This window comes from Zingiber officinale, chromosome 7A (genome assembly GCF_018446385.1).
Source record: "Zingiber officinale cultivar Zhangliang chromosome 7A, Zo_v1.1, whole genome shotgun sequence".
Taxonomy (NCBI): Eukaryota; Viridiplantae; Streptophyta; class Magnoliopsida; order Zingiberales; family Zingiberaceae; genus Zingiber; species Zingiber officinale.
In genome coordinates this window covers 47,774,509-48,062,866 of record NC_055998.1, presented here as the reverse complement: position 1 = coordinate 48,062,866, position 288,358 = coordinate 47,774,509, and the positions used below count along the sequence as shown (strand labels likewise).

Below are 288,358 nucleotides of genomic sequence, written 5' to 3'. Positions count from 1 at the left end.
AGCAACTTACCTCTTGTTTTTGGACTTACAGCCGAAGAAGAAGGCTTCCACTGCTTTAGGGTTTCGGGTGGACTCGCTTTCTCGGCGATCACTTACGTCTACACCTTCCTCTCGCTGAAGAGGTCTTGAGAATGTGAAGATCTCACGGAAAAGGTCCTCACCGTCCACCGAAGACGCCGGGATGCTCGCTGCATCTTCGCCGAGAAGAGCCGCGCTGTCGAACTCGAGAGAAGGGGAGAGGGATCGAGAGAAATAATTTCCTCTCTTAACTTAACCTCTTTTTATAACCTAGGATTATTTTTATTACTAACCGTTGCTTAAGAATATTTTGTACCCTACCTTTTCACGAAATACTCGCGGAAGAGTTGGTTGGCCGCGCTCTGCTTAAGGTGTGGCTCGCGGGTTCGAAACTCGGCTGCAACCATTTTCTGCCCATTAATTCTTGTTATTAACTTCTACTCATTAAATAAAATTCTCCCTTTATTTGATTAAGTTATAACTGCTAGCCCAGTTGGTTAGCCGGGTTTTGCTCGGGTCAGGGGTTGTCGGTTCGAGCCTCGGCTTGGACGTTTTTTTGTCACAACTTCTTTCTTTTGGTAAAAATTCCAAACGACCTCCAAAAATTACATAAAAATACCCTAAAAATTTCTAAAAATCTCTAGAATATTTCTATAGCATTTCTAAATATTTTTAAATTGTTTTGGGGCTCTAAAGGAGGAAATTTGGGTTGTTACAAAGAGGAAATGCAACTAAAAACAAAATTGCTTAGTAAGCGCTATCTAACTCACAAAACTCGAATATGCATTAAACTGGAAGAAATCTAAAACTGAATGCTCAGAAAGAAATACTACTCATGCTCATCTACAAGCAAAAGAAACATACTGAAATGCTAAACGTGTAAAGCAAATCTAAACAAACATGCTAGCATAAAAGAAAACTAAACTTGCAGGATTTTAAACTTATGTGAAGCTTGTTTTACTTGTTTAAAAACTTATACTTTAAAAGTTCAAAATAATAATCAACTTTTGTTGGGCCCGGCAACTGTACTTGCTATGCGTGCATCCCTAACTAGACCCGAGATAGCTGGTCTCGAATCTAGTAGAGTTTACTAGGTTATCTAAACCTAGGGACGACTATGGGAGCCCAACCCAAGGACATCTGAGAGTCAAGCATACTAGGTTATCTAAACCTAGGGATGACTATGTGGGCCCAATCCAAGGACAACTAAGAGTCCAACACAGTGCCACTGATAAAAGTAAAATACTTGTTATCTTTTAATACTTCTAATATTTAATGCCTCGGCATATTAACAAGCACCATGTGAGCCAAAAATCCCTAAAGTCTTGACTTTGAGATCTACTTAAGGCCTTGGCCTTTTTCTTTCTTTTCTTTATCTTTCTTATACTTGTTAATACCTCTAATAAAAGAATGTTTCTTTAAAAACTGAAATGTTTAAACAAATTCTAACTTTGAAATGCATAAACAAAAATCTGCATACTATGCTAATCAAAATTCTGCATACTATACTAATCAAGATTCTGCATTCTATGCTACACTATTTCTGCATAATATGCAAACATAAATTCTGCACTATAATACTTAACTAAACTGCACTATAATCTTTTTCTTTAAAAATCTGACTATAAATTCCACCAAAAATCTGCACTACAAGTTCCACAAAAAATCTGTACTATAAATTCCACCAAAAATTTGCACTACTAGTTCCACTAAAAATCTGCACTATAAACTTTAAAGAAATCTGCACTATAAGTTTACATAAAAATCTGCACTATAAGCTTAATTAAAATCTGCACTATAGGCTTAATTAAAATCTGCACTATAAGCTTAAATAAAAATCTGCACTATCAGCTTAATTAAAAATCTGCACTATAAGCTTAATTAAAATCTGCACTATAAGCTTAATTAAAATCTACACTATAAGCTTAATTAAAATCTGTACTATAAGCTTAATTAAAATCTGCACTATAAGGTTATTTAAAATATGCTGTAACGACCCGCCTTCTACTACTAGGCTGTAAGGCCGGACCGTCACATTATGCTGTGCTAAGCTATATCCATGACCACTACTAAGTCTAGGTGCGGAAAGCTGTACCAATTTAAAACTTTGGTAAGCTAATACAAGTTCTTGGTCCTACATGTGCTAAGGGATGCAATCTAAGGTATTCATGGCATACCCTACATCCTATATGGTCAAGGAGCTGAACTACAAGGTCTCTTGGTCGAAACCCAACTTCCCAATCGATCCAGATTGAACTCGATCGATTGCAAGCTGTTGGATCGATCCATGGATCGATTCAGACCGCTACTGTGCTTGGGGTAATAAGCTGGATCAATCGGCTGATCGATCCAGACTGGCCAATCGATCCAGTGATCGATTCCAGAGCTCACTGTTCTCGGGAGCGATTTCCCGATCGATTCCCAAACTCTCTGTTCGCGACAGAATACTAATGGATCGATCGGCTGATCGATCCAGAAGCTTACTGTTCGCGACAGAATGTGACTAGATCAATCGACTGATCGATCCAGAAGCTTACTGTTCGCGAAACCAGGCTCCCAATCGATCCGCTGATCGATTGGGGTTTCTGATTTCGCAGCAAAGCTCTGATTTCAGCACTGTTTCGTACCTAAATCACACATACAAGTTCTAAAATGGCTGGGAAACATTCTAACAACAAATATTTAATATTCTAAGCATAGCCTAATGCATAGTTCACTAGTTCATGGTATTTAAACATACTAAAGTGCGGAAATAACATTATATAAAATCTAAAGTCTTAGTTTGCTAATTTCTCCAACATCTTCATTCCAGGTTCCTTCCACACACATCTTCATCGCATTAACCCCCAGCCTCCGCTAATCCACCTTTCCTTTACCTTTATCTGCAGTATAAGGAAAGAAGTATCTATAAGCTTTACGCTTAGTAAGAAACCATCTACCTCACAAAAACATGCATACGATGCAATGTATGCTTTTTAAAACATGCTATTGAAATCTATGCTGAACATGTTAAAGCATGGCATAGCATACTATCATACAAAAATATAGAATCAAAACTGATCATAGAACTATCACATGTATCAATAGGAAAGAGCTAAGCTAAAGCATAAACTGAGCTACACTAAAACTAAGCTAGAGCTGAAATTAAACTGTGTACACAACTGATTTATGAGTTTTGAAAACTATTTATCATAGATAGATTAAAATAATAATCATGTTACTGATGGACCCGGCAACTGTTCTTGCTATGCACGCATCCCTAACTAGACCCGGGTTTGCAAGTCCCGAATTTAGTAGGGTTTACTAGGTGATCTAAACCTAGGGACGACTGTGGGAGCCCAACCCAATGGATATCTAATCCAGTACAGTGCCACTGCTAAAATAAAATAATAGTTATAGCTAAATTCTTCTTATTTTGCTATTTCTAGGTTATCTGAACCTAGAGCTAGGTTGTCTGAACCTAGAGCTAGGTTGTTTGAACCTAGAGGCGACTGTGGGAGCCCACCCATTGGACCATAGTCCCTTATGACTATAGTAAAACTATACATACTGAATAAATGCTTCTATTGCATTTACTAAGCTAGTAAAATGCCTGAGTTGCATTCTTTTCCCGTACTGCACATATTATCGAACACCTAGTGTGCACTATTGCACAACCTATGTGTCAAAATTCGTATGTTACTAAACAAAGCAGAAATTCACACGAGAGCTACTTATACTACAGGTGAGGGGTTTCTTACCTCCTGCTCGAAGTTTCTTACAAATCTAAGCGCTAGATTTCCGGTGGAGAAAATCCCTTCGTCGATCTCCTCGCGTCTACGTGTTCCTCTCCCGGAGAGAAGCGTCCTCGTGTCGGAGTCGTCGCCGGAAAGTGCCCTTGGAACCCTTGGGACGAAACCCTAGCCCTTGGGGCTTGGTGCGCCGAGAGAAAGAAGAGGAGAAGGGAGGTTCGGCGGGATTAGGGTGAGGAGAAGAGGTAAGTCACGGTGAAAAATAAAACTCCTCACTTAATTCCCTATTTATATTAAGTGGGTAATTCGGCCCAAATCAAATATAAATACAACTGATTCCCTTTCTTTTCAGCACGGCCCTGCTGGGTTCTCCTGGTTACTAGAGTTTACCTTAAGTCATAGAACCCAATAGGTCTCGGGTTCAATTTCCGCGTAGGCTATTTTACGATTCTATTTATTTTTGCTACTTCTGCTACTCTAAAAATTCTGTAAAAATATCCTAAAATTCCAGAAAAATCACAGAATATTTCTAAAATAACTTTGAGAATTTTCAGGTGTTACAGTCCCCCATACCTTATAAAAAGTTCGTCCTCGAACTTAGAACAACTCTGGGTACTTCTGTCTCATACTAGCTTCTGTCTCCCATGTTGCCTCTTCTGTGGTGTGATATTGCCAAATGAGTTTTACTAATGGTACCTCTTTGTTCCAGAATTTCTTAACTTCTCGGTCTATTATCTAAATAGGCCAACTATCATAGCTGTGGTCTTCGTAGACTAGTATCGACTGGGGCTCAATCACCTGGGTGGTCTCTGGGATATGCTTCTTCAGCATCGAGACATGAAATACATTATGAATGGCTGACATCTCTTGTGGTAGCTCTAGCTCATATGCTACCTTGCCAACTCTTCTAGTGATAAGGTATGGTCCCACATATCTGGGACTTAGTTTGCCCTTTTTCCCAAAACGCATTACTCCCTTCATGGGAGCTACTCTAAGGAACACTGAATCCCCAACTGAAAACTCTAAGGGTCTGCGCCGTGTATCAGCATAGCTTTTCTAGCGGCTCTGAGCTATCTCTATCCTCTGGCAGATCTGTTGTATAGCTGCTGTGGTATCTGCTACTAGATCTGTCTGGAGTTCTAGTTCTTTCTGTTCACCACTCTCATACCAGCAGATTGGAGATCTACACCTCCGCCCATAGAGAGCCTCGTAAGGTGCCATACCGATAGTGGCCTGATAGCTATTGTTGTATGCAAATTCTGCTAAACTCAGATATTTACACCAACTTCCCTTGAAGTCTAGGGCACATGCTTGGAGCATATCTTCGAGTACCTGATTTACTCGCTCCGTCTGACCATCTGTCTGAGGGTGGAAAGCTGTGCTAAACTTTAACTTAGTGCCCAAAGCTGACTGTACACACTCCCAGAAGTGTGATGTGAATCTACTGTCTCTGTCTGAAATAATGGTTCGTGGGACTCCATGTAGTCTAACGATCTCCTTGAGATATAATTGAGCTAGCTGTTCCATGGAGTAGGATATCCTGATAGCTAAGAAGTGGGCTGATTTAGTCAATCTGTCGACTATTACCCAGATGGTATCAAAACCATTCGTGGTTTTGGGTAATCCCACTATAAAATCCATATAGATGTCTTCCCACTTCCATTCTGGAATCTGAATAGGCTGCAGAACTCCTCCTGGTCTCTGATGTTCTACCTTGATTCTCTGACAGGTCAGGCAGGTGCTAACATATCTAGCGACGTCTCTTTTCATCCCGGGCCACCAAAATTGTTTCTTTAGATCTTGGTACATCTTGGTGGAACCTGGATGCATCGCATAAGGAGTCCTGTGAGCCTCATCTAAAATCTTCCTCTTTAGTTCGTCCTGATCTGGAACACAGAGTCTGCCACCGAAGTATAATACCCCACTATCGGACACTCTGAATTCTCTACTTTCTGATTCTGCTAACCCTTGCTTGATTTTCTGAATTTCAGGATCCTATTCCTGAGCTGTCTGAATGTCACCAAGCAGGTTAGGTGCTAATATCATAGTAGAGAGCTGTCCCACTATAAGTTCGAGACCAAAATCTGTGATCTCTCTCTATAGGGGCGGTGACATAGCTGCTAGTGATAGTAAGGTAGCATCGAACTTTCTGCTAAGTGCATCTGCTACCTTATTAGCTTTTCCTGGGTTGTAGAGAATGTCTATGTCGTAGTCTTTGACCAGCTCTATCCATCTGCGCTGTCGCATATTCAGATCCTTCTAAGTGAAGAAGTACTTTAGACTCTGATGACCTGTATATACTCTACACTGAGCTCCATACAAGTAATGTCTCTAAATTTTGAGAGCGAACACTACTACTGCAAGCTCAAGGTCATGAGTAGGGTAGTACTTCTCATATTCCTTGAGTTGTCTGGAGGCATATGCGATCACCTTGCCATTTTGCATCAGTACTGCTCCTAGTCCCAATTTAGAGGCGTCACTGTAAATATCAAAGCTATCTGTGTTTTTTGGTAGAGTCAGAATAGGTGCACTGGTCAATCTCCTCTTTAACTCACTGAAGCTATTCTCGCAGTCCTCTGTCCACTGAAATTTTCTGTTCTTCCTGGTGAGAGCTGTCAGTGGGGAGGCCATCCTGGAGAAATCATCTACGAACTTTCTGTAATAACCCGCTAGTCCCAAAAAGCTCCTGATCTCACTGGCGTTCTTGGGTCTTTTCCAGTTACTCACAGCTTCTATCTTACTGGGGTCTATCATGATACCATCCTTGGAGATGATGTGACCCAGGAAGGACACCTGATCTAACCAAAATTCACATTTCGTGAACTTGGCGTACAGCTGGTTCTGCTGAAGGGTCTGCAATATTATTTTCAGGTGCTCTGCGTGTTCTTCCTGAGTTCCTGAATAGATAAGAATGTCATCGATAAACACGATAACAAATCTATCTAGGTAGTCCCTAAATACTCTGTTCATGAGGTCTATGAAAGTAGCTGGAGCATTTGTCACGCCAAAGGGCATGACTACGAACTCGTAGTGTCCGTATCTAGTCCTGAATGCTGTCTTGGGTATATCCCCTTCTTTAACTTTCACCTGATGATAACCTGATCTGAGGTCTATCTTAGAGAACACTGCTGCTCCCTTTAGCTGATCGAACAGGTCATCTATTCTGGGAAGAGGATACCTGTTCTTGATGGTGACTTGGTTCAGCGCCCGGTAGTCTATGCACAGGCGCATGCTCCCGTCCTTCTTCTTCACAAACAATACAGGCGCTCCCCATGGTGAGTGACTAGGGCGTATGAAACCTTTGTCAAGTAGCTCCTGTAGTTGCTCCTGAAGTTCCTTCAGTTCTGCTGGAGCCATGCGATAAGGTGCTTTGGAGATAGGATTCGTACCGTGAATGAGTTTTATCTCAAATTCAATCTCCCTGTCTGGTGCTAGGCCTGGTAACTCTTCAGGGAAGACTGCTGGGTAGTCACATACGACTCGGACCTCTGCTAGCTGTTGGTCCCTGTTCTGACTGGTATTGACTACATGTGCTAGGAATCCCGTACATCCTGAATCCATTAATTTCTGTGCTTTTAGAGCTGAGAGAAACTTCTTGGCCTTTCTCTTTGGTTCTCCGATGTACTCGAATTGTACTTCTGCTTCAGGTTGGAATATGACTTTCTATTTACGGCACTCTATAGAGGCACTGTATCTGATCAGGAAGTCCATCCCAAGGATGACATCATAATCAGTCATATCTAGCACTATCAGATCACAAAAGAGTTCTCTGTCTGCTATAATGACTGACACTGCCCGGAGCCAGTGCGTGGACGCCATAAATTCTCCCGAAGGTAGCGTCGTCAAAAACTTACCACTGAATACCTCTGGTGGTACTGCTAACTTTTCGGCGAATTCCCTGGATATATAAGAATGGGTTGCCCCAGTATCGAATAAGACAGTTGCACTTTGCTGTAAAATACTAATCTGACCTGAAACAACTGTCGAGGCATTCGCTACGTCCTCTCTGGTGAGTGAGTAGATCCTCGCATTGGTCGTAGCTGGAGGGGCTTCTAGTCTACCCTGGCTGATGTGTGGACCATCTAGAACGGCCTGCATGTGATGTAACTGAGTTGGCTGGCCTCCATACTGTATCGGCTGTGGTTGAGGGAGACTTGTCTTGTTTGGGCACTGCTTAGCCATATTCCCTTCCCGTCCACATTCAAAGCATCCTCGTGTGCCCTTACGACAAACTCCTGGGTGGAATTTCCCACAAGTAGCACATTTGGGATAACTAGGCTGTTTACTGGCTGGTCCTCCCTTTGGGTAACTCCCCGGTTTGCGCTTGTGGCTGGAGTTCCCTTTCCAGTTAGAGCTGTGGCCCTGTTGTTTCTGAGTACCTGAGCCTCCTTGCCCTTTGGACTCTGAGAGGACTTGCTTCTGTTGCTTGATATTATTCTGGTAGTGCTCGGTAGTCAGAGCACTGCTGACTAGTTCTTTGGTGGTTTGCGGCCTATGAACGCCGCCAGCCACGTTCATCGCTATTTCCGGCCTCAGCATCTTGAGCATCAACCGGACTCGTTCTTTTTCTGTGCTTACTAGTTCGGGGCATAGACGAGCCAGTCTATTGAATTTCTTCACGGCTTCCTCAACTGATAGGTTGCCCTGACGAAACTCAGTGAACTCGTCGTAGTGACGGTTTGTGACCCGCATGTGAAAGAACTCCTCGAAGAATTCTTTCTCGAAGTCGGCCCATGTCATTTGGTTTACTGGGTGCTTCGCTCTAATTCTCTCCCACCACATGAGTGCATCTCCTGTCGAGCAGAAGGAGGCGCACTTCACCTTTTCATGCTCTGGCCAGTCCAGAAGCTCCATCGTACTCTCCAGTGTTTTGAACCAGGCTTGAGCATCCCATGGTTCACTGGTGCCTGAGAAGTTCTCGGGCTTGACTCTTTGCCACTGGATCAGATAGGCTTCTCTCTTTGCCTCTGCTACTGGGGCTACTGGTGCTGTAGGCTGGACTGGTGGAACCTCTATAACTACTGGGGTTGCTATGTTTGGTTCTGGGGTGACAGTGGGGGTATTCTGCTGATTAGCCTTTAAGGTGGCTATCTCCTGTTGCTGTTCTGCTAGCTACTTCTGTAACTGAGCCACTACTGCTGTAAGGTCTGGGGGAGGCACTGAACTGCCTGCCTCATGTTGGGGCTCAGTAGCTGGTGCCCTTCTAGCTGGGCGTCATCGTGCCATTTCTAAACGAACAAAGGGCATACATAACTAAAGCATCATGTTTACATAGCTAATACTATCATGTTAGTTACTATCATAGATAAGCATACTTTAGTTGTCTATAAACATGAAAGCAATGAACATAACAAGTGCGAGATATTCTTACTTGGAAGCTGCAGGTTCAATGCTGATGTGTGTGTAGGAAGTATGGAACACTGCTCTGATGCCACTCTGTAATGACCCACCTTCTAATGCTAGGCTGTAAGGCCGGACCGTCACATTATGCTGTGCTAAGCTATATCCATGACCACTAATAAGTCTAGGTGCGGAAAGCTGTACCAATTTAAAACTTTGCTAAGCTAATACAAATTCTTGGTCCTACATGTGCTAAGGGATGCAATCTAAGGTATTCATGGCATACCCTACATCCTCTATGGTCAAGGAGCTGAACTACAAGGTCTCTTGGTCAAAACCCAACTTCCCAATCGATCTAGATTGAACTCGATCGATTGCAAGATGTTGGATCGATCCATGGATCGATTCAGATCGCTACTGTGCTCGGGGTAATAAGCTGGATCTATCGGCTGATCGATCCAGACTGGCCAATCGATCCAGTGATCGATTCCAGAGCTCTCTGTTCTCGGGAGCGATTTCCCGATCGATCGAACGATCGATTCCCAAACTCTCTGCTCACGACAGAATACTAATGGATTGATCGGCTGATCGATCCAGATGCTTACTGTTCGCGACAGAATGCAACTGGATCGATCGGCTGATCGATCCAGAAGCTTATTGTTCGCGGAACCAGGCTCCCAATCGATCCGCTGATCGATTGAGGGCCCTAATCGATCCGTTGATTGATTGGGGTTTCTGATTTCGCAGCAAAGCTCTGATTTCAGCACTGTTTCGTGCCTAAATCACACATACAAGTTCTAAAATGGATGGGAAACATTCTAACAACAAATATTTAATATTCTAAGCATAGCCTAATGCATAGTTCACTAGTTCATGGTATTTAAACATACTAAAGTGCGGAAATAACATTATATAAAATCTAAAGTCTTAGTTTGCTAATTTCTCCAAGATCTTCATTCCAGGTTCCTTCCACACACATCTTCATCGCATTAACCCCCAGCCTCCGCTAATCCACCTTTCCTTTACCTTTATCTGCAGTATAAGGAAAGAAGTATCTATAAGCTTTACGCTTAGTAAGAAACCATCTACCTCACAAAAACATGCATACGATGCAATGTATGCTTTTTAAAACATGCAATTGAAATCTATGCTGAACATGTTAAAGCATGGCATAGCATACTATCATACAAAAATATAGAATCAAAACTGATCATAGAACTATCACATGTATCAATAGGAAAGAGCTAAGCTAAAGCATGAACTGAGCTACACTAAAACTAAGCTAGAGCTGAAATTAAACTGTGTACACAACTGATTTGTGAGTTTTGAAAACTATTTATCATAGATAGATTAAAATAATAATCATGTTACTGATGGACCCGGCAACTGTTCTTGCTATGCACGCATCCCTAACTAGACCCGGGTTTGCAAGTCCCGAATTTAGTAGGGTTTACTAGGTTATCTAAACCTAGGGACGACTGTGGGAGCCCAACCCAATGGATATCTAATCCAGTACAGTGCCACTGCTAAAATAAAATAATAGTTATAGCTAAATTCTTCTTATTTTGCTATTTCTAGGTTATCTGAACCTAGAGCTAGGTTGTCTGAACCTAGAGCTAGGATGTTTGAACCTAGAGCTAGGTTGTTTGAACCTAGAGGCGACTGTGGGAGCCCACCCATTGGACCGTAGTCCCTTATGACTATAGTAAAACTATACATACTGAATAAATGCTTCTATTGCATTTACTAAGCTAGTAAAATGCCTGAGTTGCATTCTTTTCCCGTGCTGCACATATTATCGAACACCTAGTGTGCACTATGTCACAACCTATGTGTCAAAATTCGTATGTTACTAAACAAAGCAGAAATTCACACGAGAGCTACTTATACTGCAGGTGAGGGGTTTCTTACCTCCTGCTCGAAGTTTCTTACAAATCTAAGCGCTAGATTTCCGGTGGAGAAAATCCCTTCGTCGATGTCCTCGCGTCTACGTGTTCCTCTCCCGGAGAGAAGCGTCCTCGTGTCGGAGTCATCGTCGGAAAGTGCCCTTGGAACCCATGGGACGGAACCCTAGCCCTTGGTGCTTGGTGCGCCGAGAGAAAGAAGAGGAGAAGGGAGGTTCGACGGGATTAGGGTGAGGAGAAGAGGTAAGTCACGGTGAAAAATAAAACTCCTCACTTAATTCCCTATTAATATTAAGTGGGTAATTCAGCCCAAATCAAATATAAATACAACTGATTCCCTTTCTTTTCAACACGGCCCTGCTGGGTTCTCCTAGTTACTAGAGTTCACCTTAAGTCATAGAACCCAATAGGTCTCGGGTTCAATTCCCGCGTAGGCTATTTTACGATTCTATTTATTTTTGATACTTCCGCTACTCTAAAAATTCTGTAAAAATATCCTAAAATTCCAGAAAAATCACAGAATATTTCTAAAATAACTTTGAGAATTTTTGGGCATTACATATGCACTATAAGCTTACATAAAAATCTGCACTATAAGCCTACATAAAAATCTGCACTCTAAGCTTAATTAAAATCTGCACTATAAGCTTAATTAAAAATCTGCACTACAAGCTTAATTAAAATCTGCACTATAAGCCTACATAAAAATCTGCACTATAAGCTTAATTAAAATATGCACTATAGGCTAAATTAAAAATCTGCACTATAAACACTTTTCATGCTTCAAATTCAAGAAGAACAAAGGTCCGAAACTACTCCTACTGCAGGTGAGAAGCACTTACCTTGCTTCTTGGACTCACAACCGAATAAGAAGGGCTTCTAGGGCCTTGGACCGCCAGTGACGATGCCCTAACTCCCTTTTATTTTCTGCCCGAGCTCCGCCATCGTACGCAGAAGAGAAGGAGAGAATGGTTTAAGTCTCGGGAAAACAGAGCATCAACTTATCCCTTTTTATAACTTAATATTTCTGTTAACTCCTTAAATAAATTTTTCTATCTTTTCTAAACAGATTTGTCTGTTTGCATTCTTGGTCCGCCCGATTTGCCCCCGGTCAAAGGTTGCGGGTTCGATTCCTCAGTCGAACCCTTTTTGTCCTATTTATTTGCTATTTATTAATTACTACTTAAATAAATTTTGTTCCTTCTTTTAATCAGCATCGCTCATTGGAACACTTGGTCAGCTGTGCTTTTGCTAAATCAGAGGTTGCGAGTTCGATTCCTCAATCACCCCTTTTATTCCCATTTATCTCTTATTCTTTAACTACTGCTTAAATAGATTTTTCTCCTTCTTTAATCTGTGATGCCCACTGGAACAGTTGGTCAGCCATGCGTTGCTTAAGGCTTGGCTCATCGGTTCAAATCTCGGCTGCAACCTTTTTCTTCCTATTATTTCCTCTTATCAACTTCTACTACTTAAATACATTTCATACTCCTTTTAATTAGTTATGATTGCTTGCACACTTGGTCAGTTGGACTCACTTAAAGCTTGGTTCGGCCGTAGGTCTCGGGTTCGAATCTCGGCATGGATATTTTTTTGTCGAAACTTCTTTCGTTTAGTAAAAATACCAAACGACCTCCAAAAATTACGTAAAAATACTCTAAAAATTTCTAAAAATCTCTAGAATTTTTCTAAAGTATTTCTAAATATTTTTACATACTATTAAGACTCGTAATGAGGAATTTTGGGTCGTTACAATTCCCCATATCTTATAAAAAGTTTGTCCTCGAACTTAGAATAATTCCGGATATTTCCGTGTCATACTGTCCTCACGCTCCCAAGTAACTTCCTCGCGCTTCTGGTTCTACCAGATGTCCTTCACTAGTGGTACTTCTTTGTTCCTTAGTCTCTTAACTTTCCTATCCACTATCACCCATAACTTCTCTGTCCTTTTTGTTCTCCTATACTCAGTCCTCAGTACAAGCGGTACAAGGATGTCCTCTTCTTGACATCTATTTATGTAGAAAGAAACAAAGTAGAATTCTTAACTTTATAAGCACTTCTAAACATCTCCCTATTCTGTACCTATAATCTAATACTTCTAAGGATTTCTCTTTACTATAAAGAATAAAGAAAGTATACTAAAAAAAAATTAAATACTTTCTTACTTGAAGACGACAAGGTTGGTGCTGATGTGTGATGTTGGAGAATCGGAACTGCTCTGATACCAACTTATAAAACCCCACCCTCCACACTACTAGTCCGTGAGGGCGGAGCGCTACTAGATTACTAACTTTACTTAACTATCCTTGTTCACATATTGATAGTAATTCATAAAACTCTTAGAGAACTCAAAACATACAATTAACTAGCAGCGGAAGACTAAATGATTCATCTAATACATTCTTAATAAACGGCAATCTTAATAAATTCTTATGCTAGGTCCCAAGGCTTCTATAGTCCTGGCATCACACATCCATCCGCACCTCCTTGTCGCCTTCCTTTGCTATAACTTTTCCTTTCCTTTATCTGCAGTAAGAGGAAATGTAACTATAAGCAAAATTGCTTAGTAAGCGCTATCTAACTCACAAAACTCGAATATGCATGTAACTGGAAGAAATCTAAAACTGAATGCTCAGAAAGAAATACTACTCATGCTCATCTACAAGCAAAAGAAACATACTGAAATGCTAAACGCGTAAAGCAAATCTAAACAAACACCCTAGCATAAAAGAAAACTAAACTTGGAGGATTTAAAACTTATGTGAAACTTGTTTTACTTGTTTAAAAACTTATACTTTAATACTTCAAAATAATAATCAACTTTCTTCTTGGGCCCGGCAATTGTACTTGCAATGCGCGCATCCCTAACTAGACACGAGATAGCTGGTCCCGAATCTAGAAGGGTTTACTAGGTTATCCAAACCTAGGGACGACTATGGGAGCCCAACCCAAGGACATCTGAGAGTCTAGCATGCTAGGTTATCTAAACCTAGGGACGACTATGGGAGCCCAATCCAAGGACAACTAAGAGTCCAACACAGTGCCACTGATAAAAGTAAAATACTTGTTATCTTTTAATACTTCTAATATATAATGCCTCGGCATTTTAACAAGCACCTTGTGTGCCAAAAATCCCTAAAGTCTTGACTTTGGGATCTACTTAAGGCCTTGTCCTTTTTCTTTCTTTTCTTTATCTTTCTTATACTTGTTAATACCTCTAATAAAAGAATGCTTTTTTAAAAAACTGAAATGTTTAAACAAATTCTAACTTTTAAATGCATAAACAAAAATCTGCATACTATGCTAATCAAAATTCTGCATACTATACTAATCAAGATTCTGCATTCTATGCTACACTATTTCTGCATACTATGCAAAAATAAATTCTGCACTATAATACTTAACCAAACTGTACTATAATCTTTTTCTTTAAAAACTGCACTATAAGTTCCACCAAAAATCTGCACTACAAGTTCCACCAAAAATCTGCACTATAAATTCCACCAAAAATTTGCACTACAAGTTCCACTAAAAATCTGCACTATAAACTTTAAAGAAATCTGCACCATAAGCTCTTAAGAAATCTGCACTACAAGCTCTAAAGAAATCAACATTTTAAGCTCTAAGAAATCTGCACTACAAGCTTAATTAAAATCTGCACTATAAGCTTAATTAAAATCTGCACTATAGGCTTAATTAAAATCTGCACTATAAGCTTAAATAAAAATCTGCACTATAAGCTTAATTAAAAATCTGTACTATAAACTTAATTAAAATCTGCACTATAGGCTTAATTAAAATCTACACTATAAGCTTAATTAAAATCTACACTATAAGCTTAATTAAAATCTGCTCTATAAGCTTAATTAAAATCTGCACTATAAGCTTACATAAAAATCTGCATTATAAGCTTAATTAAAATCTGCACTATAAGCTTACATAAAATCTACACTATAAGCTTAATTAAAATCTGTACTATAAGCTTAATTAAAAATCTGCACTACAAGCTTAATTAAAATCTGCACTATAAGCCTATATAAAATTCTGCACTATAAGTTTAAGTAAAATCTGCACTATAGGCTTAATTAAAAATCTACACTATAAACGCTTCTCATGCTTCAAATTCAAGAAGAACAAAGGTCCAAAACTACTCCTACTGCAGGTGAGAAGCACTTACCTTGCTTCTTGGACTCACAACCGAATAAGAAGGGCTTCTTGGGCTTTGGCCGACAGCCGGAGACGATGCCCTAACTCCCTTTTATTTTCTGCCCGAGCTCCGCCATCGTACGCAGAAGAGAAGGAGAGAATGGTTTAAGTCACAGGAAAACAGAGCATCAACTTATCCCTTTTTATAACTTAATATTTCTGTTAACTCCTTAAATAAATTTTTCTGTCTTTTCTAAACAGATTTGTCTGTTTGTATTCTTGGTCAGCCAGATTTGCCCCCGGTCAAATGTTGCAGGTTCGATTCCTTAGCTGAACCCTTTTTCTCCTATTTATTTCCTATTTATTAATTACTACTTAAATAAATTTTGTTCCTTCTTTTAATCGGCATCGCTCGTTGGAACACTTGGTCAGTTGTGATTTTGCTAAATCAAAGGTTGCGGGTTCGATTCCTCAGCCGCCCCTTTTATTCCCATTTATCTCTTATTCTTTAACTACTGCTTAAATAGATTTTGCTCCTTCTTTAATCTGTAATGCCCGTTGGAACAGTTGGTCAACCGCGCTTTGCTAAAATCAGGGGTCGCGGGTTCAATTCCTCAGTCAAACCCTTTTTATTCCAATTTATCTCTTATTCTTTAACTACAGCTTAAATATATTTTTCTCCTTCTTTAATCTGTAATGCCCGCTGGAACAGTTGGTCAGCCATGCCTTGCTTAAGGCTTGGCTCGTGGGTTCAAATCTCGGTTGCAACCTTTTTCTTCCTATTATTTCCTGTTATCAACTTCTACTACTTAAATACATTTCATGCTCCTTTTAATTAGCTACGATTGCTTGCACACTTGGTTAGCTAGACTCGCTTAAAGCTTGGTTCCGGCGTAGGTCTTGGGTTCGAATCTCGGCTTGGACATTTTTTTGTCAAAACTTCTTTCGTTTAGTAAAAATACCAAACGACATCCAAAAATTGCGTAAAAATACTCTAAAAATTTCTAAAAATCTCTAAAATTTTTCTAAAGTATTTCTAAATATTTTACGTACTATTAGGACTCGTAATGAGGAATTTTGAGTCGTTATATTAATTGAGTTTAAAAATTTAAGTTTGAGTTTATGTTTTAATTAAGTATAGATTTCAAGATTTAAGTTATGTTTTTAATTTTAAGTTTAAAATTTTAAGTTTGAATTTTAAGTTTTAATTAATTATATGTTTTAATTAATTTTGATTAGTTTAGAATTTTGATTTTAAGGTTAAGTTTTAGTTGATTTGAATAAAGAGCATATTAAAAAAGATTGTTTTACCCATGTTAGATTCAAACTTAGCTTTGGGTTAATCAAGCAGGCTTCCGAAGGATAAGTTTTCAGTTCAGTGGTGAGATAGATGGCCTTTTTGTGTATCAAGGGTGGACCACTTGCTGAATACTTTCTAAAATATTTCTGCCAAAAAAACTTAATACTAAGTTTTGGTCTAACTAGCTCATGTTTGACTAGGGTAGCTTCGGCCAGATCCACTAAGTCTAGTGTACCAGGTAGAATACACAAGATTCATCCTAGGCATGACTTCAACAAAGCTTCCTTAATATACTATCATCCCAATCCATTCCGATGCTATGTTATTAGAGTTTGGTAAACCTTTTTAACTAACCATTCTAAGTTAAGTAGAAAAGTAAACATAATCCTAAGCATGCATAGTAGATCAAGTTGGTTGAACCAATTTTCTATTTGCTCCCCCTGAGTCATAGCTTAGATACGGTCTATCTAGGTAATGAATTTGACTCTTATGGATCAAATATTGGTTTAGTTTGATTGGTTTAGTTAAATATTTTTTAGGGACCCATGCTTGGACTTGATTTTTAACATTTTGAATGATTAGAGATAAATACGATTTGCTGGTTTTGTTAGGATTATAGACAAGTCCTGATTTGTTATACACGATTTGTTGTTGTTGGATCGAGAAGCGCTAGAGGGGGGGGGAGGGAGTGAATAGAACTCATGGCTATTTCGTACGATTTAGAAACAGAGTCGGAATACGCAGCGGAAAAATAAAAGCAAACACACATGCAAACATAGGTTCTTTACTTGGTTCGGAGCCTGCGGCGACTCCTACTACAAGGCCCACGCTCATTAAGCGTTTATAGTGGGCAACACTTATAATATCGAAAAGATGTTACAATTTAAGTACAATAAACAGAAGTTAAATATACCAACAACACTGGAAAATAGCATATTCAGGGCTCCGGGTCATCGGGATGTTGTTGCAGCACTTCGGGATGAGCTCGTTAGCAGCTGGATGCAAAAGGATTGCTTTCACGTGGTTGTATTAGACTGCTGCTCGAGACCTCCTTTTATTTACTGTTGAAGGCGCCTTCAAGCCCATCCGAGGCACCTCCAACTCGCCGAGTCAGTCGCGTGGATTAGCACTGATCCGGTCGCACCTCATCATCTACTTGAAGGCGCCTTCAAGCCACTCCAAGGCGCCTCCAAGCCGCGGTCCAAGGCGCCTTCAATCCCTATGAAGGCGCCTCCAGCTCCTCTACACAGCTGGCTTCGGCTTGCACTCGAGGCACCTCCAAGTTCCATGGAGGCGCCTCAGACACTGTTCATCCGAGGCTTAACTTGTTCCTTTTGTACCTGCAAGATATGTTAGTCCTAAACAACACCGTACCCTACAAGACAAAGTTAGAACAGATATAAACATGATAAATTAAATGGTTGACAATCATCGGACTGTCCGGGTCTAACTTCGGATTTCTGACCGAAACCCCTAAGTCGACCCAACGCCTACTATTCCCTCTACGGGGAACGCGTCCTCACCTACTCCCCTCAGGAGAGATTACCTGGTGCCAGTTCGATCCTCCAGACCGACTAGACTTTCTGCCTAGGGTTACCACCCCCTAGGACCGAGGGTTACCGCCCCCTAGGGTTTTTCTCCACCTAGGGTTAACACCCCCTAGGACCTAGGGTTACCGCGCCCTAGGGTTTTCCTCCACCTAGGGTTACCACCCCCTAGGACCTAAGTTTACCGCCCCTTAGGATTTTCCTTCACCTAAGGTTACCACCCCCTAGGACCTAAGGTTACTGCCCCTTAGGTTTTTCCACCTGCCTAACCATAGTTAAGACTTTCCTGAAACCTCATTTAAGCACATTAGATAACAAGAAATCTTAACTTTGAATCCCTTTGTCATTATCAAAACTTAGGTTCGATCGTCAGATGCTTCCCGCAACAACAATCTCCCCCTTTTTGATTATGACAACAAAAATTCAAAGTTAAGTAAAACAAGATGCACAAATAAACATAAGCAAGCTATAAACAGTTTAAGTGCAAGCATGATTTAAGCTAAAACATAGTGTATAAGACTCCCCCTTAATGAGAGCTCTGTTTTTCTTATCACTTAATTTGAATTTAGTATTTGAATTTGTCCTACTCTCCCCCTTTGCCATATATCAAAAACCTTTGTAGGATGAAAAAGACAAGATGTAAGGTCTAAGTTTTTAAAACCAATAAATTACATTTTCAACCAAAAAGTTTTTACTTTAAAACAACATTTCTTGTAGGTTTTACTTAATTTTTGAAGTTAGCCAAAATTTTACTTATATTAAAAACTCTTTTTACATAGCCATAATTTGGGCAAAGTTAGGTTAAATTTTGAAAAATTGGAACAAACGATTTTCTAAAGGTAAGTTTCGAAAATAGTAGGCTAAGTTTTTCAATTTAAAAAGATTTGGAAAGGCTTTGTTGAAAAAATATTTCGTTAAATTCTTAAAGCCTTTAAAAACCATTAATTTCGATCAGCTTTTTTTAATAAGTTTTAAAAGCTTCTAAAAAGTTGGGTTAACTTGAGACCTTAATTTTTGAAATAGAATTCAAAAAGTCTTTTGATATGACTTAGTTAATTTTGAAGATGGCTAAAAATTTAAAATTTTTAAGAATTTGAAAATCCTTAAAGACAATGGAGGAGCAATAAGCTTAAAACCCTAATGTCCAAGCATGAGTTGTGTTAAATAGATTGTAAATTAATCAATTTCCTTTAGCAAGGTATCAGAGCCCAAAAGTGCAAGCTGAGTTAATTTGAAATTTTAATATCTTTAACCAACTGTCTAACCTTTAGCTACTGGCTGAATACATAGAGGGTAACAGTTTTCACTTAGTAAGTCAAGTTAAGTTAGTAATCCAGTTAGATTTGACTAGGGCTAGATCATTTAACTTGATTAATGTAAAGTTACTTTTTAGCGTCCAAACTCACTATGATTCACAGAGATAAGCATTCTGGAGTCCAGGTTGTACCCTATGCATCTCACGTCATTCTAAGTTTCTTTCAAACACAAACAAGTTATGCCTAGTGTATTTGTGAGATGCTCTGGCTGAAACTAGGGGAACATGATATCTAAGGGGAAGATCCTAGGCTAAGTCCAAATTTTGAAAAACTAAAAAGATTGGGATTTTGAAAACATTATTTTTCCTAGAATTTTAAAGATAATTTTAAGATGAAGCAATTTTGAAGATCACCAAAAATAATTTGAAATTTAGATGTAAGACATTGATTTGAAAGTCAAGATCTATTCTATCCAACACATTCCTATGTGTGTAGAATTAAGAAAAAACTGGTAAGCATAAATAAGCAACTAAGTTCTATTCCACCAAACACATTCCAATTTGCCTTCTAAGTGCACTGAACTCAAGTTTAGGTAAGGGTTTTGTGAATATGTCAGCTAGGTTTGATTTGGATTCAACATAGTTAAGTACAATATCACCCCTAGCTACGTGATCCCTTATAAAATGATGTTTTACTTCTATATGTTTAGTTCTTGAGTGGTGAATTGGGTTCTTGGTTAAATTAATTGAGCTTATGTTGTCAATTGAAATTTTAGTATTGTGATATTCTAACTGGTAGTCTTTTAGGGTATGCATCATCCATAATAGTTGAGATGCACATTCTCCTAGGTCTATGTATTCAGCTTCAGTGGTTGACAGGGCAACACAGTGTTGCTTTCTGCTAGACCAACTTACTAGGCACTGACCTAGAAATTAATAGCTACCACTTGTGCTTTTTCTATCTAGCTTACACCCGACATAGTCTGAGTCAGAATAGCCAGTTAGATCAAGATTGCAAGTCCTAGGGCACCATAATCCTACATTGAGGGTTCCCTTAATATATCTAAGGATTCTTTTAACATAACTTAAATGGGATTCTTTTGCACAAGATTGATATCTTGCGCACATACCTACTGCAAAAAGAATATTAGGTATAGTAGACTTCCTATCGCACTTTGATAGTATTTCAAGTCTACTGATTTTCCTTCTAAGTCTGAGTTAATTTTAATGTTGGTGTCTTTTGAGTTTTCCATTCCAAATTTGTTAATTAATTCCTTAGTATATTTGGTTTGGTAAATGTAAATTTCATCTTTTGTTTGCTTAATTTGTAGTCCTAGGAAGAAGTTAAGTTCCCCAACTAAACTCATTTCAAATTCATTTTCCATTAATTTTGTAAATTCTTTTAAGAAGTTAGACTTAGTTGAGCCAAATATGATATCATTGACGTAGATTTGGGCTATGAAAATATCATTTTCTAGGGTTTTTACAAAAAGGGTTGAATCAACTTGACCTTGGTGAAACCCTTTTTCTATTAAGTAATTAGACAACCGTTCATACCATGCCCTGGGTGCTTGTTTTAGTCCGTATAGATCCTTTTTTAGTCTAAGGACATGATTTGGATGGTCTAACTCTTCAAATCCTGGGGGTTGACTGACATACACTTCTTCTTTTATAAATCCATTTAAAAAGATGGATTTTACGTCCATTTGATAGAGGTTGAATCCTTTATGTGCTGCGTAGGCCAGCAGCATTCTGATGGATTCAAGTCTAGCAACAACAGCATAGGTCTCATCATAGGCTAACCCTTCTACTTGATTAAACCCTTTAACTACAAGTCTTGCTTTGTTTCTAACTATTTCGCATTGGTCATTTAATTTGTTTCTAAACACCCATTTAGTACCAATTATAGTTTTATTAACGGGTTTAGGTACTAATTCCAGACTTGGTTTCTTTCAAATTGGGCTAGTTCTTCTTGTTGGAGTGTGTACTAAAAGCCTAGCTTTTGTAAACATTTATTTTTGAAATAAAAGAATCACATTGGCCAATATCTACATTTATTTGTTAAATGTAATTGTTCAATTAATTTATATAGTAGAAAACATGGTGTGTGGTGTCACACACAGAAGATCATGTTGACGATTCTTTATAAATTATAAACAGTTGCTCACGACTAAGATGAAAATGAACAAACCATCGGAATAGTCGTAGTGTAATTAAGTATTAGTTTATCTTGATTAATAAATTACACTGGTACACTCTAAGTGTATTGAGTTGGACCATTTAGGTAAGTTCTTTTTGTACTGACTTAATAAAAGAACTAAACCATAGTTATTATGAAAGTGTGTGCTCTTAATCCTAATATAATAAGCACATATATTTAATATTTATTTCTTTGACTTATCAAAGGGTGAGGTTTAGCTCGATAAATCAATATGCCCGATAAGTTGGGAAATGATATTACTTATAGTGTGTGTTGTTGATTATAGAAGGAATTTGTATCCTAGTTATCTAGGTTGAAAATGTCCCAAGAGGAGCTCATAAGGATTGCCATGTTAAACCCTGCAGGTGGACATAGTCCGACATGATAATGAAGTTGAGTGGTACTACTCTTGGAGCTAGATATTAATTGAGTTGTCAGTAACTTACTTAATTAGTGGACATTTGTTATCTTAAACACAGGGAGACTAACACACTCATGATAAGAAGGAGCCCATAATGTAATTTGGGATTGGTGCGGTAGTGCGATAATAACTCTCAAGTGGAATGAGTTATTATCGATGAACTTGAGTTGTGTGTTCGGGGTGAACACGGGATACTCAAGCTCATCGGAAGGCCAAAACTAATGTCTCCTCTAGGTCCCTATCGTAGCCTCATTAAAGCCTCAAATCCATCTAAAGAAAGACCCATCTTGGTGTCTAAGAAGGGGGCCGGTGCTTGGTGACCAATCAAGGGCCGGCCACATCCTCTTTATAGGGATCGACCCTATTGCTTGGTGACCAAGCATGTAGGGGTCGGCCAAGATTAATTCAAATAGGAAAGGTGTTTTGAATTTTTAAAATCTTCTCTTTGAAGAAAACTACAAGTTTTAAAAAAAAGATTTTAAATTTAAAAACTTTCCTTATTTGAATTAGGCCACATGTTTTAAAAGAGAATTTAAAAAGTCTCCCCTGAAGAGTTACCAGGCCTAGCACCAGACAGGGAGATTGAATTCGAGATAGAACTCATTCCCGGTACAAATCCCATCTCCAAAGCACCCTACCACATGGCTCCAACAGAACTGAAGGAACTTCAGGAGCAACTACAGGAGCTGCTTGACAAGGGTTTCATACGTCCTAGTCACTCACCATGGGGAGCGCCTGTATTGTTCGTGAAGAAGAAGGACGGGAGCATGCGCCTGTGTATAGATTACAGAGCACTGAACCAAGTCACGATCAAGAACAGGTATCCTCTTCCCAGAATAGATGACCTGTTTGATCAGCTAAAGGGAGCAGCAGTGTTCTCTAAAATTGACCTCCGGTCAGGATATCACCAGGTTAGAGTTAAAGAAGGTGATATACCCAAGACAGCCTTCAGCACCAGATACGGACATTATGAGTTCGTAGTCATGCCCTTTGGCATGACAAATGCTCCAGCTACCTTCATGGATCTCATGAAAAGAGTATTCAGGGAATACTTAGATAAGTTTGTTATCGTGTTCATCGACGACATTCTTATCTATTCCAGAACTCAGGAAGAACACGCAGAGCACCTGAAGACAGTACTACATATCCTTCAGCAGAACCAGTTGTACGCTAAGTTCACGAAGTGTGAATTCTGGCTCGATCAGGTGTCCTTTTATTGGGTTCTTCGGGCCGCAAAAACCGCTTTTCGCGTCGCGGAAACCCCGAATCGCCCAAGCCACGGATCTCGTGCAAGGAAAACCAAACGAAAAAAATATGAGTACGAGTTTCATAATTTTAGATCTACTCCTAGATCTATATGTTAAGAGTTTACCCTTGAAGCGTGCCCTTCGTTTAGTCCCGCTCGTCCAAGGAAGCGTTGGATCTCGAGAGTGTCAATGTAGACACTCCTCTAGTGATATCCACACGAACAAGGAGTGGTCTTCTACCACTCAAAGATGGAGAAGAGAGCCCCAAGTGTGCTAGCACTTTTCTAGAGCTCTCGGATGGGAACAAAAAGGAGAAAAGAGAGAAATAGAAGAGAGAATCACATACACTCCTTTAGTACCCTCCTTTGTGACCTTCACTTTCCCTTGTGCTCTTGGAAACAACTCAACATCTTCTCCTCACCATGATAGCCACGACCACAGCAACTCAAGAGGAGAGGAGAACCCAAGGAAGAAGAAGGAATAATGACACCACATCAATACCCAAAACAAAAAACCTCCACACCATCTAATGTGTGGCCGGCCACACCATAAAGCCCCTCATTAATGTGGCCGGCCACATTAAAACCAATTGGATGTGTAATGAGGTGGTGATGTGGCTAATGATGTGGCTAGGTTGGTCATGCCAAGTAGGATGAGTCAACCTTCATGATGATGTGGCAAGACATCAAGTCAAACTTGATGTTTCAACTTCCATTTGGTCAAGTCAAACTTGACCAATTCTCTTCCTTATTGAGTTAAATCCAACCTTTGATTCAAGTCAATTTTAATTTAATGAATCTAATTCATTAATATAAATTGACCCAATGAATCAAATTTAAATTAGACTCATTCAACATTTGAATCTAATTGAGTCTAACTCAATAAGTCTAATTTTGAATCCAATCTTTGGTGCATCATATGAACCTAATCTCCATCCACATGTTCTTTGTGTGTGACCCAATAGGTTCTTGTAACGTTGGCAATGTTTCTAAACTCTTTTAGAAACATAAACAATGAGCGGCATCTAGCAATACATCATTGCTACCCAAGTTACAAGAAATGTTAAGATCCAACATCACCTTGTGACTACTAATTGTGACTCCTCACAATATGTGACATTGTCCTTCTATCCTAGACATCTAGATTGATCAATATGAGGCATAGACCGTGTCATCCTCTAGTCAATCTAAATCTTGAACTCCAAGTAGACTCACTCGATCAAATGAGCTCAACATCTAATGTTGACTCATTTGGGCATGGCCATGCACTTAGTGGTCTCACTCTATCAAGAATATTGATGTCGCTCCCGTCATATGGGAGGGATAGATCCCATCTACATCACTCACATCCCTCTGCATAATTTGTTACATACCCGGTAATCGCCTTTATAGTCCACCCAGTTACGGGTGACGTTTGACGAAACCAAAGTACATAACTCCTTATGTAGGGATCCATGGTGACTTCAGGTCAAAGGACTAATAGTCATACTAATAGCCACATGAGAAAGTATATGACACTCATATAACGATCCATGATACTTTCTCATGGCGGGTCATTCAGTATACATTCTCTAATGCATACCCATGTGTCAGCTTAATATCTCTATATCCATGACTTGTGAGATCAAGTCATAGAGCTGACCTACATGCTAGTCTTATTGTATTAACATTGTCCCTGAATGTTAATACTCGACTAGGAATGATTTAGAGTAGTGTTCCCTATATCATCTCACTATCGATTCAACTAATCGATTGATATAGGTAAGAACCTTCTACTCAAGGACGTTACTATACTTACTTTATCTGGCACTAATACAAATAAGCATAATAACCAAAAACCAAATGCCTTAATATATATATAAGAATATGATATACATGAGTCCATACAATCATCAAATGATTGGCTCTAGGGCTCTAACTAACATCTTTCTGGGTCACATTATCTCCAAGGATGGTGTTATGGTAGACCCCAGCAAGATAAAGTCTGTGAGTAACTGGAAAAGACCTAAGAACACCATTGAAATCAGAAGCTTCCTAGGACTAGCGGGCTATTACAGAAAATTAGTAGAGGACTTCTCCAGGATAGCCTCCCCACTGACAGCTCTTACCAGAAAGAACAGAATATTTCAGTGGACAGAGGACTGTGAGAACAGTTTCAGCGAGCTAAAGAGGAGATTGACCAGTGCTCCAATTCTGGCTCTACCAGAAAACACAGACGGCTTTGACATTTATAGTGATGCCTCTAAGTTGGGACTAGTAGCAGTACTGATGCAAAATGGTAAGGTGATCGCCTATGCCTCCAGACAACTCAAGGATTATGAGAGGAACCACCCTACTCATGACCTCGAGCTTGCAGCAGTTGTCTTCGCTCTCAAAATTAGGAGACATTACTTGTATGGAGCTCAGTGCAGAGTGTATATAGATCATCAGAGTTTGAAGTACTTCTTCACTCAGAAGGATCTGAATATGCGATAGCACAGATGGCTCAAGCTGGTCAAGGACTATGATATAGACATCCTCTACAACTCAGGAAAGGCCAATAAGGTGGCAGACCCACTTAGCAGGAAGTCCAGTGCCACCTTATTATCCCTGGCAGCCATGTCACCATCCCTACATAAGGAGATTACAGATTTTGGTCTCGAACTTATAGTGGGATAGCTCTCTACTATGACTTTAGCATCTACCCTGCTTGGTGACATCCAGACAGCTCAGGATCAGGACCCCGAAATTCAGAAAATCAAGCAAGGATTAACAGAATCAGAAAGTGGAGAGTTCAGGGTCTCAGATAGTGGGGTATTATATTTTGGTGACAGACTATGCGTTCCCGATCAGGAGGAACTACGGAGGAAGATTCTAGATGAGGCTCACAGGACTCTTTATGCGATGCATCCTGGTTCCACCAAAATGTACCAAGACCTGAAGAAACGTTTTTGGTGGCCTGGGATGAAAAGAGACGTCGCTAGGTATGTTAGTATTTGTCTGACCTGTCAGAGGGTCAAGGCAGAACATCAGAGACCAGGAAGAGTTCTGCATCCCATTTCGATCCCAGAATGGAAGTGGGAGGATATTTCCATGGATTTCATAGTTGGATTATCCAGAACCACGAATGGTTTTGATGTCATCTGGGTAATAGTCGACAGGTTGACTAAATCAGCCCGCTTCTTAGCTATCAGGATATCCTACTCCATGGAGCAGCTAGCTCAGTTGTATCTCAAGGAAATTGTCAGACTGCATGGAGTCCCACGGATCATTATTTCAAATAAAGACAGTAGGTTCAAATCACACTTCTGGGAGTGTGTACAGTCAGCATTGGGCACCAAGTTAAAGTTTAGCACAACTTTCCATCCTCAGACAGATGGTCAGATGGAGCGAGTAAATTAGTTACTCGAAGTTATGCTCTGAGCATGTGCCCTAGACTTCAAGGGAAGTTGGTGCAAATATCTGTGTTTAGCGGAATTTGCATACAACAATAGCTATCAGGGCACTATCGGTATGGCACCCTACGAGGCTCTCTATGGGCGGAGGTATAGATCTCCAATCTACTGGTATGAGAGTGGTGAACAGAAAGAGCTAGAACTTCAGACAGATCTAGTAGCAGATACCACAGTAGCAATACAGCAGATCCGCCAGAGGATAGAGACAGCTCAGAGCCGCCAGAAAAGCTATGCTGATACATGGCGCAGACCCTTAGAGTTTTCAGTTGGGGATACAGTATTTCTCCGAGTGTCTCCCATGAAGGGAGTAATGCGTTTTGGGAAGAAGGGCAAACTAAATCCCAGATATGTGGGACCATACCTTATTACCAAAAGAGTTGGCAAGGTAGCCTATGAGGTAGAGCTACCCCAGGAGATGTCAGCTATCCATAACGTATTTCATGTCTCTATGCTGAAGAAGCATATCCCAGATGCCACCCAGTGATTGAGCCTCAGTTGGTACAAGTCTGCGAAGACCTCAGCTATGACAGTCGGCCTATTCAGATAATAGACCGAGCAGTTAAGAAATTACGGAACAAGGAAGTACCATTAGTAAAAGTCATTTGGCAAAGTCACACAGCAGAAGAGGAAACTTGGGAGACAGAAGCTAGTATGAGACAGAAGTACCCAGAGTTATTCTAAGTTCGAGGACGAACTTTTTATAAGGTATGGGGGATTGTAATGCCCAAAAATTCTCAAAGTAATTTTAGAAATATTCTATGATTTTTCTGGAATTTTAGAATATTTTTATAGAATTTTTAGAGTAGCGGAAGTAGCAAAAATAAATAAAAACGTAAAACAGCTTAAGCGGGAATCGAACCCGAGACCTAGCGAACCCTACGACTTATAGAGAGTTTAAGTAACCTAGTGGCCCCAGCAGGGGTGTGCTGAAAGAAGAGAGGAACAATAATATTTATGATTGAGTTGGGGTGAAATTTAATCAATTAATATAAATAGGAGATTTAAGTGGGGATTGATTATTTTTTATCGATAATTTTCTCTCCCTCAAACCCTCACCCGCCGACCCCTCTCGCTTCCTCACCTCTCGACGCCCAAGTCCAAGGAAGAACCTAGGGTTCCATCCCTAGGGCCATAGGAGTATCTTCCGGCAACATCAAAGGTACGAGGACGCTCCTCTCCGCGAGAAGAACGCATAGACGCGAGAAGATCGTCGAAGAGATCCCTTCTCCGGAAAACCTAGCGATTGGATTGTAAGAAAAACTAGCGCAGGAAGTAAGAAATCCCTCACCTACAGTATAAGTAGCTCTTTTCATGATTTTATGCTTTAGTTTAGTTGTATACAGATTTCCAGCACATAGGGTGTGAATTAGCGCACACCAAACGTTTGATAAAATGTTTAGCTCAGTTAAATGCAACATAGGCATTTTTAATAGCTTAGATAAATGCAATAGGAGCATTTTATAGCATACTTAGCCTTGCTTAAGCTCATATGGGACTATGTTCCAATGGGTGGGCTCCCACAGTCGCCTCTAGGTTCAGATAACCTAGTAAGAGCAAGGTAAGGTATATTAGCTACAAATCAGTATTTTACTTTTCAGTGACACTGTACTGGACTTCAGTTGTCCTTGGGTTGGGCTCGCACAGTCGTCCCTAGGTTTAGATAACATAGTAAACCCTACTAGAATCGGGATTTGCAACCCCGAGTTTAGTTAGGGATGCGCGCATAGCAAGTACAGTTGTCGGGCCCAACAGCAGCATGATTAGTATTTTTATCTACTTATGAAAATAGTTTTCAAACTTCACAACTAAATATGTGAATACAGTTTAGCTTCAGTTTAGTTTGCTTAATGTTATAACAAATAGCTTAGCTTATGTATCGTTTTAGTTAGCTTGATTGATACAATGATTAGTTTTGTTCAGTATTTGTTTAGCATGACTTCAGTTGTCGATATGCCATGTTTTAGCATTCTCAGCATGATCATTAGCATGTATTTCAAATAGCATCTTTTGAAAGCATGATTTTCTTCGAATGCATGTTTTCGTGAGGTAGATGGTTTCTTACTAAGCTCCCAAGCTTACAGATGCATTTCTCCTTATACTGCAGATACAGGCAAAGGAAAAATGGACTAGCGGAGGCTGGAGGTCAGTGCAACCAAGATGTGTGTGGAAGAGGAACATGGAATAAAGATCCTTGGAGAGACTAACAACTGTTAAACCTTAGCATTTACTTATGTGATCACTTTTCTGCACCTTTAGCATATCAAATGGCAGGAGTTATAAATTGTGTGCACTAAGTTATGTTTAGATTTCTTGTTACCTTGATGATAGTCGGTAAGTTATGATTCATGACCTGTCAGTAAGAGTTAGTGTTTTATTAGTTGATACATCTATATGGAACACCAGATCCTGAAACGTAGCAGAAATCAGAGCTTCAATCGATCCACTGATCGATTGGAGGGTTCCCAATCGATCGGCTGATCGATTGGGAGATAACCTGCCGCGTACAGAGAGCTGGTGAGTCGATTAGCTAATCGATCAGCCATGGATCGATCAGCCGATTGATTGGGAATTTAATTTCCATGAACAGAGAGCCTGTGGATCGATCACTGGATCGATTGGCCAAGCTAGATCGATCGAGAAATCGCTCTCGCGAACAGAGATCTTCTGAATCGTTCATTGGATCGATTAGTCAAGCTGGATCGATAAGCCGATCGATCCAGAAATTCATCCATGCATAGTAGCAAGCTAAATCAATCAGCCGATCGATCAGACAACTCCAATCGATCAACCGATCGATTGGGATGCCTGATTCTAGCCAGAAGTGTTTAATTTCAGTTTTTGATCAAGTAGGGAGTCTTGGTCTCCTTCCCTAGCTTAGGTACGACAAGGAAAAGGTCTTGAAACTAAGTTATAGACTGTAACAGTCATTAGCAGAAAGTTTACTTAATACAGCTTTTCCGCACCTTATAGTTTAGCATAGCATAATGTGACGGTCCGGCCTCGCAGCCTAGTATCAGTAGGAGGTGGGTCGTTACAGAGTGGTATCAGAGCAAAGTTTCATACTTCCTCACACACACATTAGCATTGAACCTGCAGCTTCTAAGTAAGAACATCTCTCACTTCATTTATGTTTTGTTTGTTTCATGTTCCTAGATAATTAAAGCATGCTTATACATGTATGATAATACCTAACATGATAACAATAGTTATGCAATATGATCCTATTAGTTATGTATGCCCTCTATTTCTTTAAAAATGGTACGAGGACGCCTAGCTAGAAATACACCAACTACTGAGCCCCAGCATGAGGCAGGCAGCTCAGTGCCTCCTCCAGACCTTACAGCAGTAGTGGCTCAGTTACAAAAGCAGTTAGCCGAAAAGCAACAGGAGATAGCCACCTTAAGGGCTAGTCAGCAGAACACTCCCATTGTCACTCCGGAACCTAACATGGCAACCCCAGCAGTTATAGCGGTTCCACCAGTCCAACCTGCAGCACCAGTAGCCCCAGCAGCAGGGGCAAGGAGAGAAGCTTACTTGATCCAATGGTAGAAAATCAAGCCAGAGAATTTCTCAGGCACTAGCGAACCTGGGATGCCCAAGCCTGGTTCAAAACACTGGAGAATACGATGGAGCATCTGGACTGGCCATAGTATGAAAAGGTGAAGTGCGCCTCCTTCTGCTTGACAGGAGATGCACGTATGTGGTGGGAGAGAATTAAAGTGAAGCGCCCAGTAAACCAGATGACATGGGCTGACTTCGAGAGAGAATTCTTTGAAGAGTTCTTTCACATGCGGGTTACAAACCGCCACTATGACGAGTTCACTGAATTTCGCCAGGGCAACCTTTCAGTGGAGGAAGCCGTGAAAAAATTCAACAGATTGGCTCATCTATGCCCTGAACTAGTCATGTAACGCCCGCCATCCCTACTAACCCTAAGGGACGGGGCTACGATACTCCATGTACAAATTTTTCTTTTTAAAACAGCGGAATACTTAAAATAATTTTCTTAGTTTAATAAAAACTTTTCTTTTGTTTTTCTTTTCATCAAATCTGAACTACACTATCATGGCATCAATAACATGATATCAAAATTAGTAGAAACATAACATCAAGTCACACATACGGTGCTACAATTCATGATACCAAAGTACAGTTCTTTAAAAGTTTTTAAAGCAGGTTCTTATTTGGTTGCCTAGCCACTGCCACACACATCTCCTTGCCTCTCCTGCTGCTCCTTTAGCTCATCCAGCTTTTTCCTTTATCTATGGTACAAGGAAAGTAAGCTATGAGCACTCATGGCTTAGTAAGTTCCTTTCCTACTCACTAAAACCGAAAATCATCACATGATCAAAGAATGTCTCAACATAACATGATCTCAACTAGTCATGGCATAACATATCATACTCTTTAAGCATATCATGCAACATAACAAATCATAACTAGTCATGGCATATCATCTCTTAAAGCATAGCATGAAACATAACATAATCATATCTAATCATTGCATATCATAGTATCATCATAAGGTGGCATGGCATATCAAGCTCTTAAAGCATAGCATGAGACATAACATAATCATATCTAATCATGGCATATCATAAATCATAGCATCATCACAACATGATCATAAGCTATATGCAATATGATTTTGAAAACATGTATCCGAAAAACATGTGTATGTCTAATGATCTTTAAAACTATTTCTTCTTACATATATACTTGAACATAATATCAACATAATCAGGGCCCCGACTTGTACCACACATAGATAAATCACGTAGATATGCGCGCTTCCTAAGTATATCCAAGGTAGCAAGTCTTGAATCATACTATGAACTAGGTCCGGATCACACAGCCATAGACCTAGGGGCGTACTAAGGAGCCCATCCCTTTGTTTTTACTAGCCTGGATCACACAGCCAAAGACCTAGGGGCTGATTAGGAGCCCACCCTTGGTACAAGCCTTACAAAGTAAAGTAGCATGTATAAAAATGCATCATTTAGTCACATAGCATATCATAGAAGTATGCATCACTTAGGCATACATCATATCATAAATAGTATGCATCACTTAGGCATACATCATGTCATAAAAAGTATGCATCACTTAGGCATACATCATGTCATAAAAAGTATGCATCACTTAGGCATACATCATGTCATAAAAAGTATGCATCACTTAGGCATACATCATGTCATAAAAGCATGCATATTTTCACCACATAGCATATCATGAGAGCATGCATATTTTAGGCACATAGCATATCATCAAAGCATGCATTTTCTATCCACATAGCATATCATGAAAGCATGCATATTTTAAGCACATAGCATATCATCCAAGCATGCATATTTCTATCCACCTAGCATATCATGAAAGCATGCATATTTTAAGCACATAGCATATCATCAAAGTATGCATATTTCTATCCACATAGCATATCATGAAAGCATGCATATTTTAAGCACATAGCATATCATCAAAGCATGCATATTTCTATCCACATAGCATATCATGAAAGCATGCATATTTTAAGCACATAGCATATCATCAAAACATGCATATTTCTAAGCACATTTCATATCATGGAAAGTATAAATCACAAGCATACATGTTTAAGCATAAGGGTGTATCATGTGATTATACTATCATAAGAAACATGGTAACATAGTTAGCTTGGGTTCTAAGCTTCCTAATCCCTTGGGTTCTTATCATGGCCGAACCCCCCCTTAGATCTCAATTTAGGTAAAAACAACTCCAAGCATGTGGAACCTAAATTATCATCACAACAATTTCATAGGAAGCATTATAAGCATGATTAACTTGGTTTCTAAGTTCTCCAAGTCCCTAAACTTCATGTGGCCGAACCCTATCAGGTGTGAAACAAGGTCCCAAATGTCATGAAAGCATGGAAACCTTAAACCATATTTATAGCATTTTTTCCAAGTAACATAGTAAGCATATTTGAGCTAGTTCCTAAGTTCTTCAAGCCCTTAACATATGTCATGGACGAAATTTAACAAGTATTCATTAGGGCTAAAAGCAAGCATACAAGCATGTGAACTTGAACTAACATCATGTATAAATTCATAATAAGGCATCATACAATGGGTATGGCCGAAACTTACCCTAGCCTCATTTTAGGTCATTAAACAACATATAGCATGAGAACTTTGGCTTTCTACTTATCATATTTCATGTAGAGTGACATGAGTATATTTAATTTTTGTTCTAGGGTTACTAGGGCATCTATCCCTTCATGGCCCAAACATACAATGGTCCATTTAGGTCATGGAAAAATTATACAAGCATGTGACTCAATCAACCTATTATCATATTTCCATAAGAAGCATTTTTAACACAATTGGTTTCAATTCTAAGGCCTCTAGGTCATTTAAACCCTACTTGGCCGAGACTCATCAGTGTTTAAATTTGCTTCAAATAGCATAAAAGCATAGGAAGTCATACAAGTTTCATAGCATGTATAAAGACAAGCATAATAAACATATATGTGAATTGTGTCTTAGGCTTCCTAGGTTTCTTTCCTTTTTCTTTTATTTTTCCTCATGGCTGAAACCTACCAATCTCTAAACTAGGTTTTAAGTGGCCTAAAGCATGGAAAACCTAAGTAAGTTTCATGGCAAAAATTACTAAGAACATCATATACAAATTTGGTTCATAAACAAGCTAGGACCCTTGTGATCTTACATGTCATATATCATGTAACTAAATTCTCTATACCCTAATTAAGCATGAGAGCATTAAACAACTTTCATATCTTAATATCACTGAGGTCTTGAGCATGTTAAAATTTTGTTTAAGCTTTTCTAAGTTATCCATCTTATCATAGCCGAAAATCTTAATGAAGAGTTCATGAATTTCTAGCAATATTCAACATGCAATTCTTTAAGAGAACTCTATATTCTATCATATAAACATGGTTACTTAAATTTAAAGGTCTTCCTAACCCTAAGCTCTTTTCTTGGCCGAAACATATGAGTGGATTTCTTTTGGTTCCAAGTAACTTTTAAGCAAGAAAAACCAACAAATGACCCTTAGTAATTCATGGAGGGAATCTTGTACTAGTTTGGTTAAACAATGATTTCCCTAACCTCTTTAAAATATTTTTGGCCGAAATTCTAGGGTTAGGTACTCCTCTGACCAAGAATCATATAGGTATAAAAACATGAAGGAAAACCTTCCTACATAGCATAGAAAAATATCATGAAATGAGGACTTGTTTAAACCTTCCTAGATTTGAAAACTCTTCTTTGGCCGAATTTTTCTTAAATTCTATTCTAGGTTTTCTAATCCTCATAAAATCCGAAAAGCACATAAAATGCCTTGTACCACAGGTTAGGGGAAGCTTACTTCGTTTTCGCTTGTGGATCTAAGGTGTGGTGATTGAAGAAGTAGCCTCTTCTTCTAGTTCCCTTCCCTTGATTCCTTGCTAAGTCCTCCTTGTATCTTAGGCTTTCTTAGGAGAAAACCTTGGCTTGGGCCGAAGATGGAGGAGAGGGGACTGAGGGTTCAGTGAGGGAGAGGGAGGATGAGGGAAAAATAGAATTTTCCTTTTACATCATTTTTTTTTATATTAAGGGGGAAGAGGTAGCAAAATTGGTTTTTGCTTTCCTTCTCCTTTAACCCATTTTATATTTTCTTTTATTTATTTTATTTTCTAATTTATTCTCATCATTTATGATGAGAACAAGGGGGAATGAATCCCCTTCATTCTCCATTTAATGTCACGGCAAGAGAGGGAAAAGAGAGAATAAGGGAGGAAGGCAAATTGTCTTTCTCTTGCTCTTTTCTTGCTTTCTCTTCTTAGATCTTTACTCCTATCTTTATCATGCATTCCCTTTCCTTGCTATCAATATCTTCTCTCTATCCCAATTGGTTTCTACTAATTAATTCTATAAATTATAATATAAGAGGTTCAAGGTTCAATCCTTGACCTCCTCTTCTTTTTATTTCATTTTATTTCTTTTTGCTTCAACTCACTTCTTATTATTTTTCTAAGGCAAAATTCATCATTCTCTTATTTATCTTAAAGGTTTAGTGGGTGTTATAGTACCCCGTACCTCATAAAAAGTTCATCCTCGAACTTTAAAATACCTCCGGGTACTTTAGTTTCATATCGTCCTCGCGTTCCCAGGTGGCTTCTTCGAATCGTTGATTCCGCCACAGGACCTTTACTAAGGGTATTTCTTTGTTTCTTAATCTCTTGATTTCTCGGTCCAGAATCTAGATGGGTTTACTTTCGTAACTCAGGTCTTCCTGCACCTGTACCGACTGAGGCTCAATCACTTGATCTGTGCTGGGAGTACATTTCTTGAGCATCGATACATGGAACACGATGTGAATGGCTGCCATGTCTGAAGGTAGTTCCAGTCTGTATGCGACTTGGCCCACTCTTTCTAAAATCCGGTATGGTCCTACATATCTTGGGCTTAACTTGCTCCTCTTTCCAAACCTCATTATCCCTTTTATTGTGGATACATTAAGGAATACCAAATCTCCGGTACTGAATTCCAGCGGTCTGCGCCTTTTATCGACATAATTCTTCTGCCGACTTTGAGCAGTATCTATTCGTTGGCGGATCTTCTGTATAGCTCGGGTGGTGTCATCGATAAGCTCCGTTCGGAATCCCATCTCCTTCTTTTCACCGCTCTCATACCAGCATATAGGGGACCTACACTTCCTCCCATATAGAGCTTCGTAAGGTGCCATTCCAATAGTAGCTTGGTAGCTATTATTGTAGGCGAATTCTGCCAGGTATAAATATCGGCACCAGCTCCCCTTGAAGTCCAGGGCACAAGCTCTTAACATATCCTCCAATATTTGATTTACTCTTTCAGTCTGCCCATCAGTCTGTGGGTGGAAGGCTGTGCTAAACAACAACTTCGTGCCGAGGGCCTTCTGAACGCACTCCCAAAAGTGCGAGACAAAACGTCCGTTTCTATCAGAAATAATGGTCTTAGGGATACCATGTAATCTGACGATTTCCTTAACATATATCTGAGCTAATTGTTGTTCAGTTGAATAAGTCATCTTGATCGCCAAAAAGTGTGCAGACTTCGTCAATCTGTCCACGATCACCCATATAGCATCATATCCGTTTGTCGTCCTGGGTAGACCTAAAATGAAATCCATGGAGATTTCTTCCCATTTCCATTCTGGAATTTGGACAGGTTGTAGTAATCCGCCGGGTCTCTGGTGTTCAGCTTTTACCCTTTGGCAGGTCAGACAAGTACTGACGTACTGAGCCACTTCTCTTTTCATACCGGACCACCAAAATTTCTTTTTCAGGTCCTGGTACATCTTAGTGGAACCCGGGTGTATTGCATAAGGCGTTGTATGAGCTTCTTCCAGTATCTTCTTTCGCAACTCTGGATCCTCTGGAATACATAATCGATCCCTGAGGTATAATATTTCATCATCTGCGATACGGAACCCGTCATTCTTTCCTTCTGCGGTCTCTTGTTTAATTCTTTGAAGGCTCGGGTCCCTGGTTTGCTTCTCTAACATGTTCTCAAATAACGTTGGTGTTATGGTGAGGGTAGAGAGTCGTCCGGACATGGTTTCAACTAACGGATACGAAACATGTCTCAGTTTCTCGATGGATTCTCTCATCAGTTCGCTTTCAGCATTGAATAAAATTCTAGCATACTGACTGAAATTAGATAGCTGACCTGTGACGACAGTAGAGGCATTCGCCACGTCTTCCTGGGTAAGGGGGTAGACTCTGGCATTTGTCACAAGGGGAGGGGCTTCCAATCTTCCTTGGCTGATTGAAGTCCCTTCTATGGCAGCTTGCATCTGGTGAAGCTGTGCGGGGGCACTCCTGTTCTGAAAGTTCTGCGGAGGTGGTGCCTGAGGCTGAGTTGGGCAATTTCTCGCTAGATGACCTTCCTTTCCACAGCTATAGCACTTCCTGGTGCTTAGGAGGCATACTCCGGAATGCATTTTTCCACAAGTGGTACACTGAGGGTATTTAGTTTGCTTATTGGCCGGACCACCTTTTGTGTTGTTCCACTGTTTCCTCTTTCCACCTGAGTTTCCTTTCCAGTCGGTTCTGGTATTGTGCGATTTTTGTCCTCCGGTCAGTGCTTGGTTCTTGCCCTTGTTCATTGCTTTCTGGTAGTGCTCGGTAATCAGGGCACTGCTGACTAGCTCCTCTGCAGTCTGCGGTCTATTAACTCCGCCGGCTACGTTCAGAGCGATCTCGGGTCGGAGCATCTTTAACATTAACCGGACCCTTTCTTTTTCAGTACTGATCAGTTCTAGGCACAGACGTTGACTGACAGATCATCTTGCCAGAACTCAGTGAACTCGTCATAGTGCTTGTTGGTCACTTGCATATGGAAGAATTCTTCTAAGAACTCTATCTCAAAATCCGTCCACTGCATCTGGTTTATTTGTCTTTTCACTTTTACTCGGTCCCACCACATCCGGGCATCTTCGGTAAGGCAGAACGATGCGCATTTGACTTTCTCGTGTTCAGGCCAGTCCAGTAGTTCCATTATGCTCTCCACGGTCTTAAGCCAGGCTTGTGCATCCCATGGTTCGCAGTTTCCCGAGAATGCTTCCGGCTTAAGCCTTTGCCACTGAATCAGATAGGCCTCTTGTCGGACCATCGGAATAGGGGCTGCCGGGTGATTTGCCGGTGGGGTAACCGGGTTGCCTTGCTGACCCATTAAGGTAGTGATCAGCTGCTGTTGTTCTGTGATCTGATGTTGGAGGTCTGCGACTACCTGTGTCAGGTCTGGTGGAGTCACTGTCCCCTCCGTTCGGGCATTGCGTGTCCTAACCATGTTAATCTAAATAATGACAAATAGACTAGTGTAAGTGGTTATCGTTTTTTTAGCCAATATAACGTACTGTTTTGTTTGTTTCTATCCATTTGTGAGATTGTTCTGGTATTATTCCTAACCTACCAAGATGCAATCCTAGTCTAAGACTATAACTAAAAATAAAGAATAAGGTAGCAACCATGCATCATAAATAAAGCATAAGCAATATAATAAAGCAAAGAAATAAATAGCAAGCAAATAATGTGACACAAGCAATAAAGCAAATAAAGCATAAGTATATAACAAGAAATTTAAGCGTAAGCAATATAAGAAATTCAAAGAATAAATCAAGTAAATAATATAACACAAGAAAATAAGCATGAGCATATAAAATTAAGCATAAACATTCTTACTTGGAGCCGCAGGTCGGAGGCTTGATATGTGTGTAGTGAGCTGGCAAAAAAAAAAACAAACTTTGGCTCTGATACCAACCTGTAACGCCCGCCCTCCCTGCTAACCCTAAGGGACGGGGCTATGATACTCCATGTACAAATTTTTCTTTTTAAAACAGCGGAAGACTTAAAATAATTTTCTTAGTTTAATATAAACTTTTCTTTTGTTTTTCTTTTCATCAAATCTGAACTACACTATCATGGCATCAATAACATGATATCAAAATTAGTAGAAACATAACATCAAGTCACACATACGGTGCTACAATTCATGATACCAAAGCATAGTTCTTTAAAAGTTTTTAAAGCAGGTTCTTATTTGGTTGCCTAGCCACTGCCACACACATCTCCTTGCCTCTCCTGCTGCTCCTTTAGCTCATCCAGCTTTTTCCTTTATCTGTGGTACAAGGAAAGTAAGCTATGAGCACTCATGGCTCAGTAAGTTCCTTTCCTACTCACTAAAACCGAAAATCATCACATGATCAAAGAATGTCTCAACATAACATGATCTCAACTAGTCATGGCATAACATATCATACTCTTAAAGCATATCATGCAACATAACAAAATCATAACTAGTCATGGCATATCATCTCTTAAAGTATAGCATGAAACATAACATAATCATATCTAATCATGGCATATCATAGTATCATCATAAGGTGGCATGGCATATCAAGCTCTTAAAGCATAGCATGAGACATAACATAATCATATCTAATCATGGCATATCATAAATCATAGCATCATCACAACATGATCATAAGGTATATGCAATATGATTTTGAAAACATGTATCCGAAAAACATGTGTATGTCTCATGATCTTTAAAACTATTTCTTCTTACATATATACTTGAACATAATATCAACATAATCAGGGCCCCGGCTTGTACCACACATAGATAAATCACGTAGATATGCGCACTTCCTAAGTATATCCAAGGTAGCAAGTCTTGAATCATACTATGAACTAGGTCCGGATCACACAGCCATAGACCTAGGGGCGTACTAAGGAGCCCATCCCTTTGTTTTTACTAGCCTGGATCACACAGCCAAAGGCCTAGGGGCTGATTAGGAGCTCACCCATGGTACAAGCCTTACAAAGTAAAGTAGCATGTATAAAAATGCATCATTTAGTCACATAGCATATCATAGAAGTATGCATCACTTAGGCATACGTTATGTCATAAAAGTATGCATCACTTAGGCATACATCATATCATAAATAGTATGCATCACTTAGGCATACATCATGTCATAAAAAGTATGCATCACTTAGGCATACATCATGTCATAAAAAGTATGCATCACTTAGGCATACATCATGTCATAAAAAGTATGCGTCACTTAGGCATACATCATGTCATAAAAGCATGCATATTTTCACCACATAGCATATCATGAGAGCATGCATATTTTAGGCGCATAGCATATCATCAAAGCATGCATATTTCTATCTACATAGCATATCATGAAAGCATGCATATTTTAAGCACATAGCATATCATCCAAGCATGCATATTTCTATCCACCTAGCATATCATGAAAGCATGCATATTTTAAGCACATAGCATATCATCAAAGCATGCATATTTCTATCCACACAGCATATCATGAAAGCATGCATATTTTAAGCACATAGCATATCATCAAAGCATGCATATTTCTATCCACATAGCATATCATGAAAGCATGCATATTTTAAGCACATAGCATATCATCAAAGCATGCATATTTCTAAGCACATATCATATCATGGAAAGTATAAATCACAAGCATACATGTTTAAGCATAAGGGTATATCATGTGATTATACTATCATAAGAAACATGGTAACATAGTTAGCTTGGGTTCTAAGCTTCCTAATCCCTTGGGTTCTTATCATGGCCGAACCCCCCCTTAGATCTCAATTCAGGTAAAAACAACCTCCAAGCATGTGGAACCTAAATTATCATCACATCAATTTCATAGGAAGCATTATAAGCATGATTAACTTGGTTTCTAAGTTCTCCAAGTCCCTAAACTTCATGTGGCCGAACCCTATCAGGTGTGAAACAAGGTCCCAAATGTCATGAAAGCATGGAAACCTTAAACCATATTTATAGCATTTTTTCCAAGTAACATAGTAAGCATATTTGAGCTAGTTCCTAAGTTCTTCAAGCCCTTAAAATATGTCATGGACGAAATTTAACAAGTATTCATTAGGGCTAAAAGCAAGCATACAAGCATGTGAACTTGAACTAACATCATGTATAAATTCATAATAAGGCATCATACAATGGGTATGGCCGAAACTTACCCTAGCCTCATTTTAGGTCATTAAACAACATATAGCATGAGAACTTTGGCTTTCTACTTATCATATTTCATGTAGAGTGACATGAGCATATTTAATTTTTGTTCTAGGGTTACTAGGGCATCTATCCCTTCATAGCCGAAACATACAATGGTCCATTTAAGTCACGGAAAAATTATACAAGCATGTGACTCAATCAACGTATTATCATATTTCCATAAGAAGCATTTTTAACACAATTGGTTTCAATTCTAAGGCCTCTAGGTCATTTAAACCCTACTTGGCCGAGACTCATTAGTGTTTAAATTTGCTTCCAATAGCATAAAAGCATAGGAAGTCATACAAGTTTCATAGCATGTATAAAGACAAGCATAATAAACATACATGTGAATTGTGTCTTAGGCTTCCTAGGTTTCTTTCCTTTTTCTTTTATTTTTCCTCATGGCCGAAACCTACCAATCTCTAAACTAGGTTTTAAGTGGCCTAAAGCATGGAAAACCTAAGTAAGTTTCATGGCAAAAATTACTAAGAACATCATATACAAATTTGGTTCATAAACAAGCTAGGACCCTTGTGATCTTACATGTCATATATCATGTAACTAAATTCTCTATACCCTAATTAAGCATGAGAGCATTAAACAACTTTCATATCTTAATATCACAGAGGTCTTGAGCATGTTAAAATTTTGTTTAAGCTTTTCTAAGCTATCCATCTTATCATGGCCGAAAATCTTAATGAAGAGTTCATGAATTTCTAGCAATATTCAACATGCAATTCTTTAAGAGAACTCTATATTCTATCATATAAACATGGTTACTTAAATTTAAAGGTCTTCCTAACCCTAATCTCTTTTCTTGGCCGAAACATATGAGTGGATTTCTTTTGGTTCCAAGTAACTTTTAAGCAAGAAAAACCAACAAAAGACCCTTAGTAATTCATGGAGGGAATCTTGTACTAGTTTGGTTAAACAATGATTTCCCTAACCTCTTTAAAATATTTTTGGCCGAAATTCTAGGGTTAGGTACTCCTCTGACCAAGCATCATATAGGTATAAAAAGATGAAGGAAAACCTTCCTACATAGCATAGAAAAATATCATGAAATGAGGACTTGTTTAAACCTTCCTAGATTTGAAAACTCTTCTTTGGCCGAATTTTTCTTAAATTCTATTCTAGGTTTTCTAATCCTCATAAAATCCGAAAAGCACATAAAACGCCTTGTACCATAGGTGAGGGGAAGCTTACTTCCTTTTCGCTTGTGGATCTAAGGTGTGGTGATGGAAGAAGTAGCCTCTTCTTCTAGTTCCCTTCCCTTGATTCCTTGCTAAGTCCTCCTTGTATCTTAGGCTTTCTTAGGAGAAAACCTTGGCTTGGGTCGAAGATGGAGGAGAGGGGACTGAGGGTTCGGTGAGGGAGAGGGAGGATGAGGGAAAATGAGAGAAAAATAGAATTTTCCCTTTACATCATTTTTTTTTTTATATTAAGGGGGAAGAGGTAGCAAAATTGGTTTTTGCTTTCCTTCTCCTTTAACCCATTTTCTATTTTCTTTTCTTTATTTTATTTTCTAATTTATTCTCATCATTTATGATGAGAACAAGGGGGAATGAATCCCCTTCATTCTCCATTTAATGTCACGGCAAGAGAGGGAAAAGAGAGAGAAAGGGAGGAAGGCAAATTGCCTTTCTCTTGCTCTTTTCTTGCTTTCTCTTCTTAGATCTTTACTCCTATCTTTATCATGCATTCCCTTTCCTTGCTATCAATATCTTCTCTCTATCCCAATTGGTTTCTACTAATTAATTCTATAAATTATAATATAAGAGGTTCAAGGTTCAATCCTTGACTTCCTCTTCTTTTTATTTCATTTTATTTCTTTTTGCTTCAACTCACTTCTTATTATTTTTCTAAGGCAAAATTCATCATTCTCTTATTTATCTTAAAAGTTTAGTGGGTGTTACAAGTCAGCACTGAAAAAGAACGAGTCTGGTTAATGCTCAAGATGCTAAGGTCGGAAATAGCAATGAACGTGGCCAGCGGCGTCCATAGGCCGCAAACCACTGAAGAACTAGTAAGCAGTGCTCTGACCACCGAGCACTACTAGAACAATATCAAATAGCAGAAGCAAGTCCTCTCAGAGTCCAAAGGTCAGGGAGGCTTAGGTACTCAGAAACACCAGGGCCATAGCTCTAACTGGAAAGGGAACTCCAGCAACAAACGCAAACCAGGGAGTTACCCAAAAGGAGGACCAGCCAGCAAACAACCTAGTTATCCCAAGTGTTCTACTTGTGGAAAATTCCACCCAGGAGTTTATTGCAAGGGCACACGAGGATGCTTCGAATGTGGACAGAAGGGGCATATGGCTAAGCAGTGCCCGAACAAGACCGGTTTTCCTCAACCACAGCTGATTCAGTATGGAGGCCAGCCAGCCCAGTTACACCAGATGCAGGCTGTTATAGAAGGTCCACACATCAGTCAGGGCAGACTAGAAGCCCCCTCAGCCACGACGAACGCGAGGATCTAATCACTCACCAGAGAGAATGTAGCGAATGCCTCGACAGTTGTTACAGGTCAGATCAGTATTTTACAGCAAAGTACAACTGTCTTATTCGACACTGGGGCAACCCATTCTTATATATCCAGGGCATTTTTCGAAAAGTTAGCGATACCTCCAGAGGTACTCAGTGGTCAGTTTCTGACAACACTACCTTCGGGAGAAATTATGGCATCCACGCACTAGCTCAAAGCAGTGCCAGTCATTATAGCAGACAAAGAACTCTTTTGTGATCTGATAGTGCTAGATATGACTGATTACGATGTCATTTTTGGAATGGACTTCCTGATCAGATACGGTGCCTCTATCGAGTGCCGTAAACAAAAAGTCATATTCCAACCAGAAGCAGGAGTACAATTTGAGTACAGCGGAGAACCAAAGAGAAAAGCCAAGAAAAATAACGCCCCACCCCTCCTGCTATGGCGACGGGGGTTACTTTAACATACATACCTACTTACTACAGCGGAAGTCTTATTTATAGAAATTAAAAACTTTTCTTTTCTTTAAAATCACCATGACTAATCACCTGGACATATAAAACCACATAGCATACTTAACATGATTTTTAAGTCATAATACCCAAACACATAATTAAATGTCATGGAGTCATAAAGCAGTAACATAAACTAGGCATAGTTCTTATTAACAAAAGCAGGTCATTCTCCTTTAGCCAAGCCACTACCACACACATCCTTCTAGCCCCTCTTGTTGCTCCCCTAGTTCATCCATTCCTTGTCTTTATCTATGGAACAAGAGAGTAAGCTGTGAGCACTCATGGCTCAGTAAGTTCCTTTCCTACTCACAAAAACCGTATAGCATATCAAAATCACAAGACATAACGCATGGAGACAATTTCATCATATCATGCAGCATATCATGGCATATCGTAATATAATCGTTAGGTATCATGGCATAACATAACATGATCATCAAATGCACCCTGACATATCATAACATCATCATAAATATCATGGCATAATCATAAGGTATATGCAAGGTGAATTTCTAAACATGTATCATGAAAACATATGCAACATGTCTTTTGAAAACTTATAATATACATACTTAAACATAATCTCAACATAAGGGGGGCCCCGGCTTGTACCACATACATAAATGCGCGCGTCCTATGTAGGTCCAAGGTAGCAAGTCTTGAACCCTACAAGGCATACATACTAGGCCCGTTTCTTAGTCCATCGACCTAGGGGCACTTAGGAGCCCATCCCTAACGAGGCCCGTTTCTTAGTTCATCGACCCCGGGGCGCTTATGGAGCCTACCCTTGGTACAAGCCTTAAAAGTAAAGTAGCATGTCATACATATCATAATTCTTAACCTATCATTCATGTCATATTCATATCATGAAGAGTGCTCCTAGTCCCAACTGATAGGGAAGCAACTCTTAGGCGTAACATAAAGCATGTATAATTGGGCACACAGCACATCATGAATTTGGGCACACAACACATCATGATCATATGCATAATTGGGCACACAGCACATCATGAACCTGGGCACATAGCATATCATAAATTTGGGCACATAGCACATCATAAATTTGGGCACATAGCACATCATCATGCATAGGTCATAAGCATACATAAATGAGTATAGCAGCATGGCATATTCTTATCATATCATAAAGCATTGCATGTGAGGCACATGGGAAATCATAATTAGGTCTCTAACCCTAATATCATGTAGTGGCCGAAACATGTAGTTGTAGCCAAGGTTAGCAAGCAACATCAAACTATGTGAACCCTAAACCTTTATCATATCCTATATCATAAGGAACACCTTGAGCATGTTTAGTTTTTGGGTTCTAAGCTTCCTAGGTCTTTACTTATATCATGGCCGAAACTCATCAAGCATCAAATTAGGTTATAAGCAACATACAAACATGTAGACCCTAAACCAATGTCATATCATATATCATAAGAAACAACTTGAGCATGTTTAGTTTGGGTTCTAAGTTCTCTAAGCTTTTAACCTTATCATGGCCGAACCCTAGCAAGCATGACTCTAGGTTACAAGTAGTGTGAAAGTGTTGAACCTTAAACCAATATCATAACATATATCATGAGGAACATCATAAGCACATTTAGTTTAAGTTCCAAACTTCCTAAGCCCTTTAATCTAAGGTGGCCGAAACTTGTTAAGCATGGAAACTAGGTTTCTAGTGGCATAAGAGCATGGAAATCATAAACAAATTTCATAGCATTTATTACAAGAAACATCATGAGCATATCTAAGTTGGGTTCTAAGTTTCCTAGGCCTTTAAACTAATGGTGGCCGAAACATGTAAGACATAGACTAGTTTTCATGTGACATAAAAGCATGGAAACCCTACACAAATTTCATGGCATTTATTACAAGGAACAACATGAGCAAACTTAGTTTAAGTTCTAAGCATCCTAGGTCTTAAAACCTTGTGTGGCCGAAAGTTATAGAGCATGTAACCAAATTTCTATGCAACAAACAAGCATAAGAACATCAAGTTAGTTTCATATCATTTCATCAAGAAGGTCATGATCATCTTAGACTTGTTTTAAACTTTCCTAGGCCTCAAATCTTAACATGGCCGAATCTTCATAAACATGAAATAGAGTTCAAATCAACATACAATCATGGCATATCATATTAGCTTCATATCTTATTTTAGGGAAACCATGGCATGCTTAGTTTTAGGTTTAAAGCTCTCCTAGGCCCTTAGTTCTACCATGGCCGAATGTTCATGAGCATATAAATGAAGTTCCAATCAACATACAAGTAGGAGAAAATGTTAACAACACCATTATCATAGGGCACATATCATAAGAACAAGGGAGCATGTTTAGTTTGAGTCCTAAGCTTACCTAGTTCTTTTGTTCATGCTTGGACGAGAGTTTAGTATCATGAATCTAAGTTCTAACTAAACATTCTAGCATAGAAACATTAGGTTAACCTCCTACCATAAGATACATGTCGCAAGAAATATAATGAGCATATCTAGTTAGGTCTTAAAATTCCTTAGATTCTTCTCTTTTTTGTCTTGGCCGAAATTTCCATGAAGCAACCCTAGGTTTTTAAGCAATCTATCTTCATGAAAACCATATGAGCTATTGTACCACAGGTGAGGGGAAACTTACATAGTTTTCTCTTGTTGATCCTTAAGGAAGTGGTACCCTTGTGAGGAAGGAGGAGAAGTTTCCCTTCCTAGTTTTCCTTTTTGTTTTTCTTCTTCTTGTATGAGGTAGACCTTGAGACTCCTTGCTAGTATTTGTTTTTCCCTTAAAGAGAAAACCTAAACTCGGCTTTTGGAGATGATGGAGGAGAGCTCTAGTTTCGGTGGAGAAGGGAAAGAGGATGAGGAAGAAGAAGATTTAGAATTTCCCTTTCTCTTTTCTCCTCTAATCCTTTTTATTCATCATGGGAAGGATTCTTCTCCCCATTCATCCCCCCCCCCCTTTAACTTCTCTTTAATTCCCACGAAAATGAGAAGGGAGAGAGGAGAGGAAGGCAATTCACCTTTTGCTTGCTTCTTCTCTTAACCAAGAGGAAGAGGAGGTAAGCCACTTGGTTTTCTCTTGCTCTCTTCTTAGTTTTCTTTTATTTTCTCCTCACCTTTAACTAAATTTTTCATTCCTTCCTATCCACATATCATTCATTATCCTAGTGGTTATTATACATCAATTTATCTTCATTATTTGTGGGAGGTTCAAGGTTCAAACCTTGACCTCACCTCTTCTTATTTTTATTATTTCTTTTTGATTCCTCTTACTTTCATGCTCTAAAGAAAATACTATCCATATACTTATCTTATAATTTCGTGGGTGTTACAGTACCCCATACCTCATAGAAAGTTTGTCCTCGAACTTAAAATAGCGACGTCAGGTGGTACCGGACTTCCTGCTGAGTGCATCGGCCACCTTGTTCGCTTTACCAGGGTGATAAAAGATCTCGCAATCATAGTCCTTGACTAACTCGAGCCATCTGTGTTGTCTCATATTTAGGTCCTTCTGCGTGAAGAAATATTTTAGACTCTGGTGGTCTGTATAAATCCTGCACTGGGCCCCATATAAGTAATGCCTCCATGTTTTTAGAGCGAAGACCACACTTGCTAGCTCTAAATCATGAACGGGGTAATTCCTTTCATGCTCTTTGAGTTATCTAGAGGCATAGGCAATGACTTTGACATCTTGCATAAGTACAGCTCCAAGTCCTAATAAGGAAGCATCGCTATACATATCAAAGTCTTTGTTACTTTCCGGAAGAGTAAGACTCGGAGCACTGGTCAGTCTCCGTTTCAGTTCCGTAAAACTCTTCTCGCAGTCGTCCGTCCATTCATACTTTTTATTCTTCTTGGTGAGAACTGTCATCGGGGCTGCTATTTTGGAGAAGTCCTCTACAAACTTCCTGTAGTAGCCTGCTAGCCTGAGAAAACTTCTGACTTCACTGGCGTTCTTTAGCCTATTCCAGTTGCTTACAGCTTCGATCTTATTCGAATCTACCATTACTCCATCCTTGGAGATAACATGACCCAAGAATGATATTTGATCGAGCCAGAACTCATATTTGGAGAACTTTGCATATAGTCGTTTCTCTCGAAGGATCTGCAATACTGTATTCAGGTGTTCGGCATGCTTTTCTTGGGTTCTCGAATAGATGAGAATATCGTCAATGAAGACGATCACAAATTTGTCGAGATAAGCCGTAAATACCCGATTCATCAGATCCATGAATACAGCAGGAGCATTGGTTACTCCAAAAGGCATAACTACAAATTCATAGTGTCCGTATCTTGTTCGAAATGCCGTCTTCGGAATATCATCCTGGTTCACTTTTACTTGATGGTAGCCGGACCTTAGGTCAATCTTGGAGAAAACGGTTGCACCCTTTAGCTGGTCGAACAGGTCGTCGATCCTTGGAAGGGGGTACCTGTTCTTGATTGTCACGTTATTCAGCGCTCGATAGTCTATACACATTCGCATAGACCCATCCTTCTTTCTCACAAACAGTACTGGTTCTCCCCATGGAGAGTGACTAGGACGAATAAATCCCTTGTCGAGTAACTCCCGTAGCTGTTCTTGAAGTTCCTTTAACTCAGTCGGCGCCATCCGGTAAGGTGCTTTAGAGATCGGTTTAGTACCAAGAACTATTTCAATCGCAAATTCTATCTCCCTATCAGGGGCTAATCCCGGTAGTTCCTCGGGAAACACTTCTGGATAGTTTCATACCACCTTGACCTCTTCTAGCTTCTAGCTTCCGATTTGACTTGTATCGACCACGTGCGCTAGAATCCAGTACATCCCTTGTCTAACATCTTCTGTGCCTTCATAGCTGATAAGAATCTCTCAGTTTCTTTCCCTGGTTCTCCAACGAATTCAAACATCAGTTCAGCTTCAGGTCGAAATACCACTTTTTTCTTACGACACTCGATCGAGGCACCGTACTTGCTCAGGAAATCCATGCCCAATATAATGTCATAATCCTGAATGCAGCTTCCCACAAATAGTACACTGAGGGTACTTCGGTTGCTTATTCACTGGACCACCTTTAGCATTGTCCCATTGCTTCCTTTTCCCGGTAGGGGTTCCTTTCCAGCCTATTTTGGTACTCTGAGGTCTCTGTCCTTCTGCTCGTGCCTAATTCTTATTCTCGTTCATTGCTTTCTGATAGTGTTATGTAATTAGGGCACTGCTGACCAGTTCCTCTGTAGTCTGTGGCCTATTAATTCCGCCGGCCACATTCAGTGCAATCTCAGGTCGGAGCATTTTCAGTATCAGTCTGACCCTTTCTCTTTCTGTGCTGATCAATTCTGGACAAAGGCGTGCTAGACGGTTGAAGCGCTTTACTGCTTCGTTCACTGATAAGTCACCTTGCCGGAACTCGATGAACTCGTCGTAATGTCGTTTCGTCACTTGCATATGGAAGAAATCTTCGAAGAACTCTGTCTCGAAGTCTGTCCAATTCATCAGATTAATTTGTCTCTTAGCTTTAACTCTTTCCCACCACATTCTCACGTCTCTGGAAAAGCAGAAAGATACGCATTTGATCTTCTCCAATTCGGGCCAGTCCAGTAGTTCCACTATGCTTTCTACTGTATTGAACCAGGACTGGGCATCCCATGGCTCGCAAGTACCCAAGAAGCTCTTCGGCTTCAGCCTCAGCCACTGTATCAAATAGGTCTCCTGTCGAACCACTGGGGCAAGGGCTACCGGTGGTCTTGGTGCAACTATTGGCACGACGGGCACTGCATTCTGATTTACTGGCGGGGTGGCAGGAGTTCCTTGTTGACCCATCAAAGTCGTGATCAGCTGTTGTTGTTCCGTGATCTGACGTTGGAGGTCGGTAACTACCTGAGTCAGATCTGGTGGAGTTACTGTCTCGTCTGCTCGGGTAGTACGTCTCCTAGCCAAGCTTATCTTCATTAAATAACAATAAATTATCGTTATTCCTATTCGCCTGTCATAAGGTTATTACTATTCCTATCCTACCATCATGCATACCTAAACTAAATCAAAAGAATAAGTAAACATGCATAATATTAAAGCATCAAAAACAAAAATTAAATTAAGCATATAGATTCTTACTTGGAGCGGCAGGATGGAGGCTTGACATGTGTGTAGTGAAAAGGCTAACCTGGCTCTGATACCAACCTGTAATGCCCCAACCCTCCTGCTACGACGCGGGGGATACTTTAACATACATACCTACTTACTACAACGGAAGTCTTATTTATAGAAATTAAAAACTTTTCTTTTCTTTAAAATCACCATGACTAATCACCTGGACATATAAAATCACATAGCATACTTAACATGATTTTTAAGTCATAATACCTAAACACATAATTAAATGTCATGGAGTCATAAAGCAGTAACATAAACTAGGCATAGTTCTTATTAACAAAAGCAGGTCTTTCTCCTTTAGCCAAGCCACTACCACACACATCCTTCTAGCCCCTCCTGCTGCTCCCCTAGTTTATTCATTCCTTGCCTTTATCTGTGGTACAAGAGAGTAAGCTGTGAGCACTCATGGCTCAGTAAGTTCCTTTCCTACTCACAAAAACCGTATAGCATATCAAAATCACAAGACATAACGCATGGAGACAATTTCATCATATCATGCAGCATATCATGGCGTATCGTAACATAATCGTAAGGTATCATGGCATAACATAACATGATCATCAAATGCACCCTGACATGTCATAACATCATCATAAATATCATGGCATAATCATAAGGTATATGCAAGGTGAATTTCTAAACATGTATCATGAAAACATATGCAACATGTCTTTTGAAAACTTATAATATACATACTTAAACATAATCTCAACATAAGGGAGGCCCCGGCTTGTACCACATACATAAATGTGCGCGTCCTATGTAGGTCCAAGGTAGCAAGTCTTGAACCCTACAAGGCATACATACAAGGCCTGTTTCTTAGTTCATCGACCTAGGGGCACTTAGGAGCCCATCCCTAACGAGGCCCGTTTCTTAGTCCATCGACCCCGGGGCTCTTATGGAGCCCACCCTTGGTACAAGCCTTAAAAGTAAAGTAGCATGTCATACATATCATAATTCTTAACCTATCATTCATGTCATATTCATATCATGAAGAGTGCTCCTAGTCCCAACTGATAGGGAAGCAACTCTTAGGCATAACATAAAGCATGTATAATTGGGCACACAGCACATCATGAATTTGGGCACACAACACATCATGATCATATGCATAATTGGGCACACAGCACATCATGAACTTGGGCACATAGCATATCATAAATTTGGGCACATAGCACATCATAAATTTGGGCACATAGCACATCATCATGCATAGGTCATAAGCATACATAAATGAGTATAGCAGCATGGCATATTCTTATCATATCATAAAGCATTGCATGTGAGGCACATGGGAAATCATAATTAGGTCTCTAACCCTAATATCATGTAGTGGCCGAAACATGTAGTTGTAGCCAAGGTTAGCAAGCAACATCAAAGCATGTGAACCCTAAACCTTTATCATATCCTATATCATAAGGAACACCTTGAGCATGTTTAGTTTTTGGGTTCTAAGCTTCCTAGGTCTTTACTTATATCATGGCCGAAACTCATCAAGCATCAAATTAGGTTATAAGCAACATACAAACATGTAGACCCTAAACCAATGTCATATCATATATCATAAGAAACAACTTGGGCATGTTTAGTTTGGGTTCTAAGTTCTCTAAGCTTTTAACCTTATCATGGCCGAACCCTAGCAAGCATGATTCTAGGTTACAAGTAGCGTGAAAGTGTTGAACCTTAAACCAATATCATAACACATATCATGAGGAACATCATAAGCACATTTAGTTTAAGTTCCAAACTTCCTAAGCCCTTTAATCTAAGGTGGCCGAAACTTGTTAAGCATGGAAACTAGGTTTCTAGTGGCATAAGAGCATGGAAACCATAAACAAATTTCATAGCATTTATTACAAGAAACATCATGAGCATATCTAAGTTGGGTTCTAAGTTTCCTATGCCTTTAAACTAATGGTGGCCGAAACATGTAAGACATAGACTAGTTTTCATGTGACATAAAAGCATGGAAACCCTACACAAATTTCATGGCATTTATTACAAGGAACAACATGAGCAAACTTAGTTTAAGTTCTAAGCATCGTAGGTCTTAAAACCTTGTGTGGCCGAAAGTTATAGAGCATGTAACCAAATTTCTATGCAACAAACAAGCATAAGAACATCAAGTTAGTTTCATATCATTTCATCAAGAAGGTCATGAGCATCTTAGACTTGTTTTAAACTTTCCTAGGCCTCAAATCTTAACATGTCCGAATCTTCATAAACATGAAATAGAGTTCAAATCAACATACAATCATGGCATATCATATTAGCTTCATATCTTATTTTATGGAAACAATGACATGCTTAGTTTTAGGTTTAAAGCTTTCCTAGGCCCTTAGTTCTACCATGGCCGAATGTTCATGAGCATGAAAATGAAGTTCCAATCAACATACAAGTAGGAGAAAATGTTAACAACACCATTATCATAGGGCACATATCATAAGAACAAGGGAGCATGTTTAGTTTGAGTCCTAAGCTTACCTAGTTCTTTTGTTCATGCTTGACCGAGAGTTTAGTATCATGAATCTAAGTTCTAACTAAACATTCTAGCATAGAAACATTAGGTTAACCTCCTACCATAAGATACATGTCGCAAGAAATATAATGAGCATATCTAGTTAGGTCTTAAAATTCCTTAGATTCTTCTCTTTTTTGTCTTGGCCAAAATTTCCATGAAGCAACCCTAGTTTTTTAAGCAATCTATCTTCATGAAAACCATATGAGCTATTGTACCACAGGTGAGGGGAAACTTACATAGTTTTCGCTTGTTGATCCTTAAGGAAGTGGTACCCTTGTGAGGAAGGAGGAGAAGTTTCTCTTCCTAGTTTCCCTTTTTGTTTTTCTTCTTCTTGTATGAGGTAGACCTTGAGACTCCTTGCTAGTATTTGTTTTTCCCTTAAAGAGAAAACCTAAACTCGGCTTTTGGAGATGAGGGAGGAGAGCTCTAGTTCTCGGTGGAGATGGGAAAGAGGATGAGGAAGAAGAAGATTTAGAATTTCCCTTTCTCTTTTCTCCTCTAATCCTTTTTATTCATCATGGGAAGGATTCTTGTCCCCATTCATCCCCCCCCCCTTTAACTTCTCTTTAATTCCCACGAAAATGAGAAGGGAGAGAGGAGAGGAAGGCAATTCACCTTTTGCTTGCTTCTTCTCTTAACCAAGAGGAAGAGGAGGTAAGCCACTTGATTTTCTCTTGCTCTCTTATTAGTTTTCTTTTATTTTCTCCTCACCTTTAACTAAATTTTTCATTCCTTCCTATCCACATATCATTCATAATCCTAGTGGTTATCATACATCAATTTATCTTCATTATTTGTGGGAGGTTCAAGGTTCAAACCTTGACCTCACCTCTTCTTATTTTTATTATTTCTTTTTGATTCCTCTTACTTTCATGCTCTAAAGAAAATACTATCCATATACTTATCTTATAATTTCATGGGTGTTACAAGAAATTTCTCTCAGCTCTGAAAGCACAGAAATTGCTAGATTCAGGATGTACGGGATTTTTAGCGCATGTAGTCAATACCAGTCAGGACAAGGACCAAAAGCTAGAAGAGGTCCGTATTGTATGTGACTACCCAGCAGTCTTCCCTGAAGAGTTACCAGGCCTAGCACCAGACAGGGAGATTGAATTCGAGATAGAACTCATTCCCGGTACAAATCCCATTTCCAAAGCACCCTACCGCATGGCTCCAACATAACTGAAGGAACTTCAGGAGCAACTACAGGAGCTGCTTGACAAGGGCTTCATACGTCCTAGTCACTCACCATGGGGAGCGCCCGTATTGTTCGTGAAGAAGAAGGACGGGAGCATGCGCCTGTGTATAGATTATAGAGCACTGAACCAAGTCACGATCAAGAACAGGTATCCTCTTTCCAGAATAGATGACCTGTTTGATCAGCTAAAGGGAGCAGCAGTGTTCTGTAAAATAGACCTCCGGTCAGGATATCACCAGGTTAGAGTTAAAGAAGGTGATATACCCAAGACAGCCTTCAGGACCAGATACGGACATTATAAGTTCGTAGTCATGCCCTTTGGCGTGACAAATGCTCCAGCTACCTTCATGGATCTCATGAACAGAGTATTCAGGGAATACTTAGATAAGTTTGTTATTGTGTTCATCGACGACATTCTTATCTATTCCAGAACTCAGGAAGAACACGTAGAGCACCTGAAGACAGTACTACAGATCCTTCAGCAGAACCAGCTGTATGCCAAGTTCACGATGTGTGAATTCTGGCTCGATCAGGTGTCCTTTCTGGGTTACATCATCTCCAAGGATGGTGTTATGGTAGACCCCAGCAAGATAGAGGGTGTGAGTAACTGGAAAAGACCTAAGAATGCCAGTGAGATCAGAAGCTTCCTAGGACTAGCGGGCTATTACAGAAAATTCGTAGAGGACTTCTCCAGGATAGCCTCCCCACTGACAGCTCTTACCAGAATGCACAGAAAATTTCAGTGGACAGAGGACTGTGAGAACAGTTTCAGCGCGCTAAAGAGGAGATTGACCAGTGCTCCCATTCTGGCTCTACCAGAAAACACAGATGGCTTTGACATTTATAGTGATGCCTCTAAGTTGGGACTAGGAGCAGTACTGATGCAAAATGGCAAGGTGATCGCCTATGCCTCCAGACAACTCAAGGATTATGAGAGGAACTACCCTACTCATGACCTCGAGCTTGCAGCAGTTGTCTTCGGTCTAAAAATTTGGAGACATTACTTGTATGGAGCTCAGTGCAGAGTGTATATAGATCATCAGAGTTTGAAGTACTTCTTCACTCAGAAGGATCTGAATATGCGACAGTGCAGATGGCTCAAGCTGGTCAAGGACTATGATATAGACATCCTCTACCACCCAGGAAAGGCCAATAAGGTGGCAGGCACACTTAGCAGGAAGTCCAGTCCCACCTTATTATCCCTGGCAGCCATGTCACCATCCCTACAGAAGGAGATTACAGAGATTGGACACGAACTTATAGTGGGACAGCTCTCTACTATGACTTTAGCATCTACCCTGCTTGATGACATCCAGACAGCTCAGGATAAGAACCCCGAAATTCAGAAAATCAAGCAAGGGTTAACAGAATCAGAAAGTGGAGAGTTTAGGGTCTCAGATAGTGGGGTATTATATTTTGTTGACAGACTATGCGTTCCGGATCAGGAGGAACTACGGAGGAAGATTCTAGACGAGGCTCACAGGACTCCTTATGCGATGCATCCTGGTTCCACCAAAATGTACCAAGACCTGAAGAAATGTTTTTGGTGGCCTGGGATGAAAAGAGACGTCGCTAGGTATGTTAGTATTTGTCTGACCTGTCAGAGGGTCAAGGCAGAACATCAGAGACCAGGAGGAGTTCTGCATCCCATTCCGATCCAAGAATGGAAGTGGGAGGATATTTCCATGGATTTGATAGTGGGATTACCCAGAACCACGAATGGTTTTGATGCCATCTGGGTAATAGTCGATAGGTTGACTAAATCAGGCCTCTTCTTAGCTATCAGGATATCCTACTCCATCGAGCAGCTAGTTCAGTTGTATCTCAAGGAGATTATCAGACTGCATGGAGTCCCACGGACCATTATTTCAGACAGAGACAGTAGATTTACATCACACTTATGGGAGTGTGTACAGTCAGCATTGGGCACCAAGTTAAAGTTTAGCACAACTTTCCATCCTTAGACAGATGGTCAGACGGAGCCAGTAAATCAGGTAGTCGAAGATATGCTCCGAGCATGTGCCCTAGACTTCAAGGGAAGTTGGTGCAAATATCTGTGTTTAGCGGAATTTGCATACAACAATAGCTATCAGGCCACTATCGGTATGGCACCCTACGAGGCTCTCTATGGGCAGAGGTGTAGATCTCCAATCTGCTAGTATGAGAGTGGTGAACAGAAAGAGCTGGAACTTCAAACAGATCTAGTAGCAGATACCACAGTAGCAATACAGCAGATCCGCCAGAGGATAGAGACAGCTCAGAGCCGCCAGAAAAGCTATGCTGATACACGGCGCAGACCCTTAGAGTTTTCAGTTGGGGATACAGTATTTCTCCAAGTGGCTCCCATGAAGGGAGTAATGCATTTTGGGAATAAGGGCAAACTAAGTCCCAGATATGTGGGACCATACCTTATTACTAAAAGAGTGGGCAAGGTAGCCTATGAGGTAGAGCTACCCCTGGAGATGTCAACTATCCATAACGTATTTCATGTCTCTATGCTGAAGAAACATATCCCAGATGCCACCCAGGTGATTGAGTCCCAGTCGGTACAAGTTCGCGAAGACCTCAGCTATGACAGTCGGCCTATTCAGATAATAGACAGAGCAGTTAAGAAATTGCGGAACAAGGAAGTACCATTAGTAAAAGTCATTTGGCAAAGTCACACGGCAGAAGAGGCAACTTGGGAGATAGAAGCTAGTATGAGACAGAAGTACCCAGATTTATTCTAAGTTCGTGAACGAACTTTTTATAAGGTATGGGGGATTGTAATGCCTAAAAATTCTCAAAGTAATTTTAGAAATATTCTATGATTTTTCTGGAATTTTAGAATATTTTTATAAAATTTTTAGAGCAGCGGAAGTAGCAAAAATAAATAAAAACGTAAAACAGCTTAAGCGGGAATCAAACCCGAGACCTAGCGAACCCTATGACTTATAGAGAGTTTAAGTAACCAGGTGGCCCCAGCAGGGTGTGCTGAAAGAAGAGAGGAACAATAATATTTATGATTGAGTTGGGGTGAAATTTAATCACTTAATATAAATAGGAGATTTAAGTGGGGATTGATTATTTTTGATCGATAATTTTCTCTCCCTCAAACCCTCACCCGCCGACCCCTCTCCCTTCCTCACTTCTCGGCGCCCAAGTCCAAGGAAGAACCTAGGGTTCCATCCCTAGGGCCATAGGAGTATCTTCCGGCAACATCAAAGGTACGAGGACGCTCCTCTCCGCGAGAAGAACGCATAGACGCGAGAAGATCGTCGAAGAGATCCCTTCTCCGGAAAACCTAGCGATTGGATTGTAAGAAAAACTAGCGCAGGAAGTAAGAAATCCCTCACCTGCAGTATAAGTAGCTCTTTTCACGATTTTATGCTTTAGTTTAGTTGTATACAGATTTCCAGCACATAGGGTGTGAATTAGCGCACACCAAACGTTTGATAAAATGTTTAGCTCAGTTAAATGCAACATAGGCATTTTTAATAGCTTAGATAAATGCAATAGGAGCATTTTATAGGATACTTAGCCTTGCTTCAGCTTATATGGGACTATGATCCAATGGGTGGGCTCCCACAGTCGCCTCTAGGTTCAGATAACCTAGTAAGAGCAAGGTAAGGTATGTTAGCTACAAATCAGTATTTTACTTTTCAGTGGCACTGTACAGGACTTCAGTTGTCCTTGGGTTGGGCTCCCACAGTCGTCCCTAGGTTTAGATAACCTAGTAAACCCTACTAGAATCGGGATTTGCAACCCCGAGTCTAGTTAGGGATGCGCGCATAGCAAGTACAGTTGTCGGGCCCAACAACAGCATGATTAGTATTTTTATCTACTTATGAAAATAGTTTTCAAACTTCACAACTAAATATGTGAATACAGTTTAGTTTGCTTAATGTTATAACAAATAGCTTAGCTCATGTATCGTTTTAGTTAGCTTGATTGATACAATGATTAGTTTTGTTCAGTATTTGTTTAGCATGACTTCAGTTGTCGATATGCCATGTTTTAGCATTCTCAGCATGATCATTAGCATGTATTTCAAATAGAATCTTTTGAAAGCATGATTTTCTTCGAATGTATGTTTTCGTGAGGTAGATGGTTTCTTACTAAGCTCCCAAGCTTACAGATGCATTTCTCCTTATACTGCAGATAGAGGCAAAGGAAAAATGGACTAGCGGAGGCTGGAGGTCAATGCAACCAAGATGTGTGTGGAAGAGGAACATGGAATAAAGATCCTTGGAGAGACTAACAACTGTTAAACCTTAGCATTTACTTATGTCATCACTTTTTTGCACCTTTAGCATATCAAATGTCAGGAGTTATAAATTGTGTGCACTAAGTTATGTTTAGATTTCTAGTTACCTTGATGATAGTCGGTAAGTTATGATTCATGACCTGTCAGTAAGAGTTAGTGTTTTATTAGTTGATACATCTATATGGAACACCAGAGCCTGAAACGTAGCAGAAATCAGAGCTCCAATCGATCCACTGATCGATTGGAGGGTTCCCAATCGATCGGCTGATTGATTGGGAGATGACCTGCCGCGTACAGAGAGCTGGTGAGTCGATTAGCTGATCGATTAGCCATGGATCGATTAGTCGATCGATCGAGAATTTAATTTCCGTGAACAGAGAGCCTTTGGATTGATCATTGGATCGATCGGTAGATCGATCGAGAAATCACTCTCGCGAACAGAGAGCTTCTGAATCGATCATTGGATTATTTAGTCAAGCTGGATCAATTAGCCGATCGATCCAGAAATTCATCCGTGCACAGTAGCACACTGAATCGATCAGTCGATCGATCAGACAACTCTAATCGATCAACCGATCGATTGGGATGCCTGATTCTAGCCAGAAGTGTTTAATTTCAATTTCTGATCAAGTAGGGAGTCTTGGTCTCCTTCCCTAGCTTTTGTAAGACAAGGAAAAGGTCTTGAAACTAAGTTATAGACTGTAACAGTCATTAGCAGAAAGTTTACTTAATACATCTTTTCCGCACCTTATAGTTTAGCACAGCATAATGTGACGGTCCGGCCTCGCAGCCTAGTATCAGTAGGAGGAGGGTCATTACAGTTAAGTTCCACTTGCGATTCAAATCTAAACCATTAAGAACATATAAGTTAAATTTGGAATCAATGATGTTATGTTCCGTCTGCAATTCCTAATTTAACTTCTAAAGAACACAATAGGTTATTTAAGGAAAGGTTCGACACTTGTACAAAAAACTTTTTACAGTGGAACCGGTATGTTTTCCTCATATTAACCAACAATTGGTATCAGAGATAGGGTTTGCCCCTATGTGTTTATAATTCAAATATGTTATGCACATGTCATACATAATTTAGGCAGGATTATAGTAGGATGTGCTAACTCTTTGGTTGCAGGCTCCAACTATTATGGCTTATAGATGTTGTGTGTGATTGGACCCTTGGACATGTCAAGGGCAATATTTTGTGTGTGCATGATTGCATGTAACTAATGCAGCAGGAGCTGTATTAGCCCTAGGATTTTAGAATTTTATTTTCGATCTAGATTACATGTACATTCCCTCGTGGAATATAGGATCGATATATATAAAATTCTATTTTTGTCGCGGATCGAATTCTTATGAGGCGTGGTACTTATGGAGCACCAGAGGCACAGCGGAATAAGAAGCAAGATGGATGCGACGACTCGACCCGATGGCGGTGGCTAAAGATGGCAGCAGCTAGGGTTGGAGCACATGGAGGACAGTAACAGAATGAGATGTTTGCGGGATTTATTGCTTTTACTATGATGTGTGTGTATGCATGAGATGTATGCTAGGATAGTTTAAAATTCCTCACTTTAAATAACTAAGTGGGAGAGGGATTTATTTTATTAAATTCCACGGTCTCCATTACTGGTTTGTAACTGATGCAAACAAACTTGCGCGTTGGCTCTGAGTGCCTTCCTCCATATCGGATGAGTTTGTTTGCGGATCACTAGATCAAACTTCCATTTTGGATGACTATAGGAAATTAATTAAGAGCGTGTGTTCTTCCCCATCAGAAGGGGCACAATCTTATTAATGGACTTAGTGTCAAGTAATGGTATACACTTAGGTACGTCTAATAGTATCCTCCCCATCGGAGTCACTGATATTATTTGTGTGACCGAAGGAAACCAACTATTAATTTTATTTGTCAAAAAGTTAGGTTGACAAGATAATAAAATTAATGGGTTACACCCTCCTTTTACAAATGTTGAATTTGTATACGTCCACACTATCGTGGTATACAAAATTCACGGTGTTTTGAGGTGTTGGTTAATTTAAAATAGTATTGTTTGAGGAATCAATATTATTCTAAATTTAGAGTCCTGACCAAAGTTATTTTTGTGATTCTTAGGATGACTTTCAACCCACTGGCCATTATACTGAAAGAGAACAATTTACTAGACCCAACTACATAGATTGGAAAAGAAACTTGAACATTGTCCTTACTGCTGAAAGCTATAAGTTTGTACTGACTGAGGCTTGCCCTAATGCACCTGACGGTGACTCTACCCCAGAGGAGATTGAGTATCATAAGAAATTGGTAAAAGCTGATGAGATGGTGTGGTGTTACATTTTGACATTAATGTCAAATGTATTGCAACATTAGCATAAAGATTGTAACGACCCGACCCTCTTGGCCCATTTGGCGGCCCATTTGGCGACCCTTGGGTCGTCGACCATCGGCCCTTATGTCGTCGGCCCATTTGGCGACCTCTCATGTCGTCGACCGACGACCCTTGGCCGTGCTGTTACTCACTAGGACTTTCCACCCCTGGTCAGTGGATTTTTGCCAACCCCAGGATTCGAACTCTAAACCTCCAGGCTTAAGTATTAGAGTTTATGAATCCTGGTAACCAAGTGAGATGATCTCACTTGGTTACCAGGATTCATAAACTCTAATACTTAACCCTGGAGGTTTAGAGTTCGAATCCTGGGGGAGGCAAAAAATCCACTTACCAGGGGTGGAAAGTCCTAGTGAGTAACGGCACGGCCAAGGGTCGTCGGTCGACGACATGAGAGGTCGCCCATTATCTCACTTGGTTACCAGGATTCATAAAATCTAATACTTAAGCATGGAGGTTTAGAGTTCGAATCCTGGGGGTGGCAAAAATCCACTGACCAGGGGTGGAAAGTCCTAGTGAGTAACAGCACGGCCAAGGGTCGTCGGTCGACGACATGAGAGGTCGCCAAATGGGCCGACAACATAAGGGCCGACGGTCGACGACCCGAGGGTCGCCAAATGGGCCGCCAAATGGGCCAAGAGGGCCGAGTCGTTACAAAGATTTACCAACATCTTATGATATAATGAACAATCTCAAAAAACTCTTTGGGCACCAGAGTCGGACTGCTAGGCAAGAGGCAATGAGAAAATTAATGACAGTCACCATGTTTGAGAGAACACCCGTAAGGGATCATATCCTCAAAATGATGGCCTATATGAAAGAAATACAAGTTCTTGGAGGAGAAATCGATGAGGAAACCCAGGTCGATATAATTCTCCAAATGCTACCCAGAAGTTTTTGTTGGTTGCTACTCGGAAAACCCAATGGCTCCACTGTACAAAAGTTTTGTACGTGATCTGAACCTTTCCTAGCTACCATGTGTTCTTTTAAGTTAAACTTGTATCTCCTGCGGAACTTAACACGTTTGATTCCAAGTTTAACTTATATGTTCTTTTAGATTTAGATTTGGATCTCCTGCGCAACTTAACACGTTTGATCCAAATCACCTAGGTTATAAATTCAATTAAATATTAGTTTCCAAAATTAGCTTCTAGTACTGCATGGCGAGGCACTTGGCCTTCTTGGATATGGGAGCAACCACCACCGACTAGACAAAGCCTTTTACGGAAAGTTAATATTTAATTTCCTTATATAACTCTAGGTTAACCAAAAGAAACAATCAAATCACAAGCAAAAAAGAAAAAGAACACAACATTGAAATTAAATTCGAAAAACAAGAATCAAATGCCTCTTGTATTTGGTATTTATACAAAGAAAAATTAACTAGTATGATGTGGAAATTAAATACTAGTTATACCTCTTCCTTGTATGCTAAAAACCTCGAGATCTTCTGCCGTATCCCTCGCCTCCTCTTGGACGTCGTGTGGGCGACGATCCTCCAAGATGAACACCACCCGGAAAGCTTCTCCTCCTTCTCTAGAATTCGGCCACCACCACCACAAAGGAGCAAAAGAGAGCAAAGGGAAGAGAGGGAGAGGGGCCGGCCACTTGATGATCTCCAACAACACAATATCAATTGTTATGTTATTCAAGGCCTCCCCTTTCCCCCTTTTTATATTAGTTTTCCAACGAAAAATTATGGAAAGAGTTTTATAAAAAATTAGACTCATTCCTATTTCCCTTTTTTTTTTCTTTTTCTTTCCTTTTAATTAATCAATCCTAGATTGATTTATTAATTAAACAACTATTTGTTGATGTTTAATTATTTGACCGGCCCCTTGCTTGGGCACCAAGCAAGGTGGCCGACCACTTATTAAAAGGAAAAGAAAGAAAATTTTTTTATAAAATTTTAAAAAAAGAAAACTTCTAATAAAATTTTACAAACTCTCTCTTTTTTTCTAATGTGGATATTAAAAGGAAAGTTTTAAAATTTAAATCCAAGTTTTAAAATTTAAAACATCTCTAATAATATTTCTTTTTAAAAGAAAGTTTTATAAATTTTACAACTCTCTTTTAAAACCTTGTGGCCTAATTTAAATTAGGAAAATTTTTTAAATTTTTAAAATCTCTCTTTTTACAAATTGTAAATATCTGAGGAAATTTAAAAATTCAAAAACAACCTTCCTAATTTAAATATTGCGGCCGGCCCCCTTGCCCAAGGCAAGGGCCGGCCATTTCTAGAGAATATGTGGCCGGCCATTGCTTGGTCACCAAGCAATGAACCGGACCTTTCTTGGACACCAAGATAGGCTTTTCTTTGGATGGACTTGAGGCTTTATTGAGGCTACAACAGGAACCTAGAGGAGAAATTGGTTTTGGCCTTCCGATGAGCTCGTGTATCCCGTGCTCGCCCCGAACACACAACTCAAGTTCATCGATAATAACTCATTCCACTAGAGAGTTATTACCGCACTACCGCACTAATCTCAAATTACATTATGGGCTCCTTCTTATCATGACTGTGTTAGTCTCCCTGTGTTTAAGATTACGAATGTCCACTAATTAAGTGAGTTACTGACAACTCATTTAATTAATATCTAGCTCCAAGAGTAGTACCACTCAACTTTATTGTCATGTTGGACTAGGTCCACCTGCAGGGTTTAACATGGCAATACTTATGAGCTCCTCTTGGGGACATTCTCAACCTAGATAACTAGGACATAGATTCCTTCTATAATCAACAACACATACTATAAGTAATATCATTTCCCAACTTATCGGGCATATTGATTTATCGAGCTAAACCACACCCTTTGATAAGTCAAAGAAATAAATATTAAATATACATGCTTGTTATTATATTAGGATTAAGAGCACACACTTCCATAATAACTAAGGTCTAGTTCTTTTACTAAGTCAGTACAAAAAGAACTTACCTAAATGATCCTACTCAATATACTTAAAGTGTATCAGTGTAATTTATTAGTCAAGATAAACTAATACTTAATTACACTACGTCTATTCTGATGGTTTGTTCCTTTCCATCTTAGTCGTGAGCAATTGTTTATAATTTATAGAGAACCGACAAAATGATCTTCTAAGTGTGACTCCACACTCCATGTTATCTACTATATAAATTAATTAAACAATTACATTTAACAAATAAATGTAAACATTTGACCAATGTGATTTTTTATTTCAAAATAAATGTGTACAAAAGCTAAACTTTTAAGTATACACTCCAACAGTTTTGAGCAGTTTCGCCTTAACTATAACATGAACAAAAGAGAGTATACGTTGGCAGAACTTCTGACAGAACTACAGGCAACAAAAGGTATATTTCGTCAAAGTTCTCAGATTCACTATGCTGAAAATGGTTCTACTTCTAAGCCGAAAGGTAAGAAGAAGAAGAAACAGGTCTTTTCAGCAAAGAGAGTGAATAAACCTCAGGGACAAAAAGTTAGAATGAAGAATCCGAAGGGCAAGTGCTTCATCTGCAAGCAGACAGGACATTAGAAGGCAGACTGTCCTCGTAGGAATCAGAACAATAAAGATATATCTTATGCTCTAGTTGTTGAAACATGTTTAGCGGTGTTATCTACTAGCACCTGGTGTGTAGATACGGGAGCCACTGATCATGTCTGCAATTCCTTGCAGGGGTTCCAAGAAACCAGACGACTATCTGAAGGAGAGATTACCGTCTACATGGGCAATGCTACTAAGGTGGCGGCTGTTGCAGTGGGAGACGTCTACTTATCATTTGATAGGAATAGAAAATTGGGTTTAAGAAATTGTCTTTATGTACCCAGTTTTAGAAAGAATTTAATTTCAGTTTCTAAACTGTATTTGGATGGATATTCTATTTCCTTTAATAACAATGTGGTTATAAAGAGAAATAGGGTTATTATCTGTTCTGGTGCATTGGTTGGCAATTTATATACTTTAAATCCAATTTGTCCCACAAAGCAACAAATGAAAATTAATAACACATCTTCTAATTCCAATAAGAGAAAAGATCCTTCAGAGATGAACCAAGCATATCTTTGACATCTAAGGCTTGGTCATATTAACTTAAGTAGGATTCAAAGACTTATAGCTGATGTACTCTTGGGTTCATTAGAGTTGGAAAATTGTTCAACTTGTGAATCTTGCTTGGAAGGTAAAATGACCAAGAGGCCTTTTAAGGCCAAGGGGTATAGAGCCAAAGAAGCGTTAGAATTGGTTCATTCTGATTTGTGTGGTCCTATGTCTATCCAGGCTAGAGGTGGTTTTGAATATTTTGTCTCTTTTATAGACGATTATTCAAGATATGGATACATTTACCTAATGCGCCGCAAATCTGAGTGCTTTGATAAGTTCAAAGAGTACATGGCTGATGTGGAGAAATGTCTAGGTAAAAGTATCAAGACACTACGGTCTGATCGTGGTGGCGAATACCTCTTAGGAGAGTTTAGGAATTACTTATCAGAGACCGGGATTCAATCCCAATTGTCCGCACCTAGTACACCCCAACAGAATGGTGTGGCAGAACGAAGGAATAAGACTCTTATGGAGATGGTTAGATCGATGATAAGTTATTTAGAATTACCAAATTCGTTTTGGGGATAAGCTCTGGAAACAGCAGCACACATTCTGAACTTAGTACATTTTAAATCAGTATCTTCTACTCCCACAGAATTGTGGAATGGGTGAAAGCCCAGTCTAAGACATATTCAGATTTGGGGTAGTCCAACACATGTGCTGAAACCAGATGCTGATAAGTTAGAATCTCGTAGAGAAGTTCGTGTGTTATCCCAGAGGATTGAAAGGTGGTTTATTTTATAGTCCTAAAGACCATAATGTCATTGTTAGCACCAATGCCCAGTTTTTAGAAGAAGACTATATAATGGATCACAAGCCCAGAAGCAAAATTGTTCTAGAAGAACTTAGAGAGGACACATCTACTTCAGTACCAACAGTACAAGATGAAGTACCACAAGAGACTGCAACACGTGTCACACATGATACACAACCACAGACGGTGCCTCGTCGCAGTGGGAGGGTTGTAAGGCAGCCTATTAGATTTATGTTTTTTGGAGAGTCTTCATACTTGATCCCGGGTAAACATGAACATGATCCACAGACATATGATGAAGCACTCCAAGATATAGATGTAGTATCTTGGCAAAAGGAAATAAATTCTGAAATAGAGTCTATGTACTCTAATAAGGTATAGGAGCTTGTAGAACCACCTGATGGTGTAAAAGTCGTTGGATGAAAGTGGATCTACAAAAGGAAAAGAGGGACAGATGGGAAGGTAGAAACCTTCAAAGTAAGGCTTGTTGCGAAAGGGTACACTTAGAAAGAGAGAATCGATTATGAGGAGACTTTTTCGCAGGTAGCCATGCTTAAGTCTATCCGGATACTCTTATCCATTGTTACTCATATGGATTATGAGATTTGGCAAATGGATGTCAAGACAGCTTTCCTTAACGGAAGTCTTGAAGAAAACATCCATATGAAGCAACCAGAAGGGTTCATTGAAAAGGGCAAAGAGCATCTAGTGTGTAAGCTCAATCGGTCCATTTATGGACTGAAGCAAGCTTCAAGATCTTGGAACATCCGGTTAATGAAGTAATCCAGTCATATGGATTTATTCAGTGTCCGGATGAGTCTTGTGTATACAAGAAGTGTAACGGAAACGTGGTGGTATTTCTTGTATTATAGGTAGATGATATTTTGTTAATTGGCAACAATGTCAAGGTATTATCGGACGTAAGGGTATGGTTGTCCAAACAATTTGATATGAAGGAGTTAGAAGAATGTGCACACATTCTTGGGATCAAAGTTATAAGGGATTGCAAGAAAAGAATGTTGTGCCTATCCCAAGCTTTATATATAGATACAATCCTTGCTCGTTTTAGCATGCAGAACTCCAAGAAAGGTTTCTTACCTTTCAGGCATGGAGTAGCCTTATCTAAAGAGATGTCTCCGAATGTAACACCCCACTCTCCTCACTACTAGTCTGTGAGAGCGGAGTGCTACTGGACTACTAATTCTTTCTTAACTAGGGTTGTTCACATGTAAAGATCAATACATAAACTCTCTAAACATGCAATTAACTAGTAGCGGAAAACTAAATGACTAATCTACACATACTACTCAAGTATATGTTCACATCTGAAACTACGTATCAATCTAATCATGCTGAAGTATATGTATTAACCTAAACATGCATGCAACCATTATACAACTTAGATGATTGTTGGTTAGTCCTAGGAAAACGTATCGGTTCCACTGTACAAAAATTTTTGTACAAGTGTCGAACCTTTCCTTAAATAACCTATTGTGTTCTTTAGAAGTTAAATTAGGAATCACAGAAGGAACTTAACTTCATTGATTCCAAATTTAACTTATCTGTTCTTAATGGTTTAAATTTGAATCGCAAGCGGAACTTAACACTATTGATTCAAATCCACCTATGTTATTAATTCCATTAAATATTAATTTCTAAAATTGGCTTCCAGGACTGCAGGATGAGGCACATGGCCTTCTTGGATATGGGAGCAACCACCACCGCCTAGATAAAGCCTTTTAAGGAAAGCTAATATTTAATTTCCATAAATAACTCTAGGTTTAACCAAAAAGAACAATTGAATCACAAATTCAAAAAATAAAACAAAAGAAACACAAATTCGAAACAAATCCGAAAACTCTAGAATCATATGCCTCTTGTGTTTAGTATTTCCAAAAATAACTATACAAAGAAAAACTAGTATGATGCGAAAAATAATTACTAGTTATACCTTTCTTTGTAAGCAAAAATAACCTCTTGATCTTCTACCGTATTCCTCTTCTTATCTCAGACGTTGTGTGGGCAACGATCTTCCGAGACGAGAACCACCAAGCTCCTTCTTCTCCAAGCTAGATTCGGCCACCATTAATTCTCCATGAGAAGTAAAGATCCGACCACCACCACCAAGCTCCAAGGGATGCTAGAAACGAAGCCTTCTTTCTCTCCTTCTTCTCCTAGCTAGAACCGGCCACCATGGACTTCCCTTAAGTTGATGCCACCGGCCACAAAGGAGGAAGAGAAAAGAAGGAGAAGAGGAGACCCTAGGGTCGGCCACACCAAGGAGGAAAAGAGAGGAAGAAAAGAATAGAGTCGTTCGCCATGAAGGCACCTCGACCCCCTCTTTTATAATCCTTGGTCTTGGCAAATAAGGAAATTTTAATAAAAACTTCCTTAATTCTTTTGCCATGAAAAAGAAAAAATTAATTAATTAAAAATCAATTTTCTTTTCCCAAATTTCTTGGCCGGCCACTTTCTCCCCAAAACAAGGAAATTTTTAATTAAAACAAGAATTAAAACGTCCTAATTCGTTTCCGGAAATTTATAAAAAAAATTTTCCAATAATTTTAATCCCTTCATGATTGGTTAGTAAAAAGGAAATTTTATAAATTAAAATCTTTCTTTTAAACATGTGGATAATTTCCAAAAAGGAAAGTTATCTCTAAAAATTAAAATCTCTTTTCAATCTACAAATAAGGAAAGATATCAAATCTTTTCTTAATCCTTTGTAGAAACTAATAAAAGAGAATATTTAATTTTTAAAATTCTCTTTTAAATTATGATCATGATTAAAAAGGAAAGTTTTCTCAAAATTAAAATCTCCTTTCAATCTACAAATAAGGAAAGATTTCAAATCTTTTCTTAATCTTTTGTAGAAAGCTATAAAAGGAAAGATTTAAATTTTAAACTCTCTTTTAAAACCATGATATCCACATAAGAAATAATTTTAATAAAAATTCTTTTTAATATTCTAGTGGCCGGCCACCTTAGCTTGGGATCCAAGCTTTGGCCGACCACCAACTTGGCTCATCCACTTGGTCTTGGCCGGCCCTAGCTTGGGTTCCAAGCTAGCTTGGCTAGCCCCATTAGGATGGGCAAGAAGGTGGGTATGTGGTGGGTATAAATCTCTATATACAAGAGGCTACGATAGGGACCGAGGGGAGAATTGGTTTTAGTCTCCCGATGATATTAAGCTTCCCGTGTTCGCCCCGAACACACAACTTAACTTCATCAATAATAATTCATACCACTAAAGAATTATTATTGAACTACCGCACCAATTCCAAATTACATTTTGGGGCTCCTTCTTATTATGAGTGTGTTAGTCTCCCTGTGTTTAAGATGTCGAATGCCCACTAATTAAGTGAGTTACTGACAACTCATTTAATTAATATCTTAGTCCAAGAGTAGTACCACTCAACCTTATCGTCATGTCGGACTAAGTCCATTTGCAGGGTTTAACATGACAACCCTTATGAGCTCCTCTTGGGGACATTTTCAACCTAGATCACTAAGACACAGTTTCCTTCTATAATCAACAACACACACTATAAGTGATTTCATTTCCCAACTTATCAGGCTTATTGATTTATCGAACTAAATCTCACCGATTGATAAATTAAAGAAATAAATATCAAATATATGTGCTTGTTATTATATTAGGATTAAGAGCACACACTTCCATAATAACTGAGGTCTTTATTCCTTTATAAAGTCAGTATAAAAGAAACGACCTCTAATGGTCCTACTCAATACACTCTAAGTGTACTAGTGTAATTATATAGTTAAGATAAATTAATACCTAATTACACTACAACCTTCCAATAGTTTGTTCCTTTCCATCTTGGTCGTGAGCTACTGTTTATAATTTATAAGGTACTGATAACATGATCTTTTATGTGTGACACCACACACTATGTTATTTACAATATAAATTAATTGAACAACTACATTTATCATAAATGTAGACATTTGACCAATATGATTCTTATTTCTAGAAAAATGTTTATATCAAAAGCTAGGCTTTTAGTATACATCCTAACAATCTCCCACTTATATTAAAAGACAAAGCTGCCATATCTGCTACCATACATCTGATTCAACCCTTCAACATGCCCATCAAAAACTCTTGCCTTAAAAGCCTTAGTGAAAGGATCTTCCAGGTTTTCGCTTGATGCAATCTAAGCGGCAATAACTTTTCCTCGTTATACGATTTCTCGTATTGGGTAGTACTTGAGCTCTATTGTGTTTACTTGCCTTATGGACTTATGTTTTCTTCGAGTTTTCTACTGCACCAAATTATTTTGGGCAAACCACAAATCATATCTATGTCTATCTTAAAGTATCTGAGCCATGCAGCTTCTATGGCTACCTCAGAGGCTGCCATATACTAAACTTCTGTGGTGGAGTCCGAAAAAGCTGTAAAACACTGAAAAATGATGAATAATAATAAGGGAATTTTTTAAAATTTTTAGAAATTTTTCTGGAATTTTTCAGAACTCATATGGACGAGTTTATGGGGATAAAAACGGGGCCCTGGGAAAGCCTGTTTAGGCTACCTATTTAAGCGAGGAAATGTTTAATTTCTTAATCCTTTTTATATTTTCTTTTCTTTATTTTCTTTCTTCTTTTCCTCGCCGAAACCTGCGCGCCCGAGCCTTCTTCCCCGCGAACCTGTGCTTTGCCAAAACTGCTCCGAGGCAGTTCCTTCCTCTCCCCTCTGCTCTTCTCGTTCTTCCTCCCAGAGCCGACTCTCTTCCTTCTTTTCCTCCTTGCCGAGCGACGACGCTGATCGCCTCTACAGACGACGCCGACCCCCGGTTTCCCCCTCTTCCTTTACAAAGCGTCGCCGTCGCATGGGACATCGCCGGCCACCAGGACCGACCCGGTGCCGCTGTTGTCGTGGAGATCCCAGCGTCATCGCCCTTCCTCTCTTTTGATCTACGTGTCGAGGCCGACCTTTGTGCCCTAGCGCCGGCTGCCACCACTTTTCCCTAGCCAACGCCACCACCGCCGTCTCCCTCTACTCTAGGTCTGGTCCCTGGGCACCGGCCGAAGCTTCCCTTTCTCCTAGCGCCAAGCAGCAGCACTCCTGCCCTAGACTAGGTCCACGGCCGCCGGCGCCTCTTTCTTTCCAAGCAGTGAGGTGAGCAGTTTATCCTTGTTAGTTTCTTGGATTTCAATCTTGATCAGATTAAGTAAATTCTTGGTGGTGTATCTAGTTTCCAGCAGCATTCCTCGTTGTTGTCCGACAACAACCCTAATCTACAGCTACTTCAATCCAGCAACAATTAATCTTTGCTGGTAGCAACAACCCTAATTTGGCCAGCAACTTTGTGATTCCAGCAGCAGGAAAAGCTCTGCCGTGAAGTATTCCAACAGCAAACCCTTAGTTCCGGCACAAAGCACGACTGCGAATTGAGGTAAGGGGTAGAAATTTGATATATGTGTTGAATTAGGACTAAATTGGGTAAGTTGCTATGATTGATTATGCTTATTGCAAGTCCTAATTCGAATGAATTAGTTAGAATTGATTGAGGAGTTAAATGATCCAATTAGGGTTTATAATTGGATCTAGATTTATGTTAGCTTCTCGGGGATTTGATTTAGCTAATTGATTTATATGTAATTAGCTAAATCTGGATATACATTGGTCTTATAGGACTGATTCGAGACGAGAGTCTTGACGTTGGATTTGACTGGATTGGACCTGCTATTGGAGGCGGGTACCTCTTGACTTATCTTTAATGATATTGTCATTTGGATATGCATAGTATTTTATAGCTACAAGCAATGATCATGTTTGCCTTTGGTATGTCACGGTTGTTACCCATAGCATGTTCTATTTTTGTCGTTTGTTATGTATCCATGTTTATTCCTCGTGATTATTGCCATGGTTACCTTAATTCCTAGAGTAAGTGACATACCATTCTTTACTGAGTTTAGGACTAGACTCTGAATTTTTATTATCTGACATGTGTATCTATATTTTTATATCATACCTGATTTGTGTACCTAGACCTTTTGCTTTAATCAATGTACATTATTGGTACATATTTTATGGAGGTGGATATGTTCAGGACCTAGGTTGTTATACCATAGAGGGCCTGTATACCCTAGATCTGTGGATTTGACTAACTTGTACTTGGGTACACATTTATATATATATATATATATATATATATGTGGATTTGGTTCAGGATATTGTCATGCTTAGTTTTATAAACCATTCACATGATTGCATGCTGCGTGATAGGCTGCTCCATTATTGTAGAGCATATCGCCAGTTTGATCACTATTCGGTGCTCCGTTGGTCCGCTCATGGGTAGCGTGACGCAGCGTGGTAGCACGTCAGTTTTGCTCTGTTCGGTGCTCCGTTGGTCCGCTCATGGGTAGTGTGACGCAGCGTGGTAGCACGTCAGGGATCCCTCTCCGTCATGGTGTACCGGGAGATGAGAGCATTGCGCTCCCCCACTTATGATTTGAGGTAGGAGTATGTGTGTACTCCAATAGCATCCCGTCCACTTGGTCACTTATCAGGAGCAGTGACGTCAGAGTGCACGGTTGTCACAACCCTACCCACTCAGTCTCACCATTATGTGTGAGATGACTGACTGGCGTCAGGGATGACCATGTCATTGGCACCATATGCATTTATTGCATTTATTTGCTTGTGTTTGCTGCACTTATATGTTGCATTTTGGTGGATGCATTTGTTTGACATGCATACAGGAGGCATATTGTGTATCTTCTTTGACGACCCTTTTGTTCTGGATAGGAGTTCCTGGTGAGTACAGCTTCCTCAATTACCTTTCAGTTTTTCATATTTCCTTTATATGATTAGGAAGCTATATTCCATATTTATTACTGTTAGATATATCTTACTAGGCTTGTCTATTGGTATTCGCTAAGTTGTTGAACTCACCCCCGTCAACATTATCTTTTTCAGGTACCAGATTGTTTATGGTATCGCTTGGAGTATACTGCCTGCTAGTCCCATGTCACCTCAGAAGATCTGTCTTCGCTATTGTTCATTTGTATTTTGGTATTTGTGTATCTAGCTTGTGTTTCGGTTTGTTTCCGGAGTGGTGCTTTGTGGTGTGGTGTAAGCCTAGCCGGCTAGCATGTCATGTATTTTGGTTTTCTATCATTTTTTTGCTGTGTTTTGGATTTTTGTTCCAGCTGAGTGGGCTGATGATATAAACTGTGTGGATGACTTTGTGCTATATTTTTATTACTGTTATTGTTCCGGCCGTGTTGGCCGAGGTATATATGGCCCTGAGGGCTTTGTATAAATGTTTTAGATTGTTACCCGTACAGGGAAGATGCTATTGAAATTTCTTCGGACAGGGACTTTCTCGGGGCGTGACAATTTAGTGGTATCAAAGCAAGTATACGATACTTGCTATGTGTTCTGGATTTTCGAGATTGTATCAGAGAACAACTTACGAGTCTTATTTTCCCTGTGTTTCGGATTTCGTGTTTTGGTCTTCTCGATGTGACTTTTCAAGTTTCGGGACCTGGCAACAGCAGGACATCTCCAAGCTACAGGAGGTATGTTGGTATACTGTTATCCTACTATTTTGTTAGTGTATGCATTGTTGACTGTGATAGTTATGACATGTAATAGCACTTTGTATCTGGTATCTGTCTGATGTTGTAGCCATATTACATGTGATGGGTTAGCCACTGATGATGATCGACCGTAATAGAGATTAAGGGTTATAATCTCTGGTGATTTTTCCATATCATATTACTAATAGTTTACCTTCCGTTACTACTAGTTGGTTAGGAGATTGAGGCACATATCAGCCTCTGTTATTATTAGTTGGGTATTGGATAATATCTACATATTCATTTTGACCTAGCCAGTAGTATACCATGTTATCTTAGTTAATTTCATCAGTAAATATTGGTTCACTCTTATTAGATCGGTCAGTAGGAGTCTGATTGACACTTGTTGATTTGGGTAGTCATGGATTGATTACCTTAGTTGCTTGTGGAGGATTAAGGTATTCTTGATTAGTTAGTAGATGACTGATTTAGTTTTGTTGGTTTGATCAGTAGAGGACAGTCATACTCTATTTTTAGAGGTTCGAATCTTTTGATTATTTGTGCTTAGTTAGGTATCTAGAGTACATTTGAGTACATGACTCGTACTGACGTGGAAAAGATTGAATTAGCCGTATACCATTGTCGGCTGGGTCAGTCTATTGAGGATCGATGTATCCTATTCCATGTGGACTTTAATTTTAGACTGTATGTACCTAGTTGGATTGTCTATGATTGCATTTTCCTGTATGATCTTTATGTTTGATTTTATTTAGTTTTACCCCTAAACCATGAGAGTAGGTAGCATAGGGTTTGTGTGGTAGATTGGATTAAATATGCTGATTATACATACCTGTATAGTTTATACATTTGATTATTATGTGTTGTAGGAGTTCTATGATAGACAGTCAAAATTGCATGTAATGAGTGTATATTTGTCCAGATGATGATTATTGTGGGTTTCTAGTAGATTATACCCGAGTGGTATGATTGGTTTATTGGAGATATTTTGTCGATTAAATCTATGTTGTGAAATGTACACATGTGTTTGAGTGTAATATTTGAGGTATCTTGTTTATTATATGATTGTTCTGAGTGTATACTCGTGTCGATTATGATTTGTTGGAAGTATTACGTTGATTATACTCTTGGCATAGGTGTATATATGTCATGTGAGTGTTGTTTAAGGTGTATTGTTGATTATACCTATGTTGATATATGCACGCGGGTTCGGTATTCATTGTTGGAGGTATCACGATGAATCATACCTATGTTGTGAGTATGTTTGGTGTGTACTAATTGAAGGATTATGTCGATCATACATATGTTGTGTGTGCACGTGTGTCAGGTGTATGGTTGGTAGCATCATGATGATTCTACCTATGTTGAATGTAGAATGTTGAATGTCTACATTATGACATTTGTGGTATTACCCTGTCAACTAATTCTCCTATTAGTGGGTGACTGACCCACTAGGATGATGATAGAGTTGACTATGGATTTGATTTGCTTACTAGGTTGTTATACCCTAGGCTACCCACAGTGATCTGTGGTAGAGAGATCTCGTGCAGTCTCTAGCTGGATAATTAGGTGCCTTGGGAATTTATGTATTGTTTGTGGTGGAGCGTTGCTCCCACAGGTTATGGATCGTTTGTGGTGGAGCGTAGCTTCTACATATTATTGTTTATTGTGGTAGAGTGTTGCTCCCACATAGTTCGGATTGCTTGTAGTGGAGCATTGCTCCGATATCTATTGCAGATACATGTTATGGATTATTTGTAGTGGAGTGTTACTCCTACATATGTGGTATTTTCTGTGATGGAGCGTTGCTCTCACACTGGAGGATCTATGCTTAGATGATTTATATCGTTGGTGATCAGATTCCTGACTTGTTGTCGGGGATCTTATGGTTAGGAATGCATGTGATACATACATTATGTGTCTTGGTGTTACCATTAGGCCTTGCGGAACCTTAGATGTTTTCATGGACTCGATGATTTGGGTATCCCTAGGATATTGGATCAGAATTCGTTATCGTTATTGACGACGTGGTGTTTTATTCCTGATCTGAGGTGTATCACGTACACCATCTTCGCATAGTTCTAGAGATGTTTCGATGGAAATGTCTATATGTGAAGATCAGTAGTGCGTATTTTGATTGTCTTCTATGAGATGATTGAGACACATGGTCACCAGTAGGGGTATACCGGGGATCCACAGGAGATAGAGGTTGTTACCAGTTGGGAGTTACCATAGTCTATACATGAGACTCGCAACTCCCTTTGTCGAGCTAGGAATTACCGGAGGCTCGTTGGGGGTTTTTCCACGCGTTGCTATGCCACTGACACGCCTGACCAGGAAAGGCATGAAGTTCACGTGGTCCGAGGATTTCAAGACCAGCTTTCAGGAGCCGAAGCGGAGACTGGTGTCTGCTCCGATTTTGGTTTTACCTTTTGAAGAGGACGGATTCGTGCTCTATACCGACGCATCTCTACAGGGTTTGGGTGCTGTTTTGATGCAGCACGAGAGGGTAGTCTCCTATGCTTCTCGGCAGTTGGAGGAGCTTGAGAAGAACTACCCAGTACATGATTTGTAGCTGGCCACTATTATTTTTGCCTTGAAAATTTGGCGACATCTCCTTTATGGTATTACAGTTGAGATTCTCACTGATCATAAGAGTCTTAAATATATTTCACCCAGAAGAAAACTTAATCTCCGACTGAGGAGAAAGATGGAATTTCTGAAGGATTATGATTGTACCATTAGCTATCACCTGGGCAAAAGCTAATGTGGTTGCCGATGCACTCGGCAGGAAGTCCAGAGGGACTTTGGCTTGCCACCGAGTTTCAGTTACAGACTTGGTTCAGTATGTCTTCGAGTTAGACCTTAAGGAGTAGGGACAGACAGAGCAGGGTATTCTGTTACCATGGTTGCTCAGTTGTCGATCAGGACGAGGATCCGAGAGGCTCAGGCTGGTGATCAGCATTTGCAGTTTATTGGCAGTCAGATAGCTTCCGGGTAGCAGACCGAGTTCACACGAGACGAGGAGGGTATTATATACTTCCGAGGCAGATTATGCGTACCTCAGTCTCACCCGATTTTATAGGAGCTACTTCAGAAGGCTCATCATCACTCTTGATTTGCGATCCACTCCGGCGGTACCCGTATGTATCGAGGTTTGAGGCGTTCCTATTGGTGGAACGGAATGAAGAAAGACATTGTGGATTTTGTAGCTAGATGTCTTGTTTGTCTGTAGGCGAAGGTTGAACACCAGAGACCTGTCAGATTACTTTAGCGGATTCCTATTTCCGAGTGGAAATGGGAACACATTACAATGAACTTTGTGGTGGGTTTGCCGAGGACACGACGAGGCTATGACGCGATTTGGGTAATCGTTGATTGATTAACCAAATCCGTGCACTCGTTAGCGATTCGGAAGACTGATTTCCTGGATCGATTGGTAGATCTGTTTTTCCGGGAGATCATCAGATCACGTGGTGTCCCATTGACTATTATTTCGGATAGAGACCCCCGGTTCACGTCTCCTTTTTGACAGAGTCTGCAGCAGGCCTAGGGCACGCAGCTCTGTTTCAGTACAACTTTCCATCCGTAGACAGATGGACCGTTAGAGCGGACCATTCAGACTCTAGAGGACTTGCTGAGGTCTTGTGTATTAGATTTTAGGGGCAGTTGGGAGGACCATTTGTCATTGGTAGAGTTTGCCTACAACAACAGTTTGCATTCGGCTATCTAAATACCACCGTTGAAGTGTTGTATGGTAGGCCTTGTCGGACACCCACCCTCTGGATGAGGTTGGGGAGGCCCAGTTGTTGGGACCTCATAGAGCCCAACATGAGGCAGAGTTGGTCCGTACTATTAGATGGAGGATGTCAGAGGCATAAGACTGTCAGAAGAGTTATGCTGACCGGAGTCGGAGACTCTTAGAGTTCTCCATTTGCGACCATGTATTTCTGTGAGTTTCACCCACGAAAGGGATGAAGAGATTGGCCTCAGAGGTAAGCCAGCTCCGCGATACATTGGACCTTTCCAGATCTTGGAGAGGATTGGAGCGGTAACTTACTGGCTAGCACTACCACCGTCCTGGGTAGGCGTGTACGATGTGTTCTACGTGTCTATGTTGAGGAGATACCTATCCGACACGACGCATGTGCTGACAGATATCTCAGTTTCCGTTCAGCCTGACGTCACTTATGAGGAAGTTCCGGTATGGATTCTGGACCAGAAAGAGCGTCAATTGCGGAACAAGACTATTCGGCTGGTTGAAGTCGGATGGCAGCATCATTCGGACGAGGAGTCTACCTGGGAGCGCGAGGATACGATCCGAGCTCGATATCCCATCTTTTCACTCGAGGTATGTGATTTAATTTACCGTTCAGTATTTATATTTTCTATATGTTGTTAGTATTTGCTGATGGTAGATAACGAAATTTGGGGACCAAATTTTTAATAGTGGGGGAGAATGTAAAATATCGAAAAATGGCGAATAATGATAAAGGAATTTTCTGGAATTTTTAGAAATTTTTCTGGAATTTTTCAGAACTCGTATAGACGAGTTTATGGGGATAAAAACGGGGTCTCGGGAAAGACTGTTTAGGCTACTTATTTAAGCGAGGAAATGTTTAATTTCTTAATCCTTTTTATATTTTCTTTTCTTTATTTTCTTTCTTCTTTTCCTCGCCGAAACCTGCGCGCCCGAGCCTTCTTCCCCGCGAACCTGTGCTGTGCCAAAACTGCTCTGAGGCAATTCCTTCCTCTCCCCTCTGCTCTACTCGTTCTTCCTCCCAGAGCCGACTCTCCTCCTTCTTTTCCCCCTTGCTGAGCGACGGCGTTGATCGTCTCTATAGCTGACGCCGACCCTCGGTTTTCCCCTCTTCCTTTGCAAAGCGTCGCCGCCGCACGGGACATCAGTGGCCACCAGGACCGACCCGGCGCCGCTATCGTCGTGGATATCCCAGCATCATCGCCCTTCCTCTCTTTTGATCTACGTGTCGAGGCCGACCTTTGTGCCCTAGCGCCGGCTGCCGCCACTTTGCCCTAGCCGACGCCACCACCGCCGTCTCCCTCTACTCTAGGTCTGGTCCCTGGGCACCGGCCAAAGCTTCCCTTTCTCCTAGCGCCAAGCAGCAGCGCTCCTGCCCTAGATTGGGTCCACAGCCGCCGACGCATCTTTCTTTCCAAGCAGTGAGGTGAGCAGTTTATCCTTGTTAATTTCTTGGATTTCAATCTTGATCAGATTAAGTAAATTCTTGGTGGTGTATCTAGTTTCCAGCAGCATTCCTCGTTGTTGTCCGACAACAACCCTAATACTACAGCTACTTCAATCCAGCAGCAATTAATCTTTGTTGGCAGCAACTACCCTAATTTGGGCAGCAACTTTGTGATTACAGCAGCAGGAAAAGCTCTGCCGTGAAGTATTCCAACAGTAAACCCTGAGTTCCGGCACAAAGCACAGCTGCGAATTGAGGTAAGGGGTAGAAATTTGATATATGTGTTGAATTAGATCTAAATTGGGTAAGTTGCTATGATTGATTATGCTTATTGCAAGTCCTAATTCGAATGAATTAGTTAGAATTAATTGAGGAGTTAAATGATCCAATTAGGGTTTATAATTGGATCTGGATTTTATGTTAGCTTCTCGGGGATTTGATTTAGCTAATTGATTTATATGTAATTAGCTAAATCTGGATATACATTGGTCTTACAGGACTGATTCGAGACGAGCGTCTTGACGTTGGATTTGACTGGATTGGACCTGCTATTAGAGGCAGGTACCTCTTGACTTATCTTTTATGATATTGTCATTTGGATATGCATAGTATTTTATAGCTACAAGCAATGATCATGTTTGGCTTTGGTATGTCACGGTTGTTACCCATAGCATGTTCTGTTTTTGTCGTTTGTTATGTATCCATGTTTATGCCTCGTGATTATTGCCATGGTTACCTTAATTCCTAGAGTAAGTGACATACCATGCTTTACTGAGTTTAGGACTAGACTCTGGATTTTTATTATCTGACATATGTATCTATATTTTTATATCATACCTGATTTGTGTACCTAGACCTTTTGCTTTGATCCATGTACATTGTTGGTACATATTTTATGGAGGTGGATATGTTTAGGACCTAGGTTGTTATACCATAGAGGGCCTGTATACCCTAAATCTGTGGATTTGACTTACTTGTACTAGGGTACACATTTTTATATATATATGTGGATTTGGTTCAGGATATTGTCATGCTTAGTTTCATGCACCATTCGCTTGATTGCATGCTGCGTGATAGGCTGCTCCATTATTGTTGAGCATATCGCCAGTTTCATCACTGTTCGGTGCTCCGTTGGTCCGCTCATGGGTAGCGTGATCAGCGTGGTAGCACGTCAGTTTTGCTCTGTTCGGTGCTCCGTTAGTCCGCTCATGGGTAGTGTGATGCAGCGTGGTAGCACGTCAGGGATCCCTCTCCGTCATGGTGTACCGGGAGATGAGAGCATTGCGCTCCCCCACTTATGATTTGGGGTAGGAGTATGTGTGTACTCCGACAGCATCCCGTCCACTTGGTCACTCATCTGGAGCAGTGACGTCAGAGTGCACGGTTGTCATAGCCCTACCCACTCAGTTTCACCATTGTGTGTTAGATGACTGACTGGCGTCAGGGGTGACCATGTCATTGGCACCATATGCATTTATTGCATTTTTTTGCTTGTGTTTGCTGCACTTATATGCTGCATTTTGGTGGATGCATTTGTTTGACATGCATATAGGAGGCATATTGTGTATCTGCTTTGACGACCCTTTTGTTCTGGATAGGAGTTCCTGGTGAGTACAGCTTCCTAAGTTACCTTTCAGTTTTGCATATTTCTTATATATGATTAGGAAGTTGTATTCCATGTTTGTTGCTATTAGATATATCTTACTAGGCTTGTCTATTGGTATTCGCTGAGTTGTTGAACTCACCCCCGTGGACATTATCTTTTTCAGGTACCAGATTGTTTATGGTATCGCTTGGAGTATCCTGCCTGCTGGTCCCCATGTCACCTCAGAAGATCTGTCTTCGCTGTTGTCCATTTGTAGTTTGGTATTTGTGTATCTAGCTTGTGTTTCGGTTTTGTTTCCGGAGTGGTGCTTTGTGCTGTGGTGTATGCCTAGCCGGCTAGCATGTCATGTATTTTGATTTTCTATCATTTTTCTGCTGTGTTTTGGATTTTTGTTTCAGCCGAGTGGGCTGATGATATAAACTACGTGGATGACTTTGTGTTATATTTTTATTACTGTTATTGTTCCGGCCGTGTTGGCCGAGGTATATGTGGCCCTGAGAGCTTTGTATAAATGTTTCAAATTGTCACCCATACAGGGGAGGTGCTGCTGAAATTTCTTCAGACAGGGACTTCCTCGGGGCGAGACAAAAGCACCTATGCTTATCACTCTTCCATAGTTATGACTTTACCTCCTACAGTAAACACAAAACCCCCGAGGTCGACTTACTATTGTCCCTATCTGATTCGATGTCAAAATCCATGCAACCCACAGGAAACAAATTATCTGTCTTGTAAGCTAGCATATAATATCTAGTGCCTCTAAGGTACTTCAACATATGCTTTACCGCAGACCAATGTCCTTGTCCAGGGTTACTTTGATTATCTGCTAACCATGCCCACGGAAAAACAGATATCCGATCTCGTTCATAGCATACATTAGGCTTTCCAACAGCCGAAGCATAAGGAACTTGCTTTCATGTCCTTTATCTGCTTTGATGTTTTTGGAGACATCTCTTTTAGATAAAGCGAGCAAGGATTGTTTCGATATATGAAGCTTGGGATAAGTAAAATATATTCTTTTCTTGCGATCCCTTTGATCTTAAGAATATATGCATTCTCCCAAGTCCTTCATATCGAATTGTTTAGACAACCATACCCATACTTCTGACAACACTTTGATATTGTTTCCAACTACCAAAAATGTTATCTACGTATAGTACAAGAAATACCACCACGTTTCCATCACACTTCTTGTATACACAAAACTCATTCAGTTATAAAATAAATCCATAGGTCTGGATTACTTTATTAAACCGAATGTACCAACACCTTGAAGCTTTACTTCAGTCCATAGACTGTTTGAGCTTACACACAAGATGCTCTTTACTCTTTGCAATGAACCCTTCTGGTTGCTTTATATGGATGTTTTCTTCAAGACTTCCATTAAGGAAAGCTGTCTTTACATCGACTTGCTAAATCTCATAGATAAAAGAATCCGGGTAGACTTAAGCATGGCTACTGGTAAAAAAGTTTCCTTTTTCAACAAGCCTTGCTTTGAAAGTTTCTACCTTCCCGTCTATCCCTCGTTTCCTATTGTACACTTATTTTTATCCAATGGCTTTTACACCATCTGGTGGTTCTACAAGCTTCCAGAATATCTGTATTCATTGCTCTTTGCCAAGATGCTGCATCTTTATCTTGGAGTGCTTCATCATCTGTCCGGGATCAGGCTCATGTTCATTTGGGATCGAGTCCAAAGACTCTCCCAAAACATGAATCTTTTAGGTTGTTTGACAACCCTCCCACTACGATGAGGTACTGTCTATAATTGTGTATCAATTATGATACGTGTTGTAGTTTCTTGTGATATTTCATCTTGTACAGTTGGTACTAGATTAGACGTGTCCTTTTCTTAAGAACAAATTTACTTATGGGCTTATGGTTCATAGTATAGTCCTTTTCTAAAATCGGGCATTGGTGCCAACAATGACCTTCCGATTTTAAAGACTATAAACCTCTTTTTTTCTAGGATAACTCACAAACAAGTGAACTTATGTCCAACTTATCAATGTCTCTCATGTGCTAGACCACCCAAATCCGAATATGCTTCAGACTAGGCTTACGCCCACTCTACAATTCTATGGGAGTAGAGAGTTCTGACTTAGAAGGTACTATGTTCACTTCCGTTTCCAATATATATCCTTAAAACGAATTTGGTAATTTTCTGAATAACTCATCATCAATCTAATTAGAGCCTTATACCTTCTTACTACTACTCCATTCTGTTGGGATGTACTAGGTGCAGTTAGTTGGGATTAAATCCCGACTTCTGATAAGTGACTCCTAAACTCCCCTAAGAGGTACTCGTTACTACGATTTCACCGTAGTGTATTGATATTTTTACTTTGACGTTACTCCACATCAGCCTAGTATTCTTTGAACTAATCAAAGCACTTATACTTGTGGCACGTCAAGTAAATGTATCCTTATCTCGAATAGTTGTCTTATAAGATAGACGAAATATTCGAAACTACCTCTTGTCTGGATAGTCATAGGACTACACAAATCAGAATGAACCAATACCATTATATCTTTGGCTCCATACCCCTTAGACTTAAAAGCTCCTTGGTTAATTTTCCTTCCAAGTAAGACTCTCAGGTTGGAAAGATTTCCACTACCAATGAACCCAAAAGTTCGTCAGCTACCAATGAATCTTACTTAAGTTAAAATAACCTAGCCTTTGATGCCAAAGATATAATTGGTTCATTTCTGAAGGTTGCTTTCTCTTAATAGTTAGAAGATGTGTTATTAATTTTCATTTATTGCATCGTGGGAGTTATTGAATTTATAAATTGTCAACCAATGTACCAGAACAGATAATTTTTCTATTTTTCTTGATAACAAATTTGTTATCAAAATAGACAAAATATCTATTCTTTGATAGTTTAGAAACCGAAATCGAATTCTTTCTAAACTTGGTATAGATAGACAATTTCTCAAAATTCATTTTTATTCCTATCATAGGATAAGCATCTCCCACTGCAATAGCTACCACTTTTGCAGCAGTGCCCATGTAGATGATGACTTCCCCTTCATATAGTTATCGGGTTTCCTGGAACCTCTACAATGAATTGCAGCATGATTAGTGGTTCCCATTTCTACACACCAGGTACCGGTAGATAACACCACTAATCATGTATTAACTAATGAATGAAATACACCTATATTGTTCTTAGTTCTAAGAGGACAGTCTACCTTAATGTCCAAGTCCTATTTCCAATCATTGTAATCGGGACTACTAAGTCTTTTCTATAGTATAATAACTAGGAGATTGATAAACATTTTAAATCCTAAGAATCACAAAAATATTTGGTCAAGACCAACTCCTTAAAATCCCCATGAATTTTGTATGCCACGATAGTGTCGACATATACAAAATCAAAGAGGAGATTTTATCCATTAATTTTATTATCTGATCAACTTTACTTTATGACGAATAAAATTAATAGTTGATCTATCTTTGATCAAATATTTGGTCAAAGCTTTTAAATTTAAAATAACATTGATTCCTCAAACAATATTATTTAAATTCACCAACACCTCAAACACCGTGAATTTTGCATGCCACGATAGTATGGACGTATACAAAATTGAACATTTGTAAGAGGAGGGTTTTACCCATTAATTATCTTGTCAATAAGTCTTTATGACAAATAAAATTACCTCAAACACCGTGAATTTTGTATGCCACGATAGTGTGGACGTATACAAAACCAAACATTTGTTAGAGGGGGTTTTCCCATTAATTTTATTTTCTTGTCAAACTGACAAATAAAATTACCTCATACACAATGAATTTTTGTATGCCACGATAGTGTGGACGTATACAAAATCTCAATATTTGTAAGAGGGAGTTTTAATTTTATTATCTTGTCAACCTATCTTTATGACAAATTAATAGTTGGTTTTCTTCGGTCACACAAATAATAGTAGTGACTCCGATGGGGAGGATACTATTAGACGTGCCTAAGTGTATACCATTACTTGACACTAAGTCCATTAATAAGATTATGCCCCTTCCGATGGGGAAGATCACACGCTCTTAATTAATTTCCTATAGTCATCCTAATTGGAAGTTTGATCTAGTGATCCGCAAACAAACTCATCTGATATGGAGGAAGGCACTCAGAGCCAACGCGCAAGTTTGTTTGCATCACTTACAAACCAGTAATGGAGACCGTGGAATTTATTAAAATAAATCCCTCTCCCACTTAGTTATTTAAAGTGAGGAATTTTAAGTTATCCTAGCATACATTACATGTATACACACATATCACAGTAAATAAAAGCAATAAATATGGAAATTATTTTCCAACTATTATGGCATTTTCCTGTTACTGTCCTCCATGTGCTCCAACCCTAGCTGTTGCCATCTTTAGCCACCGACATCGGGTCGAGTCGTCGCATCCATCTTGCTTCTTATTCTGCTGCGCCTCTGGTGCTCCAAAAGTACCACGCCTCGCAAGAATTCGATCCGCGACAAAAAAAGAATTTTACATATATCAATCCTATATTCCACGAGAGAATGTACATGTAATCTAGATCAAAAATAAAATTCTAAAATCCTAGGGCTAATACAGCTCCTGCTGTAATAGTTGCATACAATCATGCACACACAAAATAATGCCCTTGATATGTCCAAGGGTCCAATCACACACAACATCTATAAGCCATAATAGTTGGAGCCTGCATCCACAAAGTTAGCACATCCTACTATTATATATCCTGCCTAAATTATGTATGACATGTGCATAACCTAATTTGAAAACCAAACACACAGAGGCAAACTCTAGCTCTGATACCAATTGTTGGTTAGTCCCAGGAAAATGTACCGGTTCCACTGTACAAAAATTTTTGTACAAGTGTCGAACCTTTCCTTAAATAACTTATTGTGTTCTTTAGAAGTTAAATTAGGAATTACAGACGGAACTTAACATCATTGATTCCAAATTTAACTTATCTGTTCTTAATAGTTTAGATTTGAATCGCAAGCGGAACTTAACACTATTGATTCAAATCCACCTATGTTATTAATTCCATTAAATATTAATTTCCAAAATTGGCTTCTAGGACTGCATGGCGAGGCACATGGCCTTCTTGGATATGGGAGCAACCACCACCGCCTAGACAAAGCCTTTTAAAGAAAGCTAATATTTAATTTCCATAAATAACTCTAGGTTTAACCAAAAAGAACAATCGAAACACAAATTCAAAAAATAAAAAAAAAAGAAACACAAATTCGAAACAAATCCGAAAACTCTAGAATCATATGCCTCTTGTATTTGATATTTCCAAAAATAACTATACAAAGAAAAACTAGTATGATACGAAAACAATTACTAGTTATACCTTTCTTTGTAAGCAAAAATAACCTCTTGATCTTCTACCGTATTGCTCTTCTTATCTCAGACGTTGTGTGGGCAACGATCTTCCGAGATGAGAACCACCAAGCTCCTTCTTCTCCAAGCTAGATTCGGCCACCATTAATTCTCCATGAGAAGTAAAGATCCGGCCACCACCACCAAGCTCCAAGGGATGCTAGAAACGAAGCCTTCTTTCTCTCCTTCTTCTCCTAGCTAGAACCGGCCACCATGGACTTCCCTTAAGTTGATGCCGCCGGCCACAAAGGAGGAAGAGAAAAGAAGGAGAAGAGGAGACCCAAGGGTCGGCCACACCAAGGAGGAAAAGAGAGGAAGAAAAGAATAGAGTCGTTCACCATGAAGGCACCTCTACCCCCTCTTTTATAATCCTTGGTCTTGGAAAATTAGGAAATTTTAATAAAAACTTTCTTAATTCTTTTGCCATGAAAAATAAAAAATTAATTAATTAAAAATCAATTTTCTTTTCCCAAATTTCTTGGCCGGCCACTTTCTCCCCAAAACAAGGAAAGTTTTAATTAAAACAAGAATTAAAACTTCCTAATTTGTTTCTGAAAATTTATTAAAAATTTCTCCAATAATTTTAATCCCTTTATGATTGGTTATTAAAAAGGAAATTTTATAAATTAAAATCTTTCTTTTAAACCTGTGGATAATTTTCAAAAAGGAAAGTTATCTCTAAAAATTAAAATCTCTTTTCAATCTACAAATAAGGAAAGATATCAAATCTTTTCTTAATCCTTTGTAGAAACTAATAAAAGAGAATATTTTATTTTTAAAACTCTCTTTTAAATTATGATCATGATTAAAAAGGAAAGTTTTCTCAAAATTAAAATCTCCTTTCAATCTACAAATAAGGAAAGATTTCAAATCTTTTCTTAATCTTTTGTAGAAAGCTATAAAAGGAAAGATTTAAATTTTAAACTCTCTTTTAAAACCATGATATCCACATAAGAAATAATTTTAATAAAAATCCTTTTTAATATTCTAGTGGCCGGCCACCTAAGCTTGGGATCCAAGCTTTGGCCGACCACCAACTTGGCTCATCCACTTGGTCTTGGCCGGCTCTAGCTTGGGTTCCAAGCTAGCTTGGCCGACCCCTTTAGGATGGGTAAGAAGGTGGGTATGTGGTGGATATAAATCTCTATATACAAGAGGCTACGATAGGGACCAAGAGGAGGAATTGGTTTTGGTCTCCCGATGAAATTAAGCTTCCCGTGTTCACCCCGAACACACAACTTAACTTCATCAATAATAATTTATACCACTAAAGAATTATTATTGAACTACCGCACCAATACCAAATTACATTTTTGAGCTCCTTCTTATTATGAGTGTGTTTGTCTTCCTGTGTTTAAGATGTCGAATGTCCACTAATTAAGTGAGTTACTGACAACTCATTTAATTAATATCTTAGTCCAAGAGTAGTATCACTTAACCTTATCGTCATGTCGGACTAAGTGCACCTGCAGGGTTTAACATGACAACCCTTATGAGCTCCTCTTGGGGACATTATCAACGTAGATCACTAGGACACAGTTTCCTTCTATAATCAACAACACACACTATAAGTGATATCATTTCCCAACTTATCGGGCTTATTGATTTATCGAACTAAATCTCACCCATTGATAAATTAAAGAAATAAATATCAAATATATGTGCTTGTTATTATATTAGGATTAAGAGCACACACTTTCATAATAACTGAGGTATTTGTTCCTTTATAAAGTCAGTATAAAAGAAACAACCTCTAATGGTCCAACTCAATACACTCTAAGTGTACTAGTGTAATTATATAGTTAAGATAAACTAATATCTAATTACACTATGACCTTCTAATGGTTTTTTCCTTTCCATCTTGGTCGTGAGCTACTGTTTATAATTTATAAGGTACTGATAACATGATCCTCTGTGTGTGACACCACACACCATGTTATCTACAATATAGATTAATTGAACAACTACATTTATCATAAATGTAGACATTTGACCAATGTGATTCTTATTTCTAGAAAAATGTTTATACCAAAAGCTAGGCTTTTAGTATACATCCTAATAATGATAGGTCTAATGTGCATAACAATTTTAATGAAAGAATTCTAAGTACATAAAGTCATCTTATGAATTAAATTATCTACATGAATAAACAATCCTAATAGTCTAAATACAAAATATTCTTAATAAATTCTTATGCCAAATCCCAAGGCTTCTATAGTCCAGGCATCACACATCCATCCGCACCTCCTTATCGCCTTCCTTTCCTATAACTTTTCCTTTCCTTTATCTGCAGTAAGAGGAAATGCAACTATATGAAAAATTACTTAGTAAGCGCTATCTAACTCACAAAACTCGACTATGTATGTGAATAAAATAAAACTAAAACTGAATGTTTTAAAGGAAATACTACACATGTTCATCTAATAGCAAAAGAAACAAGACATGCTGAAATGCTAAACATGGAAATCAAATCTATACAATCATGCTAGCATAAAGAACTAAACTTGCTTATTTTAAAACAAAGTGAAACTTATTTCATTTGTTCTAAATTTATTCTTTTATTTCACTTGTTTAAAACTTATTCTTTTATTTCACTTGTTTAAAACTAATACTTTAATACTTCAAAATAATAATCAACTTCTCTTAGGCCCAGGCGTAGTACCATCTTATGCGCATTCCTTAATAGGTTGGGGTAGCGAGCCACCAATCCTAAAAGAGCATACCTTGGTCTACCATGGCCAAGACCTCGGAATTGGACACCTGGATTTGTTTAACGGCAACCTCGGAAGTCGGGTACTAGCCTCTTCAAAGTAAAATATCTTAATTACTTCTTCTTTAAATGTCTTGACATTTTAATAAGCACCTTGTGTGCCAAAATCCCTAAAGTCTTGACTTTGGGATCTACTTAAGTCCTTGGCCTTTTTCTTTCTTTTCTTTATCTTTCTTATACTTGTTAATACCTCTAATAAAAGAATGCTTCTTTAAAAACTGAAATGTTTAAACAAATTCTAACTTTAAAATGCATAAACAAAAATTTGCATACTATGCTAATCAAAATTATACTAATCAAGATTCTGCATTCTATGCTACACTATTTCTGCATACTATGCAAACATAAATTCTGCACTATAATACTTAACAAAACTGCACTATAATCTTTTTTTAAAAAACTGCACTATAAGTTCCACCAAAAATCTGCCTACAAGTTCCACCAAAAATCTGCACTATAAATTCCACTAAAAATCTGCACTACAAGTTCCACAAAAAATCTGCACTATAAACTTAATTAAAACTACACTATAAGCTTAATTAAAATCTGCATTATAAGCTTACATAAAAATCTGTACTATAAGTTTAATTAAAATCTGCATTATAGACTTAATTAAATTCTGCACTATAAATTCCACCAAAAATCTGCCCTATGAACTTAATTAAAATCTGCACTATAAGCTTAATTAAAATCTGCACTATAAGCTTACATAAAAATCTGCACTATAAGCTTAATTAAAATCTGCACTATAGGCTTAATTAAAATCTGCACTATAAATTCCACCAAAAATATTTACTACAAGTTCCACCAAAAATCTGCACTATAAACTTAATCAAAATCTGCACTATAAGCTTAATTAAAATCTGTAAATCTAATTAAGCTACTAGAGATCTAATTGGATTTTCCAATGCTAAACCATCAAAAATCTGAAAGTAAAGTTTCCATCCTTAATTTACGTCATCAACATTTGATCATCATCTTTTCTGAATCTAATATTCCCTTAAATTTATGTACTCTCTTCCCATAAATTAATCAATATGATATCTGTCTCATGCTCACTGCCTAACAAAACAATTTACTCCTTTCCAAATCTAAATGAACTAAATTTAGTTTCATGGCAGCAGCACCAATCAAACAATAAGGAATAAACTAAACCACATATTCAAATTAATTTAAACCTCTTCTCATCTTCTTTATGAAACTCACGGCAGGAAATCTTCAAAATCATCAATCTTTGCGGCATGCGTCGGAAATCAAGAACACATGAATCCGAAACTACTCTACTGCAGGTGAGGAAGCACTTACCTCTTCTTGAACCTACAACCGAACGAAAGGAGGCTTCTAGGGTTTTTGGATAGCTCAAATTCCAGCGACTCCTTGCATCTCCGTGCTCTCCTCGACGAGGGAATCATGAAGATGGGAAGAACTTCCCAGATTGAACCCTTGGTCGGCCACCGAGACGAAGCCCTAGCTTCGTTCTTCAATTTTCGCCTGAGAAGAAACCGCTGCTAACGAGAAGAAAGGTAAAGGCTACCCCAGGCAAATCCAACATCAACTTATCCCTTTTATAATCCAATATTCTATTAACTATCTTAAATAAATTCGCCACCTTTTCTAAATAGATCCGTCCGCTTGGATTCTTGGTCAGCCGGATTCGCTTAAGGTTTGGGTCGGGTCGGAGGTCATGGGTTCGAATCTCGTCTGAAACCCTTTTATTCCTGATTATTTTCTATTTCCTAACTACTGCTTAAATAAATTTTGTTCCTTCTTTGATCAGCAATGCCCACTTGGGCACTTGGTCAGCCGGATTCGCTTAAGACTTAGTTCGGCCGGAGGTCGCGGGTTCGAATCTCAGCCAACTCCTTTTTACACCTATTTATTTCCTATTTATTAACTACTGCTTAAGTAAATTTTGCTCCTTCTTTAATCAGCAACGCCCGCTTGGGCACTTGGTCAACCGAGACAACTTAAGGCTTTGCTTAACCGGAGGACTCCGGTTTAAACCTCGGCTTAATTTCTTTATATTTTACAACTTGTTTCTTTTGGTAAAAATACCTAACGAACTCCAAAAATTGCATAAAAATACTCTAAAAATTTCTAAAAATCTCTAGAATTTTTCTAAAGCATTTATAAATATTTTTAAACGCTATTAGGACTTGGAATGAGGAAATTTTTGTCATTACACCGAAGACATCAAAGGAGATAGAGAACATGAAGGCAGTTCCTTATGCTTCGATTGTAGGAAGCCTTATGTATGCAATGCTGTGTACGAGACTTGATATCTATTTTATCGTGGGCATGGTCAGCAGATATCAGAGTAACCCTGGACAAGGACATTAGACTGCTGTGAAGCATATATTAAAGTACCTGAGAAGGACTAGAGATTATATGCTAGTCTACCAAGCAGACGATTTGCTCCCTGTGGGTTACACGGATTCAGACTTCCAATCAGATAGGGACAATAGTAAGTCTACATTAGGCTATGTGTTTACTCTAGGAGGTGGAGCCATTGCATGGAAGAGTGTTAAGCAGAAATGCGTCTCGGACTCAACCATGGAAGATGAGTATGTTGTAGCCTCTGAGGCACCAAAAGAAGCTGTATGGCTCAGGAACTTTCTAATGAACTTAGATGTGATTTTGTAATGACCCAATTTTCCACATTAGGAGTTCTAAAAGTTCTTAAAAATATTTAGAAATATTCTAGAGATTTTAAGAAATTTTTAGAGTATTTTTATGTAATTTTTGGAGGTCGTTTGTTATTTTTACTAAACGAAGGAAGTTTTGACAAAAAATGTCCAAGCCGAGAATTGAACCCACAACCTTTGACTCAGTCAAAACCCGGCTGACCAGGTGGGCAAACGGATTTTTTTGTTTAGAATTGATAGAAAATTTATTTAAAGAAGTTAACCGAATATTGAAGTTATAAAAGAGGAGAACTTAGGGCTTGATTGATGAACGACGACCTAAATTCCTTCCTTCTCCTTCTCTCGCGGCGCGGCGGCGATTCCTTCTCGGGCGGAAACAAAGCCGAGCTTAGGGCTCTACTCCGGCGGCCGGCCAAGGCAAGGTTCTGTGGATTTTTCACACCGCCGAGCTTCTCTCGACAAGGAGAAGTCTGGAGCACGAGGAGGAGCCGCGATTTTGAGTCTTCCGATCAGAGCTCCGAGACCTAGAAGTCCTTGCGTTCGGTTGTGAGTTCAAGAAGCAAGGTAAGAGCTTCCTCACCTGTAGTAGAGTAGCTCCGAATTCTAGTTTTGCATTGTTTTCGAGTTTTGCCGGGGAGATTTCTGGTTTAGGGCTTTTTGCCGTGAGGTTTTTGGATGGTTGCTGGATTCGGATAAGGCCTGCTAATGGATTTTCGCAAGATTTTGGAGCGTTTATGATTTAATGCTGTTGTTGTTGTTCTGTTCTTCCCGAGCTAGCTACGATGTAGAAGACAAGCCCTTTAAATCCTACCTTGCTTTTCAAGAGTTCTTGCCTTAAAGGGGTGCCGTGCCTCCTATTTGTTTAGATGAGATTTCTGATAGGTTGTGCCGTGTTGTTTTCATGTTAATGTCTTACCTGGTCCTTTGAGTTTTGCTGTGGATTTTCTGGATCCGTTGAAAGATGCTGAATTGGTTATTGTTGCATTCTAAATTCGATTGCTTCTTTGTAAGTTCTGTTGTAGCATGCTTGAAGAAGGCCTGATTGCTCTTTAGTGTCCTGTTGTAGCATGTTTAAAGAGGATCCGATTGTTTCTTTGTAGTTCTGTTATAGCAAGCGTAAGGAAGATTTGATTGGGTTCTTCAGGATTTGGATTTCTGGTTTTTCCTTCTGTACAGCAGTGGGTGACTACATTTCATTTGATTGGGTGTGTAGCAGCTTGCAAGAGAGGAGTTTAAGAACGCAAATCATTAGAGAAGCGATGTTTAGAGTATTAGTGGTTATAACTTAACTTTAAATGAGACAGAATGTTGATAGGTTCTGCTGTAGAATAAAGAAGGGTAAGTTCAAGCATGCGGGCGTGTTACCTCCAAGCTTTGTAGTTCAGTTTGTAATGCGTTGAATATAGCTATACCTACATCTTGAGTTGCAATTAATGTTGCATAATTCAGTTTTAAGGTTGTGCTGGATTCTTGCTTGTTTGCTACCGTGAATCACAAAGAAAGGAAGTAAATAGTATAGTTTAAGCATGTGATTAGATGGTTCCTTTTTGTTAGATTTACAGATTTAGTTTAGTTTATGTAGCCTTGTATTAATTCAGATTAATGTGGCTGGTAAGGTTCAGATTTTTCCTTGCTGTGCATTATGTTTTCATGTATGCAAATTTGGATTGACATGTCATGAGTTTTATGCCTTAGTTTGGGTGCATGTGTTATAAACAAATAGCTTAGTTTTAGTTCTTAAAGTATGCAAATTTTTATGTTTTACCGTTTTAGTTTTGTTTAGCATTGCAGTTCTAGATTAAAACATGCAATTTAATATAGTGCAGATCTTTTTATAAGTATTGTACGCAAGATTTTTATAAGTATTTTTTGAAGATTTTGATAAGTGTTGCATGCAGAACTCCAATCTTAGAATAGATTTTTATTAAGTTTATATGCAGATTTTTGTTAAACATTTTAGTTTTAAAGAAGCATTCTTTTGTTAGAAGTATTAACAAGTATAAGAAAGATAAAGAAAAGAAAGAAAAAGGTCAAGGCCTTAAGTATATCCCAAAGTCAATACTTTAGGGATTTTGGCACACAAGGTGCTAAAGAAAATGTCGAGACATTATATAGAAGTATTAAAAGATAACAAGTATTTTCCTTTTATCAGTGGCACTGTGCTGGACTCTCAGTTGTCCTTGGGTTGGTCTCCCATAGTCGTCCCTAGGTTTAGATAACCTAGTAGTAACGACACGGCCGACGGTCGACGGTCGACGACCCGAGGGTCGCCAAATGGGTCGGGTCGTTACAAAAGTAAAAGCACAGTTGCCGAGCCCAAGAAGAAGTTGATTATTATTTTGAAGTATTATAAGTATAAGTTTTTGAATGAGTAAAGCATGTTCTACATAAGTATAAAGTATTAAAAAATAAGTTTTAAACAAGTGAATTAAAGAATAAGTTTAGAACAGATGAATTAAGTTTCACTTTGTTTTAAAATCAGCAAGTTGACTTTTCTTTTATGCTAGCATGTTATTTAGATTATCTTACTGTTCTTTGCTATTTTCTGAGCATGAGTAGCTTTACATGTTTAGCATTTTAGCATGCCTTGTTCTTTTATTAGTAGATGAGCATGAGTAGTTTTCAGTAAGTAATCAGTTAGATCATGTTATGGATGTATGTACATGCATATCGAGATTTTGTGAGTTAGATAGCGCTTACTAAGTATTTTGCTTATAGTTTGCATTTCCTCTTACTGCAGATATAGGAAAAGAAAAGTGTTAGCAAAGGAAGGCAACAAGGAGGTGCGGACGGATGTGTGATGCCAGGACTATGGAGAGACCTGGGAAGTTTTGAGTTTCATGTTTAGTGGATAGAAATAGTTGAGTTGTACCTTATGGTTTATGTCTTTTTTAGATTATATTTTCATTCCGCATTGTTAGTTTGGTTATTTTCCTCTGTTAGAGTTTTATTCATTTGTTATTGCTAGAATAGTTTTTTTTTTTTTAGTTGTTGTGTCTTATAAACTGCGTGGTTGTTTGATAAATGTTCCAGCCGCCTGTGGCTGTGTATATTATGTTATGTATTAATGATTATGGTCACCGGTACAGGGGAGACTCTGCCGAAATTTTTCGATAGAGACTCTTCGTGGTTTCAATTACACCAGTTAAGTAGAGTTAGTAGTCAAGTAACGGTCATCCTTAGAGTGTAATAGTATAGTTAAGAAGGGTGGTTGTTACAGATTCATGGTTTGCCCAAGATCATCACAATTTATTGTGATAATAGCGGTGTAGTTGCAAACTCGAAGGAACCACGAGCCCATAAGGCAAGTAAATATATAGAGCGCAAGTACCACCTGATACGAGATATCGTCAAGCGAGGAGAAGTTGTCGTCGCCAAGATTGCATCAGCAGATAACCTGACAGATCCTTTCACTAAGGCCCTTCCGGCGAAAGCTTTTGAATGGCATGTGGAGAGGATGAGAATCAGATGTATGGCAATAGATATGGCAGCTTAGTCTTTTAGTATAAGTGGGAGATTGTTGGAGTGTATATTAAAAGCCTAACTTTTGTAAACATTTATTTTTGAAATAAAAGAATCACATTGGTCAATATCTACATTTATTTGTTAAATGTAATTGTTCAATTAATTTATATAGTAGACAACATGGTGTGTGGTGTCACTGTAACACCCCACCCTCCTCACTACTAGACTGTGAGGGTGGAGCGCTATTGGACTACTAACTATACTTATTTAGAGTTGTTCACATGAAATTATCTATGCTTAAAACTCTCAAAAACTCAGAACATGCAATTAACTGGCAGCGGAAGACTAAATAACTCATCTATACATTCTACTCCAACATGTGAGCACAACTAAAACTATACATCAATCTAATCATGCTGAAATATAGTTATTAATTAGAACATGTATGCAACCATTATACAACTCTGATAATAGGTCTAATGTGCAAAATAATTTAAAAGAAAGAATTCTAAATACATGACAATCTTAATAAATTCTTATGCTAAATCCCAAGACTTCTATAGTCCAGGCATCACACATCCATCCGCACCTCCTTGTCACCTTCCTTTACTATAGCTTTTCCTTTCCTTTATCTGCAGTAAGAGGAAAATGCAACTATAAGCAAAATTGCTTAGTAAGCGCTATCTAACTCACAAAACTCGAATATGCATGTGACTGGAAGAAATCTAGGAACTGAATGCTCAAAAGAAGATACTACTCATGCTCGTCTAACAACAAAAGAAACATAGCATACTAAATGTTACGACCACCCTTCTTACTACTACTCTCTAAGGGCGACCGTTACTAATCCATTACTCTACTTACCAGTGTCACTTATGTTATTATTAGAAACACTTAGATTTATCACGGCCCAGAGGAATTCCTACCGAAAAATTTCGACAGAGTCTCCCCTGTACCGGTGACAAAATCAACAATACATGCAAAATAAAACCATCAGCCACATGCGGCTGGTATATATATCTCACAACCACACAGTAATAAGACACAACAACTAAAAATAAAACTATTCTTGCAATAGCAAATGAATAAAGCTCCAAGAATAGAAAACAACAAAACTATCAATGCGAAATACTCTCAACTAACAACATAAGAAAAGGAAATGACTATTTAACAATCTCAACTTCTCTAATAATAGTAAAGGACTCTAAACAACTTCTTAGCCAAGTCCTGAGGCTTCCATAGTTCAACATCACACACCATTCATCATGCATCCTCCTTATCACATTCCTCTTTATACTTTAGCTTTTCCTTTATCTGCAGTAGGGGGAAAAATAAATCTATAAGCGAAACGCTTAGTAAGTACTAATCTATCTCACAAAAGCTCATAAGTGCATAAGATGCAAAAGATGCTGAAACTGAAATGCTAAAAAGAAAAGGCTAAACATGCTCATCTAATAGCAAAGCACTAAAATAAATTGCATACTTATGATATACAAGAATAAATCTGCGTGCTGGAAATAAAGCTAATCATGCTCCATGAACTCATAAGGAAAGCAAATGAAAACTAATACTATATGCTTAGCATTATAAGAGCTGAACTTTACTGGTTCTAAACATAGGTGATACTTGTTTTATTTACTTATAGCCTTATATTTGAAAATTATTATTTAACTTTCTTCTTCTCTTTCTTGGGCCCAGGCTTAGTACCAAAATGAGCGCTCTCTAATAGAGAATGAGGTAGCGAGCCTCCAGTCCTATGAGGGTAAAGACCTCGGTCTTACCAGGGCCAAGATCTCGGAATTGGTCACCTGGATTTGTTTAACGACAACCTCGGAAGTCGAGTACCAGCCTCTTACTTTAATTTACTTGTTATCTTTTCTAACTAGACCTTGGTCTTTTTCTTTACTCATACTTCTCATAATCCTTTATTAGAGCTTACTAGAACCCTGTAGGTATATCTAACAAGTAGAGAATTGCAACTAACTGAGCATGCTATAAAAATAAAGCAAAGGAAAGCAAATCTGACTTCTTTAAGCATGCTACAATAAACATAAATTAAAGGAAAGCAAAATCTGAACTCTCTAAGCATGCTATAAAATGAAGTAAAGCCAATCAAACTATAAAATAAGCTTAATAGTTGTTCGTGTTTAGGAAAACCAAGAAACTAACACTACATTCTTTAAATAAAGGTTGTCCTTGACTTTTTGAGTAGCAAGGAAAATGTTAAACCCATTCTAACTAAATAAAGGGCTGTTCTTGCCCTTTTTAGTAGCAAGGAAACTAAGCTACAAGGTACACTATATATATCTGATGTTCGTCTAAATTGAAATCCTAACTAATAGGGGTTGTTCTTGCTAAAACAAGGTTGTGCACGTTTGGCACGTATAACTGTAACACCCATGAAATTATACTATAGGTATATGAATATTATTTTCCTTAGAGCATAAAGAAATGAGAAGAATAAGAGAAAAAGGAAAATAAAAACAAAAGAAAATATAGAATAAGAAGAGGTGAGGTCAAGGATTGAACCTTGAACCTCCCACAATTGATGGAGATAAATTGATGAATGATAACCATTAGGATAAGGAGAAATAATTGGATAGAAAGGAATGAAAAATTTAGTTAAGGGAGAAAAGAAAACTAAGCAAAAAGAGCAAGAGAAAACCAAGTTGCTTACCTTCTTTTCCCTCTTGGTTATGGAAAGGAGCAAGCAAAAGAGGGATTGTCTACTTCCCTCCCTCTCTCTATTTTCATGGGAATTAAAGGAGTGGGGGAAAAGAGGAGTTGAGGGAATGAATGAGGACATGTTTCATTTGGAAAAGGGATAAATAGGTTTAGAGAAGAAAAACAAGGGATTAAATTCATTTTCTTCTTCCTCCTTCTCCCTTCTTCATTCTTCACCGAACCAAGAAAACTTCCCTCTCCTCATTCCAATACCTAAGTTAAGTTCTTCTCCAAGAAAGCTAATTTCCGAGAAGAAACCTTCAAGTTCTAGCCCTTACAAGCAAAGGAAACAAAAGGAGGTACAAGAAGAAGAAGCTTCCTCCTTCCTTGACACCTAGAACACTTTTCTCTCTAAGGAAAATCACAAGCGAAAGGATGTAAGTTCCCCTCACCTGTGGTACAATAGCTCTTGTTGTTCTATGAAGATTCGGTTACATAAAAATCTAAGAAAACATCATGATGAATTCCAACCAAGATAAAACCAAAGGAAGGACCTAGGGAATGAAAAGATCTAAATTTGATATGCTCGATATTTTTCTTGTAACATGTATTTTATGATAAGGATTTATCTCATGTCTCTATGTTAAAATGTTTGGTAGAACTTAGATTCATGAGTATTCGCCCATGGTAGAACTAAGGGCCTAGGAGAGCTTTAATTTAAAACTAAGCATGCCATGATCTCCCTAAGATACGATATGAAACTATTATGATATGCCCATGATTGTATGTTAAGTTGAACTCTATTCCATGTCCATGAAGGTTCGGCCATGTTTAGTTTTGAAGCCTAGGAGAATTTAAAACAAGTCTAAGATGCTCATGACCTCCTTGATGAAATGTTATGAAACTAACTTAATGTTCTTATGTTTATTGTTGCATGGAAATTAAATTACATGCTCTATGACTTTCGGCCACATCATGTTTAAGGGTTTAGGAAACTTAGAACCTAACTCAAACTATGCTCAGGTTATTCCTTGAAATATTTGCTATGAAAGTTGTTTAAGGTTCTCATGCTTTTAGGGCACTTGAACCTTAGTTTTAAGTCCTATAACATTCGGCCACATCATGTTCAAGGGCTTAGGAAATTTAGAACCTAACTCAACTATGCTCATGTTATTCCTTGAAATATTTGCTATAAAAGTTGTTTAAGGTTCTCATGCTTTTAGGACACTTGAACCCTAGTTTTAAGCCCTACAAGTTTCGGCCACTTCATGATTAAGGGTTAGGGAAACTTAGAACCTAACTCAACTATGCTCATGTTATTCCTTGAAATATTTGCTATGAAAGTGTTTAAGGTTCTCATGCTTTTAGGACACTTGAACCCTAGTTTTAAGCCCTACAAGTTTCGGCCACTTTATGATTAAGGGCTTACGAAACTTAGAACCTAACTCAACTATGCTCATGTTATTCCTTGAAATATTTGCTATGAAAGTTGTTTTAGGTTCTCATGCTTTTAGGACACTTGAACCTTAGTTTTAAGTCCTATGACATTCGGCCGCATCATGTTCAAGGGGTTAGGAAATTTAGAACCTAACTCAACTATGCTCATGTTATTCCTTGAAATATTTGCTATGAAAGTTGTTTAAGGTTCTCATGATTTTAGGACACTTGAACCCTAGTTTTAAGCCCTACAAGTTTCAGCCACTTCATGATTAAGGGCTAGGATAACTTAGAACCTAACTCAACTATGCTCATGTTATTCCTTGAAATATTTGCTATGAAAGTTGTTTACGGTTCTCATGCTTTTAGGACACTTGAACCCTAGTTTTAAGCCCTACAAGTTTCGGCCACTTTATGATTAAGGGCTTAGGAATCTTAGAACCTAACTTAACTATGCTCATGTTATTCCTTGAAATATTTGCTATGAAAGTTGTTTTAGGTTCTCATGCTTTTAGGACACTTGAACCTTAGTTTTAAGTCCTTTAACTCTCGGCCACTTCATGTTTAAGGGCCTAGGAAACTTAGAACCTAACTCAACTATGCTCATGTTATTCCTTGATATGTTTGCTATGGAAGTTGTTTAGGGTTCACAAGCTTGAATGATAGTTTTTAACCCAATGTATGCTTGACAAGTTTCGGCCATGATAAGTTGTAAGCTTAAGAATCCTAGAACTCTACCTAAACTTGCTCATGGTGGTTCTTATGGTATAAGAAATGATGCTTACTTAGGGTTCACATGTTGGTATGGAGTTTTTACCAAAAACCCAATCTATATGGTTCGGCCACTATAAGACATTAGGGTTAGAAACCTAATTATGTTTTCCATGTATATTATATGCCATGATTATGAGATTTCTATGTTTCTATGTTTAATTATGCACACTTATGATCTATACGTGATGGAAACCCTTACGCTATGGTGTGTATTATTTATGATGAGTTATATGCCAATTTATGCATGATATATGTGATGAGCTGTGTGCCCAATTTATGCATGAAATATATGATGTGCTGTGTGCCCAAATTTTTACAAACCATTATGATGAGCTGTGTGCCCAAAATTCTATATGGTATGATATGATAAGAGATACGATGTGCAAGAAATGATAAGAACCATGATATGTAAGACATGCTATTTTACTTTATGTATGGCTTGTACCAAGGGTGGGCTCCATAAGCGCCCCGGGGTCGATGGACTAAGAAACGGGCCTCGTTAGGGATGGGCTCCTAAGTGTCCCTAGGTCGATGGACTAAGAAACGGGCCTAGTATGTATGCCTTGTAGGGTTCAAGACTTGCTACCTTGGACCTACATAGGACGCGCGCATTTATTTATGTGGTACAAGCCGGGGCCCTAACCATGTTATGATTATGTTTAAGTATGTATGAAATAAGTTTTCAAAGGACATGTTGCATATATTATTGCATGAATCATGTTTTTTAAAAGTCATCTTGCATAACACATTATGATTATGTTACGATATACCATGATGTCTATGATTATGTTATGTTATGTTAGGATGAACCTTATGATTATGTTTTGATATGTTATGATCATGATCATGTTATGCTAGAATGCTCTTTATGACTTTATAAGGATATGCCATGATACCATATGATTTTGTTATGATATGATGCTTCTATACATGATATGATGATTTGTCTTTATGCTTTATGCATTGAAGCTTTATTTATGCTATACGGTTTTTGTGAGTAGGAAAGGATCTTACTGAGCCTTGAGTGCTCACAGCTTACTTTCCTTGTACCACAGATAAGGGCAAAGAATGGATGTACTAAGGTAGCAACAGGAGGGGGCAAGAAGGACGTGTGTAGTAGTGACTTGGCTAAAGAAGAAAGCCTGCTCCTAGTTAATAAGAATTATGTTCATGTTGTTTCCTTTATAACTCTATGGCACTTCATCATGCTCTTTAGTATTATGGTTTAAATTTTATGTTAAGCATGTTATGTGACTCATATGATAGGTAGTTGATGATGATGTGATAAAAAGATAAAAGAAAGGTTAGGAAAAAAAATAATAAGTAAATAATATATATACATTATAGATAAGACTTCCGCTGTTTTTAAGAAGAAAGGATAAGTAACCCACGTCAGCTAGAGCAGAAAGGGGCGGGGCGTTACAGTTTGGTATCAGAGCCAGGTTTAGCCATTTCACTACACACATGTCAAGCCTCCATCCTGCCGCTCCAAGTAAGAATCTATATGCTTAATTTATTTATTTTTTTTTTTTATTTTATGATGCTTTAATATTATGCATGTTTATTTATTTTTTTTTTTTATTTAGTTTAGGTATGCGTGACGGTAGGATAGGAATAGTACTAACCATATGTCAACCGAATAGGAATAACGATAATTTGTTGTTATTTAATGAAGATAAGCATGGCTAGGAGACGTACTACCGAGGCAGACGAGACACCGACTCCACCAGATCTGAACCAGGTAGTCACCGATCTCCAGCGTCAGATCACGGAGCAACAACAGCTGATCACTACGTTAATGGGCCAACAAGGAACTCCTGCCACCCCGCCAGCAAATCAGAATGCAGTGCTCGTCGTGCCAATAGTTGCACCAGTACCACCGGTAGCCCCCGCCCCAGTGGTTCGACAGGAGACCTACTTAATACAGTGGCTGAGGCTAAAGCCGGAGAACTTCTCGGGTACTTGCGAGCCATGGGATGCCCAGGCCTGGTTCAAGACAGTAGAAAGTATAGTGGAACTACTGGACTGGCCCGAATCGGAGAAGATCAAGTGCGTATCTTTCTGTTTTTCCGGAGACGCGAGAATGTGGTGGGAAAGAGTGAAAGCAAAGAGACTGTAACGCCCGCCCTCCCTGCTAACCCTAAGGGACGGGGCTACGATACTCTGTGTACAAATAACAGCGGAAGACTTAAAATAATTTTCTTAGTTTAATAAAAACTTTTCTTTTGTTTTCCCTTTTATCAAATCCGAACTATACTATCAGTGCCTCAATAACATGATAACAAATTTAGTAGAAACATAACATCAAGTCACACATATGGTACTACAATTCATGATACCAAAGCGTAGTTCTTTAAGAGTTTTAAAGCAGGTTCTTATTTGGTTGCCTAGCCACCGCCACACACATCTCCTTGCCTCTCCTGCTGCTCCTCTAGCTCATCCAGCTTTTTCCTTTATCTTTGGTACAAGGACAGTAAGCTGTGAGCACTCATGGCTCAGTAAGTTCCTTTCCTACTCACTAAAACCGAAAATCATAGTATAATCAAAGAATGTCTCAACATGGCATCACTTCAACTAGTCATGACATAATGTAACATACTCTTTTAAGCATATCATGCAACATGAAGAAATCATAACTAGTCATGGCATATCATAGCATAAAGCATAGCATGAAGCATAACATAATCGTATCTAATCATGGCATATCATCATAAGGAGTCATGGCATATACACATGAACATATCATGGAACATAACATAATCATATCTAACCATGGCATATAAATCATCATAAGGTATATGCATATGATTTTGAAAAACATGTATCCGAAAAACATGTGTATGTCTCATGATCTTTAAAACCTTTTCTTCTTACATATATATACTTGAACATAATCTCAACTTAAAGGGGATCCCGGCTATGTACCACTTATATATTGCGCGCAACCTATGTAGGTCCTAGGTAGCAAGTCTTGAACCCTACAAGGCAAACATACTAGGCCCGAGTCTTACTCCATCGACCTAGGGGCACTTAGGAGTCCATCCCTAATGAGGCCCGAGTCTTATTCCATCGACCCCGGGGCGCTTATGGAGCCCACCCTTGGTACAAGCCATATAAAGTAAAGTACATGTCATACTTATACATATCATACATCATAAAAGCATGCATCACTTAGGCATGCATCATATCATAAAAGTATGCATCACTTAGGCATACATCATATCATAAAAGTATGCATCACTTAGGCATACATCATATCATAAAGGTATGCATCACTTAGGCATACATCATGTCATAAAGGTATGCATCACTTAGGCATATATCATACCATAAAAGTATGCATCACTTAGGCATACATCATATCATAACAATATGCATCACTTAGGCATACATCCTATCATAACAATATGCATCACTTAGGCACGGATCATAAAAACATGCATATTTTAAGCATAAAGCATATCATCAAGCATGCATAATTTAACCACATAGCATATCATAAAAGCATGCATATTTTAAGCACTAAACATAGCATCAAAGCATGCATAATTTTAACCACATATCATAACATAAGCATGCATATTTTCAGCTCATATCATATCACCAAAGTATGTAAGATTTACCCACATATCATAACATAAAACATGCATATTTTGAACTCATAACATATCGTAGAAATTCTCATCTGTTATAGCTCACAAGCATACATGTCTAAGCATAAAAGTATATCATGTGCTCATCCAATCATAAGGAACAATGTAGTATGATTAATTTGGGTACTAAGCTTCCTAATCCTTTGGGTTCTTATCATGGACGAAATGCTCTTAGGTGCCCATTTAGGTTTTAAACACATCCAAGCATGTAGAACCTAATTCATTCACATATCATTTTCATAGGAAGTATCATAACCAAGATTTACCTGGACTCTAAGCTCTCCAAGTCCTTAAACCTCATTTGGCAGAATCTTAACAAGTGTGAAACAAGGTTCTAAAGGACATAAAGCATGGAAACTGTTGGGTTTTTCGGGCCGCGAAAATCGCTTTTCGCATCGCGGAAACCCCGAATCACCCAAAGCCGTAGATCCGTGCAAGGAAAATTTCCGAAAAACACGAGTACGAGTTTTAATACTTTGATCTACAGTAGATCTACAAAGAAAACATTTTACCTTCGATGCGTGCCCTCGCAAAATCCCGCTTGTCCAAGGTACGTGTCGGATCTCCAAAGTATCAAGATAGATACTTCTCTAGTGATATCTACACGAACAAGGAGTACTCTCTAGCACTCAAGGATGGAGAAGAAAGACCCCAAGTGTGTTAGCACTCTCTCAAGGGCTCTCGGATGGGAATGGAAGAAGAAAGGAAAGCAAAGAAGAGAATACAATACACTCCTCTAAAAATACTACCTTTCTTCTTGGACTTCTTGGATTAACTCACTCAACCACCTTCTCCTCACCATGGAAGTCACGGCAACCACCAGCCAAGAGAGGGGAGAAGCAAGGAAGAAGATAATAGAATGAATGCACACACAACTCCACAAAATCAAAACCCCCCTACCATTAGTGTGGCCGGCCACAAAATGTAACCCCCTTCATTAATGTGGCCGACCACATTAAAACCAAGGGAAGAGTGTAACCCCCATGAGGTGGAGGTGATGTGGCAAGGATGAGTCATCCTTATGATGTGGCAATACATCAAGTCAAACTTGATGTTTCAAATTCCATTTGGTCAAGTCAAAATTGACCAATTTCTTCCTTGTTGAGTTAAATCCAACCTTTGATTCAAGTCAATTTCAATTTAATGAATCTCAATTCATTAATATAAATTGACTTAATGAATCAAATTTAAATTAGACTCATTTAACAATTGAATCTAATTGAGTCTAACTCAATAAGTCTAATTCGAATCCAATCTTTGGTGCATCATATGAACCTAATCCAATTGGTTCATCATATGAACCTAATCTCCATCTGCTTGTTCTTTGTGTGTGACCCAATAGGCTCTTGTAACGTTGGCAATGTTTCTAAACTCCTTTAGAAACATAAGCAATGAGCGGCATCTAGCAATACATCATTGCTACCCAAGTTACAAGAATGTTGAGATCCAACATCACCTTGTGACTATTAATTGTGACTCCTCACAATATATGACAAGTGTCCTTCTATCCTAGACATCTAGATTGATCAATGTGAGGCATAGACCATGTCATCCTCTGACCAATCTAAATCTTGAACTCCAAGTAGACTCACTCAATGAAATGAGCTCAATATCTCATATTGACTCATTTGGGTATGGCCATACACTTCGTGGTCTTACTCTATCAAGAATATCGATGTCACTCCCGTCATATAGGAGGGATAGATCCCATCTACATCACTCACATCCCTCTGCATAATTCGTTACATACCCAGTAATCGCCTTTATAGTCCACCCAGTTACGGGTGACGTTTGACGAAACCAAAGTACATAACTCCTTATGTAGGGATCCATGGTGACTTCAGGTCTAAGGACTAATAGTCATACTAATAGCCACATGAGAAAGTATATGACACTCATATAACAATCCATGATACTTTCTCATGGCGGGTCATTCAGTGTACATTCTCTAATGCATACCCATGTGTCAGCTAGATATCTCTATATCGAAGACTTGTGAGATCAAGTCATCGAGCTGACCTACATGCTAGTCTTATTGTATTAACATTGTCCCTGAATGTTAATACTCGACTAGGAATGATTTAGAGTAGTGTTCCCTATATCATCTCACTATCGATTCAACTAATCGATTGATATAGGTATGAACCTTCTACTCAAGGACGCTATTATACTTAGTCTATTTGGCACTAATACAAATAAGTATAATAGCCAAACAAATGCCTTTATTAATATATAAGAATATGATACAATGAGTCCATACAAACATCAAATGATTGGCTCTAGGGCTCTAACTAACAATCTCCCACTAGCACTAGTGCCAATCAGTATAGGCTCTAAGGCCTAATGACCTAGTGTGACCATCATGCTTTCTCTGTGCCAAAGCCTTGGTCAAGGGATCTGCGATGTTAGCCTCTGTAGGTACTCTGTAAATCTTCACATCTCCTCTATCGATAATCTCTCGAATGAGATGGAAGCGCCGTAGTATGTGCTTGGTCCGCTGGTGTGAGCGAGGTTCCTTCGCCTGTGCTATAGCTCCATTGTTGTCACAATAGAGCTCAACTGGGTCAGCGATGCTAGGAACTACCCCAAGTTCAGTGATGAACTTGCGGATCCAAACTGCCTCCTTTGCTGCCTCTGATGTAGCAATATACTCGGCCTCTGTTGTAGAATCAGCTACTGTGTCCTGCTTCGAACTCTTCCAGCTCACAGCACCGCCATTTAAGCAAAACACGAACCCCGACTGCGATCTATAGTCATCCTGGTCGGTCTGGAAGCTAGCATCACTGTAACCCTTTACAGCTAGCTCATCATTGCCTCCATATATCAAGAAATATTCTTTAGTCCTTCTTAAGTACTTAAGAATATTCTTGACCGATATCTAGTGACTTTCACCTGGATCTGACTGGTATCTGCTCATCATGCTCAAAGCATACGAGACATCAGGTCGAGTACATAGCATGGCGTACATGATCGATCCTATGGCTGAGGCATAAGGGATCTAATCCATACGGTCTCTCTCCTCTCTAGAAATGGGACCTTGAGTCTTCGAAAGACTCACGCCATGTGACATCGGCAGAAATCCCTTCTTGGAGTTCTGCATGGCAAACCGAAGGAGTACCTTGTCAATGTATGTACTCTGACTTAGGCCAAGCAATCTCTTAGATCTATCCCAATAGATCTGTATCCCTAGAATGCGGGATGCCTCACCTAAGTCCTTCATTGAGAAGCAACTCCCTAGCCAGGTCTTGATAGACTGAAGCATAGGGATGTCCTTCCCAATGAGTAGTATGTCATCCATATACAATATGAGGAAGACAACTATATCTCCTACAACCTTCTTGTAGACACAAGGCTCATCTTCGTTCTTAATGAAACCAAACTGTTTGATTGCATCATTGAAATGAAGATTCCAGCTCCGAGAAGCTTGCTTTAGTCCATAAATGGACCTATGCAGCTTGCATACTCTGCTAGTATGCTGTGGATCTACAAAACCCTCAGGTTGTGTCATGTACACATCCTCGAGCAGGTTTCCATTCAGAAATGCGGTTTTGACATCCATCTGCCATATCTCATAGTCATGGTAGGCTGCAATATCAAGCATGATCCGAATGGACTTAAACATCGCTACTGGAGAAAAGGTTTCATCATAGTCAATACCATGAATCTGCTTGAAACCTTTAGCTACCAAGCGACCCTTATAGATAAGTCCATCCATGTCAGTCTTTCTCTTAAAGACCCACTTGCACCCAATGGGTTTTACCCCTTCAGGTGGATCAACCAAAGTCCATACTTGGTTGGTGTACATGGATTCCATTTCGGATGTCATGGCCTCTAGCCATTGCTCGGAATCTGGTCTCATCACAGCTTCCTGATAGGTGGTAGGCTCATCCTCTATGAGCATAACGTCATCATGGTCAGACAAGAGAAATGAGTATCTCTCAGGCTGACGACGTACCCTATCAGACCTGCGAAGAGGTATGTCTACTTGAACCGGTTGTTGTTCCTCAACTCCTTGTGGAACATCATCCACAACACTTTGTGGCTCCAGTTCAACTTTCATCGAGGCTTCAGTGCTAGTATTCGCATCTTGAACTTCTTCAAGATCGAACGTGCTCCCACTAGTCTTTCTAGAAACAAAGTCCCTTTCTAGAAAGACCCCAGTCTTTGCCACAACTACCTTGTGCTGACTGGGAATGTAGAAGTAATATCCCTTAGTTTCCTTGGGATATCCAATGAAAAAGCACTTGTCGGATTTAGGTCCTAATTTATCTGAGACTTGACGTCTAACGTAAGCCTCACAACCCCAAATCCTCATGAAAGACACCTGGGCATCTCTCCCAGTCCATATCCTATATGGTGTCTTTATCACGGCCTTTGATGGAACTTGGTTGAGTATAAAAGCTGCCGTGTCTAGAGCATATCCCCATAGATATGTCGGAAGATCTGTGTGACTCATCATAGATCGTACCATATCTAATAAGGTACGATTCCTCCATTCGGATACATCATTCCACTGTGGTGTTCCAGGAGGAGAGAGTTGGGATAGAATCCCACACCCAGCTAGATAGTCACGGAACTCATGGCTAAGGTATTCTCCACCTCGATCGGATCGAAGTATCTTAATACTCTTGCCAAGCTGGTTCTGTACTTCATTCTTGAATTCGTTGAACTTTTCAAAGGATTCGGACTTATGTGTCATTAAGTACACATAACCGTATCTACTGAAGTCATCAGTAAATGTGATGAAGTACCTATATCCGCCTCTAGCAGCGACATTGAAAGGGCCACATACATCACTATGTATGAGTCCTAACAAATCAGTCGCTCTCTCGCTGTGCCCACTAAAGGGAGTCTTGGTCATCTTGCCTCGTAGGCATGACTCACATACCTCATATGATTCAAAATCAAATGAGTCCAGCATACCATCCTTATGGAGCTGGGATAAGCGCTTGTCATTTATATGACCTAAGCGACAATGCCAGAGGTAGGTTTGGTTCATGTCATTTAACTTGAACCTCTTGGTATTTATGTTATAGATAGGGCTCTCAAGGTCTAGAATGTAGAGTCCGTTTATTAGAGGTGCACTACAATAAAACATATTGTTTAAATAGACAGAACAACATTTGTTCTTTATTATAAACGAGAATCCTTTCTTGTCCAAACAAGAAACTGAAATTATGTTCTTAGTCAAGGCAGGTACATAACAACAATCATCTAATTCTAGTACAAGCCTAGAGGGAAGAGATAGATGATAAGTTCCTACAGCAATAGCAGCAACTCGTGCTCCATTGCCTACTCGTAGGTCTATCTCACCCTTCGTCAATGCCCTGCTATTTCTCAGTGCTTGTACATTAGTACAAATGTGCGAAGCACATCCGGTATCTAATACCCACGATGAAGAAATAGAGAGGTTGACTTCTATAACATGTATACCTGAAGTAGAAATCTTATTTCTCTTCTTCGTAAGATCTTCCAGGTATTCTTTGGAGTTCCTCTTCCAGTGCCTTGCTTGTCCTTGATATAGGTGACAAAGATGTTCAACCATATCGTAAGCGCTCATCAACTCATGTTGCTTCTGAAGCTCAGAGTTCATGGTTGCGAGCATAAGACAGGACACATCTAATGCGTCATCTTGATGCTTCTTGTAAGCATCCCGGTCAGCTCGCGTGGCAGTGGCAGGAGGAGCCTCCGGAATGGGCTGCTCCAGAACGTACAGTTTACGTTCCTGAGTGAGAACTATTCTCAGGTTCCTGTACCAGTCCAGGAAATTTGCTCCGTTGAGCTTGTCCTTCTTAAGGACAGATCGCAGGGAGAAGGAATTCGTGTTCGACGTCATGGTTATCTACAACAGAAAATTTACAGAAATAAATATCATATTCTTTTAAAATCATTTAATTAGGCCTTTAATTAAATGATGCTCCCACTGAATTCTATAATTCTTGTGGGACAAGATCCACATCATACTAACCCTTGAGTTAGCTTTGGCTAATACGCCCAAGGCTTAGTATGATCGGTAGGTAACGATTACCAATTACATCTCTATGCAACTCTTGTTTATAAAATCAATATCCGCATTTATATTAAAACTCGAGTTAGCTTTGGCTAATACGCCCGAGAGTTAATATAGATGTGATTTTGACCTATCATTCCAACTATTGGAAGAATGCCTATAGTTGACTCGATCCAACCGAGTAACTAGGAATACTCAATCTAATTGAGTTTGTATTCACCCATGCATTGATAGGCGGGACCAAAATTGTCCCTCCGTACCCTACCAAGATAATATGTATTGCTCTGCTTTGGCAGATTCAACAATACATGTGATCGAGGTAGTGATAGGTATCACGGCACGGTTAGGCATTTAGAGTTGGTTCGATCAAGATCTAATCTAATCGAAAAGGATGCATCTTGTGCACGACTTAGATCTAATCTAATCGCAAGGGTGCATCATGTGCACGACTTAGATCTAATCTAATCGTAAGGCACTAATTAATTAATTATTTATTAAACATGCATCATATACATAAGCAATTAACTAATTAATATATTTGTGATTTAGTCATGGCCCTACTATGATCTTCTCAAGCCAATGAGAAGATCAAATGGTCAACCTAGGGTCAACAGCTTCTCCAAGCTCCTCCCTTTGACCACCTTGTGTTGCTCGTGCCCGCCTCGGAACTCCATCTCGTGTGGACCCTCCACCGCTCCAATTTGTACATTACAATTTGAAACTCGAGTTACTTTCGAGTCTAAATCTAATTTACAACAAGAATATAAGAGAAAGGCACGACGCGCAGGTCGCGGAAAAATAAAACATACAACACGCGCAAACACATAACGGCACGCAGGCCGTATTATGAATTACAACACAATCCAATCATATTGCGTTTTTGGGCCATGACTATCACAAAATTAATATATAATTCAAAATTATATATTTTCATAATTTTCTATAATTTTTTAAAATAATTTTTACAATTTTACGAGTAAAATTTTTCGGCGGTCCCGTTTAGCGGTTTCGGGCGCAATCGCGGAACGGATCCCCTTGCGGGGCCAAAGGCAGCGCCCCTACCCGCGATCTAACCATCGCGAGGGTTCCTTTGCGATCCAACAGTGCCCAAACTCGCTGTCCCAAAACGATTTGGGTCGAGACATTGCCGTTTCGGAAAAATCTTCCCGGCAGGTTCGTTTTTAGCGATTTCGGGTGCAATCGCGGAGCAAATCCCCTTGCGGGGTTAGGGGCAGTACCCCTACCCACGATCTAACCATCGTGAGTTGCTCCTTTGCGATCTAATGGCACCCAAGCCCGCTGTCCCAAACGGATTTGGGGCAAAACGAAGCCGTTTTGGAAAAATCTTTCCGGTAGCCGAAGCCTACAAGTGCCGAGACACTTGTGCTTCGCTTCTACGGAAAAATTACCCATAAAAACTATAAAAATCATAATTTTACAGAAAATTACAGAAACTTTAGTTTTCATAAAACCAAAAATTAAACTCGTACAAGCCTTGCACGTGGCTCTGATACCATTGTTGGGTTTTTCGGGCCGTGAAAACCGCTTTTCGCGTCGCGGAAACCCCGAATCACCCAAAGCCGTTGATCCGTGCAAGGAAAATTTCTGGAAAACATGAGTATGAGTTTTAATACTTTGATCTACAATAGATCTACAAAGAAAACATTTTACCTTCGATGCGTGCCTTCGCAAAATCCCGCTTGTCCAAGGTACGTGTCGGATCTCCAAAGTATCAAGATAGATACTTCTCTAGTGATATCCACACGAACAAGGAGTACTCTCTAGCACTCAAGGATGGAGAAAAAGACCCCAAGTGTGTTAGCACTCTCTCTAGGGCTCTCGGATGGGAATGGAAGAAGAAAGGAAAGCAAAGAAGAGAATACAATACACTCCTTTAAAAATATTACCTTTCTTCTTGGACTTCTTGGATTAACTCACTCAACCACCTTCTCCTCACCATGGAAGTCACGGCAACCACCAGCCAAGAGAGGGGAGAAGCAAGGAAGAAGATAATAGAATGAATGCACACACAACTCCACAAAATCAAAACCCCCCTACCATTAGTGTGGCCGGCCACACAATGTAACCCCCTTCATTAATGTGGCCGACCACATTAAAACCAAGGGAAGAGTGTAACCCCCATGAGGTGGAGGTGATGTGTCAAAGATGAGTCATCCTTATGATGTGGCAATACATCAAGTCAAACTTGATGTTTCAAATTCCATTTGGTCAAGTCAAAATTGACCAATTTCTTCCTTGTATAGTTAAATCCAACCTTTGATTCAAGTCAATTTCAATTTAATGAATCTCAATTCATTAATATAAATTGACTCAATGAATCAAATTTAAATTAGACTCATTTAACAATTGAATCTAATTGAGTCTAACTCAATAAGTCTAATTCGAATCCAATCTTTGGTGCATCATATGAACCTAATCCAATTGGTTCATCATATGAACCTAATCTCCATCCACTTGTTCTTTGTGTGTGACCCAATAGGCTCTTGTAACGTTGGCAATGTTTCTAAACTCCTTTAGAAACATAAGCAATGAGCGGCATCTAGCAATACATCATTGCTACCCAAGTTACAAGAATGTTGAGATCCAACATCACCTTGTGACTATTAATTGTGACTCCTCACAATATATGACAAGTGTCCTTCTATCCTAGACATCTAGATTGATCAATGTGAGACATAAACTGTGTCATCCTCTGACCAATCTAAATCTTGAACTCCAAGTAGACTCACTCAATCAAATGAGCTCAATATCTCATATTGACTCATTTGGGTATGGCCATACACTTCGTGGTCTTACTCTATCAAGAATATCGATGTCACTCCCGTCATATAGGAGGGATAGATCCCATCTACATCACTCACATCCCTCTGCATAATTCGTTACATACCCAGTAATCGCCTTTATAGTCCACCCAGTTACGGGCGACGTTTGACGAAACCAAAGTACATAACTCCTTATGTAGGGATCCATGGTGACTTCAGGTCTTAGGACTAATAGTCATACTAATAGCCACATGAGAAAGTATATGACACTCATATAACGATCCATGATAATTTCTCATGGCGGGTCATTCAGTATACATTCTCTAATGCATACCCATGTGTCAGCTTGATATCTCTATATCCATGACTTGTGAGATCAAGTCATCGAGCTGACCTACATGCTAGTCTTATTGTATTAACATTGTCCCTGAATGTTAATACTCGACTAGGAATGATTTAGAGTAGTGTTCCCTATATCATCTCACTATCGATTCAACTAATCGATTGATATAGGTATGAACCTTCTACTCAAGGACGCTATTATACTTAGTCTATTTGGCACTAATACAAATAAGTATAATAACCAAACAAATGCCTTTATTAATATACAAGAATATGATACAATGAGTCCATACAAACATCAAATGATTGGCTCTAGGGCTCTAACTAACAGAAACCTTAACCATATTTCACTACAAGAAAAAAGACAAACAACAACGGTTTTATACCGTTGTCGTAGGCCATTTTGAACTGTTGTTAAAGGCTGTGTTGTTAAAAGGGGTGGCCAACGACAACAGTTTTTAACCGTTGTCTTTGAAGGCAAAGACAACATTTTTTACAACGGTGAAAAACTGTTGTCTTTTCCTTCAAAGACAACAGTTTTTCACCGTTGTCTTTGAGCGTATGCCTAGGCTCTTCAACAACAGTTTTGAACTGTCTACGACAACGGCTAAAAACCGTTGTCTTTTTTGCCAATGACATCGGTTTGACAATGGTTAAAAACCATTGTCTTTTTAGCGAACAATGTTAATTAACATCAGTTTGACAATGATTTTTCACTGTTGTCTTTTAATTTGACATATTTAAACTGATGTCTTTGGGTACAATATACAACATGTTGACAATAAATAAAAAATTTATTAATCTTTTCCTACTCAACAGTTTATAAAAAACATCATCATCCAGTGCAAATTTCATCCAGTGCAAATCATCTAGTGCAAATTTCATTGATAAAAAACCTACAATCCAAACATAATCAATATTTACAATGCAAATTTCATTAAAGTACCAAACATCATCATCCAAACATCATTAAAGTACAAAACATCAACATTCAAACATCACAAAAGTTTACAAAACAAAATAGTACCCATAACAATATATCACACATATATATAAAATCCAAAATATCTTATTTTGTTGGATCAAGTCTTCTCTACCTGTGCATCTTCTAAACAACCTGTGCATCTTCTAAACACCATATCAATAACTGCAGCCTTTTCTGGTTTCTCCTCCCTCCTAGCTTCTCTTTTCTTCTCCTTTCTGGGTACGGGATCATTATCTTTTCCCTGAGGTAAATAGCATATGATTGCAAGTTAAGTCATTTCCCAGGAGTAAATGGCATAAAGATGATAATGACAAAGACGTTGTACACAATTGAATATGATAACAATACTTCTTTCTAGGCACAAATTAAAATTACTGCATAACTCACTTTCAGTTCAAGTTATCTACAAAATATCATTGATCAAGAACCTACAATCCAAACATCATTAAAGTACCAAACATCAACATCCAAACATCACCAAACTTTACAAAACTAAATAGTACCCATAACAATATATCACACATATATATGCCAAAGTATATTGTTTTGTTGGATCAAATCTTCTCTACTTGTGCAATTCCTGTGATTAAAGTACCAAAACTGGCTAAGTATATAACACCCTTTTACTTCCTGTGAAAATAAAAATCACATGATTTTAATCCAATTCAACAACAAGTCTAGCTAGTCTCCAGTATATATTTTTATCACCAACATTAGAGGTTGTAATATGTCAAGAGCTACTGGACCTTTGACATGTTTATACAAAGAGTTAAGTTTGCTTATTACACCAATATGCGTATCAAGTGTGAAAGGATTTATACAAAGAGTTAAGTTTGTTTATCCAACTGATGGGACTTTCCTGAGACAAGGAGCCTGCGAATACCCAGAACCAACTAATTACTCTTAACTTAGATAAATATGAAACATAACAAAATGATGCTTACCATGAAGATGCTCTTTCAGTGCTCCATTATGCATAAACTCATATACAAGAATGCTTTTGCCTTCTTGCTGGCAGTAACCGAGAAATTCAACCAGATTTCTGTGATGTATTCTTGAAAGTAGAGAAACCTGGAACAAATTTTATTGGTCAAACTGGTGCAATAATAACTTAGTGCAATCCTTCAGCAAGCTACCATAAACACACTTTATGAAGAACCTTAAGCATATCTTTTTGGTTTGGCTAAGCAATCATCTAAGCAATTAAGAGTAACCCTTTTACCCAAAGCTATGTAAACGGCTACCTCACTTGAGAACTGTCTGTTTCCCTGACAAGAATCATTGGTTTGAACTTTGACGGCAATTTCTTTTCCGTTTTTCAACTTTCCATAATACACAGTCCCATAGCCCCCAGAACCAACTTTTTTAGCAAAGTTTTCTGTGGCATCGTTGATTTCAGATAACCAATATCTATGTGCTGTTTCAATGCCAAATCCTCCGAAAGAAGCACTTAACTCTTGGAATGGTTGGGGAGGTGGAAGATCATCTGCAAATGAAAAAACAATATCTTTAATTCATATACATGTTTCAGACAAAAGTTAGTCAGTTGTATTGAGTCGTACCTACCTTCTCTTGAAAATAGTCTAAGTTTCTTGGGGATACGCCTCAAAATAGCATACCCAAGTTTGATAATTGTAATTTCATTGGAAAGTAGGACTTAAAGAGATATTCAACACAATCTAATAAGAAATACCCACGTGAAAACTATATTTTTGCCAAGAAGATGACCATGTACTGTTCCGGACAGCATATTGTTCTGCACGTACCTGCAAGCTCAATAGTTACTTCATGCTGGAGTTGGTGCTAGACAAAGCCAAACGTTAAAAGAGAACAAATTTGGGCAAACATTGATGTTCGTTAAATGACAATATAATGGCAAGAAAGGACATACAGTTCTTGTAAATTTGATAGGCCATCCAAAAATGATAGATCACCAGTTAACTTATTGTTCTCAAGGTGACTGCAAAAAAACAATTCAAAAAGTCTAGCGAATGATTAAGTGTACTCTCTTGATACTCTCATAAGGATCATAAGGATCTACTCTCTTGATACTCAAATAGACTCAGTAAACGACCTAACTTCTAGCAGGAATCAAAATTCCTAACTATATTAGCATTTTCCCCAATTCATATTCGAATAAAATTCTCCGACAATCATGCAAAAGCATAGAGATGGTTTATTTAGTTTTTACACGGAATAGAGAGTAGAAAAGAGCAATCCAAACTTCCAACAACATCATAGAGGATACCGCTAATTAGAATATTGACTAGCACATAAGGAAGGTATTTATCTTGACTTTATCGAGATTCGAACCCCATACCTCATGATGACAACACATGATGCGCTAGCCACTATATCAATTCGATTGATTTTAGATCAATTTCATATGATTTTTGATTAATGGCCCACGACTGCATACAAAAATGGGTAGCTTAAACTGTTGGAAATGGCTGAAATGCCACAAAAACTTTGGCATTTTCTCTCCGATCAAGTGGTCCAAGTAATTACGGCGACAATACTGCAGAACGACTGTGATTAATCCAACTTTGTAGGAAGAACTAAAGCAGAAGTAGCTTTGAATAATTCCAGTCGCACCAATAAAGCAGAATAATAGGGAGAGATAAAAACAACAAAAAAGGAGATTTAAAAGGGAGAAAAAACAAAATAAAATAAAATAAAAAGAAACTACACAAGTTCCTGCTTTGCTCACGCGCTACGAAAAGCGGCCGGAGGAGTCGGCGTCAACCCACGACCACGAGGGCAAGGCAAAGCGAAGTGATAACTAAATAACAAAATATAATTAATTGGAAAAAAATAATAACTAAATAACAATTCGTGAAGTGATACCAAAGATCATTTTGAGAAATTCGTCCTAGTTGATCTACTAAGATTACCCCAAAGAAGTCATCTGATATGATTCCCATGCTGTGAGCATAAGGTATTTTAGAATTGGTATCGACTTTTCCACCCGTGGATGGATTGCCAATCAAGTAACCCTGAAAGCCAAGGCTTTTTCTTTCATATATATAAACTATGACATAATTTAAAGATCAAAATTAGATTCTTTCCCTTTATTGCCAGTGGCCCATCAATTCAAGCAATTTACCTGGAGGTTAAGTAATGATTCTTTCCCTTCATCAATACCTGAATTACAGTAAATGAAAATGGCATGTAAATTAACACCCTCATCAATAGTTTACATTAAAAGTAGAGTTACCATCCAATATTCTTTTGGCCACCATAGGTACAATTTTTCCAGCATATGAATCCCCAGCAATGTAGAGGGGATTGGAGATGAACTGTGGGTGCTCAACAAGCCACTGCAAAAGTGAAAGATTACATATTTAAGGCACTTACAGTAATTACATCAGGAATATATATGATCTTTCCCACCTGTAAAAGAAACTTAGAAGCCTGTTCGGACCAAATAGTATCGTTGGCATCATACCCTTCATATTTTCTTGAGTATGAGAATCCAGAACCCAACGGGGAATCTACAAAGATAATGTTGGCTACCTGCACGAATGTTTTCACGCAGACAGGACAAAAGCATGTATCATATTGCTTCCTCAATTACTGATCAAGAAGAAGAAGTTACCTTGGTCCAGGAATAAGGATGGTAGACCAAGCTTCCCTTATATGGTCCAGGAAACTTAAAGATATGGTCCAGGACTATTACATCTCATCATCTCAAGCAAACTTAGCATAGTCAGATATGAACCAGACTGAGTTAGGAGAACATCTTTCAAACTTGTATGACAGCAAGCTAACCAAGGAAACTTCAAAAAGACCGATATGCATCTTGCAATCTTCTACAATTTCCGCCCTACAAAGGTGGACTAAGACATGAGTCACAATCTTTATTAGTCTACATGATGAAATCTAATTGCTTGTAACTTCACCCAGATAGTATTTGTAACCAAGTCCAACTGGATATAACTTGCAAATTCAAATTCTCAGTCCTCATCCAGTTCTAAGCGCATTTCTTCATCAAGATGAATAACTAAGTTGTAGGTTTGCATACTCACTTTGCCTTTTGAGATCACTTGCCTACTAGAAAAGTCTGCTATGCAATGTGCACAGGTCAAGATCGTCCCATCAGGATCAATGATAGTGCCAGACCCTATACCCATTATAGGCATAGGACCATATACATCTGAAAAGAAGTATTGGAAAAAGCTCATCGTTCAAACGAATACACCTAAAAAAAATCCACATATTGAGGAAATCTGAAGACACAATAAAGTCCTTTCACCTTCAGTAAGACATATATTCACCACGGCAGGACCAGCTGCCGCGGCCGCTTTGACAATAGAGTTCCTTTTGAGGCATCCACTGCAGCATGCCACGTCCTTACTTGAATCCGGAGGTGGAAGAGGGCACGCGGTTGGAAAATGCCGTGCAAAAAACTCTACGAATCAGATTAAAAGATTATGCAACTCCAAATCGATGAAAGAAAACTTTAAGGACGATAGGTTAGGTTTAAACCTGGAGAAAAGACTGAGAATGGAAGCGTGAAATCTTGCGAGAAAATCGACGAAGTCGAAGACAGAAATTGCCGAAACGGATCGCATATCGAAATGGCGACATCTTTTACGAAGGGGAGCACATGCGTGAGAAAGAAGAGAAAATATTGAGAAAGGAGGTGAAGGGAAAAGGAAGAAAGGAGGGTTACTTGTGGGGAGGGAGGGGCCGTCGGAGGAACCGAGAGTGAAGGCGGTGAGAGCGAGGAAGCCAGTGGCGACGCCACGGCGGGGATGCTGCAACAGGAGACGCCGAAACATGATTCACCGCCGCCGATCGTAGACCAAGCTTCCCTTGGTCATGTAGGGAAGGGGGCCTTGGAATCCAGGTAAATAGGTGACCACAGAAGATGAGAGAGCAGAGGAAAAGAAGCAGAGAAAGATCAGTGAGACAATCAGGAGAGGGATTTCCATCTTCCTCCTCCTCCTTCCTTCTTCTTCCTTCTTGTGTTGGAACTGGCTGAAAGTCGAGGCGACGAGGAGGAGGCGGTGAAGATGGCTGAAAGTAGAGGCCGCGAGGAGGAGGTGGCGAGGCCGAAAGTTGAGGCGACGAAGAGGGCGGCGAGGAAGGAGGCAGCGAAGAGGGTGGTGAGGAGGGAGGCGGCGAAGAGGGCGGTGAGGAGGGAGGCGGCGAAGAAGGCGGTGAAGAGGGTGGTGAGGAGGGAGGCGACGAAGAGGGCGGTGAGGAGGAGCCGGCGAAGAGTAGGGTTTTGGGAAAGAGACAGAAAAAAACAAAGCGTAAAACAGACAAATGACGAAGGAGAAAAAGTGGCGAAAGAAAAAATAATCACATTCAACAACAGTTAATAGACAACGGTTTTTAAAAACTGTTGTCGTAATCCCAAAAAAGTGCACATAGACAATAGTTTTAAAAAACTATTGTCGTTCCCTTTAAAAACCGTTGTCGTATCCTCAAAAAAACATAAATTGACAACAGTTTTTAAAAATCGTTGTCATAGGCCAAAAAAATTACTAAAAGACAATAGTTTTTGTTAAAACCGTTGTTAAAAGATAAAAAGACAACGGTTTGGTATAAAACTGTTGTTGTTTGAGTGTTGTTGAATGACATTTTTCTTGTAGCGTTTATAGCATTCATTTCAAGAAATATGGTAAGCACCATTGAGTTAGTTCCTAAATTCTTTAAGCCCTTAAATTTATGTCTTGGCCGAAACTTACAAGTACTCATTTAGGTTTTCAAGCAAGCATACAAGCATGTGAACTTACTCTAACATCATGTATAAATTCATAAATGGCATCATACAAGTGGTCATGGCCGAAACTTCCCTTAGCATCAATTTAGGTCACTAACAACATATAGCATGTGAAGTTTTAGCTTTCTACATTTCATATTTCATGGAGAGTGACATGAGCATGTTCAATGTAAGTTCTAGGGTTTCTAGGGCATGTATCCCTTCATGGCCGAGACCTTAAGGTGTCCATTTGAATCATAGTTAAATATATAAGCATGTGAACACAATCAACATGTTATCTCAATTTCATAAGAAGCATCTTTAACACATGAGGTCTAAATTTTAGGGTTTCTAGGTCTTTAAACCCTACATGGCCGAACCTCATCAAGCATAGAATTTGTTCAAATGGCATAAAAACATAGAAAGTCATAACACATTTCATATCATGTATAAAAGTCAAGCACTATAAGCATACATTTAAATTGTGTCTTAGGTTTCCTAGGTTTTTCCTTTCTTTATCTCATAGCATATGTTTGGCTGAAACCTTCCAAGTCTTTAAACTAGGTTTTAGGTGGCCTAAAGTATGGAAAACCTAAACAAGTTTTATGGCAAAAATATCAAAGAACTATACATATAAATTTGGTTCACAACAAGCTAGGACCCTTGTGGTCATAATTATCATATATCATGCAACCAATTTTCCTATACTCTAATTAAGCATGGGAGCATTAAACAACTTTTATATCTTATTGTCATGGAGGTTTTGAGCATGTTAAAAATCTGTTTAAGATATTCTAAGCCATCCACCTTACCATGGCCGAAACATTAAGAGTGGTGTTCATGAGTTTCTATCAACATACAAGCATGCAACTTCTTTAAGAAACTCTATATTCTATCATATAAACATGGTGAGTTTAAATTCAAAGTATTCCTAACCCTAAACCCTTCCTTGGCCGAAACTTGTGAGTGGGATACTTTTGGTTCCAAGTAACCTTCAAGTATGAAAACAATAATGGATCCTTAACCATTTATTTAGAGGGTTTTGTGCAAGTTAGGTAAACAAATAAATTCCCTAGCCCTTATAAAACCTTTTTGGCCGAAACTCTAGGGTTAGATACATCTCTAATCCAACATCGCATATATATAAAAATATGAGAGAAAACCTTCTTACAAAGCATAGAAAAATTATCATGAATCAAGGCTTATTTTAAACATTCCTAGGATCACAAGTCCTTCCTTTGGCCGATTTTTTCACAACTTTGTTCTAGGTTTTAAAATCCTCATAAAATCCAAAAACACATCAAAACTACTTGTACCACAGGTGAGGGGATACTTACATCCTTTTCGCGTGTGCTTCTAAAGTGTGGTGATGGAAGAAAGGGTCTCTTCTTCTTGTTCTCCTCCTTTGATTTCCCTTGGTAGCCCTCCTTTGTATCCTAGGAGGAACTTTGTTTTGGGGGCCGAAAATAGAGGAGAGGGGGCTGAGGTTCTCGGTGATGGAGAGGGGAGAATGAGAGAAATGAGAGAAAAATCAAATCTTCTCTTCACATGCTCCCTTTTATGTTAAGGGGGAAGAGGTAGCAAAATTGGTTTTTGCTTTCCTTCTCCCTTAGCCCTTTTTTTTCCATTTCCTTTTTATTTTATTTATTTATTTGTTCTCATCATTCATGATGAAACAAGGGGGAATGAATCCCCTTAATGGTCCTCTTTAAGTCACGGCAAAAAGAGAGAGGAAGAGGGAGAGAAAAGAAGGAAGGCAAGTTGCCTTTCTCTTGTTCTTTTCTTGTTTTCTTTTGGCTAGTTTCTACTCTCATCCTTATCATGAGTTTCCCTCCTTTGATATCAATATATTATTCCTATCCCAACTGGTTATTACCCATTAATCCTATCATTTACATCATGAGAGGTTCAAGGTTCAATCCTGGATAACTCCCTATTTTTATTTCTTTTTATTTCTTTTTGGTTCAACATTCTACTAATATTTTTCTAAGGCAAATTCATCATTCTCTTATTTTATCTTAAAAGCTTAGTGGGTGTTACAGAGACAGATTAATCTGATGAACTAGACGAACTTCGAGACAGAGTTCTTCGAGGAGTTCTTCCATATGCAAGTGACGAACCGACACTATGACGAGTTCACCGAGTTTCGGCAAGGTGACCTATCAGTAAACGAAGCAGTAAAATGCTTCAACCGTTTGGCACGCCTATGTCCAGAATTGGTTCGCACAGAAAGAGAAAGGGTCAGACTGATGTTGAAGATGCTTCGACCCGAAATAGCACTGAACGTGGCCGGCGGAGTTAATCGACCTCAGACTACAGAGGAATTGGTCAGCAGTGCCCTCATCACAGAACATTATCAGAATGTAATGAACGGAAAAAAGAGTCAGGTCCGAACAGAAGGACAGAGATCCTCAAGTAATAAAACAAGCTGGAAAGGGACCTCCACTGGAAAAAGGAAACAATGGGACAATGCAAAAGGTGGCTCAGTGAATAAGCAACCGAAGTACCCCCAGTGCACTATTTGCGGAAAGCTGCATTCCGGAGTATGTCATAAGGGTACCAGAAGGTGCTATAATTACGGAGGAGAAGGACATCTGGCCAGAGACTGCACCAACCAGTTCCAGCACCACCCCAGCAGAACAACCAAAACAAGAATACCCCCTCACAACTACATCAGATGCAAACCACTATTGAGGGAACACCGATTAGCCAAGGGAGATTGGAAGCTCCACCAACTACAACGAACGCCAGGGTTTTCTCGCTTACTAAGGAAGATGTGGCAAGCGCCTCTACTGTCGTTATAAGTCAGCTACCTATTTTCAGTCAGTATGCCTTAGTATTGTTTGATACGGGGGCGACACACTCGTTCGTCTCAGCATCATTTACCAAGAGATTAGACATACCAACCTAGACACTAAATATCACGTTCTTAACAACCCTACCATCTGGGGAAGTTATGCCATCGGATCATATGCTGCAGGCCGTACCTATCCGAATCGCAGATAGAGAACTCTACTGCAATCTGATAGTACTTGACATGCGGGATTATGATATTATACTGGGCATGGATTTCCTGAGCAAGTACAGCGCCTCAATCGAGTGTCGTAACAGGAAAGTAGTCTTCCGACCTGAAGCTGAGCCGATGTTTGAATTTATTGGGGAATCTGGGAAAGAACCTGAAAGATTCTTATCAGCTATAGAGGCACAGAGTATGTTAGACAAAGGATGTACAGGATTTCTAGCACACGTAGTTGATATAAGACAAACCGGAAGCCAGAAGCTAGAAGAGGTCAGGGTAGTATGTAACTATCCGGAAGTATTTCCTGATGAACTACCGGGATTAGCACCCGATAGAGAAATAGAATTTACGATCGAAGTAGTTCCGGGTACTAAACCAATTTCTAAAGCACCTTACCGGATGGCGCCGACTGAGTTGAAGGAACTTCAAGAACAGCTACGGGAGTTACTCGACAAGGGACCTATTCACCCTAGCCACTCTCCATGGGGAGCTCCGGTACTGTTTGTGAAAAAGAAGGTTGGATCTATTCGAATGTGTATAGATTACCGAGCATTAAATAACGGGACAATCAAGAACAGATATCCCCTTCCGTGGATCGAAGATCTGTTCGACCAATTGAAGGGAGCAACTATCTTCTCAAAGATTGACCTAAGGTCCGGCTATCATCAAGTGAAAGTGAAACTAGATGACATACCAAAGAAAGCCTTTTGAACAAGATACGGACACTATGAGTTCGTGGTTATGCCCTTCGGAGTGACAAATGCCCCTGCTGTGTTCATGGATTTGATGAATCGGGTATTTGCGGCATATCTTGATAAATGTGTGATCATCTTCATTGACGACATCCTCATCTATTCCAGAACCCAAGAAGAACATGCCAAACATCTGAAGATTGTACTGCAGATCCTCCGAGAGAAACAACTGTATGAAAGTTTTCCAAGTGCGAGTTCTAGCTAGATCGAGTAATATTCTTGGGTCATGTCATCTCCAAGGATGGAGTCATGGTAGATCCAAGCAAGATTGAAGCCGTAAGTAACTGGAATAGACCAAAGAATGCTAGCGAAATCAGAAGTTTTCTGGGATTGGCAGGCTACTACAGGAAGTTCGTAGAGGATTTCTCCAAAATTGTAGCCCCCATGACGAATCTCACCAAGAAAAATAAAAAGTATGAATGGACGGATGAATGCGAGAAGAGTTTTACAGAACTAAAATGGAGGTTGACCAGTGCCCCGATCCTTACTCTTCCTGAAAGCATCAAAGGCTTTGATATGTATAGCGATGCTTTCTTATTAGGATTGGGAGTTGTACTCATGCAAGACGGCAAAGTCATCGCCTATGCCTCCAGACAACTCAAAGAGCACGAAAGAAGTTACCCCATTCACGATCTGGAACTAGCAGCTGTGGTCTTCGCTCTGAAAACATGGAGGCATTATTTATATGGAGCCCCGTGCAGGATTTATACAGACCACCAGAGTCTGAAATATTTCTTCATGCAAAAAGACCTAAATATGAGACAACGCAGATGGCTCGAGCTAGTCAAGGATTACGATTGCGAAATCTTTTATCATCCCAGAAAAGTGAAGAAGGTGGCTGATGCACTCAGCCGGAAGTCCGGTAGAACCTGACATCGCTATTCTAAGTTCGAGGACGAACTTTTTATGAGGTATGGGGTACTGTAACACCCACGAAATTATACTATAGGTATATGAATATTATTTTTCTTAGAGCATAAAGAAATGAGAAGAATAAGAGAAAAAGGAAAATAAAAACAAAAGAAAATATAGAATAAGAAGAGGTGAGGTCAAGGATTGAACCTTGAACCTCCCACAATTGATGGAGATAAATTGATGAATGATAACCATTAGGATAAGGAGAAATAATTGGATAGAAAGGAATGAAAAATTTAGTTAAGGGAGAAAAGAAAACTAAGCAAAAAGAGCAAGAGAAAACCAAGTTGCTTACCTTCTTTTCCCTCTTGGTTAAGAAAAGGAGCAAGCAAAAGAGGGATTGTCTACTTCCCTCCCTCTCTCTATTTTCGAGGGAATTAAAGGAGTGGGGGAAAAGAGGAGTTGAGGGAATGAATGAGGACATGTTTCATTTTGCAAAGGGATAAATAGGTTTAGAGAAGAAAAACAAGGGATTAAATTCATTTTCTTCTTCCTCCTTCTCCCTTATTCATTCTTCACCGAACCAAGAAAACTTCCCTCTACTCATTCCAATAGCTAAGTTAAGTTCTTCTCCAAGAAAGCTAATTTCCAAGAAGAAACCTTCAAGTTCTAGCCCTTACAAGCAAAGGAAACAAAAGGAGGTACAAGAAGAAGAAGCTTCCTCCTTCCTTGACACCTAGAACACTTTTCTCTCTAAGGAAAACCACAAGCGAAAGGATGTAAGTTCCCCTCACCTGTGGTACAATAGCTCTTGTTGTTCTATGAAGATTCGGTTACATAAAAATCTAAGAAAACATCATGAAGAATTCCAACCAAGATAAAACCAAAGGAAGGACCTAGGGAATGAAAAGATCTAAATTTGATATGCTCGATATTTTTCTTGTAACATGTATTTTATGATAAGGATTTATCTCATGTCTCTATGTTAAAATGTTTGGTAGAACTTAGATTCATGAGTATTCGGCCATGGTAGAACTAAGGGTCTAGGAGAGCTTTAATTTAAAACTAAGCATGCCATGATCTCCCTAAGATAAGATATGAAACTATTATGATATGCCCATGATTGTATGTTAAGTCGAACTCTATTTCATGTCCATGAAGGTTCGGCCATGTTTAGTTTTGAAGCCTCGGAGAATTTAAAACAAGTCTAAGATGCTCATGACCTCCTTGATGAAATGTTATGAAACTAACTTAATGTTCTTAAGTTTATTGTTGCATCGAAATTAAATTACATGCTCTATGACTTTCGGCCACATCATGTTTAAGGGCTTAGGAAACTTAGAACCTAACTCAAACTATGCTCATGTTATTCCTTGAAATATTTGCTATGAAAGTTGTTTAAGGTTCTCATGCTTTTAGGACACTTGAACCTTAGTTTTAAGTCCTATAACATTTGGCCACATCATGTTCAAGGGCTTAGGAAATTTAGAACCTAACTCAACTATGCTCATGTTATTCCTTGAAATATTTGCTATAAAAGTTGTTTAAGGTTCTCATACTTTTAGGACACTTGAACCCTAGTTTTAAGCCCTACAAGTTTCGGCCACTTCATGATTAAGGGCTAGGGAAACTTAGAACATAACTCAACTATGCTCATGTTATTCCTTGAAATATTTGCTATGAAAGTTGTTTAAGGTTCTCATGCTTTTAGGACACTTGAACCCTAGTTTTAAGCCCTACAAGTTTCGGCCACTTTATGATTAAGGGCTTAGGAAACTTAGAACCTAACTCAACTATGCTCATGTTATTCCTTGAAATATTTGTTATGAAAGTTGTTTAAGGTTCTCATGCTTTAAGGACACTTGAACCTTAGTTTTAAGTCCTATGACATTCGGCCACATCATGTTCAAGGGCTTAGGAAATTTAGAACCTAACTCAACTATGCTTATGTTATTCCTTGAAATATTTGCTATGAAAGTTGTTTAAGGTTCCCATGCTTTTAGGACACTTGAACCCTAGTTTTAAGCCCTACAAGTTTCGGCCACTTCATGATTAATGGCTTGGAAAACTTAGAACCTAACTCAACTATGCTCATGTTATTCCTTGAAATAATTGCTATGAAAGTTGTTTAAGGTTCTCATGCTTTTAGGACACTTGAACCCTAGTTTTAAGCCCTACAAGTTTCGGCCACTTTATGATTAAGGGCTTAGGAAACTTAGAACCTAACTCAACTATGCTCATGTTATTCCTTGAAATATTTGCTATGAAAGTTATTTAAGGTTCTCATGCTTTTAGGACACTTGAACCTTAGTTTTAAGTCCTTTAACTCTCGGCCACTTCATGTTTAAGGGCCTAGGAAACTTAGAACCTAACTCAACTATGCTCATGTTATTCCTTGATATGTTTGCTATGGAAGTTGTTTAGGGTTCACAAGCTTGAATGATAGTTTTTAACCCAATGTATGCTTGACAAGTTTCGGCCATGATAAGTTGTAAGCTTAAGATTCCTAGAACTCTACCTAAACTTGCTCATGGTGGTTCTTATGGTATAAGAAATGATGCTTACTTAGGGTTCACATGTTGGTATGGAGTTTTTACCAAAAAGCCAATCTATATGGTTCGGCCACTATAAGACATTAGGGTTAGAAACCTAATTATGTTTTCCATGTATATTATATGCCATGATTATGAGATTTCTATGTTTCTATGTTTAATTATGCACACTTATGATCTATACATGATGGAAACCCTTACGCTATGGTGCGTATTATTTATGATGAGTTATATGCCAATTTATGCATGATATATGTGATGAGCTGTGTGCCCAATTTATGCATGAAATATATGATGTGCTGTGTGCCTAAATTTTTACAAACCATTATGATGAGCTATGTGCCCAAAATTCTATATGGTATGATATGATAAGAGATACGATGTGCAAGAAATGATAAGAACCATGATATGTAAGACATGCTATTTTACTTTATGTATGGCTTGTACCAACGGTGGGCTCCATAAGCGCCCCGGGGTCGATGGACTAAGAAACGGGCCTCGTTAGGGATGGGCTCCTAAGTGCCCCTAGGTCGATGGACTAAGAAACGGGCCTAGTATGTATGCCTTGTAGGGTTCAAGACTTGCTACCTTGGACCTACATAGGATGCGCGCATTTATGTATGTGGTACAAGTCGGGGCCCTAACCATGTTATGATTATGTTTAAGTATGTATCAAATAAGTTTTCAAAGGACATGTTGCATATATTATTGCATGAATCATGTTTTTTAAAAATCATCTTGCATAACACATTATGATTATGTTACAATATACCATGATGCCTATGATTATGTTATGTTATGTTAGGATGAACCTTATGATTATGTTTTGATATGTTATGATCATGATCATGTTATGCTAGAATGCACTTTATGACTTTATAAGGATATGCCATGATATCATATGATTTTGTTATGATATGATGCTTCTATACATGATATGATGATTTGTCTTTATGCTTTATGCATTGAAGCTTTAATTATGCTATACGGTTTTTGTGAGTAGGAAAGGATCTTACTGAGCCTTGAGTGCTCACAGCTTACTTTCCTTGTACCAAAGATAAGGGAAAAGAATGGATGTACTAAGGTAGCAGCAGGAGGGGGCAAGAAGGACGTGTGTAGTAGTGACTTGGCTAAAGAAGAAAACCTGCTCCTAGTTAATAAGAATTATGTTCATGTTGTTTCCTTTATAACTCTATGACACTTCATCATGCTCTTTAGTATTATGGTTTAAATTTTATGTTAAGCATGTTATGTGACTCATATGATAGGTAGTTGATGATGATGTGATAAAAAGATAAAAGAAAGGTTAGGAAAAAAAATAATAAGTTAATAATATATATACATTATAGATAAGACTTCCGCTGTTTTTAAGAAGAAAGGATAAGTAACCCCCGTCAGCTAGAGCAGGAAGGGGCGGGGCGTTACAATAACTGAGTGCCAAATAATTTCTTAACACATATTATCATGTACAGGTTAACATCAAAAGAAAGCAACCTAATTTAGGAATTCACTTCTGAGGCATTCTGGTTTGACAACTAGACCCTATATGAAAGCATCTGGGCCATATTAACAATTATGATAAAAATAAAACAGGCAATTATAACATATTGCTATCCTGCTAAATTTGAACTCTACATCTAATTCCGTTTGAAAAACATGCAGGGCAACCATAACATGTTTCTGTCATACTAAATCCAAACTCTACAACTAGTTCCATAAGGAAAACATGCGCTGTTCAAGAACCAACATATTCATAGAATTCATGCTTCGATCTGTAAATCTAACCACCAAAGCCACGCCCAACAAATGAAGAACCCAACTTCAATCAGTGAAAATCTCAAGCAAAACTTACTATCTCTTCAAATTCCCAAATCCAGAAGAAGCAACCCAAGGAAAACAAATTTCAGGTTCAAAAAAAACTTCTCAAGTCTATTCTATAGAAATCAAAAACTGCTATACGATAACAAAGCCGCGGAACTACTCCCACTGCAGGGGAGTAGCAACTTACACTTGGTCTTGCACTTACAATCGACGGAATGGGTTCTAGGGTTCGGATGAGGTGAAGATCTTGGCCTCTTCTTTGTGTTTCTGAGCTCCCCTCGTCGAGGAGACCTCGAATCTGTGAAGAACCCACGGAGAGAAGTGCTCGCCGACTGCTGAAAGTGATGCCCTAACCTTGCATCGTTTCCACCCAAGACCAGCAGCGCCGACGCACGCGTGAAGAGGAAGAAAAGGTGAGAAGAATTTTCGGGTTCGGCAAATACCTAGGTTCTCTTTTCTTATAACTCGGGTTTTATTATCAACTATACCTTAAATATATTTCTCTCCTTCTTAGGTTAGCATAGCCCGCTGGCACAGCTGGTCAGCCGAGTTTTGACCAAGCCAAAGGCCACAGGTTCAAATCCCCAGCCGCGCCCTTTTGTTTCAATTTATTTCCGTTTTTCCATACGGCTTAAATATATTTTGCTCCCTACTTGCTTAACAAAACTCCCGTGGAACACTTGGTCGACTGCATTCGGTTAAGGCTCGGTTCAGGTCCAAGGTCCACGGTTCGAATCTCGGCTTTGATAATTTTTTTGTCAAAACTTCCTTCGTTTAGTAAAATTACCAAACGACCTCCAAAAATTGCATAAAATACTCTAAAAATTTCTAAAAATCTCTAGAATATTTTAAAAGCATTTCTAAATATTTTCAAGGACATTTAGAACTCGAAATAGGGAAAGTTGGGTCGTTACAATCCCCGATACCTTATAAAATGTTCGTCCTCGAACTTAGAATAACTCTGGATATTTCTGTCTCATACTGTCCTCACGCTCCCAAGTTACTTCCTCGTGCTTCTGGTTCTGCCAGATGACCTTCACTAGTGGTACCTCTTTATTCCTTAGTCTCTTAACTACTCTGTCCACTATCCGTGTAGGTCTGCTCTCATAGCTAAGATCCTCCCGAATTTTCTCTGACTGAGGCTCGATCACTTGGCTAGGGTCATGAATACACTTCTTTAGCATGGAGACATGAAATACGTTATGTATCGCCGACATGTCTTGTGGTAAGTCCAGCTTGTAAGCTACTTTCCCAATCCTCTCTGTGATCAGGTAAGGTCCTATATAGCGGGGACTTAATTTGCCCTTCTTGCCAAATCTCATCACTCCTTTCATAGGAGCAACCTTGAGAAAGACTGAATCCCCTACTTGAAATTCAAGTGGCCTACAGCGTGTGTCAACATAACTCTTCTGTCTACTCTGGGCAGTCTCAATCCTCTGTCTGATCTTCTGGATACCCTGAGTGGTTTCTTCTATCAGCTCTGTCTGGATGCCTAACTCTACCTCCATTTCTTTTCTCTCACCTGCTTCTTGCCAGCAAATGGGTGATCTGCACTTCCTGCCATACAACGCCTTATAAGGTGCCATCTTGATGATGGCCTGATAGCTATTGTTGTAGGCAAACTCAGCTAAGCATAGATACTTGCACCAACTTCCCTTGAAATCTAGCGCACAAGCTCTAAGCATATCATCTAAAATCTGATTTACTCGCTCTGTCTGTCCATCAGTCTGAGGATGGAAGGCTGTGCTGAACTTGAGTTTGGTGCCTAGTGCATTCTAAATACACTCCCAAAAGTGAGAGGTGAAGCGCCCATCTCTATCAGAAATGATAGATCTAGGAACTCCGTGAAGTCTGATCACCTCTTTAACATATAGCTGTGCTAACTGCTCTATAGAGTGGGACACCTTTATGGCTAGAAAATGAGCAGACTTAGTCAATCTGTCCACTACTACCCATATTGCGTCATATCCATTTGTAGTTCTTGGAAGACCTGTTATGAAGTCCATGGATATGTCTTCCCACTTCCACTCTGGCATTGGGAGAGGTTGTAACATTCCTCCTGGTCTCTGGTGTTCTGCTTTGACTCTCTGGCATGTCAGGTAGGTACTGACATACTTAGCAACGTCTCTTTTGAGTCCAGACCACCAGAACCTTTATTTCAAGTCTTGGTACATCTTGGTGGAACCAGGATGCATGGAGTAAGGATTACTATGAGCTTCTTCTAAAATCTTCTTTCTCAACTCTTCGTCATTGGGGACACAAAGGCGGTTCCCCTGATAGAGGATTCCACTATCTGATACTCGAAACTCTGAATTTTCCTTTTCTTGTATCCCTTGCTTGATCTTTTGGATATCTCGATCTTCACTTTACTTTCTCTGTATATCCTCAAGTAGGGTTGACTCTAAGGTCAATGCAGAGAGTTGCCCATAAATAATTTCCATTCTGAAGTCTGTCAACTCCTTCTGCAGTGGCAGGGCTAATGATGATAAGGACATCAGGGATGCACTGGATTTTCTGCTTAGTGCATCTGCCACTTTGTTAGCTTTGCTTGGGTGATAGAGGATTTCACAGTCATAGTCTTTGACCAACTCTAGACACCTGCGCTGTCTCATGTTTAAATCCTTCTGAGTGAAGAAGTACTTAAGACTCTGGTGGTCTGTGAAGATTCTGCACTGGACTCCGTACAAGTAATGTCACCAGAGTTTCAGTGCAAAGACCACAGCTGCTAGCTCAAGATCATGAGTGGGGTAGTTCTGCTCATAATCCTTGAGTTGCCTGGAAGCATAAGCTATAACTTTTCCTTCTTGCATGAGTACAGCTCCTAGGCCCATCTTGGAAGCATCACTATAGATGTCGAAACTCTTGTCACTCTCTGGAACAGTCAGAATAAGAGCACTGGCCGTCTCTTCTTCAGCTCTTGAAAACTATGCTCACATTTGTCTGACCATTCAAACTTCTTGTTCTTCCTGGTGAGGGTGGTTAGTGAAAAAGCTATCCTAGAAAAGTCCTCCACGAATTTCCTATAGTACCCAGCTAAACCAAGGAAGCTTCTGATCTCCCTAGCGTTCTTGGGTCTACTCCAGTTGTTGACCACTTCTATTTTGGCTAGATCTACTTGGATACCTTCTTTAGAAATAATGTGACCTAGAAACGCCACCTGATTTAACCAGAACTCGCACTTTGAGAATTTAGCATAAAGTTGCTTTTGCTGAAGGGTCTGCAGTACTATCCTCAAGTGCGTGTCATGCTCCTCTAGGGTTCTGGAATAGACTAGAATGTCGTCGATGAATACGATGACAAATTTGTCATGGTATTCTCTGAACACTCTGTTCATTAAGTCCATGAAGACCGCTGGTGCATTAGTCACACAAAAAGGCATGACTACAAACTCGTAGTGTCCGTATCTGGTTATGAAAGTTGTTCTGGGTATATCTCTTTCTTTCACCTTCAGCTGATGGTACCCAGAGCGCAGCTCTATCTTCGAGAATACCGTTGCCCCTCTCAACTGATCAAATAAGTCGTCGATCCTGGGAAGGGGGTACTTGTTCTTGATGGTCACTTGATTCAGAGCTCTATAATCTATGCACATCCGCATAGATCCATCTTTTTTCTTGACGAACAACACAGGAGCTCCCCATGGTGAATGACTAGGGCGGATGAAGTCTTTGTCAAGCAGCTCCTGAAGTTGCTCTTGCAACTCTTTCAGCTCTGCTGAAGACATGCGATACGGAGCTTTTGAAATTGGACCGGTACCAGGAACCAATTCAATCTCAAACTCCACTTCTCTGTCGGGAGGCAGTCCAGGTAGCTCTTCTGGAAATACTTCTGGATACTCGCATACTATCTGAACATCCTCCTGCTTGAGTCCTTTCTATTCTTCTGCATTTACTACGTATGCAAGAAAACTAGCACACCCTTTAGCTAACATCTGGTGAGCTGCTAGGGAAGAGAGAAGTTTCTGGGTCTTCTTCATTGGCACTCCCGTGAATTCAAAAGGTGGTTCACCCTCTGGACTGAAGATTACTTTCCTTCTGCGGTAGTCCACTGAAGCACTGTACTTGCTGAGGAAATCCATACCCAAAATGATATCGAAATCCTGCATAGAGAGGACTACCAGGTTAACATATAGCTCTCGATCTGTAACTCTGACTGGTACAGCCTGAAGCCACTGGTTGGATTCCATGACTTCCCCAGAAGGTAGGGTCATCAAGAACTTGGAGTTCATACTCTCTGTAGGCACCTATAATTTACTGGCAAAGGGTACTGATACAAAAGAATGGGTCACCCCAGTATCAAATAGTACAGTAGCTAAATGCTGAAAAACAACTACTTGACCTGTTATGACCGTGGAGGCACTAGTAGCTTCCTCTTTGGTGAGGGAGAATACTCTGGCGCTGTCAAAGGCTGGAACTGGTGGAGCTTCCAATCTTCCTTGACTGATATAGGGTCCCTCTAACGCTGCTTCCATGTGATATAATTGTGTAGGCTGGCCTCTATATTACACTGGCTGTGGCTGAGGTGCTTTGAGCTTGTTAGGACATTCCTTAGCCATGTGTCCTTCCTGACCACAAGAATAACATCCAGTCTTAACCAAACGACTGACTCCTGGATGCATTCTCCCACATTTGGGACAGGGAGAGAACTTAGTCTGCTTGTTTACTGGTCCTCCCTTCTGGTTACTTCCTGAGTTCCACTGCTTTCTTTTGCTACCCTTGCCTTACCAGTTCTGTTTACTTGACTGGGATTTCTGGCTCCCCACAGACTTGTCCTCTATCTTCACTGGCTTGTGCTGTGCTCGTTGTGCTTTGATGCCGTTCAGGTAGTGTTCAATAATTAAGGCCCTACTGATCAACTCTTCACCAGTCTGGGGCCGGTGAGCTCCACTGCTCACATTTAGTGCTATCTGTGGTCTCAGCATTCTGAGCATCAGTCTGACTCGCTCCTTCTCTGTACTTACTAGCTCTGGGTAGAGACGAGCTAGTCTGTTGAACTTCTTGGCTGCTTCTTCCACTGACACGTCACCTTGTTTGAACTCTATGAATTCCTCATAGTTCTTGTTGGTGATCTGTAGGTGGAAGAACTCTTCATAAAACTCTGACTAAAAATCAGCCCAGCTCATCTGATCGGCTGTCCTCTTGGTCTTTATCCTCTCCCACCACATACGAGCATCTCCTGACAGGCAGAAAGAGGCGCACTTGACCTTCTCAACTTCTGGCCAGTCAAGAAGCTCCATTGTGCTCTCAAGCGTTTTAAACCAAGCCTGGGCATCCCAGGGCTCAGTCGTGCCTGAGAAGCTCTCTGGTTTCAGTTTCAGCCACTGTATGAGGTAAGCTTTTGGTCTCTGAGGTGCTGTGACGACTCCCAGGGCAGCTGGTGGAACTTCAGTTACCACTGGAGTCTCCGCAGTGACAGCTGGGGGAGGGGGAGGAACTGATTGCTGATTTTCCATCAGATTGGCAATCACTTGTTGCTGCTCTGCTACTTGTTTCTGGAGTTGAGCCACAACTTCAGAAAGATTGGGCTCAGTTGCTCTGGGAACTTCGTTCTTTCGAGCTGGTTCCTCAGTATGGGCAGTACGGGGACGCCCTCTTCTTGCCATCTAATTATCCAAAAGAAAAGGGCTTGATATCTTCTCTATCCTTTCTAAACAAACATGTGTATGAATAAGAAAACACAAAACTTCTATCTTACTAAAGCGCATATAAGCAATTACTTTCTACTGCGAATAATAATAAAGGAAAGCAATAAAGAAAGAACTTAAATACTTTCTTACTTGAAGACGGCAAGGCTGATGCTTATGTGTGTGTGATGCTGGAGAATGGGAACTGCTCTGATACCAACTGTAACGACCACCCTTTTTACTACTACTCTCTAAGGGCGACCGTTACTTATCTATTACTCTACTTACCAGTGTCACTTATGCTATTATTAGCAACACTTAGATTTATCACGGCCCCAGAGGAATTCCTACAGAAAAATTTCGGCAGAGCCTCCCCTGTACCGGTGACAAAATCAACAATACATGCAAAATAAAACCATCAGCCACATGCGGCTGGTATATATATCAAACAACCACGCAGTAATAAGACACAACAACTAAAAATAAAACTATTCTAGCAATAACAAATGAATAAAGCTCCAAGAATAGAAAACAACTAAACTATCAATGCGGAATACTCTCAACTAACAATATAAGAAAAGGAAATGACTCTTTAACAATCTCAACTTCTCTAATAATAGTAAAGGACTCTAAACAACTTCTTAGCCAGGTCCTGAGGCTTCCATAGTTCAACATCACACACCATTCATCATGCATCCTCCTTGTCGCATTCCTCTTTATAATTTAGCTTTTCCTTTATCTATAGTAGGAGGAAAAATAAATCTATAAGCGAAACGCTTAGTAAGTACTAATCTATCTCACAAAAGCTCATAAGTGCATAAGATGCAAAAGATGCTGAAACTGAAATGCTAAAAATAAAAGGCTAAACATGCTCATCTAATAGCAAAGCACTAAAATAAACTGCATACTTATGATATACAATAATAAATCTGCGTGCTGAAAATAAAGCTAATCATGCTCCATAAACTGATAAGGAAAGCAAATGAAAACTAATACTGTATGCTTAGCATTATAAGAGCTGAACTTTACTGGTTCTAAACATAGGTGATACTTTTTTTATTTACTTATAGCCTTATATTTGAAAATTATTATTTAACTTTCTTCTTCTCTTTCTTGGGCCCAGGCTTAGTACCAAAATGCACGCTCTCTAATAGAGACTGAGGTAGTGAGCCTCCAGTCCTATGTGGGTAAAGACCTCGGTCTTACCAGGGCCAAGACCTCGGAATTGGTCACCTGGATTTGTTTAACGACAACCTCGGAAGTCGAGTACCAGCATCTTACTTTAATTTACTTGTTATCTTTTCTAACTAGACCTTGGTCTTTTTCCTTACTCATACTTCTCATAATCCTTTATTAGAGCTTACTAGAACCCTGTAGGTATATCTAACAAGTAGAGAATTGCAACTAACTGAGCATGCTATAAAAATAAAGCAAAGGAAAGCAAATCTGACTTCTTTAAGTATGCTATAATAAACATAAATTGAAGGAAAGCAAAATCTGAACTCTCTAAGCATGCTATAAAATGAAGCAAAGCCAATCAAACTACAAGATAAGCTTAATAGCTGTTCATGTTCAAGAAAACCAAGAAACTAACACTACATGCTTTAAATAAAGGTTGTTCTTGCCTTTTTGAGTAGCAAGGAAAATGTTAAACCCATTCTAACTAAAGAAAGGGTTGTTCTTGCCCTTTTTAGTAGCAAGGAAACTAAGCTACAAAGTACACTATATATATCTGTTGTTCGTCTAAATTGAAATCCTAACTAATAGGGGTTGTTCTTACTAAAACAAGGCTATGCACGTTTGGCACGTATAACTTAGTGCCAAATAATTTCTTAACACAAATTATCATGTACAGGTTAACATCAAAAGAAAGCAACATAATTTAGGAATTCACTTCTGAGGCATTCTGGTTTGACAACAAGACCCTATATGAAAGCAACTGGGCTATATTAACAATTATGATAAAAATAAAACAGGCAATTATAACATATTGCTATCCTGCTAAATCCAAACTCTACATCTAATTCCGTTTGAAAAACATGCAGGGCAACTATAACATGTTTCTATCATACTAAATCCAAACTCTACAACTAGTTCCATAAGGAAAACATGCGTTGTTCAAGAACCAACATATTCACAGAATTCATGCTTCGATCTGTAAATCTAACCACCAAAGCCACGCCCAAAAAATGAAGAACCCAACTTCAATCAGTGAAAATCTCAAGCAAAACTTACTATCTCTTTAAATTCCCAAATCCAGAAGAAGCAACCCAAGGAAAACAAATTTTAGGTTCACACAAAACTTCTCAAGTCTATTCTATAGAAATCAAAAACCTCTATATGATAACAAAGCCACGGAACTACTCCTACTGTAGGTGAGTAGCAACCTACACTTGGTCTTGCACTTACAACCGACGGAATGGGTTCTAGGGTTCGGATGAGGTGAAGTTCTCGGCCTCTTCTTTGTGTTTTCGAGCCCCCCATCGTCGAGGAGACCTCGAATCTGTGAAGAACCCACTGAGAGAAGTGCTCGCCGACCGCCAGAAGTGATGCCCTAACCTTGTCGCGTTTCCGCCCGAGACCAGCAGCGCCGACGCACACGTGAAGAGGAAGAAAAGGTGAGAAGAATTTTCGAGTTTGGCAAATACCTAGGTTCTCTTTTCTTATAACTCGAGTTTCATTACCAACTATACCTTAAATATATTTCTCTCCTTCTTAGGTTAGCATAGCCCATTGGCACAGCTGGTCAGCCGGGTTTTGACCAAGCCAAAGGCCACAGGTTCAAATCCCCAGCCGCGCCCTTTTGTTTCAATTTATTTCCGTTTTTCCTTACTGCTTAAATATATTTTGCTCCCTACTTGATTAACAAAACTCCCATGGAACACTTGGTTGGCTGCGTTCGGTTAAGGCTCGGTTCAGGTCCGAGGTCCACGGTTCGAATCTCAGCTTTGACAATTTTTTTGTCAAAACTTCCTTCGTTTAGTAAAAATACCAAACGACCTCCAAAAATTGCATAAAAATACTCTAAAAATTTCTAAAAATCTCTAGAATATTTTAAAAGCATTTCTAAATATTTTCAAGGACATTTATAACTCGAAATAGGGAAAGTTGGGTCGTTACAATCTGATCTCACTTGGTTATCAGGATTCATAAACTATAATACTTAATCCTGGAGGTTTAGAGTTCGAATCCTGGGGGAGGCAACATTCCACTGACCGGGGGTGGAAAGTCCTAGTGAGTAACGGCACGACCAAGGGTCGTCGGTCGACGATATTAGAGGTCGCCAAATGGGCCGACGACATAAGGGCCGAAGGTCGACGACATGAGAGGTCGCCAAATGGGCCGTCAAATGGGCCAAGAGGGCCGGTTCGTTACACTAAAATACCAAACATGTAAGCAAATCTAAACAACATGTCAGCATACAAGAAAACTAAACTTGCTGAATTTTAAACTTATATGAAGCTTATTTTTTTGTTTAAAAACTTATACTTTAATACTTCAAAATAATAATCAATCTCTTCTTAGGCCCAGGCGTAGTACCATTGCGCGCTCCCTAATAGAAACTGAGGTAGCGAGCCACCAATCTTACGAGGGTAAAGACCTCGGTCTTACCAGGGCCAAGACCTTGGAATTGGTCACCTGGATTTGTTTAACGACAACCTCGGAAGTTGGGTACTAGCCTTTCAAAGTAAAATATCTTAATTACTTCTTCTTTAAATGCCTTGACATTTTAACAAGCACCTTGTGTGCCAAAATCCCTAAAGTCTTGACTTTGGGATCTACTTAAGGCCTTGGCCTTTTTCTTTCTTTCCTTTATCTTTCTTATAAAACCCAAAATACTGATAGGGAACTCAAAATCTGGAACTGAAATGCTTAATGAAAAATCTGCACTGTAATGCATATTAAAAATCTGCAATGCGTATTAAAAATCTGCACTAATGCTTAACAGGAATCTGCACTAATGCTTAACAGAAATCTGCACTAATGCTTAACAGAAATCTGCACTAAAGCTTAACAGAAATCTGCACTAAAGCTAAACAAAAATCTGCACTAATGCTAAAGCACGAGTTACTTAAAGAAACTACACTAAAATTCTGCACTACAAGGAGATCTATACTGCACTAAAATTCTGCACTACAAGGAGATCTAAACTGCACTAAAATTCTTCACTACAAGGAGATCTAAACTGCACTAAAATTCTGCACTACAAGGAGATCTAAACTACATTAAAACTTCCAAATTGATTTCAATTATTTCAGTTTCCCCACTCATCTAGTATCAACAATTGCTTTTTAAACTTTCTGTTTCATCATCAACATGATCCATTTATAATTAGAAGAATATTTATTCCAATTGATTAGTATGAATAAATACTAAAATCTCTTATTCCAATTATTGGATGAAAATTGTTAACTTCTCTTGAATACCTTAGTTATCCAAATCGTACATATATTTTGAACAGTTCAAAAAGTAATAGTGATAACTTCAATACTTACACTCCTAAAAGCTTCTATAACCTTAATGTTATGAATAACTCTTTCCTCAATGCTATAATTCAAAATCTTCTATGCTGACAATCAAAAATATGCAATGCAAGCTCTAAAGCTAGTATAGGATTAATGGGTTGTTCTTGTTCATCGTATAGCACAAGAGGAATGGGATGTTCTAAGCTTCAAATGAGGCTATTCCTATCTCATACATAGCACAACAAATTGAAACCGGCTGGAATTAAAAACCCATATAAACACTACAACAAAAACCCTCATAGACATCGGTTTTCCACCGGTGTCTATTACATTTTCGACCGATGTCTATGAAGCCGATGTAAAAGGTCTGTCATTTTAGACATCGGGTTAAAACTGGTGTAGTATCACGTAACGACATCGATGATCGAATCGGTTATTAACCGGTGTAGTATCACTTAACGACACTGTTTCATCAACGGTGTAAAACCGATGTAATATTATATGTTAATAACACCAGTTTTAGCAGCAGTCTACGACCGATGTAAAATTAGTTAATAACACCGGTTTTGCAGCGGTGGAAAACCGATGTAATATCTGTATTTTTTAACAGCACAAATTTGATTTCTGAAACAATGAAAAACCGACAGTAATAAAAAAAATACACAAATATTCACAAATTACACAAATATTCTTCATTCAACAGTATCCATAAAATACACAAATATTCACAAATTACATAAATAATCTTCTTACAACGGTATCCATAAAATACATAAACATTCTTTTTACATCAAAAGCTAATAGATACCAGAATCAAGGTAGAACATTCTTTTAACAACACATCAAGGTAGAATCGTACTTCAAATGTAATCTAGCATGCATTCAACCCACTCGAACCGCACTTCATCAATTTCAACTCTGGAGTACTTGAGATTTGTAAACTGTAAAAACACATAAATAATATATTAGTAAACCAAGACTAAAAATCATAGTTGAAAAAACAGTAAGGGCACCAGGTAACAAGATGACTAACTGAAATGCTTAAAAAAAGAAACATTCATCAATTATCACATAAATATAAGGGATTAATTTGTAACAACAACTCAACAAAATGAACTACCTCCTTAAACTAAGGGATTGGTGTGCATTGAGATCAAGAAAGGTGAAACAAACAACTGTATATATCCACTAAAGAACTTGAGCTTTTTTGACTTGTAATTCTCTCCCCTAAACAATCCAAAACTCTTGTACATATAAAAAGTGACAAAGAATAAATTTCCTTTAGAACCAACAGAACTATGAGATCAACTTGATAATCAAATTACTAATATTGTGGTCAATATATAACTGTATATAATTTCCAAGGCCTATAATATATGGATGAGGATGCTCAATAATACATCAAGTAAAACAAGAAATAAGTAAAGAAGTAAATTCACCATATATCATCATTGCTTATTGTATATTGTTTATAATGTGCATGTGTAGATCATATCATAAAAGAATGAAGTGGTAATTAATCACATAGAAATTACTTGAAATAGGGAAACAAGAGAGGATATGTATTCTTGTCCCACTGTCTTTAGTGCATGCAACTGATTGATCAATGGAATCTTTGAACGGTAAGGTCTCTTAAAAAAAAATCAAGAAAATCCCAAAACACTTTTTGTTGGATTCATAAACCCCAAGCACAACAACTAGAGCAACAAATATGATACTGAAGTAGTGTTGGAAAATGCAACAAATTTTCTTTAGGGCTTATATGCAAAATGGAAGATATTGTATTATTACCATTGCTGGAAGTGAATCCTTGTAGTCAACTCCAAAATTTTCAATTATATCTTTCATATATCGCATGATATAAAAACCACATTACTTCGCATCCGGTTGTTGAGGAGCCTATGTTAGAAAAGAAATATTGGAATAACTCCTTCGAGGATAGTGAAACAGTTGCTAATCAAAAGGACATACCTTGACAACTACCCATGTTGGTTGTTTTTTCCCTTTCCTTCCCGCCTCCACATTATACATTTTCAAGACCCTTCATGCATATAATTAGTGGGAATTGTATTGCCACATCAAAATACATCCATATTTCAACAAAGGTAAGAAAAGAAGTCAAAAAACTTACATGTTGACAACATATTTCCAATACTATCACCTATTTCCTGGCATCTATTAATTTCTGCCCCCTTGATTTTCCTCAAAGGACTGTGTAGGAATCCCATGACCAGCATGAGGAGACAAAGACATGTTCTGCATATGATCCTTAAACAGTCTACACTCAATCCTGATTAGAGAATAAAAGAAGGAAAACATATAAAATACAGTTTACGTTTTAAAGAATTCATAAGATGGTGATGTCTTAAAGTTAGATTGGTGCATCAGCAAGTTGGATAAAATGTTTTAAAGTCTACAAACAGATAAGCTAGAAACCTGGTCTAATCACTGTAGGATCAATAAATTAGAAGCAGCTTGACATCTACATTTGGCAAAGTCAAGAAGGCAATAACCACTGAAAAAAGAGATTAAATTAATTGAGAATCTTAACTTGTAAACAACCACAAAGGACCACACTATATTGTAGGAGAGAGACTCACCTGCTGCCATAATATTTTTCCTTAATGGAGTCCATGCTGTAGTACGTTCAGAGGGGAAGCCCTTCATAGCAAGAAAAAGACATGAAGGATTAATAGGTTGCCCTATTTTTAGTATAGCTTTCTTCAAACAAAATGAAAGCATAATAGCACACTAGCTCCAAATTGGAAAAGAAAAAGAAATATTTGTTTACACGGAGCCCATGAGAGCACTGGGCTCTATTGGGATCTAATGCAGTTGAGCAAATAGAACAGAACCAAAAAATATGCAGTGAAATGATAGAATTTTCTGAGTGAAGCTAGCCTAATTTAGGAACTAACAGCGACCAAATAAATGATTTTGATGCAGAAAAGAAAGACAATATGCCAAAACCTGTATTAGTGAAAGATTAATGTTGCCGATTAGAAAAAAGAAGTCTTTAGATGAAGTCCCTGAAGGATTCATATAAATGATTGTTGCTGAAAGGAGGAATCTTTTGGTAACCACAAGAGAGATTATAGCACAAGATTTGTTTCACTCTGCAAAATCACTGTGATTAGCCACACAAATACAGTCGAAATCTAGAGAAAGCATCAGCTCGAACAACAACAAACCCTGAGGTTACACTGGACACCTCCAGAAGAGAAGAAACAGATCGAGAGGTGGGAACTTGTGGTCGACACGAAAATGAGAGATCGAGAGGTGGACACCTCCAGAAGAGAAGAAATCAAACCCTATTCACCGACAGCAGCGAACAACACAATCTGCTGTCCTTCTTCCTCGTCGACTGCTGCCTCCGTCGCCGCCGCCGTTGCCAGCGTTGGGCAATATCAAAGTCAGTCAAATTTGTGAAAATAGTTCTTCACTTGAAAAATGGTAAATCTATATAGTTAGCGTCACATAACACAGGGGCAGTATACAAGTACTACCAATCTACCATTAAGTATAAAAACTGTAATATGAAATCCAAATCAACTGAACTGGTTAAGAATGTTAGAAATACAAGCTTAACCTTTTTTATCCCAATCAAATTAAGCCTATCATCATTGCCAATTGCAAGGATAGCCTCCACAACCATGTTTGCAAAAAACTCCTTCTCACCACCAATTAACTTTGAAGAAAGTGTAGTAGCTGTACATTTAGCCAGCAAGGATTTCTTCTCTTCAAGACTTTTTCCATCTATGCTTACGACAAGATCTTTAATTTTGTTGATGGCCTAGAAAATATGACATGTGATCTTTTTCCCTCTTTTTATGACATGTGATTTTCAGTAGTTTCTAAAATATATTTTTAGTATGATAGGAAAGGTGATCTTTAATTTTGTTGATGGCCTAGAAATATCTCAAACATTTCTTGTATGAACAATTAGTTTTCTACACACTGCAGACTATTACAAAGAGCACTGTGATATATAATGCAAGTAAATATTCAGCATCTTCAGGTTAATCCCTAAAATTTTTACCTACTTTTTCAAAATGCCTTGCAGAAATTTAAGATGATCAAAAGGCCCTTAGAGTTTGAAAATTCTTGAGTCTCTGATCATTTTACACTTCAACCACAAACTACCAAGTCACCATTTTGTTGTTATTTAACAGTTTCATTGGTGAAAGAGTAAAATAACAAGACTTTTCATATCCTAGGGTATTTTGAAAATCCTAGAATTATAGCAGGCATTTTTAAAAAGCAATCAAACCTCGATGGTAAAATGAAATTTCCCTTAACATATATAGGGACTTACTGAATCTTTGAACAACCAGATCATTAGCAATGAACCTATAGTTTAGTAACCTTGCACAAATATTTCAAAAAGGATTGAATAATGATGTCACAGCAGTAATGTTTAATGGCCAGAAGATAACAAAAGAATATATATATATATATAAAGCAGAAAGCTCCTATAGCTCACATTTCTTAAATGAACCAGCAAGACAAGTTAGTCTAGATTTCATATCAGCCTCAGCCAAATGATTTGGTTTATCTTTAGCAATCATCCTAGAATCCCACACGCGTATCATACCATCCGAGGATGCAGAAGCAATCAGATTTGATTCATCAGAAGTCTCGGACCTGCTTCTATTTTTCAAAACAACAAGTCCTTTCACCCGAGTTGAATGTGCATTTTCAAAGCTATATGCGATTTCCCCACTTCTCATATCCCCAGAGCACTGAGACATCGGTCCTCTCCACTAGTAAACAGCACTCCATTCTGATATCATGTGGCATAAGAAAAAACTCATGGGCTATACTAATATGGAACATATCAAAACTTAATCTTAACATGTAAAAGACATTACACCAGTTTCCTCAAATTGAAGAACTATGCGTACTAGAAAATATATTGCAGTGCAAGAACTAATGAATCAGCTTTTATATGGGTGTTATACTTATTAGCATCCTATTATCGAAGACCACATAATATGCTAATCTAGAGAACATTCACCAGAGCAATAATACATCAACCAGAAGTTCAACAAGCCTTCTAAGATTCATCTTGCAACTTAGTAATCCATCAAAATTTCAAATCACTAGTACTGTCTTGCAATCAGCAAGCTGCAAAATGTTATTTTGGAGGGTTGCTTTGCCTTTGCATCCCCTTGAAGGTCCCTAATTGTCCCTCCAAAAAAAAATGAAGCAGAAGCAAAACCAATCAAAGATTTGTACCTCTGACCTGAGAAGCGAAGTCAAAACCAAGAATAAAAGTAAATACTAAAAAATATTAATAGATCTACACCATCACCTTAATTTAACAAGCTTTAAACCCCTCAAAAGAAAGTCTAGCCATCAAAACAACCAGCGCAAAGAAATTCCAACAAGGAACTCAAAAATCCCAACAGATCTAACCCAAAGCTGACCGATTTCCTCCAAGAAAACACTAAGAAACAAGCTAAGCATACAAGGATCAATGAGGGATCACCTCCGCGTTTGACGAGAGCCGCCATGAGTGCAGACGACGAAGGAGCAGCCCCGAGGAGCCAAATCCGAGCACCAGCAGCGAAAACAACAACGGAATCAAGACGATTTCCGGGGAAAAGGCCGCCGACGAATCAACAGAGAAACCATAAAGCATGAGGAGAAGAAACCCTAAGAGATGGAGCAACCCGCGAGAGGGCAAAGACGGAAGGGAGAGGAGAAGAGAAGGGGAAAGAGGATATGGATGTGGTCGTTTGGGAAAGCAGGGCATTCCGCAGACCTCACGAGGGAGGGAGTCGTGTGTTGATTCTGATCGGGAGAGGAAGGGGCTTCTATCTAGGAAGGGGAAGGACGGCGCGATCTAGGAAGAAGAGGGTTTAGGTTTAGAGGGAAGAGTGAAGTGTTGTAAATTTTGGCTAAGTATTGGTGGAAAATTAAATTATTTTATTTATCATAGACACTGGGTTTTAAAAACCGCTGTTAAAATCGGTATCTATTAACGAAAAAAATGGCGCTTATAGACATCAGCTAAAAAACCGATGTCTATGAGCGAAAATCTGCGCTCATAGACATCGATTTTTAGAAAAACTGGTGTAAAATACTCAAAGACATCGGTTTTTGCTTAAAACTGTTGTTGTTCCACCGATGTCTATGAGGGTTTTTCTTGTAGTGAAAGCTTGTTTCCATTTCAAATACTTAGCACGAAACAGGACTAGAACCTGCTGAAACTAAAGATCCATGTAGGAATTTAAAACCCATATAAAGCTTAAACCTTTATAAGGCAACTGAAATCTTTTAAACATGCTTCAAAAACAAACTGAAACCACAATCCATTCCTCCTATTGCCACGGTAGGAAACCATAAGGAACATAATGCTCAACATGCTCAACCCCTACATGCTCCTTCTTTGAGACTCTTGGCAACGAAACAAAAGGAACCCAAATTGCCACTATTCTGCATGCCTTGTAACACGGCAAGGAAGACCAAGATGCAACTAGTAAGGAAACATTGCTACTGGAAATCTAGAACCATATTTGTTGCTCATACCCAGTGCCATGGCAACAACAAAAATAGAACATTGCTAGATTTCATATGGTCCTACATCATGCTTCAAAAAAAATAAGAAGAACAACTCCAAAGCTACTCTTACCGCAGGTGAGCAGCACTTACCTTGCTTCTTGAACTCACAACCGAATGAAAGGGCTTCTAGGGTTTTTGGATAGCTCAAACTTCGGCTCCTCCTCGTGCCCACGAACTCTCCTCAACAAAATGATTCGTGAAGACGGGAAGGACTTCTCAGATTAAACCCTTGGTCGGCCGCCGGAGAGAAGCCCTAGCTTCTCTTTGGTTTTCGCCCAACAGAGACGCCGCGACGTCGGAAGAGAAAAGGAGAGGGGAAAGAATTAGGTCTCGAAAGAAATCAAGCCCTAAGTTCCTCTCTTTATAACACTAATATTCTGTTAATTATCTACCACATAAATATATTTCGCTATCTTTTCTAAATAGCACCGCCCGCTTGGGCACTTGGCTATCGCCCTTCGCTTAAGATTCGGGTTGGGTCAGAGGTCGCGGGTTCGAACCTCGGCTTAACCTCTTTATTTTTTGTAACTTGTTTCTTTTGGTAAAAATACCAAATGACCTCCAAAAATTGCATAAAAATACTCTAAAAATTTCTAAAAATCTCTAAAATATTTCTAAAGCATTTCTAAATATTTTTAAGCACTATTAGGACTCATAATGAGGAAATTTGGGTCGTTACAGTCACACACAGAAGATCATGTTGATAGTTCTTTATAAATTATAAACAGTTGCTCATGACTAAGATGGAAAGGAATAAACCATCGGAATAGTCGTAGTGTAAATAAGTATTAGTTTATCTTGATTAATAAATTACACTGGTACACTCTAAGTGTATTGAGTAGGACCATTTAGGTAAGTTCTTTTTGTATTGACTTAATAAAAGAACTAAACCTTAGTTATTATGGAAGTGTGTGCTCTTAATCCTAATATAATAACAAACACATATATTTAATATTTATTTCTTTGACTTATCAAAGGGTGAGGTTTAGCTCGATAAATCAAAATGCCCGATAAGTTGGGAAATAATATTACTTATAGTGTGTGTTGTTGATTATAGAATGAATCTGTGTCCTAGTTATCTAGGTTGAAAATGTCCCCAAGAGGAGCTCATAAGGATTGCCATGTTAAACCCTGCAGGTGGACTTAGTCCGACATGACAATGAAGTTGAGTGGTACTACTCTTGGAGCTAGATATTAATTAAGTGAGTTGTCAGTAACTTACTTAATTAGTGGACATTTGTTATCTTAAACACAGGGAGACTAACACACTCATGATAAGAAGGAGCCCATTATGTAATTTGGGATTGGTGCGGTAGTGCGATAATAACTCTCTAGTGGAATGAGTTATTATCGACGAACTTGAGTTGTGTGTTCGGGGCGAACACGGGATACTCAAGCTCATCGGAAGGCCAAAACCAATTTCTCCTCTAGGTCCCTGTCGTAGCCTCATTAAAGCCTCAAGTCCATCCAAAAAAAGACCCATCTTGGTGTCCAAGAAGGGGGTCAGCCCAATGCTTGGTGACCAAGCAAGGGCCGGCCACATCCTCTTTATAGGGGCCGACCCTATTGCTTGGTGACCAAGCATGTAGGTGTTGGTACGGGTAGCACTAACGGTCTAACCCAGGTTTTGATGAATGACAAATAGGTTAAGTTAGTTTTGTTGTTGTCTGACACTTTGATCAAGTGTGCAGGAAAAGTCCAGACAGGTCGACGGGCTGACCGGATGTCTGGCACGAAGTCCAGCTAGGTCGACGGGCTGACCGGATAGCTGGCGAGAAGTCCAAGCGGGTCGACGGGCTGACCGGACGCTTGGCGAGAAGTCCAGCTAGGTCGACGGGCTGACCGGATAGCTGGCAAGAAGTCCAAGCGGGTCGACGGGCTGACCGGACGCTTGGCGAGAAGTCCAGACGGGTCGACGGGCTGACCGGACGTCTGGCAGGTAAGTCACTGGAGGGGAGTGACTGTGAGGACGCGTTCCCGGAAAGGGGACATTAGGCGTCGATCCGGCTTAGATCCATTTCGGATGTCTAAGTCGAGATCGTGACTAGATTCCGGTCTCGGAAAGACGGAATCTAAGTCATACTCTTTTTATTTATCTGTTGAACTTTAACTGTGCTGACAATCTGTGTTACAGGATATACATTTGCCTCGGACTAACTTTGTTTTGCAGGAAAAAGGAGTTTTCTGGAACAAGGTGGTCCGGGCGCCCGGAGGTCCGGGCGCCCGGAAGGCGAATTCTATCCAGCCGAGTCGTCGCCACGTGGAGCATCATGGTTTGTGCAGTTACGTCACATTCCAGGCGCCCGGAAGGGATCCAGGCGCCTGGAACAGCATATAAAAGAAGCCCCAGGCAGGAGCTTCAGAATGAATCAATTAAGCTGAGAATTCTTCTACTGCTGATCTTGCTGCTCAACGTTCAGTGCGACGCCAACAAAGCTCCGACACTACGCTCCATTCTTTTCCCTTCTTGTCGGTATTTTGTTTTTAGTTTTCATTAGCATTCACTGTACGATTCTTTTGTAATCATTATTTCGAATTGCTAGTGATTGCCCAACGAAAGTGGTCAAGGACCATGGGCCTTCGAGTAGGAGTCTTCACAGGCTCCGAACGAAGTAAAACAACTGTGTCTATTTTACTTTTCCGCTGCGCTTATACTCTTGTTTTTCGAATCGATATTCACCCCCCTCTATCGAATCTAACGGTCCAACAAGTGGTATCAGAGCAGGTACCGCTCTGATTTGGTGCAACCACCAATCAGACTGGGGGTGATTTTTTTTGGTTTTCAGTTTTACACTCAAAACTTGTTTATCATTTTTTTTGCAATATCAATCTAGATTTTTTTTTACTATTTTTCTCTTCCCGCACTACTAATCCAAGACCAAGTCTTGGGATATTTTTTTTCGGTTATTTACCTGTGCACAGAATGTCCCAACAAGAAGGATTTAGCACGGTGCGACCTCCACTCTTCAACGGGGACGACTTCCCGTACTGGAAGAAGCGCATGGAGGTCTACCTCAAAACAGACTTCGACCAGTGGATGAGCATTACGAGACCCTACAAAATTCCAGTGGACAACGCCGGCAATCTAGTAGATCCTGAAGACTGGACAGCAGATCTGAAGAAAAAAGCATCAACAGAAAATAAGGCGATCAACACTCTACAATGTGGATTGACAAGAGAAGAACTGAACAGAGTCGGTCCACACAAAAACTCTAAAGAGCTATGGGACAAGTTGATCGAGCTGCACGAGGGAACGAGCGACACCAAGGTAACAAAACGAGACCTTCTCTTAAATAAAATTTTTAATATAAAAATGCAGGAAGGTGAAACGGCGAATCAACTACACGCGAGGATCAAGGACATCCTCAACGGGCTCCATGCGATAGGCCACCAGATGGAGAACAGAGACTTAATAAGGTACGCATTAAACGCCTTTCCACGTAATAGTTTGTGGGCATCAATAGTAGATGCCTACAAAATTTCTAAGAATCTTTCTAACTTAAAATTAGATGAGCTTTTCTGTGAATTAGAATTACATGAACAAACTAATGCTGGAGCCGAGAAAGGTATAGCTCTATTTGCAGGTTCCTCCAAAGAAAAGAAAAGCAAGCCTGAAAATGAAGATGAATCTGACCAAGACTCCGAAGACGAAGAACACCTGGTGAACTTGGTAAGAAAAATGTTCACCAGGAGAAAGAGGAGCTTCAGCAAAAAGGACCTTCAAAAGATCAACTCTCCCTCAGAACAAAAGAACGTGACTTGCTACGGCTGCAATAAAAAGGGACACTACAAGAACGAATGCCCAAAACTGAAGTTCGACAAACCAAAGCCAACCAAAAAGAAAGCACTGAAAGCAACGTGGGACGACTCCTCGGACGAATCAGAAGAAGAAGAACAGAAACATCAGAGCCACCTCGCACTGATGGCCCGCGAAGCCGAAACAGAAGACGAGTCGGAAGATGAAGACGGGTCTGAACCCGAAACAAGCCACGAGTCCGTACTCGTTTCCGAAGGCTCGAATGAGGTATACTTTAATTTAAACAAAAAATTTTTTAGAATCATCTCCTGTTTGAATAGTAAATTAACTAAAGTTGAAAATGAAAATAAATCACTTCTTGAGGAAAATCAAAACCTCAAGGAACAATTAAAAAATTCGAATCCAACTCAAGATCTAACACTTGAAGAGAAAAATCTATCGTTAAAAAATGATGTTAAAAATTAAAAAGAAATGCTAGAAAAATTTACAACAAGATCAAAAAATCTAAACTTAATCCTAAATAATCAAAAAGCATGTTATAATAAAACCGGACTAGGATATAAGTCGAATTCAAATAAAACCTTCAACTCATTAATAACCCAATACAAATCAACCAATCTAGCTTGGGTTCCGAAAGCGTGTCTGACCACGCAAGTAGGACTTAATCAATATTATATACCTAAAGAAAAAATACATTATATAAAATCGAATAAACCAAACCAAAATCCAAAATACAAACCTAAATCAAATTCAAAATCTAAACAGTTTGAAAATCAACAAAATTATCACCAAATTAATCATAACTATAAAAAGAATCGACACAAGCCTAAAATCAAAATTTATTAAAAGTCAATAATTCAGGGGGAGGCTCCAGAATAGCTGGCACCTCTAAAACTAACTTGCCCGACAGGGTAACCCAAAACTAACAAACCCGGCAGGGCAATTAGAATTAGAGACCAAGTTTAACTTGAATCATGGTATTGGTGAAATTTTTGGATGATAGTACGTTAGGGAAACTTGGGCATCGCATGTCTAGAAAGATATGGTTTCGATCTGGTGCATTTGGCCAAGTGGAACTGACCGAAGCTACCCTTAAACGAATCCTAACCAGTTAGACCAAGATTTAGTACTAAGTTCCGTGGATAGGACTATTCGGAAAACCTCGAAAGGTTGGTTATTTCTAATGTTGTCCTTGTGACTCACCAAGCTTAGAAGTTTATCCGAAGAATGCCTATTTGTGGAAACCAAAGCTAAGTCTGAATCTAACACAAGTTAAACCAAAACTCTGTAATCAAACCAATTTCATCTCACAAAATCATAGGATTCCCTGATTGATAATATAGATCGGGTGAGATGAATAAGGCTTAAAAATTAAGTTTAAAATTTTAAACTTAAACTTAAACTTAAAAATTATTTTCAAAATTTTAATTTTAAACTTAAAAATTATTTTCAAAATTTTAATTTTAAAACTTAAAAATTATTTTCAAAATTTGAATTCTAAACTTAAAAAAATTAATGTTAAAATTTTAATTTTAAAACTTAAAAATTAATTTCAAAATTTTAATTCTAAACCTAAAAAAAATTATTTTCAAAATTTTAATTTTAAACATAAAAATTATTTTCAAAATTTAAATTTTAAACCTTAAAATTAATTTCAAAATTTTAATTTTAAACTTAAAAATTAATGTTAAAATTTTAATTTTAAAACTTAAAAATTATTTTCAAAATTTTAATTTTAAACTTAAAAATTAATTTCAAAATTTTAATTTTAAACTTAAAAATTAATTTCAAAATTTTAATTTTAAACTTAAAAATAAATTTCAAAATTTTAATTTTAAACTTAAAAATTAATTTCAAAAATTTTAATTTTAAACTTAAATTTTAATTTTAAACTTAAAAATTATTTTCAAAATTTTAATTTTAAACTTAAAAATTATTTTCAAAATTTTAATTTTAAACTTAAAAATTATTTTCAAAATTTTTATTTTAAAACTTAAAAATTAATTTCAAAATTTTAATTCTAAACTTAAAAAAATTAATGTTAAAATTTTAATTTTAAAACTTAAAAATTAATTTCAAAAATTTTAATTTTAATTTTAAACTTAAATTTTAATTTTAAACTTAAAAATTAATTTCAAAATTTTGATTTTAAAACTTAAAAATTAATTTCAAAATTTTAATTTTAAACTTAAAAATTAATTTCAAAATTTTAATTTTAAACTTAAAAATTAATTTCAAAATTTTGATTTTAAACTTAAAAATTAATTTCAAAATTTTAATTTTAAACTTAAAAATTATTTTCAAAAATTTTAATTTTAAACTTAAAAATTAATTTCAAAATTTTTCTTAAACTTAAAAATTAATTTCAAAATTTTAATTTTAATTTCAAAATTTAAAACTTAAATTAATTCTACACTTAAATAATGGATGCTCAAAAGACTAACTTTAAATCCTACTTACTGTAGGAAACCAAGTGGATTTTGGACAGTGGTTGCTCCAAACATATGACTGGAGATCACACCAAGTTCACTCAACTCACTTACAAAAGCCTAGGAACAGTTGCCTTTGGAAACAACGGCAAACTCAAGGTAATTGATATAGGTAATATTGAATTAAAATTAGACTTTATAATTACAAATGTTTTACTTGTTGAAAATTTTAAATATAATCTTCTAAGTATAAGTCAATTGTGTGATACTAGATATAAGGTCAAATTTCTATCTACAGAATGTTTAATCAAACATCTAGATAATCCTACTATAAGCTTAAAAGGTTTTAGAAAAGACAACATCTATGCCATCAACCTAACCATTTCTCCCATTAAGTGTTATTTAACACAAAAAGAAGAAACTTGGTTATGGCATAGGAGGATGTCTCACACCAACTTTACAAATATAAGTAAACTAAATGGACTTGTAAAAGGCTTACCAAAGCTACCTAACTTAGATTCAACCATATGTAATGCTTGTCAACAAGGCAAACAAACTAAATCAGCCCACAAACAAACAAATCAACCACTGACTACTCGGGACATCACTGTAATGCGCCCTTTCCATTCGTTCTTACTTTATGCCCTGATTCATAGGTTAGACATTGACATCAGCCTACATATCTTCTCCACCATCATCTATTCAACTGGATTTGTGACTGACAGTCGAGTCCATATGCCATTTGGTCACATTCTGACAGCCTATATGTCCTCGTTGCACATTGATGTCACTAGGGGAGACGTTGCCCATATGACTGAGTTCGATGTTATAGCCGCTCGGAACTTTTCCCTAGCCGGCATCCATATAGATAGAGATGACGGGACTATGTCTTGGCGGAGGGGGGCACAGCACCAGCCAAGACGCACAGGTGGACGAGTTCATGCTCGCACTATTTCCAGAGGAAGCCGCACTGGCTCCACCACCACCCCCAGCTTGAGCACCACGACACGCTCCCCGCACTCTAGCCGACCGTATGACAGGACTAGAGAGAGCTATGGCGAGTCTCCAGCAGGAGAACTCTGATTTTCATCGGGACATACGGCGAGAGGTTGCCGAGTTACGAGCTGCCGGAGACACCCACACACTGAGCTGATGGCACTTCTTCGATCCTTGGGATCTGGACCACCCCCTTCATCATCTCAGTAGCTTTAGTGATGACCTACTTCTGTAGCTACACTACTTGTAAAATATTTTGGATTTATCTAGTGATATTTCAGACCTACACTGATTATGTTCTATCTCGATAGACTATAATTTTTCTAAAAACTAGTTTTTTAACTTATAAGTTAAAACTGTATGTTTTCAAAAACTTACCATTTTTAGATTTTCAAAAACAGTTTTGGCCTTAGACTAGTTTTGAATCCTTAGAAAGCATGTACCCATAGGACTAGTTTTTGAGCATCTCACCAACACCCTAGGTTTACCTTGCTTGTGGTTGACAAACATAGAAAGGGGTGAGATGCATAGGCCAACTGTCTGGACTTAAGATGCTTATTTCAGTGCATCAACATAAGTCTGGACGTTAAATACAACTCAGACATTAATCAGATTAAAGTTAATCAGTCAACTAAAAAATAAACTGACTGCTTGTAATCAACTTAATCTGACTAACCATGTGAAAGCTACTATCTTCTGATAGTTAGTTAGTACCTAATTGGTTAGACAGCTGGTTAAAGTTAAATATCAAGTTTTGGGGGAGAATTAACTCAAATTTTGTCTGTTTGAAAAAATGCCTTTTAAAACCTAACCTATGTATGAACATTGACTTACAAAAGTTAAATTTAACTAAGTATTTGAAAAATGTGAAAGTTTAATCCCACCCAATTTTCAAACCTGATTAAGAAAAATTAACTATTTCCAAATTTAGCCTTTATCAAATTATCCTTAAAAATTTTTTAAAAAAATTTAGCTTAAAAATTTTTTTGGTAAAAATTTTTTTTGAAAAATTATTCTTAATTTTTGCTCTGTTTTAAAAAACCTGATTTGAAAATTTACTTAAACTTAAAAAGTAAATTTGAAAAACCTGATTTGAAAATTTTTACACGCTTGAAAAGTTAAACTTGATTAACTTCAACTTGCCTCCCCCAAGTCAACTTGACTATTTCTTTACTTGGTGTTAAAAATTGCACTTTTATCGTTCAAATTTTGAACCAAACTTAGATATCTTTCAAAATTTGATTACCTGTTACAGTAACTCTTCACTATGATTATTTACCTTTGTTCATTTTTTTGATGAATGCCAAAGGGGGAGAAGGGTTAGGTGGTTAAGTTAGCTAAATCAATTTGAAAATGCAAACTAACTTAAAAACCACATAAATACATGTTGCTTCTTGCATATGTTTTCACTAACTTAACCAAGTTGTCATTCCATCAAAAAGGGGGAGATTGTTGGTGCGGGTAGCACTAACGGTCTAACCCAGGTTTTGATGAATGACAAATAGGTTAAGTTAGTTTTGTTGTTGTCTGACACTTTGATCAAGTGTGCAGGAAAAGTCCAGACAGGTCGACGGGCTGACCGGATGTCTGGCACGAAGTCCAGCTAGGTCGACGGGCTGACCGGATAGCTGGCGAGAAGTCCAAGCGGGTCGACGGGCTGACCGGACGCTTGGCGAGAAGTCCAGCTAGGTCGACGGGCTGACCGGATAGCTGGCAAGAAGTCCAAGCGGGTCGACGGGCTGACCGGACGCTTGGCGAGAAGTCCAGCTAGGTCGACGGGCTGACCGGATAGCTGGAGGGGAGTGACTGTGAGGATGCGTTCCCAGAAAGGGGACATTAGGCGTCGATCCGGCTTAGATCCATTTCGGATGTCTAAGTCGAGATCGTGACTAGATTCCGGTCTCGGAAAGATGGAATCTAAGTCATACTCTTTTTATTTATCTGTTGAACTTTAACTGTGCTGACAATCTGTGTTACAGGATATACATTTGCCTCGGACTAACTTTGTTTTGCAGGAAAAAGGAGTTTTATGGAACAAGGTGGTCCGGGCGCCCGGAGGGGATCCGGGCACCCGGAGGTCCGGGCGCCCGGAAGGGATCCGGGCGCCCAGAAGGCGAATTCTATCCAGCGGAGTCGTCGCCACGTGGAGCATCATGGTTTGTGCAGTTACATCACATTCCAGGCGCCCGGAAGGGATCCAGGCGCCTGGAACAGCATATAAAAGAAGCCCCAGGCAGGAGCTTCAGAATGAATCAATTAAGCTGAGAATTCTTCTACTGCTGGTCTTGCTGCTCAACGTTCAGTGCGACGCCAACAAAGCTCCGACACTACGCTCCATTCTTTTCCCTTCTTGTCGATATTTTGTTTTTAGTTTTCATTAGCATTCACTGTACGATTCTTTTGTAATCATTATTTCGAATTGCTAGTGATTGCCCAATGAAAGTGGTCAAGGACCACGGGCCTTCGAGTAGGAGTCGTCACAGGCTCCGAACGAAGTAAAACAACTGTGTCTATTTTACTTTTTCGCTGCGCTTATACTCTTGTTTTTCGAATCGATATTCACCCCCCCTCCCCCCTCTATCGAATCTAACGGTCCAACAGTAGGGGCCGGCCAAGATTAATTCAAATAGGAGTGGTGTTTTGAATTTTTAAAATCTTCTCTTTGAAGAAAACTACAAGTTTTAAAAGAAAGATTTTAAATTTAAAAACTTTCCTTATTTGAATTAGGCCACATGTTTTAAAAGAGAATTTAAAAGTTTTTAAAACTTTCCTTTTTTAACCATCTTCATGGTTGAAAAAAAAAGAAGAGAAGTTTTAAAATTTAAATTTTCTATCACCATGTTAAAAAAGGAAATTTGATAAGAGAAGTTTTAAATTTTAAAACATGGTTTTAATTTTTAGAACTTTCCTTTTTTAACTCCTACTTTAGGAAAGAGAGCTTGTAAAATTTTATAAGAGTTTTTTTCTTATAAAATTTTATAAAAATAAATATTCTTTTCCTCTTATGGGGGCCGGCCACCCTTGCTTGGTGCCCAAGCAAGGTGGCCGGCCATATTTAAAATTATAAAATCATCAAATTTATTTTTGGTGATGATTCAATCAAGAGGAAAGAAAAGGAAAATTAAAAGGGAAAAGGAAAAGCTAGAGGAAGATTTTAATTTTTGTAAAAATTCTTCCTTTCTTTGCCTTGGGCAACTAATATAAAGAAGGGGTGAGGAGGCTTCATGAGACACAACTCTTATTCTCTTTCTTGGAGACTCTCTTGGTGTGGCCGACCCTCTCCCTTCTCTTTTCCCTTTTGCTCTCTTCTCTTTTGTGGTGGTGGTGGCCGGTTTTTAGAATAAGAGGAAGAAGCTTTTGGGTGGTGTTTATCTTGGAGGATCGTCGCCCACACGACGTCCAAGGCAAGGCGAGGAATACAGCAGAAGATCTCGAAGTCATTAGCTTACAAAAAGAAGGTATAACTAGTAATTTTCTTCCGCATCATACTAGTTATTTTCTTTGTAAGAATTCTAAATACAAGAGACAATTAGATCTAGTTTTTCGAATTAGTTTTTCGAGTTTGTTTTTCTTCTTTTTCGAATATGTGATTCGATTGTTCCTTTTGGTTAACCTAGAGTTATTTAAGGAAATTAAATATTAGTTTTTTCCTTTAAAGGCTTTGTCTAGGCGGTGGTGGTTGCTCCCATATCCAAGAAGGCCACGTGCCTCACCTTGCAGTCCTGGAAGCTAATTTTGGAAATTAATATTTAATGGAATTAATAACATAGGTGGATTTGAATCAATAGTGTTAAGTTCCGCTTGCGATTCAAATTTAAACCATTAAGAAAAGATAAGTTAAATTTGGAATCAATGATGTTAAGTTCCGTCTGTGATTCCTAATTTAACTTCTAAAGAACACAATAGGTTATTTATGGAAAGGTTCGACACTTGTACAAAAAAATTTTGTACAATGGAACCGGTACGTTTTCCTCAGATTAACCAACACTTCTTGCATTGCTATTGTCCAGTCTGGATCGGGTAAAGCCTCGTCTATTGTTTTGGGTTCAATTTTGGAAATTATGGCTATTTGGCTTAGATTTCTGTAGGATGACCTAGTTCTGTAACGCCCAAATATTCTCAAAATAATTTTTGAAATATTCTATTATTTTTTTGGGGAATTTTAGAATATTTTTATGAAATTTTTAGAGTAGCAGAAGTAGCAAAATTAAATAAAAACGTAAAATAGCCAAAGTGGGAATTGAACCCGAGACCTAGCGAACCCCACGACTCATAGATGACTTTAGTGACCAAGGGGCCCCAGCAGGGGTGTACTAAAAGAAGAGGAGAACAATCATATTTAAGGTTTAGTTGGGTTGGATTGACCACTTAATATAAATAGGGAATTAAGAGAGGAGTTATTATTTTTCTAAATGGCAACTCTCTTTTCCTCACCCTCACCCGACGCCACCTCTCTCTCTTCCTCACCTCTCGACGCACAAAACCCAAGGAGACCTAGGGTTCCATCCCTAGGGTCGTAGGAGCACCTTCCGGCAACATCTCGGATACGAGGACGCTCCCCTCCGCGAGAAGAACACGTAGACATAAGAGGATCACCGAAGAGGTCTTCTTCTCCGGAAAATTAGCGATCGGATTGTAAGGAAATTTGGCGCAGGAAGTAAGTAACCCCTCACCTATAGTATAAGTAGCTATTCGCATGCCTTTACGGTCCTAGTTCGCTTTTATGATCTTAGTGTAGCCATATGCAGAATTAGAGCACACCAGGTGCTCGATAAAATAACTAGTACAGTCATATACCAGAGTAGACATTTTTAATAGTACAGTTAAATGCCATAGATGTATTTTATAACATACATGGTCTTGCTTCAGTTATATGGGACTACGGTCCAATGGGTGGGCTCCCATAGTCGCCTCTAGGTTCAGATAACCTTGCTCTAGGTTCAGATAACAAAGTAAGAGCAAGATAAGATATATTAGCTATGAATCCGTATTTTACTTTATTAGTGACACTGTACTGGACTTCAGTTGTCCATGGGTTGGGCTCCCATAGTCATCCATAAGTTTAGATAACCTAGAAACCCTACTAAATTCGGAACTTGCAACCTCGGGTATAGTTAGGGATGTGTGCATAGCAATTACAGTTGTCGGGCCCATCAGCAGCATGTTTAGTATTTTTTTTATCTATTATGAAAAAGTTTTCAAAACTTCACAAATCAGCTATGTGAATTCAGTACAGTTCAGAATTTACCTAATGTTAATCTTAGCCTGGCTTAGGTATCAGTTTAGTTCTTTTGTTGGTACAACAGATATTTTATGTTTAGTAGTTGACTGCCATGACTTGTATGCCAACATGCCATGTATTAGTATTTCTAGTTTGATTCTCAGCTTGCATATCAGCATAGCATCTTTTGTATGCATGATTTATTCGAATGCATGTTTTGTGAGGTAGATGGTTTCTTACTAAGCTCCCAAGCTTATAGTTTCATTTTCCTTATACTGCAGATAAAGGTAAAGGAAAGATGGAATAGAGGAGGCTGGAGGGCAATGTAACCAGATGTGTGTGAGAAGGAACTTGGAATGATGATCTTTGGGGAAACTAGAAAATTTTGAGAACTTAGTATTTCTTATGGTGTTACTGTTATGTACTTTTAGATATTTGCGTGTCTTGAATTATGAAAGTTATGCTTAGATTACTTTTTGTCTGGATATTAGATAGCTAACCATGAGTAATGACATGCCTAGTATTGGTGTTGTGTTTGTAGTTGCATTTCTGAAGATTCTGTATAGGTCGAGTCTGATTTTTGCAGAAATCAGAAACCCAATCGATCAGCCGATCGATTGAGCAACCCTCAATCGATTAGCCGATCGATTGGATGAAGTCCCCACGTACAAAACACAATGGAATCGATCAGTTGATCGATTGAGGAGCCCTCAATCGATCAGCCGATCGATTGGGAAGTGATCTGTCGTGTACAGAAAGCCGATGAATTGATCAGCTGATCGATCGGCCATGGATCGATTAGCCGATCGATCGGGAATTTTAATCCCGTAAACAGAGAGCTTCTGAATCGATCTCCTGATCGATTGGCCAGACTGGATCGATCATCCAATCGATCCAGACGAGGCTTCCGTGCACAATAGGACGTTGAATCGATCAGTGGATCAATCAAACGACTCCAATCGATCAACCGATCGATTGGAGAGTCTGATTTCAACCAGAAGTGTCTAACTACAGGTTTTTGACCAAATAGGAAGTTAAGTTTCCTTCTTAGCATATGTACCATAATAAAAGTATATCTGGAATATAAATCCCAGATTTGATAGCAATTAGTGGATATTTTAAATTTATTCAGTTTTTCCGCAACTTGGTATCTAGTGATATTTCAAGAACAGTTTAGCATAATGTAACCCCGGCCTTACAGCTTAGTTAGTAGAAGGCGGGGCGTTATAGAGTGGTATCAGAGCAAGTTCCATACTTCCTCACACACACATCAGCATTGAAGCTGCAGCTTCCAAGTAATAATACCTCTCACTTTATTATGTTCTTGCTTTCATGTTTATAGATAACTATAGCATGTTTATATATGATAGCATCTAACATGATAGTAGAAATTATATAAACATGATTGTGTTAGTTATGTATGCCCTCTATCTCTCTAGAAATGGTACGAGGACGCCCAGCTAGAAAGACACCAGCTACTGAGCCCCAGCATGAGGCAGGCAGCTCAGTGCCTCCTCCAGACCTTATAGCAGTAGTGGCTCGGTTACAGAAACAACTAGATGAACAGCAACAGGAGATAGCCACCCTAAGGGCTAATCAGCAGAACACTCCCACTGTCACTCTAGAACCTAACTTAGCAACCCCAGTAGTGATAGAGGTTCCACCAGTCCAACCTACAACACCAGCAGCCCCAGCAGCAGGGGCAAGGAGAGAAGCCTATCTGATCCAGTGGCAGAAGATCAAGCCAGAGAACTTCTCAATCACTAGTGAACCATGGGATGCCCAAGCCTGGTTCAAAACACTAGAGAGTACGATGGAGCTCCTAGACTGGCCAGAGTTTGAAAAGGTGAAATGCGCCTCATTCTGCCTAGCAGGAGACGCACGTATGTGGTGGGAGAGGATTAAAGCGAAGCGCCCAGTGAACCAGATGACATGGGCTGACTTTGAGAGAGAATTCTTTGAGGAGTTCTTTCACATGCGGGTCACAAACCTCCACTACGATGAGTTCACTGAATTTCGTCACGGCAACCTTTCAGTTGAGGAAGCCGTGAAGAAATTCAACAGACTGGCTAGTCTATGCCTTGAACTAGTCAGCACTGAAAGAGAACGAGTCTGGTTGATGCTCAAAATGCTGAGGCTGAAGATAGTAATGAACATGGTCAGGGACGTTCATAGGCCGCAAACTACAGAAGAACTAGTAAGCAGTGCTCTGACCACCGAACATTACCAGACAGCATCAAGCAGCAGAAGCAAGCCTTTTCAGAGTCTAAAGGGCAAGGAGGCTCAGGTACTCAGAAACACCAGGGCCACAACTCTAACTGGAAAGGGAACTCCAGCCACAAACGTAAACCAGGGAGTTACCCAAAAGGAGGACCAGCTAGTAAACAACCTACTATCCCAAGTGTTCTACTTGTGGGAAATTCCACCCAGGAGTTTGTCACAAGGGCACACGAGGATGCTTCGAATGTGGGCAAGAAGGGCATATGGCTAAGCAATGCCCGAATAAGACCAGTAATCCTCCACCACAGCCGATTCAGTATGGAGATAAACCAGCACAGTTACACTAGATGCAGGCTACTATAGAAGGTCCACACATCAGTCAGGGCAGACTAGAAGCCCCCTCAGCCACGACAAATGCAAGAATCTACTCACTCACCATAGAGGACGTAGCGAATGCCTCGACAGTTGTTACAGGTCAGATCAGTATTTTATAGAAAAATGCAACTGTCTTATTCGATACTGGGGCAACCCATTCTTATATATCCAGGACATTCGCCGAAAAGCTAGCAATATCTCCAGAGGTACTCAGTGGTCAGTTTCTGACGACACTACCTTCAGGAGAAATCATGGCATCCACACACTGGCTCCGAGCAATGCCAGTCATTATAGTAGACAGAGAACTTTTTGGTGATCTGATATTGCTAGAGATGGCTGACTACGATGCCATCTTGGGAATGGACTTTCTGATTAAGTACGGTGCCTCCATAGAGTGTCATAAACATAGAGTTGTATTCCAACCCGAAGCAGGAGTGCAGTTTGGGTACATCAGAGAACCAAAGAGAAAGGCCAAGAAGTTTCTTTCAGCCCTGAAAGCACAGAAACTACTGGATTCAGGATGTACGAGATTCCTAGCACATGTAGTCAGCACTAGTCAGGACAAGGACCAAAAGCTAGAGGAGGTCCGAGTCATACGTGACTACCCAGTAGTCTTCCCTGAAGAGTTATCAGGCCTAGCAATAGATAGGGAGATTGAATTTGAGATAGAACTTATCCCCGGTACAAACCCCATCTCCAAAGCACCCTACCGCATGGCTCCAACAAAACTGAAGGAACTTCAAGAGCAATTACAGGAGCTGCTCGACAAGGGCTTCATACGCTCTAGTCACTCACCATGGGGAGCACCTGTATTGTTCGTGAAGAAGAAGGACGGGAGCATGTGCCTGTGTATAGACTACCGGGCACTAAACCAAGTCACGATTAAGAACAGGTATACTCTTCCCAGGATAGATGACCTGTTCGATCAGCTAAAGGGAGCAGCAGTGTTCTCTAAAATAGACCTCAGATCGGGATATCACCAGGTGAAAGTTAAGGAAGGTGACATACCCAAGACAGCTTTCAGGACCAGATACGGACATTATGAGTTCGTAGTCATGCCCTTTGGTGTGACAAATGCTCCAGCCACCTTCATGGACCTCATGAACAGAGTATTCAGAGAATACTTAGATAAGTTTGTTATCGTGTTTATCGACGGTATTCTTATTTATTCCAAAACTCAGGAAGAACACGCAAAGCACCTGAAGATAGTACTGCAGACCCTTCAGCAGAACCAGCTGTATGCCAAGTTCACGAAATGTGAATTCTGGCTTGATCAGGTGTCCTTTTTAGGTCACATCATCTTCAAGGAAGGTATTATGGTAGACCCCAGTAAGATAGAGGTTGTAAGTAACTGGAAAAGACCTAAGAACGCCAGTGAAATCAGAAGCTTTCTAGGACTGGCAGGCTATTATAGAAAATTTGTAGAGGATTTCTCCAGGATAGCCTCCCCACTGATAGCTCTCACCAGGAAGAACAGAAAATTTCAGTTGACAGAGGACTGTGAGAACAGCTTCATCGAACTAAAAAGAAGATTGACCAGTGCTCCCATTCTGACGCTACCAGAAAACACAGACAGTTTTGATATTTACAGTGATACCTCTAAATTAGGACTAGGAGCAGTACTGATGCCAAATGGCAAGGTGATCGCCTATGCCTCCAGACAACTCAAGGACTATGAGAGGAACTACCCTACTCATGACCTTGAGCTTGCAGCAGTTGTGTTCGCCCTCAAAATTTGGAGACATTACACTACAAGAAAAACCCTCATAGACATCGGTAGAACAACAACGGTTTTAAGCAAAAATCGATGTCTTTGAGTATTTTACACCGGTTTTTCCAAAAACTGATGTCTATGAGCGCAGATTTTCGCTCATAGACATCGGTTTTTTAGCCGATGTCTATGAGTGCCTTTTTTTTTGTTAATAGACACCGGTTTTAACAGAGGTTTTTAAAACCCGATGTTAATGAACCAAAAATAATAATTTATTTTTTCCACCAGCTAAAATTTACAACACTTCACAAAGTTCCCTCCAAACCTAAACCAATATCGCGCCCCTTCTCTCAACCTAAACCTAAACCTAAACCTCCGACCATCTCTCTCAACCTCATCTCCCTCTTCCCCTTCGATCCACGCCCCTGACGCCCCTTCCTCTCCCAGGATCAAAATCATCTGCTTCTGTCCTAACCAAAATCGCAGCATAAATCGTTCCGTTCTGCCTCCTCGTCTGTGTTAGGACCTTCGGACGCGGCTAGAGAGGGGGGGCGTGAATAGCCGACCCCAAATTCACGTTTCTTCCTACAATTTTAGTTAGCGCAGCAGAAATAAAAGATAGAAACAAAAATGGAGAAGATCAAACCTCAAACGCGACGATATAACGAGGTTCGGATATGATACTCCTACTCCTCGGCGTGTCCGTAAGGTGGACGAATCCTATCAATCCGTCGGTGGATGAGACCCCGGAGAACCAGCTAATAAAACCTCCTTCTGGGTGGAGAAACCTCGCCACAATCTCTCTTGCAACAGCAAGATCAAAGTACAAGAAATACAGCAAGAAGTCAAGAACAATATGAATGTAAAACACTAGTTTGCTTGCCTTCTCGTCGATTGTTGATGAAGCAGCAACTTCACGGATGCCAACCACAGTAGCAGCTGTTCAGTTGGAAACTCAGCCGAGGGAAGCTCACACGAAGCTTTAGTGATGAAGAGCTCAGCAAAGCTCAGATAGCAAGGAGGAAGAACTAGTCTGCTTCCCTGTAGTGGCCCTCTTATATGAACCTGCGAAGAAGACAAAGAAGAAGCAGAAATCTAGCCGTTGTTACTCAACGGCTAGGTCAGGACCGATCAGGCTCCACCCTGATCAGTCCAGGGCGGATCTGATTGGTCAGGGGACCGATAAGTGACTCACGCTGACCTGGACCGATCAGCTCCACTCTGATCGGTTGGTTGCGATCCCTGATCGGTCTGTGCACCGATCATGCCCTAGGCTGATCGGTCCCCAGACCGATCCCAACTCTCACAGAGAGTTGGTTTCCAGAGCCCTGAACGGTCTGTGGACCGATCAGGCCATTCCTTCTCCCAATCTGTTTGGTTACTGATCGGTCACCAGATCGATCAGATGACCCAGTGTATCACTGGATCGGTCAACAGACCGATCCAATTTCCCAGCCTTAAACCTAAAGCCTTCCTGATCTGGAGAACGAGCTATCGAGCCCTCTCCGACTTCCACGTCCGGTCCAGAGAACGAGCTACCGAGCCCTCTCTGACCTAGTCCGGAGAATGAGCTACCGAGCCCTCTCCAACTTCCACGTCCGGTCCAGAGAATGAGCTATCGAGCCCTCTCTGACCTAGTCTAGAGAACGAGCTACCGAGCCCTCTCCAACTTCGTCCGGTCCAGAGAACGAGCTACCGAGCCCTCTCTGACCGAGTCCGGAGAACGAGCTACCGAGCCCTCTCTGACTCCATCCAGTCCAGAGAACGAGCTACCGAGCCCTCTCCGGCTCCATCCAGTCCAGAGAACGAGCTACCGAGCCCTCTCTGACCTCCCATGCCAAGCTTCCATACTTGGACTTTTCCCCGTGCCAAGCTCCCAGCTTGGACTTTTCCGTGCCAAATCTCCATCCTTAGACTTTTCCCGTGCCAAGCTCCCTGCTTGGACTTTTCCCGTGCCAAGCTCCCTGCTTGGACTTTTTCGTGCCAAATCTCCATCCTTGGACTTTTCCCATGCCAAGCTCCCTGCTTGGGCTTTTCCCGTGCCAAGCTCCCTGCTTGGACTTTCCCCGTGCCCAGCTCCCTGCTTGGACTTTTCCGTACCAAGTCTCCATACTTGGACTTTTCCGTGCCAAGTCTCCATACTTGGACTTTTCCCGAATCAGGTCAACTCAAGTCAGGTCAACCTTGACCAAAGGTTGCACCCACAATCCCCCAATTTCCTATTCTTGTCAAACATCAAAATATAATTTCTCTATTCTTGTCAAACATCAAAATATACCTCGAGTCAGGTCAACTCGAGTCGGGTCACCCAGGTCAACCTTGACCTAAGGTTGCACCAACAATCTCCCCCTTTTTGATGTTTGACAAAAACCATAATCAAGTTTGGTTAACCCGATAACCTAACTTAGGTTTTCCAATAGTTCTCCAATGTTCTTCCTTGAACATTCTCTGAGCATTCTCCCCAAACTCCAATGTTCTTCCTTGAACATTCTCTAGACATTCTCCCCCTTTTTGACACACATCAAAAAGAGTGAATCAAGGTCAAGAGTTTCTTCCTAATGAAAGTCCCATACGTTTCATTGAAACCCTTAATTTCCCCCTTGATACTAAAATCCACAGTCAACTTAGTGATAATCACTTATCAAACATCCTCAGAAATCTTGACGAGTAAAAACTCCCCCAAAAAGTCAACTCCTCCTTGACCATTGCACCAACAATGTCTTGGAGAGTTTCAACCCTTTAGAAATCTAAAACACCAACTTCCATAGCTGAAATTTCAGACAACAGTCAAAAATCAACATTTTGGCACGCTCTGATCGGCCACCAGACCGATCAGGCCTCCACTGGATCGGTCACCAAACCGATCCACACTTCCCTGGATCGGTCCAGTGACCGATCCAGACTTCCCTTGACCGATCAGGATCACCTCTGATCGGTCCACGGCTCTCTGATATGATTTCTGATTTTTTCTCCTGAAATTCAGAAATCCCTAAAAAATTACAGAAAATTGTAAAAATTGTAAAATTTTGAGAATACATTCCTCATAACATATATTATCATGGAAAAATAGTTTTCTATGAAAATAACTCCCATTTTTTAATCTTGATACAAAATTCGAAAGACTTTGAAATAGCTCAAGGTTAATCCATCTTTGTATCAACTTGCTCAATGATGAATGTTATCACTAGAAAAGCTTCATCAAGGTTTTTCAAATCAATTTTGAAATGATCTTAAACCATTCAATTTAGGTCCACAATCTTAGGGCTAAATGTACATGACTTGTACACAAGTTTTCCCTATGATCCTCAAATTCGAATTAGGCTCATCTAGGTACAAGAACTATGCACCTTGATCCTAACTCATAATCCTAATATCTCACACACATCTAAGGTGTATCAAACACATCCAAGTCAATTTTGATGTGAGATATGGGTTTAGGTCATCTTAAGCTAAGTTCTCATGTATTTTCTAAACAACAATTTGATCTCCATATCAAATTCTGTTTCTATCCTTAAATCAAATTAATTGATCATAAATACAAGAGATGATGACATGACATAAAATAATATCATAAGTGGAAATATGTGCCAATGTCATGATGTCATGGCATAAAGTATGAAACTTAAATAATGCATGACATATAACTAACCTAAGCATTATCATGATATTTCAAATGATAATAAATTAAATATGATGTCATGACATGGCATATGACAAACAATGTATGGCAAATAATATATAAAGGTATAGAAAATACCTAATTCTAGCCTTAGTTGCCATTTTTGATAATTTTGATCATTTTACCATAAATTCTATATTCCTAAGTGTAATAGACCTAGAATCATATACTAAAGATTTTTAGATCACTATGTGCCAATTAGATTGACCCTAGAAAACTCCTCAAATATGGTTGGCACATCCTAATCACCTTAGGAATAATTCTTAATTTCATTTTCAAGGCTTGATTGCACCTTGAAAATTACTAAAATGTCACCTTTTGCCATGAGTAGGTTAACTACCTATCCAATCAAGGTTGGCACACCCTAAACCATCTAGCGTGAAGGAATCACACTCCTAGGAACCCAAAACCTATTTGAGCTCATTGGGTTCACTAAATATTCACTAGGGATGACTTCCCTAGCAACCCTCCTAATGACCCTCCTAGGCTTTAAGGCCTTGGTCATTTGGGACTCATCAAGATCAACTCTAGGGGTGACTCCCCTTGTGACCTTGGTGATGGTCTTCTTAGCCCTATGTCTTGTTCCATAATCGAATGGAACATTATGATAAGCGGGCTTGACCACTTGAGACTTGGGTTTGTGACCCAAACCTCTCATGTCCTTGGGCTTTGGTTTTTGACCCTTAGACCCTAGAGTTGACTTCTCCAAATTCTTAAGAGCCTTTTCTAACGTGTCAAGTCTTGACCTCAAGACTTGGTTTTCCTTCTTTAATACCTCAAGCTTTAATTTTTCATTTTTCTTTGAGGTATTCCTAGGTATATGTCTAGTTGTTTTGTGATTCCTATCTAGGTTTTCCCTAACCTTAGATGAGTTAACTCTAGGGTTGGCATTTTTAGCATTGTCCTTATCTAGACTAACATGTTTGGCACCTAAGCACATGTATCGGTTTCTACGGTTATCATGCTTGACAATTGCAATAAAACTACTAGCATGTGTCTTATTAGAATTGCAAGAATGTGCCTTAAAGGATACCTTAGGGTTTGCCTTAGCTCCCCCCATAGATGTGCTTGGTCTCTTGTCCTTGTGAGGTTGCCTCCCCCTTGGACATTGACTCCTATAATGTCCCCTTTGCTTGCATTGGAAGCACACCACGTGCTCCTTGCCCTTGCGTATCGGGACTCCGGCTTCCTTGACCTCTGGCGCCGGTGGAGTCTTCCTAACCCTCTTTGGACATTTACTCTTGTAATGCCCATAATCCCTACACTTAAAGCACATTATATGTAATTTACTTAAGATTAAGTTGCTTGAGTTACCTAGGGTTGAGGATGGATGTAAGCTCTCTCCTTCATCCCTTCCGGAGGTAGAGGCTTCTTCTTCTTGATCCAATCTTAAAGAAGAACTCTCCTCCTCTTCTTCCTTAGATGTTGAGTAGCCCTCAACTTCTAATTCCATATCTCCATGATGTGAGCTACTTGGCTCACTTGACTCCTCTTCATGACTTGAATTGGAGCTCTCCTCATGGAACTTAGCCAAGTTGTTCCACAACTCCTTAGCATTGTTGTATCTACCTATCTTACACAAGATATCATTAGGTAATGAAAATTCAAAGATTTTCGTTACCTCATCGTTGATTATGGATTGGTGGATTTGTTCCTTCGTCCACTTCTTCTTATCGAAAGGTTCTCCTTCTTTATCCACCGGAGGAATAAAACCTACTTGTACACAATTCCAATTTACTAGATTAGTCATAAGAAAATACTTCATTCTTACCTTCCAATATGCGAAGTCGTCGCGATCGTAGAAGGGTGGAATCGTGATGTCTTCTCCAAGTTGATCCATTCTCTAGCTCATGCTCCCCCGGGTGTTAATCCGACGAAGAGCGACCTCGCTCTGATACCACTTGTTAGGACCTTCGGACGCGGCTAGAGAGGGGGGTGTGAATAGCCGACCCCAAATTCACGTTTCTTCCTACAATTTTAGTTAGCGCAGCGGAAATAAAAGATAGAAACGAAAATAGAGAAGATCAAACCTCAAACGCGATGATATAACGAGGTTCGGAGATGATACTCCTACTCCTCGGCATGTCCGTAAGGTGGACAAATCCTATCAATCCGTCAGTGGATGAGACCCCGGAGAACCGGCTAATAAAAACTCCTTCTGGGTGGAGAAACCTCGCCACAATCTCTCTTGCAATAGCAAGATCAAAGTACAAGAAATACAGCAAGAAGTCAAGAACAATATGAATGTAAAACACTAGTTTGCTTGCCTTCTCGTCGACACTTGATGAAGCAGCAACTTCACGGATGCCAACCACAGCAGCAGCTGTTCAGTTGGAAACTCAGCTGAGGGAAGCTCACACAAAGCTTCAGCGATGAAGAGCTCAGCAAAGCTCAGATAGCAAGGAGGAAGAACTAGTCTACTTCCCTGTAGTGGCCCTCTTATATGAACCTGCGAAGAAGACAAAGAAGAAGCAGAAATCTAGCCGTTGTTACTCAACGGCTAGGTCAGGACCGATCAGGCTCCACCCTGATCAGTCCAGGGCGGATCTGATTGGTCAGGGGACCGATAAGGCCCTACGCTGATCGGTCCCCAGACCGATCCCAACTCTCACAAAGAGTTGGTTGCGATCCCTGATCGGTCTGTGGACCGATCAGGCCCTAGGCTGATCGGTCCCCAGACCGATCCCAACTCTCACAGAGAGTTGGTTGCCAGAGCCTTGATCGGTCTGTGGACCGATCAGGCCATTCCTTCTCCCAATCTATTTGGTTACTGGTCGGTCACCAGATCGATCAGATGACCCAGACCGATCCAATTTCCCAGCATTAAACCTAAAGCCTTCCTGATCTAGAGAACGAGCTACCGAGCCCTCTCTGACCTAGTCCGGAGAATGAGCTACCGAGCCCTCTCCGACTTCCACGTCCGGTCCAGAGAACGAGCTACCGAGCCCTCTCTGACCTAGTCCGGAGAACGAGCTACCGAGCCCTCTCTGACTTCCACGTCCGGACCAGAGAACGAGCTATCGAGCCCTCTCTGACCTAGTCTGGAGAACGAGCTACCGAGCCCTCTCCAACTTCGTCCGATCCAGAGAACGAGCTACCGAGCCCTCTCTGACCTAGTCCGGAGAACGAGCTACCGAGCCCTCTCTGACTCCATCCAGTCTAGAGAACGAGCTACCGAGCCCTCTCTGACTCCATCTAGTCCAGAGAACGAGCTACGAGCCCTCTCTGACCTCCCATGCCAAGCTTCCATACTTGGACTTTTCCCCGTGCCAAGCTCCCTGCTTGGACTTTTCCGTGCCAAATCTCCATCCTTGGACTTTTCCCGTGCCAAGCTCCCTGCTTGGACTTTTCCCGTGCCAAGCTCCCTGCTTGGACTTTTCCGTGCCAAATCTCCATCCTTGGACTTTTCCCGTGCCAAGCTCCCTGCTTGGACTTTTCCCGTGCCAAGCTCCCTGCTTGGACTTTTCCCGTGCCAAGTCTCCATACTTGGACTTTTCCCGAATCAGGTCAACTCAAGTCAGGTCAACCAGGTCAACCTTGACCAAAGGTTGCACCCACAATCCCCCAAGTTCCTATTCTTGTCAAACATCAAAATATAACTTCTCTATTATTGTCAAACATCAAAATATATCTCGAGTCAGGTCAACTCAAGTCGGGTCACCCAGGTCAACCTTGACCTAAGGTTGCACCAACAGTCCGATCCTCTCTTCCTCCTCCTCCTTCCTCTCTTCGCTCTTCCCGGCTAAGGTAGGGGCCGACGAGATCCGAACAGCGAGAGGACGCCCACGACCACCATGGCACGGTTGGTCGGCAACGTGAGGGAATCCGAAGGAAGAGAGAACAGCACCGAGATCGAGGAGCTCGTACACAGAAGGGGCATCAACTTACTTCCTCCTATCCCTCCCCTCCCGCTATCTCCCCTTCTACGCCAGATCTACCTCTCCGGCAATCACGACCTCGCCTTCGTGGGCACCCTTCCGATGGCTCCCCCTTTGCCGCCACCTGGAGCGGGAGCGGTGGTTCAAGGGGGAGGGGTACGAGGCGATGCACGTTCAAGGTAGGCGGTGGAGTAGCGACATGGGCGGCCGATTTAACCCTAAGAAAGGCATGGCGTTTGAGGGTTCCATCTTCGACGCCTGGCCGATTTTTGAGTCCTATGGCGTAGCTCACGGATAGGCAGGTCGATTGCTCGATTTTTGAGTTGGCCATCATCATCATCTCCCTATTGCTGGAGAAGGGACTTCATCATGTCGGGGAGGTGAGTCAGAGCTTCACTTTGTCTGATATGTGTTTGGGTATTTTTCTTGACAGGAAAGTTGCTCAGGAATTTAATTTTTTTACTATAATTTTTAAAGGAAAATTATGAGGCGTTTGTCTCAATCTTGATCTATGTATGTATGTATTGGGAAAAAAAAATCTAAACTATCTGGATCAGGATGAACTTGGTTTGCGAATACAAAAAGTTGTTTTGCTTTGTTGTTTCTTTGGGAGTTATCAGTAACATCAAGAAATTAAATGAAGCGAAAGCGGTTTCTTTACGAGTTATCAGTCATGTTTCACGAGGAAGCATGGTTTTATAAATTCTCAGTTTATATCTTAAAGATTAATCATCTTTCAGTTTCTGGAATGTCTGGGGCTGCAAGTGAGAAATTGTCCTGATAATTTCATACTTCAGATCCTTGAATGGCTTATCTTTTTCCTAGCTTGGAATTATGCTACTCCATCTTGTCCTGCATCAGCATCATTTTCTCATATGACTGACAGTTACATCTGCTTTGACTTCGTTGTCAGTGGTTTATCAAGAGGCAAAAGAGAACTCTTTTTGAAGTTCTTGAGAAGGTGAAAGCCGGTAAAACCAGAAAGTTCATACCTAAATTGGAGCACTCTTTCGACGTGCATGGTATCCGGAATAGATGAATTACTGTAACTCTGTGATCCATTGTGGTTTTCGCAGAGTTGATGATTCTCGGCTTCATCTCCTTGCTGTTGACGTTTAGTCAGGACCAGATCGCGAAAATCTGCGTGCCAAAGGCAGTTGCAGATTCTATGCTGCCATGTCGCCCTGATGCAGAGTCAACTGGCGGAAATAAAAGGCGGCTGCTCGCGCTGGTGCTGACGGAGTCACACCTGAAGCGCAGGATTTTAGCTGCTGGTGGTTCAGTGGTTGAATGCCCCCCAGTGAGTAGTGCACAGCAACTTCCAATTCTCTGATTGTTTGGTTGAAAATAATCTATTGTAAACAAAATCTAAGAAGCTTTCACTAAAATGTTCAGTTGCGATCACTTGTAGGAAAAGGAGCAACTGATTACTGCCACAGGCTTGCACCAGTTGCACATTCTGATCTTCTTTTTGGCTGTGTTTCATGTGGTAAATAGTGCTCTTATAATGGTCCTTGGAAGAGCAAAGGTGAATCTGCAGTGACAGAGTAGTGGATTACATTATGTATCATTCTGAATAATTCCATAGCATTGCCTGAGGATGATTTAGTTTAGCTGTTGCAGTATCCACTTTGCATTGATAATCTTCTCTTGGGCAGATACACAGATGGAAGGACTGGGAAAAGGATACGACATCGGCTGAGTATGCCTTCACGACTGGTATATATATGTTCACTATTCTTTGTTGTATTGTTGCAAGTCCATAAGTCATCATTCCATCAGACTTTGCCATCAACGCTAACAATTTCCATTTTACATGCATGAGTTTGCTGTTACGAGATCACAAAACTAGATAATTATTTTGGCAGGTCGATTGCTTGAACAAGCATCCTACTACTATTTGCTTTCCATCCCACCAATGTTACGCAAGTATGGTTTTCATCTTGTTTTGTCTGGAAACCGTTACTACATTTCTGATCAGGTACTCGATTGCATGTCAAATTTATCTTCATATTGAAACTTGTGTGTCAGATATTTAAAGCATGTTCAAAATTTTATGTGCTAATTGTAAAACATTCATTCTGTAAAATGTAGAGACAACATGCGATTCGAGCTTACAGGAATGCACTCTTCGTTTACAGAGAAAATGGTTGGAGTTATATATCTAATCATGTTCACTACAATGTTGGAAGGTTCCCTATGCTTTGTTTGTATATTTGTGCATTTATCTTTGATGCTTTTGACCTTATCTCCTTCCATTTACTTACATGGTATTCTTTTATTGGAGTTCTTGATTTGGCTATCAAGCATATGCTGGAGGTTTTGGCTTGCAGTCATCTGTACCTAGCCACACAAAATGCATTCCTTAATGAATTTTCCCATGTTGTCCAGGTACTTCTATAGATTCTTCCTCATGATATTTTTGTTTAGTAGTTCGTAAATCTTAAAATCTTGCTATACCTTGATTCATCAAAGCATGGGAATGAAATTTGAGGTTTACAATCTTCGACTACCTGTTATCAATATGGCCTCACTCAAAGTATTTAATTAAGATTTTCGAACTTACGCATCACCTTCAGATTTAAGTTAGTTGCTTGATTTTCATTGTCTTTGAAGGACTACTGTTATTATATATTTTCCTGGTTTCTTGTCATGGTTATTCCTTATCCTCTCTCCTTTATGTACTTTCTTTTGCTTTAGATGCTAGAACAAAAAGCAAACTAATGCTTTGATTGAGGTAATGAAAATTCATAATTTTTTGTGCTCCAGAGACAAATTAATTCTTAGCGATGGATTTGGGTTCAATTCCATCAATAAGAAAAATGAAAAACAGTACTAGACATGATTTTGTTTAAAAATTCATGCGGGCTATGAAGAATGCTCCTAAACAAGGAGACAACAACGTTAAACAAACATGTTAACAACATTTAACATCAAAATAGTGTTGTAAATACAGAAATTGATTTTCCTCATTATTATTCTTCTTCTCTGAAATTGGGATAAAAGCTACTGAGGTTCCTACACAATTGGGAGACTTTGCAAAACCAAAGTAACTAATTTATTAGGTTGAAATGATAGATAGATGAGTGATCTCAGTCTTGGCATGACTAACATTTTTTTTTTATGTTCGAAACCTTTCATTTTGTTTTGTATGGTTCTCTCTAAGAGCATGGACCTAGTTATCTTTTGACAGCTGAATATGATTCTTTTACTTCATTTGTAACTGCAAATTCAACTTTCTGATACCTTGTGAACCACTGAAGATCCTTATTGCAAGCATTGAAGTAAGCATTGATGTGGTTGAGATAAATGATGAATATGTCTCTTTTTAAGCATTCAAATTAGTCATCTTGTTACCTGGTGCTCTTACTACTTTTTCAACTATGATTTTTGGTCTTGGTTTACTAATATATTATTTATGTGTTTTTACAAATCTCAAGTACTCCAGAGTTGAAATTGATGAAGTGCGGTTCGAGTGGGCTGAATGCATGCTAGATTACATTTGAAGTGCGGTTCTACTTTGATGTGTTGTTAAAAGAATGTTCTACCTTGATTATGATATCTATTAGCTTTTGATGTAAAAAGAATGTTTGTGTATTTTATGGATACTGTTATAAGAAGAATATTTATGTAATTTGTGAATATTTGTGTATTTTATGGATAATGTTGAATGAAGAATATTTGTGTAATTTGTAAATATTTGTGTATTTTTTTTGTTACTATTTCAGAAATCAAATTTGTACTGTTAAAAAATACTGATATTACATCGGTTTTCCACCGCTGTAAAACTGGTGTTATTAACTAATATTACATCGGTTTTACACCGTTGATGAAACGGTGTCGTTAAGTGATACTACACCGGTTAATAACCGATTCGAAGACCGGTGTCGTTAAGTGATACTACACCGGTTTTAACCCGATGTCTAAAATGGCAGACTTTTAACATCGGCTTCATAGACATCGGTCGAAAATGAAATAGACACCGGTGGAAAATCGATGTCTATGAAGGTTTTTGTTGTAGTGTTACCTATATGGAGCTCAGTGTAGAGTGTATACAGATTATCAGAGTCTGAAGTACTTCTTCACTCAGAAGGATCTGAATATGCAACAGCGCAGATGGCTCGAGCTGGTCAAGGACTATGACATAGACATCCTCTATCACCCAGGAAAAGCCAATAAGGTGGCAGACGCACTTAGCAGGAAGTCCAGTGCTACCTTATTATCCCTATCAGCCATGTCACCGCCCCTACAAAAAGAGATCACAAATTTCGGTCTCAAACTAATAGTTGGGCAACTCTCCACTATGACATTAGCATCTACCCTGCTTGGTGACATTCAGACAGCTCAGGGACAGGACCCTGAAATCCAGAAAATCAAGCAAGGGTTAGCAGAATCAGAAGGTGGAGAGTTTAAAGTATCTGATAGTGGGGTATTATATTTTGGTGACAGGCTATGCGTTCCGGATCAGGCGAAACTACGGAGGAAGATCCTAGACGAGGCTCACAGGACTCCTTATGCGATGCATACTGGTTCCACCAAGATGTACCAAGACCTAAAGAAATGTTTTTGGTGGCCTGGAATGAAGAGAGACATCGCTAGATATGTCAGTACCTGTCTGACCTGCCAGAGGGTTAAGGCAGAACACCAGAGACCAAGAGGAGTTCTGCAGCCTATTCAGATTCCAGAATGGAAGTGGGAGGATATTTCCATGGATTTCATAGTGGGACTACCCAAAACCACGAATGGTTTTGATGCCATCTGGGTAATAGTCGATAGGTTGACTAAATCAAGCCACTTCTTAGCTATCAGGATATCTTACTCCATCGAGCAGCTAGTTCAGTTGTATCTCAAGGAGATTGTCAGACTGCATGGAGTCCCACGGACCATTATTTCAGACAGAGACAGTAGGTTTACATCACACTTCTGGGAGTGTGTACAGTCAGCATTGGGCACCAAGTTAAAGTTTAGCACAACTTTCCATCCTAAGACAGATGGTCAGACGGAGCGAGTAAATCAAGTAGTCGAAGATATGCTCCAAGCATGTGCCCTAGACTTCAAGGGAAGTTGGTGCAAATATCTGTGTTTAGCAAAATTTGCATACAACAACAGCTATCAGGCCACTATCAGCATGGCACCCTACGAGGCTCTCTATGGGCGGAGGTGTAGATCTCCAATCTGCTGGTATGAAAGTGGTGAACAGAAAGAGCTAGGACTTCAGACAGATCTAGTAGCAGATACCACAGCAGCTATACAGCAAATCCGCCAAAGGATAGAGACAGCTCAAAGCCGCCAGAAAAGCTATGCTGATACATGACGCCGACCCTTAGAGTTTTCAGTTGGGGATACAGTATTTCTCCGAGTGGCTCCCATGAAGGGAGTAATGCATTTTGGGAAGAAGGGCAAATTAAGTCCCAGATATGTGGGACCATACCTTATCAACAGAAGAGTTGGCAAGGTAGCATATGAGCTAGAGCTACCCTAGGAGATGTCAGCTATCCATAACGTATTTCATGTCTCTATACTGAAGAAGTATATCCCAGATGCCACCTAGGTGATTGAGCCCCAGTCGGTACAAGTCCGTGAAGACCTCACCTATGACAGTCGACCTATTCAGATAATAGACCGAGCAGTTAAGAAATTGCGGAATAAGGAGGTACCATTAGTAAAAGTGATTTGGCAAAATCACACAACAGAAGAGGCAACTTGGGAGACAAAAGATAGTATGAGGCAGAAGTACCCAGAGTTATTCTAAGTTCGAGGACGAACTTTTTATAAGGTATGGGGGATTGTAATGCCCGAAAACTCTCAAAATAATTTTTGAAATATTCAATTATTTTTATGGAATTTTAGAATATTTTTATAAAATTTTTAGAGTAGCAGAAGTAGCAAAATTAAATAAAAACGTAAAATAGCCTAAGCAGGAATTGAACCCGAGACCTAGGGAACCCTACGACTTATAGATGACTTTAGTGACCAAGGGGCCCCAACAGGGGTGTGCTGAAAGAAGAGGAGAACAATCATATTTAAGGTTTAGTTGGGTTGGATTGACCACTTAATATAAATAGGGAATTAAGAGAGGAGTTATTATTTTTCTAAACGGCAACTCTCTTTTCCTCACCCTCACCCGACGCCACCTCTCTCTCTTCCTCACCTCTCGGCGCACAAAACCCAAGGAGACCTAGGGTTCCATCCCTAGGGTCGTAGGAGCACCTTCCGGCAACATCTCGGATACGAGGACGCTCCCCTCCGCGAGAAGAACACGTAGACATAAGAGGATCGCCGAAGAGGTCTTCTTCTCCGGAAAATTAGCGATCGGATTGTAAGGAAATTTGGTGCAGGAAGTAAGTAACCCCTCACCTGCAATATAAGTAGCTATTCGCATGCCTTTACGGTCCTAGTTCGCTTTTATGATCTTAGTGTAGCCTTATACAGAATTAGAGCACACCAGGTGCTCGATAAAATAACTAGTATAGTCATATACCACAGTAGGCATTTTTAATAGTACAGTTAAATGTCGTAGACGTATTTTATAACATACATGGTCTTGCTTCAATTATATGGGACTACGGTCCAATGGGTGGGCTCCCATAGTCGCCTCTAGGTTCAGATAACCTAGCTCTAGGTTCAGATAACCTAGCTCTAAGTTCAGATAACCTAGTAAGAGCAAGATAAGATATATTAGCTATGAATCAGTATTTTACTTTATTAGTGGCACTGTACTAGACTTCAGTTGTCCATGGGTTGGGCTCCCATAGTCGTCCCTAGGTTTAGATAACCTAGAAACCCTACTAAATTCGGGACTTGCAACCTCGGGTCTAGTTAGGGATGCGCGCATAGCAAGTATAGTTGTCGGGCCCATCAACAGCATGTTTAGTATTTTTTTATCTATTATGAAAATAGTTTTCAAAACTTCACAAATCAGTTATATGAATTCAGTACAGTTCAGAATTTACCTAATGTTAATCTTAGCCTGGCTTAGGTATCAGTTTAGTTCTTCTGTTGGTACAACAGATATTTTATGTTTAGTAGTTGACTACCATGACTTGTATGCCAACATGCCATGTATTAGCATTTCTAGTTTGATTCTCAGCTTGCATATCAGCATAGCATCTTTTGAAAGCATGATTTCTTCGAATGCATGTTTAGTGAGGTAGAAGGTTTCTTACTAAGCTCCCAAGCTTATAGTTTCATTTTCCTTATACTGCAGATAAAAGTAAAGGAAAGATGGAATAGCGGAGGCTGGAGGGCAATGCAACAAGATGTGTGTGAGAAGGAACTTAGAATGAAGATCTTTGGCGAAACAAGCAAATTTTGAGAACTTAGTATTTCTTATGGTGTTACCGTTATGCACTTTTAGTTATTTGCGTGTCTTGAATTATGAAAGTTATAATTAGATTACTTTTTGTCTGGATATTAGATAGCTAACCATGAGTAATGACATGCCTAGTATTGGTGTTGTGTTTGTAGTTGCATTTCTGAAGGTTCTGTATAGGTCGGGTCTGATTTCTGCATAAATCAGAAACCCAATCGATCAGTCGATCGATTGAGCATCCTTCAATCGATTAGCCGATCGATTGGATCAAGTCCCCGCGTACAGAACATGATGGAATCTATCTGTTGATCGATTGAGGAGCCCTCAATCGATCAACCGATCAATTGGGAAGCAATCTACCGCATACAAAAAGCCGATGAATTGATCAGCTGATCGATCTACCATGGATCGATCAGCCGATCGATCGGGAATTTTAATCCTGCGAATAGAGAGCTTCTGAATTGATCTCCCGATCGATTGGCTAGACTGGATCGATCATCCAATCGATCCAGACGGGGCTTCCGTGCACAATAGCACGTTGAATCAATCAGTGGATCAATCAAACGACTCCAATCGATCAGTAGATCGATTGGAGAGTCTGATTTCAACCAGAAGTGTCTAACTACAGGTTTTTGACCAAATAGGAAGTTAAGTTTCCTTCTTAGCATATGTACCATAATGAAAGTATATTTGGAATATAAATCCCAGATTTGATATCAATTAGTGGAGATTTTAAATTTATTCAATTTTTCCGCACCTTGGTATCTAGTGATATTCCAAGAACAGTTTAGCATAAAGTAACCCCGGCCTTACAGCTTAGTTAGTAGAAGGCGGGGCGTTACAAGTTCTAACTCCAAGAGTTGGATCACCCAAAATTTGGTCCGATGAGTGATTCGTGTTTGTTCTTAAGTTTGATCTTAAGTTTGGGTTAGTAATTGGTTCTTCAGATTCATTTAGTTCAGGTTGAATTTCGTCATCTTTTGTATTTATCGGGTTTATATTTTTTATATTATCTTTTCATTTATAGTGGATGCTTTATTTTCTTCATCAAATGTTACATTTATTATTTCTTCAACTTTTAGGGTATTTTTGTTATAAACTCTGTATGATGTACTGGTTATTGAGTACCCTAAAAATATTTCTGGAGTTGCTTTTGATGAAAATTTTCCTAAGTAATCTTTAGTGTTTAAAATGTATACTTTACATCCAAATACTTTTAAATAGTTTAAATTTGGATTTTTATGGTAGTATATTTCATAGGGTGTTTTATTATGAAATTTATTAATTAAAATTCTATTTTGTATATAACAGTCTGTATTAATTGCTTAAGCCCAGAATTGATTAGATAATTTATATTCGTTTAACATGGTCCTAGCAGCTTCTTGTAGGGTTCTAATTTTACATTCTACTTGCCCATTTTGTTGAGGGGTCCAAGGGCAGGAGTATTCATGTTTATATCCATTAATTTCATAAAATTCAATAAAATTATGATTTTCAAATTCTCCCCCATGGTCACTTCTAATTCTTTTAATTTCAGTGTCTTTTTCATTTTCTATTAATTTACAAAAGATTTTAAATACTTCAAAAGTTTTATCTTTAGTTTTTATGAATTTTACCCAAGTAAATCTTGAGTAGTCATCGATTATTACTAAACAATATTGGTTTTTGCTTAGTGACTTGGCTCCATGCGAATCAAACAGGTCTAGGTGAAGGAGCTCAAGTATGGATGTTGTTCTATTTAAGTTGGTTAATTTGTGGGTTGATTTGATTTGTTTACCTTGTTGACAAGCATTATAAATGAAATTTTCAACAACTTTTAGTTTGGGCAGACCTTTAACTAGACCATTTTGACTCATTTTTGAAATGAGTCTGGTATGAGTGTGACCCAATCTCCTATGCCACAACTCAATTTCCTCTTATTGTGTCAGGAGACACTTTGTTGAGGATATTGGTAGGTTAATCGTGTAAACATTATTTCTCCTAATGCCCTTGAGTGTGATTTCAGGGTTATCAATATCTTTAACTATACAGCCTAATTTGGTAAAAATAACTAAGTAACCACTATCACATAATTGGCTGATGCTGAATAAGTTAAAATTAAAATTGTCAACTAATAATACTTTTCGAATAATAAAATCGGAGCTGAGTTTGATGTTACCTTTTCCGATTACCTTAAGTTTACCATCGTTATCGAATGCAACTAACCCTAAACTCTTTAATTTGAGCTTTGTGAACTTCAATCTCTCTCCAGTCATATGTCTAGAACATCCACTATCCAACATCTATTGATCCAATTTTTTATGTTCCTACACATGAAGTACATGAATTGGATTCTATTTGATGAAAAGATAGTTTGATTGAAGTTAGCTCTCTAATTTTCCATCTCACTCAATCTAGGTTTTCAATGAGTGATTGTGAGATGGTTTAGTGATTTAATTTTAGTTAGATTTAGATAGGCTTTGGTTAAGTTAATTAAATTAAGTTAATTAAATTTGAAAAATATTAAGTTAAGTTAAATTTGAAAAATATTAAATTAATTGAGTTTGAGAAATATTAAATTTGAAATATGTTAAGTTTGAAAGATATTAAGTTTGAAAAATATTAAGTTAATTGAATTTGAAAAATATTGAGTTAATTAAATTTAAAAGAATATTAAGTTAATTAAATTTAAAAGAATATTAATTTAACCGATTTTCAATTTAATTGAATTGAATTAATTTATTTTCAATTTAATTTAATTTAATCGAATTTCAACTTCAATTCTAATTCTTAATCATCTCACCCGATCTAAGTTTTTCAACCAGGGGATCCTATATCGGGTATCACCCACATGTATCATAAATTTGGATCGATGTGCTTCCTGAAGTAACTCCTCTCGGACTGGATATAACTCTGAAATACACATCTTCTATAGAAATAAAGCATCTCATTTTCAGCACACAGAAATTCTATCTACTAGCATGAGACCGCTCCGTTTATGTTACATCAGAACTGATTCCAAAATCATGAGTCAGATAATTCTTCTCATGATCTTTCAACTGTCGAGAAAAATATGGTCTACTCAACCGTGCTGCTTCATAACTACACCTAACCCCTGGTATGATACTTCTGCGTAGAATATAAATCCATCCACACAAGAAGGTGAAACTAAGATGGTGCAGTTATCAGCGTTTCGTTCCAATTCATGAAACTAATCTCAAAATCATATGTCCAGAAAATTCCACACTCTTCCTAGACAATCAAGTCAACGACATAACACGCTAGAGAAACCCTCAACCAATCTACGATAATATCCAGCCAGACCAAGGAAGTTGCGAGTCTCCTACAAAGACTTCGGCTACTCCCAACTAGTAACAACCTCTATCTTTTGTGGATCCACAGATATACCCCTACTAAAGACAATATGTCCCAAAAATTCCACAGAGGACAATCGAAATGCGTACTACAACACTTCGCATATAGATGTTCCCGTTGAAACATCTCTATAATTATGCGAAGATAGTGTATGTGATCCACCTCGGTTCAGAAATAGATCACAATCTCGTCAATGAAGATAATGGAAACTAATCCAAACACCCTAAGAATACCAAATTCATCTAGTCCATGGAAATATCTAGGGCACTGTAACCTAAATGGAAATATCAAGGACTCCTAATGTCCGTATAACAAGCATACTCAAAAATAAGATCAATGGCACAAGTCTGTAATCTGATCACCCACTACAAATCACCAAATCCATATATATCACAGATATACTACTCCGTATATCACCATCCTACCAAAAGTGTATCACAACTGAAATCCAAGGGTGTCCCTTGATTTCCTGATCGATGACCAACAACTCTCCAAATGGTAGAGATACGGTCGATCCATTAGATATGAGTATACAAAACTCTACTAATCTTATCCAAAAATATCCAAAGAGTATGTCCAATCTCATCCATTCAAATACCCAAAAATCCACTGTAAGGGAATGATGATTCAAAATCCAAAGGGTCACTCAACCTCCTGACTAAAAGTCTACCCATCAAGAGAGTATCTCCACAACTCTCATAGGCGTGCCGCAAATATTCTCCGTCAAATGTTGACAAAAGTCAAACACCCTGATCCGACATATAGACTTCAAGACCTTCAGTAAATGATCAGGTGATCAAGGTCTTGAGCTACTTATAGAGACAATGATTGTTGAGACAACAAACCATTGTCTTGTAACCCATACTACGATTGCTCCACCTGAGGTTCAGTAACCTTTAGTGACGAGCAATGGACACAAGGATAGAGGAGCACCCTCAACAAGTAGCAACATAACTGTCGATTGTCACTCTGCTCCTCGAAGATTATCATCTGACATTATCATTCGATGATGGTGGAATTTCCTAGGTGTTCGGCAACTAACACCACATACTCTGCATCACTACAGATCATATATCAATATGTACCAACAAGGATATCTACCCATATCCAATCGGTCCATGAGTTAAGGCCTCCCAAGGAACAATGCTAGACGACTCAACTGATCATAGCCCTATAAACCATTATACCACGATTCCTCCTTTTTCGGTTCAAGAACTCCTGACAAGCTAAACTGAAGGAGGTAGAGAAATATTATCTCTCTATAGCATTTCAGAATCATCGACAAGAGATACTCTGCTCCTATAGATCATCTTCTGCATCTTACTTCACATGGTGCCTGATCACGTAAAGGGTATGCAGCTAACATCCTATTTTCCATACCAGTACAAGTCATATATCTGAATGTACTCACCAAGTTATACAACCAAGAAACAGTTATACTCCATAAGTGTTACGCAGGTAGCACTACACCTTTCCGCATCAGTGGGGTCATCTAACTGAACGTACTTTCTAGGTTACTTAACCAGATACAAATAAACCAAAGGCCTGAATCTTCATGAAATAGTAATTCGATCCCCTACTGACCGAACTAATAAAAATACTCAGTACTCTACTAACTACACCGACAAGAATGGATCAGGTCTTCTACTGATCAAGTCAATAAAGGTAAATCGGTCCTCTACTAACCGAAACATCGAGAGTAAATTAGTCCTCTACGGACCGAACCAACTAGAGTAGATCAATACTCTACTAAGCAAGTCAATAAGGGTACATCAGTCCTCTACTAACCGAAACAACATGATATTTAGTAGATTCAATCCACTGCCAAACTAGTGATAACAGAAACTAATAATACAAGTGGTATGGTAATGGAAATCCCATGAGACTGTAATTCTTGATCTCCTGTAGGGTCAACCATGATCAATGATTGACCTAACACATGTGATGTATGCTACGAACAACTAGACAAATACTAACAAAAGAGTACTAATACATGACATAACTATCAGAACAACTATGCATGTACAAACAAAAAATGTAAGATAACAATATGTAAACATACCTCCTATAGCATGGAGATTCCTATCGCTGCTTGGTCCCAAAACTCGAAAAGTCACATCGAGAAACCAAATCATGGAATACCAAAACATAGTAAATAGGCCTCGTAAACCTATGGCTCTAATACCAATAAATTTCACACCTACAAAGTCATTTTCTGATAAACTTCACATTAATTGCATTTAATGAAGAATAAGTATAGATGAAAGTGGCCGGCCACTTTGTGAATGATGGTGAATTCATTTTCATTCAAGTGTGGTGATTCTTCCTCCTTCCTCCTCTCAAGCTCTCCCTCTCCCTCTCCTCCTTGCTTGGCCGAATCTCACCAAGGTGCTAGCACACCTTTGTGTGAGGTTTTCTCCACCTACGTGTCCGTGTGGATACTTCTAGAGGACCGACACTTGATGGTCTAGAGATCCGGCAACTTCTTGGACGAGCGGGAACGCGAAGGGCTTCGCTTCGAAGGTATAACCCTTATCTAGTGTAGATCTAAGGTTTTACAAACTCGTACAAGAAAAGGTTTTTCGAAAAGTTTTGTTTACGAATCTTTGCACGGATCTACGGCTTTGGGTGACTAGGGGTTTCCGCGACGCGAAAAAGCGGTTTTCGCGGCCCGAAGAACCCAACAGTGGATAGTCATACTAATAGCCACATGAGAAAGTATATGACACTTATATAATGATCCATGATACTTTCTCATGGCGGGTCATTCAGTATACATTCTCTAATGCATACCCATGTGTCAGCTTGATATCTCTATATCCATGACTTGTGAGATCAAGTCATCGAGCTGACCTACATGCTAGTCTTATTGTATTAACATTGTCCCTGAATGTTAATACTCGACTAGGAATGATTTAGAGTAGTGTTCCCTATATCATCTCACTATCGATTCAACCAATCGATTGATATAGGTAAGAACCTTCTACTCAAGGACGTTACTATACTTATTTTATCTGGCACAAATAAAAATAAGCATAATAACCAAAAACCAAATGCCTTAATATATATACAAGAATATGATATACATGAGTCCATACAATCATCAAATGATTGGCTCTAGGGCTCTAACTAACAATCTCCCACTAGCACTAGTGCCAATCAGTATAGGCTCTAAGGCCTAATGACCTAGTGTGACCATCATGCATTCTCTGTGCCAAAGCCTTGGTCAAGGGATCTGCGATGTTAGCCTCTATAGATACTCTGCAAATCTTCGCATCTCCTCTATCGATAATCTCTCGAAAAAAAATGGAAACGTTGTAGAACTGCTGTGAACTCTGCCAGCTCATAGCACTACCATTCAAGTAGAATATGAACCCTGACTGCGATCTATAGTCATCCTGGTCGGTCTGAAAGCTAGCATCACTGTAACTCTTTACAGCTAGCTTATCATTGCCTCCATATATCAAGAAATATTCTTTAATCCTTCTTAAGTACTTAAGAATATTCTTGACCGCTATCCAGTGACTTTCACATGGATCTGACTGGTATCTGCTCGTCATGCTCAAAGCATACGAGACATCAGGTCGAGTACATAGCATGGCGTACATGATCGATCCTATAGCTGAGGCATAAGGGATCTGATCCATGCGGTCTCTCTCCTCTCCAGAACAGAGACCTTGAGTCTTCAAAAGACTCACGCCATGTGACATCGACAGAAATCCCTTCTTGGAGTTCTGCATGGCAAACCGTAGGAGTACCTCGTCAATGTATGTACTCTGACTTAGGCCAAGCAATCTCTTAGATCTATCTCTATAGATCTGTATCCCAAGAATGTGGGATGACTCACCTAAGTCCTTCATTGAGAAGCAACTCCCTAGCCAGGTCTTGACAGACTGAAGCATAGGGATGTCCTTCCCAATGAGTAGTATGTCATCCACATACAATATGAGGAAGACAACTATGTTTTCTACAACCTTCTTGTAGACACAAGGCTCATCTTCGTTCTTGATGAAACCAAACTGTTTGATCGCATCATCGAATCAAAGATTCCAGCTCCGAGAATGGCCTCTAGCCATTTCTCGGAATCTGGTCTCATCACAGCTTCCTGATAGGTGGTGGGCTCATCCTCTATGAGCACAATATCATCATGGTCAGACAAGAGAAATGAGTATCTATCAGGCTGACGACGTACCCTATCAGACCTGCGAAGAGGTATGTCTACTTGAACTAGTTGTTGTTCCTCAACTCTTTGTGGAACAACATCATCCACAACACTTTGTGGTTCAAGTTCAATTTCCATCGAGGCATCAGTGCTATTGTTCGCATCTTGAACTTCTTCAAGATCGAATGTGCTCCCACTAGTCTTTCTAGAAACAAAGTCCCTTTTTAGAAAGACCCCAGTCTTTGCCACAACTACCTTGTGCTGACTGGGAATGTAGAAGTAATATCCCTTAGTTTCCTTGGGATATCTGATAAAGTAGCACTTGTCGGATTTGGGTCCTAACTTGTCTGAGACTTGACGTCGAACGTAAGCCTCACAACCCCAAATCCTCATGAAAGATACCTGGGTATCTCTCCCAGTCCATATCCTATATGGTGTCTTTATCACGGCCTTGGATGGAACTCGGTTGAGTATGAAAGCTGCCATGTCTAGAGCATAACCCCAAAGGTATGTCGGAAGATCAGTGTGACTCATCATAGATCGTACCATATCTAATAAGGTACGATTCCTCCTTTCGGATACACCATTCCACTGTGGTGTTCGAGGAGGAGTGAGTTGAGATAAAATCCCACACTCAGCTAAGTAGTCACGAAACTCATGGCTTAAGTATTCACCACCTCGATCTGATCAAAATATTTTAATACTCTTGCCAAGCTGGTTCTGTACTTCATTCTTGAATTCTTTGAACTTTTCAAAGGATTCCGACTTATGTGTCATCAAGTACACATAACTGTATTTACTGAAATCATCAGTAAATGTGATGAAGTACCTATAACCGCCTCTAGCCATTTCTCACTGTGCCCACTAAAGGGAGCCTTGGTCATCTTGCCTCGTAGGCATGACTCGCATATCTCATATGATTCTAAATCAAATGAGTCCAGCAAACCATCCTTATGGAGCTGGGATTAGCGCTTGTCATTTATATGACCTAAGCGACAGTGCCAGAGATAGATTTGGTTCAAGTCAGTCGACTTGATCCTCTTGGTATTTATGTTATAGATAGGGCTCTCAAGGTCTAGAATGTAGAGTCCATTTATCAGAGGTGCACTACAATAGAACATATCTTTTAAATAAACAGAACAACATTTGTTTTATTATAAAAGAGTATCCTTTCTTGTCTACACAAGAAACTAAAACTATGTTCTTAGTTAATGCAGGCACATAACAACAATCGACTAACTCTAGTACAAGCCCAGTGGGCAGAGATAGAAAGTAAATCCCTACAGCAACAGCAGCAATCCGTGCTCCATTGCCTACTCGTAGGTCCACCTCGCCCTTTGTCAATGTCCTGCTATTTCTCAGTGCCTGCACATCAATACAAATGTGAGAAGCACATCCAGTATCTAATACCCAAGATGTAGAAATAGATTGACTTCTATAACATATATACCAGTATCTCACTTCGCTTCTTCTTAAGATCCTCCAAGTATACCTTGCAGTTCCTCTTCCAGTGCCCGGTCTGACCGCAGTGGAAGCAGGTAGCATCCTTGGCGACCCCTCCTTTAGGCTTCAGTGCCTTGCCTTTGCCCTTGGTTTGGGACTTTCCCTTACCTTTGGGCTTGCCCTTGCCCTTGTGCTTCTGTACCATCAGAATGGGCTTAACCTTCTTAAGGTTAATCTCAGCAGTTCGTAACATACTAAGTAGCTCGGGCAGTGGCTTGGCAATCTCATTCATGTTATAGTTCAGCAAGGACTGCAAGATCAAGTCAGTGGCCAGCTCTTGGCCAAGTGGGAACCCAGTCTTTGTAGGTTCTCTATGTACCCAATCATCTTGAGTACATAAGGACCTACAGGAGCCCCGTCTGACAGTGCCTTAGAGATCTCAAATCTCTCATGCCTCGCTTGTCCCTGATATAGTTGGCGAAGATGCTCAACCATATCGTAAGCGCCCATCAACTCGTGTTGCTTCTGAAGCTCAGAGTTCATGGTCGCGAGCATTAGACAGGACACATCTAATGCATCGTCTTGATGCTTCTTGTAAGCATCTTTGTCAGCTCGCGGGGCATTGGCAGGAGGAGCCTCCGGAATGGGCTGCTCCAGAACGTACAGTTTACATTCTTGGGTGAGAACTATTCTCAAGTTCCTGTACCAGTCCAGGAAATTCGCTCCGTTGAGCTTGTCCTTCTCAAGGACAGATCGCAGGGAGAAGGAATTCGTGTTTGACGTCATGGTTATCTACAACAGAAAATTTGCATAAATAAATATCATATTCTTTTAAAATCATTTAATTAGGCCTTTAATTAAATGATGCTCCCACTGAATTCTATAATTCTTGTGGGACAAGATCCACATCATACTAACCCTTGAGTTAGCTTTGGCAAATACGCCCAAGGCTTAGTATGATCGGTAGGTAACGATTACCAATTACATCTCTATGCAACTCTTGTTTATATAATCAATATCCGTATTTATATTAAAACTCGAGTTAGCTTTGGCTAATACGCCCGAGAGTTAATATAAACGTGATTTTGTCCTACCTTTCCAACTATTGGAAGAATGCCTATAGTTGACTCGATCCAACCAAGTAACTAGGAATACTCAATCTAATTGGGTTTGTATTCACCCATGCATTGATAGGCAGGACCAAGATTGTCCCTCCGTACCCTACCAAGATAATATGTATTGCTCTGCTTTGGCAGATTCAACAATACATGTGATCGAGGTAGTGAAAGGTATCACGGCACGGTTAGGCATTTAGAGTTGGTTCGATCTAGATCTAATCTAATCGAGAAGGATGCATCTTGTGCACGACTTAGATCTAATCTAATCGCAAGGGTGCATCATGTGCACGACTTAGATCTAATCTAATCGTTAAGGCACTAATTAATTAATTAATTATTAAACATGCATCAGATACATAACAATTAATTAATTAATCTATTTGTGATTTAGTCATGGCCCTACTACGATCTTCTCAAGCCAATGAGAAGATCGAATGGTCAACCTAGGGTCAACAGCTTCTCCAAGCTCCTCCCTTTGACCACCTTGTGTTGCTCGTGCCCGTCTCGAAACTCCGTCTCGTGTGGACCCTCCACCGCTCCAATTTGTACATTACAATTTGAAACTCGAGTTACATTCGAGTCTAAATCTAATTAACAACCAGAATAAGAGAAAGGCACGACGCGCAGGCCGTGGAAAAAATAAAATACAGCACACACAATCATATGACGACACGCAGGCCGTATAATGAATTACAACACAAATCCAATCTTATTGGGTATTTTGGGCCATGACTATCACAAATTAATATATAATTCAAAATTATATATTTTTCATAATTTTTCTGTAATTTTAAAATAATTTTTTACAATTTTTATGAATAAAATTTCCCGGCGGTCCCGTTTAGCGGTTTCGGGCGCAATCGTGGAACGGATCCCCTTGTGGGGCCCAGGGGCAGCGCCCCTACCCGCGATCTAACCATCGCGAGGGTTTCTTTGCAATCCAACAGCGCCTAAACCCGCTGTCCCAAAATGATTTGGGTCGAGACATTGCCGTTTCGGAAAAATCTTCCCGGCGGGTTTGTTTTTTAGCGATTTCGGGTGCAATCGCGAAGCAAATTCCCTTGCGGGGTTAGGGGCAATGCCCCTACCCACGATCTAACCATCGTGAGTTGCTCCTTTGCGATCTAATGGCACCCGACCCCGCTGTCCCAAACGGATTTGGGGCAAAACGAAGCCGTTTAAAAGAAAACTTTCCGGTAGTCGAATCCTACAAGTGCTGAGACACTTGTGCTTCGCTTCTACGGAAAAATTACTCATAAAAACTCTAAAAACTCAATTTTTACAGAAAATCACAGAAGGTATATTTTTCATAAAAATACAAATGAACTCGTACAAGTCTTTGCACGTGGCTCTGATACCACTGTTGGGTTCTTCGGGCCGCGAAAGCCGCTTTTTCGCGTCGCGGAAACCCCGAGTCACCCAAAGCCATGGATCTCGTGCAAAGATTCGTAAACAAAATTTTCGAAAAACCTTTTTCTTGTACGAGTTTGTAAAACATTTAGATCTACACTAGATGAGGGTTATACCTTCGAAGCGTGCCCGTCGCTTATCCCGCTCGTCCAAGGTACTAGTCGGATCTCCAAAGTATCAAAGTAGATACTTCTCTAGTGATATCCACACGAACAAGGAGTGCTCTCTAGCACTCAAGGATGGAGAAGAGAGACCCCAAGTGTGCTAGCACTTTCTAGGGCTCTCGGATGGGAATGGAAGAAGAAAGGAAAGCAAGGAAGAGAATACAATACACTCCTCTAAAGTATTACCTTTCTTCTTGGACTTCTTGGATTAACTCAAATCACCCTCTCCACTCTTGGAACCTCACGGCAACCACCATGGAGAGAAGAGAGAGCACTCAAGGGAGAAGAAGAGTGAATACACCACATGAATGAAAAATGAATTCCCATTCATTCACAAAGTGGCCGGCCACTCTAGGAGGTGTAACCTCCACATTAATTCCAATTAATGTGGAGACCATTAAGAGTTGTAACCCCCATGAGCTGGCACTCTAGGATGATGTGGATCAACACCATTGGTCCACATCTTGCCACCTCACTAAATGACATGGCAATAAGTGTAACCTCCTCATTTAATGTGGGTCGGCCACATTAAATGCTATGGAGGCTTGTAACCTCCATGAGGTGGCACACATTGATGATGTGGAGCAATCCTATTGGTCCACATCTTGCCAACTCACTAGTAATGTGGCAAAAAGTCAAGTCAAACATGACTTTTTCTCTTCCTCTCAAATCAAGTCAAACTTGATCAAATCTCTCTCATGGTTGATCTAATCCAACCATATGATTCAAGCCAACTTAATATAATGAATCTAATTCATTAAATTAAGTTGATTTAATGAGTCATAATCTAAATTAGACTCATTGAATATATGAATCAACTTGAGTCAAACTCAATTAGCCCAATTTGGATTACTATTAATCCAATTTGATTCATCAAATGAATCTAATCCTCTTGGTTCATCATATGAATCTAATCTCCATCCACATGCTCTTTGTGTGTGACCCAATAGGTTCTTGTAACATTGGCAATGCCCCTAAACTCATTTAGAAGCATAAGTAATGAGCGGTATCTAGCAATACATCATTACTACCCAAGTTACAAGAATGTTGAGATCCAACATCACCTTGTGACTACTAATTGTGACTCCTCACAATATGTGACATTGTCCTTCTATCCTAGACATCTAGATTGATCAATGTGAGGCATAGACCGTGTCATCCTCTAATCAATCTAAATCTTGAACTCCAAGTAGACTCACTCGATCAAATGAGCTCAACATCTAATGTTGACTCATTTGGGCATGGCCATGCACTTTGTGGTCTAACTCTATCAAGAATATTGATGTCGCTCCCGTCATATGGGAGGGATAGATCCCATCTACATCACTCACATCCCTCTGCATAATTTGTTACATACCCAGTAATCGCCATTATAGTCCACCCTGTTATGGGTGACGTTTGACGAAACCAAAGTACATAACTCCTTATGTAGGGATCCATGGTGACTTCAGGTCTAAGGACTAATAGTCATACTAATAGCCACATGAGAAAGTATATGACACTCATATAACGATCCATGATACTTTCTCATGGCGGGTCATTCAGTATACATTCTCTAATGCATACCCATGTGTCAGCTTGATATCTCTATATTCATGACTTGTGAGATCAAGTCATCGAGCTGACCTACATGCTAGTTTTATTGTATTAACATTGTCCCTGAATGTTAATACTCGACTAGGAATGATTTAGAGTAGTGTTCCCTATATCATCTCACATCGATTCAACCAATCGATTGATATAGGTAAGAACCTTCTACTCAAGGAGTTAATATACTTATTTTATCTGGCACTAATACAAATAAGCATAATAACCAAAAACCAAATGCCTTAATATATATACAAGAATATGATATACATGAGTCCATACAATCATCAAATGATTGGCTCTAGGGCTCTAACTAACAATTAATTGGGTCAAGTTTGACTTGACTAGAGATGGAAGACCAAAGGTCAATTTTGACTTGACCTTTTGCCACCTCATTGGTGAGTTGACATTAGGTGGACCAATGATGATATTCCACATCATCATGGATGCCACCTCATGGAAGTTACAAAGTCATTTTCTTATTAACTTCACATTAATTGCATTTAATGGGGAGTTACTCTAGATGAAAGTGGCCGGCCACTTTGTGAATGATGGTGAATTCATTTTCATTCAAGTGTGGTGATTCTTCCTCCTTCCTCCTCTCAAGCTCTCCCTCTCCCTCTCCTCCTTGCTTGGCTGAATCTAACCAAGGTGCTAGCACACCTTTGTGTGAGGTTTTCTCCACCTACGTGTCCGTGTGGATACTTCTAGAGGACCGACACTTGACGGTCTAGAGATCCGGCAACTTCTTGGACGAGCGGGAACGCGAAGGGCTTCGCTTCGAAGGTATAACTCTCATCTAGTGTAGATCTAAGGTTTTACAAACTCGTACAAGAAAAAGGTTTTTTCGAAAAGTTTTGTTTACGAATCTTTGCACGAGATCCATGGCTTTGGGTGACTCGGGGTTTCCGCGACGCGAAAAAGCGGTTTTCGCGGCCCGAAGAACCCAACAGTGGTATCAGAGCCACGTGCAAAGACTTGTACGAGTTCGTTTGTATTTTTATGAAAAATATACCTTCTGTGATTTTCTGTAAAAATTGAGTTTTTAGAGTTTTTATGAGTAATTTTTCCGTAGAAGCGAAGCACAAGTGTCTCGGCACTTGTAGGCTTCGTCTACCGGAAAGTTTTCTTTTAAACGGCTTCGTTTTGCTCCAAATCCGTTTGGGACAGCGGGGTCGGGTGCCATTAGATCGCAAAGGAGCAACTCACGATGGTTAGATCATGGGTAGGGGTACTTCCCCTAACCCCGCAAGGGGATTTGCTCCGCGGTTGCACCCGAAATCACTAAAAACGAACCCGCCAGGAAGATTTTTCCGAAACGACATTGTCTCGGCCCAAATCGTTTTGGGACAGCGGGTTTAGGCACTGTTGGATCGCAAAGGAACCCTCGTGATGGTTAGATCGCGGGTAGGGGCGCTGCCCTTGGGCCCCGGAAGGGGATCCATTCCGCGATTGCGCCCGAAACCGCTAAACGGGACCGCCGGGAAATTTTACTTGTAAAATTGTAAAAATTAATTTTAAAATTATAGAAAATTATGAAAATATATAATTTTGAATTATATATAAATTTTGTGATAGTCATGACCCAAAAACCCAATATGATTGTTTGTGTTATAATTCATAATACGGCCTGCGTGTCGTTATGTGTTTGCGCGTGTTGTATGTTTTTATTTATTCGCGACCTGCACGTCGTGCCTTCTCTTATATTCTTGTTGTAAATTAGATTTAGACTCGAATGTAACTTGAGTTTCAAATTGTAATGTACAAATTGGAGCGGTGGAGGGTCCACACGAGACGGAGTTCCGAGACGGGCACGAGCAACACAAGGTGGTCAAAGGGAGGCGCTTGGAGAAGCTGTTGACCCTAGGTTGACCAATCGATCTTCTCATTGGCTTGAGAAGATCGTAGTAGGGCCATGACTAAATCACAAATAGATTAATTAATTAATTGTTATGTATTTGATGTATGTTTAATAATTAATTAATTAATTAGTGCCTTAACGATTAGATTAGATCTAAGTCGTGCACATGATGCACCCTTGCGATTAGATTAGATCTAAGTCGTGCACAAGATGCATCCTTCTCGATTAGATTAGATCTAGATCGAACCAACTCTAAAATGCCTAACCGTGCTGTGATACCTATCACTACCTCGATCACATGTATTGTTGAATCTGCCAAAGCAGTGCAATACATATTATCTTGGTAGGGTACGGAGGGACAATCTTGGTCCCGCCTATCAACGCATGGGTGAATACAAACTCAATTAGATTGAGTATTCCTAGTTACTCGGTTGGATCGAGTCAACTATAGGCATTCTTCCAATGGTTGGAAAGGTAGGACAAAAATCACGTTTATATTAATTCTCGGGCGTATTAGCCAAAGCTAACTCGAGTTTTAATATAAATGCGGATTTTATTCTATAAACAAGAGTTGCATAGAGATGTAATTGATAATTGTTACCTACCGATCATACTAAGCCTTGGGCGTATTAGCCAAAGCTAACTCAAGGGTTAGTATGATGTGGATCTTGTCCCACAAGAATTATAGTATTCAGTGGGAGCATCATTTAGTTAAAGGCCTAATTAAATGATTTTTAAATAATATGATATTTATTTCTGCAAATTTTCTGTTGTAGATAACCATGACGTCGAACACGAATTCCTTCTCCCTGCGATCTGTCCTTGAGAAGGACAAGCTCAACGGAGAGAATTTCCTGGACTGGTACAGGAACTAGTGTAAGCTGTACGTTCTGGAGCAGCCCATTCCGGAGGCTCCTCCTGCCAATGCCCCGCGAGCCGACAAAGATGCTTACAAGAAGCATCAAGACGACGCATTAGATGTGTCCTATCTAATGCTCGCGACCATGAACTCAGAGCTTCAGAAGCAACATGAGTTGATGGGCGCTTTTGATATGGTTGAGCATCTTCGCCAACTATATCAGGGACAAGCGAGGCATGAGAGATTTGAGATCTCGAAGGCACAAGATGTCAAACGGGGCTCCTGTAAGTCCTTATGTACTCAAGATGTTTGGGTACATAGAGAACCTACAAAGACTGGGGTTCCCACTTGGCCAAGAGCTGGCCACTGACTTAATCTTGCAATCCTTACCGGATAGCTATAGTCAATTCGTTCTGAACTATAACATGAACGAGATTGACAAGCCACTGCCCGAGCTCCTTAGTATGTTACGAACTGCTGAGATTAACCTTAAGAAGGCTAAGCCCATTCTGATGGTCCAGAAGCATAAGGGCAAAGGCAAGCCCAAATGCAAAGGAAAGTCCCAAGCCAAGGGAAAAGGCAAGGCACAGCTTCCACTGCGGTCAGACCGGGCACTGGAAGAGGAACTGCAAGGTATACTTGGAAGATCTTAAGAAGAAGCGAAGTGAGACTTCCACTTCAGGTATATATGTTATAGAAGTCAATCTATCTATTTCTACATCATGGGTATTAGATACTGGATGTGCTTCTCACATTTGTACTGATGTGCAGGCGCTGAGAAATAGCAGAGCATTGGCAAAGGGCGAGGTAGACCTACGAGTAGGCAATGGAGCACGGGTGTAGGAACTTATCAGCTATCTCTGCCCTCTGGGCTTGTACTAAATTTAGATGATTGTTGTTATGTGCCTGCTCTTACTAAGAACATAGTTTCAGTTTCTTGTTTAGACAAGAAAGGATACTCTTTTATAATAAAAGACAAATGTTGTTCTGTTTATTTAAAAGATATGTTCTATTGTAGTGCACCACTAATAAACGGACTCTATATTCTAGACCTTGAGAGCCCTATCTATAACATTAGTACCAAGAGGTTCAAGTCAAATGACATGAACCAAACCTACCTCTGGCACTGTCGCTTAGGTCATATAAATGACAAGCGCTTATCCCAGCTCCATAAGGATGGTTTGCTGGACTCATTTGATTTAGAATCATATGAGATATGCGAGTCATGCCTACGAGGCAAGATGACCAAGACGCCCTTTAGTGGGCATAGCGAGAGAGCAACTGATTTGTTAGGACTCATACATAGTGATGTATGTGGCCCTTTCAATGTTGCTGCTAGAGGCGGTTATAGGTACTTCATCACATTTCATGATGATTTCAGTTATGTGTACTTGATGACAATAAGTCTGAATCCTTTGAAAAGTTCAAAGAATTCAAGAATGAAGTATGAACCAACTTGGCAAGAGTATTAAGGTACTAGATCGAGGTGGTGAATACTTAAGCCATGAGTTTCGTGACTACTTAGTTGAGTGTGGGATTTTATCTCAACTCACTCCTCCTGGAACACCACAGTGGAATGGTGTATCCGAAAGGAGGAATCGTACCTTATTAGATATGGTACGATCTATGATGAGTCACACAGATCTTCCGACATATCTATGGGGATATGCTCTAGACACGGCAGCTTTCATACTCAACCGAGTTCCATCAAAGGCCGTGATAAAGACACCATATAGGATATGGACTGGGAGAGATGCCCAGGTGTCTTTCATGAGGATTTGGGGTTGTGAGGCTTACGTTAGACGTCAAGTCTCAGACAAATTAGGACCCAAATCCGACAAGTGCTTTTTCATTGGATATCCCAAGGAAACTAAGGGATATTACTTCTACATTCCCAGTCAGCACAAGGTAGTTGTGGCAAAGACTGGGGTCTTTCTAGAAAGGGACTTTGTTTCTAGAAAGACTAGTGGGAGCACGTTCGATCTTGAAGAAGTTCAAGATGCGAACAATAGCACTGATGCCTCGATGGAAATTGAACTGGAACCACAAAGTGTTGTGGATGATGTTGTTCCACAAGGAGTTGAGGAACAACAACCGGTTCAAGTGGACATACCTCTTCGCAGGTCTGATAGGGTACGTCGTCAGCCTGAGAGATACTCATTTCTCTTGTCTGACCATGATGACGTTATGCTCATAGAGGATGAGCCTACCACCTATCAGGAAGCTGTGATGAGACCAGATTCCAAGAAATGGCTAGAAGCCATGAGATCCGAAATGGAATCCATGTACACCAACCAAGTATGGACTTTGGTTGATCCACCTGAAGGGGTAAAACCCATTGGGTGTAAGTGGGTCTTTAAGAGAAAGACTGACATGGATGGACTTATTTATAAGGGTCGCTTGGTAGCTAAAGGTTTCAAGCAGATTCATGGTATTGACTATGATGAAACCTTTTCTCCAGTAGCGATGTTTAAGTCCATTCGGATCATGCTTGCTATTGCAGCCTACCATGACTATGAGATATGGCAGATGGATGTCAAAACCGCGTTTCTGAATGGAAACCTACTCGAGGATGTGTACATGACACAACCTGAGGGTTTTGTAGATCCACAGCATACTAGCAGAGTATGCAAGCTGCATAGGTCCATTTATGGACTAAAGCAAGCTTCTCGGAGCTAGAATCTTCGATTCGATGATGCAATCAAACAGTTTGGTTTCATCAAGAACGAAGATGAACCTTGTGTCTACAAGAAGGTTGTAGGGGATATAGTTGTCTTCCTCATATTGTATGTGGATGACATACTACTCATTGGGAAGGACATCCCTTTGCTTCAGTCTGTCAAGACCTGGCTAGGGAGTTGCTTCTCAATGAAGGACTTAGGTGAGGCATCCCGCATTCTAGGGATACAGATCTATAGAGATAGATCTAAGAGATTGCTTGGCCTAAGTCAGAGTACATATATTGACAAGGTATTACTTCGGTTCGCCAAGCAGAACTCCAAGAAGGGATTTCTGCCGATGTCACATGGTGTGAGTCTTTCGAAGACTCAAGGTCCCTCTTCTAGAGAGGAGAGAGACCGCATGGATCAGATCCCTTATGCCTCAGCCATAGGATCGATCATGTACGCCATGTTGTGTACTCGACCTGATGTCTCTTATGCTTTGAGCATGATGAGCAGATACCAGTCGGATCCAGGAAAGTCATCGATAGCGGTCAAGAATATTCTTAAGTACTACGAAGGACTAAAGAATATTTCTTGATATATGGAGGCAATGATGAGCTAACGATAAGGGTTACAGATGATGCCGCTTTCGCACCGATCGTGATGATTATCGATCGCATGTGGGTTCGATTTTGTATTAATGGTGGTGCCGCTGGAAGAGTTCAAGCGAGATACGAGGCGATTCTACAATGAGTATATTCGCATCGAGGCAAAGGAGGCGCTTGATCCGCAAGTTTATTATCGAACTTGGGGTGGTTCCAGCATCGCGACCCAGTTGAGCTCTATTGTGACAACAATGGAGCTATAGCATGAAGGAACCTCGCTCACACCAGCGGACCAAGCATATACTACGGCGCTTCCATCTCATTCGAGAGATTATCGATAGAGGAGATGTGAAGATTTGCAGAGTACCTACAGAGTCTAACATCGCAGATCCCTTAACCAAGGCTTTGGCACAGAGGAAGCATGATGGTCACACTAGGTCTTTAGGCCTTAGAGCCTATACTGATTGGCACTAGTGCTAGTGGGAGATTGTTAGTTAGAGCCCTAGAGCCAATCATTTGATGATTGTATGGACTCATGTATATCATATTTTTATATTAATAAAGGCATTTGTTTGGTTATTATACTTATTTATATTAGTGCCAAATAGACTAAGTATAATAGCGTCCTTGAGTAGAAGGTTCATACATATATCAATCGATTAGTTGAATCGATAGTGAGATGATATAGGGAACACTGCTCTAAATCATTCCTAGTCAAGTATTAGCATTCAGGGACAATGTTAATACAATAACACTAGCATATAGGTCAGCTCGATGACTTGATCTCACAAGTCATGGATATAGAGATATCAAGCTGACACATGGGTATGCATTAGAGAATGTATACTGAATGACCCGCCATGAGAAAGTATCATGGATCATTATATGAGTGTCATATACTTTCTCATGTGGTTATTAGTATGACTATTAGTCCTTAGACCAGAAGTCACCATGGATCCCTACATAAAGAGTTATGTACTTTGGTTTCGTCAAACGTCACCCGTAACTGGGTGGACTATAAAGGCGATTGGGTATATAACGAATTATGTAGAGGGATGTGAGTGATGTAGATGGGATCTATCCCTCCCATATGACGGAAGCGACATCGGTATTCTTGATAGAGTGAGACCACTAAGTGCATGGCCATGCCCAAATGAGTCAACATTAGATGTTGAGCTCATTTTATCGAGTGAGTCTACTTGGAGTTCAAGATTTAGATTGATTAGAGGATGACACGGTCTATGTCTCACATTGATCAATCTAGATGTCTAGGATAGAAGGACACTTGTCATTATTTTGTGAGTAGTCACAATTGGTAGTCACAAGGTGATGTCGGATCTCGACATTCTTGTAACTTGGGTAGTAATGATGTGTTGCTAGATACCGCTCATTACTTATGCTCCTAAATGGGTTTAGGGCATTGCCAACGTTACAAGAACCTATAGGGTCACACACTTAGGACAATTAGATGGAGATTAGGTTCATATGATGAACCAAGAGGATTAGATTCATTTGATGAATCAAATTGGATTAAGAGTAATCCTAATTGGGCTAACTTGAGTTCGACTCAAGTTGATTCATGTATTTAATGAGTCTAATTTAGATTATGACTTATTAAATCAATTTAATTTAATGAATTAGATTCATTATATTAAGTTGGCTCGAATCAAATGGTTGGATTAGATCAACCATGGTAGAGATTGGGTCAAGTTTGACTTGACTAGAGATGGAAGACCAAAGGTCAATTTTGACTTGACCTTTTGCCACCTCATTGGTGAGTTGGCATTAGGTGGACCAATGATGATATTCCACATCATCATGGATGCCACCTCATGGAAGTTACAAAGTCATTTTCTTATTAACTTCACATTAATTGCATTTAATGGGGAGTTACTCTAGATGAAAGTGGCCGGCCACTTTGTGAATGATGGTGAATTCATTTTCATTCAAGTGTGGTGATTCTTCCTCCTTCCTCCTCTCAAGCTCTCCCTCTCCCTCTCCTCCTTGCTTGGCCGAATCTCACCAAGGTGCTAGCACACCTTTGTGTGAGGTTTTCTCCACCTACGTGTCCGTGTGGATACTTCTAGAGGACCGACACTTGACGGTCTAGAGATCCGGCAACTTCTTTGACGAGCGGGAACGCGAAGGGCTTCGCTTCGAAGGTCTAACCCTTATCTAGTGTAGATCTAAGGTTTTACAAACTCATACAAGAAAAGGTTTTTCGAAAAGTTTTGTTTACGAATCTTTGCACGGATCTACGGCTTTGGGTGACTCGGGGTTTCCGCGACGCGAAAAAGCGGTTTTCGCGGCCCGAAGAACCCAACAAGACATACTCATAAACAGTATATAATAGCCCACACGACTGGATAAATAACACAACCATGCGGTTTAAATATGCAGCCCACATGGCTAAAACATAACACAGTGGAAATCACAACATGAGGAACATAAAACAACAGAACAACTAATTGTGAGTCGGCTCAGCTTGACACAATATTAACAAACCAAACACAAGATACCACAAAAAATACTCCAAATAACAGAATACACAAATACAAGAACAAGTACAAAACCAAAATATAAATAGCGTAAGGAATACGAAAATCATAAGATCATCCTCGAATGTGACGTGGGACAGGCGGACAGGACCCCCAGGCGACTCCATAAATCCTTTACCTGCTACCTGGCGAAATAACTAGTTTACGGGGTGGTGAGTATAAAGACTCAGTGGGTAATAAATAGATAGTGCATGAGTATAGTAAAGAACTAGAGATACAAAGGTATACAGTCTCATAGGGAAAATAGCAGATACAACAGTGATATCGTAATAAGTGTCCATACTTGAAACCATATCCTAGGCTAGTAATAGAAGGTTAGGTGTAGTAAAGTCCTGTTACAGTACTGCTCATAACTACATGGGTAACATGTGAGGTATATACTTATTAACAATAAGTAAGCCAGTGTCTGAACACATACAACAAATGTATATCTCAACATATGAATGCATATCAGCATAAGTAACAACAGCATCATAAGCTAGAAATAACATCATAAGTAATCAATAGAAGCATAAGTATAATAACAACAACATATGCACGGATAGTCACCCCGCCCACCTCTCTACGCCATGACCCCTGTATGGTCAAGAGGCTGGATTAATGACAACTGTACGACACTCCAGCCGCCACTATTCTCGAGTGACCGAGTGGATAGTTTGCATAGTAGCTATCTAGCTACGTAGCAATAGGGTCCTTGTTGCTCACAACTCCAGCCACCACTACCCATGAGTGGTCGAGTGCGGCACGACAGGACAAGCGGCACGCTCCTGCCGCCACTACCCATGAGTGGCCAAGCGTACGACCCTGACCAACGACCCTCTCAACCACAAGAGAGACATGGTCGCCGGCATGCATGCAATGACATGATGCGTAATATGCAGCAGTCATCATATATATAAACAGATAACTGGTATTCTACATGAAGCCAGCATGCCCAATAAGGTATGTAAACATACAGCATACAAAGTAGGTAAGCATGGTAACTAGTATCCATATATCCAATATCTAACATCTAGCATCAGGTATCTAGTATCTGGTATCCAATATCTTATATCTAGTATATGTTAACTAGTATCTGCTAAATATCATAGATAGCAACGAGAGACTATATAGAAACAGAAACTAATAGCTCAAAGATTTAGTAGATAAGTACCAAGCTCAGGAAAAATATGAGTGGAGTCAAGATAAACACAGTAACTATCTGAACATCTAGCTCATGCACTAAGATCAATGTGCTAAAGAGATAAAGCAAGAAATACCCGTCTTTATCTGTCGATCACGCTAAACAATACCACGTCAAGACGCTCATCTTGAATCAACATCCTATAAATCATATGATGTACAGTTTAGCTAATCACCTATATAACAACTAGCTAAATCAAAAGATCTAATCCTATAGGAAAAATCCTATTCAAATCGATTATTAATTATCCATAATCAATGATTAACATCGATTACTCCCACCCATGGATCCTTAATTACAATCCATTCAGTACTGCCAACAAGAAATTGTATAACTACAACTCATCACCACTAATCACAATATTAATCTAATGATTCCGATAACAATCATGTACTCCTCTAAATCAACCAATCCACTAATCAATCTAGTACAAATAAATCCAATTTTATAATCAATTAACTCATCTTCAATCCATCGTATCAACTACAAGCATGATGAACCAATGGGATGGCAATCAATTACAACTACTTTGGATTAACCTATCCTTATGCATTCCACCATTATAATGGATTAAATAACCCTTTAACCAACCTATTTCAAATTCTATTCCAATAACATCATCAAACCAATACTACTATCAACCATAGAAAATAGATCTTCTAATGTATTCGCAACCAATCAAATTCAATTAATCCATTTCAATCATCCACCAATCATTCCATATTTTATTAATCACTGTCCTTTAATATGTAATTCAATGTAATTAACAACTAAATAAATTGTTACAAAATTCTCACCAGCAATGGTGGCAGATCAGCTCAGGGAGGAAGCTAGGGAACAAACTCACCGGTTGAAGTAAGAAGGGCCGGCGGTGAAATTTGGAAACAGGGCTGGACCAATTGTCCAACCAATGCTATCAGGTCTGAGAAGAACCTAGCGACGGCGGCAGCGGATCCACATGGCGATGGAGAAATGTAGAGCTATGCTGGTGTTAAGCTCTGAAGTTATAGCGAGTTCCAATCTTCGACAATCGATCTATGCTGGTGAGGAAGAGGAACCGAAATCCAGTGGAGAGTAGAAGACAGTATACCTCCCTAGTCTAAGATTCGACGAAGAGGAGGTGCTAGACTGATCGGCTGGGCGTGGCTCTGTTGAAAGGGTGACGACGACTCTCACCAGGATGACGGCTACAATGACACAGCGGCGATATCCAAGAGATGGCGATGGTGAGACGGTAGAGGTCTAGGGTACGACACAAGGAAGGAAGTTCGGGTGGCGCACAAGCGGCTCTCGGCGCCGACAGATGGGGGAATCGGCAGTGATGATCTAGCCTCACGCGAAGGGAGTGGCGGCGCCAAGGTGAGTGGCGATTGGTAATCAAGGCGGCGCGGCGCTCGGGTGAGTGGGTGAGTGTAGCACCCCACCCTCCTCACTGCTGGACTGCGAGGGCGGAGCGCTACTGGACTACTAACTTTACTTAACTATCCTTGTTCACATGTTGATAGTAATTCCTAAAACTCTCGGAGAACTCAAAACATATAATTAACTAGCAGCGGAAGACTAAATGACTCATCTAATATATTCTTAATAAATGGAAATCTTAATAAATTCTTATGCTAGGTCCCAAGGCTTCTATAGTCCAGGCATCACACATCCATCCGCACCTCCTTGTCGCCTTCCTTTGCTATAACTTTTCCTTTCTTTTATCTGCAGTAAGAGGAAAATGCATCTATAAGCAAAATTGCTTAGTAAGCGCAATCTAACTCACAAAACTCGAATATGCATGTGAATATAATAAAATCTAAAAGCTGAATGCTTAAAAGGAAAACTACTCATGCTCATCTACAAGCAAAAGAAACATACTGAAATGCTAAACGTGTAAAACAAATCTATACAATCATGCTAGCATAATCTTGCTGAATTTTAAACACTTTCTGAATCTTATTTCACTTGCTTAAAAACTTATACTTTAATACTTCAAAATAATAATCAACTTTCTTCTTAGGCCCAGGCGTAGTACCATCTTATGCGCGTTCCCTAATAGGTTGGGGTAGCGAGCCACCAATCCTAAAAGAGCAGACCTCGGTGTACCAGGGCCAAGACCTCGGAATTGGACACCTGGATTTGTTTAACGACAACCTCGGAAGTCGGGTACTAGCCTCTTAAATAAAGTAAAATACTTGTTATCTTTTATTACTTCTTCTTTAAATGCCTTGGCATTTTAACGAGCACCTTGTGTGCCAAAATCTCTAAAGTCTTGATTTTGGGATCTACTTAATGTCTTGGCCTTTTTCTTTCTTTTCTTTATCTTTCTTATACTTGTTAATACCTCTAATAAAAGAATGCTTCTTTAAAAACTGAAATGTTTAAACAATTTCTAACTTTGAAATGCAAAAAACAAAAATCTGCATACTATGCTAATCAAAATTCTACATACTATACTAATCAAGATTCTGCATTCTATGCTACACTATTTCTACATACTATGCAAACATAAATTGTGCACTATAATACTTAATCAAACTGCACTATAATCTTTTTCTTTAAAAACTGCACTATATGTTCCACCAAAAATCTGCACTACAAGTTCCACCAAAAATCTACACTATAAACTTAATTAAAATTTGCACTATAGGCTTAATTAAAATCTGCACTATAAGCTTACATAAAAATCTGCACTATAAGCTAAATTAAAATCTGCACTATAGGCTTATATAAAAATTTGCATTATAAGCTTAATTAAAAATCTGCACTATAGGTTTAATTAAAATCTGCACTATAAGCTTAGATAAAAATCTGCACTATAAGCTTAATTAAAAATTTGCACTATAAGCTTAATTAAAATCTGCACTATAGACTTAATTAAAATCTGCACTATAAGCTTAATTAAAATCTGCACTATAAGCTTATATAAAAATCTGCATTATAAGCTTAATTAAAATCTGCATTATAAGCCTACATAAAAATCTGCACTATAAGCTTAATTAAAATCTGCATTATAGACTTAATTAAAAATCTTCACTACAAGCTTAATTAAAATCTGCACTATAAGCCTACATAAAAATCTGCACTATAAGCTTAATTAAAATCTGCACTATAGACTTAATTAAAAATCTGTACTATAAGCGCTTCTCATGCTTTGAATTCAAGAAGAACAAAGGTCCGAAACTACTCCTACTGCAGGTGAGAAGCACTTACCTTTGCGTTCTTGGGCTTACAACCTGAAAGAAAACTTCTAGGGTTTGCGGGAATTGCAAGCTTCGACCCCTCCTTCGTGCTCACGGTTTCCCCTTGATGAGAGGATCACAACCATGTGAAGATCTCCCGGAAATCTCCCTTGGCCGGCCGCCGGAGAGGAACCCTAGATCCCCACCTTTTTTCCTTTGCCCAAACAAGAGAAGCTGTGTCGTCGGGAGAGAAAAGGAGAGGAGAGGTTTAGGTTTTGGAAAATAATCCCTAAGTTCTCCCTTTTTATAACTTAATATTTCTATTAACTATCTTAAATAAATTCGCTACCTTTTCTAAACAGACAAATCCTAACATCAACTTATCCCTTTTATAATCCAATATTCTGTTAACTATCTTAAATAAATTCGCTACATTTTCTAAACAGAAAAATCCAACATCAACTTATCCCTTTTATAATCCAATATTCTGTTAACTATCTTAAATAAATTCGCTACCTTTTCTAAACAGACAAATCCAACATCAACTTATCCCTTTTATAATCCAATATTCTGTTAACTATCTTAAACAAATTTTGCTACCTTTTCTAAACAGAACCGCTTGCTTGACCACTTGGTCAGCCGGATTTGCTTAAGGCTTGGTTCGGCCGGAGGTTGCAGGTTCGAATCTCGGCTAATTTTCTTTATTTTTTGCAACTTATTTCTTTTGGTAAAAATACCAAACGAACTCCAAAAATTATATAAAAATACTATAAAATTCTCTAGAACTTTTCTAAAGCATTTCTAAATATTTTTAAGTACTATTAGGACTCGGAATAAGAAAATTTGGGTTGTTACAATTCCCCATACCTTATAAAAAGTTCGTCCTCGAACTTAGAACAATTCTGGATATTTCTACCTCATGCTGTTCCTCACACAAGAACTTTTATCTAGCTTAAGAACATATAAACAAATACTTCTAAAGATTTCTCTTTACTGCAAAAAAAGAAAAGTATACTAAAAAGAATTTAAGTACTTTCTTACTTGAAGACGGCAAGGCTGGTGCTGATGTGTGATGCTGGAGAATAGGAACTGCTCTGATACCAACTGTAACACCCCACCCTCCTCACTACTAGTCTGCGAGGTCGGAGGGCTACTGGACTACTAACTTTACTTAACTATCCTTGTTCACATATTGATAGAAATTCCTAAAACTCTCGAACACTCAAAACATACAATTAACTAGCAGCGGAAGACTAAATGACTCATCTAATACATTCTTAATAAATGGCAATCTTAATAAATTCTTATGCTAGGTCCCAAGGCTTCTATAGTCCAGGCATCACACATCCATCCGCACCTCCTTGTCGCCTTACTTTGCTATAACTTTTCCTTTCCTTTATCTGCAGTAAGAGGAAAATGCATCTATAAGCAAAATTACTTAGTAAGCGCTATCTAACCCACAAAACTCGAATATGCATGTGAATATAATAAAATCTAAAAGCTGAATGCTCAAAAGGAAAACTACTCATGCTCATCTACAAGCAAAAGAAACATACTGAAATGCTAAACGTGTAAAACAAATCTATACAATCATGCTAGCATAATCTTGCTGAATTTTAAACACTTTCTGAATCTTATTTCACTTGTTTAAAAACTTATACTTTAATACTTCGAAATAATAATCAACTTTCTTCTTGGGCCCAGGCGTAGTACCATCTTATGCGCGTTCCCTAATAGGTTGGGGTAGCGAGCCACCAGACCTCGGTCTACCAGGGCCAAGACCTCGGAATTGGACACCTGGATTTGTTTAACGATAACCTCGGAAGTCGGGTACTAGCCTCTTAAATAAAGTAAAATACTTGTTATCTTTTATCACTTCTTCTTTAAATGCCTTGGCATTTTAACGAGCACCTTGTGTGCCAAAATCTCTAAAGTCTTTATTTTGGGATCTACTTAATGTCTTGGCCTTTTTCTTTCTTTTCTTTATCTTTCTTAGACTTGTTAATACCTCTAATAAAAGAATGCTTCTTTAAAAACTGAAATGTTTAAAAAATTTCTAACTTTGAAATGCATAAAAAAAAATCTGCATACTGTGCTAATCAAAATTCTGCATACTATACTAATCAAGATACTGCATTCTATGCTACACTATTTCTACATACTATGCAAACATAAATTCTGCACTATAATACTTAACCAAACTGCACTATAATCTTTTTCTTTAAAAACTGCACTATAAGTTTCACCAAAAATCTGCACTACAAGTTCCACCAAAAATCTACACTATAAACTTAATTAAAATCTGCACTATAGCCTTAATTAAAATCTACACTATAAGCTTACATAAAAATCTGCACTATAAGCTTAATTAAAATCTGCACTATAGGATTATATAAAAATCTGCATTATAAGCTTAATTAAAAATCTGCACTATAGGTTTAATTAAAATCTGCACTATAAGCTTAGATAAAAATCTGCACTATAAGCTTAATTAAAAATCTGCACTATAAGCTTAATTAAAATCTACATTATAGGCTTAATTAAAATCTGCACTATAAGCTTAATTAAAATCTGCACTATAAGCTTATATAAAAATCTGCATAATAAGCTTAATTAAAATCTGCATTATAAGCCTACATAAAAATCTGCACTATAAGCTTAATTAAATTCTGCACTATAGACTTAATCAAAAATCTGCACAATAAGCCTACATAAAAATCTACACTATAAGCTTAATTAAAATCTGCACTATAAACTTAATTAAAAATCTGTACTATAAGCGCTTCTCATGCTTTGAATTCAAGAAGAACAAAGGTCCGAAACTACTCCTACTGCAGGTGAGAAGCACTTACCTTTGCGTTCTTGGGCTTACAACCGGAAAGAAAACTTCTAGGGTTTGCGGGAATTGCAAGCTTCGACCCCTCCTTCGTGCTCACGGTTTCCCCTTGACGAGAGGATCACAACCATGTGAAGATCTCCCAGAAATCTCCCTTGGCCGGTCGCCGGAGACGAACCCTAGATCCCCACCTTTTTTCCTTCGCCTAAACAAGAGACATTGTGCCGTCGGGAGAGAAAAGGAGAGGAGAGGTTTAGGTTTTGGAAAATAATCCCTAAGTTCTCCCTTTTTATAACTTAATATTTCTGTTAACTATCTTAAATAAATTCGCTACCTTTTCTAAACAGACAAATCCTAACATCAACTTATCTCTTTTATAATCCAATATTTTGTTAACTATCTTAAATAAATTCGCTACCTTTTCTAAACAGAAAAATCCAACATCAACTTATCCCTTTTATAATCCAATATTCTGTTAACTATCTTTAATAAATTCGCTACCTTTTCTAAACAGACAAATCCAACATCAACTTATCCCTTTTATAATCCAATATTCTATTAACTATCTTAAATAAATTTTGCTACCTTTTCTAAACAGAACTGCTTGCTTGACCACTTGGTCAGCCGGAGGTTACAGGTTCGAATCTTGGTTAATTTTCTTTATTTTTTGCAACTTGTTTCTTTTGGTAAAAATACCAAACGAACTCCAAAAATTATATAAAAATACACTAAAAATTTCTAAAAATCTCTAGAATTTTTCTAATGCATTTCCAAATATATTTAAGTATATTAGGACTCGAAATAAGGAAATTTGGGTTGTTATAGTGAGGGCAGAGCGAGATCCAGGAAGAAGAGGTCACACGAGAGAAAAAGAGGAGAAAAGCTCGGGGCTCGGGAGAATAGGTTTCGGTAGAAGTGAGGGATTAACTTTCTCTATTAATACTTAGGTTTAATTATTTAAACCCTAAGTTAATTTCTCAATCAACTTCCACTTAAGGGGTAATCCAAACAGACCTCCACCTAGCCCCACCAATTCATCCCCTCAAAACAAATCATACGGACTCTGTTTAAATCCTAGAAAATTTCTAAAAATTCTTAAATATTCAAATAAGATTATTTCTCTAATAACCTTATTATTTATTTATTATTTGGATGTCGTATTTTACAGTTAGATCAAGGTTATGTACTAAGTTTAGTGGATGGGACTATTTGGAAAACCTCGAGGTAAGGTTACTCTAATGGTGTCCAAGTAACTCACCATAGCTCAGAAATTTATCCAAAAAATGTATATTTTTTTAGCATAAAGATAAACCTGAATCTAACACAAAGTTAAACTAAATCCTGAAATTAAACTTAACACAATTCACAAAAATTATTGGATTCCCTGATTGAAAATATAGATCAGGTGAGATGACTAAGAATTTAAACTAAATTAAAATTAAATCAAAAATAAATTTAAATCAAACTAGATTAAATTAAATTAAAACTATACTTAAATCAAATTATATTTAATTAAAATTTAAATAAAACTAAATTAACATTAAATTAAATTAATTAAGTTAAAATTAAAACTGAATTAAATTAAATCAAATTAAAACTAAATTAAAATAAATTATATTAAAACTAAATTAAAATTAAATTAAAACTAAATACAAATTAAATTAAAATTAAATTAAATTAAATTAAATTAAATTAAAATTAAATTAAAATTAAATTAAAACTAAATAAAAATTAAATTAAAACTAAATTAAAATTAAACTAAATTAAATTAAATTAAACTATATTAAAATTTCAATTCAATTAAATTAAATAAAAATTAATTTAAATTTAAATTAATTAAATTATATTAAATTGTAACTAAATAAAAATTATATTATATTAAATTAAAACCAAATAAAAATTAAATTAAATTAAAATTAAATTACATTAAAATTAAAATTAAAATAAAACTAAATTAAATTAAATTAAATTAAATTAAAACTAAATTTAAATTAAATTTAAAATAAATTAAATTAACACTGAATTTAATTTAATTTAATTTAATTTAAACTAAATTAAATTAAATTAAAACTATATTTAAGTTAAACTAAATTAAATTAAATTAAAACTAAATTAAGATAAACTAAATTAAATTAAATTAAAAATTATATTATTTAAATTATAATAAATTAAAACTTAATTTAATTTAATTTAACTAAAATTGAAATATTATTTTATTTTATTTTATTTTATTTTATTAAAATTAAATTTTAATTTAATTTAATTAAAAATAAATTTAATTTAATTTAATTATAATTAAATTAAATTTAAATTAATTAAATTAAATTAAAATTAAATTAAATTACCATTAAAATTAAACTAAAATTAAAATTAAATTAAATGAAATTAAATTAAATTATGATTAAATTCAAAAAACTTAAATTAAAAATTAAAACTTAAATTAATATAATTAAAATTAACTTATAATTTAAAACTCAAATTAACTTAAAATTAACTTAACATTTGTAACGACCCACCTTTCTACACTACTACTATACTTTAAGGATGACCGTTACTTGACTACTAACTCTACTTAACCGGTGTGATAAAAAAATCACATGGAAACCCTACCGAAAAATTTCGGCAGAGTCTCCCCTGTACCGGTGACCATATCCGTAAATACATACAGAGTATACTCAGCCACAGGCGGCTGGAACATATATTTTCACAACCACGCAGTTTAATAAATCAAATCATGTAAGTAATGAAAAGTGGAAACATAACTTCTTACTACAAAATTTTCTTATCAACTTAATAAGAAATTAAACTAAACAAATTCTTAAACTAAGTGAGTTCTTTAGCTAAGTCTCAAGGATCTCCATAGTCCACACATCACACACCGTCACAGCATCTCCTTGTCGCCTTCTTCCTTATACTTTAGCTTTTCCTTTATCTGCAGTAGGAGGAAAATAGTATCTATAAGCTAAAAGCTTAGTGAGCGCTATCCTACTCACAAAAACTCGATATGCATGTATATAAATAAAAACATGCTAAAACTGAATGCTAACATGTAAAGCTACTCATGCTCATAAATAGCCAAGAAATCAACTAACTGGAAAACTAACATGTATAGCTACTCATGCTTATAAATAGCAAAGAAACTAACTGAAATACTAAACATGTACAACTAATCATGCTCATAAATAGCGAAGAAACTAACTAAAAAGCTAACATGTAAAGCTAATCATAGAACTATCATGTGTATCAATAAGAAACTGAATTGATACCTAAGCTAAACTAATTAATGCTAAACTGAGTCTAACTTTTATTCACATAACTAATTTGTGAAGTTTTGAAAACTATTTACATAATAGATTAAAATAATAATCATGCTGCTGATGGGCCCGGCAACTGTACTTGCTGTGCGCGCATCCCTAACTAAACCCGGGATTGCAAGTTCCGAGTCTAGTAGGGTTTACTAGGTTATCTAAACCTAGGGACGACTGTGGGAGCTCAACCCAATGGATATCTAATCCAGTACAGTGCCACTCCTGAAAATAAAATACTGATTTCATAGCTAATTTTCTTACCTTGCTTTAACTAGGTTATCTGAACCTAGAACTAGGTTATCTGAACCTAGAGGCGGCTATGGGAGCCCACCCATTGGACCGTAGTCCCATATAAGCTGAAGCAAGACTAAATAAGTTATTTTAAATGCTTCTACTGCATTAATTGAGCTATTAAAATGCCTACTGTAGAATTATATTGAGCTAAGCATTTTATCAAGCACTTGGTGTGCACTAGAACACATCCTACGTACTGAAAATCTGTATACAAAGCTTAACATAAATCTGCATGCAAAGCTTAACAAAAAATCTGCATATTAAGTCTATCAAAATCTGCATACTAAGCTTATCTAAAATCTGCATGCTATAAAAATAGGACTGCTCATGTTATTCCAATAGCAAATAGGAAACTAGAACAACTTAAGCATGCTGTGATAGTAAAACAAATTCAACTACTAGGCATGCAATAGAATCTAGAAAATAAGGAATCGTTGTTGTATGAAATTAACAGAATATCATGCTTCACGGAACTTAAACTAGCTTCAAAGGAACTAACAAATAAAAATCTAACTCATGCATAGGGAAGTAAAAGATGGATCAAGAAAATTGCTACTAGAAATCAAAACTTCATGCATGGATTAACTACTAAGAATCCAACTGAAACTTTCCGAATTAAATCAGTTCATCAAAATCATTATTTCATTGACCTAACAACATGGAATTTTCTTATACTAAAAAGAACCAAAATCGATAATCCTTTTTCATGTTCGATACTACAACGATTTGCTACTAAGAACTTATGAACATAGCTGTTTGTCACATTCTGTTAACAAGGTATACTATTCTGCAATCTACTGGAACTCAAAACAAAAAGGAACATTGGCCTACTTCCCTTCTTTGAGGCACACGGCAACTAAACAAAAGGAACTTAAATTGCAACTATTCTACATGCCTTGTAGCACAGCAAGGAAAAAACCAAGATGCAACTAATAAGAGAACACTACTACGGAAAATCTAGGACCATATTTGTAACTGTTCTTCAGGCTTAAACTGCACTAAACCTTCTCTTCTTTCTTTAGGGTTCACGGTGGAACATCAAAACCAAAAACCTTACAACATGCTTCGAAATTCAAAGGAAAACAAGAATCCGAAAGCCATGGAAACGAATCAAAGCTCGAAACAACTCCTACTGCAGGTGAGAAGCAACTCACCTCGCTGTTCTTGGACTTACAACCGAGAAGAAGGAGGCTTCTAGGGCTTCGGATATATGCTTCCTCGACGATCTCTTGGTATCTTCTTGCTCTCCTCGACGAGAGGATCACAAAGGTATGAAGAACTCGCGGAGAAGGGTGCTCGCCGGCCGCCGGAGACGAAGCCCTAGCTTCGTCTCTGTTTTCGCCCGAGAGGAAAAAAACGCCGTCACAGGAGGAGGAGAGGAGAAGATTTTTGTCACGGGGAAAACCTAAGTTCTCTTCTTATAACTTTAATATTCTGTTAACTAACTATTGCTTAAATACAACTTGATTCGTGTTTTATTAAGAAAAGTTCGGCTGGTCTGTTGGTGGGCTGCGTTCTGCTTAAGGCCTAGCGCATGGGTTCGAAACTTGGCTGCAACCATTTTTCCTTCCTATTTATTTCCTATTCATTAACTACTTCTTAAATAAAATATTCCTCCTTTTTAAATAAGAAACGATCGCTAGCACACTTGGTCAGCCCGGCTTTAACCAAATCTCAGGTCGCGGTTTCGATTCCTCAGCCGCGCACTTTTATTTCCAATTTATTTTACTGTTCATAACTACTAGTTAAATATATATCGCTCCATATATAATTAACAAAACCGTGTAGCTCAGCTGGTTGGGCTGATTTCTGCTTGGGCCGAGGAGCTGGGTTCGAACCCCAGCTTCTACAAACTTATTTTTTTCTTTTCTTTTTATTTTATTTTTAAAACTTCTTCCTCTGGGTAAAAATACCAAACGAACTCCAAAAATTGCATAAAAATACTCTAAAAATTTCTAAAAATCTCTAGAATATTTTAAAAGCATTTCCAGATTTTTATAAGGACTTTTAGAACTCAAAATAGGGAAAATTGGGTCGTTACAACATTCACATTAACTTAACATTCAAATTAACTTAAAATTACCTTAACATTCAAATTAACTTAGAATTCAAACTAACTTAAAATTAACTTAACATTTAAATTAACTTAAAATTCAAACTAACTTAACATTAAAATTAAATTAAATCAACTTAAAATTCAAATTAGTTTAAAATTTAACTATTAAATTAAAATAACTTAAATTAAATTAAAATTAAAATTTAAAGTCAGAAACCAGGGGCACCCACCCTTGGTATTTAACTCCGGGCGCTCAGACCACCCTATAAAAGCAGTAGCTGGGCGCCCCCAAAGACTTGCATCTCCACCTTTTTCTTTTGCAAAGGCCTTCACTGGGCTTTAACGCAAAAGAAATAAAACTTTAAATTTTTTCTTCCTCCTCCAGTTTTATGTCACGCCCCAGAGGAGTCCCTGTCAGAAGAAATTTCGACTATAACGACCACCCTTCTTACTACTACTACTCTCTAAGGATGACCGTTACTTAACTACTAACTCTACTTAACCGATATGATTAAATATCACATGGAAACCCTACCGAAAAATTTTGGCAGAATCTCCCCTGTACCGGTGACCAAATCTATACTACAAACATAGTATACGCAGCCACAGACGGCTGGAACATATTTTTCACAACCACGCAGTAATAAAAATCACAATAAAAACAAAGAAACTACTCTAGCAATAGCAATGACTACAGCACTCCACAAATAATAAAAGAGACTAGCTAGACATGCGGAAATAAACTTAACTACAATCCCAAATTTAATATAACATTAAAAGAGAACTAAAAGGAAGTCTTGACAATTTTCCCAGCTACTTCTGATGGCTGGAACATATTTTCCGCAACCACGCAGTAATAAAAATCACAATAAAAACAAAGAAACTACTCTAGCAATAGTAATGACTACAGCACTCCACAAATAATAAAAGAGACTAGCTAGACATGCGGAAATAAACTTAACTACAATCCCAAATTTAATATAACATTAAAAGAGAACTAAAAGGAAGTCTTGACAATTTTGCCAACTACTTCTGGATCTCTCCACAGTCCAGACACCACACACCTTCATCACCACCACCATCCTGTCGGCTCCCTTCATATCTTAGCTTTTCCTTTATCTGCAGTAGGAGGAATGAAAATAGATCTATAAGCGAAACGCTTAGTAAGTACTAATCTATCTCACAAAAACTCGAAGTGCATAAAAAGAATGCAACAATACTAAAACTGGAATGCTAAAAGCAAATCTGCATTTACTCATGGTATATAGAAATAAAACTGAATACTAAACATGCTCACTAACTGACAGGAAAGTAATGAAACTACTACTGTAGGCTTAGAATTAAAGAACTGAACTTTTATTGATTCTAAGAATAAACTTGTTTCATTTTCTTATATCTTTATACCAGAAATTAATCTTTTAATTTCTCTTTCACTTTCTTCTTCTTTTTCTTTTCTTTCTTCTTCTTTCTTCTTCTTTTTCTTTGGGCCCAGGCTTAGTACCATCTTTGTTTTGCGCGCTCTCTAATAGTGACTGGGGTAGCGAGCCTCCAGCCCTATGAGGATAAAGACCTCGGTCTTACCAGGGCCAAGACCTCGGAATTGGTCACCTGGATTTGTTTAACGACAACCTCGGAAGTTGGGTACTAGCCTCTTACTTTAATTTACTAGTTATCTCTTTTTAACTAGACTCTAGTCTTTTCTTTACTTATACTTCTCATACTCCTTTATTAGAACTTATTAGAATCCTGTAAATATTTCTAACAAGTATAAGATTACAACTAACCAAGCATGCTATATGAAAATACACAAGGGAAGAAGATCTGAACTCTCTAAGCATGTTATTAAACAAAGCGAAGGAAAGCGACTTTGAACTTACTAATCATGCTATAAAATAGAACAAAAGAGAGCTAATTCAAACTTGCTAACCATGCTATAAAATAGAGCAAAAGAAAGCTAATTTAGACTTTCTACACATGCTGTAAAATAGAGCAAAAGAAAGCTAAATTAGACTTACTAAACATGCTGTAAAATAGAGCAAAAGAAAGCTAACTAATCTTACTAATCATGCTACAAAATGGGGCAAAAGTAAGCTAATTCAAACTTGCTAATCATGCTATAAAATAGAGCAAAAGAGAGCTAATTTGGACTTTCTACACATGCTGTAAAATAGAGCAAAAAAAAGCTAACTTGGACTTACTAAACATGCAGTAAAATAAACCAAAAGAGAGCTTATTTAGATTTCCTAAACATGCTGTGATAAAAGCAAAAGAAAGCTAATCTAACCTTACTAATCATGCTATAGAATAGGGCAAAAGAAAGTAACTTTGGGCCTTCTAAACATGCTATAAAATAAAGCAAAAAGGAAGCTAATTTTGGGGCTTTCTAAGTATGCTGTAATAAAAGCAAAAGAATGCAACTTTACACTTTCTATCATGCTGTAAAAAAAATAGGGCAAAGGAAATCCCTTTTTGCTGGAATTTATGGCAGCAATTAGACTTACACGGGTACCACATTTAAGAACTAAAGGCACGCTTAAAAGACAACCATAGGCTGAAATCAGGGCTGTCCGGTTTAACAAGAATTCAAAATAGAAATTCCATGCAAGAGATGCTCTAATCTACCCGGTATAAAGAGCTTCAATTCTGTAATAGCATAAATTTAAACTAACAGCATGAACCAATATCATAATCAAGGAACTAATAGCACCAACAGGGAGTGCTATATTTCCCCAACCGAACACCTCTAAGCCTTGAAAACTCTCGGCAGTTCTAATCACAAGAACACCTAAACCAAAATCCTTAAACGAATGAATAAAGAGTTGTTCACAGAACACCTCTATGCATTCAAAACCATCGGCAGCAACCATGAAGTGGCAACTTGTACGGTATGATCCGAAAACAAGGATGCAAGGGAACAAACCAAAACCTAAATTTGCATGGCAAAATACCTAGCAACAACTAAAGGAAGGGATGCATAACAACCCTAGGACCATCTATTCGTCACAATGGAATCCATGAGCAAGGAGAACAAAACTCAACACCCAAAGCTACTCCTACCACAGGTGAGTAGTACTTACCCTTGATTGCTTGGACTTACAACCGAGAAGAGGAAGACTCTAGGGTTTGGGTGAAGCTTCTCGGCGGCTCCTTCGTGCTTTCGAACTCCCTCCGTCGGGATGACCACGCCCGAGTGAAGACTGGCTGGAAAATACCCTCGCCGGTGACGGAGAAACCTTCGCTTGCTGCTGCGTTTTTGTCCGAGACGAGAAGGTGAAATCGCCGTCGGGAGAGGAAAGGGGAAAGGAAATTAGGGTTCGGGAAAACACCTAACCCTTTATAACCTAGGTTTTATTTCTGCCCTTTACTATAACTTAAATACATCTCGCTACATACTTGGTTAACAAATCATGCACAGCACAGTTGGTCAGCCGGCTTTTAACCGAAGCCACAGATCACAGCTTCGATCCCTCAGCCGCGCCCTTTATTTTTCAATTTCTTTTAAATGTTCCAACTATAGCTTAAATATCTATCTCTACATATTTGGTTAACAAAACCCGCATAGCTCAGCTGGTTGGCTGCGTTCGGTTAGGTCGGGTTCGACCCGAGGTCATGGGTTCGAGCCTCACCTTCAACGGTTTTTGTCAAAATTTCTTTCTTTTTGTAAACATACTAAACGACCTCCAAAAATTGCGTAAAAATACTCTAAAAATCTCTAGAATATTTTAAAAGCATGTGTCACAATATTTTTTATGGACATTTGGAACTTGAAATAGGGAAAATCGGGTCGTTACATCAACAGCATCTCCCCTGTACGGTGGATAATCTGAAACTTTTCTACATCCTCATATACCTCAGCCACATGTGGCTGGAATAAAAACAATAATAAAATACAACCTCACAAACATCCACGCAGTTTATATATAAGTAAACAAAACAGTAATACCACGACTCGAAACCAACCCTACTCCACTACACCCATAAAACACAAATCCGACAAACTCACCTCTTCTGCCGTCCAGGCAAGCATGTAGTAAAACATAACCAATAAAAATCCATCGACATAACAAAATCCATACAATGTATATACCATCAACTAGAACGAGTTTAGCACAATCTAAGTAAGAAAACCAAAAGACCAACAATATCTTTGAGATCTGCAGGGACTAGCAACTGGAACTCTCTCCTGACAGCATCAACCTGAAAAATAACAACAATGCAGGTGGGGTGAGTCCAACACTCAGCAGGTACAACTGATATGCAAAGTAGGGAAATAACACTTAGCACTAATCATGCGTACAGTCTCCTGATATAAAAGGATGAAATGCAACTGAAGTAAACAGGAGAAAAACTGTACTAACCAGGACCTAGGTATAAGGACAAACAGTCCGAGAGGTATAGAAATCTTGTATGCATGTCAAACATAGGCATCCAAACAATATGCAGCATATAAATGCAGCAAACACAAACACAAGCAATAAATGCATCATGCATATAATGCCAATGATGCGTCCTGGTCACCCCTGACACCAGTCAACCATCTCACACACAATAGTGAGGTCGAGTGGGTAGGGTTGTGACAACCGTGCACTCTGTCGTCACTGCTCCTGATGAGTGACCGAGTGGACGGGATACTGTCGGAGTACACCTATCCTCCTACCCCAAATCATAAATGGGGGAGCGCAATGCTCTCAACTCCCGGTACACGATGACGGGGAGGAATCCCTCCTGGCTACCACGTTGTGTCACACTACCCATGAGCGGACCAACGGAGCCAAACAAAGTCCTTGCTGCAACACACTCTGCCTGAATCGACCACTAACCCATGAGTGGTGGTGTGTGCAGATCCATGTAACTGGCAATGTGCTCAACAATAATGGAGCGGACTATCGCACAGCATGCAATCATGCAAATGGTGCATGGCACTAACCACAAAATATCCTGAGCTAATCCATATATATATAAAAGTGCATCATAGGTCAACGAATCAAATCAAAGGTACACAGAAGGTATAAAACGTAGGTCCTGAACATGGTGAAGCATGGTATATCACTACCCCTATAAGCATGTATAAGCAGGTAAAGAATACATGAGATGCAAAACAAGCAATCAATCAATCAAGTAACGGGTATCGGGTAGTGATTAACCAAAACAAATAAGAGAACATAATTTTTTCTACTTGTTAAATTCACTACTATGCATATCAAAGACATAAAGTCAAAAGTACCCGCCTCCAAATAGAAAAGTCCAAATCGGTATTCGAGATACTCGTCTCGCGTCAAAATCCTGTGTCACCAATATACGTACATTTATTTAGCTAGAACTCAACGAAAAGCTAAATAAAATCTCAACGACCAATAGGATAAGATCCTAATCAACCTATACATGATCAACAGCATAAATCCAATCCCTTATGATCTACAACTAAGCAAATGCTTAATCCATAAACCACATCATCTCAATACGTATCCGAATTCCTAATCACATTAAGAAATTCCAAATTATTACACCTTACCTCAAAATCATAGTCGTGATCACTGATCCAACACCAAGATATAGTTTCTACTGGATCAAGATGTGTGGCCGAGATTGTAGACCTGTTGTCTTCCAAATCAAACGCCCCAATCAACGGTTGCTGGCCAAGAATCCAACAGGTTCTAGTGTTACTACTTGGATCTGTAATCCAAACGCATATCAAAAGAGTACTACTGATAAGAAGGAATAGCAAGGATACGTTGCTCACCTCACTCACCTGTGAGCGAGGAAAGAAGAATGACCGAACGGCAGTGGAAGTTAAGTCGCGGGAGGGAGGACCTCTAGTCCAAAAAGCCGATCACCACAAATTAGTGAGGAGGAGCCAAGGCTGGGAACTAGGGCACAGATGAACCTCGGCCAGCAAGACGGCGTTGGGCACTAGGGTTCGGCACAGAGGAGGAAAGGGGCATCGGGAAGCAGAGGAGGGAAGGCCGGCACTGCCCGGCGTCGGCGGAGATGCTAGGGCACAGAGGATAGCGCTTCTCGGGTCAAGAGATGGCAGCGACGCAGGGGAGGCGGTCGTCTGTCGGTGTTAGGGCAGAGAGGGACGGCGGTCGGCTCTATGAGTTGCGGCCGGTGGTGGATCTAGGGCACGGCTGGTGCAAGCGTCGCCGGCGCTTGGGAGAAGAGAAGAAGATGTGGCGGCGGAGGATGGCTCAGTTAGGGCACAGGGCGATTGGGGAGAATCGATCACTGGGAGGAGGAAATAGAGAAGTGTCGGCTTCTCTCTTGGTCACAGCTTAATCAAGGGGAAGTAACCGTCGCGGCAGCGCCGGTTAGGGCAAAGAGGAGAAGGCGTCGGGCGCGCGGGAGAGGAGTTGGGCACGCGGGGGAAAGAATAAGAGAAAATGAAAAAGTAAAAGAAAAGAAAAAGGAAAAGGAAATAAAACTTTTCCTCAATGGGGTAGCCTAAACAGGCTTTTTCCGAGCCCCGATTTCATTCCCTTTAACTCGTCCGTACGAGCTCCGAAAAATTCCTGAAAAATTTCCAAAAATTCCGGAAAATTTCCTTATTAATATTCACCTATTTTCGGTATTTTACATTCTCCCCCACTAATAAAAATTTGGTCCCCAAATTTCAGTATCTACCATCAGCAAGTACTAATAATAGGTAACAATTATAAATGCGCTGAACGGTAAATTAAATCACATAACTCAAGTGAAAAGATGGGGATATCGAGCTCGGATAGTATCCTCAAGCTCCCAAGTAGCCTCCTCGTCTGAATGATGCTGCCATCCGACTTTAACCAGCCGGATAGTCTTGTTCCGCAACTAACGCTCCTTCCGGTCCAGAATCCGTACCGGAATCTCCTCATAAGTGACGTCAGGCCGAACTAGAACTGAGATATCTGTCAGCACATGTGTCGGGTCATGTACGTATCTCCTCAGCATCGATACGTGGAATACATCGTGAACACCTGCCAAAGATGGTGGTAGCGCCAAACGATAAGCTACCGCTCCAACCCTTTCCAAGATCTGGAAAGGTCCAATGTATCGCAGAGCTAACTTACCTCTGAGCCCAAATTCTCTTCACCCCTTTCGTGGGTGAAACTCGCAGAAATACATGATCACCAATAGAGAACTCCAAAGGTCTCCGTCTCCGATCAGCATAACTCTTCTGGTGGTCCTGCGCCTCTGACATCCTCCGTCTGATAGTACAGACCATCTCTGCCTCATGCGGAGCTCTATGAGGTCCCAACAGCTGGGCCTCCCCAACCTCATCCCAGAGGGTGGGTGTCCGACAAGGCCTACCATACAACGCTTCAAATGGTGTCATCTGGATAGCCAAATGCAAACCGTTGTTGTAGGCGAACACTACCAATGGCAAATGGTCCTCCCAACTGCCTCTAAAAATCCAACATACATGACCTCAGCAAGTCCTCTAGAATCTGTATGGTCCGCACTGACTGTCCATCTTTCTGCGGATGGAAAGTTGTACTGAAATGGAGCTGCGTTCGCAAGGCCTGCTGCAGACTCTGCCAGACACGAGACGTGAACCGGGGTCTCTATCCGAAATAATAGTCAAAGGGACACCATGTAATCTGATGATCTCCCGACAATACAGATCTGTCAATCGATCCAGGAAATCAGTCTTCCAGATCGCTAAGAAATGCGCGGATTTGGTTAATTGATCAATGATTACCCAAATCGCGTCATGGCCTCGTCATGTCCTCGGTAAACCCACCACAAAGTCCATAGTAATGTGTTCTCATTTCCACTCAGGAATAGAAATCTACTGAAGTAAGCCGGCAGGTCTCTGATGCTTGGCCTTCACTTGCTGACAGACAAGACATCTAGCAACAAAATCCGCGATGTCTTCCTTCATGTCGTTACACCAATAGGAACGCCTCAAATCTCGATACATGTAGGTCTCGCCTGGATGGATCGCAAATCGAGAGCGATGAGCTTCCTGAAGTAGCTCCTGTAAGACCGGATGAGACTGAGGTACGCACAATCTGCCTCGGAAGTACATAATACCCTCCTCGTCTCGTGTGAACTCGGTCTGCTGCCCAGAAGCTATCTGGCTGCTAATGAACTGCAAATGTTGATCACCAGCCTGGGCCTCTCGGATCCTCGTCCTGATCGACGACTGAGCAACCATGGTAACAAGAATACCCTGCTCTGTATGTCCCTGCTCCTCAAGGTCTAACTCGGAGAAACCCTGAACCAAGTCTGTAACTGAAACTCGGTGGCAAGCCAAAGTCTCTCTGGACTTCCTGCAGAGTGCATCTGCAACCACATTAGCTTTCCCTGGGTGGTAGCTAATGGTACAATCGTAGTCCTCAGGAACTCCATCGATCTCCTCTGTCAGAGATTAAGCTCCTTCTGAGTGAAAATATATTTAAGACTCTTATGATCAGTGAGAATCTCAAATGTAATACCGTATAAATGATGCCGCCAACTCCAGATCATGAACTGGGTAGTGAGACTCTTATGATCAGAGCAAAGATGATGGCAGCTAACTCCAGATCATGAACTGGGTAGTTCTTCTCATGCTCCTTCAACTGACAAGAAGCATAGGAGACTACTCTGACGTGCTGCATCAAAACAGTGCCCAAACCCTGTACAGATGCGTCGGTATAGAGCACAAATCCGTCCTCTTCAAAAGGTAAAACCAAAATCAGAACCGACACTAGTCGCCGCTTCAGCTCCTAGAAACTGGTCTTGCCATCCTCAGTCCAAGTGAACTTCACGCCTTTCTTGGTCAGGCGTGTAAGTAGCATAGAAATCCGTGAGAAACCCTCAACGTATCTCCGGAAATATCAAGCTAAACAAAGGAAGTTGCGAGCCTCTTCTACAGACTCCGTCTACTCCCAACGGTAACAACCTCGATCTCCTGTGGAACCATGGTATACTCCTATTGGTGACCATGTGTATCAAACATCTCACAGAAGACAACCAAAATACGCACTACTGATCTTCACATCTAGACGTTTCCATTGAAACATCTCTAGAACTATGCAAAGATGATGTGCGTGACTCACCGTGGATCCGAAATAGATCACAACATCGTCAACAAAGGCAATGGAAACCGATCCAAACATCCTGGGAATACCAAAATCATCAAGTCTCTGAAAACATCTAAGGCTTCCCAAACCCTAATGATAAAATCATGACACATAATGTTCGTATCACAGAAATTTCTAACCATAAGATCCCTGACAATAAGTCTGAAATATAATCACCAACAATACAAGTCACCAAAGAATAGATCCATCAGTGTGAGAGCAACGCTCTATCACAAGAAATACCACATATGTGGGAGCAACGCTCTACCACAAACAATCCGTAATATGTGGGAGCAACGCTCCACCACATCAATCTAAAATATGTAAGAGCAACGCTCTATCACAAACCAACAATAATATGTGGGAGCTCCACTCTACCACAAACGATCCATAAGTGTCCAAGGAACCTAACTATCCAACTAGAGGCTGCATGAGATCACTCAACCACATATCACTGTGGCCAGCCAAAGGTATAACAATCCAGCAATCAAATCAAACTCATCGTCAAATCTATCAACATCGTAGTGAGTCACCCACTGATAAGAAAATGGGTTGACAGGGTAATCCAACAAATGACATAATGCAGACACTCCACATCCTGCATTCAACATAAGTAGAATCATCATGCGGCTACCAACAATACACCTGGCACACGTGCTCACACAACATATGTATGATCGACATAATCCTCCAATTTGTACACACCACACATACTCATAACATAGGTATAATTCATCGTGATACCTCCAACAATGCATACCGAACCCGTGTGCATATATCAACATAGGTATAATCAACAATACACCTCAACAACACTCACATGACATATATACACTTATGCCAAGAGTAAAATCAACGTAATACTTCCAACAAATCATAATCGACACGAGTATACTCTCAGAACAATCATATAATAAACAAGATACCTCAAATATTACACCGAACACATCTGCACATATCACAACTCAGATTAAATCGATAAGATACATCCAATGAAACACTCAAACATATGTGCACATTCCACAACATAGTTTTTAATTGACAAATACCTCCAATAAACAATCAGACATGCATGCCTAACCACTCGGGTATAATCTACTAGAAACCCACAATAATCATATGTATAAATGTGTACGACCCAAAAGATAAAGTCAGAATTCAAGAACATCAAGACACTTTCATTTTTATCCTCAAAAATATCAGCCCACATAATATCAGATGAATCAGTCTCTACTCCCCATGAGAGCAAGTTAGCATTCAAAACATCCAATCATTATTTATCCACATAGTCCAATATCAGAGGAAGCAAATATAAATTTTATCATCCTGTTAACTAACCACAACTAACCAGATTTATTAAAATCTCATAGGCACACTCAACCGTAAACTCTCTAGCACCCGATTATAATCTGATCACCAACTATAATCATCAAATCTGTGAATATCATACATGACACTTACTATGTCACCATCAACAACAACCCAAATAATAGATCATCAAAATAGTTATCCACTAATAGATCATCAAAACAAATATCTAGTAATAGATCATCAGACAACCACATAACATTTACTCTCATAATTATTAGAAATCAACATATCACAATATCTGATCTCACAATATCCCTCAACCTCAAACCATTCTCAACAATGATCAAACATGATAACTACCTAATGACCAATTTTCATCGTATCGGTACCATATTATCCAAAAGATATGAGTATAAAAACTCTACTAGCTAAGTCAACAGGAATATGTAGGTATCATCCATTACCCAGCTAACAATAGCAGAGGTTGGTACATGCCTCCATCTCCTACTAGTAGTAACAGAAGCTAAAACTACTGATGGTATGATATGAAAAATCACCAGAGACTATAATCCCTGATCTCTATTAAGGTCAACCATGCTCAATGGCTAACCCATCACATGTAATATGTGTTACAACAACCAGACAGGTACTAAACAAAGAATGCTAATACATGTCATAAACTATAAAATTAAACATTATACCTATATGTCGTCTGGAGATGTTCCATCGCTGTCCAGTCCCCAACTTCTGAACTCAAAATTCCAAACATGAAAATCACCGGAAATCCATATAAATCCGAAACGAAAATCCATAACATATACATAATGGAAAATCCGTGCAATCCAAAATAACTACCCAGTTTGACTCGCAAACTTGGGCTAACCCAAATATCCAGAACACCAAAGGCAGGTAACGTAACCCGCTCTGATACCAATAAATTGGTATCAGTTAAATCTCAAAAATCTGTAACACGAAAAACAATAAGTATCGCCAAACTTGGCTCTCTGATACCAAATAAATTGGTATCAGGTTATCCCAAATATCCAAAATACGAAAACAAAGGATCGTAAAACTGCGCTCTGATACCACTAAATTGTCACGCCCCGAAGGAGTCCCTGTCCGAAGAAATTTCGACAGCATCTGCTCTGTACGGCGGACAATCTGAAACTTTTCTACATCCTCATATACCTCAGCCACATGCGGCTGGAATAAAAACAATAATAAAATACAACCACACAAACATCCATGCAGTTTATATATAAGTAAACAAAACAGTAATACCACGACTCGAAACCAACCCTACTCCACTACACCCATAAAACACAAATCTGACAAACTCACCTCTTCTGCCGTCCAGGCAGGCATGTAGTAAAACAAAACGAATAAAAATCCATCGACATCACAAAATCCATACAATGTCTATACCATCAACCAGAACAAGTTTAGCATAATCTAAGTAAGAAAACGAAAAGACCAACAATATCTTTGAGATCTGCAGGGACTATCAACTGGAACTCTCTCCTGACAGCATCAACCTGAAAAATAACAACAATGGAGGTGGGGTGAGTCCAACACTCAGCAGGTACAACTGATATGCAAAGTAGGGAAATAACACCTAGCACTAATCATGCGTACAGTCTCCTGATACAAAAGGATGAAATGCAACTAAAGTAAACAGGAGAAAAACTGTACTAACCAGGACCTGGGTATAAGGACAAACAATCCGAGAGGTATAGAAATCTTGTATGCATGTCAAACATAGGCATCCAAACAATATGCAGCATATAAATGCAGCAAACACAAACACAAGCAATAAATACATCATGCATATGATGCCAATGATGCGTCCTGGTCACCCCTGACACCAGTCAACCATCTCAAACACAATAGTGAGGTCGAGTGGGTAGGGCTGTGACAACAGTGCACTCTGTCATCACTGCCACTGATGAGTGACCGAGTGGACGGGATGCTGTCGGAGTACATCTATCCTCCTACCCCAAATCATAAATGGGGGAGCACAATGCTCTCAACTCCCGGTACACGATGACGGGGAGGAATCCCTGCCGGCTACCACGTTGTGTCACACTACCCATGAGCGGACCAACGGAGCCAAACAAAGTCCCTGCTGTAGCACACTCTGCCTGAATCGACCACTAACCCATGAGTGGTGGTGTGTGCAGATCCATGTAACCGGCGATGTGCTCAACAATAATGGAGCGGACTATCGCACAGCATGCAATCATGCAAATGGTGCATGGCACTAACCACAAAATATCCTGAGCTAATCCATATATATATAAAAGTACACCATAGGTCAACGAATCAAATCAAAGGTACACAGAAGGTATAAAACGTAGGTCCTGAACATGGTGAAGCATGGTATATCACTACCCCTATAAGCATGTATAAGCAGGTAAAGAATACATGAGATGCAAAACAAGCAATCAATCAATCATGTAACGGGTATCGGGTAGTGATTAACTGAGACAAATAAGAGAACATAATTTTTGCTACTTGTTAAATTCACTACTATGCATATCAAAGACATAAAGTCAAAAGTACCCGCCTCCAAATAGAAAAGTCCAAATCGGTAGTCGAGATACTCGTCTCGCGTCAAAATCCTGTGTCACCAATATACGTACATTTATTTAGCTAGAACTCAACGAAAAGCTAAATAAAATCTCAACGACCAATAGGATAAGATCCTAATCAACCTATATATGATCAACAGCATAAATCCAATCCCTTATGATCTACAACTAAGCAAATGCTTAATCCATAAACCACATCATCTCAATATGTATCCGAATTCCTAATCACATTAAGAAATTCCAAATTATTACACCTTACCTCAAAATCACAGTCGTGATCACTGATCCAACGCCAAGATATAGTTTCTACTGGATCAAGATGTGTGGCCGAGATTGTAGACCTATTGTCTTCCAAATCAAACGCCCCAATCAATAGTTGCTGGCCAAGAATCCAACAGGTTCTAGTGTTACTACTTGGATCTGTAATCCAAACGCATATCAAAAGAGTACTACTGATAAGAAGGAATAGCAAGGATACGTTGCTCACCTCACTCACCTGTGAGCGAGGAAAGAAGAATGACCGAACGACAGTGGAAGTTAAGCCGCGGGAGGGAGGACCTCTAGTCCAAAAAGACGATCACCACAAATTAGTGAGGAGGAGCCAAGGCTCGGAACTAGGGCACAGATGAACCTCGGCCAGCAAGACGGCGTTGGGCACTAGGGTTCGGCACAGAGGAGGAAAGGGGAATCGGGAAGCAGAGGAGGGAAGGTCGGCACTGCCCGGCGTCGGCGGAGATGCTAGGGCACAGAGGATAGCACTTCTTGGGTCAAGAGACGGCAGCGACGTAGGGGAGGCGGTCGTCTGTCAGCGTTAGGGCAGAGAGGGACGGCGGTCAGCTCTGTGAGTTGCGGCCGACGGTGGATCTAGGGCACGGCTGGCGCAAGCATCGCCGGCGCTTGGGAGAAGAGAAGAAGATGTGGCGGCGGAGGATGGCTCAACTAGGGCACAGGGCGATTGGGGAGAATCGATCACTGGGAGGAGGAAATAGAGAAATGTCGACTTCTCTCTTGGTCACAGCTTAATGAAGGGGAAGTCACCGTCGTGGCAGCGCCGGTTAGGGCAAAGAGGAGAAGGCGTTGGGCACGCGTGGGAAAGAATAAGAGAAAAAGAAAAAGTAAAAGAAAAGAAAAAGGAAAAGGAAATAAAACTTTTCCTCAATGGGGTAGCCTAAACAGGCTTTTTCCGAGCCCTGTTTTCATCCCCGTTAACTCATCCGTACGAGCTCCGAAAAATTCCTGAAAAATTTCCAAAAATTCTGGAAAATTTCCTTATTAATATTCGCCTATTTTCGGAACAACCGAAGTCATCAATTCTATTATTTTCATTAATGATACCTCGGTAAATTTTATTTCCCTTCCTAAGTTTTTTATTTGTTTTATTTTAGTATTTTATGCTTAGCCCAGTTTTATTTGATAAATTAGGAAATGTTCTAATCTGGGTGTTGGGTCTTCTACTACTAGTACTGACCCTAGGTTTCCTACTAAGGAACTTAGGATTAGGTTTGCTACTACTATCTACATGCCTATATGGATTATGTGTTTAGATAGACAGTTTTTTATGTGTTCATGCATTCCTATTATAGAGGCCATTGACTACTACAACTTGTAGTGTCTGGTTTACTGTACCAATTCCGTTAACATAGGTTTATGTGCTCAACTGTACAACAACCTAGTTAGAGTATATGACCTTACATACACCACTAGGATAGCTAGTACCGATATCACGCTATCCCCTACTATCATTCGAACCTTTTTAGGTTTATGTCCATCTGCATGCACTTTTCAATGTTATCCCCCTAGGGATCCACCATTTAGTGATCCTTACTCGCACATTACACTTGACATGATCTACTTGTATTTTTTTGGGGGGCGAGCGAGTACCCACAGTTGTCCTATTTAGGTTGGTCTCCCTTAGAGTCTAGGACTATACCCTTTATAGGATCTTAGTCTCTTGCATTTTACCGTTGACCACTCGCGACGTCGCACTAATGTGCCCCTATTACTCATTTCTACTATATGCCTTCTTGTTGGATCGAATGAGTGCGATAGAGGGAGGGGGAGGGGGTGAATATCGCGCTTTTAATGTAACGACCACCCTTCTTACTACTACTCTCTAAAGGTGGCCGTTACTTAACTACTATAAATTCTTACTCACTAGTATAGCAAACTGTACATTATTTTTTTTTAAAACTTAAAATTTCGGCAGAGTATATGCAGTACAGCAGGACTAAAATACAATACAATACTGACATGCACATATAACACATAATAGCAGTAACATATGAAACTATATCTCAATGCAACCACAAAGTGCCTACTAACTAAACTATACTCATCTTAGCATGCAATCTAAAACAAGAATAGACTCAAATGACATGGAGTATAGAGTACAATCTCAAATGACATGGAATATAAAGTACAATCACAATGTTTCTTATTCACTAAAACATGGAAACATAATAACGTCCCAAGTCTCTCCCATAGTCCTGGCATCACACATCATCGAACACCTCCTTGTCGCCTTCCTTTGCTATAGCTTTTCCTTTCCTTTATCTGCAGTAAGAGGAAATGTAATCTATAAGAAAAATTGCTTAGTAAGCGCTATCTAACTCACAAAAACTCGAGTATGCATGTAAGCTGAAAGAAATCTAGAAACTGAATGCTCAAAAGAAGATACTACTCATGCTCATCTAACAGCAAAGGAAATAAGGCATACTGAAATGCTAAACATGTAAAGCAAATCTAAACAAACATGCCAGCATACAAGAAAACTAAACTTGCTTAATTTTAAACTTACGTGAAGCTTATTTTACTTGTTCAAAAACTTATACTTTAATACTTCAAAATAATAATAAAGCTTCTCTTGGGCCCAAGCGTAGTACCAAAGCGCGCTCCCTAATAGAGACTGTGGTAGCTAATCACCAGTCCTACGAGGGTAAAGACCTTGGTCTTACCAAAACCAAGACCTTAGAATTGGTCACATGGATTTATTTAACGACAACCTTGGAAGTCGGGTACTAGCCTCTTAAAAAATAAAATACTTGTTATCTTTTATTACTTCTTCTTTAAATGTCTTTACATTTAAACAAACACCTTGTGTGCCAAAATCTCTAAAGTCTTGACTTTGGGATCTACCTAAGGCTTTGGCCTTTTTCTTTCTTTTCTTTATCTTGCTTATACTTGTTAATACCTCTATTAAAAAGATGTCTCATACAAAACTGTACTAAAATGCTTATTAACTCTGCACTGAAATGCTTAACAGAATTGCATGGAAATACTTAATAGAACTGTACTGAAATGCTTATTGAAACTGCACTAAAACTAAATCTGCATACAAGCTTAATCAAATCTGCCTACAAATATAATCAAAATTCTGTACTATAAGCTTAATCAAAATTCTGCACTATAAGCTTAATCAAAATTCTGCACTATAAGCTTAATCAAATATGCCTACAAACTTAATCAAAATTCTGCACTATAAGCTTAATCAAATCTGCCTACAAACTTAATCAAAATTCTGCACTATAGGCTTAATCAAAATTCTGCATTATAAGCTTAATCAAAATTCTGCTCTATAATTGAAGTTCTGCGTACAAGCTTAAACTAAATCTAAAACTTGTTGGAATTAAAACCTATATTGCATGCTTCGAATTAAAAGAACTAAACTAGCTGACTCTAAACATATGTGAAGCTTGCTAGAATAAACGGTAGCAAGGAAATATATCTAAACCTCATGTTAGAATAGAGAAACTCAAATCTGTATCCTAGAATGAGTGTAACAAGAAAACATATCTAAATCTCATGCTAGAATAAAGAACCTCAAATCTGTATACTTGAATGAAAGTAGCATATCTAAACCTCATGCTCAGATTTAACATAAGCAAATTCTGGAATTGAAACTACACTACTCAAACAATGGCTCAAAACTACAATCTGAACACTTCTAGATATCCATGCTATCTCAAACCACAAACCAAGATTTGCAAGGCTACACAACCAATTTAAGCTTACTGGAAAACTAAAACAATACCTATACAAAACTTATTCACAGCTAAGCTTTTATAAGGTAATCGTAATCTTTTAACCATGCTTCAACAGAATTGCAAAGGTAACAACAAAATCTTGGAGCTATTATAAAAAAATCCCTGACAATTACAATTCTTTACCACAAAATCCGGAAGCCAAAAGACAAACCACAGCATGCTATTGGAAACCAAAACCAAGGCATCTATTCTTCATGCTCAATGCTATGGTAATCAAATCCGAATTTCCAATACAAGCCTGCAGGAAACAAACCACCTACTTAATCTATACCAAACATCCTCTTCCTTTCTTTGGGGTTCTCGGCAGCAAGCATAAATTCCCAATCTTAATAGCACAATCCAAAAACTCAAAGGAAAACTACTCGTGTCCTTTCACAGCATAAAAGAAAGATATGAATTGCACATAAAGGCCTAAAATCTCATGCTTGAGTCACACAACAAGATTTAAGCCGAAATACCAAAGCTATAAAACTGAAAAAATAGGGTTCCACGGCTACCATAACCTTTGCAACAGCAAGGAAAAGAAAGAAAACAATCTCGGAACTACCCTTACCGCAGGTGAGGAAGCACTTACCGAGGTGTTCTTGAACTTACAACCGAAGAATAAAAGGGCTCCTAGGGTTTCGAAGATTGCAAGCTTCGACCTCCTCTTCGTGCTCACGGTCTCCCTTCGACGAGAGGATCACAAGGATGGAAAGAGCTCTCGGATTGGACCCTTGGCCGGCCACCGGAGTTGAAACCCTAGCCTCCTTTGTGTTTCCGCCCAAGCAGAGAACGGCGACGCGCCGCGCGTGAGAGAAAGGAAAAAGAGAGGAATTAGGTCTCGGGAAAATTAAGTCCTCCTTTTATAACTAGGGCATTCAGTTATTAACTATCACTTAAATAAAATTCCGCTCCTTCCTTAATCAGCATGGCCCGCTTGGGCACTTGGTCAGCCGGATTCGCTTAAGAGTTGGCTCGGCCGGAGGTCTCCGGTTCGAATCTCAACTTGGACATTATTTTTGTCGAAACTTCTTTCATTCAGTAAAAATACCAAACGACCTCCAAAAATTGCATAAAAATACTCTAAAAATATCTAGAATATTTCTATAGCATTTCTAAATATTTTTAAATACTATTAAGACTCGAAATGAGGAAATTTGGGTTGTTAAAATTAAAACTTTTCTTTTACTCATTAAAAACAAAGTCGTGCAGCGGAAAAATAAAGAACAGTTCCGTTACTTGGTTTGAAGCCTAGGTCAACTTCTACTCCAGGGTCCATGATCCTTGACCGCACCGATGGGTAATCCACTAATACTCTTCTTTCTGAAAACCTCAGAAAGAAGTAGTGTGTACAATATGCAAGATAGTAACACCCTACTATCTTGTAAGAATTTAAGTACAATGCAAGCATTTCTAAAATAAAACATATCGAGAATAATTGACGATGAAGCTTGGTCGGCACTTCTGGATGGAGCAGCTTGCGAGTCATAGAGCAGTAGCAGAAGCTTACATTAGAAGGTTCTCACCTATATCAATCGGTTAGTTGAACCGATAGTGAGATGATATAGGGAACACTACTCTTAATCATTCCTAGTCGAGTATTAACATTCAGGGACAATGCTAATGCAATAAGACTAGCATGTAGGTCAACTCGATGACTTGATCTCACAAGTCATGGATATAGAGATATCAAGTTGACACATGGGTATGCATTGGAGAATGTATACTGAATGACCCTCCATGAGAAAGTATCATGGATCGTTATATGAGTGTCATATACTTTCTCATGTGGCTATTAGTATGACTACCAGTCCTTAGACCTGAAATCACCATGGATCCCTACATAAGGAGTTATGTACTTTGGTTTCGTCAAACGTCACCCGTAACTGGGTAGATTATAAAGGTGATTACTGGGTATGTAACGAATTATGCAGAGGGATGTGAGTGATGTAGATGGGATCTATCCCTCCTATATGACGGGAGCGACATCGATATTCTTGATAGAGTGAGACCACAAAGTGCATAGCCATGCCCAAATGAGTCAATATGAGATATTGAGCTCATTTGATTTAGTGAGTCTACTTGGAGTTCAAGATTTAGTTTGGTCAAAGGATGACACGGTCTATGCCTCACATTGATCAATCTAGATGTCTAGGATAGAAGTACACTTGTCATATATTGTGAGGAGTCACAATTAGTAGTCACAAGGTGATGTTGGATCTCGACATTCTTGTAACTTGGGTAGTAATGATGTGTTGCTAGATACCACTGATTACTTATGCTCCTAAATGGGTTTAGGGGCATTGCCAACGTTACAAGAACCTATAGGGTCACACACTAAGGACAATTAGATGGAGATTAGGTTCATATGATGAACCAAGAGGATTAGATTCATTTGATGAATCAAATTGGATTAAGAGTAATCCTAATTGGGCTAATTGAGTTGGACTCAAGTTGATTCATGTGTTCAATGAGTCTAATTTAGATTATGACTCATTGAATCAATTTAATTAAATGAATTAGATTCATTATATTAAATTGGCTTGAATTAAATGGTTGGATTAGATCAACCATGAGAGAGATTAATTCAAGTTTGACTTGACTTGAGAGGAAGATGAAGAGTCAAGTTTAACTTGACTTTATGCTACCTCATTGGTGAGTTGGCATTGAGTGGGCCAATGATGATGCTCCACATCATCATGGTTACTTAAGTAGGATGCCACCTCATGGGAGTTATCAAGAGTTGTGACTCTTGGCATTCCATGGAGGTTACACATCCTCTTAATGTGGTCGGCCACACAAAATCAAGTGAATTCATTCCTTCATCTTCTTCCTTGCTCTAATTTTTCTCTCCCTCTCCTCCTCATCTTGCCGAACCCAACTAAGGTGCTAGCACACTTTAGTTTGGTGATCTCCTTCTTGTGTTCATGTGGATACTTCTAGAGGGTTGTCTACTTTGACAACCTTGAGATCCGGCACCATTGGACAAGCGGGATTCGCGTAGGGCGCGCATCAAGGGTATATTCTTTGTTTCCTTTGTAGATCTACTGTAGATCAAGATTTAGAAACTCGTACTCATAAGTTTTTTGAAAGTTTTTACTTCGTACGGATCCGTGGCTAGGGGTTTCGGGGTTTCCGCGACGCGAAAAGCGGTTTTCGCGGCCCGAAAAACCCAACAGTGTTATCAGAGCCACGTGCGAAGACTTGTACGAGTTTAATTTGATTTTTTATGAAAAATATAGCTTCTGTGATTTTCTGTAAATTTATGTTTTTTATGGTTTTTATGAGTAATTTTCTCGTAGAAGCGAATCACAAGTGTTTATACACTTGTAGGCTTCGACTACCGTGAAGCTTTTTCCGAAACGGCAAGGTTTCGCCCCAAAAATTTTTGGGACAACGGGCTAAGGCGCTGTAGGATCGCTAAGGAACCCTCACGATGGTTAGATCGCGGGTAGGGGCACTGCACCGGGCCCCGCAAGGGGATTCGTTCCGCGATTGCGCCCGAAAACCGCTAAACGGGACCGCCGGGAATTTTTACTCATAAAAATTGTAAAAATTGGTATTAAAATTACAGAAAATTATAGAAAATACATAATTTAGAATTATGTATAATTTATGATAGTCATGGCCCAAAAGACCCAATTGGATTGGAATAAATGTGTTGTAATTCATAATACGGCCTGCGTGCCGTAATGTGATGTGCGTGTTGTATTTTTATTCGCAACCTGCGCGTCGTGCCTTTCTCTATTTTATATTCTTGTTGTAAATTAGTTTAGACTCGAATGTAACTCGAGTTTAAAAATTATAATGTACAAAATTGGAGCGGTGGAAGGTCCACTCGAGACGGAGTTACGAGGAGGGTGCGAGCAACACAAGGTGGTCAAAGGGAGGAGCTTGAGAAGCTGTTGACCCTAGGTTGACCAATCTGATCTTCTCATTGGCTTGAGAAGATCGTAGTAGGGCCATGACTAATCACGAATTAATTTAATTAATTGCTTGTGTATATGTGATGCATGATTAAGTAATTAATTAGTGCCTAACGATTAGATTAGATCTAAGTCGTGCACATGATGCACCCTTCGATTAGATTAGATCTATCGAGTATATAATACGCATCATCGTTTAGATTAGATCTAAATCACGTCAACTCTAATGCCTGCCGTGCCGTGATACCTATCACTACCTCGATCACATGTGTTGTTGAATCTGCCAAAGCAGAGCAACACATATTATCTTGGTAGGGTACGGAGGGACAATCTTGGTCCCGCTTATCAACGCATGGGTGAATACAAACTCAATTAGATTGAGTATTCCTAGTTAACTCGGTTGGATCGAGTACAACTATAGACATTCTTTCAATGGTTGGAAAGATAGGACATAAATCACATTTATATTAATTCTTGGGCGTATTAGCCAAAGCTAACTCAAGTTTTAATATAACTGCGGATAATGATCCAATAAACAAAAGTTGCATAGAGATGTAATTGGTAAATTATTATCTATCGATCATACTAAATCTTGGGCGTATTAGCTAAAGCTAACTCAAGGGTTAGTATGATGTGGATCTTGTCCCACATGAATTATAGAATTCAGTGGGAGTATCATTTAGTTAAAGGCCTAATTAAATGATTTAAAAGAATATGATATTTATTTTCTATATTTTTCTGTTGTAGATAACCATGACGTCGATACGAACTCCTTCTCCCTGCGTTCAGTCCTTGAGAAGGACAAGCTCAACGTAGCAAATTTCCTGGACTGGTACAGGAACTTGAGAATAGTTCTCACCTAGGAACGTAAGCTGTACGTTCTGGAGCAGCCCATTCCGGAGGCTCCTCCTGCCAATGCCACGCGAGTAGATAAAGATGCTTACAAGAAGCATCAAGATGACGCATTAGATGTGTCCTGTCTAATGATCGTGACCATGAACTCTGAGCTTCAGAAGCAACACGAGTTAATGGGCGCTTATGATATGGTTGAACATCTTCGTCAACTGTATCAAGGACAAGCGCGACATGAGAGATTTGAGATCTCAAGGGCACTGTTTCAGTTCAAGATGTCAGATGGGGCTCCCGTAGGCCCATATGTACTCAAAATGATTGGGTACATAGAAAACCTACAGAGATTGGGATTCCCGCTTGGCCAAGAGTTGGCTACTGACCTGATCTGGCAATCCTTGCCGGATAGCTATAGTCAGTTCATTCTAAACTACAATATGAACGAAATTAACAAGCCACTGCCCGAGCTGCTTAGCATGTTGAGAACTGCTGAGCTGAACCTTAAGAAGGCAAAGCCCCACTCTGTTCTGAGGGTTCAGAAACACAAGGGCAAGGGCAAGCCCAAAGGTAAGGGAAAGTCCCAAGCCGAGGGCAAAGGCAAGGCATTGAAGCCTAAAGGAGGGGTCACCAAGGATGCTACCTGCTTCCACTGCGGTCAGACCGGGCACTGGAAGAGGAACTGCAAGGTGTACATGGAAGATCTTAAGAAGAAGCGAAGTGAGACTTCCACTTCAGGTATATATGTTATAGAAGTCAATCTATATATTTCTTCATCATGGGTATTAGATACCGGATGTGCATCTCACATTTGTACTAATGTGCAGGCGTTGAGAAATAGCAGGGCATTGGCGAAGGGCGAGGTGGACCTACGCGTAGGCAATGGAGCACGGGTTGCTGCTGTTGCTGTAGGGACTTATTTTCTATCTCTTCCATCTGGGCTTGTATTAGAGTTGGATGATTGTTGTTATGTGCCTGCATTAACTAAGAACATAATTTCAGTTTCTTGTTTGGACAAGAAAGGTTTCTCTTTTATTATAAAGGACAAATGTTGTTCTGTTTATTTAAAAGATATGTTCTATTGTAGTGCACCTCTGATGAACGGACTCTACATTCTAGATCTTGAAAGACCTATCTATAACATAAATACCAAGAGGTTCAAGTCAAATGACATGAACCAAACCTATCTCTGGCACTGTCGCTTAGGTCATATAAATGACAAGCGCTTATCCCAGCTCCATAAGGATGGTTTGCTGGACTCATTTGATTTTGAATCTTATGAGACGTGCGAGTCATGCCTACTAGGCAAGATGACCAAAACTCCCTTTAGTGGGCACAGCGAAAGAGCGACTGATTTGTTAGGACTCATACATAGTGATGTATGTGACCCTTTCAATGTCGCTGCTAGAGGCGGTTATAGGTACTTCATCACATTTACTGATGACTTCAGTAGATATGGTTATGTGTACTTGATGACACATAAGTCAGAATCCTTTGAAAAGTTCAAATAATTCAAGAATGAAGTACAGAATCAGCTTGGCAAGAGTATTAAGATACTTCGATCAAATCGAGGTGGAGAATACCTTAGCCATGAGTTTCGTGACTACCTAGCTGAGTGTGAGATTCTATCCCAACTCACTCCTCCTGGAACACCACAGTGGAATGGTGTATCCGAAAGGAGAAATCGTACCCTATTAGATATGGTACGATCTATGATGAGTCACACAGATCTTCCGACATACCTTTGGGGATATGCTCTAGACACGGCAGCTTTTATACTCAACCGAGTTCCATCCAAGGTCGTGATAAAGACACCATATAGGATATAGACTGGGAGAGATGCCCAGGTGTCTTTCATGAGGATTTGGGGTTGTGAGGCTTACATTCGACATCAAGTCTCAGACAAGTTAGGACCCAAATCCGACAAGTGCTACTTTATTGGATATCCCAAGGATACTAAGGGATATTACTTCTACATTCCCAGTCAGCACATGGTAGTTGTGGCAAGGGCTGGGGTCATTCTAGAAAGGGACTTTGTTTCTAGAAAGAATAGTGGGAGTACGTTCAATCTTGAAGAAGTTCAAGATGCGGACCATAGCACTGAAGCCTCGATGGAAGTTGAACTAGAACCGCAAAGTGTTGTGGATGATGTTGTTCCACAAAGAGTTGAGGAACAACAATAAGTTCAAGTAGACATACCTCTTCGCAGGTCTGATAGGGTACGTCGTCAACCTGAGAGATACTCATTTCTCTTGTCTGACCATGATGACGTTGTGCTTATAGATGATGAGCCTACCACCTATCAGGAAGCTGTGATGAGACCAGATTCTGAGAAATGGCTAGAGGCCATGAGATCCGAAATGGAATCCATGTACACCAACCAAGTATGGACTTTGGTTGATCCACCTAAAGGGGTAAAACCCATAGGGTGTAAGTGGGTCTTTAAGAGAAAGACTGACATGGATGGACTTATCTATAAGGGTCGCTTGGTAGCTAAAGGTTTCAAGCAAATTCATGGTATTGACTATGATGAAACCTTTTCTCCAGTAGCGATGTTTAAGTCCATTCGGATCATGCTTGCTATTGCAGCTTACCATGACTATGAGATATGGCAGATGGATGTCAAAATCGTGTTTCTGAATGGAAACCTACTCGAGGATGTGTACATGACACAACCTGAGAGTTTTGTAGATCCACAGCATACTAGCAGAGTATGCAAGCTGCATAGGTCCATTTATGGACTGAAGCAAGCTTCTCGGAGCTGGAATCTTCGATTCGATGATGCAATCAAACAGTTTGGTTTCATCAAGAACGAAGATGAGCCTTGTGTCTACAAGAAGGTTGTAGGGGATATAGTTATCTTCCTCATATTGTATGTGGATGACATACTACTCATTGGGAAGGACATCCCTTTGCTTCAGTCTGTCAAGACCTGGCTAGGGAGTTGCTTCTCAATGAAGGACTTAGGTGAGGCATCCCGCATTCTAGGGATAAAGATCTATAGAGATAGATCTAAGAGATTGCTTGGCCTAAGTCAGAGTACATATATTGACAAGGTACTCCTTCGGTTTGCCATGCAGAACTCCAAGAAGGGATTTCTGCCGATGTCACATGGCGTGAGTCTTTCGAAGACTCAAGGTCCCTCTTCTAGAGAGGAGAGAGACCGCATGGATCAGATCCCTTATGCCTAAGCCATAGGATCTATCTTGTACGTCATGCTATGTACTCAACCTGATGTCTCGTATTTTTTGAGCATGACGAGTAGATACTAGTCAGATCCAGGTGAAAGTCACTGGATAGCGGTCAAAAATATTCTTAAGTACTTAAGAAGGACTAAAGAATATTTCTTGATATATGGAGGCAATGATGAGCTAGCTATAAAGGGTTACAGTGATGCCAGCTTCCAGACCGATCAGGATGATTATCGATCGCAGTCAGGGTTCGTATTTTGTATTAATGGTGGTGCTGTGAGCTGGAAGAGTTTGAAGCATGACATAGTAGCTGATTCTACGACAGAGGCCGAGTACATTGCTGCATCAGAGGCAGCAAAGGAGGCAGTTTGGATCTGCAAGTTCATCACTGAACTTGGGGTGGTTCCCAGTATCGCTGACCTTATTGAGCTTTATTGTGACAACAATGGAGCTATAGGACAGGCGAAGGAACCTCGCTCACATCAGCGGACCAAACACATACTACGGCGCTTCCATCTCATTCGAGAGATTATCGAGAGAGAAGATGTGAAGATATGCAGAGTACCTACAGAGGCTAACATCGCAGATCCCTTGACCAAGGCTTTGGCACAAAGGAAGCATGATGGTCACACTAGGTCATTGGGGGTTAGAGCCTACACTGATTGACACTAGTGTTAGTGGGAGATTGTTAGTTAGAGTCCTAGAGCCAATCATTTGATGATTGTATTATGGACTTGTTGTATCATATTCTTATATAAATAAAGGCATTTGTTTTTTGTTATTATAATTACTCGTATTAGTACCAAATAAACTAAGTATAATAACGTCCTTGAGTAGAAGGTACTCACCTATATCAATCGGTTATTTGAACCGATAGTGAGATGATATAGGGAACTCTACTCTTAATCATTCCTAGTCGAGTATTAACATTCAGGGACAATGTTAATACAATAAAACTAGCATGTAGGTCAACTCGATGACTTGATCTCACAAGTTATGGATATAGAGATATCAAGTTGACACATGGGTATGCATTGGATAATGTATACTGAATGACCCGCCATGAGAAAGTATCATGGATCGTTATATGAGTGTCATATACTTTCTCATGTGGCTATTAGTATGACTACTAGTCCTTAGACCTGAAATCACCATGGATCCCTACATAAGGAGTTATGTACTTTGGTTTCGTCAAACATCACCCGTAACTGGGTGGACTATAAAGGCGATTACTGGGTATGTAACGAATTATGCAGAGGGATGTGAGTGATGTAGATGGGATCTATCTCTCCTATATGACGGGAGCGACATCGATATTCTTGATAGAGTGAGACTACGAAGTGCATGGCCATGCCCAAATGAGTCAATATGAGATATTGAGCTCATTTGATTTAGTGAGTCTACTTGGAGTTCAAGATTTAGTTTGGTCAGAGGATGACACGGTCTATGCCTCACATTGATCAATCTAGATGTCTAGGATAGAAGGACACTTGTCATATATTGTGAGGAGTCACAATTAGTAGTCAAAAGGTGATGTTGGATCTCGACATTCTTGTAACTTGGGTAGTAATGATGTGTTGCTAGATACCGCTCATTACTTATGCTCCTAAATGGGTTTAGGGGCATTGCCAATGTTACAAGAACCTATAGGGTCACACACTAAGGACAATTAGATAGAGATTGGGTTCATATGATGAACCAAGAGGATTAGATTCATTTGATGAATCAAATTAGATTAAGAGTAATCCTAATTGGGCTAATTGAGTTGGACTCAAGTTGATTCATGTGTTCAATGAGTCTAATTTAGATTATGACTCATTGAATCAATTTAATTAAATGAATTTGATTCATTAAATTAAATTGGCTTGAATTAAATGGTTGGATTAGATCAACCATGAGAGAGATTAAGTCAAGTTTGACTTGACTTGAGAGGAAAATGAAGAGTCAAGTTTGACTTGACTTTATGCCACCTCATTGGTGAGTTGGCATTGAGTGGGCCAATGATGATGCTCCACATCATCATGGTTACTTAAGTAGGATGCCACCTCATGGGAGTTACCAAGAGTTGTGACTCTTGGCATTCCATGGAGGTTACACATCCTCTTAATGTGGTCGGCCACACAAAATCAAGTGAATTTATTCCTTCATCTTCTTCCTTGCTCTAATTTTTCTCTCCCTCTCCTCCTCATCTTGCCGAACCCAACTAAGGTGCTAGCACACTTTAGTTTGGTGATCTCCTTCTTGTGTTCGTGTGGATACTTCTAGAGGGTTGTCTACTTTGACAACCTTGAGATCCGGCACCATTGGACGAGCGGGATTCACGTAGGGCGCGCATCAAGGGTATATTCTTTGTTTCCTTTGTAGATCTACTGTAGATCGAGGTTTAGAAACTCGTACTCGTAAGTTTTTCGAAAGTTTTTACTTCGCACGGATCCGTGGCTGGGGGTTTCGGGGTTTCCGTGATGCGAAAAGCAGTTTTCGCGGCCCGAAAAACCCAACATACACAGAGATTATTTTTGAAACAGAACAGCATTGTACCTAGCCTCGAACCTTGAGCTCTCATTTATAAGAATCGTCAATGTTCGGTCGATCGATCCCTGGGTTCGGTCGGCTAAACCAGCTCCCTTCCTTCCTGGCTGAGATTCGATGCTAATTCGATCTTCAGCAATTAATGACCATTAAGGGTTCAGTCGACCGATCCCTTTGTTCGGTCAATCGAACGGGCTCCTTCCCTATTCATCGAGATTTACTGAGATTCTCATTTACTGTGCCTTTAATGTTTGATCATTCGGTCGATCGATCCTCTGGTTGGTCGACCGATCAGTGTAGTTTCCTTCTGCTTCTGATCATTGCTGATTGAATTGATCTGTGCTAAGTTAACCTAGTTCGGTTGACTGGTCCCTGCGTTTGGTTGACCGATCAGGACATAACTTGGAAAATAGTATTAGACAATATGATCCTACAAAATAGATGTTAGCATAGTTATATAAAATACATGAGTAGCAATAATAGACAATTCAACTGTCTTGATCTCAACTTAGAAACCTTCCTGGTTTCTTCAGTTGGATCAGTGACTTTAGGTTATTCCCTTCAGGAACCCAACCTCACTATCACTCCTCCAGTTATTTACCTCAACCCACCTGCCAAACATTGATCCTCTAGATCTTGTTTGAACTTTTCACTTAGACTTAATCGGCTCGTCAGGACTTTTCTTTCGATCTTCGGTCCTCCAAACCTCTCTATCACACTGTCAAGCATCGGGTCCTCTCGACCCACTTGGACTTTCACCTGGGTTCCACGATCTACTAAGACTTCTCCTGCCTAGCCTCCAGCTAGGTCTTTCCCAGTTGAGAAAACAACCTGTACACTTAGTTAACTTGTTAGATCACAACAAAACTTAACTTGAACCTTTGACAACATCAAAAATCAGATTTGATTCTAGTACAACATGCACCAACACTTCTATCATAGACTAGATATAGATATTAGTTTACATATTTTTCATGTCATTCTTTACTCAGCTGGACTCATCACCAATAGATCGGTTCACATATCCTACTGCCACATCTTGACTGCATACATTGCCTCTTTAGATATTGATGTCACCAGAGGTGATGTCAAAGCCTTGACTGAGTTTGACATGGTAGGATCTAGAAACTTTTATTTAGGTGGTATTCATATAGATGATGAGGGTGTCTTGTCCTGGCTGAGGGGGGCCCAGCACCAGCCTAACCCGAATGTCAAGCCACAGCTAGATGTTAAGGGGGAGGAGGCAGGGGTGGATGAGTTCATGGATGCTCTTTTTGGAGATCCCCCTACTCCAGCACCACCTCTAGCTCGAGCACTACGTCCCACCCCTCGCACTCTAGCCAACCGAGTTACCAACCTTGAGACAGTTGTGACTAGTCTTTGGTAGGAGGTCTCTAATTTTTGACGGGACATGCAGTAAGAGATTTCTGATCTTAGATGAGACATGTGGTAGGATGTCTCGGATCTTCGACAGGACATATCTAGCTCTCGAGATGATGACCGAACTCATTACACTGAGCTGATAGAGATGTTATACTCTTTAGGTTTCAGACCACCCTCCTCATCATCACAGTTGATTAGGTTGTTGTTATCTACATGTATTTGGCCTTGACCTTTGTCCTTGTATATTGACTTATTTATATTTCACTTCAGATATTGACTTGTCATATTATGATTAATAAACTAAGACTATTACTTTCAAAATTGTTTTCAAAACTATTCTTTAAAATTCTAGGGTAGAATTCTTCATTTATTTTTCTCAAAACTTCCCTTATTTTTAGAATTTTCAAAATTACTTTAGCCTTAGTCTAAATCAAACCCTTAGAAAGCATGTTCCTATAAATATAGGACCTAAGCATCTTACCAGCACACTAGGGCTACCTTGTTTGTTTATTGCTAAACTTAGAAAGGGGTGAGATGCATAGGCAAATTGCCTAGACTTAAGATGTTGATATCAGTGCATCAATACAAGTCTAGGCATTAAAAACTAAACCAACAATAATCAAGTTAAGTTTTTTAGCATACTCAAACACTAACTGGATAAATTATCTTAACCTGACTATCCAAGTGAAAATTGTTATCTTGTGATAGTTAGTAAGTAACAAATGGTTAGACAGTTAAGAACATTTTTTAGTTGATTATTTTGAAATAATGTTAGATTCAAGGGAAAGATTAATAACTTTAAATATTTTTTTAAGAGTTTTCAAAGTTATAAACTTTTAGCCTTACAAATTTCAAAAGTGTTTTAAAAAGATAATTTTTAAAAATCAATTTGACAACTATTTAAGTTTTGAAATATTGCTTTAAAAGATATTTTTGTTAACAACTTGGCACAGTTTTCAAAAAGTTTAAAAATCTAAATTTAGTTTTACCATTTTATTCATCCCTTATATCTTTTTCAAAAATTCCATTTCTTGAAAAAGGTTTTCAATGTTTTTTCCTAGCTATTTTTTAAAATATTTTTTAAAAAAATAATTTTGAACTTTCTAACCTTAAAGTTATTTTTGTAAAAACTTTTCTTTTGAAAACCTTATGAAAAATTAGTAGATTTTGAAAACAATTTAAAATTTTCTAATCTTTAAAGTTATTTTTGCAAAGTTTAGAATTATCAAATTTTGTATCTTTTGGAAATCTTGTTTTTTGAAAACTTAGTAGATTTTGAAAACAATTTCAAAATCACCTTATTTTTGGAAATATTGACATAAAATTTTTTCTCTTGAAAATTACTTTATAAGATGTCTTTAAAGATTTTCTTAAAGTTCATTAACTTATTTATTATGTTAACTCTCAAGTAATCCTGAAAATTTTTCTATTGTCAAATTTTTTTTGTTACTTTACTTAGCAAATTTTTCCATGAATTGTCTATTTCTATTTTTTGATGAATGTCAATGGGGGAAGGTTAGGTGGATTAAGTTAGCAAAATACCAAAGCATAACATTAAAACAAGACTAACTTAAAAACTATATCATTTTTTCATATTATTTTTTCCTAACTTAATGCAGGTTGTCATTGTATCAAAAAGGGAGAGATTGTTAGTGCAGGTTGCACTAATGGTCAAACTCAAGTTTTGATGAATGACAAAGTAAGTTAAGTTAGGTTTGTTATGATCTAACGATGTAACTAAAGTGTGTAGGAAAACTTCAAATAGGTCAACAGGTTGACCAGATATCTGGCAAAAAATTCAACTAGGTCGATGAGCTAACCGAATAGCTGGTACGAAGTCCAGATAGGCTGAGGGGCTGACCAAATATCTAGCACGAAGTCCAGCTAGGTCAACGGGCTGACCGGATAGCTAGCACGAAGTCCAAACAGGTCGACGGGCTGATCGGATGTCTGGCAAAGCGGTAAGTTAAGGTAAGTCACTGGAGGGGAGTGACTTGGTGAGGATGTGTTCCCCGTTTGAGGGAACAGTAGGCGTCAATCCAACTTAGATCCATTTCAAAAATCTAAGTTGAGATCTTGACTAGATTCTAGTCTTAAGAAGACATAATCTAATTACTACTCTATTTGCTATATTGTGCTAACTTTGTTTTGCAGGGTAATATAATTTTTATTGTCTCGGACTAACTTTTTCTTGCAGGAAAATGATTTGCTGGAAAAGTCAGGTTCGAGCTCCCGGAAGGGATCCAGGAACCGGGAGCTAGCCCGGGCTCCTGGATTCGATCTGGGCTCCCAGAATGCCAAAATCTATCTCAACGTCAATTTGGAGCATGCTGATTGGATGGGCTGACGTCACGGTCCAGCACCCAAAAGGGATCCAGGCGCCCGAAATTGTCTATATAAGCAGCCTTCCACCAGGAGCATAGGACAACAACATTCTTTTGTGATCACTTTCTTGCGCGCTGCCCCAAAGACATTCTTTCAACTCCACGACGCGACTTCGATGGGCGAGTGATGCTGCTTTGATGACCGAGCAACACAACTCCGATGACAGAGTGATGCAACTCCATCAACTGAAAGCACAGCCTTCCATGTCTCTAAGAAGTTGTTGGTATACTTGTTTATTTCTGCACTTAAGTTATAGATCTGTTGTTTTCCTCTTGTAAAGATTTGCAAATTGTTAGTGGATTATCTTACGAAAGCACTTCACGAGTGCAGGCCTTAGAGTAGGAGTCAATGAAGTGTTGGATCGAGAAGCGCTAGAGGGGGGGTGAATAGCGCTCGTGGCTTTCACTCGGTTCGGAATCGTAAATCGTTCGATTAAACACTTGAGTAACGCAGCGGAATAAAAGAGAAAAACAACACAAACACGAAGGTATTTACTTCGTTCGGAGCCAAGCTTGACTCTTACTCGAAGGCCCGCGATCCTTGATCACTTACCGTGGGCAACAACTAATAGCTCGAATAGAATTACAAGTGAAGTACAATAATCAATAAGAAATGATTAAATTATACCGATGACAATATGAATAACTGAAGATTCGGAGCTCCGGGTCGTTGGGGGGTCGTCGCAGCACTTCAGGATCGTGTTGTTAGCAGCTAGTCGCAAAAGGATTGCTTGGAATGAGTTGTGTTAATAAGCTGCTCGAGACCTGCTTTTAAAGCATGCTGGAGGCACCTTAAAACCACTCCGAGGCGCCTCAGACCCAGCGAGTCAGCCATGCGGATGAGCGAAGAACTGGTCACAACTTATCCTGCTTAAGGCGCCTTCAGATCCTTTAAACGCCAAGCAGCTGTCCAAGGCACCTCCAACGCCTATGGAGGCGCCTCCAGCTCCCGCGCACAACTAGCTCATCCTTTCACCCGAGGCGCCTCCAAGCTCCATGGAGGCACCTCGAACACTGTTCATCCAAGGTGTACTTTGTGTTTTTGATACCTGCAAACATGTTAGTCCCAAAATACCTACAACACAAAGTTAGTACACAATAATATTATGAATATGAAAGTTTGACAGTCTCCGGACTGTCCGGGTCTGACTTCGGATTTCCAACCGGAAATCCTAGGTCGACCCAACGCCTACTGCTCCCTTTACGGGGAACGCGTCCTCACCTACTCCACTATGGAGATTTACCTGTTGCCAATGCGATCCTCCAGATCGACTGGACTTTTACTCAGTGTTCGATGCTTCCAGACTTTCTGCTGGACGTTTGCTTCCCGGCTGGTCCAGTCTTTCACCTTGTTCGCAACACCAGGACTTTCCACCTAGGGTTACCGCCCCCCCCTAGGACTTTCTCCTGAAGCACTCGACCCACCAAGACTTTCTGCATAGGGTTACCACCCCCTATGACCTAGGGTTACCACCCCCTAGGGTTTTCCTCCACCTAGGGTTACCGCCCCCTAGGACCTAAGGTTACCACCCCTTAGGATTTTCACCTGCCTAATCACAGATAGGACTTTCCTAAAACACTCAATCAAGCACGTTAGATCATAAACCACCTTAACTTTGAATCTTTTGCCATTATCAAAACTCAGGTTCGATCGTCGGATGCTTCCCACACCAACAATCTCCCCCTTTTTGATTATGGCAACCGAAATTCAAAGTTAAGTAAAGCAAATGCATAAGATATTTAAAAAGTGTAAGTGAGCAAGCTTAAGTACATAAGTTCAAATACAATCATAACTTAAACTAACACTTAAACTTTGTGAAGCTCCCCCTTAATACAGGGCTTTCTTTTTTAATCAAATTTTCTTTTAATTTTGAATTTCCCTACTCTCCCCCTTTGCCATTTATAAAAAATAAGCCATTTAAAAGCAAGTTATAAGTTTTTAGAAAAAAAACTGATTTAGGCTTTGAAAAACGGGATAGGTGCTAAGTTGACTCCTAAAATTTTGAAATAAAAATTTTGTAAAACTATAATTTTTAATACTTTTAGCGAAGTAAAGAATGAATCTGAAGGGTAACTTAGGAAAATATCTTAGCAAGAATTTATAAAGTTAGGTTTCAAGGTTGGCTAAGTTTGAAAAAGTTTGAAAGTTGTTATATGAATCACTTAGCTAAGCCTTTTGCAAACATTGAATTTTGAAAATATAGCTTAAGTGAAAAGGGACTTAGCTTAATTTTGAAGAAAAAATAGGAGTAAAAATTTGTTAAATTTTAGGACGAAGAGGGAGTAACTAAAACTTTAATTTAGGTTATTTATTAAGTTGGTTCTTAAGTCCAAGCATGAGTCAAGTTAAATAGCAATCAAATTATCTAATTGGTTTTGATCAGGTATCAGAGCCCTAAAGTACAAGCATGCTTAATCTTAATATTTCCATTTCCTTCACCAACTGTCTAACCTTTAGTTACTTGCTGATTGCCTAGAGGGTAGCAGCTTTCACTTGGTTAGTCAAGTTAAGTCATTTAGTCCAGTTAGATTTGACTAAGGCTGGAAAACTTGACTTGATTGCTGTTAATAAAGTATTTAACGCTCAGACTCATATTGATGCACAGAAATAAGCATTCTTGAGTCCAAGCTGTACCCTATGCATCTCACACCATTCTATGTTTTCAAACACAAGCAAGGTATACCTAGGTGTTTATGAGATGCTCTGACTTAAATCTAGGGGTACATGATAACTAGGGTAGAGCCTAAACTAAGTCCAATTTTTGAAAATACTAAGAAAATGAGATTTTAAAATCATTATTTTTCCTAGAATTTTTGAAACAATTTAAAAGTGGTTTTGAAATTATACCACAATTTTGAAAAGGTGACAAATAAGTGCTGAATTAAAGTATAAGTCAGCTAAACATAAAATAACTAACTCCAAGAGACAACCAAAAGGTGAGTAAGATATCCAGATCCAAAAAGTGAGTGACATATCCAGACAATCTAAAAAGATAGAGTCAAGCAGGCAGATTGTCAGCTGGAGGATCGGCAGCCAAGGGATCATCGGTCGGGGGTGGTGCTAGGGGCTACTCGGGTGCAGGCTAAGGCTGTCCCTGGCGTCGGATCTCGTCTCGGAGAGAGGCAAACCCAGCAGCCATCTCGGATCTCATAGATCGAAGGAAGCAGTGGCTATCTAGCACAACTCATTGCGTCTGAGAGGACTGGATCTCGAGCCGAGTGAGTCTATCCTCGACAAAAAGTGGTGCCAAAGATGAAGGCCCGGCTGATGTGGAGGGCCCGGTAGAGGAAGAAGGATCGGTGAAAAAATCCTCAGCTAAGAAGTCGGCCCACTCCTCTCCCTCGCCTGGTATATCCTCGACCTCTGGAGCGATAGGGGCAGCGGCTGGCTGTGGTCGACCTGTCCAGGCTAGAACTCCATCAGCGTTGACCTCAGCATGGGCTAGTCTACAACTACGTGACCCTAGTTCATCGTATATGGTTAAAGGGATAACTGTCCCTCTGGTCACATCTATGCCCTCGATGGTCGAAAAGATGGAGGTCAAAATATGGCAGTAGGGCATATGCACTATACGGGACGTGACTGTACTAGATGCTGAGATAATGTTCTGGAACATGTGTAAGGCTATATCAATGTCCAACCGATGGCTCAGGGCATATAGAAAGAATGAATGGGAAGATCGCATCTTCGGGACATCCCGAGATAAGATCGGCAATATGCAGGCTGTCAGGACCCTATACATAACATAGTCCTGGACTCTAAGAAAAACAGACCTGAACTCAGTCAAGCCGAGTGGTCGCTCCCCCCCCCCCAAAAAAAAAAAAAATATGTATAGATAGTGTCTAACGTAATATGAGAGTAGGGATCGCCAAATGGCAGATCCCTACCAGGGTAGCATAGGAAGGTACACTCTGACGCTCTAAGCCCTAAGGCGGTACGTAACAAAGTGGGGGTGACCTAGATGTCAGCGCCACCAACTCTAGATGAGTACGTACTATCATCAACCCTTTCAAGTTTGTGATAGAACTGTGCACATAACTCATGATTTACTGCATCACTGCAGTAAACCAATTTGTCGAGCAGATAGTATTCTATCATCTGGACCGATGAGTGACAGAACTGACTAAAAAAGGGCCTATTTAGGTATCTAGGTTTGATAGGGGTAAATGTGAAGCTAGCAAATGTAGCCCTAAGTTGTTCGGTTAGGAATCTGAGGTCGGCTGATGGGAGTCTAGCCGGATTGGGATCTACTTGACGTCGTTTCCTATTTTCAACGAGTTTACACAAAAGTTGGCAAAATAAGCACAAAGATTATGTAAAAATTGACTGAGAAGTGTTTAGAGTTTACCTAGGAGGCATTGTGGGGTGTAGAAGGGGAGGAACAGGTTGAAGGCACCTTAGATTGGGAAGAATCGTCGAGAAGTCGCCACGGGTTCGAGGGAAACTCGGCGAAAAAAACACAACAGAAAGGTTCTGTTTGTGGCAAAGAATAAGGTTGAAGGCGCCTTAACCGGAACTTAAGGCGCCTTAACTTGAGGCGGCAGGAATTTTCCCGCCGCGTTGGAGGGCGCCTCCCTCATGTGGGAGGCGCCTCCGATAGGCGCCACGTGTACATTTTTTTTAATTTATTTTGAATTGAATTAGGTAAGTTAATTTTTGGATAAAAAATTTTAGGTTAATATTTGAAAAAATAATTTTAATTTGAGAAGTAATTTAACTTAATTAATTTTGAAAAAATAATTTTAGGTAATTTTGAAAAGGTTTTTTAAATAATTTTGAAATTGATTTTGAAAATATTTTTAAATAATTTTGAAATTGATTTTGAAAAGATTTATAAGATAATTTTGAAAAGTTCTTTTTTTAAAAATAATTTTGAAATTGATTTTGAAAATAATTTTTTAAATAATTTTGAAATTGATTTTGAAACGATTTTTAAATAATTTGAAATTGATTTTGAAAGGATTTTGAAATTAAGTTTTAAAATATTTTTAAAATAATTTTGAAATTAAGTTTTAAAAGATTTTCAAATTAAGTTTTAAAAGATTTTTAAAATAATTTTGAAATTGATTTTGAAAATAATTTTTAAATAATTTTGAAATTGATTTTGAAATAAGTTTTTAAATAATTTTGAAATTGATTTTGAAAATAATTTTGAAATTGATTTTGAAAATAATTTTTTAAAATAATTTTGAAATTAAGTTTTAAAATATTTTTTAAATAATTTTGAAATTGAGTTTTAAAAGATTTTTTAAATAATTTTGAAATTGATTTTGAAAATAATTTTTAAATAATTTTGAAATTGATTTTGAAAATAATTTTTTAATAATTTTGAAATTAATCACTACAAGAAAAAAGCTAAACAACAACACTTTTTTGGCGTTGTCGTATGTACTTAAAAAGTGATGTTGTAGATGGTGTTGTAGAAAGTCATATCAAAGACAACGCTTTAAAAGCGTTGTGGTTGGTCAAAAAGACAATGCTTTTTAAGCGTTGTCTTTTCGTTCTTAAAAAGCGTTGTTATAGATGCTGTTGTAAAAATGCACATATCAAAGACAACGCTTTAAAAGCGTTGTGGTTGGTCACAAAGACAACGCTTTTTAAGCGTTGTCTATTCGTTCTTAAAAAGCGTTGTTAAAGATGCTGTTGTAAAAATGCACATATCAAAGACAACGCTTTAAAAGCGTTGTGGTTGGTCTCAAAGACATTGTTTTTTAAGCGTTGTCTTTTATTACTTAAAAACGTTGTCTTTTTAAATTTATAAAATATAGTGTTTTTCTTAATTAAATAGCAAAAATTATAAAAAATACTCAAAATTTACATATAATTGAATATCCACAACCACAATCATTTTTATAATAAGACTATTTAACAAATAAATAAAACTTTATATTATACAAACAAAATGTATACATATTGATCCACAAATTAAATTTGTATCATACAAGTTATCCTTAACTTCATGACAATAATTTTTCAAACACACAAGTTTTACAAAACCTCATCATTGACTAACCGCTGTTGTTGGTGTCCATCGCATGGAATTGCTTCTTTAAGTCCAACATTCTCTTCTTCTGAAAGGCTTTCAGCTATCACTCTTAGAGCCATCTTCTTCAACTTGTCATCAGCACACCTGGGGTTGTAGGCAATCAAGAAATTTTGTATGAAAACTTTCATACATGTAAATCTCGTACTAAATAATATGTCAATGTTATATATACATGTAATTCATACCGTAAGTGTGTTTATATCGTAACTGACAAGTTTTCTTTAGGGCCAACTTCTACTCAAGCTCTTTAAACACTGCATCAAAATAAAAAAATTGGCATTAGTTCTGTGCTAAATGAAAATCATATTTAGAGGAAAAAGCGGGAGTGCTGTAGATGGATATATTAACCAAGCATATTAATGTTTGACCTGTCTTTACAAGTTCTAAGCATATATATTAACCAAGCATATAACCTAAGAGGAATAAGTTACAAAATGCTACTTGATGTTTGACCTGTCTTTATTGGATTTTGCGGCCCCGGTCTTCTTGTAGCCAGGCACAATGTAATACTTGATGTTGACTCTACCTTTGCAGTTGTTTCGGCTTGAGGAGTGGCAAAGAATGGTGGAGTAGAGGATGGATTTCAGGTATTCATCCGTGCCATCGAGGAAATGACTCCAGTAGGTGACTAGCATGTTGACCAGGGCATGCTTGGAGAAGATGACTTGTTTCAGAAGCTTTTTAGATCAAAGATACGAAGTGCATTGTTATAAAACTAGATGCACGAACACTTGCTTATACGGTTCTTGAAATAAAATACATTCGTAACCGTCACTAGCCCAAGCTCAATAAGGAAAATTCACGGTAAATGTGCATAGTATACCTCAGATACTGCAGATGATAGGGAAGGCCAGAAGACAGTTTGACGCAAATATTGAGATTGCCCAAGCCAATCCATGGTACTAATCCTGACAGCTCCTCCAAATCGCACTGACTTGATTGTGTCCACCCATCCTTGTTCATCAGCTTGGAACCTTTGAAATGAAAGCTGCATTGGGTACATGGAAAAAACAACAAAAAGGGAGGATAAATGATAGCCACCAACCTAATTGTTCACAAATATCTGTATAAGTTATTAAGGGTGTTCATAGAAGTTGATCCTTTAGCCGTGTCTGTTAGATGGTCAAATCTAGGCGCCAACTCAAAAATGTTGGCGTCCAAGTGTTAGTGTTCAACTACTTCTGATTTTCTTCATCTTTGAATTGTTAAATACATAGGGTATTTATAGGGAATACTCAAGATGTATCTAAATAAATACATGAACCAATATTAAATGACATACATTCATCATCCGAAGAGTCATTCATGAATCCTCCAATATTCATGCTCCAGATGACCATACATTAGATTATAAGTCCAATTAATTTGATTGCAAGGTTGTAAACAGTCCTTGAGGGCTATTGATAGTGATTCCAGTACGTACTGGAAAATAATGGAACAAACCTATGAAACAGCTATCAAGGGATTCACTTCAACTTTCCTAAACCAAAGAAGAAACAGATGGATTACAAAAGAAAACAATTTGCACCATCAAACTGAAACTTATAATAAGCCTTAATAAATTAATGAAAAAAGAATTGTTTAGAAGTTCACTGAGAAACATATGAAAATACAACAAATGCAACTGCAAAAAAAAATAAAAAACTAGTATCCAATTAACTTTTTTTTATACTTTCAGATCAAAAGGTCAAATTTATATACTTTGGTTCATGTTCAAGCAAGAGGATAACAATCTCATCGACAGTTAGTATTTCCTTTTAATATAGAACACTAAAAAGAAGGAATATCAATGATGAAACAAACCTGAAAATGCGAGCTACTGAGGCAGCGAGCAATCTGCTTGAACAAGGTAATCATGCAGCGTTGGAACTCTGTCGTGAGCATCAAAGACCAAATATTACCAAATATTAAGATCACTGACAAACCAAATAATACCTTATTTTTAACAGCTATCTAGAGGATCTGGCTTTTTGACTTGAAGCTGGTTCAAAGAAGACAAATCAAATATACAAATACTAAGATGAAAGCATAATGAAGTAGTTAACTTTTTCTACTTTACCTGATTATAAGATCTACAGCTTCTTGCTCAATATTTTGCTGCACGAGTAATTATTAGAAAAACAAACCCAATAGTGGAACAAAAGCTAGATAAAGAAACTAGATAATTTACACTGACAGAACTTTACAGAATAACATATAATACAGTGCTTTGTACTTGCATATTAATCCAGAAAACATCCTTTCACCTAAGTGACAATTTTTCCAAAACATCATCATTCACAAAACATCATCATTCACTAAAAATTTTCACAAGTTTTTAAACTTCAGTGACAACTTTTCTTTGGGGTCAACTGCTCAAGGTCGATCTGGTAACTATGCACTGCATCAAAAAAATTGGCATTAACTATGATTCCACCAAAAAAAACCACCATTCCATGAACTTAAATCTAAATAGAATTATGGCAACTATCATTCCATACCTATTCATAAATATGATCTTGTATGCACTCCGCCAACTCGGACCGAACCTCATCAATTTGTTCACGAGAGTACCCTATTTTTGTGAACTGTGAGCATACACAATTTATGTTAATGGAAAAAATAATCAACACTGATCACTTTGCAATTTTAAATAGTTTATGTCAAATAATTTGAGATAAGCTAAATAATGTTACTATTGATTGCAGCGAATCTCTCTCAATAGTCTCAACTTCTTCAATAATTTCTCTCATAAATCGCATCACAAAAAAACCACATTGTTTCGCATCCGGTTGTTGAGGAGCCTATATATAGTAATTAGAGTCAAATTGTTAATGAAAATTATACACATTACAATATATGTTAAACAAAAGTACACATACCTTAACTACTTCCCACTTAACATTTTTCCTACCTTTCCTTCCCTTGGTTGAATTAAACAATTTTAAGGCCCTTCATACGTTAAGAATATTTGTTAAATAAGATTTTTATTATAATAAATATTTACTAAAAGAAATCTGAACTCACATTTCCATTACGTATTTTGAATCATCATCGCGAATGCGGCAACTTAGGGAATCCAACAGGTAAATAGCATCCTTGTAAGGTTCAATAACACTAAGATTCCAATGGAAACTAGGCAAATACATAGGATTAGATCATAAAATTGAATAAATTATCGAAAGGAAGCAATTGAAAGTGATGTTTTACTTCTTGCTTACCCGACATTACATGGCACTAACACTAGTTGATCTGTTGATGCACTTGTCAGCTTATCTGCTAAAAGAGTTGCCCTTTGATTCAGGGTTTCAAGCTTAACTGATTTGTCTTGTGCCGTTTTTGCCAGATATGGGAGTTTGTGAGGATTCATAAATCTGAATTTCTTTGTCTTGGTATCTTTCACCATCTTTTTATACAGACACCTATCATTGCAAAGAAAAAAAATATTTAGATACTAAATAATAAAATTTAGATACAAAACACTCATAATAAGTTGGAAAAAATAATGATCACTCATAACACTAAGTTATGGCTGATGATAGTAACATCCATACATGAGAACTTACTATGAACAGTCTTGCATATTAAACATACCAGAAATGTATACATGCAAATTCTTTTATTTCTTGAGGACAAGCACATTTAAGATACTTAAAAATATACAAGAAAAAAGATATGAGCAAAGTACTTCCTGTCTAGAAGAACAAATGGCAGAAGGCAAACATTAAGGGCCGGTTGAAAATGAATGAGCTATATTTATGTAAAGTGTACCACATCAATTGATATTAGTAAACCTCTCAATAGAAATGATGAACTATTAACTTAATGAGAATAACATGGTATGAGAAAATTACTAGAAGTTGAATTTTTCAAGAGTAAACTTGTTCACACAACAATATTAGTAAACTTCTTGCAGTTCAAATCAGGGATTTTCTGTCTTGCTAGATATTAGAATTTCCCAGCAAACATAAAGCAATGCAGTAATTTCCCAGCATAAGTAAAGCAATGCAGTTGCAATCGAGAAAATAATATTTAGATACTAAATAATAAAATTTAGATACAAAACAATCATGTGGATTAAAAAATAATGATCACTCATAATAAGTTGGTGAAATTGTAACAATAAACCATAATAAGTTGCTAAAATTGGGAAGCAAACATGTGATGAAAAAGTTGCTGAAATTGCTTAAATAAACTTACTTACCATATGTAGGCAACGATCAAATTTCCTGAAATTGACTCCAAATGATACAAAGAATTGATGTCCTCAAGGTCAAGAAAAAGTTCACAATCTTCATCAAACACTTCATTATCTAAGCACATTGATATACATTTTCCTCCATCTAGAGCATGCTTACTGTAACAATATAACATATGTAATGCTCTTGGGACACTTGTTGACAAAGTAGGTTTTGATTTTTTTCGTTCAAACTTCTTCCTTCTAGGCTTCTAATAATTTCAAATATAAACAAGTTAGATAGCTAGGTTGAATAATAATAAAGTGGCAATATAATTAGAAATATAATAATAAAGTGACAATATAATTAGAAATATAATATCTCATATACCTCATCTTGCTTCACAATCTGCTGTTCAGGCCAAGCCACAACAGTTCCTATGGCATCACCAATTACTTCACATTCACTTGGAATTGGATATGGCAAAGGAGCGGATTTGTCCACTGCTTGATCAATGGAGACTCGAATGCAATTCTTGGGAAATGGAATACCATGAAGCATTTTTTCCATGCCATTGAAACAAACAATTGTACCATATGCAGCAATATTTGAGCAAGATTCCAATGTCAATGCAACTGATTGACCCTAAAATATTAAAAAAAAACATGTTGATTATATTTAGTTTATAATGCTATAATAATAATGAATATCACTATAACTTGTATTTTACCTGTAAAACTTCGTCTTTACCCACAATCTGTACGTCATCTTCTTCAATATTCTTCTGATGAAACTTCACCGAGCAACTGCCTTTGTCATCAATTGAATTGTCCCATGCACCCCTTTTATGCATTAATGCTTCAAGTTTTTGGATGCGTACATCTTGTTCTAAAATTTGCATCTTCGCCTCCTTCAGCTCCCTTTTATGCTCAGCGATTATATCTAGGGTAACATCATATTTCTTCCTTGTTCTACCAACATTGAAATAGATTGTTGGGTTGATATGACCTCCGATACCCCGGACACGCCCAGAATATTCCTGAGTTTCAAGTGCCTTGGTAAGAATATCCTCTTTTGCTCCTTCGCATTGCAGCTTACCCTCCCTCTTTTGCTGTATATATTCATCCTGTAATGCAACATTAAAAAGAATTATCAGTACTTTACCAAGGATAATTACCAAGGATATGCAATATTGGTTTAAAAAATACTGATGTCCAGGCCGGTTCTTCCCGTGATAGCTCAAGTCAAGTGCTTAGTAAGTCATATTGAACAAATATGAAGTTGACTTTGAAATATTTTTTCCTTTTTTGGCATTCAATCATATATTTACTTCTGCACAGTTCTAAAAAAGGCACATATTTGATTGAGCAATTGACTACAAGTTTAATAAAATGACAAAATTTTAATAAATTTTCACTACACAAACCCATAAAGAGAGGACCACCACATAATTGAAGCTAATTGTCTGGAGTTGCAGGAAAGAATAATCAAAAGTAAAGTTGTTCCCAACCTCTCAAGTTCCGATTCATGAATCTTATGCTTTAATTCAAACTAAAACAGCACAAAGAGAATGCTCAAGGAGACAAGGAGCTTTATTTGTCACCAATCAAGTGGGAAAACATAATAGAAGCTTCAGAGCAGTGGTCTGGGGAACAACTTTACTGGCCCTTGGGTTACTGAAGCTTACAAATTGCTTACTGCCAAGAACGTTTCAAACCTGGTTGATTTATCTGCATCTGTTCTATAGAAACTCTAGCTATCACCTCTAAGTTCTCAATGCATTCACCATTAATTGATTGCAGCAAAAGGAAACCACTGCATGTAATAGACTTTTCGACTTGATCTCTTCTCCAAGTAAGAACATTTCAAACCTAGATACCTAGTAAATCCACATCTGTTCTATATAAACCCGTCACCTCTAAGCTCTCAATGCATTCATTCACCATTTACTTCCTCAATACATGCTCTAGTACTGAGAATTCAAGCTATGCAAGGAATGGCTGTTAAACTCCTCATTGCAGGAAAATGCTTGAATTATAACTTATAATAAGCAACTTTGTTTCTTTAGCACTTGAGAATCTGCAACTTCCTCAAAGGGACATCAACATAAGCAACTCAATGCAATAGTGCATGATGTATTAAATCATACTTAAGCCATTAAGCTCTTAGAAGGCAAGTGACATAAATATAACAATAGTAGTTGATATAAATTCAACAAACTGAGTAGGCACAAGTCACTGCCCAGAATTAAGATGAGATAATGCAGAACACAAGTTTTAGATACAATAAAAATGAGAGATATTCTCTGCGCATTAAGGGTACACAATAAAAATAATAGTAGAATAACACTAGAGATTGATTAATTTCAAGCTGCACATTATACCTGACGACAAAGAAAGGCTGGAATGTGAATAATATCTGCAACCTGGCCAACAGCTTCACACTAAATTTGAGAAAAAAGGATAGCATGTTATATGCTTCATGCTATTTTTAAGGATTAATACCTACTGCCAAAGTCTATAGCTAAACGTTTAAAAATTCCAGATTAAATCATGAGAAAATACAATCAGGGGAGGGGGAAAATTGATGCAGTATGAATCCGGCAAAATGGCTAGTTCGGAAAATAATCAAAAATAAACAAAATCTTATTCTAGAGGGATGGAAGAAATTTTACCTTTCTTTCTTCCGTTCCTCCTACTCTCGAATCTGCTCTGCGAGGAAGGAACTAAGATCGAAGGGTTCAGAGGAGTTGAGGAGCCGTGAGAAGATTAGGAAGGGTAAGCTGACTTTGATTGAGGAGATGGGGAAATGCGAGATTAGGGATCTCGACTTGGAGGAGTTGGGCCGGCGTGAGGAGTTTTGCGTGAGGAGTTTGGGTCGAGATTAGGGTTCAGAGGAGATCACGCGGCAAGGAGAGGAGAAGGCGCTCGTGGAGAGGAGAAGGCGCTCGTGGAGAGGAGTGGAGAGGAGAAGGCGCTCGTGGAGAGGAGAAGGAGAGGAGAAGGCACTCGTGGAGAGGAGAAGGAGAGGAGAAGGCACTCGTGGAGAGGAGTGGAGAGGAGAACTCGTGGAGAGGAGTGGTGAGGAGAAGGCGCGCGCGCGTTGAGGGTTTAGAGTTTAGCAAAGCGAGGGCTGCGAATTTATTTTAAGTGAGTTTAGGGGAAACATACACAACACTTTAAAAAACATTTTTTAAAAAAATGTTGTCTTTGACCATAAACAACAACACTAAAGACAACACTTCATTAAAAACCGTTGTCTTTAGTAAAAAGTAAATACCATAGACAACGCTTTTCACTAAAAGCGTTGTAAAACAAAGAACGACAACGTTTTTATTAAAAAGCGTTGTCTATTGGGTGTTGTTGAATGCAAAAATTCTTGTAATGAATTTTTGAAAGGATTTTTAAATAATTTTGAAATTGATTTTGAAAAGAGTTTTAAGATAATTTTGAAATTGATTTTGAAAATAATTTTTTAAATAATTTTGAAATTGATTTTGAAAAGAATTTTTTAAATAATTTTGAAATTGATTTTTGAAAAAATTTTAAATAATTTTGAAATTGATTTTGAAAAGAATTTTTTAAATAATTTTGAAATTGATTTTGAAAAGATTTTTAAATAATTTTGAAATTGATTTTGAAAATAATTTTTAAATAATTTTGAAATTGAAAGAAATAATATTAATTACTAATTTAATTTTCAATTTAAATTTTAAATTTGATTCTCTTTTAAATTTTTATTCCTTAGTCATCTCACCCGATCTAAATTATCAATCAGGTAATACTATAATTGTTGTGAGATGAATTGAGGTTCAATTTAAGGTTTTAGTTTAACTTTGTGTTAGATTCAGGTTTAGCTTTGGGTTCAACAAGTAGGCGTTCTTTGGATAACTTCTGGGTTATGGTGAGTCACAAGGATATCATTAAAGTAACCATGCCTTCGAGGTTTTCCAAATAGTCCTTCCCATTGAACTTAGTACAAAACCTTGGTCTAACTGGTTAGGATCCATAAAGGGTAGCTTCGGTCTGTTCCACTTAGCCAAATGCACCAGGTCGAAGCCATATCTTCCTAGACATGCGATGACTAAGCTTCCCCAACGTACTATCATCCAATACTTCACCAGTACCGTGGGTCAAGTTAAGCCTAGCCCTTTTTATTCTAACCCTATTTACCCTGCCGGGTTGCTAAAGTTCGATTACCCTGTCGGGTAGATTAAATTGAGTTACCCAGTCGAGTAGTTTAGTCGGGGTGTCAGCTATTCTGGATCCTCCTTCTATTTTTATTTGATTTTTGAATTTTAAATTTTGAATTTTTAATTTAATTTCAAATTTTTAAATTTTTAATTTAATTTCAAATTTTTTGAATTTTGAATTTCAAATTTTTGAATTTTTAATTTAATTTCAAATTTTTAAATTTTTAATTTAATTTTGAATTTTTAATTATGTTCGTTTTATTAATATTGTTTTTCTTTTTGCTCCCCCTGGATCATAGCCTCGATATGGTCTATCGAGGTAGTGTATTTGATCCTTCGGGATCCAATATTGACCAAGTCCAACTTGATTAATCAATTTGGACTTGGGGACCCATGCTTGGACTGTTTTTCTATTTGTTCTTTCTACAAGAGATAAGTAAGATTTATATTTCCTTTTTGGTTTAAATCCTAGACCAGTTTTATTGTAAACGACTCTTTGTGTCCCAAGAATTAGGTCAAGATTCTTAGAACCTAAAGAAAACCGTTCTAGTGTTTTCTCCAGATCCTTGACTTGAGTTTTCAGGCTGGAATTCTCTTCCTCAAGTTTTTGGGCTTGAGTTAAGTTTCCAGTCTGAACTGGTTCAATCAAAGATTCGAAGTTAGTCACTTCTTTAAGGACAGCTACTTCCGTTAGATGTGACTTAACTCTAAGGTTTGATTTAGCTAACTTTCGCAATAAATAATTAACTAAGTTATTAAGTCTAGAAATACTCACAGCGGGGTCTGACCCTTCAGAAATGGATACGGCTCCGTGGCTTCGCTCGGACTCGGCCTCCCACTCGCTCTCGCTCTCAGACACGTCAATCTGGTCCCGGGCCATCAGTGCGAGGAGACTCGTTTGATCGAGTTCGTCGTCGGTATCTTCTTCTGAGGATTCGTCCCACGTCGCTTTCAGGGCCTTCTTCTTTTGCTTCTTTGCATCCTTCAGACTTGGGCAGTTGGCCTTGATGTGCCCCTTCTGGTTGCACCCATACCAGATAACCTCGAACTTACCCTTCGAACTCGGTTGAACTTCCTTGGATTGTATTGCCTTCTTTAGATCTCTCTTGTTGAAGTCCTTCTTCTTCTTGTAGAGCTTCTTTACGAGGTTCACGAGCTCGATTGTTAATTCATCGTCTTCATTGTCTGAGTCGGGTTCTTCTTCCAACTCCGGTTCAGTTCTTCATCGTGATCTCGGTTCGCGTGTTCGACTGGTACATGCAACCAAAGCAACCCCTTCTCGGTTGGCTGTGCATTAGTTTGTTCATGCAACTCTAATTCTGAAAAAAGTTCATCTAATTTGATCGAAAAGAGGTCCTTAGAAACCTTGTAAGCATCAACCATGGATGCCCACAAGGTGTTCCTTGGAAAAGCGCTAAGTGCGTACCTTATTATGTCGGGGTTTTCTATTCTTTGGCCGATTGCGTGAAGGCCATTTAGGAGGTCCTGAATGCATGCATGAAGCTGGCTTGCCGCCTCATTTTCCTGCATTTTTAAGTTATACAATTTATTGAATAATAAATCTCGCTTACTTTGGTATCGGAGGTCCCTTCGTGAAGCTCGATCATCTTCTCCCATAGATCCTTGGCGCTTGAGAATGGACCGACGCGGTTTAGCTCCTCCTTTGTTAGTCTGCACTGGAGGGTACAAGTTGCTCTGGCATTTGCCTCTACCTTCTTGATTAATGCAGGTTCCCAGTCCTCGCAGGGTGTAGGATTGTCGTCTTTATCCGTTGGCATATCCAAACCAGTCTTGACGATCATCCACGTCTCGATCTGGTTCTTCAGGAAGTTCTCCATTCTGCCCTTCCAGTAACCAAAGTCCTCTCCGGTGAAGAGCGGAGGACGGACAGTGCTATAACCCTCTTGTTGGGCCATTAATACCTTGCACGACAAAACAAAAAAATCTATTCCAAGACTTGGTCTTGGATTAGTAGTGCGGGAATAATTTGAAAGAAAACGTACTCGAGTGGTGTTGCACCAACTTCGAGCAAAAACTGATTCGAGAAAAGAATTAGAATATAGCTATAAAGCTAAATTCTAATTGACTCTGAAAAATCTGAAAATACCACGAAAATTTGTTTTGAAAGGTGGTTGCACCGATTCAAAATGACCCCGCTCTAATACCAATTGTTGGATAGAGAAGCGTTAGAGGGGGGTGAATAGCGCTCGTGGCTTTCACTCGGTTCGGAATCGTAAATCGTTCAATTAAACACTTGAGTAACGCAGCGGAATAAAAGAGAAAAACAACACAAACACGAAGGTATTTACTTCATTCGGCCGAGCTCGACTCCTACTCTAAGGCTCGCGATCCTTGATCGCTTACCGTGGGCAACAACTAATAGCTCGAATAGAATTACAAGTGAAGTACAATAATCAATAAGAAATGATTAAATTATACCAACGACAATATGAATAACTGAAGATTTGGAGCTCCGGGTCGTCGGGGGGTCGTCACAGCACTCCGGGATCGTGTCGTTAGCAGCTAGTCGCAGAAGGATTGCTTGGAATGAGTTATGTTAATAAGCTACTCGAGACCTGCTTTTAAAGCATGCTAGAGGCGCCTTGAAACCACTCCGAGGTGCCTCAGACCCAGCGAGTCAGCCATGCAGATGAGCGAAGAACTGGTCACAACTTATCCTGCTTAGGGTGCCTTCAGATCCTTCAAAGGTGCCTCCAAGCAGCTGTCCAAGGCGCCTCCAATGCCCATGGAGGCGCCTCCAGCTCCCGTGCACAGCCAGCTCATCCTTGCACTCGAGGAGCCTCCAAGCTCCATGGAAGCGCCTCGGACACTGTTCATCCGAGGTGTACTTTGTGTTTTTGGTACCTGCAAACATGTTAGTCCCAAAATACCTACAACACAAAGTTAGTACACAATAATATTATGAATATGAAAGTTTGACAGTCTCCGGACTGTCCGGGTCTGACTTCGAATTTCCAACCGGAAACCCTAGGTTGACTCGACGCCTACTGTTCCCTCTACGGGGAGCGCGTCCTCACCTACTCCACTCAGGAGATTTACCTGTTACCAGTGTGATCCTCCAGATTGACTGGACTTTTGCTCGGTGCTCGATGCTTCCGAACTTTCTGCTGGATATCCGCTTCCCGGCTGGTCCAGTCTTTCACCTGGTTCGCGACACCAGGACTTTCCACCTAGGGTTACCCCCCCCCCTAGGACTTTTGCCTGAAGCACTCGACCCACCAAGACTTTCCGCATAGGGTTACCACCCCCTAGGGTTTCCCTCCATCTAGGGTTCCCGCCCCCTAGGACCTAAGGTTACCACCCCTTAGGATTTTCACCTGCCTAACCACAGTTAGGACTTTCCTGAAACACTCAATCAAGCACGTTAGATCACAAACCACCTTTACTTTGAATCTTTTGCTATTATCAAAACTTAGGTTCGATCGTCGGATGCTTCCCGCACCAACATGAAGGCTCCGAACCAAGTAAAACTTAGTTTGTTAGCGTTGTTTTCAGTTTTTTTACTTCCACTATGCACTTTAATTCTGTCTCTATTTTTGATGATCACTATTTCACCCCCCCCCCCCCCCCTTCTAGTGTTAATTACGATCCAACAGGCACTTCATCCCCTTACTCCCTTACTAGTGTTGAGGGGGGGGGGGGGGTAATCCAAGGTGAGAAGGGACCATCTAGGTCAAATCCTTGCAACCAGAGGCATCATCTAGGCGATCTGAGGCCGTTCTACTACTCCATCCTCATCGGCACTCCAATATCTGCATCCAAGGGCTTCACTTGATATCAAGGATAAGTTTTTCCTTCCCTTCCTTAGGGTTCTTGAAATTCTTATGTATTTGAGTTCATGGATTGTAGTTCTTCTAATTATGTAGTAGATTTCTATTGTTCTAAGACATAGGAAGTAATTGTAATGTGTGGATGTTGTAAACTCTATTGAATTACCAATTTCCTTGTTTGATAAAGCGTGTATGGCACTTGTTCTATTTGATAAAATGCTAGCAAATAGGCTTTTCTTATGAACATAAATTTATCTATCTAGATTGCATTTCTGTATGCGTAGATCTCATTTCTGAGTTAGATACATTGAAGTGTGTCTATGTCTAGGCATGAACTTGAATTTTCATTAAATTGATGCATAAATTGTTGTCCCTTTTGAGTGTACGCTCTGATATAACTTGGCATGGCCTTAGGGTAATTGTTTAACATTGAGTATCTAAGACAACTATCTTTCTATATGGAACGAACCTCCAAAGGGAGAACAATTCTATGCATGGATAAGTCTATCACTTGACCTAATGGGCTTTCTCTAACCATATGTTATGCAAGTGACCTATGTAATCTAGAGACATACACTGGGGGAAGACATTATGATAGGAAATTCTCTACTAAAAATCCAGACTCTCTAAGTTACTTCTTCACTTGATGACATACTTGGTTACTAACGGGGAAGTACTCTGATACATTGTCATGGGGTAGTATTCAGTAGTAATTTAGACTATCCTGCAAATATACAAGTGGAGAACTAGGAATGGGTGAATTCATTGCATAATAATCACTATTACAATGAAACTAATGGCCTAGAATATCTTCTGAACTAAGGACTACCTCAATTATCTTTCTTTTATTTTTTTGCATCTTAGTTGAAAATCACAAACAATTATCGATTTTATCTAACTAAATTTAAAGTGCAAAACTAATTAGCATTTGATCTTCAATCCTTGTGGGATCAACTTATACAAATTTTATTACATCAAGATGACCGTACCCTTGCAGTAAGACATCATCAAGGCCCCCACCAGACTAAAGTGGTTCGAGCTCCCGGACTCCAGACAACTTAGTGTTGACTTTCTGTCCAAGAATTCTTCTCTGGCTTTGCTTTCTTGGATAATCTCGGTCATCCAGAATAGAGCTTACTGAACCCATTTTCCAGCCTTCTCAAGCAACCTTCTACTCTAGCTTCTTATCCCTCAGAAACACTACTTGCTTCCTTCTCATTCGTAGTGTACTCTTCCACAGCACCTCGTCCGTTGGACACACCGAGCCCGTCGACTCTCTCCCATGCCAGCCTTTTCGCTAGCTCCATCTTTTGTTTGACTTATTGTGCTCCTAAGTTTCTGCACACTTAGACACAAGGCATCAATGATTATAGAACCTAACTTGACTTGGTTGATCACATCAAAACTACTACGGGGTACTTACACAAGGGACCTAAGTCTTGGAGTAAGAGTGTGAAAGACTCTGAACCAAGTAACCAAACATGTACTTTTATTTTCTTACTTTATTTAATTTTAATTCTGCTATGTACTTGATTTGAAAATTGAAAATAAAATTTTTTAAAATCGCGTGATTTACTCCCCCCTATTACGTGTATTGGTCCTACTGTTTTGATCAAAATTGACTGATGGATCTAACTAAATTAGATTGACATGGGTCAGGTCCTATGTGTTTGATCTTGTCTCCTGAATGTGAAAATGCCCATTAACATCATTACATATATCGTATTGAGCGCATCAATTTTTTGAAGAAGATGCAACCATGAGAAATGAGGTTTGCAGGCTCAATATAAATAAAATGTAGATGATGATAACTAAACCACACCATATTTTAGATCCTTGATCCCTCCTCTTTCGTAGTATATTAAAATTTTAATTTTTAGAGTCTCTAAAGTCCATCAGTCTGTTTTAACCAAAATTGGTTGATGGACCAAACTACATCAGATCGACATGGGGTCAAGTCCTAAGTATTTAGGCTTGTCTCCTAAACGTGAAAATGTCCATTAATATCATTACAATACATTGTATTGAAAGTAGCAATTTTTTGAACATGATTCGGACATGAGAAATGATATCGGTTCATCAGTTGATTGATACTTAGATTAGTTGAATTAATCTATGTATCAATTTAACTGGGAAGTTATTAGGGAGGGAATAGAGACAAATTGATTCTATTGATATGAAAAATCAGTCGACTGTTTCACTTTTTGAAGTAATCAGAGACGAATCGATTCAACTCATATGAAATATTAGTATACTAGTTCCATTTTTGAAGTAAACAAATACAAATCGATTCGACTGATATGAGGATTCAATCAACTAGTGAAGTTTTGACAAAGAAATCAATTCGACTAATATCACCATAGATTCAACTAATAACTATATGAGTCAACTAATGACAAATAGATTCGATTGATTAACAAATGATATCTGCAGCTCAATAAATGATATATTGATGATGATCACTCAAATACACCATATTTGAGATCATTGATCCCTCCTCATTTTTAAGATATGAAATTTATGATTGTTAGAGTTGCTAAGGTCCATCAGCCGATTTTGATCAAAACTAGTTGATGTACCAAAGGACATCGGATTGATATAGGACTAGTTTCTATATTCTTGGGTTGGTGTCCTAAATGTATTCATGCCCTCAAACAACGTTATGATACAACATAGTGAGAGTAGTGATTTTATAATACTACTTTACACAACATTCAAACTTTACACAATTTAATACAAAAATAATTTAGAACACAACAACACAATAATTTTATAAAATCCAATAACAATCCTTTAGATTATCTGAATGGTGCATATCTATCATCTATTTTTCAAACATTGCATCAAAATATTCTAATTCCACAAACCAACACTCACAATTTATATCTCTACATAAAAGAACATATGAATATAGAAACATAATATAGACAACATTACTTTGAGATATTTAAATGTATTTAGCAAAATACACATCTGAATATATTTAGTAAAATACACTTATATGGCCATTCATTACATTGATAAGCTTGTGTGCCAAATACATACAAAAGTTGAGCACTATCTCAAAAGAACACTAATACATGTATCAACTTGCTGGAAGCATTCTACATGATCTATTATTATGACCCAGTTATTTCCACCTACTACATTTATTTTTAACTTTTCCCGTGTGCTTAGATAGGATCCTCACCTTCTTCCTTCTTCCTTCTTCCCGGTTGCACAAAGCTACTAGGTGGTAAAACAATACATTGTTATCCACCTATTAGCCAATATTGTTTACTTCTACATGGATAAATACAATCCATGTAAGTACTTTTCCAAGTCGTTTCAGATAAAAAAATAATGCTCACAATACTTATACGGGTCAATATTCCTATATAAGCACACTACCATTGTTAGTTAGAGCCCTAGAGTCAATCATTTGATGATTGTTGTATGAACTCATTGTATTATATTTCTTATGTATATAAAGGCATTTGTTTATGGTTATTATACTTACTTGTATTGGTGTCAAATAACTAAGTATAATAGCATCCTTGAGTAGAAGGTTCTTACCTATATCAATCGATTGGTCGAATCGATAGTGAGATGATATAGGGAACACTACTCTTAATCATTCCTAGTCAAGTATTAACATTCAGGGACAATGTTAATGCGACGAGACTAGCATGTAGGTCAACTCGATTATTTGATCTCACAAGTCATGGATATAGAGATATCAAGTTGACACATGGGTATGCATTGGAGAATGTATACTGAATGACCCGCCATAAGAAAGTATCATGGATCGTTATATGAGTGGAATATACTTTCTCATATGGCTATTAGTATGACTATTAGTCCTTGGATCTGAAGTCACCATGGTTCCCTACATAAGGAGTTACATACTTTGCCTTCGTCAAACGTCACCCGTAACTGGGTGGACTATAAAGGCGATTACTGGGTATGTAACAAATTATGTGGAGGGATGTGACTGATGTAGATGGGATCTATCCCTCCTATATGACGGGAGTGACATCATTATTCTTGATAGAGTGAGACCACTAAGTGCATGGCCATGCCCAAATGAGTCAATATGAGATGTTGAGCTCATTTGATTTAGTGAGTCTACTTGGGATTCAAGATTTAGATTGATTAGAGGATGACATGGTCTATGCCTCATATTGATCAATCTAGATGTCAAGGATAGAAGGACACTTGTCACATATTGTGAAAAGTCACAATTAGTAGTCACAAGGTGATGTTGGATCTCAACATTCTTGTAACTTAGGTAGTAATGATGTGTTGCTAGATACCACTCATTACTTATGCTTCTAAATGAGTTTAGAAGCATTGCCAACATTACAAGAACCTATAGGGTCACACACAAAGGGTAATTAGATGGAGATTAGGTTCATATGATGAACCAAGAGGATTGGGTTCATGTAATGAACCAAATTGGATTAAGAGCAATCCAAAGTAAACTAATTGAGTTGGACTCGATTTGATTCATGTGTTCAATGGATCTAATTTAGATTATGTTTCATTGAATCAATTTAATAAATGAATAGAGATTCATTATATTAAATTGTCTTGAATCAATGGTTAGATTTGATCAACCAATGGGAGAATTTAAGTCAAGTTTGACTTGACTTAAGAGGAAGATGAAGGGTCAAGTTTGACTTGACCATTTGCCACCTCATTTGTGAGTTGGCATTAAGTGAGCTAATGATGATGTGTCACATCATCAAGATTAGCATATGTGTGTGCCACATCATGAGGGAGATCAAGAGTTGTGACTCTTAATATCCCATGGGGTTTAAAAAACCCCTTCTTGAAGTGGCCGGCCACTTAATTCAATGGTGAGTTTCATTTTGGTTTTTGTAACCTTCTTCTTCTTCCTCTTCTCATCTTCTTCTCCCTCTCCTCCACCTTGGCCGAACCTTCAAAGGTGCTAGCACACCTTTTGTTTGGTTTTTCTCCACCTAATCGTTCGTGTGGATACGTATAGAGGAGTGTCCACTTGAACACTCTCGAGATCCGGCAAACTTGGACGAACGAGATAAGCGAAGGGCTTCGCATCAAGGGTAATCTCTCTACCATGTAGATCTAGAGTAGATCTAGGTTTAGAAACTTGTACACGTAAAGTTTTTGAAATTATTTTCTTCGCACGGATCCGGTGGCATGGGATTTTGAGGTTTCTGCAACGCAAAAAGCAGTTTTTGCGGCTCGAAAATCCCAACAACCATAGCATGTGAACAAAGATGCCCTAAAATCTAGAACTCACTACAATCACATTTATAAAACTCCATGACAACTATGTAGGATGACGATGAAGTTTGTACTTCTATTTATGTTCTAGTATATGGATGAATTAACAATAAAGTGCCTAATTTTTTTCTCCTAGTGTCAATTTTCTTCATAGCTAATGGCATCAATACTCCTGCAAAATTAACCATTTGCTCCCTATGGTTATAAAACCATTGAGCAACCTTCCTACTTATGCTATTTATTAGTACTGTAATTGGGAATTCTCGAGTCTTCTTGAACACTGCATTCATGCTTTCAGAATAATTTGTTGTCAACATTAAGTACATTCTAGCAGGGAAATGTACATTTGCCCATTCTTTAGGTTCTATATTTTAAATCCATTTATAAGCATCTACATGTGTCTCTAACACAGTCTGTATGATTCGATCAAATTGTGGAATTGTATTTGCTCTAGCTATAATCTAAAATAATCCTAATGTAGGTCTATCATGAGTATCTATATAATCCATGAAAGCAGTGATGTGTATAGATTATATATGTTTTTAGGCATACTTTAATGCACATCTACTTGTATTTCATGAGTATAATCCATGTTTAGTACATCCTATTTCATTATTATGTCATGCTTCCATTATATTTATTCAGAGATCTGCTCTTTGCATGTTTTAATTAACAGGACGTCATTTGGAGTGAAAATGGAGCAAAGACGTACACTGAAGCAACTTATGAAGATCCAGCAACCTGGTCGTGCCATTTGGCATGGTCATGTGCCTTCTTCCGAAACAAAGCCAGGCAGCCCGTGTCTTAAGGCACGACCGTGCCTCCCTCCATTAGGTAACCTTGGGACAGCCGTGTGAAAACACATGGTCGTGCCCCCTTCCACAGTTAAGCTGTGTTTAGGCCATGCCAAATGGTATAATCATGCTAAACTTCTAGAATTAAATCAGGGTCAGGTCATGCTAAATGGCATGGCCGTGTCAGGGTTCCAGAGGAAAATCAAGGGTTGGTCGTGCCAATTCGTATGGTCAGACCTCTCTAGCTGAGGCTATTCACCCTCAAGCCATGCCAAAAGGTACGACCATGGCATAGAAAATAAGAGAGTAGTGTCGCATGAAAATAGAGCTGTGTTGAATCTGTGTAAACTATAAACTGATTTTTAAATGGCCATAACTTTGCGCTTGGTTAGAGATATAAGTCGTTCTTTATATTAAAATGTAGCTAACATTGAGATCTATAGGTTTTCTTTAGGGTTCATAGATAATAACATGGTCTAGTCATGCTAAAAGGCATGCCCGTGACTCCCATCCATGGCCGCGTCACACCCTCCACCCAGACTATAGACCAAACTTTGAACCACCATAACTTTTGGCTAGAATGAAGCCATAGCTCAATCAAAATATCAGAATCTACATAATTTCATGGGATACAACTTTTGTTTAGAGTGAAATATGATAAAACCGGGTTTAAGTGGTGAAAAATATATTTTATCAGACTCCTGTAATCTTGACTAATCTGGGCAATTTGGAGGAGCTATAAAAGGGTCAAGAACCTCATTCTTTGAATGAGATGGGGTTTGGGACTTCGTCCCTCTCCATGAGAAAGGGTTCCACCCTTAGGGGCAAATCTTAGAGTTTCCATCTTCGCCAATCCACATGATCCATTCACCTTTGGAACAAGAAGTCCAACCTTCAAGACCGACGACGCATTGCTAAGCATTTCTCATTTCATTTCTTTATGATTTGAGTTATAGAATGCTATTATTCATGTCTCTAGTTTGTTTCTTCTTTTCTATAGAGTATATTTTTTATTCTTAGGATGTAGGGAGTATTTGTATTGCGATATTGATGTATGAACTTTGTATATGTTATTTCATTGTTCAATGAAGTCTTTATGTCATGTTCTATATGTATTGTGTCTTCTATGTGTTTGATAAAATGTATGAATGGTTTAAACATGTAGATGTGTATTGATTGTTCACCCCATTGAAGGCATACTCTAGATTGTATAATCAAGGAGCCCTAGTGACAAGGGTATCTCTTTAACCAGACATCTAGAGAATCACCTTGAAAGGGAGGATAATTCTCCATAAGGAAGCATATACTTAGGCTTAATGGGTTATCTCTAATCCTATGTTAATAAGTATCCTGTTTAATCTAGCGATTGTATAACCAGGGGACCCTAGTGACAAGGGTATTCTTTTAACCAGAATTACTAGGTTACCTCTTTTACTTAGTGACATCAGATATTGTTGTGCCAAAGGATGTCCACATATCTCCATAATAGCATGATTTGTCTACTTTGGGCCTAGGCCCTCATGGCTTTTCTCTTGGGCTCTCCCCAAAAGACCTCATGCCAATGGAGATATCCTACATCCTTTTTAAACCCATGATCTTTACCAAATCTTCCAATGTGGGACTTTGATTGAACCCCAATAATCCTCCCCTCAAACAAAGGACCACCATTACTCTCGTGGTCTACCCCCCCCCCCCCCATGAGCATTCAGTCACCCTGGCCTGTTCCGGGCCTCCCCTCAAGAAGTTGGATCTGGTCAATCTTGACCTACTTCGGGCCTATCCACGAGCATCTTGTCACCCTGACCTGCTTCGGGCCTCCCTACGATCATCCGGTTATCTTGACCTACTTGCCTCCCCGTAATTATCTGATCACCCTGACATACTCTAAGCCTCCCCACAAGCATCTGGTCACCTTGACCTACTCTAGGTTCCCCGCGAACATCCGGTCACCCTGACCTACTTTGAGCCTCCTTGTGAGCATTCAGTTACCCTAACTTAGTCCGAGCCTCCTCGCAAACATTTAATCACCCTGACCTACTCCAGGCCCACTCTCAACTTCATTCAATGCTACCCCATATTGTATCTAGTCTCGACCATGGCTCTGATACCATTTATTGTGCCAAAAGATGTTCACATATCTCCACAATAGCATGATATTATCCACTTTAGGCATAGGTCCTCATGACTTTGCTCTTGGACTCTCTCCAAAAGGTTGTTGGATCGAGAAGCGCTAGAGGGGGGGAGGGGTGAATAGCGCTCATGGTTTTCACTTTTCATATTCGAAAACGTATCGAGTTAAGCAACAGAAATTAAAACAAAACACACACACGCAGAAGCACACCAATATTTACTTGGTTCGGGGCCTAGGGCGACTCCTACTCCAAGGCCCATGCTCGTTGAGCGTTTACTTTGGACAACAACTATAATAGCGCAAAGTTACAGCACTTCTGGATCGTTTCTTGAGGCCCATGCTCGACAGCAACGTTACTCCAAGGCTCACGCTCGACAATAGAAATACTAGATTTGAAGCTCCTGGTAGTCGGGGTGTTGCTACAACACTTCTCAATCGTTACTTAAGCAGCACGTGGAAGAAGAATCGCTTGGAATTGAATTATCTGAGCTGCTGGTCAAAACCTTCATATAAAGGCTGACTTTGAGGCGCCTTCATTCGCCGAGTCAACCGCGCGTGGATAAGCTGAGAAGAAGTCTTCACCTATCCTCTTGAAGGCGCCTCCATACACCTTGAAGGTGCCTCCAATGCTATCCGAGGCACCTCAAGCCACCATGAGGGCGCCTCCAGCCTGCCGTCTGAGGTGCCTCAAGCCTCCATGAGAGCACCTCCAATGTGGCTTCCTGCGTAGCTTCAGCCTTGCACCTGAGGCGCCTCCAAGCTCCATGGAGGGCGCCTCGGGCACTGTTCATCCGAGGCATAATGTGCTCTTTTATCCCTGCAAGATAGGTTAGTCCACAAAACAACAATATATCCTGCAGAACAAAGTTAGCACATAAACAACATGAACAAGAACATCTGATAGTCACCAGGCTATCCAGTTCTGACTTTGGATTTCTGACCAAAAATCCTAGGTCGAACCGATGCCTACTGTTCCCTCAGTGGGGAACGTGTCCTCACCTACTCCACTCAGGAGAGTATACCTGATGCTAGTCTGGTCCTCCTGCCCGACTGGACTTTCTGCCTAGGGTTACCACCCCCTAGGACCTAGGGTTACCATGTTAGGTTTTTCGGGCCGCGAAAACCGCCTTTCGCGTCGCGGAAACCCCGAATCGCCCAAGCCACGGATCTCATGCAAGGTAAAACCGAACGAAAAATATGAGTACGAGTTTAAAACACGATCGACTCTTAGATCTACGAGGGAAAAACATTTACCCTTGATGCGTGCCCTTCGCAATCCCGCAACGTCCAAAGGTAGCCGGATCTTGAGACCGTCAAGCGAACGGTCCTCTAGCGGTATCCACACGAACAAGGAGTGGTCTTCTACCACTCAAAGATGGAGAGGAGAACCCACAAGTGTGCTATCACTTTCTAGGGCTCTCGGATTGGATCTAAAAGGTGAGAAAGGAGAGAATATAGAAGGGGAAACACATGTACACCTCTTGGTTCCCTCCTTTGTGACCTTCACCTTCCCTTAGGCTTTGGATTTAACTCACACTCCTCTTTTCCTCCATGAAACCCACGACCATCAGCAAGGTTGAGAGAGGAAGAAGCACCCAAGGAAGAAGAAGCATTTACCACAATTAAATTGCCACAAGACAAAACCCATTTTTCCTTTAGTGTGGCCGGCCACACTAGTGTAACTCCCACATTAATGTGGCCGGCCACATTAATGCATTTGATGTGTAACCTCCATGAGGTGGCACACCATTAAATGAGGAGATGATGTGGCTAATGATGTGGCTAGATTGGTCATACCAAGTAGGATGAGTCAACCTTCATGATGAAGTGGCAAGACATCAAGTCAAACTTGATGTTTCAACTTCCATTTGGTCAAGTCAAACATGACCAATTTTTCTTCCTTGTTGAGTTAAATCCAACCTTTGATTCAAGTCAATTTTAATTTAATGAATCTCAATTCATTAATATAAATTGACTCATGAATCAAATTTAAATTAGACTAATTCAACAATTGAATCTAATTGAGTCTAACTCAATAAGTCTAATTTGAATCCAATCTTTGATTCATCATATGAATCTAATCCTATTGGTTCATCATATGAACCTCATGTCCATCCACTTGTTCTTTGTGTGTGACCCAATAGGTTCTTGTAACGTTGGCAATGTTTCTAAACTCCTTTAGAAACATAAGCAATGAGCGGCATCTAGCAATACATCATTGCTACCCAAGTTACAAGAAATGTTGAGATCCAACATCACCTTGTGACTACTAATTGTGACTCCTCAAAATATGTGACATTGTCCTTCTATCCTAGACATCTAGATTGACCAATATGAGGCATAGACCGTGTCATCCTCTAATCAATCTAAATCTTGAACTCCAAGTAGACTCACTCGATCAAATGAGCTCAACATCTAATGTTGACTCATTTGGGCATGGCCATGCACTTAGTGGTCTCACTCTATCAAGAATAGTGATGTCGCTCCCGTCATATGGGAGGGATAGATCCCATCTACATCACTCACATCCCTCTGCATAATTCGTTATATACCCAGTAATCGCCTTTATAGTCCACCCAGTTACGGGTGACGTTTGACGAAACCAAAGTACATAACTCCTTATATAGGGATCCATGGTGACTTCAGGTCTAAGGACTAATAGTCATACTAATAGCCACATGAGAAAGTATATGACACTCATATAACGATCCATGATACTTTCTCATGGCGGGTCATTCAGTATACATTCTCTAATGCATACCCATGTGTCAGCTTGATATCTCTATATCCATGACTTGTGAGATCAAGTCATCGAGCTGGCCTACATGCTAGTCTTATTGTATTAACATTGTCCCTGAATGTTAATACTCGACTAGGAATGATTTAGAGTAGTGTTCCCTATATCATCTCACTATTGATTCAACTAATCGATTGATATAGGTATGAACGTTCTACTCAAGGACGTTACTATACTTATTTTATCTGACACTAATACAAATAAGCATAATAACCAAAAAAAACCAATGCCTTTATTAATATACAAGAATATGATACAATGAGTCCATACAATCATCAAATGATTGGCTCTAGGGCTCTAACTAACAATCTCCCACTAGCACTAGTGCCAATCAGTATAGGCTCTAAGGCCTAATGACCTAGTGTGACCATCATGCTTCCTCTATGCCAAAGCCTTGGTCAAGGGATCTGCGATGTTAGCCTCTGTAGGTACTCTGCAAATCTTCACATCTCCTCTATCGATAATCTCTCGAATGAGATGGAAACGCCGTAGTATGTGCTTGGTCCACTGGTGTGAGCGAGGTTCCTTCGCCTGTGCTATAGCTCCATTGTTGTCACAATAGAGCTCAACTGGGTCAGCGATGCTAGGAACCACCCCAAGTTCAGTGATGAACTTGCGGATCCAAACTGCCTCCTTTGCTGTCTCTGATGCAGCAATATACTCGGCCTCTGTTGTAGAATCAACTACTGTGTCCTACTTCGAACTCTTCCAGCTCACAGCACTACCATTTAAGCAAAACACGAACCCTGACTGTGATCGGTAATCATCCTGATCGGTTTGGAAGCTAGCATCACTATAACCCTTTACAGTTAGCTCATCATTGCCTCCATATATCAAGAAATATTCTTTAGTCCTTCTTAAGTACTTAAGAATATTCTTGACCGCTATCCAGTGACTTTCACCTGGATCTGACTGGTATCTGCTCGTCATGCTCAAAGCATATGAGACATCAGGTCGAGTACATAGCATGGCGTACATGATCGATCCTATGGCTGAGGCATAAGGGATCTGATCCATGCGGTCTCTCTCCTCTCTAGAAGAGGGACCTTGAGTCTTTGAAAGACTCACGCCATGTGACATCGGCAGAAATCCCTTCTTGGAGTTCTGCATGGCAAACCGAAGGAGTACCTTGTCAATATATGTACTCTGACTTAGGCCAAGCAATCTCTTAGATCTATCTCTATAGATCTGTATCCCTAGAATGCGGGATGCCTCACCTAAGTCCTTCATTGAGAAGCAACTCCCTAGCCATGTCTTGACAGACTGAAGCATAGGGATGTCCTTCCCAATGAGTAGTATGTCATCCACATACAATATGAGGAAGACAACTATGTCTCCTACAACCTTCTTGTAGACACAAGGCTCATCTTCGTTCTTGATGAAACCAAACTGTTTGATCGCATCATTGAATCGAAGATTCCAGCTCCGAGAAGCTTGCTTTAGTCCATAAATGGACCTATGCAGCTTGCATACTCTACTAGTATGCTGTGGATCTACAAAACCCTCAGGTTGTGTCATGTACACATCCCCGAGTAGGTTTCCATTCAGAAACGCGGTTTTGACATCCATCTGCATATCTCATAGTCATGGTAGGCTGCAATAGCAAGCATGATCCGAATGGACTTAAACATCGCTACTGGAGAAAAGGTTTCATCATAGTCAATACCATGAATCTGCTTGAAACCTTTAGCTACCAAGCGACCCTTATAGATAGGTCCATCCATGTCAGTCTTTCTCTTAAAGACCCACTTGCACCCAATGGGTTTTACCCCTTCAGGTGGATCAACCAAAGTCCATACTTGGTTGGTGTACATGGATTCCATCTCGGATCTCATGGCTTCTAGCCATTTCTCGGAATCTGGTCTCATCACAGCTTCTTGATAGGTGGTAGGCTCATCCTCTATGAGCACAATGTCGTCATGGTCAGACAAGAGAAATGAGTATCTCTCAGGCTGACGACGTACCCTATCAGACCTGCGAAGAGGTATGTCTACTTGAACTGGTTGTTGTTCCTCAACTCTTTGTGGAACAACATCATCCACAACACTTTGTGGTTCCAGTTCAACTTCCATCGAGGCATCAGTGCTATTGTTCGCATCTTGAACTTCTTCAAGATCGAACGCACTCCCACTAGTCTTTCTAGAAACAAAGTCCCTTTCTAGAAAGACCCCAGTCTTTGCCACAACTACCTTGTGCTGACTGGGAATGTAGAAGTAATATCCCTTAGTTTCCTTGGGATATCCGATAAAATAGCACTTGTCGGATTTGGGTCCTAACTTGTCTGAGACTTGACGTCGAACGTAAGCCTCACAACCCCAAATCCTCATGAAAGACACCTGGGCATCTCTCCCAGTCCATATCCTATATGGTGTCTTTATCACGGCCTTTGATGGAACTCGGTTGAGTATGAAAGCTGCCGTGTCTAGAGCATATCCCCATAGATATGTCGGAAGATCTGTGTGACTCATCATAGATCGTACCATATCTAATAAGGTACGATTCCTCCGTTCGGATACACCATTCCACTGTGGTGTTCCAGGAGGAGTGAGTTGGGATAGAATCCCACACTCAGCTAGATAGTCACGGAACTCATGGCTAAGGTATTCTCCACCTCGATCGGATCGAAGTATCTTAATACTCTTGCCAAGCTGGTTCTGTACTTCATTCTTGAATTCTTTGAACTTTTCAAAGGATTCGAACTTATGTGTCATTAAGTACACATAACCGTATCTACTGAAGTCATCAGTAAATGTGATGAAGTACCTATAACCGCCTCTAGCAGCGACATTGAAAGGGCCACATACATCACTATGTATGAGTCCTAACAAATCAGTCGCTCTCTCGCTGTGCCCACTAAAGGGAGTCTTGGTCATCTTGCCTCGTAGGCATGACTCGCATACCTCATATGATTCAAAATCAAATGAGTCCAGCATACCATCCTTATGGAGCTAGGATAAGCGCTTGTCATTTATATGACCTAAGCGATAGTGCCAGAGGTAGGTTCGGTTCATGTCATTTGACTTGAACCTCTTGGTATTTATGTTATAGATAGGGCTCTCAAGGTCTAGAATATAGAGTCCGTTTATTAGAGGTGCACTACAATAGAACATATCGTTTAAATGGACAGAAAACATTTGTTCTTTATTATAAACGAGAACCCTTTCTTGTCCAAACAAGAAACTGAAATTATGTTCTTGGTCAAGGCAGGCACATAACAACAATCGTCTAATTCTAGTACAAGCCCAGAGGGAAGAGATAGATGATAAGTTCCTACAGCAATAGCAGCAACTCGTGCTCCATTGCCTACTCGTAGGTCTATCTCACCCTTCATCAATGCCCTGCTATTTCTCAGCGTTTGTACATTAGTACAAATGTGCGAAGCACATCCGGTATCTAATACCCACGATGAAGAAATAGAGAGGTTGACTTCTATAACATGTATACCTGAAGTAGAAATTTTATTTCTCTTCTTCGTAAGATCTTCCAGGTATTCTTTGGAGTTCCTCTTCCAGTGCCTTGCTTGTCCTTGATATAGGTGACAAAGATGTTCAACCATATCGTAAGCGCCCATCAACTCATGTTGCTTCTGAAGCTCAGAGTTCATGGTTGCGAGCATAAGACAGGACACATCTAATGCGTCATTTTTATGCTTCTTGTAAGCATCCCGGTCAGCTCGCGTGGCGAAGGAGGAGCCTCCGGAATGGGCTGCTCCAGAACGTCGGTTTACATTCCCGAGTGAGAACTATTCTCGTGTTCCTATACCAGAAATTTGCTTCGTTGAGCTTGTCCTTCTTAAGGACGTAACGCAGGGAGAAAGAGTTCGTATTCGACGTCATGGTTATCTACAATGAAAAATTTGCGAAATAAATATCATATTCTTTTAAAATCACTTAATTAGGCCTTTAATTAAATGATGCTCCCACTGAATTCTATAATTCTTGTGGGACAAGATCCACATCATACTAACCCTTGAGTTAGCTTTGGCTAATACGCCCAAGGCTTAGTATGATCGGTAGGTAACGATTACCAATTACATCTCTATGCAACTCTTGTTTATAGAATCAATATCCGCATTTATATTAAAACTCGAGTTAGCTTTGGCTAATACGCCCGAGAGTTAATATAGATGTGATTTTGACCTATCATTCCAACTATTGGAAGAATGCCTATAGTTGACTCGATCCAACCGAGTAACTAGGAATACTCAATCTAATTGAGTTTGTATTCACCCATGCATTGATAGGCGGGACCAAGATTGTCCCTCCGTACCTTACCAAAATAATATGTATTGCTCTGCTTTGGCAGATTCAACAATACATGTGATCGAGGTAGTGATAGGTATCACGGCACGGTTAGGCATTTAGAGTTGGTTCGATCGAGATCTAATCTAATCGAAAAAGGATGCATCTTGTGCATGACTTAGATCTAATCTAATCGCAAGGGTGCATCATGTGCACGACTTAGATCTAATCTAATCGTAAGGCACTAATTAATTAACTACTTATTAAATATGCATCACATACACAAGCAATTAATTAATCTATTTGTGATTTAGTCATGGCCCTACTACGATCTTCTCAAGCCAATGAGAAGATCGATTGGTCAACCTAGGGTCAACAGCTTCTCCAAGCTCCTCCCTTTGACCATCTTGTGTTGCTCGTGCCCGCCTTGGAACTCCGTCTCGTGTGGACCCTCCACCGCTCCAATTTGTACATTACAATTTGAAACTCGAGTTACATTCGAGTCTAAATCTAATTTACAACAAGAATATAAGAGAAGGCACGACGCGCAGGTCGCGAATAAATAAAAAACATACAACACACGCAAACACATAACGGCACGCAGGCCGTATTATGAATTACAACACAACCAATCATATTGGGTTTTTGGGCCATGACTATCACAAAATTAATATATAATTTAAAATTATATATTTTCATAATTTTCTATAATTTTAAAATTAATTTTTACAATTTTTACGAGTAAAATTTCCCGGCGGTCCCGTTTAGCGGTTTCGGGAGCAATCGCGGAACGGATCCCCTTGCGGGGCCTAGGGGCATCGCCCCTACCCACGATCTAACCATCGCGAGGGTTCGTTTGCGATCCAACAGAGCCTAAACCCGCTGTCCCAAAACGATTTGGGCCGAGACATTGCTGTTTCGGAAAAATCTTCCCGGCGGGTTCGTTTTTAGCAATTTCGGGTGTGATCGCAGAGCAAATCCCCTTGCGGGGTTAGGGGCAGTACCCCTACCCACGATCTAACCATCGTGAGTTGCTCCTTTGTGATCTAATGGCACCCAAGCCCGCTGTCCCAAACGGATTTGGGGCAAAACGAAGCTGGTTTTGAAAGATCTTTCAGGTAGCCGAAGCCTACAAGTGCCGAGACACTTGTGCTTCGCTTCTACGGAAAAATTACCCATAAAATCATAAAAAACTAATTTTTACAGAAAATCACAGAAGGTTTTTATTTTTCATAAAAATAAAAACAAACTCGTACAAGCCTTGCACGTGGCTCTGATACCACTGTTGGGTTTTTCGGGCCGCGAAAACCGCTTTTCGCCCAAGCCACGGATCTCGTGCAAGGTAAAACCGAACGAAAAATATGAGTACAAGTTTAAAACACGATCGACTCTTAGATCTACGAGGGAAAAACATTTACCCTTGATGCGTGCCCTTCGCAATCCCGCAACGTCCAAAGGTAGCCGGATCTTGAGACCGTCAAGCGAACGGTCCTCTAGCGGTATCCACACGAACAAGGAGTGGTCTTCTACCACTCAAAGATGGAGAGGAGAACCCACAAGTGTGCTAGCACTTTCTAGGGCTCTCGGATTGGATCTAAAAGGTGAGAAAGGAGAGAATATAGAAGGGGAAACACATGTACACCTCTTGGTTCCCTCCTTTGTGACCTTCACCTTCCCTTAGGCTTTGGATTTAACTCACACTCCTCTTTTCCTCCATGAAACCCACGACCATCAGCAAGGTTGAGAGAGGAAGAAGCACCCAAGGAAGAAGAAGCATTTACCACAATTAAATTGCCACAAGACAAAACCCATTTTTCCTTTAGTGTGGCCGGCCACACTAGTGTAACTCCCACATTAATGTGGCCGGCCACATTAATGCATTTGGTGTGTAACCTCCATGAGGTGGCACACCATTAAATGAGGAGATGATGTGGCTAATGATGTGGCTAGATTGGTCATACCAAGTAGGATGAGTCAACCTTCATGATGATGTGGCAAGACATCAAGTCAAACTTGATGTTTCAACTTCCATTTGGTCAAGTCAAACATGACCAATTTTTCTTCCTTGTTGAGTTAAATCCAACCTTTGATTCAAGTCAATTTTAATTTAATGAATCTCAATTCATTAATATAAATTGACTCATGAATCAAATTTAAATTAGACTAATTCAACAATTGAATCTAATTGAGTCTAACTCAATAAGTCTAATTTGAATCCAATCTTTGATTCATCATATGAATCTAATCCTATTGGTTCATCATATGAACCTAATGTCCATCCACTTGTTCTTTGTGTGTGACCCAATAGGTTCTTGTAACGTTGGCAATGTTTCTAAACTCCTTTAGAAACATAAGCAATGAGCGGCATCTAGCAATACATCATTGCTACCCAAGTTACAAGAAATGTTGAGATCCAACATCACCTTGTGACTACTAATTGTGACTCCTCACAATATGTGACATTGTCCTTCTATCCTAGACATCTAGATTGATCAATATGAGGCATAGACCGTGTCATCCTCTAATCAATCTAAATCTTGAACTCCAAGTAGACTCACTCGATCAAATGAGCTCAACATCTAATGTTGACTCATTTGGGCATGGCCATGCACTTAGTGGTCTCACTCTATCAAGAATAGCGATGTCGCTCCCGTCATATGGGAGGGATAGATCCCATCTACATCACTCACATCCCTCTGCATAATTCGTTATATACCCAGTAATCGCCTTTATAGTCCACCCAGTTACGGGTGACGTTTGACGAAACCAAAGTACATAACTCCTTATGTAGGGATCCATGGTGACTTCAGGTCTAAGGACTAATAGTCATACTAATAGCCACATGAGAAAGTATATGACACTCATATAACGATCCATGATACTTTCTCATGGCGGGTCATTCAGTATACATTCTCTAATGCATACCCATGTGTCAGCTTGATATCTCTATATCCATGACTTGTGAGATCAAGTCATCGAGCTGGCCTACATGCTAGTCTTATTGTATTAACATTGTCCCTGAATATTAATACTCGACTAGGAATGATTTAGAGTAGTGTTCCCTATATCATCTCACTATCGATTCAACTAATCGATTGATATAGGTATGAACGTTCTACTCAAGGACGTTACTATACTATTTTATCTGACACTAATACAAATAAGTATAATAACCAAAAAAAAAAACCAATGCCTTTATTAATATACAAGAATATGATACAATGAGTCCATACAATCATCAAATGATTGGCTCTAGGGCTCTAACTAACATACCACCCTTAGGGTTTTTCGCCACCTAGGATTACCTCCCCCTAGGACCTAAGGTTACCCCCCCCCCTTAGGATTTTCCTCTACCTAGGGTTACCACCCCCTAGAACTTAAGGTTACCGCCCCTTAGGATTTTTCACCACCTAGGGTTACTACCCCTAAGAGCTAAGGTTACCGCCGCTTAGTATTTTCCACCACCTAGGGTTACCACCCCCTAGGACCTAAGGTTATCACCCCCTAGGGTTTTCCACCTACCCAACCACAGTTAGGACTTTCCTGCAAACTCATTCACATATATTAGATAACAAAACAACTTAACTTGAACCCTTTGACATAATCAAAACATAGGTTCAATCGTCGGATACTTCCTGCACCAACAATCTCTCCCTTTTTGATTATGTCAACACGGTTCAAAGTTAAGTAAAAAATATGACAATAAATAAGAAATTTAAACATGAGCATGAATGTAAAAATTTGTAAAACTTATGCTCCTCCTTATGTTTAAATTCTTAATTCTTAATTTTCTTTTACTTTGACTTTTCTCTCCCCCTTTGACATAAATCAAAAAGAATAAGTAGAGAGAAAAAAATATTCTATGTAATTCTAAGCTCCTCCTGAAGAATAGTACTTTATCAAATTTTTTTAACAGTTGAAAATTACTTAGCGTTTCAAAAAGAATTATTTTGAAAAACACTTAAATTTGAAAATGCTTTGGAAAATACTTAGCGCTTTCAACAAAAACTGAGCAAACCTTAGCATTTGAAAATAATTGCTTAGAAAAATACTTAGCTAAATTTAAAAAAATATGCTTTAGAAAATACTTAGCTAAATGCTTTTGAAAAATATTTAGCTAAATTTGAATTGCTTTTGAAAAATACTTGGCTAAATTTGAAATTCTTTTGAAAAATACTTAACTAAATTTTAAATTCTTTTGTAAATACTTAGCTAAATTTCAAAACAATTAGCTAAACTTAAGCTTTTGAAAATAATTGTTGTTTGAAAAACTGAGCTTAAAAATATTTTGACAAACACTTAAAAAGATTTTTACAAACACTTAAGATTTTGAAAATAATTACTCAACTTAAGACCGATTTTGATAAAAGCTTTAGCTTTAAAAAAAATTGATAGACTCTTAGATTTAAAGTTAAAAACATAACTTAAAAATATTTTCTTGTAAAAATACTTAACTAAGTGATTTGAAAAATACTTAGCAAAAATTAAGTTTTTTTTTGGATAATTTATTTTTCATTTTAAAAGTAAATTGAATTTTTGGAATTTTTTTTTAAAAAGTAACTTAGCTCGACTTCCTTCACTCCCCCTTTGATTAATGCCTTAATAAATTCTTAGGGTACTAGAGTCCAAGCATAAAAAAAATGTAAAGGTTATTTTATATTTTCCTAATTTTCCATCTCATTCATTCTAAGTTATCAGGCATGTTCAGCTTATGAGTGAGTGTGAGATGCAGTTGTCTTTATTTTAATTTTATCGATATTGAAATCGATATTTAAAATAAATTTGAGTTTGAATTTCAAATGAGTAAACATTTAAAATTCTGAAGATCTTGAAAATTATAGCTTGAAAACATGATTTAAAGATTTAATTAAGATTTTGATAATATGATTTTGAAAATTGATTATCATTTAAAATTATGAATAATAAATATATTTTGAAAATTAATATTAAATATCATTTAAAATTGATTTAAATGAGTAAACATTTAAAATTCTAAAGAACTTGAAAATTATACCTTGAAATCATGATTTAAAGATTTAATTAAGATTTTGATAATATGATTTTGAAACTTGATTATCATTTAAAACTATGAATATTAAATATATTTTGAACATTAATTATTATTTGAAACTTAAGATTAAGATTTTGAAAAGAAATTTAATAAATAATACTTTTCAATTTAATTATGATTTAAACTTAAGATTAAGATTTTGAAAAAAAAAATTAATAATTAATAATTTGAATTACTAATTACGATTTATAAAATTAATTATAAATTAATTTTTCTTTTAAAAATAATTATTTAAAAGATTTTTAAAGGAATTTTTACAATATTTTTAAGATAATTTTTAAAAGAATTTTAAAAGATTTTTAAAGGAATTAAAACAAATTTAAAACAATTTTAAAAAAAATTTAATAATTCTTAAATAATTTTTAAAAGGATCTTTGAAAATAATTTCTAAAAGGTTTTAAAAATAATTTTCAAATATTTTTGAAAATGATTTTTAAAAGGTTTTTAAAATAGTTTTTAAAAAATTTATAAAAGTTTTTTTTTAAAAAGTTTTTAAAATAATTTTTAAATAATTTTTAAAGGATTTTTTAAAAGTCTTTTAAAATAATTTTTAAAAGTTTTTTTTAATAGGTTTTTAAAATAATTTTTAAAAAGATTTTTTCAAATGTTATTAAAATAATTTCTAAAATAATTTTTTAAAAAGATTTTAAAATAATTTTTTAAATAAATTTTAAAAGGATTTTTTAAAAGGTTTTAAAATTAATAATTTTTAAAAGGATTTTTTAAAAGGTTTTTAAAATAATTTTTAAAAGGATTTTAAAAAGGTTTTTTAAATAATTTTTAAAAGTATTTTTTAAAAGGTTTTTAAAATAATTTTTAAATAATTTTTAAAAGGATTTTTAAAAGTTTTTTTTAATAATTTTTTAAAAGAGTTTTTAAAACGTTTTTTAAATAATTTTTAAAAGGATTTTTTAAAAGGTTTAAAAATAATTTTTAAGTAATTTTCAAATGATTTTTTTAAATAATTTTAAAATAATTTTTAAAATGATTTTTAAATAATTTTAAAAAGGATTTTTATAAATAATTTTTAAATTGTTTTGAAAAGGATTTTTAAAATAATTATTAAATAATTTTTAAAATTATTTTTAAAAGGTTTTCAGAATAATTTTTTAAATAATTTTTAAATGATTTTTAAATTAATTTTTAAAAGGTTTTTAAAATAATTTTTAGAAGGATTTTTAAAAGGTTTTTAAAATAATTTTTTAAATAATTTTTAAAATTATTTTTAAAATGATTTTTAAAGTAATTTTTAAAATAGTTTTTTAAATAATTTTTATAAGGATTTTTAAAATAATTTTTTAATTAATTTTTAAAAGGATTTTTTAAAAGGTTTGTAAAATAATTTTTTAAATAATTTTTAAAAGGTTTTTAAAATAATTTTTAAAAAGCTTTTGAAAATGTTTTTTAAATAATTTTTAAAAGGATTTTTAACATAATTTTTTATATAATTTTTAAAAGAATTTTTAAAAGGTTTTTAAAAGAATTTTTAAAATAATTTTTTAAATAAGTTTTAAAATAATTTGTATTAAGTTATGTTAGATCTATCTCACCTGATTCTAAGTTATCAATCAGGGAACCTTATGTAGTTTTGTGAGATGGTTATCTTTAATTAAAATTATTTCTAAATATTAATTTACATTTAAGTTAGACTTAGGTTTTCCAAATAAGCAATTAAATACACATTTCAAAGATTGGCTCCCAAGCTGTGGCGAGGCACTAGGCCTTCTTGGGTATGGGATCATCCACCACTTCTAGACAGAGCCTTTCAAAGAAATTATATATTTAATTTCTTTTTTGAAACCCCTAGGTTTAACTAAACAAGTTTAAATTACGCCTAGGTCCTTAATCTAGCCTAATCTAAGCATGTATAGACGTAAAGCAGAAAATAACAATCATCAAGCAATTTCATTTATTTATTAAGATAGTTTTTCTACTGGCTTCCCTTGGATCATAGCCTCGATATGGTCTATCAAGGTAATAGACTTGATCCTTGGGGACCCAATATTTACCAAGTTCAACTTGATTGACCAAATTAGACTTAGGTACCCATGCTTCGACTACCGTTCTATTTAGTCTATTAATAAGTGATAGATAAGACCAGTATTTTCTTTTAGTTCTAAATCCTAGTCCAGATCGATTGTATACGACTTTCTGTTTTCCAAGAATCAAGTCAAGATTCTTGGATCCCAGTGTAAACCATTCCAATATAATCTTCAAATAAGTGACTTAAGTTTTCAGGTTGGAATTCTCTTCCTCAAGCTTTTGGACTTGAGTTGAGGTTCCGGTCTGAATCCGGTCAGTCAAGGATTCGGAGTTAGTCACTTCTTTAAGGGTTGTTACCTCCTTTAGAAGTGATTTGATCTGAATGTTAGATTTGGCCAATTTCTTTAACAAGTATGGAACTATGTTTTCTAAATTAATACCAGAAATTAAAGAGCTTACAGTGGGGTTCGGTCCTTCGGGAACGGATACGAATCCGTGGCTTCTCTCGGACTCAGCTTCCCCATTCATCCTCTCTTCCAGACTCGAACTCGGACTCGGTTTCGACAATATTTGCTTGTACCGGTAGAGCGAAGAATCTTGCTTGTTCTTCTTCGTCGAATTCGGATTCGTCTGATGACTCAGACCACGTTGCTTTCAACACCTTCTTCTTTCTAGCCTCCTTTGTCTTGTTTGTACCTACAGCCAATGTAATACCTAGCTCAGCCAGAGTAGTATTAGCCTGCTCAAATAGTTTGTCTATTAAATCATGCGTACTTACTTTCATATCAGAAGTACCTTCGTGTAGCTCAATTTGTAACACCCCAAATTTCATTGTTTGGAGTTCTAAAAGTGCTTATAAATATTTAGAAATGCTTTAGGAATATTCTAGAGATTTTTAAGAATTTTTAGAGTATTTTTATGAAATTTTCGGAGTTCGTTTGGTATTTTTACCAAAAGAAAGAAGTTGCAAAAAAATAAAGAGGTTCAAACCCGCGACCTCTGACCCGATCCAAGACTCAAGCGAAGCGCGATAGCCAAACGCTCAAGCAGGTGTTTCGTGATCAAAGTGATGGCGAAATAAATTTAAGTAATAACCGAAACCGAGAATACCCATTGGTATAAAAAGGAATCAGGTTATTTCCTCACGACCAAAACCCTCTCATCCTCTCCTCTCTCGCATGTGACAGCGCTGCTCGGGCGAAAACGAAGCCGAAGCTAGGGCTTCGTCTCCGGCGGCCGACCAAGGGGTAATTCCGTGAGCTCTTCACAAATTCGAGATCATCTCGTCAAGGAGAACCCGTAGGCACGAAGAAGAGGCCGAGATTTCAAGCCTCTGAAACCCTAAGAAGCTTCTCTTCTTGGCTGTAAGTTCAAGAACACATAGGTAAGTGCTCTCGCCTGTAGTAGGAGTAGTTTCGGATCTTTGTTTCCTTCTTTAGTTTGAGTTTTTCAACAAACAATTAATAGAAGTCTAATTCCAGTAAGTTTAGATTTTCTTTTGCTATTTATGGGGTACGAACAACCACTTACCCTTAGCACGTTAGTTTAGTTTTCTTGCTTCTTGATTGTGCATGTTAGTATTTCAGTTTTTAGTTTTGTTACTGATTTAGGGAGCATGAACAGCCTGTGTTTTAAGTATACCATGTTGGGTTGCTCTATTACTGTAATGAATAAGAACAGCTTTATTTGAACCATGCCGTTTAGACCTTTTCTGCTTTCCAATTAGCACGGAACCTACGCTCCAGCATACAGTTTTAGATGTTCCTTTAGCATCCCAGTTTGCTTTTATTTTGTTCGTGTTGAGTGATTGAGCATGAACAGATCACATATTTGAGCAGTTATAAGTAAGAAAAGACCAAAGATTCAATTTAATCCCAAATTCCAGAATTTGAGATCAAACATACACCAAGTGTTTGAAGAAATGCCGAGGCACTTCATTTTAGGAGTATTTAAAGATAATATGTATTTTATTTGAAAAGGCTAGTACCTGACTTCCGAGGTTGTCGTTAAATAAATTCAAGTGACCAATTCTGAGGTCTTGGCCTTGGTAAGACCAAGGTCTTTACCCTCGTAGGACTGGTGGCTCGCTACCTCAGTTTCTATTAGGGAACGCGCAATGGTACTAAGCCTGGGTCCAAGAGATTATTATTTTGAAGTATAAGAGTATAAGTTTGGGAATAAATGAAATAAGCTTCACATAGGTTTAAAAACTAGCAAGTATAGCTCTTTTATTCTAGCATGCTGTTTAGACTTTCTTACTACTATTTGCAAGCATGAGCAGCCTTACATGTTTAGCATTTCAGTCTGTTTTGATTCCTCTGTTAGCTTGACAGGTATGACCAGCCGGTCCTTTAGCTTTGTAGTATTGATTTCTTTAATATCGATTCTTTTGCTATTAGATAAGCATGAGTAGCTTTTCTTTTAAAGCATTCAGTTTCTAGATTTCCTTTTGTACAGATACATATCCGAGTTTTGCGAGTTAGATAGCGCTTACTAAGCATCTGCTTATAGTTGCATTTCCTCTTACTGCGGATAAAGGAAAAGGAAAGCTACAGTGAAGGAAGGCGACAAGGAGGTGTGTGATGGATGTGTGATGTCTAGACTATGGAAGCCTTGGGACCTTGCTAAAGAATTTATTAAGATTAATTCCTTATTTAAGTTGATAAGGAAATTTTGGAATCGGGTTTTCTATTTCGTGTTGCTAGGGGATTCATTGATGGGTTAACTATTTTCCTTATTGTTATCTAAGGTTGCCTGGAAATTTTGATATGATGCAGTCATTACACTTGAATTGCATGCATTAGTTGCTATAAGTTACATGTTCTGTTCTTATTTTCCGGAGCAGTTAAAGGGGGTTAGTGTTACTATCTTTAGAGTAAGCAATATCAGTTAAGTAGAATGAGTAGTTAAGTAGCGTCCACCCTTAGAGAGTAGTAGTAAGGAGGGTGGTCGTTACACAATTAGCTTCTCCCATAACTCTTTTGCGCTTGAAAATGGATCGACTTGGTTCAGCTCCTCCTTTGCTAGGCCTCATTGAAGAGTATACGTTGCTTTGGCATTAGCTTCTACCTTCTTTATTAGAGATGCATCCCAGTTCTCACACGATATCAGCTTGCCATTGTCGTCAGTTGGGAGTTCAAGGCCAGTTTTGATGATCATCCAGACCTCGAAATGAATCTGAAGGTATGACTCCATTCGACCCTTCCAGTAGCCGAAATCTTCTCCGGTGAAGAGTGGTGAGGGAGCGGTGCTATAGCCTTCTTGGAGAGCCATTGATGGTCTAGCACACAACAAAAGAAAACAACTTCGTTCCAAGACTCAGTCTTGGATTAGTAGTACTGGATAAAGAAAAAATAACAATTCACTAATTTCAAAAAAAATAATAAAATAATAAAATAATATTAAAAAATATTATTGCAAATTTTTGAAAAAATGATATTTCGTTAATGCTGACCAATGGTAAAAAGATGAAAATTAATTTTTTGAAAATAGTTTTGGAGGGAAAAATGAAAAAATAGTTTTTAACACAAACGATATCTAAATTTTCTTTCAAAAAGGAACCCCCCTTGCTCGATTGATGGTTTTACCAATTCAGAGCGACCTGGCTATGATACCAATTGTTGGATCGAGAAGTGCTAGAGGGGGGAGGGGGTGAATAGCGCTCGTGGCTTTCACTTTTCATATATGAAAGGTATCGAGTTAAGCAGCGGAAATTAAAACAAAACACACACACACGTAGAAGCACACCAATATTTATTTGGTTCGGAGCCTAGGGCGACTCCTACTCCAAGGCTCACACTCATTGAGTGTTTACTTTGAGCAACAACTATAATAGCGCAAAGTTACAAGTATGAAGTATAAGTACAGTAATAACTAAATTATATCGACAACAGAAATACTAGATTTGAAGCTCCTGGTCGTCGGGGTGTTGCTACAGCACTTCTGGATCATTTTTTTAGTAGCACGCGAAAGAAGAATCACTTGGAATTGAATTATCTGAGTTGCTGGTTGAAACCTTCATATAAAGGCTATTGGAGGCGCCTCAAAGTCCCTTGAGGGTGCCTCCATTCACCGAGTCAACTGCGCGTGGATAAGCTGAGAAGAAGTCTTCACCTATCCTCTTAAAGGCGCCTCCATAAACCTTGAAGCCGCCTCTAATACTATCTGAGGTGCCTCAAGCCACCATGAGGGCGCCTCCAGCCTGCTGTCTGAGGTACCTCGAGCCTCCATGAGGTCGCCTCCAATGTGGCTTCCTGCGCAGCTTCAGCCTTGCACCCGAGGCGCCTCCAAGCTCCATGGAGGGCGCCTCGGGTGCTGTTCATCCGAGGCATAATGTGCTCTTTTGTCCCTGCAAGATAGGTTAGTCCACAAAACAATAATATATCCTGCAAAACAAAGTTAGCACTCAAATAACATGAACAAGAACATCTGACAGTCATTGGATTGTCCGGTTCTGACTTCGAATTTTCGACAGAAAACCCTAGGTCAAATCGACACATACTGTTCCCTCAGCGGGGAGCGCGTCCTCACCTATTCCACTCAAGAGAACATACCTGATGCCAGTCCGGTCCTTCAGACCGACTGGACTTTCTGCTTAGGGTTACCACTCCCTAGGACCTAGGGTTACCACCCCCTAGGGTTTTTCGCCACCTAAGGTTACCTCCCCCTAGGACCTAAAGTTACCCCCCCTCCCTAGGATTTTCCTCCACCTAGGGTTACCACCCCCTAGAACCTAAGGTTATCACCCCTTAGGATTTTCCACCACCTAGGGTTACCACCCCCTAGGACCTAAGGTTACCGCCCCTTAGGATTTTTCACCACCTAAGGTTACCACCCCCTAGGGTTTTTCCACCTGCCTAACCACAATTAGGACTTTCCTGCAAACTCATTCACACATATCAGATAACAAAACAACTTAACTTGAACCCTTTGACATAATCAAAACATTGGTTCAATCGTCGAATGCTTCCTGCACCAACAAAGGCCTCATGCCAATGGAGATATCCTACATCCTTTTTAAAACCATGATCTTTACCAAATCTTCCAATATGACACTTTGATTGAACTCCAACAAATACCAATAGGGATAACACTTCGACATGACCGTCATGGGATAGTGTTGGTATTTAGTTAGACTTCCTACATGTGCATAAGGATGGAGATAAGGAGATGAACAATGCATAAAGACATTAACTAGCATCATAATGAAACTAAACTCCTAGAATCATTTTCTCAACCAACTTCAACTCTCTCACGCTCCCTCTCCCTCTCTCTCTACTCTTCACTCTCTATCTCCCTCTCTCTCTCTCTCTTTTCTCAAGTGTTAGTGACTGAACCACCTTTTGATTATCTAGATAATTCATTGTGTGAAGTTAACTAGTACTTAATCAACAATCATTGTAGGATTGATATTTTATTACTTGACAACAACCGTGTGCTTGTGCATTGTACACATCAAGCAATAGGGTAAACTTTACTCATTGCATATAATATTCCACAATGTCTATCCAATATAATTATCATATTTGATGGATCAACTATAAGGAATATCTTTAAATGATTTAAAAATCACTCTCATGTAGAGCCACACTCAACCTCGGCAATTACAAAGTCAACTAGAAACAGATTTCCATTACCATCTACTACTATGGCCATCAATAATACACTAGGTGTAACGACCCGCTTTCTACTGGCTAGGCTGTAAGGCCGGACCGTCACATTAGGTTGTGCTAAGCTATATCCATGACCATTACTAAGTCTAGGTGCGGAAAACTGTACCAATTAAAAACCTTGCTAAGCTAATACAAGTTCTTGGTACTACATGTGCTAAGGGATGCAATCTAAGGTATACATGGCATATCCTACATCCCCTATGGTCAAGAAGTTGAATTATAAGGTCTCTTGGTCGAGACCCAACTCCCCAATCGATCCAGATTGAACTTGATCGATTGTAAGCTGTTGGATCAATCCATGGATCGATTCAGATCGCTACTGTGCTCGGGGTAATAATTTGGATCGGTCGGCTGATCGATCCAGACTGGCCAATCGATCCAGTGATCGATTCCAAAGCTCTCTGTTCGCGGGAGCGATTTCCCGATCGATCGAACGATCGATCCTGGAACTCTCTATTTGCGACAAAATACGTCTGGATCGATCAGCTAATCGATCCAGAAGCTTACTGTTCGCGGAACCAGGCTCCCAATTGATCCGCTGATCGATTGAGGGCCCCCAATCGATCCACTGATCGATTGGGGTTTCTGATTTCGCAGTAAAACTCTGATTTCAGCACTGTTTCGTGCCAAAGTCACCTACAAGGGTTTTATATTAGCTGGAAACATACCAATAACACATAACTAGGATTATGAGCATAAGTACTAACAATCTAAGCAAGTCTTTCACGATTCAAGGCATTAAAATAACTAGAAATGCGGAAAATAACACTATATAAAAACTAAAGTCTTAGTTTGCTAATTTATCCAAGATCTTTATTCCAGGTTCCATCCACACACATCTTCATCGCATTGACCTCCAGCCTCCGCTAATCCATCTTCCCGTTACCTTTATCTGCAGTATAAGGAAAGAAGTATCTGTAAGCTTTACGTTTAGTAAGAAACCATCTACCTCACAAAACATGCATGCAATGCAATTTATGCTTTTAAAACATGCTATTTGAAACATATGAATATTGAACATGTAGAAGCATAGCATGGCATACAAACAAACTAGTCATGGCAACAAGTGCTAACATAAGCTATCATATTATATCAATAGGAAACTAAACTGATACAAAAACTGAGCTGAGCTAATTCTAAACTAATGCTAAAGTTGTACTGAATTCACATAACTATTTGTGAAGTTTTGAAAACTATTTTTCATAAATAGGTTAAAGTAATAATCATGCTGCTGTTTAGGCCCGGCAACTGTACTTGCTATGCGCGCATCCCTAACTAGACCCGGGTTTGCAAGTCCCGAATTTAGTAGGGTTTACTAGGTTATCTAAACCTAGGGACGACTGTGGGAGCCCAACCCAATGGATATCTGATCCAGTACAGTGCCACTGCTAAAAGTAAAATACTGAACATAAGCTAATAATGCTTGTCTTGCTCTTACTAGGTTGTCTAAACCTAGAACTAGGTTGTCTGAACCTAGAGGCGACTGTGGGAGCCCACCCATTGGATATCTAGTCCTGTAAAAACAGGAGCAAAACTACTATACGATCTTAAATGTTTCTGTTGCATTTAACTGAGCTGTTAAACTGTCTAAAACTATACTGGTTATTTTATCGAACACTTGGTGTACGTCATCTCTCCTCTCTGTTAGGGAGATCACCTCTAGGCACCCGACAACGTCTATAACCTCCAACTAAAGGGGAAAACATGTCCGGCCCAT

The 288,358-nt window shown here is 39.0% G+C and overlaps 3 protein-coding genes across 4 annotated transcripts; 1 reads left to right on the top strand and 2 right to left on the bottom strand.

Moving 5' to 3' along the window:
* Positions 1-114,430: 114,430 nt before the first annotated feature.
* On the bottom strand, positions 114,431-115,406 carry LOC121999372 (serine carboxypeptidase-like 18). The gene is made up of 6 exons (XM_042554061.1): positions 115,397-115,406; positions 115,111-115,229; positions 114,935-115,037; positions 114,824-114,861; positions 114,612-114,713; positions 114,431-114,499 (listed from the first exon to the last, which is right to left on the bottom strand). The coding sequence occupies exons 1-6, from the start codon at positions 115,404-115,406 to the stop codon at positions 114,431-114,433; spliced, it is 441 nt and encodes a 146-aa protein (XP_042409995.1).
* A 10-nt stretch (positions 115,407-115,416) lies between these two features.
* Positions 115,417-116,644, bottom strand: LOC122000102. 2 transcript variants are annotated; one of them, XM_042554643.1, is made up of 5 exons: positions 116,393-116,644; positions 116,206-116,307; positions 115,973-116,128; positions 115,746-115,873; positions 115,417-115,543 (listed from the first exon to the last, which is right to left on the bottom strand). In XM_042554643.1, the coding sequence occupies exons 1-5, from the start codon at positions 116,499-116,501 to the stop codon at positions 115,499-115,501; spliced, it is 540 nt and encodes a 179-aa protein (XP_042410577.1). In that variant the 5' UTR covers positions 116,502-116,644; the 3' UTR covers positions 115,417-115,498. The 2 variants fall into 2 exon arrangements, with proteins under 2 accessions (XP_042410577.1, XP_042410576.1); XM_042554642.1 differs by having other exon boundaries at positions 115,417-115,873.
* Positions 116,645-167,450: 50,806 nt separating this feature from the next.
* LOC121999371 (MLO-like protein 7) lies at positions 167,451-169,145 on the top strand. Its single transcript, XM_042554060.1, has 6 exons — positions 167,451-167,527; positions 167,647-167,728; positions 168,262-168,319; positions 168,425-168,648; positions 168,760-168,876; positions 169,007-169,145. The coding sequence occupies exons 1-6, from the start codon at positions 167,451-167,453 to the stop codon at positions 169,112-169,114; spliced, it is 666 nt and encodes a 221-aa protein (XP_042409994.1). The 3' UTR covers positions 169,115-169,145.
* Positions 169,146-288,358: the final 119,213 nt, after the last annotated feature.

Excerpts from the sequence above, each read along its gene's own strand:
- LOC121999372 (XM_042554061.1), bottom strand. Across the intron at positions 114,714-114,823 it reads AATCATTACTTAACCTCCAG|GGTTACTTGATTGGCAATCC; the intron begins GTAAATTGCTTG and ends CTTGGCTTTCAG. Across the intron at positions 114,500-114,611 it reads TATCAGATGACTTCTTTGGG|TTATCACTTCGCTTTGCCTT; the intron begins GTAATCTTAGTA and ends TTTGTTATTTAG.
- LOC121999371 (XM_042554060.1), top strand. The coding sequence starts at position 167,451 with ATGGCTCCCCCTTTGCCGCCACCTGGAGCGGGAGCGGTGGTTCAAGGG. Across the intron at positions 167,528-167,646 it reads CGAGGCGATGCACGTTCAAG|GCAGGTCGATTGCTCGATTT; the intron begins GTAGGCGGTGGA and ends GCTCACGGATAG. Across the intron at positions 167,729-168,261 it reads GACTTCATCATGTCGGGGAG|TGGTTTATCAAGAGGCAAAA; the intron begins GTGAGTCAGAGC and ends CTTCGTTGTCAG.
- LOC122000102 (XM_042554642.1), bottom strand. The coding sequence starts at position 116,501 with ATGTTTCGGCGTCTCCTGTTGCAGCATCCCCGCCGTGGCGTCGCCACT. Across the intron at positions 116,308-116,392 it reads CGGCCCCTCCCTCCCCACAA|ATGTCGCCATTTCGATATGC; the intron begins GTAACCCTCCTT and ends CCTTCGTAAAAG. Across the intron at positions 116,129-116,205 it reads ATTCTCAGTCTTTTCTCCAG|AGTTTTTTGCACGGCATTTT; the intron begins GTTTAAACCTAA and ends TCTGATTCGTAG.